At 52.2% G+C, this 258,795-nt stretch overlaps 10 protein-coding genes and 1 pseudogene across 36 annotated transcripts; 6 read left to right on the top strand and 5 right to left on the bottom strand.

Moving 5' to 3' along the window:
- The first annotated feature begins 2,734 nt into the window (after positions 1–2,734).
- HAPLN4 (hyaluronan and proteoglycan link protein 4) lies at positions 2,735–12,000 on the top strand. Its single transcript, XM_027548390.1, has 5 exons — positions 2,735–2,852; positions 3,839–3,956; positions 4,258–4,620; positions 6,166–6,498; positions 6,883–12,000. Exons 1-5 carry the CDS (start codon positions 2,850–2,852, stop codon positions 7,272–7,274), a joined length of 1,209 nt encoding a protein of 402 aa, XP_027404191.1. The 5' UTR covers positions 2,735–2,849; the 3' UTR covers positions 7,275–12,000.
- A 772-nt stretch (positions 12,001–12,772) lies between these two features.
- On the bottom strand, positions 12,773–43,201 carry NCAN (neurocan). 3 transcript variants are annotated; one of them, XM_027548387.1, is made up of 16 exons: positions 43,086–43,201; positions 38,823–38,947; positions 38,560–38,639; positions 37,236–37,646; positions 34,396–34,570; positions 34,158–34,285; positions 33,341–33,634; positions 31,628–32,227; positions 29,955–31,430; positions 25,493–25,609; positions 24,406–24,519; positions 22,936–23,094; positions 21,475–21,557; positions 16,363–16,507; positions 15,391–15,573; positions 12,773–15,137 (listed from the first exon to the last, which is right to left on the bottom strand). In XM_027548387.1, the coding sequence occupies exons 2-16, from the start codon at positions 38,867–38,869 to the stop codon at positions 14,992–14,994; spliced, it is 4,158 nt and encodes a 1,385-aa protein (XP_027404188.1). In that variant the 5' UTR covers positions 38,870–38,947; positions 43,086–43,201; the 3' UTR covers positions 12,773–14,991. The 3 variants fall into 3 exon arrangements, with proteins under 3 accessions (XP_027404188.1, XP_027404189.1, XP_027404190.1); XM_027548388.1 differs by lacking the exon at positions 38,823–38,947; XM_027548389.1 differs by lacking the exon at positions 38,823–38,947 and having other exon boundaries at positions 37,471–37,646.
- On the bottom strand, positions 20,124–20,224 carry LOC113896749 (annotated as a pseudogene).
- Positions 43,202–49,576: 6,375 nt separating the features above from the next.
- NR2C2AP (nuclear receptor 2C2 associated protein) lies at positions 49,577–51,835 on the top strand. The gene is made up of 5 exons (XM_027548382.1): positions 49,577–50,001; positions 50,193–50,283; positions 50,651–50,756; positions 50,829–50,896; positions 51,147–51,835. Exons 1-5 carry the CDS (start codon positions 49,964–49,966, stop codon positions 51,264–51,266), a joined length of 423 nt encoding a protein of 140 aa, XP_027404183.1. The 5' UTR covers positions 49,577–49,963; the 3' UTR covers positions 51,267–51,835.
- On the bottom strand, positions 51,315–57,191 carry RFXANK (regulatory factor X associated ankyrin containing protein). Of its 8 annotated transcripts, none has more exons than XM_027548374.1 (11): positions 57,102–57,191; positions 56,365–56,499; positions 55,657–55,851; positions 54,099–54,182; positions 53,903–53,968; positions 53,526–53,626; positions 53,223–53,348; positions 52,797–52,863; positions 52,519–52,610; positions 52,353–52,433; positions 51,315–51,535 (listed from the first exon to the last, which is right to left on the bottom strand). In XM_027548374.1, exons 3-11 carry the CDS (start codon positions 55,841–55,843, stop codon positions 51,524–51,526), a joined length of 816 nt encoding a protein of 271 aa, XP_027404175.1. In that variant the 5' UTR covers positions 55,844–55,851; positions 56,365–56,499; positions 57,102–57,191; the 3' UTR covers positions 51,315–51,523. The 8 variants fall into 8 exon arrangements, with proteins under 8 accessions (XP_027404175.1, XP_027404177.1, XP_027404174.1 ...); XM_027548376.1 differs by having other exon boundaries at positions 54,099–54,179; XM_027548373.1 differs by lacking the exon at positions 57,102–57,191 and having other exon boundaries at positions 56,365–56,608.
- Positions 57,192–57,237: 46 nt separating this feature from the next.
- On the top strand, positions 57,238–87,387 carry BORCS8 (BLOC-1 related complex subunit 8). Of its 4 annotated transcripts, none has more exons than XM_027548385.1 (6): positions 57,238–57,329; positions 59,899–60,011; positions 60,487–60,551; positions 64,290–64,400; positions 66,019–66,093; positions 87,352–87,387. In XM_027548385.1, the coding sequence occupies exons 1-5, from the start codon at positions 57,293–57,295 to the stop codon at positions 66,050–66,052; spliced, it is 360 nt and encodes a 119-aa protein (XP_027404186.1). In that variant the 5' UTR covers positions 57,238–57,292; the 3' UTR covers positions 66,053–66,093; positions 87,352–87,387. The 4 variants fall into 4 exon arrangements, with proteins under 4 accessions (XP_027404186.1, XP_027404187.1, XP_027404185.1 ...); XM_027548386.1 differs by lacking the exon at positions 87,352–87,387 and adding an exon at positions 70,099–70,236; XM_027548384.1 differs by lacking the exon at positions 87,352–87,387 and adding an exon at positions 70,001–70,236.
- Positions 71,331–91,427, top strand: LOC113896188 (myocyte-specific enhancer factor 2B-like). Its single transcript, XM_027548372.1, has 9 exons — positions 71,331–74,567; positions 87,352–87,433; positions 87,948–88,151; positions 89,189–89,323; positions 89,782–89,929; positions 90,094–90,227; positions 90,316–90,409; positions 90,551–90,662; positions 90,980–91,427. Exons 1-9 carry the CDS (start codon positions 74,266–74,268, stop codon positions 91,203–91,205), a joined length of 1,437 nt encoding a protein of 478 aa, XP_027404173.1. The 5' UTR covers positions 71,331–74,265; the 3' UTR covers positions 91,206–91,427.
- A 6,034-nt stretch (positions 91,428–97,461) lies between these two features.
- On the top strand, positions 97,462–111,668 carry TMEM161A (transmembrane protein 161A). 2 transcript variants are annotated; one of them, XM_027548369.1, is made up of 12 exons: positions 97,462–97,566; positions 101,223–101,326; positions 101,912–101,992; positions 102,387–102,484; positions 102,663–102,819; positions 104,239–104,390; positions 108,406–108,466; positions 108,566–108,709; positions 108,813–108,926; positions 109,080–109,254; positions 109,374–109,470; positions 109,814–111,668. In XM_027548369.1, the coding sequence occupies exons 1-12, from the start codon at positions 97,564–97,566 to the stop codon at positions 110,062–110,064; spliced, it is 1,437 nt and encodes a 478-aa protein (XP_027404170.1). In that variant the 5' UTR covers positions 97,462–97,563; the 3' UTR covers positions 110,065–111,668. The 2 variants fall into 2 exon arrangements, with proteins under 2 accessions (XP_027404170.1, XP_027404169.1); XM_027548368.1 differs by having other exon boundaries at positions 104,239–104,435.
- Positions 111,669–114,061: 2,393 nt separating this feature from the next.
- SLC25A42 (solute carrier family 25 member 42) lies at positions 114,062–154,361 on the bottom strand. Of its 2 annotated transcripts, none has more exons than XM_027548370.1 (8): positions 154,287–154,361; positions 126,019–126,132; positions 121,399–121,504; positions 119,639–119,664; positions 118,560–118,726; positions 118,106–118,222; positions 117,471–117,622; positions 114,062–116,340 (listed from the first exon to the last, which is right to left on the bottom strand). In XM_027548370.1, the coding sequence occupies exons 2-8, from the start codon at positions 126,097–126,099 to the stop codon at positions 116,033–116,035; spliced, it is 957 nt and encodes a 318-aa protein (XP_027404171.1). In that variant the 5' UTR covers positions 126,100–126,132; positions 154,287–154,361; the 3' UTR covers positions 114,062–116,032. The 2 variants fall into 2 exon arrangements, with proteins under 2 accessions (XP_027404171.1, XP_027404172.1); XM_027548371.1 differs by lacking the exon at positions 154,287–154,361 and adding an exon at positions 138,218–138,335.
- A 5,298-nt stretch (positions 154,362–159,659) lies between these two features.
- Positions 159,660–175,571, bottom strand: ARMC6 (armadillo repeat containing 6). 6 transcript variants are annotated; one of them, XM_027548364.1, is made up of 9 exons: positions 175,483–175,571; positions 170,049–170,121; positions 169,789–169,958; positions 168,414–168,496; positions 165,193–165,766; positions 163,106–163,251; positions 162,000–162,131; positions 161,511–161,648; positions 159,660–160,433 (listed from the first exon to the last, which is right to left on the bottom strand). In XM_027548364.1, the coding sequence occupies exons 3-9, from the start codon at positions 169,907–169,909 to the stop codon at positions 160,221–160,223; spliced, it is 1,407 nt and encodes a 468-aa protein (XP_027404165.1). In that variant the 5' UTR covers positions 169,910–169,958; positions 170,049–170,121; positions 175,483–175,571; the 3' UTR covers positions 159,660–160,220. The 6 variants fall into 6 exon arrangements, with proteins under 6 accessions (XP_027404165.1, XP_027404164.1, XP_027404163.1 ...); XM_027548363.1 differs by lacking the exon at positions 170,049–170,121; XM_027548362.1 differs by lacking the exon at positions 175,483–175,571 and adding an exon at positions 171,248–174,015 and having other exon boundaries at positions 169,789–170,121.
- Positions 175,572–175,673: 102 nt separating this feature from the next.
- Positions 175,674–205,000, top strand: SUGP2 (SURP and G-patch domain containing 2). 8 transcript variants are annotated; one of them, XM_027548359.1, is made up of 11 exons: positions 175,998–176,086; positions 177,445–177,573; positions 181,277–182,881; positions 185,390–185,510; positions 190,134–190,621; positions 191,643–191,754; positions 195,798–196,321; positions 198,517–198,578; positions 201,398–201,534; positions 202,158–202,278; positions 204,726–204,998. In XM_027548359.1, exons 2-10 carry the CDS (start codon positions 177,456–177,458, stop codon positions 202,276–202,278), a joined length of 3,288 nt encoding a protein of 1,095 aa, XP_027404160.1. In that variant the 5' UTR covers positions 175,998–176,086; positions 177,445–177,455; the 3' UTR covers positions 204,726–204,998. The 8 variants fall into 8 exon arrangements, with proteins under 8 accessions (XP_027404154.1, XP_027404157.1, XP_027404160.1 ...); XM_027548360.1 differs by having other exon boundaries at positions 176,057–176,684; XM_027548353.1 differs by lacking the exon at positions 175,998–176,086 and adding an exon at positions 175,674–175,762 and having other exon boundaries at positions 185,339–185,510; positions 202,158–205,000.
- The last annotated feature ends 53,795 nt before the right edge of the window (positions 205,001–258,795 follow it).

Below are 258,795 nucleotides of genomic sequence, written 5' to 3'. Positions count from 1 at the left end.
ACCACAGAGCCCTGTGTCTGCTGTCTGATTGGCTCATACTTGGGAGAAACTGAAGTTGGGGGGCAGCCAAGTAGTTGGGGGAAGGGCTCCTTGTCCCCTGGTTTTAACTTTTTTTAACATTTATTTTTATTTCTTTGACTGCCAGAGTTCTTAGTTGCGGCATGCAGGATCTTTAGTTACAGCATGCGAACTCTTGTTCTGGCATGTGGGATCTAGTTCCCTGACCAGGGATCAAATCCAGGCCTCCTGCATTGGGAACATACAATCTTAGCCACTGGACCACTAGGGAAGTCCCCTCTCCTGATTTGATTTTTGAACTTAAGTGAAGTTGCAGGTTCAGGGATAACTCCTGCCCAGACCACTGTGGGTTAGAGGATTGATCTCCCTACCCCTACCAATACTTACTAGGTATCTATAGTATGACTAGAGATCTCTTCATGAAAATTAGAGATACCAAGGGAACACTTCATGCAAAGATGGGCACAATAAAGGACAGAAATTGTATGGACCTAACAGAAGCAGAAGATATTAAGAAGAGGGGGCAAGAATACACAGAAGAACTATACAAAAAGGATCTTCATGACCCAGATAACCAAGATGGTGTGATCACTCACCTAGAGCCAGATATCCTGGAATGCGAAGTCAAATGGGCTTTAGGAAGCATCACTATGAACAAAGCTAGTGGAGGTGATGGAATTCCAGTTGATCTATTTCAAATCCTGGAATATGATGCTGTGAAAGCGCTGCACTCAATATACCAGCAAATTTGGAAAACTCAGCAGTGACCACAGGATTGGAAAAGGTCAGTTTTCATTCCAATCCCAAAGAAAGGCAATGCCAAAGAATGTTCAGATTTCTGCACAATTGCACTCATCTCACATGCTAGCAAAATAATGCTCAAAATCCTCCAAGCCAGGCTTCAACAGTATGTGAATGGTGAACTTCCAGATATTCAAGCTGGATTTAGAAAAGGCAGAGGAACCAGAGAGCAAATTGCCAACATCCGTTAGATAATCAAAAAAGCAAGAGAGTTCCAGAAAAACATTTACTTCTGCTTTATTGACTATGCCAAAGCCTTTGACTGTGTGGATCAAAACAAACTGTGGAAAATTCTTCAAGAGATGAGAATATCAGACCACCTTACCTGCCTCCTGAGAAATCTGTATGCAGGTCAAGAAGCAACAGTTAGAACTGGACATGGAACAACAGAATGTTTCCAAATCGGGAAAGAAGTACATCAAGGCTGTATATTGTCACTCTGCTTATTTAACTTATATGCAGAGTACATCATGTGAAATGCTGGGCTGGATGAAGCACAAGCTGGACTCCAGATTTCTGTAAGAAATATCAATAACCTCAGATATGCAGATGACACCGCCCTTATGGCAGAAAGCAAAGAGGAACTAAAGAGCCTCTTGATGAAAGTGAAAGAGGAGAGTGAAAAGTTGGCTTAAAACTCAACATTCAGAAAACTAAAATCATGGCATCTGGTCCCATCACTTCATGGCAAAGAAATGGGGAAACAATGGAAAGAGTGAGAGACTTAATTTTCTTGGGCTCCAAGATCACTGCAGATGGTGACTGCAGCTGTGAAGTTAAAAGACGCTTGCTCCTTGCAAGAAAAGCTATGACCAATCTAGACAGCATATTCAAAAGCAGAGACATTAGTTTGCCAACAAAGGTCCATCTAGTCAAAGCTATGGTTTTTCCAGTAGTCATGTATGGATGTGAGAGTTGAACTATAAGGAAAGCTGAGCACCAAAGAACTGATGCTTTTGAACTGTGGTGTTGGAGAAGACTCTTGAGTCCCTTGGACTGCAAGGAGATCAAACAAGTCAATCCTAAAGGAAATCAGTCCTGAATATTCATTGGAAGCTGAAGCTCTAATACTTTGGCCACCTGATACGAAGAGCTCATTGCAAAAGACCCTGATGCTGGGAAAGATAGAAGGCAGGAGGAGAAGGGGACAATAGAGGATGAGATGGTTGGATGGCATCACTGACTCGATGGACACGAGTTGAGTAAGCTCCAGGAGTTGCTGATGGACAGGGAAGCCTGGCGTGCTGCTGTCCATGGGGTCACAAAGAGTTGGACATGACCGAGTGACTGAACTGATAGTATGTCTAGCCACTAGATCGTCACCAAAGACCCAGAACTCCATTATCTTAGATGTGGAAACTGAGGCATTGAGTGAGGGGCGGAGTCAGATTTGAGCTGTTGCTGCAGGTCCCCTCTGCAGGGTGTGTGACTGTTGTGGGGTCCCCATCCCAGAGGGAGCATCTTTGGCTGCTGGAGCCCTGGACCCTTTGATGGCAACCCACTCCAGTATTCTTGCCTGGAGAATCCCATGGACAGAGGAGCCTGGCGGGCTGTAGTCCATGGGGTCACACAGAGTCGGATATGACTGGAGCGACTTAGCACACACACCGTGACAGGTGGGAAAACGGAGACCTGCAAGCCCTCTCCCAGGTTACTCAGCCCTTCTGCCCACATGAGGCATCATGAGTGCCACCCCACCTCCATTTAAAAGATAGTTGAACTGAGACCCAGAAAATTTCCTCTACTGGCCCAGGTCAGTCCCAGGCTGGGACCTGGCCTGGTAGCCACTGTTCAAGGCGCCCTTCCTCCATCTGTGCCCATCACCACCTCTCCCCAGAGCAGGTGCCACCATGTCCCCTTTAACGGCCCCCCCCCCCTGCCTGTCTGCCTGCCTCCTTCCCTCCCTGCTCCCCTTGCAGGCAGACGCCAGGATTGCGCTGTCTGCTGGGATCTGTCCAGTCTTTCCCGGGTGTGCAGGGGAACGCAGTCCCAGCGCCTGGGGGCCGTTGGGCGAGGGCCGCACCGGCAGGATGGTGAGTGAGATCATGGGTTCTGTAGGTCCTTCTCTGAGATTCTGTGTCTCTGTATCTACATCCTTCAGTGTTTCCCTCCTTAGCCCTTCTCCCCCTCCCGCCTCTCCCACCTCTCTCTCTCAGCTTCTTGTATCTCTTTCTCTCCCACTCTTCCCATCTCTGCCTGTCCTTTTCTTGTTCTTCTAGGGCTCTCCCTACTTTTCTCTTTCCTCCTCCCCCGCCACCCCGGTCCCTTTTCTCTCCCTCTCTCTCAGACTCTGTCTCTCCCTCTACACCCATGTCTCCCTCTTCTTTCTTTCCCTCTTGCTCTCTCTCTTTTCTCTCTCAGTCTGTCTCTCCTTCTCTCTCTCCGTCTTTCCTTATCTATTCTGTGTCTCCCTCTGGCACTCTCTTTTCTATCTCTCTCCCTTTGTAACTCTGCTTCTCCATCTTTCCCTCCTCTCGCCTCTCTTTCCTTCTGTCTCCATCTCTCCCTGCTTTTCTCTGTGTCTCAGTCTCTTTTCCTATTCTCGCCTTCTTTCTGTGTCTCTTGCTCTCTCCGCTTCTACCACCCCCTCGCCCCCCACCCCCACCTGCACGGGTTTGCTGCAGTCTCCTGGCGTACAGATAACCTTGCCGCTGCCGCTGCTCCAGCTCCTCTGCCCCTCCTCCCTCCTCCCCAATCTCTGGCCTGGGCCGGGGAGAGAGAGAGAGGGAAGGGGGCGGGGTTCAGGGTCTCCGGTTCGCGGGGGCAGGCGGGTTGGCCACGCAGAACTAAGGGAGAGTGAGTCCAGAGGCGTGAGCTTTGCGCAAAGGCAAGGGTCGTGAGGTCCCAAGAGAGTGGGGGTGAGGGGAGAGTCCGCTAGCCTTCTCCTTGGGACCCTGGCTGGTTGGGGACCTGGGCGTGTAAGAAGTCCTCGCTGCGAGAAAGGAAGGCCAGGGGGCAGGGGGCTAGTCTTCTGAAAGGGCAGAGTCAGGAGGCTGGACTGAGCGCTGGGTGCCCCCAGGTGTGTGCTCGGGCGGCCCTCGGTCCCGGCGCGCTTTGGGCAGCTGCGTGGGGAGTCCTGCTGCTCACCGCCGCGGCGGAGGCGCAGCGCGGCCGGAAGAAGGTCGTGCACGTGCTGGGTGAGTCAGGGCGGTAGAAGCGGATCTTGCCCCGCCGAGGCCGTGGGCAAATAGGATCGCCCGAGTGCGCGGAGCGGAAAAGAGGGAGGGTGCTAGGCGGTCCTGATGGCCACTGTCCCCACCCAGCTCCTCCCGCTCTGAGTCCCCGCCCCCTCCCTAATTTCCTCCTGGAGTCCCTTTACCTTTCTGATCTCCTGACTCTCACCCAACTTTTCTTCCTACACCCCCTTCCCTGGGCCCCGCTCCCCAGGTGCTCCTGCCCCGCCCCTAGGGCTTCTTAACCCTCTTTGGTCGTCCGCAGAGGGGGAGTCGGGCTCGGTGGTGGTGCAGACAGCGCCGGGACAGGTGGTCAGCCACCGGGGTGGCACCATCGTCTTGCCCTGCCGCTACCACTACGAGGCAGCCACCCATGGCCACGACGGCGTCCGCCTCAAGTGGACCAAGGTGGTGGACCCGCTGGCCTTTGCCGATGTCTTCGTGGCGCTGGGCCCTCAGCATCGAGCGTTTGGCAGCTACCGCGGGCGGGCTGAGCTGCAGGGCGATGGGCCCGGGGACGCCTCCCTGGTTCTCCGAAACGTCACGCTACAGGACTACGGGCGCTATGAATGCGAGGTCACTAACGAGCTGGAGGATGACACGGGCATGGTCAAGCTGGACCTGGAAGGTGACCAGACTGTGTGGGCAGGACGAGTCACGTTTCTAAGGGAGGAGAGAGGATATTGCAAGGACAGAAACCAAGTCAAGTTCGCCTGAAGGGATTTAGCAGCTCAGTGGGGTAGCTGCTAAATTTGGGGTGATTTTGCGCCTCAGGGATATCAGCAACGTCTAGAAGCAGGTTATGGTGGTATATAGCGGGGAGAGGCCAGGGATGCTGTGAAACATCCCACAAAACACAGGCAATTCGCCCAAGCAAGAATAATCCAATCCAAAACGTCAATAGCGAAGAGGTTGGGAAACCCTGCGGTAGAATTCAGGCACAGGGAGATCCAGGCACTCCATTTCAGGAGTCCTTCCCTCACCTCTGCTTCCCTCGGTGGGCTTTCCTTGGACAAGTTTCCCGGGTGGAAACAAAAAGTAGTGCCAGGCTTCCACCCTCCCAGCTTGGCAATCGATTTCCTTTAAGTGTTACCTAGAGTCCCAGAGTTGTCCCTCATTGGCCCAGATTGTGTCATGTGCCTATCCACGAGCCAATCCCTGTGCCTGGGAGATGGGTTGCTCTGATTGGCTGACCGTGGAGCTGCGAGGTGGCGTTTCTATTTGAAGAATTCCCTTCCATTTGGTTGCTTTCCTCACTCCACCTTGAAAGACTCTAGGAGAGATTTCTTAGCCCTCACTTGCTGAACTTCCCAACAAGAGTGAATAACAACAATAACAAAAGCAGCTCTCCTTTATTGGGTGTTTTCTATGTGCCAAGAGCTTGGTTGAAGAGCTCTCTGGAGTCTCTCATTTAATTTTCCCAAACCCCCTGAGTAAGACGCTATTACTAGCAGATGGGCAACTGGCTCAGAGAGGTTAGAGCCTTGACCAGGACACGTGCCATTGAGTGGCAGAGCCAAGACTCAAACTCCAGTCTCAGGCTTCAGCTCTTCTCTCTGGTTCCTGTTTGATCCTTCCTGCAACTGCTGCGAGATGCATCTGCACCCACAAAGTCCTCCCCCTAAACACAGACACACAGAAAGCTAGTGAACTGAGTTGACTGTGATTCTGATGAGGGAGGAGTTTACGAACAGAAGTTAGATGGGAAACCAATGGGAATTGTCCTGGGTAATCCTGGAGACCAAAGAGCTCTTTGTCTAGGATCAAATATTCATGGGGTCCTAGCGTGAGGGAGTCAGCTCGGTGGACTCAGAACTTGACCAGAAGGCAGGTCCCAATGCTGTAAGAATGTCAGAAGCACATAGAACTAAAGGAAGCAGGGATGTGGGAGCTGGGTTTTGAACGACGAATAGGAGTTCTACAAGTGGATAGATGGAAAGAACACAAAGGTCTCCAGGCGTGGAAAGGAGGTGGACACGATTAAGTGTGTCAAAGAGTCAAGTGAATCCCAAGTTTAAGGCAAAGGAAGTATGAGGGATATGAGCTGGGGAAAGGCTGGTCAGGTCTGACGCCAGAGTGAGGGATGGACTGAAAGGTGGCACCCCTGATGTCGGGTAGGTTGATGCGAGTTGGGGTGGGGGGGCTCCGAGTTGACCCTTGTGTACCCTCTCAGGTGTAGTCTTCCCTTACCACCCTCGTGGAGGCCGCTACAAGCTGACCTTCGCCGAGGCTCAACGCGCGTGCGCTGAGCAGGACGGCATCTTGGCGTCTGCTGAGCAGCTGCACGCAGCCTGGCGCGACGGTCTGGACTGGTGCAACGCGGGCTGGCTGCGCGACGGCTCGGTGCAGTACCCGGTGAGCCAGCCCCGGGAGCCCTGCGGCGGCCTGGGCGGAGCCGGGAGCGCCGGGGCTGGCGGCGGAGCCTCAGGAGGTGTGCGCAACTACGGCTACCGCCACAACGCAGAAGAACGTTACGATGCCTTCTGCTTCACATCCAACCTCCCGGGTGCGTAGGCCCCACCCCTGGGAGGAAGGTCCTGCCCACCGCTGGCCCGGGCCCCGCCCCACCCATGAGACCCCACCCCCACCCCCAGGCCTGTCTCAAGATTCTTTCCCACTGGGCCCAGTTTTCTCTCCTCGCCTTTCCTCTCCACACCTGTCCTCGGATGTCCGGACCCGGAGGTCCCTAGTATAGTCAAGGCGCGGCAATCAAACAAAGCCTGGCACCAGCACTTCTCTAGCCGAGGCCGTGGTCCCGGGCTGCAGGGGAGCGGGTGAAGTTTCTGAATCCTGAGGCTGTTTCCTGGGCGGCAGGCGAGAGGGAGTCCTGAAATCCGAGGAGGCGCAGCCCCAAGAGCAGCCCTAATTACTCCTACCCACCCCTCTGCAGGGCGCGTGTTCTTCCTGAAGCCACTGAGGCCGGTGCCTTTCTCCGGAGCGGCGCGCGCCTGCGCAGCGCGCGGCGCCGCCGTAGCCAAGGTGGGGCAGCTCTTCGCCGCGTGGAAGCTGCAGCTGCTGGACCGCTGCACCGCAGGCTGGCTGGCGGACGGGAGCGCACGCTACCCCATCGTGAATCCGCGCGCGCGCTGCGGCGGCCGCCGGCCGGGTGTACGCAGCCTCGGCTTTCCAGACGCCTCGCGCCGCCTCTTCGGCGTCTACTGCTACCGAGCGCCTGGCGCGCCGGACCCCGCCCCTGGCGGCTGGGGCTGGGGCTGGGCTGGAGGCGGCGGGTGGGCCGGAGGCTCGCGAGACCCCGCCGCGTGGACCCCACTGCGCGTCTAGGCCTGGGCCGTGGACCGCGGGGGCGCTTGGCGGCTGGCCGAGTGCCCTGTGGCGTGGACTGACCGCACACTGGAGACTGGCTATGCTCTTTGCGGTGCCCTGCAAGTTAACCAGACCTCCTGCGGTCCTTAACCCCTGGCCACACCCTCTGAGGTCCCCAGAGTCTGGCCAATTCTCGGAGCCAAGTCCCTTGGAGTGCCCTGGAGATCGACCAAGCCCTACCTTTTCTGAACGGTGAATTGGGTCTCCTCTCCCAACTTTCCCCAGGAGATGAGGCACACCCTCTGAGAATCCCTGGAGCCCAGCAGACTCTGAGGTCTCCTGAACACTGGACACGTCTCCGGTAATCTTCCGGAATTTACCCCATGGTCGCCTGGAGGCTGGACCCCCGGGATTATCTGGAGACTGGCCACACGTCCTATGCATCTGCCCGAAGACTGTAGACTGGTCCCTTAAGGCCACCTGGACACTGAGCCCTCCTACCCACCATCCGTAGAGAAACCAGAAACCTCTGAGTTCGTCAGTTGACCACACGGCCATGGTCACATGAACACTGTGGGCTCCTGTCCTATTCCCTAGGGTAACCTGGAGATTGGTTACTCCCATTCTCTCCCTTTCTCCCACGAGTCCCCCAAAGTTTCCAGAATAACAGGTCATGTCTCCAGGTCACTGTGGAGAACAATCCCTCCCCTTCAGTTTCAGGGGCTACCACCCTTGTCTTTCACTGTTAATACAGGTTGACACGCCCCAGCTGGCTCGCATGACGGGATGCCTGTGGCGCATCCCTCAGATTCTCTCTGAGGGAATAAGTCTGCCTTCACCTGATGGCCCCTTTCCTAGCTGTCACCTAAGAGACCATCTCCCGGGCCCAGGGACCCATAAAATCCATGTCATTTGCTATGGAGACAAATTGCCCCACTTCCCATTGTTACCAAGGCGACCAGCCCAGCTTCCACTGTCACCTAGAGTCACACAGCCCTTCCTTCACCAGTCACACCCATGGAGTTAGTGCCGCCCTCCTCCAGCTGTAACCATGGATACCACACGTTTCCCATCTTACCCGCCTTCACCCCAGGGACCTACAGCTTCACTCCCACTGTCCTCACCCTGACCAACAGCCAAGGAGACCACCCTCTCCTCTAACTGTCCTGAGAGTGACCCAACGTTCGGTTCTCCAGCTCTCACCATGGAAACAGGCTGCTCCTTTCTGCGGGCGCCCCAGCTCCCTGCTTCTCTCCAAGCTCCGCCCCCAAGCGGCTTGGACCCAGCAGCTGTTGCCATGGAGACTAAACTCCGGTATCTGAGATAACAGAACACCTGTCCCCTTAGGCTTTCTCTTGTAGGTAGGGCCCGTCCCTCCACATTGTCACCATAGAGGCTGTCAGCGTCATCTCCATGACAACTGACTTCCCAGTCCTCAGGAACTTCTTACCATGGGCCGAACTTGCTCCATAGGGCTTAACGGCTGCCCCTTCACCAGATGGGCCCAGCTCCAGGCGGACTTCCGGAGCTGCTGGATACCCTCCGTTTGCACGCTAACTACATCTCAGACAACAGCTGTGCACGAGATAACCTTGCAACACTCGGATGAGCAAATGAGACCCTGGTGCGCCCCAACCCTTTGTGCTATGCAAGCGCGAGGCTCCTCTTTTCCTCTCTGAGACCACATCCCCATTCTCCCTGAGGTCCTCTTTCCTTTTCTACCCTCCCTACCCCCACATTTCCCTTCTTAGAGATCCGAGAGAGGTGGAATTGTCTGTAGACCTCAAAATCCACTCTGAACTCCAGGTTCTAAGGGGCAGTTTGTGTTAACAAGTCAGGACCCAGTCAAACTCCCCAGTGTTAATAGCTTGCTCAGGGAGACTGTCCATGAACGAGGCCCCCCCAGCTGTTGGAGACCCCAGTTTCGAAATCTTGCCTGGAGTAGCACTGGGGTCCTTCCTGGAGCCCTCTTATTGCCACATCCATCTCCAGGAGACTTGTGTGTGGGTTTGGGGACCAGGTGTGCCTGAGTTTGAATTCTGCCTCTGTGACCAAGTGATGAAACCCCTGATCTTGTTTCCTCCTCTGTACCAGGGCTGCTTTTAAGGTCCCAGTGAGTGCAAAGTGTTAACAGCAGAGGCTCAATAAATCTTTTCTTTTTTTTTTTTTTTTTTTGATGAGTGAAAAAATGAGGCAGTTGGTGGGTAGTTACTTCAAAAATGCACATTGGTAGACAAAATGTTTTTCAGCTGGGGTAGCAGGGGGCCTTGGTGATGATTTGGTTGGGAAACGTCTCTCATTCCTCAGGACCATTCATTCCCTCTCTCCAATCTCTCTTTCCTCTCCCTTCCCCCATCATGTTCTTCTCTCCCTTGAGCCACCTCCCATGGGTCTAGCCCGTCTCAGCCCTGTCCTAATTGGGTCACTAACCAACCCAGCGGTTCCTCTCAGTCCCTTGGAAACAAAGTGTGTGAAACTGGATGTTGACTTCCTGCATCAGGAAGGCATAGAAGTTGCAGGTTTTCCATGGGCTGAGGTGAAGGTGGGGGTCAGGGGAGTGTGGGCTAAGAAGTAGTGAAAAGTTTCTGGGATACGAAGAAAGGAGAAGAGAGAAAAAAAAAGTGTAAATGTCTGATGTGGCTGGAGAAGTGGGATGGTTGACTAACTGCTGGTGCTTCGATATCAGATGGGACAGAACTCCTAGAAATTCCAACCACTCATCTGAAGTCAGGGTCCAGCCTCCTGGTTAGAGAGCCTTGGGCTCCAACTGAGCCTTAGCTTCCTTGAATAGGAGAAAGGTAATGGGTCATTTTTCTGGAGATGAGTGCGTGAGATTTCTTTCATCCCTCCTTTTCCTTGCTGACATCCTCTCTCTCTTCCTTGGGGTCTGACATCTTGGTTGTGCCCTGGGTAACTAAGTTTTCCTTCTCTCATTCTGTGAGTCAGAGGGGCTGACTCCACTGGGCAATGAATACTGTGACTCACATTCCTGGGCGACCCTAATCGGTCCAGGGGTGGACATGGACCCAGGCAGACCAATGAGATTCAAGCCCTGGGATTTTGATGGACCAATAGGATCTAAGGAGCCCTCTTTCTGCTGGGTGTCTGCACTGTTGACGTGGAAGCCTCAAGAGCCTACCTGGAGTAGAGCCCCTCTGGAAGCTAGATATTCAGAAAAGCATCTCTCTCCTGTCTTCCAGCAGCCAGTGCACTTCTCAGAGACATCTAAAATTTCCTACATGTCCTTCGGAAGAGGTTTTGTATTCATTCAAGGAAACACGCATGTGTCATTTCCCTCCTCACTTTTACACGAATGAAAGCATGCAATGTAGACTCTACTTGTTTACTTATGTGTTTGGCTGTGCTGAGTCTTAGTTGTAGCACGCGGGGTCTTTGATCTTCATCGTGGCTTGCAGGATCTTTAGTTGTGGCATGTGGGATCTAGTTCCCTGACCAGGGATAAAGCCTTGACTCCTTGCATTGGAAGTGCAGAGTCTTAGCCACTGGGCCACCAGAGAAATCCCAATATATACTTTTTATGTTGTAAAATTTCACACAGTATGAAACTCACCATTGTAAACATTTTAAAGACTTCAATTTAGTGGCATTTGGTACATCCACAGTGTTGTGAGACTATCATCTCTATCATTTTCATCACCCCAAAGAAAATCCCATGCCCTTTAAGCAATCTCTCCATTTCTCCTTGCCCCCTCTCCCTGCTCTGACAACTGTTAATCTGCTTCCCATCTCTATGGATCTGCCTATTCTTGATATTTTATATAAGTGGAATCCTACAGCATGTGTTCCTTTCGTGTCTGGCTCCTTTCCGTATGATATTTATGGTTGAATATTCATATATATACATATCACACTTTGTTTATTCTTTTATTGGTTAATGGACATTTGGGTATTTTCCATCTCTATTGTGGATAACACTGCTACGAACATTTGTGTGCCATACATACTTTTAAAGTAACTCTATTTTTTACTTAATAATATATTTGGGGACTGGCTTCCTTCAGCTTGTAAAAAAAATCACACCCCCTCCCCTCTGCTGCCAGCATTCTTCTGAAGATTGGCACTGCTGTTTGGATACACCATAACTTCTGTAACCAGTCTCCCAATGGTGGCCATTTGCACATTTCCCATATTTTGTTGTTAGTAATAAGTACCACTGTCATCACACCAGTGTGTATAACTGGAGGATGATATCAGGAGTTGTTTGATCAAGGGGTCAAGATTTGCCGTTTTGATAGGATTTCCAACTATTCCTAGAGGTGAGGCCAATTTCTAGCCCATCACTAGATGTGGTTCTTCCCTGATAGCTCAGTTGGCAAAGAATCCACCTGCAATGCAGGGGATCCTGGTTCAGTTCCTGGGTGGGGAAGATTCCCTGGAGAAGGGAAAGGCTACCCACTCCAGTATTCTGTTCTGGAGAATTCCGTGGACTGTATTAGCCCATGGGGTTGCAAAAAGTCAGACTCAGCTGAGCGACTTCCACTGGTTTCACAATAGATGCGCTTGCATATTTCCATACACCTTCACCTGCATCATGTGTCATCACTTGTCACCTTGGACAGCTTATTAGGTGAAAAAGAATCTCTCTTTGTGGTTGTCACTTGAAATTCACTTGTTACGTGAAGCTGACCATCCTCCACTTTGACCTTAGCTGCAGGATTATGAGTAAATCATAAATCATTCTCAGTTCAAATACATTGTCGTCATTAAAATATGCAAAACCTTTCTCTTGTGAGATTTATTATTTCCCTTTATTTATATGTCCTAATTTGTATTTCTTGGCAATCTGAAAATTGCGTATTATTTTATCAAGCATATGTTGTAGTTTAACAGCCATCTTGTTTCCTTTGAGCTTTTTGTTCATATCCTTTGCCCATTTGGCTGTTGGATTATTGTTTTTTGTTTTTTTTTTCCTGTTGTGGACTGGTGGCTCAGTGGGTAAGAACCCACCTGCCAATGCCGGGGACACGGATTTAATTGTAGGAGCTCTTTAAGGCAACAAATTCCATTATCTCTGATTTGAAAATTGTTTCCAAGCTTGGCATTTGCCTTTTGATCTTGTTTATATTGCTTTTTGTCATTATTGCTTTTAGAATAAAGCCCACACTCCTCACGAAGCCCATATTGCCCTGAGTGGCTCATCCACTGCCTCTCTGACCTCGTGTCCCCCCACTGTCTACCTCGGTCACTCTCTTCCAGCCACTATGGACAATTTACTGTTTCTCAAATGAACCATGTTCCCTCTGCAAGGAGATTTTTCACTTCCACTCTTCCCTCTGCCTGAAACTCTCTTGCTTTCTTCCCTTCTTCATCTAGTTAACACTATTCTTCCTTTAGATTCTGTTCACCTCCTCCAGGAAGATTTCCCTGACCACCTCCCAGGCATCACGTCTGTTCTGTTCATCACTATCTCCCCAACATCCAACATAGGACATGGCTCATAATAGCTGCTCAGTAAGTCCTTGCTGAATGACTGAATGAAGGTGTCAAGAGGCAGGTTGAACTGTTAAAAAATTTTATTAAAATGTCCAAGAAGTACATTAATGTCCACAGTGTCAGATACCACAGACCCACGGAACACTGCAGCTGACAGCAAAACTGACAGAACCCAAAGCTGTTCACGCGCACACACACTCACGCGCATGCCACACGCGCGGCACACGCAGACACATGCACACCTCAGAGGGAAAGACCAAAAGACAAACCACCCACTTTAGAAAAGATCGAAGCCCCCTCCTGCCATGGAGCTGGGGTGTAGGCAGGGCAAGGGGCTGAAGGGGCCAAGGGCAAAGAGCATAAACCAAGACCCCTCAGAAAGGTTGCACCTCTAGAGTCCCCCACCACTCCAAACAAAGGGAGATTCTTTTGTGACATGGATGACTGAGATGTGTTATTATGTTTTTTAAACCAAGAGGAATTATCAAAGCTAGAAGGCAAACCTATATTCCTGGGCTTTCTCAACAAGAAGCGTAAGGTGAGATAGTGGGTAATGTCTACAGCAGGGAAGACTAAAGATCATGGTCAAGGGTGTGGGTCTAGTTTGGACTTCTCAATCTTTTCCTAAATCTTCCTGTGTGTTGAGCATAATTAAGTTTCAACTCCTTTCCCCACAATAGAGAGCAGGGTTTGGAAGCAGCCAGAGGCAGGGCCAAATCCTTATTCGTCTTGCAAGCCAGTGCCTTTTGCTTATCTGAGCCTCAGTTTTGCCTTGTATAAAGTGGGGAAAATAATGGTTCCTAAGTCACTGGGCTGTTGAGGAGATTCAAGGAGGCAGTGTGTAAGTCCTTAGCTGGTACCTAGTCCATAGCTGTCATCTATGATTATGACTTCCCTGGAGGGATATAGGCTCAGTCCATCCACTTCTTCCTCTACTGAACCCTTCCGTGGACCGTATATTTGCTTATTTTTCTTTCCTGCACAGGGCCATGCTCCACTGTGGTTTTTAACACTAATCCACAGATGTTACCCAAACTAGAGAGGCTGAGAGTGGACAAAGGACATGGAGGAAAAGCCATGGATCTTTCTTTGCCAGAGACCAGGACGCTGATCCCGAGATCTGGCTGGGGGAGACGTTTTACACGTTGTAGATTCTGGGGAGGAGGGCAAGGTGATTTCTTTACCACTTGAAAAATTAAAAGCCTAAAAGAAAAATGTGTGTGTGTGTGTATTTCGGTTTTAACACAGCACAACTCTCTACATTACCATAGGTAGATGTTACTACTTCAAGGGTTAAGCATTTCTAGTCCGCCAGGCAGTGAATGGGCTGAGGGGAGGGATGGGACCCAGGGCAGGACCACTACCAAGGTCTGCTTGAGGGATGGATATGGGCACGGAGCTAGAAAACGTGGCACCTCCTTGGTCCACAAAGGAGGTTCTTTGTCTCCCTGAGAGATGGAGGGGGAGGAAATCTGGGCTTGTCCTCTCATCTGTGTGTGTGTGTTTGGGTGTGCATGAAATTCACCACACATGGGAAACCACCAAACCTCAGCACTGGACTAGACCTGGGAGAGCCAGCAACACAAATGTCCTTCCCTGTCCACAAATTTCTCCGACTATTCTGACCCCTAACCCTGAGGAGCATGGCGGGATGTTGTTCAAAAAAACATTCCTAGAATTCAGCACGTAGGAATTCCGCACTCAGTTTATCCACCAAGACTAAGGACCAAGCTTGGGCGGAAGTCCAAGTTGAAGGAAGAGCAGTCGTCAAGTTCAAGCAGTGTGTTTCCATGTAATATTCTACCCCCAAAGCCAGTGACCTTCACTAAAGGCTTCAGCCTGCGCCCGGGACATCTGACAGGTAGCTAATATGGAATTCTGGCAGTCAACGCGATTCCTTAGTGCAAATCCAAACACACATTCTTGCACCCTTATCAAAGCCTTATTTTCACAACTGGCAGTGAGCCTTGCCAGCAAAAGACTAAACCACTGCAAAGACTGATCTCTGCCAATTGTGCTTCCCTCCACTGGGAGGTGCTCCCAGAGTTCAGCCTCACTAGAACTGGCTTTCCAGACACATGGCTGCACCCGCCAAGAGGACCTTGTGTATGTAAGAAGGAGGAGAGAGGAACTTTTTACAAGTGGGAATGTATGGTGGGGGGATGTGGTTTGGGGTTCAGGGGCTTCCGGACCCTCTTGTTTCTCTCTGGGCTCTGTCTCCCCAGGTGAAGGCTCCAAGGGAGGTGTGGGAAGGGGGTTGTGCTTTCTGATGCCTGGTTCTTCAACAGAAATTCCCTTCTTCCTTTTCCCAGTCCTCTGCTGGGTGCTTCTTGTGTTTTCTGCGCTCCTTGTGAGATTTGTGGTGGCGATGCTGGTGGTGATGCTGGTGGTGATGGTGGTGTCGCCGCATCCTATGCGACCGTCTGGCTGCAGGGAAGCAAGGGAGGACAGAAACGTGTCAAAAGCCGGTGAGAGGTGGGGGAGCCTGATGCAACAGGCCTCCTTGGAGGAGGGGGACATGGAGGGAACACCAGGTAGGCTGGTAAGTTCTCGATTATCGGCAAGGTCGTATTATCAGGCAGACAGCCAGTCAGATCAATGTGTATAGTCATGAGATGTTTAACTGGAGACTATATATAGCTGGAAACATGGGTTGGGATGTCTGGGGGAAGCCACTTACGTTTGGTGCAGACGATCTGGGGCCGGTCCCATTTGCCATTGCTCCGGCACCGGATGATGGCCACATGGTGCTGGGCAAATCCTTCATCACACTGGTAGCGTACTGTGGCGTGGACATTATACTTGGCCTTGCGGGCACCAATGGGCGAGGCATTCTCCACCGCTGGAGGGGGACCACACAGCACTGGGGACAAAGGGACTTCCGTTAGAGAAGCGGACAGGACTAGCACCAAACTGGTTCCAACTCTTGTCGAGATGGACCCTCAACAGGTACCCCCTTCGCCCAGCTGTGACCTTGAAAGGCTAGAAGTGCATATGTCTGTCTCCTCCACCCAAACCAGGAGCCTCTGAGGGCCAGGGACCTCCTGGACCCATCTAACCCTTTAATACTCATGCATGATGCGAACGAAGGAAATGGGAGGCAAGAATAATCCGAGCAAATGAAGTGAAGAAAGGACATGAAAACTGGCAAAGAAACAGAAGCCAGAATGAAAAAAAGTGTAAGAGAAAGGTGGACATGAGAATATATATATATATATATATATACACACACACACTTAATACGTAAAGAGCTCTTACAAATCAATAAGACCAATGAACCTATAGAAAATTACACAAAGGAGTTTAGCTGGTAGGTCACAGGAAAAATACATGCAAAGAGCTTATCAACATATAAAGAGCTGGTTATTCTCATCCTCAAACATACGCAAACTATGAAAACAATGATATACTGTTTTTTTCAGGACTTAGATGAACAAAGAGCAGAAAGTGTGAGAATACACAGAGTTGGAGAGAAAGTGTGAGAATACACAGAGTTGGAGAGGTTGGGGGGGGGAAACGGGTGCTCTCACTCGTGAAGAGTGAAAACAGGGCTGGAGTGACGCCTATGCTTGTGAACTCAGACGAAACAATGGATGAGTGAGAGGCAGGAGGGAGAGCGGGGGAAGAGGGGTGGGAAGCAGCCGGAGCATACCTGTGCCCTTCTTACAAACGTAGGGGAGGTTGTAGTTGCAGGGAACGTCGTTCCAGCGCCCACTCTCATGTGCAACCATCACCACACAGTCCTCCCCGCCCGCGAAGAAGTTGTCCGGCTGATTTTCCCGCCAGTTCTCAAATTGCTGTAAGAATGGGGAGCAGGGGGTGCTCAGGGGACCTGCATCCTGACCCAGACTCTGGCACTAGCACTCTGGGAGTCCCCTGGCCAGACCACTCACATTCTTAGGGACTCAGGGTTCCCACCTCTACGATGAGCACTGGTCTAACTTCCCTGAGGGTGGCTGCCACTGCAGTCTGAGTCAACCCTCTTCTAGCTGGGAGGCTGTGGTGCCCTCCTCCCTGGTCCTCTTGCCTTCTGTTTCACTCCCTGACAGTTTTCCACATGGGTCGCACATTGTTATATAAATAGTTGAACAAAAAGTGACTTCAAACTGGAAGTCCAGGAGGGCTTCCCTGAGGAAGCAATAGGAGAGCTGAAGACTCAAGGATAAGACTGATGCAGGCAGGGAATAGAGTTCTAAGCAGAGGGAATAGCTTGTGCAAAAGCCCAGAGGCAGGACTGAACTTGTCCTGTCTGAGGAGCAGAACAGAGTCAGGAGGGCTGGGGCTGCTCGATCCAGTTTGAGTGTGGTCAGGAAGTGGGCAAGGGCCAGTTCCCATGGTGGAGGAGAAGAGGTGGATATTTTTTTCTAATTGTGATAAAAATATAGAATACAAAATTTACTATTTTAACCATTTTTTTTCTATTTTAACCATTTTAAGCATCCGATTCATTGGCATTAATTGGATTTACAATGTTGTACAACCATCACCACTGTCTGTTCCCAGAACTTCTTCATCACACCAAACAGAAACTCTGTACCCATTAATCCCTCACTCCCTATCCCCGCTCCCCACCACCCCCTGGCAACCACTGATCTACTTTCTGTCTCTATGGATTTGTCTATTCTAGGTATTTCATGTAAATGGAATGTGACTCCTTTTATGTCTGGCTTTTTTCACTGAGCATAATGTTTTGAAGTTTTATCTACATTACAATGTATCAGTGGCATGTATCAGTGCTTTTTCTTTTTTTGTCTTTTTTTAAAAATTGGAGTGTAGTTGCTTTACACTGCTGTGTCAGTGTCCGCTGTACAACAAAGTGGATCCACTACATATCCCCTCTTTTGGATTTCCTTCCCATTTAGGTCACCACAGAGCACTGAGTAGAGTTCCTGAGTACAGGAAGTTCTCATCAGTTATCTAGTTTAGACATAGGAGGCTTTACAAATAGTTGAGGAAAGAAGAGAAGCGAAAGGCAGGGAGAAGGGGAAAGATATACCCAACTGAATGCAGAGTTCCAGAGAATAGCAAGGAGAGATAAAAAAGCCTTCTTAAATGATCAGTGCAAAGAAATAGAAGAAAACAATAAACAGAATGGGAAAGACTAGAAATCCTTTCAAGAAAATTTGAGATAGGGAACATTTCATGCAAGGATGGGCACAATAAAGGGTAGAAATGATAAGGACATAACAGAAGCAGAAGAGATTAGGAAGAGGTGGCAAGAAAACACAGAAGAATTACCCAAGAAAGGTCTTAATGACCCAGATAACCATGATGGTGTGGTCACTTACCTAGAGCCAGGCATCCTGGAGTGTGAAGTCAAGTGGGCCTTAGGAAGCATTACTATGAACAAAACTAGTAGAGGTGATGGAATTTCAGCTGAACTATTTCAAATCCTAAAAGACGATGCTGTGAAAGTACTGTTCTCAATATATCAGAAAATTTGGAAAATTCAGCAGTGGGCACAGAACTGGAAAAGGCCAGTTTTCATTCCAATCCCAAATAAAGGCAATGCCAAAAAATGTTTCAACCCGCACACAATTGCGCTTATTTCACATGCTAGCAAGGTTATGCTCAAAATCCTGCAAGCTAGGCTTCAGCAGTATGTGAACCAAGAACCTCCAGATGTACAAGCTGGGCTTAGAAAAGGCAGAGGAACCAGAGATTGAATTGCCAACATCCACTGGATCATAGATAAAGCAAGAGAATTCCAGAAAAACATCTACTTCTGCTTCATTGACTACGTTAAAGCCTTCGACTATGTGGATCACAACAAACTGTGGAAAACTCTTAAAGAGATGGGAGTACCAGACCACCTTACCGTCTCCTGAGAAACCTGTATGCAGATCAAGAAGCAACAGTTAGAACCTTGCGTGGAACAACTAATTTGTTCAAAATCAGGAAAGGAGTGTGACAGGGCTGTATATTGTCACCTTGCTTATTTAACTGATATGCGGAGTACATCATGCAAAATACCAGGCTGGAAGAATGACAAGCTGAAATCAAGATTGCCGGGAGAAATAACAACAACTTCAGATATGTAGATGATATCACTCTAACGGCAGAAAGTGAAGAGAAACTAAAGAGCCTTTTGATGAAGGTAAGGAGGAGAGTGAAAAAGCTGGCTTAAAACTCAACATTCAAAAATCTAAGATCATGGCATCCAGTCCTATCAGTTCAGTTCAGTTCAGTCACTCAGTCATGTCCGACTCTTTGTGACCCCATGGACTGCAGCATGCCAGGCCTCCCTGTCCATAACCAACTCCCGGAGTCCACCCAAACCCATATCCATTGTGTTGGTGATGCCATCCAACCATCTCATCCTCTGTCATCCCCTTCTCCTCCTGCACTCAATCTTTCCCAGCATCAGGATCTTTTCAAATGAGTCAGCTCTCCGCATCAGGTGGCCAAAGTATTGGAGTTTCAGCTTCAGCATCAGTCCTTCCAGTGAATATTCAGGGTTGATTTCCTTTAGGATTAGTTGGTTTGATCTCCTTGCAGTCCAAGGGACTCTCAAGAGTCTTCTCCAACACCACAGTTCAAAAGCATCAATTCTTCGGTGCTCAGCTTTCTTTATAGTCCAACTCTCACATCCATACATGACCACTGGAAAAACCATAGCCTTGACTAGACTTGACCAGTCCCATCATTTCATAGCAAATAGAAGGGGGAAAAGTGGAAGCAGTGACAAATTTTATTTTCTTGGGCTGCAAAATCACAGTGGCCAGTGACTACAGCCATGAAACTAAAAGACGCTTGCTCTTTGGAAGGAAAGCTATGACAAAACTAAACAGGGTATTAAAAAGCAGAGATGTCACTTTGACAACAAAGGTCCATATAGTGAGAACTATGGTTTTTCCAGCAGTCATGTACAGATGTGAGAGTTGGACCATAAAGAAGGCTGAGCACCGAAGAATTGATGCTTTTGAACTGTGGTGTTGGAGAAGACTCTTGAGAGTCCCTTGGACAGCAAGGAGATCAAACCAGCTAATCCTAAAGGAAATCAACCCTGAATATTCACTGGAAGGACTGATGCTGAAGCTGAAGCTTTGGCCACCTGATGCAAAGAGCCCACTCACTGGAAAAGACCTTGATGCTGGGAAAGATTGAAGGTGAAAAGAGAAGAGGGAGGCAAAGGAGGAAACTGTTAAATAGCATCACCCACTCAATGGACATGAATTTGAGCAAACTCCAGGATATAGCAGAGGGCAGAGGAGCCTGGCATGCTGCAGTCCATGGGTAGCAAACAGTCAGATACAACTTAGCGACTGAACAACAGCAACAAAAGTATATATATGTCAGTCTACTAATTCATCCCACCCCTCCTTCCCCCTTCTCTACGTCTGTGTCTCTATTTCTGCTTTACAAATAAGATCAAACCGTTTTTGTAGATTCCACATACATGGGTTAATATACAAAAAACAGTGGTAAGATGCCACGAACTTAGAGGCCCTTGACAAGGGCCTCTTCCATCCTTGTCAAGAGAAGTACTGACCTTCTCTCCTTTCATACAATGCTATCACTACTTTTTAACTAATTTTTAATGACCAAATTGTATTCGTTACACGGATGGATCACATCCTCTTCATCTGCTCATCATGGATGGCCATCCGGGTTGTTTCCACCTCTCGGCTACTATGATCAGTGTTGCTGTGAACATGGCTGTACCCGTATCTGTTTGAGTTCCTGCTTTCACTTTTTTGGGGGTATCTACCTAGGAGCAGAATTACAGGGTCATGTGATAATTCTAGGTTTAAATTTTGAGGAAGTGCCAGAATGTTTTCTCAGCAGGAAGAGGTAGATTTCTTTTTCTCTTAAGAGGGCTTGAAGCACAGATAATCCTGATCTGATATATGATCTTTAAAAGGCCCCTATAGGGAATTCCTTGGTGGTTTAGTAGTTAGGACTCAGCACTTTTGCTGCCGAGGGCTTGAGTTCAATCCCTGGTTGGGGAACTAAGATCCCATGAGCCGTATGGTGTGGCCAAAAGAATTAATAAATAAGAGAAAAAATGAAAGGCCCCTATGTACGGGGTTACCTTTTGGGGTGCTGAAAATATTCCGGAACTAGATCAACATGGTTTTGGCACAATATTGTGAAAGTTCTAAAGTCACTGAATTACACACTTTAAAATGATTCATTTTATGGTACGTGAATCTCACCACAAATTTTTTAGCTGCCAGATAAAGGGACAGGAGTGGTGGTAGTTGGGGGGAACTGGTGCAGGCGTCCAAGAGAATGCTAAGAGAGGCTGCACAGGCAGGGAGGAGAAGGCAAGTGGGAACACTTGAGAAGTCATGTCTGGTGGACCAGGCAGAGTGAGCAAGATGGGGCTGTCATGCGGAGCCCAAGGTTTGCAGCCTCAGCCACTGGGTGACCAGGCTGTTCACAGGGCTGGGAAGTCAGGTGTGATGTGGGATTTCACTGAAGTTCCTTTACCAGCTCCAGCATTTCAGAGTCACCGCTTTTTTTTTTTTCCAATTTGTTTGTTTGCTGCACCGAGAGGCTTGAGGGATCTTAGTTCCTCACTCAAGGATTGAATCTAGGCCTTTGGCAGTGAAAGTGAGGAGTCCTAACTACTGGACAGCCAGGGGAGTTCCCCACGGAGGAGTTTTGATGGCCACTTGTGGTGGTAATTTTGCGCAAGGTAGCAAAGTGAAGCCAGAGGGTCTGACCACGGCACTTCACCCAGATCTCTCCATTTCAGGCAGGGTCAGAGTCAACAGTCTGACTGCCGGGACCCAGGCCCCCAGGCTCCCCCACTCACCAGCCCTGTGTTGTCCGTCCACTGGAAATCCCTTTCCACGATCCTGTCGTTCAAGCCGATCCATGTGTTTTCACGCCCAAAACCTGTGGGGTGGGGGTCATGAGGGCTGGGGAGCCACGCCTCCGGAAGCCTAAGTTACTGGCTGGGGGCAGGGGAGACTGGGGAGCGGCGCTGGGGCACAGAAAGGACTGCGATTAGGCTCCTGGCCTTGCCACACCTTGTGACTTAAACCAAAGGCCGGAGGAAACAACAAAGACAAGTCAGGTCTCAGGAGAAATGAGAGAGCAGGAGCTAGGAGACCCGTTGGGAGGGCTGCAGAGGCAGGCGGGGGAGTCCAAGGAGAAAGCAGCTGGATGTGTGTGTGTGTGTGTGTGTGTGTGTCTGTGTGTGTCTGTGTGTGTCTGTGTGTGTGATTACACAGAGGGGGAAAAACCTGTGAACCAGGGAATGAACAAATGAAAGAATTAACAGGGGATGGGATGGGGAAGATGTGAATAAATAAGTGGATGAAAAAGGGCAGAAGGGGTAATGAGGAAATCGGCAAGTGCTGGATTTAATTTATGGGATATGCCTCTTTCTCTTCGTCTCTCATTCTCCCTCATTTCATCCCCCGCATCACAGATATTTCTCCATCACCCTCTGACCCCTGGCCCTGTTTTAATTTTCATCAGTGCACTTAAGACCAGTTAAATTATAGGATGTGTGTGTGTGGGGGGAGGCTAAGTCGCTTCAGTCATGTCTGACTCTTTGCAACTTTATGTACTGTAGCCCGCCAGACTCCTCTGTCCATGGGATTCTCCAGGCAAGAATACTGGAGTGGGTTGCCATGCCCTCCTCCAAGGGATCTTCCCAACCCAGGGATCGAAACCTCGTCTCTTAAGTCTTCTGCTTTGGCAGGTGGGTTCTTAACCACTAGCACCAGCTGGGAAGCTCAGACATTTAATTAGATGTTTACCTGTTTGCCTATATCCTCTGTAAGAACCTCACTCCTTCAGGACAGGACAAAGTGTTTCTCTGTGCCTGGAATGATGCCTGGACCATAACAGGTGCTCAGTAAACAGTTGGTGAATGAATGAATAAAGTGAATGGATAAATGAACTGACAAGTGAATAAACAGTTGAGTTAATTATTGGTCAGGGCTTGCATTGACTTCCCTGGTGGCTCAGTTGGTAAAGAATCTGCCTGCGATGTGGAAGACCTGGGTTGGGAGGATTCTCTGGAGGAGGGCATGGCAACCCACTCCGGTATTCTTGCCTGGAGAATCCCCATGGACAGAGGAGCCTGGCGGGCTACAGTCCAAGGGGTTGCAAAGAGTCAGATACGACTGAGCGACTAACACTTTCACTTTCAGGGCTTGCATTAATGAACACGGCTTCAGAAAGGTGGCGTCTTCGGAACCCTGGTGGGATCCCCTGACAAAGGGACTGTAAAGACCACCACTGCCCACCCCAGAGTCCCTACTGTTAATGAAGTTGTGTTCTTCTGATGAGTGAATGCTGGTTAGGTGGCCGGCTCGGCGGCGGCAGTCCCTCTCGGCGTCCTCCCATGCCCGCCGGTGGGCAAAGTAACGGTAGCAGTGGCCCTGAAACTTGTGCCAGCCGTGGTCACAGCCCTCTGTATCTGGGGGGTGGAAAGAGAGCATGAAGGGGGCTGGCATCAGGCTGAGGTCTGCCTTGCCAACTGTGAGTGCAGCAAGCCCACCAGAGAGGGGGCCCAATCCGAGGTCACTGTGGGGCTAAACCACCCCTTGCCTTGGGTCATCCCCACCCCACCCCCGCTCTACCCCATCACCCTGGCACCTCCCTCCTCCCCTAGTCACATCTTTTCTCTTTGAAAAGTCGAGATTCAACTGGAAGATCATTACACCCATCCCCTCTCGTCCCAACTCTGATGTCTCCTCTGATCTGGCCACATCCTGGGAACTCAGGAAACGGTTTCAGGAAGGCCTAAAATTTCCCTCCTGGGAAAAAGCTCCAATAGACATTTCTCCCCCAAAGATATACAAATGGCCAACAAAATAGACATTTCTCCCCCAAAGATATGGCCAACAAGCCCATGGAAAGATGCTCAACATCATGATCATTAGGAAACGTTAACCAGAAAATAATTACAAAAATAATAAGTGTTGACAAGGATGTGGGGCATTTGGAACCCTTGTGCATTGCTTGTGCGAATGTAATGGCACAGCCCCTTTGGAAAACAGTCCGGCAGCTCCTCAAAAAGTTAAACACAGAATTAGCATATAACCCAGCCATTCTACTCCTGGGTACACCAGAAGGAATGGAGGGGAAGAAAAGAATGGAAAACAGGTGTTGAAACACACTTGTATGTGAACATTCATAGCAGCACGATTCACATTAGCCACAAAGGGGAAAACAGCCCAAATGTCCATCGATTGGTGAGTGGATAAACAGCACGTGACCCGTCCAATGGAATATGATTCACCCATAAACAGGAACGAAGAGATGACATGTGCTGCAGTGTGGCTGAACCCTGAAAACATCATGCTAAGAGGAAGAAGTCAGATAAAAAAAGGGACACGTAGCAAATAACCGCCTTTGTATGTAAACGCATGAAATGGGCAAATCCATAGGGACAGAAAGTAGATTACTGGTTTCCAGGGGCTGGAGAGGAGGAAGGGGGAGTGACTGCTCATGGGAACAGGATTTCCTTTGGGGATAATGAAAACGTCCTGGAACTAGCTAGAGGTGGTGGTTGCACAACATCGTGATTTACTGAATATCACTGAATCATACACTCTGGAAAGGTTAATTCTATGTTATGTGACTATCTGAAGAAAAGATTTGCTTCCTGTCTGAATCATGGCAATGGGACCAGAGGCAGAGACCTGGAGCTCCATGTGTGGGAAGCCTGTGGCCCAGCACCTGACCCTGCTCCTGTACTATTTCTGGGGTCTTGGCAGAGACTCACCTTTCTCGCAGAGGCTTCCCCCGTAGCTGGGGAGGCAAAGGCAGATGAAGGCGTTGACCTCGTCGATGCAGGTGCCACCGTTCTCACAGGGGCTGGAGATGCAATCGTCAATATCTGGAGGGGAAGGTGGGGCTGAGTCAGAGGTCAGTCTCCCCTTGACTCCCAGTCCCCAAGGAAACCAGGCAGAAGATGCAGTCGTGACCCTCCCATCTTCCCCAGACCCGAGGACATCAGCAGTGGTCGGCACTGATGACCCACTGACTCTGGCAGTCAAGGGAGTGGAACCTCAACTGACATGAATTTGCATCAGTGAGAGCAGATGCCACGAGCCCAGCTAAAGGCCAGAGCATGCAGAACGTCTCCCCTGGTTCCAAAACAGTGAAGGTGGGTCTGGCAAAAGACCCATAGAATATTGAAGCTGAAGGGTCTTCAAAATGTGGAACCTAGGAAACAGTTCCAGAGCATTTACAAGGGTTTGCACAGTCACAAAGCTGTTTGCGGCCATAGGGAGCTATCCACTGACACCTATACCAACCCCTGTGTACTCAGTGCCCGAGGCACTTAGATGCCAGGCAAGTCACTGGCCCTCTCTGAGACTCAGTTTCTTTTTTTTTTGCAAAGTGATGATAATAATACCTCAGTGGTGGCTGTGAGTAGAGGGTCAATGGAAGAGCTCAAGAAATTATGTCACTTGTAATTATTTTTATAATTTCATAATTTGGTGTATTTCTTGGGTGGGGCTTTGGGGCTGGCATGCAACAGTTCTGGTGGTGGTGCCTATCACCCCTGCCCATCCAGAAGAGGGTAGGAGATCCCCAGGGCCCCTTCGGGGGTAGGAGTCTGAACCTTACCATCCCTTTGTCTTCCCCTCCCCCACCCCTGCCTGGTAGTAATGGGAGGCAGCACCCCAGAGCCTCAGCCCCCAGAATGAGAGCTCAGATGTTTGGCGATGGGGGCTGGTTTACTGGACCCAAGGAGTGAGGGAGGGGAAAGGAGCATTGGAAGCCAGCCACTTGTGATCCCCTGATCTCTCATGGAGATGTCTGCTGGGACATCAGTGTTTAGATCCTGATTCCACAATACTCACCGATCTCACAGTTCTCTCCAGCGAACCCCTGGTCACAGCTGCAGCCGTACATGGTGCCATTGGCTCTACAGGTGCCTCCGTGCAGGCAAGGGTTGTTCTCACAGGGATCCAAGGGGCCTGCAGGAGGGAAAGGCAGTGTCGGAAGGAGTCAGACCATCAGGCCGGCCTCTCACAGAATCCAGAACTCAGACCTCGAAAGGCCCTCTCGTTCAGTCCCTCTCCGTGCAGTCCCCTCTATACCTTCCCAGTAAGTGACTGCTAACTTCCTCTTGCGTGACCCTGTAATGAGCCTACTCTTTCCAGGAATCTGTTTCCAAAAAGTACTCTTTACAAAGCATCTGTTGGCTGCGCTGCCTATGGCAAAGTCTTTTCTTGGACTGATCTAGAATGGGATTCCTGGTTAAGACTCCACGCTTCCAGTGCAGGGGGCATGGGTTCAGTCCCTGGTTGGGGAACTAAGATTCCACATGCTGTGTGATGGGGCCAAAAGATAAAAAAATAAAATAAATTTAAAAGAAGCCAAGGTTTTTTTTTTTTTTTTTTCTTTTTTCAAGAATGGGATTCCTTCAGCTTCTCTTACAAAGTCTTCTCCTAGAACATGGTCTACGTGGTCTCCTTGACTTATCCCCCTCTTCTAGACATACTCTATTTTCATTGCGCTTCTTGTACTTCAAGGGGAAAGTAGACATAGATTCTAGATGGGGAATGAACAGCACCAGGACCAGTGGGAACCATCATCTCCTTCATTCTTGTGGCTCAGCCTCTTTTGATGTAACCTCCGTGGTTACAATGTGGAGAAGAGGTGAATTATAGCAGTTGCTGTGCATAGGGTGTGCAGTCAGAGAGTCTAGTTCAATTCCTGCCTCTGCCACTCACTAGGAAATCCTGGGCAAATTCTGTGAATTTCTGTTGCCTCATTTACAAAACAACAATAAAAAGAGCTCATCCTTCTCCCATTCCTGACCATAATGCCATGTCTGGCTCTGTGTATATCAGCCTGGGGCCTCTTGAGGCCTCTTGTCCATCGCTTACCATGGACAGGGGGAGTGAATGTGAAGCCCTCTCCCCCTCTCTCATCCCTTCAGTGGTGTTTCTCTGGAGGCAGGAGGGTCTCCCCTCCCCATCTCAGGGGCCCAGATGCCTTGGTGGGTGGGCTCTATCCTGGAGCCTTGGAGGGGCACAGCAAGAACCCCCAGGCACCCCAGATGATGCCCATCACTTGTCAGGGCAGTGGCAGCCCTTCCACTGCAAGACGCTAGAACTGAGACTCAGAGAAGACCCAGAGACCCAGGGCCTACACAGCAGGACAGTACAAGAGCCAAAACTGGCCTTCGGGGTTCTGAAGGCCCAGTTTAAAGCCCTCTCTCCAGCCCCTATCACCCAGAATGTGTTCCTGCTTTGTCTTTGTCCAGGGCCCCAAAAGAAACTGAGACAGTAACGAGCAGGCACCTCCTCCCTGGCCTTTTGGCCTCCACCTTCACCCTTCGCAGGGTGTTCCCCCCACGGCTGCCAGAGGAAGCCCATGTAAACCTGAGTCAGATCACGTCCCTCCCCTGCCTAGATTCCTCCATGGCTCCTGACTGCCCGCATAGGAAAAGTCAAAATCCTTACCTCAGCCCCCAGGGCCCCGTACAGCCTTCCCCAGTATCTCCCTGCCTGATTCTCGTCTCCCTCCTTCTCTTGCTCAGCTTTCCTTCACTGGACCAATCACAGTCCAACCTCAGGGCATTTGAACAAGCTGTCTCCTCTGCCTGAACTGCTCATCCCCCCAGATCTCTGTATGGCTCCTTCCTCAACCTCCTTCAGGCTCGCTCAGATTTCATCCTAACCCCCTTCCAAAACCAAAGCTGCCCACTGGCATCCTTCATCTCTTGCTTTATTTTTCTCTTTTGTCTTTCTTACTCTCTAACCTCCAATATAATTTATTAAGATCATCATTTCTTATCCATGCTTCCCGCAAGTGAGGTGATGGTCCACATGGCAGTCACACCTAGCTATTTAAGTAAAATGGAATAAAAATTAAACTGTAATTCTGGGACTTCCCTGGTGGTCCACTGGTTATAAGAATCCACCTTCCAGTACAGTGGACGCAGATTCAATCCCTGGTCAGGGAATTAAGATACCACATAGTGCCGGGCGACTAAGGCTGCGTTCCACAACTACTGAGCCCACACACTCTGGAGCCCTTCTGCCACAACTGGAGCGAAGCCTGAGTGTCAGGATGAAAAGCCAGCGTGCCACAACGAAGATGCTGTGTGCTACAAAGAAGACCCAAGTGGCCGGCTGCTATCGTACTAGACCGTGTAGCTTGAGAACATTTCCATCACTAGGAAAGTTCTAGAGTATTGCTCTAGAATGTCAGCTTCCAGAGCTGTCTTGATCTCACCCTCATGCCTGGAATACAGCCAGCACTCAGTAGTTGCTTGCTAACTGAATAAAGGTAGGTGCTGGCCCTCCTGCAATGACAGAAGGCTGTCCCTGGGGTGGTAGCTTGTGCCCTCATGGATGGCCAGGGAGGCCTGTGGCTATGTCTGTGCCTGGCGCCACCCGGGCACGTGTGTGCACACACGTGGGGCAGCCAGGCCCCGGGACGCGTAAGCCGCAGCAGGTGCCCCGTGCCGCTGACACCTGCCCACGGGCTGGCGGTGACTCAGTCGCTCGCTGGTGCTGCATTTATTTTCGGCCTCATTAGCATTTCTGCTGCAAGCAGCAGGTGAGTAGGCGCCTGGGTCTCCCCCAGCACTGGCTGCCTCCCTCCACCCCGGCTGCCAGTGGGTAGAGTCTGGAGCCAAAAAACCGACCAAGACCAGCCCAGATCCAGCCACGGCCCTGGGGGCTCCTCTCAGTGCTCTTTCCTTAGCAGCACGCTATGTGGTCTCCCTCCTAACCTTCTGACCATTCCTCCTCTAGCTCCTCTGGCACTGAGCCCCCTTCCCGTACCCATCCTCCACAACCAGTCTCTTCTCTGCCCCCCTCCCAGGATGAGCTTACCCTTATTTCATTGGCGTAAAACAAAACGCCCTTAGATTGAGACAAAGATTGTTGTCAGACAGCCTGGATTCAGACTTTATCCTTGACATTCCCCAATTGCAAGACTCTGCACAAGTCTCTTGACTTCCCTGTGCCTCGGTTTCCCCGTCTATAAAGGGAGAATCATAGTAGAACTTGCTCCCTAAAGACATTAAAAGGATTAGCTAGGGATTTCCCAGATGGTCCAGTGGTTAAGACTCTGTACTGCCAATGGCGGCGGAGGTGTGGGGGTGGGCATGGGTTCAATCCCTGGTCAGCTAACTAAAATCCACCATGCTGTGCAGAGTGGCCAAAAGATAAAAAATCTTAAATTTTAAATAAAAAGATTAACCAAGATGATTCCGGTAAAGTGCTCAAAGTAATCCAAACACAAAGGCAATCGCCGATAATCATCAGCCTTTACCAATGCAAGTGCCCCTGCCCAGGGCCTGCCTGCCTCCTGGGCATCTAAGAAAAGAAGATGGGGCCCCAGACACAGCCCAGAGATGACAGGGTAGGCGATGAAACCCTGCATCCACCGCTTCCATCGCCATGACACTTTGCCTTCAAAAAAAGGAGCAAGTGTAAAACCAATTGTGTTAATAAGAGTGTTTTGCAACTCAGAAAAAGTGCCTTTTAATTAGCTTCTTCTTTTTTTTTTAAAGCTCACTTGACCAAAAAAAAAACCCAAAATAGCTCAATATGACAGGACCTATAAACTAAAGGGCTGGAATTTGCAGGCTGAGTTATGGGCAGACCTGACGTCAGGAGAACAGGGTGGTGGCTCTCTCTGGACTCCGCTGGGCACAGAGCAACTAAGGCACATGTGGACTTGAGGTTTGATCACTGACTGGCTGGTAGTGACATATCTCCCTGAGCTTCAGTTTGCTATCTGCGAAATGGGGGTGATGCCCACCACTCCCGCCCCTTCCCTGCACACACACTTCCCCGTGGCAAGAGGTCCCTCAAGATGTGCACCACTGAATTCCAGCTGCAGTTCAACTCTTGTCCAGGAAGACCTCCCTGCCAAGCCTCCTCCTTCCACCCCGGCCCCCCAGGGAGGGGTCTGTGCCAGCCTCATCTTCAGATGGGGGCATCGCAGAAGGCAGGACCCTGGCCTTGCCCAGCACTGTCAGCACAGAGAGGACACGAGCATGATCTGCTGATGGTACTCATTCCCCAAACCAAACTCCACCCAACTGCTCATCATCGCCTCACCACTCACGGTGTGCAAAACACATCATACACAACTTCACCTCGTGCCCTTTACCCAGGCTGGTGCCTCTGCCAGGAACACCCTTTCTGGAATTCAGCTCTGTCTGATGAGCCCCCATCTTGAACATCATCCCCTGCTAGAAACCTTCCCAGGCACCAAGGACAATGCTTCCTCCCAGCCCCAGGTCCCTGAGCACCAACACGGTGGCCTGGATGAGACCACGAGCTTCGAACTCACCCTCCTCTGCACTCCCATTTGCAGGAGTCCCTGGCAGGGCAGGCTCCTCTCCACTTGCTGCCTCCTCCCAGAAGCTCTCCACACTGGGGCTCCCCATCAGGACCTCCAGCTCAAATTCCTCTGGGCCCAGAGAGGCAGGCAGCAGGGTGCTGGGGGAGTCCCAAGGCACTGTAGGCTCCCCCGAGGAAACTGAAATGGGCTCATCCTTGTTGGCTGCTGTCGGCGTCCAAGGAGGAAGAATGGGGTCCCCTGAGTGGCTGCCCTCCTGTGGAGGCTCCAAGGCTCCCAGGGTTCCCTGGGTCACCAGCTGGCTCTCTGGCTCTGGGTGGGGCTGGGAGCTTGAGGAGGCCACTGTGAACACGGCCAGGACCCTGACCTTGTCCCCCAGGTCCAAGGACGTGACGGATGTCACCACACTTGTGTCCACAGCCATTTGAGGGCTCAAGGTGGGGCTTTCTGCTCCCTCAACCATGTGGGATCCAGGTTCCCAATGCCCACCAGCATCGCTGGTGTCCAGTGTGACTGTGGAAGCCATAGGATCCACTGTGACTCCTCCATCTGTAGCAGCCCAAGGCCCCAAACCTGGGGTGAACTTGGGCATCAAGGGGACTTCAGGGACCCCCAAGGGTGCAGATGGGGAGTGGGGGTCCAGCCCTTCCCTGTGCAGCGAGGCCCATATTTCCTGCGTCTTGTCCATGGAGGCCTGCAAGCTGGAAGTAGGACTCTCTGCTGTGTTGAAGACCCCAGACTCAGACTCCGAGACGCCTCTGGCTCCCATGGGCTCAGTGGCAGGCTCAGAAATAGTGATATCTGCCACCACATTCCAGTCCACAGAGGCCTGTGGGCTGGATCCGGGGTGCTCAGCTTTGCTGAGCTCAGTAGGGCTGGCCCCTCTAGTGTTTCCAAAGTCTGCTCCAGGGGAGTTGGGACTGGCTCCAGCTTGTGTGTCTGTGGCTGCCTGTGAAGGGGCCGGAGGACTTCCTCCTCTGTGGCTGCTGAGTGACAGGGATGTGGACTCTCCATCTTGTCCTGCCAGGCCCGAGGAGGAAGGCGGGGAGTACACTTCCAGATGGATGGGATCCTGTGGGCTGGCTTCGATTTCTGAGGCAGGGGAGGGCAGGGCAGTGGCCATGGCCTCACTATGCCCCTTGACTCCACTGGCCTCAGTGGGGAGGGATGTAGGAGGCTCCTGTGATAGGAGCCACAGTTTGGGGGCGCGAAGCATGGCCATGACAGGGAGGTCTGGAGAAATGGCCACAGGAGAAGCCTCCCAGGGGGTAGGGCTGGGGCCATTGGAAGGGTTGGGAGTGGTCTCTGAGGGGGACCAGGGCAGGTCGGAAGTGACTGGTCTCATACTAAAGCGCTTGGCTTCTCCTAGTTCCAGGCCAAGGGCTCTGCTGGGGTCTGGGATGATGGGTGGGACCACGGTTGGGGGCCACAGCCAGGGCTCTTGGGGGCTCCTGCCACCAAGGGAACCTGAAAAAATATCAACAGTTATTATAATTATCTCTCAGCAGCTCCTTCTTCTGATGGTCTCCTTGGCTCCAGGCCTGAGGAAGAGGGGTCTTCAGAGGCTTGGGGAGGCCAGGGGACCCAGCTGTGATTCGGAGCCTCCTCCCCTGCCTCCCTTAGGTCCCCAGGCAGGTCCCATCTCCCCCAGGGACCCCACTCACCAGCTCTGGGCATTTCCACCTCATTTGTCAGCACAGCCCAGGGGCTTTGGCTCTGGCCGCTCCCCAAGGCGTCTGTGGTTCCAGTGGTCATGGGAGGCTCCACATAATTCTCAGCAGCCTCTGGTGTGGGGGGCTGGATGCTGGCCTCGAGTGCCCCCTTCAGCCCTTGCTGGGGCTCCTGTTGCTGGAAGTGGCGCCCGTTCAGCCCTTTAAAGCGCTCCCTCTTCCTGGGCGTGGTGCTTGCTGGGGCTGTGTCTGTGTGCGTGCCCACCACAGTGCCTGCCTCCACGCTGCTGTGGCTGGGGGCCACTGTGCTCAGCCACACCTCCTCAGCCTCCAGGGCAGGACTTGAGGCCAATGTGGGGACCCCAGGGGCACGGCTGGGGGTCGCTTGAGATTCCTGCTTCTCTGCCAAGATCAGAGACTCTTCTTCCCCACTAGACACCAGAGGCTCCTGGATGTCCGGGGTGACTACCTCCTCCTCCTCCTGCAGACTGGGCTCCAATTCTCCAGCGGGGGGCCCTTCTGCCGACAGAATCTCCCCCTCATCTCCAGATGAGGGGGTCTCTGGGTCTCCATGTTGGGATGTGGGGTGATGAGCTGTGGGAGAAAGCAGAAGAGGTTGTGCTAGGCCCAGGGCCTAGCTGGGAAGTCCTGCCTGAAGTCTACCCACATTCCAGCATGCTGTAGCACAGATCTTCTACGTATTTCTGTCTCTCTGTGCCCCTCTGACTCTCTGGGTTGTTTCTGGGATCCCCCTGACTGAGAGATGGAGGTGCAAAGTTTTCGTCCTCATTGTTCAGACAGGTCCACTGTCAAAGTCAGAGTCAACTGGTCGCAATAAAGGGTCAAGAGACATCTTGGCCGGTGGGTGAAGCTCAGGCAGTGCCAACTCCCAGGGGGGCAGGTCAGACCTGGGCATGGCTCCTCCCCAGGGACAGAAAGCGCCTAATGGGCATGGCCTCCCTACGAAGAAATTCCCCCCAACTCCCGCCCTTTCACATAAGACTCAGCTCCTTTGGATTTGAGGTTGGCAGCTTCTGAGGGTATGGAACCAACCCAAGGGTGAGGGTCATCCCCTGGTCCTGTCCCTGGGGCCGTGGCCTTGCTTAGGGGGCGTGGCTAGCCGAGGCCTTAATCCCTTCCCAGCGGGTGCTCCTGTGCAAGGTTCCAGGCAAGAAGCTTTCCATCCAGAGGTCTGAGATCATCTCTTAGAGATCTCAGGAGACATACGTGCTAAGTCGCTTCAGTCGTGTCCGACTCTTTGCGACCCACGCTCCTCTGTCCATGAGATTCTCCAGGCAAGAATACTGGAGTGGGTTTCCATATCCTTTTCCAGGGGATCTTCCCAATCCAAAGATCAAACCCGCATCTTTTGCGTCTCCTGCATTGGCAGGCGGGTTCTTTACCACTAGCGCCACCTTGGAAGACCTAGACCACACACTCAACAGGACTTCCCCGCAGAGCTTGGCTTGCCTCGGGCTTGTCCTAAGGAGGGGCGGGGCTCCTATGGAAAGCTTGTCTCGGGGGTGTCACCCTTCCCTGGGGGCGTGGCTCACCGCGGAGTAAGTTTTCAACCTGTTTCTGCCCTACCTGACCTCCGCCTCCACTAGAAACCCAAACTTCCAGGGGCGTGGCCGTTTAGCAAAGCGCACGCCCTTGGGGCGTGGTCACCAGGAGACCCACCCTCCAGGGGCGAGGCTTCACACATACCTCTGAAGCAGTAGGCATCGAAGCGCTCTCCAGGTGCCGGGAAGCCGGTGCGGTTGGCAAAGCGGTATACGGTGCGCACGCCAGGGGCTGGGCCACCGCAGCGCCGACGCGGCGTCTGGATCGGGTAGCGCACGCTGCCGTCGGCCAGCCAGCCCGGGTCGCACTGGTCCAGGCCCTCATGCCAGGCCAGGTGCAGCTGTCCTACCGAGGCCAGCACGGCGCCCTGGCGTCGGCACTGGGCACGTGCGCCGGCCAGTGTCAGGCGGCGGGCCAGGCCTACGTAGAAGACCTCGCCTGCGGAAAGGCGCGGGAGAAGGTCAGAGGTGTCCCACGGACCCTCCCCCGGAGCCCGGGAAGGGAGTCCCATCTCAAATAGCCCTGATCTGGCCGGATTTGGGTTCCGGCTAAACGAGATGGAGGCAGCCGCAGCTGCGCGCCCCCGTCGCCAGAGCATCACTGCCATTGCCTCTCATGCAGTGCTAAGAGGGGGCTTCACTTTCTTTTCACAAATGAGGTAACTGAGGCGCCTGAACGAGTTGGGCTTCAGAGAGAGGAAGGGGCTTGGGGAAGGTGTGAGGAGGAAGGAAGTAGGAAGAGGGAGAAGGGGGCAGGAAGGGGGAGAGATTCAGAGAAAGGGAAGGGGCACAAAGGAGAGGGGCTCAGGGAGTGGAGGAAAAACCGGCGGGTCCAGGTCTTGGCTGTGGGTTTAGAGAGGGATAAAACTTAGGAGAGCTAGGCAAGGACTTAGGGAAGGATGGGGGGTTAGGAAGGATAAAGGGGCTCAGAGAAGGGGGCGTTCTACCAGCCCCAGACTTACCCCCCAGCTCACGGGCAAAGCAATACACATCGTAGAGTTCCCGTGGGTCTCGCCTCCCATAGTTCCTCACCCCCGGAAGGCTGCTACGGTCACCATAGCAACCAGGACGGGACTGGGTGATAGGATACCTGACAAGACAAAGTGGGGGCCTCTCTCAGATTTGTGCTCCGGGGGCTCCCAAGGAACCTCTTTCTCCAGGGGCTAGCTCTCCGTCTCCCTACCCTGTGTACCCACTCACCGAACAGTGCGGTCAGAAAGCCACCCGGCATCGCAGTTGTCAAAGCCGTCCTCAAAGGCAGCCTGCAGGTGCCGCGGGGCTGCAATGGTGGCTGAATTGAGACGACAGGCCTCCTGAGCCTCAGCAAAAGTTAGAGAGTAGCGATCCAGGGCTGCTCGGTAGTGGAACACAACACCTATGCAGAAACGCCCAGGATAGGGAGCTGATTTACGCTGAAATCTTCAAGCACAGACCTCCCTCTTACTGAACACACCACCTAGACTAACAATAATAGATGACCTGCTGCCCTACACTACCCTGTACCATGTCTGTTCACTCAGCACCAGGCACAGGGCTAGGGTGATGATGGGGAGTGAAACGGATATACCCTGGTTTTACAGATGAGGAAATTGATAACGGCCATAAAGGGCTAGAATTTGTTAAATATTTGCTATGTAAAAAACACTTACAAGCACCATGTACATACATGCTAAGTCACTTTAGTCGTGTCTGACTCTTTGCAATCCCATGGATTGTAGTTCACTAGGCTCCTCTGTCCATGGGATTCTTCAGACAAGAAGAATGTCCATGGCATGGGTTGCCATGCCCTCCTCCAGGGGATCTTCTCCACCCAGGGATCGAACCCAGGTCTCCCACATTGCAGACAGATTCTTTACTGTCTGAGCTACTGGGAAGCCCTATGTTGGCCATGGGCCAACAATGTCTCACTGTGTATTTTATGGGGTCGACCAATCATTCCCTTTCCAAGGCCTTTGCAAGGGGATCTTCCCAACCCAGCGATTGAACCCACGTCTCTTAAGTCTCCTGCATTGGCAGGTGTGTTCTTTACCACTAGCACCACCCCGGAAGCCCCTTTATACTCATTACCTCATTGAAATCTTACAACGACCCTATGATTATCCCCATTTCCAAAGGAGGAAACAAAGGCTCAGAGAGGTTGAGGGACAAGTCTAGGGCCATATGACCAGTATAAGGGAGAGCCAGAATTTGTATTCAGGAAGATCTGGACTCCAAAGACAGCATTCTTCATGCCAGGGTTAGGGACTGGAGGTAACAGAAGGCATGGACAAGAGTGAGAGACATTCTTCCTTTCAGGAACTAAGCACACGCACTGGGAGAGGAAGCAAAGAGCAACCGGTGATCAAACGTGGCTCTTGCCCAGTTTAGAAATGGAGTCACTCACAGCTTCCTGGAGGAGGTAACGTGTAATTCACATCCTGGTTTATCAGATGTGAAGCATCAGTAAGCTCACTGTGACTCAAATTCTGATTTAGGGATGAGAGAAATGGCTGAGTGAGACAAAAGAAATTAAACATTTTGCTCCATCTTATTACACTGAGAGCTCCCAGAAGGCAGAAGCTGTGTCCCAGTCATGGCTGTGTCTCCAGCACCAGGCTGTCATGTGGTAGTCGCTCAATAAAGGTCTGGTAGAATGAACAAACCAAACAAACCCAGAGGTGGAATTCCCTTCTTTCATCACTTACCAGTTTTCTTTGAGGTTTATTAGTTTTGAGAACAAGGCTTTAGAAAGGGGAACATTGGCTGACCCCATAAAATATGCACTGAGACATTGTTGGGCGTGGAAAGACTGTGCTCCAGAACAGGGGGGTGCAGGGACTTTCCTCGTGGCCAACATAGGGCTTCCCAGGTGGCTGAGACAGTAAAGAATCTGCCTGAAATGTGGGAGACCCAGGTTTGATCCCTGGGTCAGGACAGTCCCCTGGAGGAGGGCATGGCAACCCATTCCAATATTCTTGCCTGGAGAATACCATGGACAGAGGAGCCTGGCAGGCTACAGGACAGAGTGACTAACACTTTCACTTCCACTTTTCAACACAGGTTAAGGGAAATTGACTTCCCATTTGGCATCCACAGGATGTTCTCCACACAATGATCCTTTCATTGATTCAGTGCTCAAATATCTATTGAGCATCTTCTGTATGCCATGCCCTTTTCTAGGACTTTGGTTTAATAATTAAAAAAATATATATTTGTTTGCATTGTTCAGCTTGACTGGTTAGGAAAACAGAAACTATACTGAATATTTCAACAGAAAGAATTTAATGTACAAATTGGTTAAACAGATATGTGAGGACTGTCACTTCCTTAATATATAATTCCTTCTCATATTTTTTTAAACGAATTCTACCTGTATTTTTAAAATGTTTGTTATTTATTTATTTGGCTGCACAGCTCTTAATTGTAGCATGCAGGATCTTTAGTTTTGGCTTGTGGGATCTAGTTCCCTGACCAAGGATCAAACTCCAGGCCCCCTGCCTTGGGAACGTGGAGTCTTAGCCACTGGATCATCAGGGAAGTCCCCTTAACATATTTTTCAATTGACTTTTTAAAAAGAACTTCCCTTTTAAAAAACACATATTTATTTTAAAAGGAAATTTGTATTCCTATTTAAAATACAAAACCAATATCCTCTGCCTTATGTGAAAGTAGATGACCATGACATGGACTGCAGGTTATGAAATCCTGTGAAATGTTGTGGCCTGTAAGAGACTAGTCAGAGGCTGCTTTCTCTTAGCTAAAAAACAGAGATGTTAAAAACAGAGGAGTACGCATAGAGACTTTCTTCATGATTTTATCAGAATTGAGAGCAAATCATTGTTCAGGGAGTATTTCTTTCTTTCTTTCTTTTTTGCCTGCAGGATCTTAACTTGCCCAAAAGGGGTTGAATCCAAGCCCTCGAACCCAGGCCCTTGGCAGTGAAAGCGCAGAGTCCTAACCACTGGACACCAGGGAATTCCCCAAGGAGTGATTTCTAAGATGACGTTCAGTGAGTGCACTTCCCCGTCCCAGCCTTGGCCCCTCCCCTTCCCCCAACTGACCCGTCACCTCCAGGGGCACCAGGTCCTGCTCATCCTCGATGCCCCTCACCACCTGGCAGCGGTAGAGCCCGGAGTCGCTGGCCCTCAGTGGTCCCAGCAGCAACGTGGCGTTGACCCGGTGCCGGGGGTAGGCGGGAAGTGACACACGTCCCTGCCAGCCCTTGGCGACTCGGACCACGTTGTCCTTGGCTACTAGGATGGGCAAGTCCTGCCGCTGGCCTGATGCAGTCCGCACCTTGGTCCATTTGATCCGTGGGGCTTCTCGAGCTGCACCTGGCCGTGGCCGCAGGCTAAAGAGACAGGGCAGGGCCACCAACTCTGCCAGGGCAGCCCGGACTGACCCAGACCCCACTTTCTGCATGTGGAGCCCCTTCTCAGCAGTGGCTGCAGCTGCGGTGGTGTGCTGTGGGCCTGGGGTGGAGAAGGTGGAGAGAGGGCCTGATTGAGAGGCAAGGACCAGCAGAGATTGCAGCTTTCCTCACTTTACAGACAGGGAGACTGAGGCCAGAGAGGTTAGGCTGCCTATACAACATCACAGGGCAGTACACAGATCTGAGATCTGCAGCCCAGTCTGTGAGCAGAAGAGGGGTAACCGGGTCGGATCCTTTCATAGTTCTGCCTGCACTCAAAGTCCAGATCCTGGAGACCAGAGATTTGACTCTCAGTGTCACTGACGTGGCCATGGAAAAGTTAGTGTTCTCCTCTGAGCCATGGTTTCCCTAAAAGTTAAACGAGAGGCAACCATCGGAAGGGAACCGGTGTTTGTGGAGTACCTTCTGTATACCAGGCACTTTATAAATAGCAATCAGCTCATTTGCTTTTCATAACCATCTGCAGAGGTAGCCATCTCTCATCCTTTTCTGGGGGAGTTGAGGAAATTGAGGCTCACAGACATCATACTTGCTTAAGGCCACAGAGCAAATCAGGAGGCATTTCTAAAGTCTGGCCTTTTGACCACCACTGGGGAGATGCCAGGGAGAGGCATATAGGGTTTTATTTCTATTGCTACACCCATGGCAGGCATCACTAATCAATCTTCATACGATTCTCTCTCCCTTTTTTTTTCCCCTCTCTTTCTCTCTTCAGCTCATCTCAGCAAAACAGTGAGAGGCGGGAACCTCTAGCCTCTGCTGGCAATGACTAAAAATAACCTCTCAGGTGTCTTGTTCGCTTTTGACTGTTCAAAGACTTTTTTTCATCTATTCTCATTTTATTCTCCAGACCAAGCCAGAGAACCAGCAGGAGAAGACTCTCAAGTTAAAAGGCTGCCCCATCTTGTCAGTTCTCCAGACCCCAACCTCTCCCACCTCACAAGCAAACTCACCCTGCTCCCCAGCCACAAAGAGAAGCATCTGGAGAGTCAGGAGGCCTGAGACCCAGACAGACAAGGCCCCCATCCTGGACCTGAAACAAGATGGAGAGGGAGTACAGGGGTGAGTACATCCCTTCTAGACAGTTGACATGAAAGGACCAATTCCTCCCCCTCTACAGATCTGGAAATGTGGGCTAGAGAGGCCATGCATCACTCAAGGTCACACAGTCAACAAGCAAGGGCAGATCCGGGATCCAAATCCAGGACGAACTTACTTCAGAACCCCAGCAAGTGAAGTCTGATGGTCAGAGCATGAGTGCATCAAACCGGGGTTGTCTCTCTGCCTGTTGCTTGCTGTGTGACCTTGAGCAAATAGCTTAGCTTCTCTGTGCCTCAGTTTCTTTGCAGGTCAGATGGGGATAAAGTCAGGTAGTTGGAAGGAATAGATCAGTCAATTCAGTCAATACATACAAAATACTTAGCACTGCCTGGCATGAAGGGGTAAATTTCAGCTGTTATTATTATTGACTTTAACAGCCAAGATCAAAATCCCATTTTTCAAGTTGGCCTCCTAAATCAAATTGGGGGCCCCTAGAGGGCAACATCCAGTCCTAGTCTGCCTGGGGTCCCCAATTCTGGCAGTAGGCTGGCCTCCAAGCCAGCCTGTAATCTGAGTTTGCTGACTGACACGATTCTCAGCTTCAATTCCAGGATCTGGTTGTTGCCAAGATTCTATTCCTGGTTTCTGGGATTTTTGAAGAGCTGCCAAGTCCCAGCTGGAGGAAGGGGCCTCGCCCTTGCCCATCCCATCCTCCGTCTGAATTCACACTGCCTGGCGAGGAGGCCTCCTAGATCCACAGATAAACTCCTGCTGTGGGTCCAGACTTCTGTAGAGGTTGTGGCACATGATAATAAAGTGCACAAATACTGAGCACTACCTGTAAGCAAAGCCCGTTACAGGCACTGGGACACAGCACCCTCCCAGACTTCACATTCTTCCTGAGACTAGAACCCTGGTATGGCTCCTCCCTAAAGCCTCCCACTCCTCTGAAAGCCCCCTCCTTTTGTCCCCCTCCCCCACCAACGTGCCTCAGCAGGTGGGGACAGACGGGAAGTTAGAACATTACCTATAAACCCAGCCCCTGCACCCTCTTCCTGATAAAAGAATAGCCCTGAGTAGGGGAGTGTGGATGGAGTCCGGAATAGGGTCCTGCGGGGGACCGCGGGGCCCTGCCAGGTTCCAGCTCCCAGAGGCCCGGTAGGAAGGCAGGCCGGGGACCTGTCCATGGTGCTGAACTTTGGGGCGGCAACACAGAGGCACTGCCCACTCTCCTTGCCTTCTTAGGACAGTAACTCAGGGTCCAGAGAGGCTGAGTGGTTTGCCTAGGACTGCACAGCAGGGCAGAGGTCAGCTCCTGGTATGGTGTCCGTAACTACCAACGTGTAAACCTCAGCAGTTTCAACCTCCATCCCTGGCTGTCCTCATTTCCCCCTTTCAGAACCCTGAGCGGGGCAGGGTCCCCTGAGAGCTCAAGTCCTGGATAGGTATTAAAGGGTGGGGCAGGACTCTGGCTGTGCCTGCCCCAGGAGAGCCTTGCATGAGTGCGTGCTAAGTCACTTTAGTTCTGTCGGTTCTTTGCAACCCCGTGGACCGTAGCCCGCCAGGCTCCTCTGTCCATGGGATTCTCCAGGCAAGAACACTGGAGTGGGTTGCCATGCCCTCCTCCAGGGGATCTTCCTGACCTAGGGATCGAACCTGCATCTCTTACGTCTCCTGCAATGGCAGGCAGGTTCTTTACCACTAGTGCCCCCTGGGAAGCCTTAGGAGGTGGCAAGTACAGAGAATTCTCACGCACGTGCACAACCACACACCCCTCCACACACACACACTTTGTATGATTCACAGCTCAAACTATATCCTCATGACTAGGTTTCCAGGCCTGTCTCTACTCCCTACGTGTTGCTTCATCACTCTGTGCCTCAGTTTTCCCACTTGTAAAATGGGGATCACCCAGCACAGACCTCAGCATGTTACTGGGAGAATGGAAGGAGCTGACTTGTGAAGCCTAAGAAATGTTCACATAAACAACAGCTACTTGTACACAAAGGCTTGTGTGCACACTCAAATACCCAATACTGGTCCAACAAGGTGAGAGACAGAGGTTCAGCTGCACCCTCCTCCTGCCACACACACGCCTTCCCACACATACCCCGTCCCCTCCAACAGCACCCTCACACACCCACACCCTTTCTCTTAAAATACCTCTTCCCCAGGGCCACCAGAGGTGAGCATTTACACAGCTGTCTGGGCTTGTCCCCTTATTAATAATGCATGAGTCTCATACATATGCAAGTAGGGGCCTGTGGGGCTCTGGGGGAGGGGTGGCCAGGAAGAAAGAGAGGGCAGAAAGTGTGTGTGTGTGTGTGTGCGCGCGCGCGCCTGTGTCTCCCCCTCCCTCACACCCACCTCCTGTCTCAGAAGGCATTGAGTGAGGGTGAGTTTGCCCACAGGCGTGTTTTTGTGTGTTGTGCCTGGTTGTGCATCGAGGCGCTGTCCAGGCAAGGATGCGCTCTGTGTATGGGACCATGTACGAGGGTCCACAGTGGCAGTGCGTACCGGGTGGGCCCAGGGGGCCAAGTGTGGTCTCTGGGTGTGTGGGCACCAGTAATGCTTAGCAGAGGCTATGAGCACACACGTGTATGTGTTGCTGGCCTTGGAGTCAGGGTGTATTTGTGTGCGTGGGTTCAACGCATGGAACTCCTTGGAGGAGAAAGGAAGCCGGGCTCAGTTATTCAGCCCTGGTTGCCCCTTGGAGACCCGAACCCCCTGCCAATGTCTCCCCCATTAGCTCCCCAATTCTGCACGCAGACCACACCTCACACTCCCCCACCCAGGGCCCACACTGCCAACCACATGGAGAGGTCCTGGCTGTACACACGGGGCACACACACAGCCACACACTCTAGGCTCAGAGCCTTGGAGACTCACACGCACAGATTCACAGTGACATTAACAAAGAGAGACAATATGGGCACTTTCAAGGCAGGCAGCGTGTCTTCTACACAAAGACACACACCCACAGTCTCAGGCTCCCCACGGAAACCCCTCGATGAGGCCATGCTGTCAGACACAGTTCCTCACACACACTCACACATGTAGCTGCCAGCCCCTGGCACAGACCAGACTGGATAAATTGTGGCTTTGGTGACTGGTGGGCACACATCATTTTGCAACCGGGTGATGTGGCCTCGGCACAAGTTTCCTGACAAAGACACAACCTCGGTCACATTAGACTCACAGAGGACACCATAAGCATCCACCTCCTCCCAGCATGGGGTAGACACACACACATATACGCGCACACACACACACACAAGTCCCTAGCTCCTGGGGGACAGCTTCCATTTGGGAATGTCCCCACGCCAGCGAGGCTGCTGGGGTTCTGGGGTCCCACAGTCTGCCCAGGCTTCCCTCCCTGCCCTTCCCCCACAACCCCCGCTGGGGCCCAGCGCCAACCCTCTCTTCAGCCTGGCTGTCTCCCATTAATGCTGCCGAGAGGAACAAAGCCCCACACACAGGCATGGGGGTCGCTCCTGCCCAGGCTGGGCCCAGGGCCCCAGCCCCTTACTTCCCAGTGTCTGTGCCCCCAAACCAATCCAGGACTTCCACATGCATCCATATGGCCAGACAGAACTGAAGGGGTGAGGCGAGGGTCTGTGTCTGGTGGTGAGGACGCAGCCAGATGCGAAAGTACTGGGGCGGCTCCCCCTTAGCGACTGGGTGCTCTGATTGATAGCTAGGGATTTAAGGGGCTCTCACTTAGTATTCACCTCGGACACACAGCATGCTCCCCAAGAGAAGGGACAGCACCCCAACTCTAGGTCCCAGGAAACAACAGGAACCACTGTGGGATGGAGCGCCCCCAGAGCCTCCTGCCTGAGTCAAGATGTGGTAACAAGACCTGAGCCAAAAGGGCAGAGACACCGCAGGACACCCCTTCCCTATGGGGGTTCAGTCTTTGTACAGACCCCCTTCTATCGGGCTCAGGCTGGTCTGGGGAGCCCCTCACCGCTGCAGTCCATCCTGGAATCCTGCATTCATCTGGAAACTGGGAATCCCCACTTAAAATCTTGGGGTGTCTCAGCTCAGATACGGGGTGCCCTGTTCCGGAGTCCCACGCTCAGCGGGTGGCTGTTCCCCTCTTATCTCTAAACTTGGGGCTCCCCTTCTTTAGCTTTGGTTCCAGTGCCTCCCCAGCTCTAAGACCCACCCCCAGCCCGGCCCCTCCCCATCGAAGGGTCCTCTCTGCATTCTCTAGACAACCTTACCCCCAAATCCGAATCCCCCTGACATTCTCAAGCCCTCTCCTAGTTTGCCTTCCCTCCCCAACTCGAGGCTTCCCTCCCCCTCTAAGCCACCACCCCATGCTAGGGGCTTCTCTCTGATCCCAGCCCCCCCTCCCCCAAATCTTGAGCTCTGTGTGAATCCCCTAGGACCTCTCGCTCAACGTAACCCCCTCCCCACGACCGACCCCCACCTGGCTCCTAGCGCCAACGCATCCCGGGGCGGTCGACCGGCACAAAGGACGCTCGGCTGGGCTCAATCCGCGCCGGGTCCACCCCTGCGCCCTGCGCTCTGCTCGCCCCAGCGCCGCCTCAGCGCTTATAAAGGGGCTGCGGGGCTGCTTTGCGCATGCGCCCCCGCCAGCCTGAAGCCTCCAACTGTGCGAGGGAGGGGGTTCCCTCTGCCTAAAATCCCCTCCCCACTCCTACGACCACTCACCCCACCCCAGAGACGACTGTGCCAGACTTCTTCCCATTCACAATCAGTGTCCCCAGAAGTCCCATGGTGGGCCTGCTCCATCTTACAGATGGGGAAACTGAGTCCCCAGGGAGATGAAGTCTCTCTCTCAAGGTCACGCCTAGGCAAAGTGCAGAGCTGGGATTCCAATCCTGGTCTGTCTAGCTCTCCAGGGCTCACACTTTAAACAGTTTTGGCTACAGTTACTGTTTTACACCACAGTATAAGAGAGGAAGCGAGACTCAGAGAGGAAAGCAAGCTCCTTAGGGCACACAGATGGTAAGAGACTTGCAAAGTCAGGGCCCAGGTGTGTCACACCCAGAGCTGTTTCTGCCAGTGCCAGCCAGAACTATCATCCATCCACTCATTCTATTATCTAGTCAGCTTTTATGGAGCACCTGGGGTGGACCAGGTATTGTTGTTACAGAAATATTTTTGCTTTGTTGGGGGGGGTGGTGTGCATGTCTTTGTAGGGAGATCCCAGATCTCAAAGGGTCTACAATGGAATATCATTCGGCCATAAAAAGGAACGAAGTACTAATACACGTTCCAACATAGATGAACTTTGAAAATCCTATGCTGAGTGAATGAAGCCAAGCACAAAAGGGTCACAGTCTGAATCCCTTTATATGAAATGTTCAGAATAGATAGATACAGAGGCAGAGAGTAGATCGGGATGACCAGGAGCTGGGGGAGGGGAATGACGGAGGGACCCCACATGGGGACAGGGCTTCCTCTGGGCCCGCTGGACGTATTCTAGAACTAGACAGTGGTGATGGCTGCACAGTAACGTGGGTCACCGCCACTAACCGTGCACTTGCAAATGGGAAATTCTGTGTTCTGTGCATTTCCCCATAATGACAAGTGGAAATGAGGGAGGACAAAAATGTAAAGAAATCAGCCCTTTGCCTAGCAAGCCTTTCTTCCCAGGGTCTCCGTTTCTCAGCACCGAGACTGGGCTGTGCTGGCTGAGTGTCCTGCATCCATGTATGTGTGTGGCTGTATCTCTGAGGGTGGGTCTCGACTGGTGGGAAAATAAAGAAACAGAGAACTGGGTGATTTCAGCAAGATTACCAAAAAGGGGGTGAGAATGAGTGAAGGATGAAGGAAGACCCCAAGGGAGCAAGTTTGCCCTGGAAGGTCTGTGTCAGCAGGTTGTTCTGGGGGTGGGCTAGTGGTGGCCATAGGGACCAACGTGACACGCTGGGGAACTTCTCATCACAGAAGATGGATGGCGGTCGAGGGTCACACCACTGTGAGTGTCTGCAGGTGGCAGGCCGCAGGGACAGGAGTCTGGGTGACTTGTGTGGGGGCAGCTTGGCCCCCACAAGTCCAGAGTTCAAAACCCCTTTCTGAGGAGTTCCATGCTGGTCTAATGGTTAGAATTCCACACTTTCACTATCATGGCCAAGGTTCAGTCCCTGGTCAGGAAACTGAGACCCCACAGGCTTTGAAGCATGCCACCCCCCCAAAAAAATCCTCTCTGAAATCCCTAACAGTGTAACTCTGGACCAGCCATTTCATTTTCCTGTGTCTCAGTTTCCCTGTCAAAAACAGGGATCATTAAACGTAAACCACCTTAAGGGTTGCTGGGAGAGTGAAATGGGAAGTAAACACAGAAGCTGGGAGCTGCTATCAAGCTGCTGCCCGTTTTCCAGCCAAGAAAACTGAGGCTCAGGGAGATAGGACCCCCTGCCTGAGGTTGCAGAGTATGGGTAGGGGCCAACTGGGAGCCCTGATGCTGAAGCTGAAACTCTAATACTTTGGCCACCTAATGCGAAGAGCTGACTCATTTGAAAAGACCCTGATGTTGGGAAAGACTGCGGGCAGGAGAAGGGGGTAACCCAGGATGAGATGGTTAGATGGCATCATCGACTCAATGGACGTGAGCTTGAGTAAACCCAGGGAGATAGTGAAGGACAGGGAAGCTTGCATGCTGCAGTCCACGGGGTCACAAACAGTCGGACACGACAGAGCTTCTGAACAACGACAAGTGGGAGACCAGGTCTGTGGCTTCCGAACCAAGCTAATCCCCACCCTGACTCCCCCCACTTGTTCCCTCCGCCCTCCTCCCCCCTCCCTGGCTCCCCTCACTGGTGCCAGGGCTGAGCTTAGAGGGACTGGCCTGGGGCCTGGGAGCAGGCTGTTGCTGGGGGCTTGAACGAGGCAACCTTGCCTGGGAATCTGCTGGGCTCAAAGAGCTATTTATAGGCCTGCACTGGGAATGGGCCAGCGGCCTCCCACCCTCAGCCCTGAGTGCCCTCTCTGTCTCCCCCACACTGGGTCTTAGGCCAGGGACTGCTGCGAGTCGGGGGCGGGAACAGGGGAGGAGGCTGGTTGCCCAGAAGATGAGCTAGGAGGCAGGACCCTCCTGGAGAGCTGGGCCTCAGGAACAGACGCTGTCCCCTGAAATGCCTCTCACACACCTGACATATCCACGGGGCACGTGCAAGCATATTCACACCTGTCACATACAACGTCATTACCAACCACTGATACGATGTCATATCCCAGACGTACAGTGAGAGCACGTGCAGCCCAGCCACACCTGGCCAGGCCACATATAAGTCACACGGGCCGCTCACACTGTCACCTGGCCACACACAAGTCATATCTACTGTACAACCAAACTCACAACTCTGAGCCCAGCTGCACCCAGCCCCTTCACACTCAAACACACCTGTTGCCGTGCATACCCACGGAAACAGCCTTCCTGGCAGCCACAAACAGCTCACGTCTGCCCCACGTTGTTTACAGCCAAGCATGATTACAGCCATGGGCATACCTACAGTCAGCACCCAACCGTGACCACCTGATGCCAAGTCGCATGGAGACAGGCCCCCGGGGCCACACTCACAGCACAGTCACTCATGTTCACCGTCCAACACACTCAGTTGTGGCCCAAGGTGTTCCCTGTCCAGCTCAGCTCAGCCCCTTCATGTGCGGCCACCCCCTCTCCTGCCCACTGTCATCTCCACTTACCTGGAGATGGTAAGGCTCACAAGCTTACCTCCTGCAGGACCGACGAGTCCTGTCAGAAACAAGTGAGCATCCTTTTACCCTGAGCTGGGCCCTGCAGTACCCATGCAGGCCCCGGTGGATAAATCAGACCCAGATCGGCCCCACATGGGGCTGCCAACCCCAGAGGATTCCATCACCCTTACCTCCACAGGCTCTCCAGGCTGCGGACTTGGGACAATCATTACACTTATGCCCCAGGGGGAAACTGAAGCGCAAAGCAATCTGAGGGCTTTTCCCTGCCCTACTCCAAGGTGACAAACTTATGGGAAGTGGGACCTGTTTTCTACCATGAGGGTGGCTGTCTCCCCAGAGTCCTTGGTGACCTATACTTGCTGTGTGACTTCAGCAAATCCATGACCTTCTCTGAGCCTCCATTTTCTCTCCTGAAAAATGCAGAACTCAGCTCAACTCCAGAGTGAGACTGAAGTTTGCATCCCGGTTCCCCTGGGTGACCTTACATAAATGACTTCTTTGCCTCAGTTTCCCTCAGCCAACCAGAGTTACAGTTCCTGGCTCTTCTAAATTTCCCTCTGCCCTACCCCCTGGGGTGAGGAAGGAGGGAGTGATTAGTCTCTTCTCACTAAGGCAAATGAATGGACCACTTTTGGCTGCTCTGCTGGGAGCTTAGAGCTGCTAATTCCCTGGAGAAACAGGAGGTTCTTTCATGCCCAGGCGCCGGTGGGGTGAGGAGGCGGGAAGAGGGTACGAAGCTGGCTTCATCCCAGTGGGCATGGTGGCTCCATGCCAAGACCAGGAGTGGTAAGGGGGGCCTTGGGGCTGTGCATATCCTCCCTGGGGAACCTTGGCTGCTGAGTGGCTGAGCGGCTGTATCCTTCGCTGTAAAATGGGAGTGACAAGGACCAGCACAGCAGATTTAACGATCTAGTGGATGGAGACAGACGTGGCTTCAAGTTAAACACAGGGTAGGTGCTCAACAAAGGTCAACCACTGTTGTTATATGTCAGCCTGAAGAGTCCACTGAATTCTCTAGCAGTCCCATAAATAGAATTCTCTTAATTTCACAGATAAGGAAACCAGCTCAGAGAGGTCAACATATTTGTCCAAGATCACACAGCCAATGAGTGAATGGCCTAACCAAGATTTGAACCTGATCTGGAGTCTCCAGGGTCCATACTCTTCCTAAATTCTTCTAGAGGTAGGGAGATGTTTTTTTTGACAGCCCCCGCCCCCCCCAGACCCCGCCAGCCCTGGCCCTCAAACCAGCAGAGCCAGGTCTGGATGGCACGAGGCCATGACTGAATGCAGGAAGTCCTGGCAGGCAGGGGCTGATGGGGTGGCCCTTCCGCTGGTGTCCCAGTTTCCCAGACAGCCCCCACTCCTGGTGTGGACTTGGGCAGACACTAGAAGGATGCCAGGAGGACCATTCCCCCAGCCCTTGAAGAAAGGGCTGGATCCCAGACCATTCAGTTAAAGCCAGGAACTGCAGCCTCTTGCCAGTGGCTGCTCTGTCCAGAAGTCTCCATTCACGCGGATTGGATGGGATACCGCCTTTCTCAAACACCTTTCTTGACTGCTTTAGGCCCAGCAGGATCTCAACTCACATATTTTATTCAAATTCATGGTCTTTTTATTCAACCAGGCCTTTGCTTATGCTGTTCACTCTGCCTGCCCATCCACCTCCCCACTCCAATTTTTCTCACCTTGGTGAATTCCTGCCCACTCAATAAGATACAGGCACAATATCCCCTCTCCCAGGAAGCCCTCCCTCAGGTAGACCCTCTACTTCTCCAGCCTCATCTCTCCCTCTGGCTCAGCTCTGGTCCCATGGGGCTGGGATTATATGTGTCTAGTCCTTTCTTCCCCAGATTGGGAGATCTTCAGATATGGGGCTGGAACTGAGACCTCTCATAGTCCTCAGCATCACTCAGCACAGGGCTGGGCAGTAGGGAGTGGCAGGAGTTGTTTACTGAATCAGTGAACCAAACCTTTAGCGGTGTATCTGAGGCTTTGTATAATCCAGCTTGGCAAATTCCTGTTCATCTTTCAAAACCCACCTCACATTACCCCTCCTCCAAGAAGCCTGTCCCAGGCAGCATTTACTGCCAAGATAGATTTGGAAGCCAGGACTTCTGTGTCCCAGTGGTGACACACAAGGCTGATAAAGACGCCCAGTACTGGCACCAATGGCTTCTTCCCCAACTCTTCCTTTGGCCTCTGGGAGGCAGTGAAGTGCAGGGATTCCCAAGCTGTGGGCTTCCCTGGTGGCTCAGTGCTGAAGAATCCTGCTTGCCATGCAGGAGACGTGGAAGATGTGAGTTCGATTCCTGGGTTGGGAAGATCCCCTGGAGAAAGAAATGGCAACCAACTCCAGTATTCTTGCCTGGGTAATCCCGTGGACAGAAGAGCCTGGAGAGGGTCGCAAAAGAGTCAGACATGACTTCCCTGGTGGCTCAGACAGTAAAGAATTCTTCTGCAGTTAGGGAATGAACTCGGCAGACTTCGTTCTACTGGTGGGAAGATATCATTATAAGAAGTCTCTTGCACTTTAAAACTAGTGCTCTATACCCGCAGGTACCAAAGGACAGCCGCCCACACACAGTAGGCACACATTTTCTTTAGATACCTGCATTTTCCCTCCAGATCTGAGAGACTTGTTTGTAGAAATCCATGGCCCCCTTGTTTTCCACCGAAGTAGGAAATGTCACTGCCTGTCTCCTTGTAGGGCTGGCCTTGGGGAAGTCCTAGGGAAGGAAGGCTCCTCCTCTAGTAAGCATCTCCAGCTTCAGTTTTTTATTGTTGTTTAGTCATTGTGCTGTGCTCAGTCATGTCCGACTCTGTCCATAGAGATTCTCGAGGCAAGAATACTGCAGTGGGTTGCCATGCCCTTTTCCAGTGCATCTTCCCAACCCAGGGATCGAACCCAGGTCTCCCTCATTGCAGGTGGATTCTTCACCGTCTGAGCCACCAGGGAAGTCGTGTCTGACTCTTTAGTGACCCCCTGGAATGTACCCCTCCAGGCTCTTCTGCCCCTGGGATTTCCCAGGCAAGAATACTGGAATTGGTTGCCATTTCTTTCTTCCCAACCCAGGAATCGAACTCAGGTCTCCCATGTCTCCTGCATTGCAAGCAGGATTCCTTTCCACTGAGCCAGCAGGGAAGCCCGCAATCAAGCCCGCAATCACTGGATCAGGGCCCTTTAAGAGGCAGGCACTGAGGGGCGGGGCAAATTAAACCACGCCCCGGTCTCGAGGGCCAGGCGCGCCTGCGCGGCTTTCACGCGGTTCCGGATCTTGCTTTTGGTTCCGAAAGCAGTTTGAGAGAAACTGAGGCTCCGAGAAGGAACGACCACTCCCTAAACCGATAGGAAACCTATTTACCTTCCTTGGACCCACTGTGAAAGGCCTGGCCTGGGATCGTTAGCAGTGTCTCCGAAACTCCAGCTTTTTCCACCAAGGGGTTGGTTGGTCAAGGAGACATTTAGGCCTGGAGAGACCGGGCAGTGATGGATCTTGTGCCGCGCTACAGGTGAGGACGCGTAGATTCTGAGGCGTGAACAGAGTCGCGCTCTGGCCGCCTGGATTCGAACCTGGACTGAGCCCAGCTCTGAGTCCTGCGAGGCCTCGTGGAACCGAGATGGCCCACTCTTTGGTTTGTCCAGAGACAGTGAGCAGGTGAGAGCCCCGGGCAGGGGTGGGGTGTGAACGGGGAGCAGGCAGTGGCGGACGAGGCCCTTGGCCTGGAGTGCAGTCCCTAAGGGGCAGACAGAAATGAGGGAAGCGGTGGTGAGGAAGGGGTGAGCCAGGTATAGGTGGGCCCGCGCCACGGTGCTCAGCACCTCTCCACGCTGCGACTCTGCCTTTAGGGTGAGTTCGGTGCTGAATCGGAACACCAGGCAGTTTGGCAAGAAGCATCTGTTCGACCAGGACGAGGAGACGTGTTGGAACTCGGACCAGGTGAGGCACTCTCTCCCTGGAGTCTCCACCCCTAGTGTGAATCAGAATCAGGGCGGGGAGTCTAAGAGATTCCCTATTGGTCCAGTGGTTGAGAGACTGATTTCCCTGCTGAGCGTGTGGGTTCAACCCCTGATTTTGGAACTAAGATCCTACAAGCTGTGCTGCACTGCCAAAAGAAATGAATGAAAGAATTAGGGGTCCAGTGTCCCCTGAGAATTTGGGGGCTCCCCAGCTGGGCAGATTAGCCAGGAAGGGAACCTGTGCTCACACTATGCTCCCCACCCCTCATGGACTGTGTGAATGAGAGAGACATGGCAGGGCTGCGTCTGAAGTGCTCACGGGCCTTTCCTTTTCTGTCTGCTTCCAGGGTCCCTCCCAGTGGGTAACACTGGAGTTCCCCCAGTGCATCTGTGTCTCCCAGCTGCAGATCCAGTTCCAGGGGGGCTTCTCCAGTCGCCAGGGCCGCCTGGAAGGTACTGGAAAACCCTGGAAAGTAGGGGATTAGAGAGGGCTCGCTGGTCTCACTGCCTCTTTCTCTGCTACAGGTTCTCTGGGGAGTGAGGCTCTTAGCAAGATTGTGGATTTTTACCCTGAGGACAACAACTCGCTTCAGATATCCTGTTTCAGCCGCTGGGTGGGATGATCTGTGCCTCTGAAAGCTGTGGGCCCCGGCCTGTGACCTTGGGCAAGTGGCCTCTAGGTCTCCACTGGTTCACCTGTAAAATGGGCTCACGACAGTCTGTTCTGTGTGAGAGCTTCTCAGGGACCAACAGTGTGCGGGTGACCCAGCGCAGTGGATGTATCTGAGCTGGGGCTGGCAGGTGGGAAAAGATAAATCTGTTTCCCTTGACTGTTCAACTTACACCTTCCCAGTGCCACCTGCTGAGGTGGACCGGCTGAAGGTGACATTTGAGGACACCACTGATTTCTTTGGCCGAGTGGTCATCTATCACCTACGTGTGCTAGGGAAGAAGAAGGAGTGAGGCTGCTGGGTGGCTGCCTCCTCCAGGAAGCACAGCAGAGTCCTTCAAGTTCTGCACAGAAGGTTTATTGGTTCCTCTTGGAAAGGGCCCCCTCCCACCGTCTGTCCAGGAGCTGCCTTTGAAGCCGGTTCTGGGTTCCCCCAGCTCTGGGTCAACCATTTTGTTCCCTGAGTGTCTTGAGTCCCTGGTGGGCAGTGTTTACTCGGGGTCGGCAGGCACCAGGTTGCTCTGGAAGAGTTTGAGGATGTGGTTCTCGATCACCTGTTGCACTGGGAACAGAACAGGGAGGAGGTGGGCCACGAACTGAACGGCGGCTGCAGAGGCACAGGCTGACCTGTACCTTCCCCTCGGGGTATGAGCAGGGCCCTCAGCCCTGGGGCCTGGATGGAGGACCCATTTCCTCCTCAGGGAGGTCAGATCCATGCCAGAGAACAGCTGGGAAGACAGAGGGCCCCTCCCTAGCAACCTCAATTTCCCCGAAGTTTGTAAAAATGCATTTTGGGAGGTTTTTCAGTTATAAAAATATTCCTTACCCAGCAAAATTGACAAACTGGAACTTTTAGAGTTGAGAAGGACTGTGAGAAATTATTTGTTTCAAGGGACTAAAACTTCATCAAGAAAGGATGGAATGGGATATTTCCCGTGCACCACCCCCCATGACCCCAGGGATTAGTTCTGTTAGGATCTCCCCATTTTCTGAAGTAGGGACTCAAACTGGGGTCTGTCTCCAGCCCCCATTCACATCCACTTCCTGCCATGGAGGGGGCTGGTCTCCACGGCCATGCGCACTGTGGCCCTCGTGGTATCCTCGCCCCATCGGGGCCTCCTTTAGACCACTCAGTGCCTGCACGTCCCTCCATTACGGCCCCTGTCACCGATACACATCGGCCTCCTGCCCCAGTACACGGGAGCCCCGAGAGCTGGGACTAGTACGTGCCCAGGCCAAGTATACACCAGCACCTGATGTTTGCTAACATGAACACTCGCTGCTCGCATCTGACATCCAAAAGGGGTGTCCCGGGCACCCTGCTGTGGGTTACCCCACCTACAGCACCCGGACACTGCCTCCAAGGGTCTCAGGCCAACCTTTCCGATATCCCAAGGCCACGGCGAGGTCCATCGGGGTGTAGCCGGAGTCTGCCTCAGTGGTGAGATCAGCTCCTCGGGCTGCAAAGCAGAACAGGTGCTGCAGAGGAAGCTGGGCTGGAGACTAGGAGCCTGGGTGGGGTGCGGAGGTGCAGGGACTACCCACCACGCAGCCACGGGTCTGCTGGTAGCTGTGTGGCCCTGGACTAGAGCCTGACTTGATGCATGTGGCCACTGGGATCTCCACCTCCAGGGTCTCTGAGGTATGCAGAGTGTGGGTGCTCAAGCCAGTTGGCCAGACCCCTGTGCTGTTCCTGCCACCTCCTATCCCCACCGCAGTCCTCCAGGAGAAAGCTCTTACCCATCCCAAGAGCAGTTCAGGCAGAGCTCAGACCCCTCCCTGGCCGCCAGGATTCCTGCAGGGCCAGCCTCTATTCCACTTACCCAGCAAGGCCTCCACGCACTTCACATGGTTCCCACGCACGGCGTACAGCAGTGGCGTCCCTCCATTCTGTCAGGAACGGGTAGAGGACCACCGACACCGTCTTTCCCAGGTTCCCATGACACCCCCATACCTTCCAATTTAATGTGGTTCCTCCTGTTTGTCACTTGGCCCATCTAGTTTCTTCCCTGGATCTCAGCTTACATACTGCTTCTTCCAGGAAGCCCACCCTGACTTCCCTTGGCTCTCCAGGCAGCCTCGGCTCTGTTCACTACATCTGAGCTGTTTATGTGTCAGCTAAACCCCTCAAAAAAAACAAAACAAAACAAAAAAAACTGGGAGCTCTGTGAGGCTTGGGGATGGGTGTCAGCACTCCGAACAGACTTGGTACCCTGTGAGGCGCCCAGGGCCAGTAGGTGGCGCCTCACCCAGTCATAGATGTTGATGTCCACGTCTCGTTCCAGCAGAAGCCCCACGATGTCCGTGTAGCCACCGGTGCTGGCCAGTGACAGGGCACTCTCCCGCTCCTTGGCCAGGATGTGGGGGTCGGCACCCTGGGAAGAGCAGAGGGGGCAGTGACAGAGCCAGGGCAGAGGGAGGGCTGGGGGCAGCCTCTGCAATCCTGGGGCCCCCGTGTTAGCTCCATCTTACAGACACGGCCCCAGCAGACTCAGCTGAAACCGCTGCCCGCCCTCCAGTCCTCAGGAAGCCCCAGCTGGGCTGGGACGCACCCACTCAAGCAAGAAGCGGACAGTCTCGATCTCTCCAAAGGCGGAGGCCCAGATGAGGGGGGTGAAGCCGCGCTCGTCCGGCTTGTTGATGAGGTTGTCGCCTGGCAGGAGGGGGTGGTACCACTGGGATGTACCCCTGCCCACTCTCCCCAAGGCTGTAGAACTGGGGACGGGGTGGGCGGCTGGGGTCAGGTGTGGGGCAGGGAGGCATACGTGTGGATGACACATGTGGACATGCGCAGGCACATGTACAGACGTTGGCACACATGTGGAGGCTCAGGTCATGTCAGCAGCCACACGCACACACCAGCAGGTGAAGTCACGCTGGCGTACGCGTGTGGGCATGGACACACTGGCACACACGTGTGGGCACACACCTTTCCTCAGATGCTCCTTCAGTTGGCTCAGCTCCCCTTGGGCTGCAAGCTGGTGGATGGACAGGGCTGGGGGCCAAAGAGAGGCAGAGTCCTCACCTGTCCCATCCCTGCTCCATTACTCCCTGTCCAAAGTTGCGCCTCTCAGCCCCTGCCACCCCGCCACTTCTCTCGCCCCGGGGACCAAGGGCCCACTCACAGTCCAAGGTTGCTGGCAGGGCCGAGACCTCATTGCCCCGCTGCCGGTTGGTGAGGGTCGTTGAGTGCTTCAGGGAGTTGCCTGCTGGGAGAGAGAAAGGGCTTTGGTTTCCCCTCAGTATGTCTTGGGTTTTAAGGCCAGACCCTGGAGGCTTGGCAGAGAAGGCAATGGCGACCCACTCCAGTACTCTTGCCTGGAAAATCCCATGGACGGAGGAGCCTGGTAGGCTGCAGTCCATGGGGTCACCGAGTTGGACACGACTGAGCGACTTCACTTTCACTTTTCCCTTTTATGCATTGGAGAAGGAAATGGCAACCCACTCCAGTGTTCTTGCCTGGAGAATCCCAGGGACGGGGGAGCCTGGTGGGCTGCCGTCTATGGGGTCGCACAGAGTCAGACATGACTGAAGTGACTCAGCAGCAGCAGCTGAGGGCTTGGAATTACCAGAGGCTGTGCCTGTCTCCAGTATCCACTCACTCCACCCTCTCAGAGGCCCAGGGTGTATATTTCTCCTCCATCCTGGCGAGGTTCTGCACAAAGTCCCTGCCCTCAAGGGCCCATGGACAAGCCAGGGAGTCAGACAGAAATAGAAACAGAATGAAAGCTTAAGCTGAAATACGGGCTCAGGAGAAATGAAAAGCAGGTGGAAGAGGGGCAGAAAGAAGGAAGGGTGGGGGGTTAGTCCCCTTCAGAGAAAGTGGTCAGAAAGGGCCACTCTAAAGAGGCCCAACTGGGAGCCTGGCCAGCTGAAGAAACCTGGGGAGAGGTGCAGGAAGAGCATTTCACACAGCGGGAACAGCAGGGGCAAAGGCCCTTGGGGGACTGAGTAAGACACTCTCAAAAGATTCCCATCAAAAGAAATCCTTGGGTCCTCAATAAGTCAGACACAGAATTATCCGACCTAGCATGGTACCCCCCAAAGAGTTGAAATCACATGTTCAGACAAAAAGTGTACATACATGTTCACAGCAGCATTATTCACCAAGAGGAACAACCCAAATGTCCATCAGGGGTAAATGAATACAGTAAATATGGTCCTTCCATACTACAGATCAGTCAGCTATAAAAAGGACGAAGTACTGACACACATTACAAGGTAGGTGAACCTTAAAAACACGCTGAGTGAAAGAAGCCAAACAGAAAAGGCTGCAAGTTGTATGAACCCATGTATAGGAAATGTCCAGAACAGGCAAGTGCATAGGAACCGAAAGCGGATTTTGGTTGCCAGGGGCTGGAAGAAGGGGATGGGGAGTGACTGCTAATACCTCTGGGGTTTTCCTTTTGGGGCGATGGAAGCGTTCTAGAACTACAAAGATGTGGAAGTGACACACCATGGTAACTTACTGCCACTGACTTGTAAGCAATTCCAGTTAAAATGGTTAATTTTATGTGCATTTTAACACAATTAAAAAAAAAAAAACAGTTAAGCAATCCCTCACAGGGTGGAGAGGGAAGACACATTCAAGGTGATGGGACATAAAGACAGAGGGCTCGTCTTGGGCCTGATATGCCACCGTTCTTGCATCCCAGAAGCAGGAGTCCAGGGGAAGTATCCTACCTTGAGGTGAGGAGCTGCCAGCATCTGACTCAGGATTCCCAGGCTCTGGGGTACAGGGGAAGAGACTGAGGACCACAGTGTCTGAGCCGTCAGGGGCCTCGTCCCTGGGGTCTTCGGGGTCCCCAAATTCTGGGGTTAAAGGCTGCTGGGTCAGGCTGAGATCCTCGGCAGGTTGGGTGTGCTCCATGGGGAAAGCTGGTGGAAGGGCCAAACAGGGAGAGATGGCAATAATTATCAATAACTCATTAAGTAGGCACTGACTGCATACCTGGCCTTACACAGTAAGGGTGGGTAAACTCAGACTCAGCCAGAAAATTAACACCAGAGTCCAGTTTTAATTGGCCTTCTCAGACCTACTCCTTCCCACCACCAGAGCACACACAACAGGCATTGTTTAAAAGCCCTGGCTCTGGGGTCCGCTGTCTGTTTGAATCCCTCCACTTTATACGCTGTGAAAGCTTGGGCATCTGACTTAATTTCTCTAAGCCTCAGTTTCCTCATTAAAAAAATGGGGACATGAGGCCTAAAAAAATCATGTCTGTAAATATCTGAGCAGGAGGCCTGATACTCGGGCAGATCTTAATAAATGTCTGCTGTTGTTTTTTGGGGGGAGGGGGGAAATCCCTAGAATGAGCGAGGGCTCAACAAAGATGTGATTGGCTGCATCTCACCCTCCCCTCCCAAGCCAATCCATCAGGGTCCACTCACCTCCAGCTAGCCTCCTCTGTCACCCGACGCCGCAAGTCAGGGTACCCCCAAACTTGGGGGCGCAACTCACAAACTTTTCCAATTGATGTAAGGGGCAGCAAGATGGAGCCTGTACTGTCCGCGCCTTGCCTGCTTCTGCTGGGACGAGAGCAACTTGATACGCGACCGCTACCCCCCACCCCGAGTTCTCCCACTGCGCCTGCGCACCCCCGCCCCCCGCAAAAGTGCGGAAAGGCTGGAGCAGTAGGAGCGGTTTCGGGCCCTTTAAGGCTTGAGGGAGGGCCGTGGCTTCCGCCAGGGCAAGAATTGTGCAGTTGCGCCTGCGCATTCCCGTCCCCGCCGCCCCGGAGGAAGCCTGGTAGGGTCGGGAGGGATGGGCGGGGCCTCAGAGAGCTCTCTCTCGAGTTCTCGGCTCTCGTCCTCCTCACCCCTAACTCCGCCCACGTTTTTCCTGACGCAGCCAATCGGCTCCGCCTTCGGGCTTTCTTTAGTAGAGGGGCGCGAGGGACTCCACCACTGCTGCCCCCTTCCGTAAACAATATCTCCTATGCAGGTGGGGGGGCTCAAGAGCCTCTGCAGGGATTTGGTGGCAGCAGTGGGGTACAAGTGCATGGAGTATTTCCCCAGTTTGTCTGCCTCCGGAAAAGGGGTTCGGTAAAGGAGGGAGCCCTTGCCCCTCCTCCGCCTGAGGCGTCCCTCCTGGAGCTTCAAGGGGTCTCCGGCCCCTCTTCACTCACCTCCCGATTGCCTCTTTCCCCAGTCTCTCAGTCACCGCCCTTCTGTCTGGGTTGAATAAGAATCTAGATGGGAAGACCAATTAGTACCGGAACTGGATAAGCGCGGCGTCCAGTTTCGCAGGGAAAGTTTAGGCTGTTGTCTCTACCTCCAGACTTCCGGTTCCGGTCCTCGGAATAGGGCCGTGGCTACTATGGAAGAACCCGAGATGCAGCTCAAGGGGAAGAAAGGTGGTGCGGGGCCCCACGCGGGGCGGGGCGGGGCGGAGGGGCCAAGGACTAGTAGAAGGGCAATCTGAAGGGGGTGACAGAGGGCCACGGCGCTGAGAGAGCGTTTGGGGGCAGTGATTGAATTGCCAAGAAATCCCGGTTCAACCGCTGACTAGTTTTGAAATCTTTAGAGACTCTGTGCCTCGGTTTTGTCATCTGTAAAATGGGGAGTATAATAGTCTCCTTGCCTCCCCCCATAAAATTGTGAGAATTCAGTAACCTGATATGTTAAAACAATGTGTAAAACCCTGGAAGAATGCCAGGGGCGTGGCAATTGTGTGTAACGTTTCCTTTGTATTTAAGCATTTGCATATCTTTGTTGTTGGAGCCGCTAAGTCGTGTCCGACCCTTCGGGATCACATGGACTGTCGGCCCACCAGGCTCCTCTGTCCGTGGGATTCTCCAGGCAGGGATACTGAAGTGGGTTGCTGTGCCCTTCTCCAGTTGTATATATCTACATATTTGTAAATGACATAGTTACAAGTTACAAAATGCCACAAGCTATTTTTAAAGTGTCAATGTCGTTGTTAATTTGTTACATAGATTGTTGCTAGTGAATTATTTACACGTCACAAATACATGTAATTCCACATCCTTCATAACAGCACTGTGAGGTGTAAGCTATTACCACTGTGTTCATTTTCAAAAGGAGGAGCCCTAAGCGGGTAAGAGGACAGACAGTTTGGAGGTGGCAGGCTGGGCTCTGCCTGAGTCAGGGCGCAGTGGTGAGCTGGGCACACCCCAACTGGACAGTCGCAAGCACAGCCTCCCTCGACTCCCAGACACCAGCAGGTTCTCCGTCACTAACTGCAGTGTCCTGGGCAGTGGAATGGCGTCCATCTCTGCAGCAAAGCTTAGGTGGGTTCTGTTATCCTCCCTTTTTTCCAGATGAGAGAACTGAGGCTCAGAGATACTCCTGCCCTCACAAATCCCAAGTCTTAGATAAACATAACCTAATAAAGAATGAGAATTTTTATATCTGAAACGAACAAAACATTGGAAGTCAACTATACTCCAATGTAAAATTTTTAAAAAAGAATAAGAATTTAAGTATAAGGGAAATGAATAAGTTCTGAGGTTGAGAGTGAGGTTGAAGGGACATCTGATTAAGCTTGGTAATTAGGGAAGGCCAGGAGGTGACATTTGAGCTGAGACATGAGGGGTGAAGGGAAATGAGAGGTTGGGGTGGAGGCAGTGTCATTGGCGGGATCAAGTACAAAGGGCTTGAGGTGACACAGTGTTCAGAGCTGTGCTGCAATGCTAGTCACAGTACTTATTCATATTTTAATTAAAATTAGGTAAAATTTAAAATTCAGTTTCTGAGTCACATTTGAAGTGCTCAGTAGTCGAATATGACTAGTGACTACCATATTGGGCAGTATAGTTTATAGAACCCTCCCATCATCTCAGAAAGTGCTTGTGGAGAGTGCTAAATGTCCATGGAACAGCCGTGAGGCCATTGTGCCTGGGGCAGAGGGCCAGGCAGGCGGTGGTGGGGGCGTAGTAAGAGCAAGCAGAACATGCAGAGCCTTCTGGGCCATGTGAAGCAAGGCAGATTTAATTCTCTGGCTGATGGAAGTCATGGGAGTGTTTCAACCAAGGGAGAGACCTATCTGATATGTTTAGTAGGAGCTCATCTCATCTGTTTTGTGGGGATTGGATTGTTGGCAGGAAGGGGAGCAGGGAGATCAGGGAGCAGCTAAGTTTGGGATCTAGGTGAGAGACAGCTATGCCTGGACCAGTAAGGGCAGTGCGGTGGTAGAAGTGGGTGAGTTTTGGGCTTTGTTTTGTGACCGAACAAGCAGGAGCTGCTCATTGATGGGGTAGGAAGGGCAGGGACCACCATCTGGCTGCTGTTTTTGAGGCACACCCTGGGATGAGGAGTTGTCTCTAATTAACTTACTAAGAGAGCCCCACACGGAGAGGGGGAAACAGGACAGGGTTGCAGAGGAGGCTGAGCAAGCAGCGACCTCAGGTGGAATCCTGCAGAGGGGAGCCACGGTCCATTCCCACAGGGGAGCTTATGGGGACGAGTCGCACCTCTGAGTTGTTCGGACACTCAGCATGGGTCGTGGGCTTTCCTCCGCCTCGGTGGTCAGTCTTGGCCTAGAGCCATCCACCCATGTAAACTTGCAGGCACTTTTGGGTCCAGTTGCCAGTGGGCATCTGAAGAAGAATCTCTGATTTTGTCACAGGTAAATGAAATGTGAGTGGATCTGAGCGGGTAGCAACAAGCAAGTAGGTTTAGGAAGGGAAGGATCATGAATTCACTGGATACATTAATGTCATCAAGATTGAGGCCCTTCTGTGACTCCAAGATGGAGTTGTTTGGCCCTGCTGTGATCATCTGCAACCCATCACCAGGGCCACAGGTGACCCAGCTGGGAAGGATGCTGGACACTCGTCTACTCTGGGTGGACTCACAGGTTGAGCAATCAGGAATCTAATGCTTTGTCTCCTTGATCCCCCGTCAACCCTTTCCCCCTCTCCCCACCGGCCCCACTTTGCCAACTGTCCATCCTGGACCCAGTTACTGACAAATTCACTGAGAGCGTCTACGTCCTGGCCAATGAGCCGTCTGTGGCCTTGTACCGGCTGCAGGAGCACGTGCGCCGCTCTCTGCCTGAGTTGGCCCAGCATAAGGTGAGTGTCCTGCCCTAGCGACTGACCTCTCCCAGGGTCTGCACCTTGTGAGCTGGGGCCTGCTAGGTGGAACAGGGGCTGTTGGTGTAGGAGTTAAGGCCGGGACATGAGCAGGGAGGTGCATGGTCACTGACCCAGCTTGGGGCTGGACGGATACACGTGGGGTGGATTTGGAAGAAGAAGGTGCTGCGTCTGCTGTGACCCATGTGGTGAGAAGGAGGCAGCCACAGGAGGACCCAAGGGAAGGATGTGCCCAGGCAGAGGGAACAGCCTGTGCAAAGGTCCTGAGGCACAGCTGCCATGTGTTCACAGAAAGCCCAGACTGAGGAGGGGTGGGAGTTGCTGGAGGAAAGATTGGGGCTGGAGGGGGCGGGTCTCTACAGCCGTGGTGATTGGCGTTCGGGTGCTCCATTCCAGAGAACTGGGAGGAAGGAGGTAACAGCCAGCCCTGCTCACGGCTCCCCACCCTCCACAGGCTGACATGCAGCGGTGGGAGGAGCAGAGCCAGGGAGCCATTTACACCGTGGAGTATGCCTGCAGGTGAGCACTGCCCGCCTTGCACCACGGTGGCCCGGGTGTTCGGGGGCTTCCGTCAGCTGCCTGCTGAGCCCTGGCCTGCCAAGCCCACCTGGGTAGGGGCAGGTGGAGCTCGACTCAGCTGGCCACAGGGCAGAGTTCCAGCCCAGACCCGTGCTTCTCACTATTTGATCCTCACGCTTCTTCCTCGTCCTCAGCAGCCCCCACCGTCTGTCACAGGAGGGGTCCTAAGGATTCCAGGAGGTGCCTCAAGAGGCCAGTGTTTCCCACCCACAGTCAGGACCACAGACTGGCTGGTGGGGTGGATGGCAGCCGGGGGTAGTGCCCAAAAACATTACTGTTTATTTTAAATTTTTATTTCTAATTTTTTATATTGTTGTAAGAGGCACATAAGTAAAATTTATCATTTTAACCATTTTTAAGTGGACAATTCAGTGGTTTCAAATATATTCACAATGCTGTGCAGCTATCCCCGCCACTCACCTCCCGAGTTCTTTTCATCTTGCAAAACTGAAACTCTGTCCCTGTTAAACATGAACTCCCCATTCACCACCCCCATTCCTGGCTCCTGCCATTCTACTTTCTGTCTAAAAATCTGACTGTTCAAGGGACCTCACATTAATGGGATTGTACATTTTTTTTTTTTTTTGTCTTTTTGTTGACTGTCCTCTTTCACTTAGTATCTTCAAGGTTCATCCACATTGTAGCCTGTGTCCAAATTTCCTTCCTTTTTTAGGGCTGAATACTATTCCAGCCTATAGCCAGATCACATTTTGTTTATCCATTCATCTCTTGGACACTTGGGTTGCTTCCATGTTTTAGCTACTGTGAATACAGTTTCTGTGACCAGGGATATACCATTTATTGTGTTTTCTTGTTTGCTTACCTTTCTCTAAATACCCAGAATTTTTAACCCCAAGTGAAAGATGCACCCGATAATAAAAAGCAGCAGTTGGTGCTTCTCCGTTTTATTGCAGCTTTGCCGACCTGCCTCCTGTGCTCCTTTGGCTCCCCGTGACTGTATTTCATGTCTGGGCTTGTTCCGTTTGCTTTAGGAGTTGGTGACTTAGGAGTGCTTTTTGCTCCTAGTACGGGCTGTAGGTTGTTTTGGTGGAGGCTAAACTGGCACCCCACTCCAGTACTCTTGCCTGGAAAATCTCATGGGTGGAGGAGCCTGGTAGGCTGCAGTCCATGGGGTCGCTAAGAGTCGGACATGACTGAGCGACTTCACTTTCACTTTTCACTTTCATGCATTGGAGAAGGAAATGGCAACCCACTCCAGTGTTCTTGCCTGGAGAATCCCAGGGACCGGGGAGCCTGGTGAGCTGCCATCTATGGGGTCGCACAGAGTCGGACACGACTGAAGCGACTTAGCAGCAGCAGCAGCAGACACTCCCCAGCAGTCCTTGTCCGTGGCACTGTGGGATTTGCCTGCCTGTTTCTGTTGTGTAGTCGAAGTTCCTTGACAGGAAGTCCTGTTGCTGGGAGTTCTGCCATCACCAGCCTTGACCCCTCTGCTGGGGCTGGAGGGTGATCTAGACTGATGGCATCTTCCTGGGGATTGTGGTCACACTCTTCTCAGCTCCAGGAAGAGTAGAAAAGATAAGAGAGTTTTTCTTGCAACTACTAAATAGTTCCTGGTCCGCCAAGAACCTTTTGGCCCAGGTTGGGGACTTCCCGGGTGGTCCAGTGGCTAAGAATTCAAGCTCCCAATGCAGCAGGCCTGGGTTTGAGCCCTGATCCGGGAGCTAGCGCTCATGTGCTGCAACTAAGAATTTGGATGTTGCAACTAAGGATCCCGTGTGCCACAGCTAAGACCTAGCACAGCCAAATAAAAACAATTTTTTTTTAAAGGCCCAGGTTTAAGGAAGAACAGATCAAAGTCTATTTTCTCCCAGTTCCACTAGCTGCCCTGTCCATTGCAGGAGCTTGGACCCTGGTTGGCTGTTCACACTTACATTTTAATGAATTAAAATGAAATAAAATGAAAGATTCAGCTCCTCAGTCTCACAAGCCACACTTCGAGTGCTTAACAGCCAGCTCAGTGGATAAAGAATGTGTCCATCATGTTCCAGAATGTTCCATGGGACCGCCTTGTGGTAGGCAGGGGGCCAATCTGCTCTGAACTCTGAGCACTTCTCTTTCGTGAGATGTAAATCTCTCTAATGCTGATAGACTGTTTCCTATGGACATGAAAGGGCCCTTTTAGTTGTTGAAAATGCCTCACGCAGTGTTAATGGTTGGTGTGAATCTGGAAGATACTCTATGGTCTGTTGGTTGGGCCAGTTGTGAACTTGTGTTAGACAGCTTTTTATCGAAGTTGACAGATACTAGGAAAGCTGACTGCATTTGGTGGTGTCAGATGAGCAAATGGACAGTCTGGGTTTCAGCCAGCGCTCCCCACCTTTGATCTCATGTCCATTTCCAGGCAGGTCCTTGACTGATAATAAATGGGAGTGACTTCTTTGTCTTTAATAGAAGGACTTGGAAACGACCTTTTATTTTTACTGCAGGTGTCATTGCACACACAGCTTTCTGGCCTTAGCGATGCCCAAGAGGTTTGCTGAATATTTCCTGTAGTGCTGTTGGAAACAACATTTTTATTAGACATTCATCAATGTGGCAGCAACGTCAGAGCTTAGCACAGCTTTGCAGAAGTGCCTCTCTAATGGTGCTGAGTCTAAACTCACTTTTAGCGCTTTTCACAGTCCAGCTGACAAGCTTCCTTCAGAGGGAGGAATAGGTTACCTAAAAGGAAAGCATGCTATTTAAAAAAACGAAAGCTGAGTGCTGAAGAATTTATGCTTGTGAACTGTGGTGTTGGAGAAGACTCTTGAGAGTCCCTTGGATTTCTAAAGGAATTCAGTCCTGAATATTCATTGGAAGGACTGATGGTGAAGCTGAGGCTCCAATATTTTGGCCACCTGATGTGAAGAGCTGACTCATTGGAAGAGACCTGACCTTGATGCTGGGAAAGATTGAAGGCAGGAGGAGAAGGGGACAACAGAGGATGAGATGGTTGGATGGCATCACCAACTCGATGAACATGAGTTTGAGCAAGCTCTGGGAGTTGGTGATGGACAGGGAGGCCTGGCGTGCTGCAGTCCCCGGAGTCACAAAAGTCGGACACGACTGAGCAACTGCACTGAACTGATGTTATTTTGAGTTATACGTGGTCTTTGCTATGCATGCGGGCTTCCTCTAGTTGCGAAGAGTGGAGGCTGCTCTCTAGTGGTGCTGCTCAGGCTTCTCCTTGTGGCGGCTTCTCGCCACAGAGCGCAGGCTCTAGGGTGCATGGGCTTCAGCAGTTCTAGCACACGGGCCCTAGAGTGCCTCTTCAAGCAGCTGCGGTGCACAGGCTTAGTTGCTCCAAGGCATGTGGAATCTTCTCAGACCAGAAATCAAATCCGTGTCCCCTGCGTTGGCAGGCAGAATATTATCCACTGTACCACCAGGGAAGCCCAAAGCATGTTATTTTTGAGGTCATCTTTGAACGCTTACAGCTTCTTCAAAGCATTAAATGGTCTAGCAGCCATCAAGCAAAAGTTGTGTCTTGCCATCAAGTGTTCTGGTCCACAGGGAAATCTAAACTTTATGCACAGTAAGCCCTCAGGAAGGCCCATGGGATCCCCCAGCAGCTGGACAAACCACTGGGCCAGTGCGGGTATCCACTGAGGTCCGGTTGCAGGTGTCCACTGGTTTGGTCTGGTGCCGCTGACTGGGTCCCCCCTCCCGTTGCAGTGCCGTGAAGAACCTTGTCGACAGCAGCGTCTACTTCCGCAGCGTGGAGGGTCTCCTCAAACAGGCCATCAGCATCCGGGACCACATGAACGCCACGGCCCAGGGCCACAGGTAGCTGCTGGGACCGCCCGCCCCTGCTGCCCTCAGCCTCCTTGCTGCAAGGACCTTCGCTGCTCAGCCAGGAACTGCACCTTCTCGCTCCTTAGACAACTCCCTTTCTTGGTCTCGTGGTGGCTGGTGACTTCCTCTTGTCCTTTGCTGTCTCTAGTGGGAGTTGAGTTAGTCCACACCCAGCTCCTGTGCGCTGCTGTGTGCTTGGGCTGGGTGCTGGGGGCGTGGCAGTGACCGAGACACGTTTGCTCGCGGCCTCAGGGAGAGGCACACGGCAACCAGGTAGACATGGAACAGACAAGAGCATTCCAGATACGTGTGGAGGAGGAGAAGGGGGCCCCCTCTGAGGAGGTGGCAGAGATGCCAACAGAGGCTTGAACAAAGCGCAGACAAAGGTGACCATGGGTGGGTGTTCGGTGTGGCAGGAGGGGCAGAGGCCCTGGGCCTGGTGAGCTGGATGTGTTGGAGGACCGAGGCAGTTGTAACTGGAGTGGGTGCAAGCGGGGAGACGGGGCTAGGCAGGTGGGCAGGGACCTCGAGGGCAGCAGGGAGCGTGCCCAGAGCTGAAAGAGGCTTTGAGCCGATGACCAGATGGTGCAAGAGTGAAAAGTGCTTACAGTCCTTACATAAGGGGGAGAAGTAGCTCTTTTTGGCTTTGTTTTCATTATAGTTTAATAAACATGCATTTGAACACCTATGTACCTGCTGTACCACTTCCCAGGTGGCTCGGTTGTAAAGAATCCATCTACCAAGCAGGAGACACGGATTTGATCTCTGGGTCGGGAAAATCCTCTGGAGTAGGCAGTGGCAACCACTCCAGTATCCCTGACTGGAGTACTGGAGTACTCCATGGACAGAGGCGCCTGGTGGGCTACAGTCTGTAGCGTCGAGAAGAGTCAGACACAGCTTAGCGACCCAGCGGCGGTGGCAGCAGCACGTGCTGTAATCCGTCACTCAGCCTTGAGATGGGTCTGACTCCTGCAGTGTGGGGTTCTGGCATGCCTGTCCCCCACAAGGCATTAGAAAGGAAGAAAACACCTTTATGTTGCTGTGTGTGATAACAGACACAAGAACCGTCAAAACCGAAAAAGCCTTGCATATGTGTAAGAAGGGGTATGCAGTGACCTGTCCTCTGAGGGTAGCATGAGCGGGGTTCTTGGGGGTTCACCGAATCACCACCTGGCTTCTCTGCCTCGGGTGCGTGACAGCCACTGGGACTGGAGTTCACTGCAGCAAGCTTTGCACACTACCCCTTCCCTCCCACAGCAAGGCCACAAAACCGATAGCTCCTACTTTCAGCTCCGTTGCCCAGCTGCTTCCAGAAGCCCTGCTTGTGCTTCTGAAAGACACCAGTAGCAGCAGCCGCGTAGTAGCTGCTCATCCCCTCTTGCCTCTCTTCGCAAGCCCCAGGGATCTGAAGCTCCCAGACCTACATGAGACCTAGCCGCAACCTCTGAAGTGGGTAGCTGGTCCTGTTTTTCACAAAGGATACCCTGAAGGCTCAGGCCAGGAGTCCTGGGAGACTGGAGTGTGACCCCAGTGTGCAGTCCAGTCTAGCCGAGCACGCCTCAGGGCCTTGGACCTCAGCCTCACAGATGCTGCACATGTTTTGTTCCAGCCCTGAGGAACCACTCCCACCCTCCTCAGCCTGATCCCGGAAGAGACTTGGAGGTGCTTCGGCCCCTCTGACCAGGTCAGTGCCAAGTGGACCTGGAGCCTCTCTGCTCCGTGTTCTGAACTAACCCATCCCCTCAGCATCTGAGGAGGGACCTGCTTGACTAACCACTGGGGTTTTCTCCCTGGGCTTGCTCAGTGGTTTCGTTTATGGGAAGCTAGAGAGTAGGGGCACCTGGTGCCCTCTGCTGCACAAGGCTGTCAGCCCATCTCCGTGGTGCTCTCTGTCATCTTCCTGCCTCTCATCCAGGCCACAGACCCTGTCTGGATCCCAAGGGCCCCTGCCCTTCAAGAAGAGCAGAGCCCCATTTTCGCTACCCTCCTTGTGCCACCTGCTTGCTTTACCCACACTCACTGTCTCAGGCAGAGCCCAGCATGGCAGTTATCCACCCGGCTCTGGAATCCTCTTTCTACTGGTGACCTGCCGTGTGACCCTGAGCAAGTCCCTCCCCACTCTGGTCTCTGCTTTTCCCTTCCGTCACAGTGGTTCATTAGCGACAGAGAGGACATTACTACATACAGAGATGCCTGTTGCAGCAGTCAGCTACTGCTACATGACAAACTGCCCCCAACCTTAGCAGCTTATGACACCAATCATCTGCCTGCTTACGGTTCTGCAATTTGGCCTGGACTCGGCCACGTGGGGGCCATCCGTGGTTCTTGATGGGGTCCGGTATTCTGAGGTAACCTCGCATCTGGCCCTTGACCAGTGCTGCCTGGTGTTGGGGGGGAGTGTCTAGTCCATGTGGACTCTAGCGGGCCAGCCCAGGCTCCTCCTGGTGCTTGAGTGCCAGGGGTGCACACACTCCTTCAGCCTTCCCTTGCTGTACAGTTACGGGCGTCCCATTGGTCAAGGTCAGTCACGTGGCCAGGACCGGGACCAGTGGGAGAGGACTGCAGGAGGGCTAGTACCGGGAGGTGTGGTTGCCATCTGAGGAGAGCATGGCACGGAGACTGGCCTGGTGTCTGGTTCTGTGCTCATGCAGGGTAGACACAGGCAGACTGGAGGGGCCGAGGGGCTGACCGTGCCCGTGGCTTGTTTAGCTCTCAGCCTCCTGCTCATTTGCCATGGTGTGCGCTTGCACTGCGGGTCTTCTCAGAGGGTCGGGAGGCTTAGATGGGGACAGGGACCCCTGTGCCTCCTCGAGCAGCAGCCCTGAGTGCCAGGAGGTGGCAGCGTTCGTGGCTGTGCAGGCAGAGTTCTTCTGGGGCTCCTGTCACGTGCTGGGCTTGGCTCTGGCTATTGGGGTAGTGAGGAACACTACGGATTGTGGGGTTGCTCAGGGGACCCCTGGGAGGGCCTGGAGCAAGAAGGGCTGCCAAGGGGGTATGCTGGGGACACGCCCCAGCTGATCCAGGGTATTCGAAGGAGAGACGGCCTAGGCAACTATTTATATGCTAATTAGAGATATAAAGAATAATAGAATGAGGATAGCTCAGTAGGAAAATTCAGTGGAGAAAAGAGGCTGAGTAGCTTGGTTTACGCAGGAGACCAATAAAACTTCAAGACAAGAAGTTTGCACCACTTACGTAGGCCACAGGCGCCCTCTCGAATAGCGGGAGGTGCCTCACCCTAGACACCTTCTCGAGTGGGTCTTAGAAGCCCAGGCATAATTAGTAAGCGTGGTGGGTTCCGCGCTCCAGATGGAGACTCAGCTGGAAGTTAAAGGGAAGAATGACATGGGGAGACCAAGCGTTGGTGAGCAAGGCCCGTAGCTTTATTTTCAACAGGGGTTTTTATACCCTAAGTTACACATAGAGGATAATAGGGGATGCAAAGTCAGCAGTCTTTGATTCTTATCAAAAACCAGGGTTTCTTTCCTGCAAATTTATCGTATACAAATGGTTTAGGTGATTTACATCATCTTCTGGCCAGAAGGCCTACTAACATTTTATGACTCTTGACAAGGACTTATAAACAAAGACTTATTTTCTCTAAGAGTAATTATTTTAAGGTTTGGCACCATCTTCCAAAGATAAAATTGCATTCCTATAGGGCGGATGTGTAATGGGTTTACAACAAAGGAAAGAATTTATTACCTTAAGGGTCTAAAGTTACTAACACCAAGGCCACTACTTATTTTTTTCTACATACCAACTATTAATTAATACATATTCAAGGATACAATTCAGGGGATGTGAAAACTTGGCAACAAGCATTGACTCATCAATGAAATCCTTTACTAGTTTATTCTGACAGTTTCTAACTCTCTGAGAGGCTCTAAGCTATTTGAATATCTTAAGCTTCCCGTGCCTCTGGCGGCTAGGAGACTGTAAACAATCGTATGCATAGCTGCAGGAGTCCGGGTAAACTTGTCAGGCGAGTTAGAGAGCCATCTGAGGGGTTTGGATTTAAACACTCCTAATTGCCCAGGAACTTTATTAATTGGAGCTGTAAGTTAACTCTTTGACAGAGAGAGAGCGAGATGGTGGTAGGGGACAGCCCCCAGTAAAGTCAGAGGTGAGAGCACAAAGCAATAAAGTAGGCAGACTCTGGTTTTTGGGGGGAAAATGCTCGAGAATATCCGGGCGGACTCCTGAGGCTCGATCCCGCCTTTGCGTATGCCGAGCCTCCTTCCTCATGACCTTTGTCATGAGTGGAATGCCTCACCGGCTCCTGGCAGGGGTCAGCAACGCACCCCATTTCACCACCCAGTGTTGCCCACCATCCCTGGACCCACACGCCCCCATCTCCTGCATCCTGTGCCCTGGTCCCACCCACCCTCGCGCCTCAGGAAGCTGCCCTGCTGCCCCTTCTACCCCCTCCACACCCAGTGTGTTTCTCCTGCACCTGCCTGGAGGCTCCAGGCCAGCCACGAGTGCCCCGAATCATCTGCTGTCCCTTGACTGCGGTACCCCCTCAGAACAAAGTGCTCTTTGGCGCCTCCTGATCCCACCTTTGTCGCTACAGACCCTGCTCTTCTCCCCAGAATTGCCACCCCACACCCCCTCTCAGAGCCTCTACTCCCACTGTTCCCCAGATGGCTCCCCCACAGGGTTATTGGTGACCTTTCACAGGTCTTCCCTGCTTCTCCAGGCCCAGGGCCCTACACACATCCCCATTTTGCAGAAGAGGAATCAGGCTCGGAGAGGCAAGGCAGGGTCAACATCATGACCGGAAATGCCAGGATTCACACCCAGACTCTCTAACTCCCAGCACTTCACCTCTTCTCTTGGCCCCACCCAGGATCCTGCTTCAGGTGCCACCTCCTTGGGGCTCCCCTGAAGCCCTGGGGGCATCTCAGAGCTCACCTTGACTCTCATCTCTACCCCCCTAGCCTGACCAAAGCTGGACTCTTTGACACAACCTTGCGGGACTTGGTGGGGACCGAAGACCAAGCAAGTGTGGCCGGCGCATCCCTCTCGCCTCTGGGCCAGCCGTGAACGTGCTGAGACGAGGCTTTGCTGCCCTTGCATTCTTACCCACCCCTCACTGGCCCTGGACATGGCCTTGGCCCCTCGGACCAATAACTGCTGCCACGACCACACACCTGCTGTGTGTCCAGCTCTGTGCCGGGTACTTCACAGTGGTCATCTTTCATCCTCAGACAGCCCTGTAAGGGAGATGTCACCCCAAATACAGATGGGAGAAGAGAGGCTCTGAGAGGTGGCGTCATTTGTGCAGGTCACACAGCTAAGGGAGAGCAGACCCTGGTCTAATGTGGTCCCAGCCCTGCCCCTGCCTTGCTGTGTGACATGGGGCCTGGCTCTCACCCTCTCTGGTCCTACCTTTCTCCATCTAGACAAGAAAGCATGGACTGGAGCCTTTTCTACAGACTAAGGCAGACATTTGTGTAATTGCCTGCCTGGACTGTGTTCTACCTCAAACAGAAATGCCCACCCCAAGGCCATATATAGAAGACACCCTGACCCCAGGGGTAGGTGTGGGACCCTGGCCTGGCTAATCAGAGCGCCCCATCTCCCAGGTCACAGTGCTTGGTTCGAGATGGGCACGTGATCCAACGAGAGGTCTTCCCTGAAGATTTTGCTGGAAAAGTACGGAAAGTACCATCTTCTTTCTCAGGTTGGTAAGCTCAGCAGATGGAATGTGGAACCTAAGAACATCCAACCTGGGACCTTGGATCTAGCTGTACCTGACACAGAAAAATCTTAATTCTTCAGTTTCATGAGTCCCTAGAATCACTGCATTTGCCAAAATTGATCTGAGTCTGTTTCTGCTGACTTGAGGAGATCCCACACTGATCCCCAAGGATTCCAAGCCTGGGAGATCAGGGCCCCTAATTTGTATGGCTCCAGGGTGAGCTGTGTGCGAACACAGTGCCCAGCAAAATCTATCAGGACGATCAGAATGGAGTTGTTGAGGGTACAGCCAGGATGGGCCCCAGGCTCACTGCTCTGGGAGCATCCCCCAACTTGGCCCTGTGAAGTGGTTCAGAAGGGTGGGGAGCAGAGAGGGTCCTGGTCGGGTGCCAGGGCTGTAGAGGGGCCTGCGGGCCTGGGAGGAGGGATTGGGAAATAACTGCCTCCCGCCATCAGGAAACGGTCAGCCCTCCGTCTTCTCTGCTAGGGTGTCCTGGGGGTCTGGGTGCCACTGTTCTGTCTTCCCTCTGCCCTAACTCAGTTTAGAGGGAGGAGCCTCAGGTTCACTACTGTAGGCCCTGACTGGTGTGTAGTTGGCCCCCCGAGACACTCTCTCTTCATCCACTCTGAAAGCACCTCTTGTCCATCTCCTTCCACCGTGAAGCCATTTATCCAGCAAACACTGATCTGTTGGAGCTAGGACCTGTCTACCCCAGGGGATGCCCTGGTGAGCCAGACAGACTGACCCTGGCCTCAGAGCTCAGACCCCCTAGACGGTCAGCTTAGTGATGTAATTTCATGAATCCGAGGGCCAACCTTGGATGGTTCAGGCAGAGTGAGCTAGCGGGGAGCAGTCATGGGGTGCCCTAGACCTTCCGAGGCTCCCTATCACCCACAGTCTCTGAACACGACCTCAGCCAGTGACTAATAGTACTGTCAAAGAGGTCTGTTCGAGACTGTGGGTTGTCAGATCCCACCACCACTGCAAGTCCTGTGCGCCCGGGGGGTGTGATTACTTTTGCCTTTCATTCCTATGGCCAATTTGCCCTTCACTCCTGCTGAATATCCCTGGGGCTTCCCCCATAGCTCAGTTGGTAAAGAATCAGCTTGCAATGCAGGAGACCCGGGTTTGATCCCTGGGTCGGGAAGATCCCCTGGAGAAGGAAATGGCAACCCACTCCAGTATTCTTGCCTGGAGAACCCCATGGACAGAGGAGCCTGGCCACCTACAGTCAATGGGGTCCCTAGAGTCGAATTCGACTTAGCGACTAAACCACCACCTGGCGAACGTCCCACCCCCGACGACCGCCAGGGGGCGCAAGAGGCAAAGCCTTGGCGGGGCTCTCCACCTCTGAGCGGTCACTGTCCGCAGTCTTGGCAGATCTAGAGAGTGCAGTGTGAACCTCTGCCCTTTTTCACCTCATGCGTCCTTGCTCCAGTTATCCAGAAAGTGAATTAGGACTTCGAGAGGCCACTACCCAGAAAGACCTCGCACCTGCCCCATGCACTAGTGGCCTTATCTATTCACCAGAGTGGAGGGTGTGGGCATTCCCTAGCTCACTAAGACTTGCTCTCAGAAACGACCTCCTAAAAAAAGAAAAAAAGAAACGACCTCCTCGTGCCAAGAGACATTCAAGTAGGGATCCTAGCGCCCGTGAGAGTGGAGGTAACCTGGAAGGGCTCCTTGGGTAACATGTGGGACCCCTCTTTTAGATCTCTGGATGGAGTAAAATGAGGCCCGAGAGGGCAGCGACTTGCCTGCGGCTGGTCCACGGTGGTCAGGACAGGAGTCAGACATGAATTTTGACTTTCTGTTTTGAGCCCTGATCCAAGGCCTGGTTTTTATTTCACTCCTGCCCTGCCCTCTCAGAGGGTCCTGCCCCTGGGAAGCCCGTTGCCAGCCCCACCTCATCCCTCAGCAAGGCCTCTGGTTGCCCCAAGGTTGGTCCCCAGACCCCTAGACTACTCAGAACCTCTCCAGTTTTTCAAGAAACCCATGAAAACACCCCTTTTGTGCTACCACAACACACAGCCCAATCGCAAGGAGATCCCAGACTCCAGGAGACAGAGATGACCACAGGCATTTCTGAACCTCTGGGCCAATGCTGAGGTGGGAAGAGGGATGGGGGTGTCAGAACACCAGATGGAAGGGGGATAATGAAGGCTTTGGAGGAGGAGGGGGTATTGGAGACCGAGCTTGAAACACTTCTACCCCTGAGGAGGCACCACTATTGTCCCCGTTGTTCCCATGAGCAAACAGGCTCAGAGGAGTGAAGTGACTGGCCTGAGGTCACACAGCAAGTGGGAGTCAGAACAGGTGGGAACACAGGGTCCTTGAAGCCTGAAGCCCTACCCACTGAACAACACTGCCCTTACCATGGAGGAGCTGTCAAAGGCTTCCCCTGTGACATTCTGGGAGAATATATGGAGACGGGAGACTTGGGGGGAGCAGCTTCTACACCTACTTAACCTTCCCACCCCTGTCCACCTTCCCCATCTACCAGGCCTCTTCCCAAATCTCCCTCTCCAGCCTTTTCTATTCCAATCTCCCCTGAAATCTCCCTTTCAACCCCCAGTCTCTTACTCCAGCTCCTAAGAGGGTCCCCTCATCAGAAAAGACTGAGGTCAAGGTTCCTGATTGCCCCACGGGAGGATGTGGGCCCACACGAGCTAACGCAGCCAGTGATGGGCACACGTATAGGACAGGAACAGGGGTAAAGGCGAAAAGAAGGAGCCATTATAGGAAACTGAATGATGGAAGAGGGTCTGGACTGGGTTGGGAAGGGGGTTTGGGAAGGAGAGAGGTGGAAGGGGGCCACATGGCTGGGGCGAGAATGCAGGAGGGAGCCCCAGTGGTGGGAGAGGGCGGGAGGTGTGCCCCACGGTGGGCATCCCCAGCTGGCTCAGCTCCGGCTGCCCCCAGGGCTGCTCCAGCTGCTGCCCTCACGTAACCAGAGCCTGCCTGTTGCATCAGAGGCAAGCAGGCGGTCTCGGGTAAACAGAGCGGCCCTCGAGGGGCCCAGGGCTCCCTAGCCACCTCCACACTCTGCAGGACTCATTCTGTGCCTTGGAGCCTAGGCAGAAGCCCCCAGCCTGGTCTGGGTCACCTGAACATCTGGTGTTGGGCACTGAAGGGCAGCAAGAATGGGGTGGGAGAGGCAGGAAACCTGATCCCCACCAACCCTAGTTTTTTTTTTTTTCCAAAGAAAAATCTGTTTGCCGGCTAGGGGTGCAAACTGCCCATGTCGCAGATTGGGAAACTGCTGTGTGGGGAGAAGCACAAGCCTTCCAGGACCTCTGTTCCCTCCCTCAGTGTCCCTCACATACTATATGGCCACATGTTCCCTCCTGAGTCCAGAGGTCTGATCATCTGTTGTGTTCTGAGAAGAATGACAGACAGCCATTGCAACTCACCTACTCTCCCCTTTCCTCTGCCCCAAATGGGCCCCCTCCTCCTATCTCCACGCCCTTCTTTAAAGGGCCCCCAGCCCAATCTACTTCCACTCACTGCTCAGGCTTCATCTTTCCCCACCAAAGAATGTTCTGCACTTTCTCTACCCCCTTGCAATTCCTCTTGGAAAAACTCACCAGTGACAAACTCTTACTCATGCTTCAAGGCCCATTACAAATGCCCTTCTTTAGGGGAAACTCTCCAAACTGGGGGCTTCTCCAGGATCACCCAGTCCAAAGTCATATTCATCCTGGAATCCTTTCCACCTTGATTCACTCCCTAACCTTGCTCTGATCCCCCTCTGGGTTTGGGACCTGTCGTGGGTGGTGCTGGGATCCCAGAGAGGGGTCGAGTCCCAGAAGGTGACCACTTCAGGAGGAGGGTGCCCAGGTACCGAGGGCTCTGTTATCCTCCTGTCGAAGCATGTGGGTCATACATGCCGCTGCAGAAGGGACGCAGCTGGGTGAGGCCACGAGCGATCCCAGAAGCCTCTTCTGCAGTCCCTGAATCTGGGTGAGGGCAAGGGTCAGGGTTGGCTGCGAGAAGGTCTCTAGGTCTGGGGCCTCAGGGTCCCGATCGGAGTTACATTTCACTTAGGTTGGAGTAAGTCCAGGGTAGGAGATAGCAGGGGTTACAGACAGGGTCCGAATTAGGGTCAGGCTCAATGGTAAGGTTAGGGTCGCCCACTGACAGCGGGGGATGCCTGGCAAGTCTGATCCAGCCCCCTTCCGGTCCCCATCCCTCATTATACTATTTCCCCACCTCACTGTCTTCCAGCGTCGGATTCCCGGTCCCGGAACTCCCGGGACCCGGCCACGCCCAAGTGCCCGCCCACCGCAGCCCTCGGGCTCGCCCTCTATGCAAATTTGCGTCGCGCCCAATCAGCTCCGGGGGGGGGGGGCGGGGCCGCCAGCTCAGAAGGCACCTGTGGCCGTCCGGCGCTCGGTCCGACTTCTGAGCCGCTGCCGCCCGGTCAGTACAGGAGGGTCCAGGTGGAGCAGGTGCGTCTCGCGTCGGGCCGAGGTCTGTACAGCGTCCTTTGAATGGCATCTGTGGGCTGGGATGAGTTTTAAGGTCCGAGGGTGCTGCTGTACGCGGGAGAGCTGTGTCTGAGAGGTTTGCAGCCCTAGGATTGTGAGTTTGAGAGGCTATGCGTCCAGGATTTGTGTGTCCAAAGTGTATATGTTCAAGGGGTGTGAATCTGAGGGCTGTGTTCGAGGGGCTTTTCAAGGGTTGTTGTGTTCCTGAGACGTTTGTGTGTCCAAGTGGGTGAGTGTCCCAGGGTTTGCATGTCCAGGAGTTGTGTCTGAGGGAGTGTGTGTCATCGCTGAAAGGTTGTATGGCCAAAGGGCATGTGACTGAAGGTTTTGATGTCAGCTGGGGAGTTGTGTGTCTAAAGTCGTGGTGCCATGAGACTCTGGTGTGCGTCTGTGAGCTCCAGTGGTTTCTTGTCCTGGGGCACACCCCTTTGTGCATCCTGGAGGCCCCCGTGCACAACCACAGTCCCCTGCTTTCCTGCTGTGAGTGTGCCTTCGTGTGTCACGGCCCCGCACCTTCATGTGGCATGGCTTCCACGTGTGCCTGTGACCGCCGTGACCCTCCCCCACCCTGTGGGGTCTCGGCTGGGCCCACGGGGTGCCTCTGTGGCTGCGGGCAGGACTGTGGGCACAGAGCCCTGAGCAGGGGCCACAAGTGCCTGGACCACTTCCTCCCCACACCCCAGTGTCTCATCGGAGGAACAGTAGTCACAGCCGCCCGAGGTTGTCAGCTTATGACAAACTGGTGGCCGAGTTACTTTCCTGGTCATGGTCCCCGCCCTCTGTGTCTCTCAGGGTCCTGGGCAATGGACGTCACCAGCTGGAGTCCCAGGCTATTCCCTGTGCCCAAGCTGCAGACCTGAGAGGTCAGACACAGATGAGGCCTTTTGACTGACCTGGCTGAGAACCCTCACAGGGGAAGGTCAGGACCTCTGGACCTTTGGCGTCCAGGGTTGAGCACTTGCAGACTCTTGGGGTAAAGGAAATGGGGTTCAAAAAAGTATTTAGACTTAGAAAGACAAGTGTGTGGGGTTTGAGTCCAAAAGTCAACGGAACTTTGGGATAAAGCCTTCCTCCCTCCTGTCCCCATACCTGCCTTCCTTCACCTAAGTCCAGAAGTGAATCTTGGCTTCCAGTGAATGGAATCTGGGGACATTGAGGGTCCTGGGGTCTCACCTGTGACAGCTGGAAACTCACTAGTCTGAAGCTGCCACTGCAGGAGCGAAGACTGAGGCCAGGTGGAAACACCCAGGCCCCTCAGAGAAAGGATGGGCTCCAGGCTGCCCCTCGGACCCTAGGAGAACAAAAGCCCGAAGTGACAGGCTGGCCCAAGCTTCCTCTTGTCCCTCTCTGTGTGACCTCAGACAGATCACTGCCCTTTTCTGAGCTCTCTGGATGCCCTTGTGACCTGAGACGTCTGAGCTCGTCTTACTTCCCATCTCCAAGTAATGATTGATTTCATTAAATCATTACCCAACCAGGCAGACATCTGGAAAATGCAAATTAGAGGAGAGAGGGAATTAAGGTCATTTGTCACCCCAACTCAGATGCAATGAGTGTAGACATGTTGGGGATTTGACCTTCCGGAAGATTTGAGGCACATAGGCACTTGCAGACAGATGTCATTTTTTTGGAGAGGATTTATCACACGCCTGGGATCCCATTTGGGGTAGGAGAGGTCACCCCAGCCCAGGCTCATGAATCCAAGTCAGGTGAACACAAGGATTGGATCCCATTTCTCAGCACGCCCAAAGGGCTTCCCTGTGCCTGCAACTTGGGGGCCTTGTGAGACTGCCCGTTGGCCCCAGGTAGTCCAGAAAGGAGTGTCTCAGACCCCACTAGTACCCAGGCGCACTTCTCGGACTGAGTCGGGCGGCTGAGGGGGGCTGGGTTTGGGGTGCAGCTGGACAGCCATGGGATACAAACCCACACTCGAATGAGGATCTGGGGTCCCACTGTGTGGCCCTGGGAAGGAGCCCACTTCCTGCTGTGTAAAACAGGGCAGCCACCTCCGCTTCACTGGGCTATCTGAGTCAGGCTGGTCCTGTGTGTAAATGAGGTGGAGTGTGGGCCCCGGGCAGACAGCAGGCACCCAGAAACAGGAGGTGCCATCCGAACCATGACCGAGTGGAGTGCTGTGAGCCCCATCCAGGCCCACCTCACCCCACCCTGCACCAGGGGCCGAGCAGGCCTCAGGCCTGTCAGCTTCCCTGTCTGACCCCCTCCAGGTTTGTGCTCACTAGAGGTTGAGCTGGGGGTCTGGTTGAGCTGGGGTCTGCAGAAGGGAACAGTGCAGGCCAGCTGTCGCAACAAGTCACTGCTGCGACACAGGCCTGCCTCTGTCCCGTTTCCACAACCAGAGCCTCATCTCCTGCTGGACGCTGCCCTACACCTAAAGGGCTCCTCCTCACAGCAACCGCGGGGGCTGCTGCAAATCCAGAATCATACCGCGGCCTCTGCCCCCTCGCCCCGACTCATGCACCCTCCAGGACTCAGTTGCTCTGCAGTCCCCTCTCTCACCCTGATTCCCGAGTCCCCTGTGGCCTCCCTGCTCCCCTCTGCTTCTGGCTGCCCGTTGCTCACCCATTCTCAGCAATGCCAACATCCACCATACCTGGAACCCACCTAGCACATGCCCACCTCCGGGCCTTTGCACCTGCCATTCTCCACATCCTTGCAGGGTTGGTGTACTCTCCTCCTTGTGGTTCCCTTTCCAGAAGGCCTTTTCTGGCCCCTCTGTTCAAAGCAACTTGCTCCGCACCACCTCCCCCTCTGCCTCCCCCTGTAGAATTCCATCGTTATTCTGTCCCTGACACCGTGATGTGTCTGTCGTCTCTCTCACCAGACTGGGCAATGCAGAAGGTCAGGCTGGGTCTGGCTCCTCCCTGCCCTTGTATCCCCGACACCTTGGTGAGCCATAGACATTTCTGGGGGAAGAAAGTGGGGACCAGGGACGCCCCAGGGGCTCCAGTGGGTTTCCCACTGGCTGCATCTCTGCTCTGCTGGGCTGTGGGCTAAGTCCCTTCTGCCCAGCTCTGACAGATGTGTTAATTTCCCAAGCAGGGAGGCCCAGGCCTCTGGGGATGAATTTCTGGGGCCCTATGGGGACATCTTTCTCTGGAACAAAGAGAGAGAAACCTTGGGCCGTTCCTGTAGCTGCCATTGCAGCTTAGGGGACATGGTTGGGGGCCTTGGACTGGGCAAGGGCCCTGACTTGTGTGAGATAGCAGGGTTGGGTGTTGAATGTACGGTCTCTCCCAGCCCCAGGGGTATAGGTCCTAAGCCCCACGGGAGATGAGTGGGGCAATGAGTCGATTTTGCAGTGGCTGTGACAAAAACCAGCCTTCCTGGCAGGACCTGCAGTGGACAGGGCAGCCAGGCCCTCGTGACTTCAGGACGTAGTTTCCTTCCGAGGTGGGCACAGGGACCTGGGACTGAGAGAGGCATGAGCTCCGTGCAGCGGGCCGTTGTGCTGGGGGCTGTTCAGCGTGAGGATGTTGGGGGGCCTCTCACACTGGCAGCCTGTGGGCCAGATGGGGCCTCGAGTTTGTTTTGTGAGCCACGAGGTCTTTAAAAGAAAACGGAACCCATTGCCGATGTCTCTTCCATTTGTTAAGCAGTTGTTGGTTGGCTCGTTCAAGGAAGGGTGATGCAGACCTACTCTGTGCTGGGCACTGGGAAGGCCCCATCTCTGCCCTCACAGAATGGACCTCTCAGGGTCGCAGTATGACCATCAGAGAGGCTTCCCTGGGCTCAGATGGTAAAGAGTCTGCCTGCAGTGCAGGAGACCCGGGCTCGATCGCTGCGTCAGGAAGATCCCCTGGAGAAGGGCATGGCTACCCACTCCAGTATTCCTGCCTGGAGAATTCCACGGACAGAAGAGCCTGGTGGGCTGCAGTCCATGGGGTCACAAAGAGTCGGACACGACTGAGTGACTGACACACACATGATCATCAGAGAAACTAACAAAGAAGCACCGAACATACCCGGTAGGACTAAGCTACTCAGGGAAAGAGAAGTTTTCTCTGGGGAGATTAGCACTCCTAGACAGGTTTCTGCCCAGCCCTGAAGGACACGTAGCAGTTTTTCGAATCTGGGTGAGTCTGAGAAGGGTGTCCGGGACAGAGGGCACGGCAGGGCGAAGACCTGGTGATGGAGGAGAGGCAGGTCTGTCTGGGGCTGGTGTCTCAGGGGCCAGGAATGGGGCAGACGGTGAGCGAGTCTGCTGTTAGATGAGGCCCTCCTAAAGTGGGGGCACAGGTGAGCAGGCGCCAGGGCCCGCTGCATAGATGGGGAAACAGGCTCGGAGCACGTCAAGCAGCGACTGTGCAGTGGAGCCAGGGCAGGAACCCCGGTCTGGCCAAGCCCCCAGCCACAGCCAGGCCCGCAGACCCCTCAGCACACAGCCACACTGGGCCTCCCGGAAGCAGGCCTGCAGAGGGGTCTGTGGAGGGGGCGGTTTGAGGGTTCCCAACTCGGCCTCAGTTTCCCCATGATTGTCAGAGGGACCGATAGACAAAGGGGCCTCCCCCCGCAAAGGGCCTTCTCCACCTGGAACCTTCTGGGTTTCTGGGATTCAGAGCCACACGTGGGTAACGCATCCCACCCTCAACAGCTGCCCCCTCCCCTCCGGCAGGCCCCAGAACTACCTGAAGATGCCCACAGTGCTCTGCCACCTGTACTGATGTAGCCTGTTGTCCCCATGCGGCGTCCATACACATGATCCCTGAGGCCCTCCTGGCCCCTCACCCCACCCTCAGAACCCCCACCCCCTAGCCTGCATCTCTCCCCTGGGGAGTGCTCCCAACCTGCCTCAGGAAGTCAGAGGATGGGCGATACCACTGCAGAGATAGAGCCCCGACCGGAGTCCAGCTGCCTGCTTGTAATGGGGGGCCAGCATGGGTCTGGGGAGTCTCCTTGTGTTTGGGGAAGCTCTATGTGTGTCTAGAAAGGTTACATGTTGGGGTCACGGTGTGCTTGCAGGTGTCTCCATATAATGAGGGTTTGTGTGCATTCGGGGGGTTATGTGTCGGGGAGTCCGTGTGTGTGTGAGAGGTCTGTGTGTAATCGGGCATCTGTGTGTGGTCTTGGGATACGCGTGTTTGGTGAGCCATGTGGGTTTGGGAAGGGTCTATAAGACCTGTGGACTGCATGTGTTCAGGATGGTTCATATGTTTGGGGGGAGTCTCCCTACGAGGGGAATCTCCCAAACCCCCCATCTGTACATGTGAGGAAGGGCTTTCTCCCTGAGCCGCCTGTCCCCAGCACCCTTCCTGGGTCCACCTGGTGCCCTCAGTCTGACCTGGGCACCCCTGGGCTGAGGGGAGAAGACCCTAAGGGGTTCTGCTGCCTGCATAGAGAAAGAGGGATACAGCATCTCAACCACACCTACTTCAGAGAGCCCCCCATCTCAGGGAGGTGTCCCTGGCTCTCCCCATCTTCTGGGGTAGGAAACTGGCCTGGAGAAGCTTGGCCACACAGGAGTCACTGCCAGAGCCCGCCTTCTCCCAAGGGCAGGAGAGGGGCCACTGTGGGCTAGCCAGCCCCTAGGTCACCCACAGTGCCCCCCCCAAGCTGGGCCTCCATCTCCCCAGGCTCCCAGGGGAGGAGGCGGCCCAGGGCCCCGGCTGGGGTGGGGGAGGGTCTCCAGCAGCTGGGGTCAGAGCCTCCGGAGCCCTCAAGAGAGGGGAGGGGGGGTCCCGACTTTCCAAGGGGCTCTTCCTGTTGCCCGTAACGAGGTGCTTGGGGAACAGGTGATGAAACCACCGCCTCGGTTGCGTGAGGCCGGGCTGCTGGCCTGATTTGCTGCCGGGCCCAGGCGCAGCGACCCCTCCCCGCTTCGCCGCGTCCCCTGGGCCCTCACCTCCCCCCGCCACCCACCTGCCTCTCACTTCTCCTTTCCTCCCCTCCTTCCTGGCCTGGGTCCCCTGCCACACTGTGGCCTCTGGGCTCAAGGGTCGGGCAGCCTAACTCTGCTGCTGGCCCCTCCATTAAAGCCCCACTGAGGGCCGAGAAGGGGAACTCGATGGTTCCTGGTCTTTTATCTCAGACCCTCGCTGCAGAGCCTTTGAGATCAGGATTCCATGACCCGCTTTATGGAGGGGGGGCAGGTAGGGGCCTGATGCCACCCAGCTTGCCACAGGAAGGATCCCCGTGGCCTCATGAGATGGCATGCTGACTCAGCAACCCCAGCTCCAAAACTCCTCTGCCTTCTGGCTTCTGGGAGTCCAGAGACAAGGTCAAAAGACCCCACCACTGCCCCCTCCTCCTCAGCTGGTGGCAGATGGATTCTCACTCCCATTTATAGATGAGAAAACTGAGTCCTTCCACAGGAAGAGGCCCACAGTGAAGGGTGAGTGGGAGGGTGGGATTCCTTCCAAACCTTCATCTCCATCACCAGGGCCCTGAGAGGCCTCTTAGAGGGAGGTGACAGTCATGGCCTAGAGGACTTCAGGGGTGCTTGTTGATGGACTTTAGTGACCACAGGTGTCACAGTAGAGACTTAGTCATGCTCCGGGTGCTTATGAGATCCTCCTGTGTGACCCCAGTGTGGGGCTTCCCCAGTGGCTCAGCGGTAAAGAAACTGCCTGCAATTCAGGAGGCTTGATTTTGATCCCTGGGTTGGGAAGATCCCCTGGAGAAGGGAATGGCAACCCACTCCAGTATTCTTGCCTGGTGAATTCCATGGACAGAGGAGCCTGGCAGGCCATATAGTCCATGGGGTCGCACAGAGTTGAACATGAGTTAGCATGCATGCACACACCGCACACACCCTCAGTTTCCCCCCACAAATAGCGCTCAGGCCTGAGACCCCAGGCTCCCTCCAACCCCAGGCATATGCCACCAGCATATCCTGTCCCCTCGGTTGCCAAACAGCCCATCCTCTCTGCCTTCCTGCAGCCCCGGTCTCAGTTCAGGCCCCACGTCTCCTGCCTGGACGTCTGCCCCTGCTTCTCCCTGTCATCTCACTCCTGCCCAGACAGATGCTGTCGTCACAGCAACCTGAGTAGGGGCTGGGGGGGTGGTACTTTTTAAAAAATCCTTTTGGTTAAGTCAAGTAGAGGGAAATGCAAAAATCAGTGGAGTAGGACTAAAAAACTTGCACCAACTGAATAAAGCTGGTCCAGGGAACAGAGCTCCAGCCCCCTGACTTGCACTATCTTGTCACAGCGCCTGCTTAGCGTGGCCACTGTGCTCATATCCATCACTGGAGGTGACTTTTGCCTGTTCTGGAACTTCGTATCAATGGAATCACATGGCGTGTCCCCTCTGCAGAGCCCAATTATTGTTGAATCAGCCCATGATCTGGGAGGTTCACCTGTACGGTTGCGTGGAGCTGAGACGCATCCTTTTTCTGTGCTGTATAGTAGCCCATCATAGAATGTACGAGAAAGTAGTTGTCAGTTCTCCCATTGAGGGCATTTGAATCATTTCCAGTCTGGGGCTATGATGAACGAAGTTGCTGAGAATGTCCTTGTTTGTGTGATTTCTTACTTGGGCCCTTTTGTCTTCGGTAAATACAAGGGGAGGGGAAGGATCACCGGGTTGGAGGGTAGCTGCTTGCTCAGCTTTAGTAGATTCCAGGCAGTTTTTCAGAGTGCCTCTTCTTCTTTCCCCTCCCACCAGCAATGCAAGAAAATACGGGGGGATTTTAAACTGTCAAAATCATATCTAGGTACTCCTTTGCCCCCAAATTCTCTATCGCTCCCTGATGCCCTCTGAGTAAAACCCACACTCTTCACTGTGGACCTACATGATCCAACCCCACTCCCACCACCACCATCCCCCTCCCCTCTCGCCCTTGTTCACGTTGTCCAGCCATTCAGACTTCTCTGCTGTTTGCAAAATGTCAAACTCGTGAGCACTCTGAGCTTTTGCCTTGCAGCTCCCCTGCCAGGAACACCCTCCCACCAGATCCTCTCACTGACTCTTCCCTTCACTGCCTGTGTCTTTCTTGTGCCTCTGGTCTCAGTTCAAACATCACCTCTTCAGAGAGGTCTTCCTTGAATCCCTGGCTACTAACATGGCCCCTTTTGTGGTCAATACTTCTCTCTTTTTAGACTTAGGTTCTGACCTATCAGAGTTTCATTAAAATGACTTGGAGTGCCCCTGTTTTTAAAGGTCTGAGTTAGTTTAAAGAACATTTCACTTTCCTGTCCTCTAAGGTTTGATAAAACAGCTATAAAACCATAGGGGCCTGTTAGCCTTTTGATGGTATGTCTCGAGACACTTTTTTAATTTTCCATGTTCATTGGTATACTTAAGCTTTCTACATCTTTTGAGGTCAGTTGATCGCAATGGTTGGCACGTAGTTGACACTTGGTAAGTGGGGTACAAAGATAGGGGTGGGGAGGTACTGGACTCTTGACTTCAAATGCCCACTCCCCTGCCCGTGTGCTCAGGCCCCCATCCAGCCCTCCCACTGAGGCCCAGCTGCAAGCTTTCTCCGTTGAGGTGCCCTCTTGGATTTTTCCTGGCTCTTCTTCCCTTTCCTGGGTCTATGGGTTCACCTCTGCCACTCTGCTGGGCAGATGCAACAAGCTCTAGGCTTTCTAGCTGGACCTTGGTTGGGGGGTTGGGGGCTTGTCCGCAGAAGAGGCCTTCCCCAACCTCAGCCTCTCCCAACCTCAGCCTCTCCTAACCTCAGCCTCCCGCCTCGTGCCCTGCACATTCAGCACGCACCACCACCTCCCCCCAGCAGTTCCGATCACCATCACGCCAACATCTGGAGAACTGGCCGCCAGGTCTGTCTGCGGCTCAGGGTGGGGATTTGCATGTGAGTACAAATATACATGCACACCCTGGGCCTCCCGCCTCTGCATTCCTTGGCTGGCCCTTCACACCTGGGCCTGAGGCAGGTCAACGCTGAGCGGTTGGATTTGCATGCGCGTGTATTTCTGGGTAGGGAGTCAGCTGGGGGAGTCTGAGAGGAAGTTGTTGAGGGAAGCTGAGGGGAGTTCAGACGTGTCCCTCTTGACCCACTCCATATCTTCCCAGTCACCCCTGTGTCTGGTCCTGAGGGTCTTCTGGGCTGGGGGAGAAGGAGAGAGGCAGATATACGACCCCCCCGTCAGACAGCCCACAGTGTCAGAACTAGAGGGGAAGGATGGAGGCTGTGGGAGACCAGAGTGAGAGGGCAGGGAGGGCTTCCTGAAGGAATGGATTTCTTGAGCTGGGTGTTTGAAGTGTGAATAGGAGTTGGCCAGGTGCAGAAGAGGCAAAAAGGGGATTTCAAACAGACATTTTGTGGAAGGTAGAGAACAGTGGGCAGGAGCTGATTAGGGCAGGACCTTGAATGCCAGACTGAGGACTGGAGCTTCCTTCCTCCTGAGGGCAGTGGGGAGCCGTGAGGAGTGTGTAATTAGGAAGGGGCATGATCAGAGCTATGTGCTGGGTAGATCCCTCCAGGACCAGAGCAGGGGGTGACTTTGGTTCCTAGTTGAAGACTGGGGGTTCCAAAGTCATCAAGGGTCAGAAGACGCAAACCCCTGCAGGACTCCATCTGCACCTGTCAGGCCTGCCTCCAGAGATGTCAGGGGACCTGGTGGCCTCTTGAGGAACCAAAGAGCCCTAGAGCACAGTGACTTAAAGTGCAGGACGCAGGCAGAGCACAGAGGGGGCCTAACCCCCGGTCTCGGCCCAGATGGACACAGCTCTGGCTCTCTGCAGCTTCCTGTCCTCTTTACCTCTGCCTCCAACAGTCTTGCTCCCCATGACAGCTATGACCAAATTTTTGTGGTTTTTTTTTCTGACTGGACCAGTTTGTTTGTTTGTTTGTTTGTTTTTTAATTTGGGGCTATATCAGGTTTTAGGTGCAACACCCTGGATCTCAGTTGAGGCATATGGGATCTAGTTTCTCGACCAGGGATCAGACCTGGTCCCCTGAATTAGGAATGCAGAGTCTTAACCACTGGACTACCAGGAAGGTCCCTATGTTCAAGTTTTTAAAGTCCTGTCCCTTCTTGACGAACCCCCATCCATCATGGCTCTCCATTGCTCTTAGAGCAAAACCCAGAGGCCTCGCTGCAGCTCAGAGGACCCAGAGTGGCCCTTCCTCTGCACTTTCCCCTCTTTCCTCACTCTAGCCTTCTTGATGCGTCTCCTTCTTCCTTAGGGACTTTGCACCTGCCCTTCCTTCTGCCTAAAACTCACTTCCTGTCTCAGCTCGTGAGTCTCAGTTCAGAGCCCCCCTCCTGACCTTCTGACTCTCGGGGGCGCCCCTGTTATACGAACCCTGCCCCGGCCAGGAGGTCCTTGTCTAAAATGGGGACAGACGGAGAAGGGGCCAAAGTTGGATCTTCCAGACCCCGAGACTCATGTCCAAGCCCCACGTTCCCATGGGATTCCAGGCGTGGGGGGCATTTCCGGAATCATCTTGGCACCAAGACCTCCGGGCCAGTGCCCTCCTCCTGTCCCCAGGGGCCCGTCAGGGCGGGGATAATGCATCCCAGCCGTGGGAACTAGCCCGATTCCGGACAGGGATTAAAATTAGCCCCAAAGGTTAAATTTAGCAAGTCAGGCTGGAGCTGGGGGGCCACGGTGGGGGCTCGTTTTGGCCTGGGCTCTACATAGTTATGACTACTCAGAGACCCAGACCAGGGAAGGTGGAGGGTGTGCCTGGGGTGACCTAGTGGGATGCATATGACAGGCTGGGGTGACTCACATTTCCAGCTATGGATCTTTGGGAAGATGGGGAGCCCCCCCAGACCCCTCGGGCTGGGGTATGTTTCTCCCAGAGATAGACCTGCATTTCCCTACACTTCCCAAGACCTCATTCTCAGGCTTTGTGCGAGCTACTCTGCCTTTCGTACCCACCCCATTCACAGAACAGCAAACTGAAGCTGAGGGAGAGGCTGCCCTTACTGAAGACCTCTCTTCTGGTCTGAGGCTGGCTGGGACCTGAGCACGGGCCCCACTTCATCCTGGGGAAGGCCTGTGGCGCGGCCTCAGTCCCCTCTGACACGAGAGGGCTGGGGGGTGGAGTGTGGTCATGGGGTTGGCAGAGGGGTCTCGGGGGCCATGGGATGGCTCTCTGTACAGTAGGGTGGGTGCTGCACGACACACGATATAATTCCTTGATTCCAGGAGCCCTTCCTGGGGGCTGCTGGGAAAGAGCTGGGCCATGTCTTGGTTACTCGTTGCCCTCACTGAGCTGCCCATTCTCACCTTGGGGCCCTCACCAGGGAGATCCCAGACCCCCATGAGGAGGGTCCAGGCTTCCTCTCTAGTTTGCATGAGCCCACCCCTCTTCCCAGTCTGAAGTCTCTGAGTGAAGGTCTTCCCAGGGGATTCCCCCTCCTCCCACTAGAAAGGTCAGGGATGGGGTCTCTATTAGGCTTCCCCCCATTTTTAATTTCTGTTTTTTTTCGGCTGTGCCATACAGCATGTGGGATCTTAGTTCCCTGACCAGGGATCCAACCCAAGCCCCCTGAGTTGGGGGAGCAGAGTCTTAACCACTGAACCGCTGAGGAAGTGCCCCCCGACCCCCAACCAACACACATTTTTAAAAACAGAAATCTTTAATCACTGAGGGAGAACAGTTAGAAAATTCAAAAGATAAAAATGAAAAAGGAAAAGATGAAAAGGCCACACATTGTATGATTCCACTTATAAGAAATGTCCAGAACAGGCCAAATCCATAGATCAGTGGTTGCTGGGGGCTGAGGAAGGGGGAGCGGGGAGTGGCTGCTATGGGGCTGGCCCTTCTCTTTGTCTTGTTTTCTGGGTTTTTGGTTTGTTTGGTTTTGGTTTTTTGGTCTTGCCAAACTGCATGTGGGATCTTAGTTCCCTGACCAGGGATTGAACCCAGCCCCCTGCAGTGGAAGCACAGTCTTAATTACTGGACTGCCTGGAAAGCCCCTGGGGTCTCCTTTTGAGAGGAGGTAAAGTTTCTGGAACCAGGTAGAGATGATGGTTGCACAACATCATGAATGCTCTAAGTGTCACGGAATTGCACATGTTAAAATGGCGAATCTCATGTTAAGTGAGTTGCATCTCAAGTTTTAAAAACTCACCTATAAATTTTCACCCAGCACTGACTCCCAGCTTGAGTATTTCCTTCTAGTCTTTTCCACTCGCAATGCAATTTTTAAATATATGTTTTATATATATTTTAATGTATGTTTTCTGGTAACCACAGCCCTCAACTTTGCTCACGGAAGGGCTGTCGTGGGCGGACTGAATGAGTTGAAAAGTGTCTGCTGTGTGGATCAGGCTTACTTCCGGATCACTGAGCCCCGCTGGGTACCATCATCGGATGGCCCTCCAGCCTGGCCTGTTGAGGGCCTCCAGGCTGCCGCCGGTGTTCATAACAGCAGTGCACCCACGGCAGCTGCTGTCTGCAGGGCAGATCTGAGTGCCCTGTGTGGGTTGACTCATTTTATGCTCCAGCAGCGCTGGGCAGTGCACTGCGCTGTTATCCATGCACAGACAGGGGTCAGGCTCCCCTGAGGTCCCACAGCTATCAGCTTGTTTTGCTTTAGAGCCTCAGTTGGGGGCACCTGTACCTCTCAATCTTTCCCCCTTGGTCAACGTTTTCCTTATAAGGCATTGGTCTGAGGTGTTCAGTGAGCATTTGGTGCATCCTGGGCTGGTTGATGGTGTGACATGTGGGGGTGACCCAGCCCACCTCATTCTCCCCATTGTCTCCTGGCAGGGGTGGGAGGAAGATAGGCGTATGCTGGGGTGCCTGTCCCCACTTTCCATCCACCTGCTCTGTTCTCTTCTCCTCCCCACCCCCCACTTGCAGACAAAGGGCACTCCACCCAGCCTGGGACATGGGGAGGAAAAAAATTCAGATCTCACGCATTCTGGACCAAAGGAATCGGCAGGTGAGTTCACTGGGTGGAACAGTGGCTGGGGGAAAGGCTTTCCTAGCAGAAGAAACACAGCCTGGGCAAAGGCTTGGCCATCTGGGGGAACTGCAAGGGAATAAGGAGACGATGTAGTGTCAGGAGTCTGAGATGCAGCATTTACTCATTCTCATGATGATTTATTCATTGATTCTCTGTGATGGCTGGAGCTCCAGTCACAGGAGCTCAACACAAACACATCCAACTCAAAGTGCTGGGCCAGAGACAGGTACAGAACTGGGGAGCTCAGAGAGGGAGTGTGGGATCTGCCTGGAGACCAAGGAGGGCTTCCCTAAGGAGAGGACATTTGGGCCAGGTTTTGAAGCATCAATAGGAGTTTGCCAGGTTGAGAAGTGAGGAGCAGTACAGTTGGAAAGAGCACATGCAAAGGCATGAAATCAGGAAGCATGTTCATGGAAAAATAGGCCCCTCGACTCCCCCTCTCACCTGAATTTTTGTCTTCTCCTGCCCTGCCTTTGGATACTGAGTCCAGGTAACATTCACCAAGCGAAAGTTCGGGCTGATGAAGAAGGCCTACGAGCTGAGCGTGCTCTGCGACTGCGAGATCGCCCTCATCATCTTCAACAGCTCCAACCGCCTCTTCCAGTACGCCAGCACAGACATGGACCGGGTGCTTCTGAAGTACACGGAGTACAGCGAGCCCCACGAGAGCCGCACCAACACCGACATCCTCGAGGTACCCCCAGGACCCTCTGCCCCGGCCGCACGAAGCCCAGCACACTCTGCACGCTCAGGGCCTAGGGACTCTTGGTTTGCACAAAAGATGAGCTTTGCAGTTCGGCTTTGCTGGATCCCCTGGAGAGGAAATGGCAGCCCACTCCAGTATTCTTGCCTGGAAAAATTCATGGATAAAGGAGCCTGGCAGGCTAGAGCCCATAGCATCGCAAAGAATCGAACACCATTGAGCGACTGAGCACGCATGCACACACGCATGCCAGTCAACAGGTCTGGGGTAATGGAGAGTCCCCTCTAGGGGCAGCTGCCTAGCACCACCCAGGATGGGCAAGATCACTGTTCCTTTATTTTTTTTTTTCTTTTGATTTTTGGCTGTGCTGGGTCTTCACTGGGCCCTCATCGTGGCACGTGGGCTTTTCTTCGGATGTCACAGGCGGGCTTCTCTCGTGGAGCATGGGCTGTAGAGTGCACAGGCTCAGTTGTGTGGCGCGAAGATCACTGTCACGTTGGATCTGGGCATCTTTACCCAGGAACGGGAAGCTGAAGCCGCTGGGTGGACAGAGCACTGGGCTAGGACTGTCTGGGGAGCCCCAAGGTGACAGACAGTGGGGAAAAGCTGGTAGAGGAGAAGCAGGGGTCTAGGAGTACAGAGATCACTGGCTCCAGGGGGGAGACAGCTTAGAAGAGCCTGTGAAGTAGCCTCTAGATGCTCAGCTAGCCGATGCTCATTAACCACCTCCTGCATGCCAGGCTCTGAGGCTGTGCCTGGGCGCAGAATGCAGAAACCAAATCACACTCAGGAGGAGCATTAGGATAACCCAGCAGGCCTGGGTGGATCTCTGCCCCTGCTGTGTGACCTGGGCCTCTCTGGTCCCAAGGCAGGACAGTCCCTCTCTCACATACAGTTGGAAGTTACTAGATGACTCCCTGGGGTTTTTGGTTAATGGGATTTAGCTGGAGCAGCTGTGCCTGCACTCTGCCTGCCCACAGAGCTGGGTGGGATGGGGGGGGTCACCCTGCTGTCTTCCCTTCCCACAGACACTGAAGCGGAGGGGTGTGGGCCTTGATGGACCCGAGCTGGAGCCAGACGAGGGGCTTGAGGGGCCAGGAGAGAAGCTGCGGAGGCTGGCAGGTGATGGGGGTGACCCAGCCTTGCCCCGGCCCCGGCTCTATGTAAGTGACTCCCTGTCCCACCTCATGGGGCCCTCCCCCCACTTCTGAGGCCCAGGTAGCTGGGGCTGAGACCGAGAGGACTCAAGACCAGGATTCCTAGAGTCGGGGAGCAGGGAAGACTTCCTGGAGGAGTAGGAATTATAGTAGGGGCTTTGAAGGATGGAAAAGAGCGCAACAGACAGTTCCTTCTTTCTTTATTTCTTTAATGTGTCTAAACCTGGGAAGCCTCCTCGGGACCAATCGTTTGCTTAGTAAGAAGTCTCAGCTCTGGGCCTAGCTCTCAAGGAGAGACGGAGGCAGACACAGGCTCCCCAGCCACGTGGCGTTTAGGCCAGAGGGGCGAGTAGTGAGGGCTTCCGGAAGTGGAAGCCGGCCCTCGAGCTCACTGGGATTGTCTAGGTTGAAGTGATGCCCTCATCTCCGTGCTCCTCAACCAATCCTGGCCTCTGTGCCCGCAGCCCGCAGCCCCCACTATGCCCAGCCCGGACATGGTATACGGGGCGCTGCCCCCACCAGCCTGTGAACCCACTGGACTTGGGGAGGCCCTGCCTGCCCAGAGCCGCCCATCCCCCTTCCGGCCAGCAGCCCCCAAAGCTGGGCCCCCAGGTGAGCATGGGGCACAGGCCCTGGGCAGGGGGTGGAGGTTCTGGGGGGCTGTGCAGCAGGGAAATGTTGGCTCTGGCCCTGCTTGGCTGTGGGTGTCACTCTGGACCTCAGACTTCATCAGATGACGTGGCTGCCTGCCTCCTCTGGGGGTCCCTGCTCCCCAGGCCTGGCGCACCCTCTCTTCTCGCCGAGCCACCTCGCCAGCAAGACACCACCGCCCCTGTACCTGGCAGCGGACGGGCGGAGGCCAGACCTGCCTGGCGGCCTGGCCGGGACCCGTGGGGGACTGAGCAGCTCGGTGAGTGAGGGGAAGGGGTGAAAGGGCTGCGGGGGCAGGGCGGCCTGGCTGCAGGTCTCAGGCTCCCCTTTACCCTGTCTCCACGCAGAGAGGACTCTACGGTGGCCTGCAGAGTCCCTGCTCCACCGCTGCCCCCGGACCCCCGCTCGGGAGCTTCCCCTTCCTCCCTGCCGGCCCCCCAGGTATGCACTTGCCCTGGCTTTGGGAGGGTGTCTCCACACTCCCCCGCCTGCCAGAACTGCAAACTGGCGGGTAGGGCGGGTCAGGCTTGGGGAGGGGCTCCCTGGGGTCAGGGCCTCAGTTTTCTCTTCTTGCCCCCGCAGAGTATGGCCTGGGGGATCCTCCTCCACCCCCAGGCTTGCTGCAGCCCCCCACCCTAGCCCCCTGGCAGCCCTCCAGGGCTGATGGGCCCCCGGCCACACCCACGCAGCCTAGGTAAGTGCCCCAACTGTCTCCCCGGTCCCTCACTCCCCGAGTTCGGGTTCACAATTGGCCGCTCCCCCCACCACCCACCACCAGTCTCTCAAAGCCCCTAGCCACGGCTGACCCCTGGTGGCCACTCTCAATTCTGCACACAACCCCTCCCACTGGTCTGGTGGGATGGGCGGCTATTTTGGAAGCCCCAAGAGGGATCGCCACCCCCTCCTTTCCCAAGGTTCTCCTGCCCAATCTTTGCCCAAGCCATGCCACCTTTCTGGCTTCCTCGCTGAGCTCACGACCCCGCTCCTCTCTCTCTCTCTCTCTCCCTGCAGTGGGGGCCGCAGCTTGGGCGAGGATGGCCCCCCGGCCCGCGGCGCCTCCTCACCCACCCCTCCCGTCAGCATCAAGTCCGAGCGCCTCTCCCCGGCCCCCGGAGGCCCCGGCGACTTTCCAAAGACCTTCCCCTACCCTTTGCTCCTGGCCCGGCCCCTAGCAGAGCCCCTTCGACCTGGACCCCCTCTGCGGCGGCTGCCCACTGCTGATGGCTGGCCCCGGTAGTCGGCCAGGGAATGGCATCGGTTCTGACCCTCACGTCAGGCTAGGCGAGGGCACGTGGGGTCCCAACCTCCCTCCCTGCATCCTTGGAGAAGACGCAGCAGTACCACTGTCTCTGCGATGGGGGCGTGGAGTGGGGAGGCCGAGTTCGGATTCACGGTTGGGGGTTCTTTTCCCCTTTCCTGTGTGCGTATGCATCAATAAAACACACGTGGTTTCCGTGGACGAAACTGTCACTGCTCAGAGCCACACCCCCGCCTGGCTCCTCCCATCTCTCTCCAGGGGCCTCAGTCTTGCCTTGTCTTGGTTTGGGTACCTACTCCGGAAGGAATCGGACGCTGAGAAGAGGCCTCCTGTGAGGCTTGGAAAGGGGTGTAGTAAGGGGAGAAGCCCTGTAGGGGCGCCAACGAGCAGGTGACGCCCCTGGCAGTGGGTGCACAGCCCACTGGGGGCCCTTGGTAGGGGCCTGCGTAGAGTACGCACTTAGAGTGATTCCACCCCAGGAGCAGCGGGCTGGGCTATTTACCCTCCATCTCCTGGGAGTGTTGGGTCGAGGGCTCAGGCTGGGTCACAGTTCCTTGCAGCAAGGAGCAGTCGGGATCCGTGAGTGAATGCTGGGTTATGGGCTCGCTGGAGTGGCCGCTACACTGTCCATCTTTAAATGGGCATATCTCTTGATCTCTTGACTCAACAGTTTCATTACAGTAGATGGAGGAGGGGGCAAGGCGTTTATCCACCCACTTTGGGATATGGCCAAACTCCTTCCACTTTGGCCTGCCCTGTGTAGGGCAGACTTGGGGGTCCAGGGGGAGCCAGAGGGAGCTGCATCTGCTCCTTCCCTCCAGCTACTCCCCAGCGGGATCTTTATAACAGACCTGACCCCTGACCTTCCCGAGCTCCTCAGCTGCCTCCACCCAATCTGTCCCCTGCCCTGAGGTCTCTAGAAATTCTTGTTCCACGCTAAGGCCATACTGATCCTTCCTCCTGGGCCACCTCCTGCAACCCCAAGCTGACTTCCTTTTTAGATTGTTTCTACCCTTCAAGGCCCAGCTCCATGTTCCCTCCTCCAAGAAACCCTCTGCACTGCCCCAAGCTGAGAAATGGCTCTGACAATTCTCAAATGGTTTGCTTAGTAGAGATCACTGATTCAGACCAAAAAAATGTAAAAAAACACACAGTTTTAGTATCAGCATTTGTAAGGTTTGTGTGCCCCTATCCCATATTGTAGCTCAGATGGTAAAGAATCTGCCTGCAATGCAGGAGACTCGGATTCGATTCCTGGGTTAGGAAGATCCCCTGGAGAAGGGAATGGCTCCCCACTCCAGTATTCTTGCCTGGAGAATTCCATGGACAGAGGAGCCTGATGGGCTGCAGTCCACGGGGTCACAAAGAGCTGGACATGACTGAGCGACGAACGTTTTCACAACTTTTCATCCCACGATCATTCTAGCAAGGTCCAAAGCTGATTGGTCTAGCTTGGCTGGAGACACGTTAGTCAACTTGACCAATAATTTCAAGACCCTTGTTCTGGGTCTTCCTTGGTGGTCCAGTGGTTAGATCCCTGGTCAAGCAACTAGATCTCACATGCTGCAACTAAGACTGGGCACAACCGAAAAAAAAAAAAAGACCCTGACCCCGTCACCCCAGCACTCCCCAGCGGGCGTCTCTCGGTAAAATTCAGTCTTGCACTCCACCGCTAGCGCACACAGACCTGGACGTGGATACAGAGGCAATGTGTGTGCAGGCTTCAAAGTCTTCTAAGGGGTAATGTCCAGATCCAGCCTGGGGTTTGTCCTCCGATCTTCCCAGTCCTCGTCACCTTCATCCCCAGTGAAGTTGGGGCTTTGGAGTTCCAGTTTCCAGGGGAGAGACATGATAAGATCAAAGTTTGTGCAAGCCTCCATCCCTGGGGCTTCTGTGGGCGGGAGAGGAGGTGGGGTCGGGGAGCAAAAGAGGCAGGAGACTGAGGGCGCAGTGGAGGGACACTCCAGGGTGTGTCTGGGGCACAGCCACCAGGACCTGTGGATGGCTCAGATGTAGGGGGGAAGGGCTTCACACGCGACTCATACAGGGAGTTCCCTCTTACACAGGGAAACCTGCAGAGAATGCAGAGGCTGTGGGGTGAACTCAAGGCCTCTGTGAAGTGTTCAAGTTCAGCTGGAGAGCTCTCTCACCCAACTCATACGCAGGTCCTAAATCCTCCCACCTGCTTCCTTCTGTCCCTTCCTACCCCCAGAGAAGGGGTGGGCCGCTGTCTGCACCCCAGCCCGTGACAGCGCACTCTGGGCATCTGGCTGAGCATACAGCCCCCGCCACGCCCAGGAGCACCATTGCCACATGCACCACGGTCGCTATGCGAGTGCAAATTTCTCCATCTGGGGTACCCTTCTGGGGACCCCCTTCCTCAGGTCTCAAGGACCCTGGCCATGCACATGAGGTGCACGAACTGCCAAACTAGAACCACCTGCCCTCCCCAGGCCACCTCCTCGCCACAGTGTCACAGTCACAGCTCCCCATACAACCAGACACAGGGCCAGGGACTCAGGAGGAAGAGAGAGAGCGAGGCAGCCAGTCCTCTGGGGGAAACTGAGGTATGGCCAGAAAGGGCCCCTTTTCAACCTCTGGATCTTACCCACATGGTGGATAAGAAGGTGGGCCGGGCCCTGAAGTCAGTGCCCAGTGTGGAATTCATAAAAATAGGGGCTGCTTTCAAACGCTGGGGGGCCTCCAGGGCCGATGGGTGTGGCTCTGCTCAAGCCTGGGGGGTTGCACTTTCACCATCTGCCTTTAGGTGGCGCCCAACAGTGCCCTTTGGATTCCGAAGTCCCCATGTAAAGTTTCAAAACAGTGAAATAGTAATAAATGGGGCTTTCCAGCTGGTGCTAGTGGTGAAGAACCCACCTGCCAACGCAGGAGACATAAGAGACACGGTTTCGATCTTTGCGTAGGGAAGATCCCCTAAAGGAGGGCATGGCAACCCACTCCAGCATTCTTGCCTGGAGAATCCCATGGACAGAGGAGCCTGGTGCGCCACAGTCCACAGAGTCACAAAAAGTTGGACAAGAACTGAGGCGACTTAACACGCACAATAATAAGTAAACCTATCTTGGCTTCCAGGGTGTCTGCCCCATATTTTTCGTTTGAGTCTGAGGAATGAAAGAGGCAGAATGGCATGACACATGTCACGTGTGTGTGACTATACAAGTCCACTAAGGTGTACTTGTGGGCTTGCTACTAGGTTCTGGAAACGCCCCTGAGCCCAGTGCTCGTTCTGCCCCTGCTGGCTCTGTGACAGTGGAAGTAAGGAGGGTTGTGTAGGAGTGTCCTACCACCAGTCTTTCTAAGAACACCATGGTGATGCTGGCCAGGGCCATTGTCATCATCAGAGGGGGTCCAAGTCTCCCAGGAGCTTGGTGACTGGCTGGAAGCACCGTGAGAAGTCTGACTTGGATAAAAACAATGATGAAAGTCAGAGATAAGAAAGATGCCTTTTTTGAGAGCACTATAAATAGAGACAGTGAAACAGTGTGGAATGAGAGCGTGGACCTCAGTGTGGGCAGAAACTGTGGGACGTTAGACATAGGGACTTCGTGAAAGTTAAGTCGCTCAGTCGTGTCCGACTCTTTGCGACCCCCTGGACTGTAGCCTATCAGGCTCCTCCGTCCATGGGATTTTCCAGGCAAGAGTGCTGGGGTGGATTGTCATTTCCTTCTCCAGGGGAATCTTCCCAACCCAGGAATCGAACCCGGGTCTCCCGCATTGCGGGCAGACGCTTTACCGTCTGAGCCACCAGGGAATAGCCAGTGTAGGACAGAGAACATGGACTCACTCAGTGCAGAACAGACAATGAAGAAGGTCCAATGGAAAACGGGCAACAGGAACATCCAACGTAGAATGGAGAACGCAGAATAGAGGGACGTCCAGTGCGGAACAAACAGCATAATATATGCAGTGTAGAACAGGGGGTGAGGAACGCTTCCTGCTGTATAACTGAAATGTTGGCATTTCCTGGTGGCCAGTGGCTAAGACGCCATGCTCCCAGTGCAGGGGGCCTGGGTCTGACCCCTGGGCAGGGACCTAGACCCTGCAGGCTGCAACTAAGACAAGACACAGCCAAATAAATATATTTAAAAAAAAAAAAAAAGAACCGGGGCTTCCCTGGTGGCTCAGTGGTAAAGATCTGCCTGCCAATGCAGGAGACAAGGGTTCGTTCCCTGATCTGGGAAGATCCCTCATGCTGTGGAGCAGCCATGGAGCCCGTGCTCTAGAGTGTGGGAGCCGCGACTACTGAAGCCCGTGCACCCCAGAGACTGCTACTGCTCTGCCACAAGAGGAGCCGGACAATGAGAAGGCTGCACACTGCTCCTAGAGAGGAGCCCCTGCCTGCCGAAACTAGAGAAAAGCCTGCGCGGCAATGAAGACACAGCACAGCCAAATATATAAATAGAGTTATTGTTCTTGTTTTTTTTAAGAGCTGACATGTTGAGCAAACAGTGAAGGGTGGAGTACATGGGCCAAGAGCAGACTTTGGCATTTGTTCTGCGTGAGGTGGGAGCAATGGATGGTTGTGAGCAGAGAAGGAATATAGTCGGGTTAAGTGTTAACAGTTGCCTTTAAGATGCTTGGGGAAAACAGACTGTGGGAGTGGGTGGGGAAAGCGGAATGGAAGCTGCAGGGGACCAGGGAGGAGGAGGTTGCAGGTGGGAGAAGAGGCTGGACTGGGTGGAGGCTGTAAAGGGAGGGAAGGGGCGCTGGGTGGGACAATGGTCACAGTTGGAAGGTGAAGCCATTAGGAGGGACTAACAGATCAGGTATGGAGCAAGAGAAAGAATTTAAGGCCAACTTCAGAATTTGGGAATAAGCACCTGGAAGATGTAGCTGCCTTTTCTGCAACAGGGAGAGACTGCAGAGGGAAGATCAGAACTCCAGGGGCCGGGATGTGTGCGAGCTGCCTGCAGTTCACCACATGAGGGCGCTGTGACGCCTCGACGCATAAACCCGATGGCCCCGGGAGAAGTTAGGATGTGGATTAGAGACTGGGGCCTCCCAGAGTCTCAGTATGTTTATCAATTTAATGGAGACAATTGTCCCAGCACCCTGATCTGCTGCAGAAAGCAGTCTAGTCAGCCCTCCAGCCTGGTGAGCAATGGACCTGCAGCAAAAGTCCCCCTTTTCACTTGGTCCACCTTTTCTGACACCCTCCCCAAACCTCACCTTCCCTGGATCCCACCTGGATGCTGTAGCCCCGAGGGATGTCTCATGACCCCCAAGTAGGACCTGTGAAATCCTAGCGGTCCTCACTGCCTTTGTTACCCACCTTCTCTCAAGCCAACCCACTGGGTCCAGAGGATCAAAGTCACAGAGTGAATCTCCTGCAAACGGACATCCACATACGCTCATATGAAAAAACAAAAACACTCATGGAGACAAGGCAATCAGCTATACATATTTGTATAGTTATATACAAATATACATATATACATGTATATATACATATACAATCAACTATACACAAGTCCCACAAAGACCCTCAGACAGTCACACCCACAGAATATGTCCACGTTCAGGCAGACATACTTATCCATAGAAATACAGCTGCAAAACTTGGGCTTGAAGCTCTTTCCTCTAAGCCTTGAAACAGAAAACAGTAGATTTCTGAGGCTGACATTTAGTCCTTGATCTAGCCATGCCGGAAGCTGACAATGCTTTTGGAGTTTTCACACGGGCCAGTTTTTTCCCTTTATTACTGGAGCCCACGTAGGTTGCCTCCCCACCCTGCACTCCCCCCCAACCCCCCACTTCCCCCTTCCACCCCCAGCCCCCACTTGCAACCAGAGATGAATAAGGCTTTTGCCAGATGAAATAAAGGGTTGGGGGGAAGATACAAGAAAGCAGGGCTGGTGGCTAGCTGTACTATTGTGAGTACACAGTGTTGGCAGCAGATTGAAGTCAGGCAGAGGGCTCTAAATTCAGTCTGAACAGTCAGTGGGGGTCACCCAATGTTCTTGATCATTGGAGTTCTACGCTCCGAACTCTCTAGCGGGAGACGGTGACTTGATGAATAAGTATATTCGCTTTAAACCTGCGAAATAGGTGCAGGTGAGGAGACTGGGTCTCAGAAACAGTGGTCTCTCTCGGGTCCCAGAGCCCCGATCGGAGCGCGTCAAACATCTTTAAACTACAACTTCCGCCAAGCAATGCGAGTGACTCCTGGTCCTCGCGATTTGCCCCGACTCCAAGCCTGACTATTGGTTGGATGGGCTGCTTGTCAGACCAAAATCGGGTTCTGATCGGTCGAGTTCCGCGCTGAGCTCTCTGAGCTCCAGGCCCAGGGGTACCCGCGCGCGCTCCAGTCCGCAACATGGTAAGCCCGAAACTCTTAGCATGCGGCCCTCTGAAAGGCTACGGATTCCACCGTGGGGGAGTCGAGAGAAACACCGAGGAGACAGAGATCCCTCTGTGGGGACTGAGGGCTCTGAGGGACTCGGGATCGCTCTGAGGGGGCTGTGTTTTCCTCTCTGGGGTTAGGTCTCGCTCCACGATCAATGAGGGGGTCCGGGTTGTGCAAGGGAACTGGAAGGCCTTGAGAGTTCTGGGCTTCTGACTAGTCCCTGGGGTGCCTTCTAGGGGCCTGGGATCCTGCTGAGGGGCCATCCCTTGGAGGGTGCTGGAGTTCTGAACACCTTCGGAGCCCTGCAAGGGAGATCTGGGGTCCGACTGGGGCCCACTCTGGGCATGGTGTCCTGCAGGAGCGTGGGGACGCACCGACAGGGTCCATCTGGGATCCCTCGGGGTATGGGGTGTGCTGAAGGACCAGGGAGAATCCTGAGGGGGGAGGGCCATGCTGAAGGGCTCAAGGTGGGCTCTGGGCCGGCGAGGGTCCCAGAATTGGAGAGAGAACAGTTGGAACCCTCAGGTCTCATGTGGTTCTGGGTCCAACCCATTCAGTTTATTCTTCATTATCCTGGCCTCTGTGGGCAAGGCTGGTGTCGGGTGAGGGCGGAGGCCCCACCCCGGACCCCAGTCCCTAGGACTGGGCAGAGGCAGCGACAGACTGGAGGGGCTGGGAAAGGGGCCTGACCTTGCCTGCAGTAGGGGGCGTCCCTGAGGTGGGGTGTTGGAGGTGGGTCTAAAGTAAAAGCCTTGATGAAAGGGGTTAGTGAAAGAGGAGGTCATTCCAGGGTATGGGACGTTGTAGGAGGTGAGGGGAAGGGCTGTCTGAAATGGGATGCAGGAAAGTCCCATTGATGTTGTTGTTGAGTTGCTAAGTCGTGTCCGACTCCTTTGCGACCCCATGGACTGTACAGCCTGCAAGGTTCCTCTGTCCATAGGATTTCCCAGGCAAGAATACTGGAGTGGGTTGCTATTTCCTTCACCAGGGGATCTTCCCTGCCCAGGAATCGAACCTGTGTTTCCTTCATTGACAGGTGGACTCTCTACCTCTGAGCCAGCAGGGAAGCCCTCCGCACTGATTTGATATTACTTAGCAGGATTCTGGGATCACTGATCAGGGAAGGGGTTTGAGCAGAAGAGGGACATGGGGTCATGGGAGGCTCCAGAGATCTTTGGAGATCTGCAGAGCGTGGACCCTAAGACCAGAGCTGTGGGGGGAGGGACATGAGAAACATCACTGGATGGACTTTGGGAGCCTTAGGTTGGGGGATGCATGCCTTCCTTCTCTTCTCTTCCTCTCTTTCTCTCTTCTTCTCTTCCTCTCCCAGGTGCTGGGATCACAGTTTGAACCATGGGTCTCCTCCCTGAGAGGTGTCAGGGTAATGGGGTTAGCGAAGGAGAGCCTTGGGGTCTGGGAGTGTCTCTGAGACCCGAATGGTTGGGCGCAGAGGGTGTTGAGGGAGAGAGCTGGGCAGTGAGGCAGGTTGGTCCCGAGCAGGGTCCGCCGGGCCTTGCGGGCTGAGAAGTGGAGCTGGACGTTCATTTGTGAGACTGGGAAGGTCCTGGGCTGCCTGGAGGAGCCGTGTCCGGGGGAGGGATGGGTGGGTGCTGGGGTCTCCAGGGAAGGGCCTGGGGGAGGCATGGTCTGCGAGCTCAGCAGAGAGATCTTGGCTGGAGATGCCAGTGGGCTGGAGTCGTGCTGGGCTGTGACGGTGGTTAAAACCCTGCCAGGGGATGGGTCACAAGGGAGAGGTGTCTGGAGAGCTAGGGAGACTGGAGAGCAGCTGCTAGGAGGTGCTGGATTTCCTAGGGAGGAGTGGAGGACGGGGTCCACGAGGAAGGTCGGGAAGGGCGGGCGGTTCAGAGAGCCCGCTCACGGGCTCCAAGCCGGCCCACTGGGCTCTTGGTCATTAATGCCTGCTAACCAGTCTGCACTTGGGTGGGGGTAAGGGTGAGCAGTGAGACCAGAAAGATGATGCCCCACCTCCTTACTGAAAAAATACTCCTGGTCTCAGTTTACAAGTCACAACATAGAGAAAATATCCTAATAGTCCTTTAATTTTAAAGATGAATTTCTCAACAGTCATTCTGAATTACAGGGCTAAGCCTGATAGCCATCACATTCTAGAGCTTTTCCTATTGAAGTTAGCTTATTTGGGCCTGATTAAAGGATAATTTTAATAATTAGTTTTAACATTAACATAATCTTTATTTCATTTAGTTGTTAATACCATAATAGTAGCTGACAGCCTTCCTGAGCACTTTATTTTACATAATTAGCAAGCCGGCTTCCCAGATGGCGCTACTGTTAAAGAACCCACCTGGCAATGCTGCTGCTAAGTCGCTTCAGTCGTGTCCGACTCTGTGCGACCCCAGAGATGGCAGCCCACCAGGCAACCCCGTCCCTGGGATTCTCCAGGCAAGAACACTGGAGTGGGTTGCCATTTCCTTCTCCAATGCATGAAAGTGAAAAGTGAAAGTGAAGTCGCTCAGTCGTGTCCGACTCCTAGCGACCCCATGGACTGCAGCCTACCAGGCTCCTCGGTCCATGGGATTTGCCGGGCAAGAGTACTGGAGTGGGGTGCCATTGCCTTCTCCGTCCACCTGGCAATGCTGGAGACAAAAAAGATGGGAGTTCCATCCCTGGGTCGGGAAGATCCCCTGGCCGAGGAAATGGTAATCCACTCCAGTATTCTTGGCTGGGAAATCCCAGGGACAGAGGAGCCTGGTGGGCTACAGTCCATGGGGTCACAAAAATTCAAACATGACTGAGTGACTTAGCACTGTTAGCAAATGGTTATTTACTACATTCACGCAGGAAAACCCATCTTCAGATTGATTACCAGAAATTTTTTTTCTAAAATATTTTAAAATAAGTATATGGAAATTTGTTATGCTTGTTTATGTTCCATAAACATATATGGAAATATGTTTAAAATGTTGTTAGTAGCACTCGGTGAGAAAATTCCTAATTAAAAAAATTCATCCCACTCAAATGTGTGTTAATCCTGAAACAGGTAGTGGCCAGAAATAGACCAGACCTCTTTTCTCTTTGGTTGATTACAGAGGAAGGGGAGAGGGAGAAAGGATGATTTCAATTTTCAGGGATAATTTCAGATGGAGAAAGACGTGGGGGATAGAGTCAGCTGGGTGAACAGTGAAGCTGGAAGTTCAGCTGAGACACAGTTGGTGCGTGGCGGGGGGTGGGGGCGGGGCGGTACCCCGGGAGAGGAGTCGCTTTCACTGGGTGTGCCCGGCTCGCTGTAGGTCCCGGAGGTGGTCGTGAGAGTATGTGAAACAAAAAGGAAGCACCCCATTTCCAGATGAGGAAACTGAGGCTCAGGGAGATTGTTACCTTAAATCCTTAGCACAGGAGGATATTGAGCCCCAGTCTCTGCTCCAGCACGTGCTCTCCGCCACCGCACACCCCTGCCAGGACCCGCGCCTTGCTGGGGCTCCCAGGGTTGGGAGCCCACCCTCGGACCCTTCCCCAAGTAGCAGCTGGAGCCAGGGAGGGCCTCCCTCCCCCACCTGGCTTCAGTTTCAGCGTCTCTCTATAAATAGCCGGGTTTTCGAAGGTGAGCTTGTGACCCTCTGGCAGGCACTGCCTTTCACGTCTCCCCGCAGGCGGTCCTTGGAGTGCAGCTGGTGGTGACCCTGCTCACTGCCACCCTCATGCATAGGCTGGCGCCGCACTGCTCCTTCGCGCGCTGGCTGCTCTGCAATGGCAGGTGAGCCACGCCCCTCCCCCGGGCGGTGGGCGTGACCCCAAAGGCTCCGCCCCCTTGTTTCCCCAGCCCCGCCTCACGCCCTGTGAGGCGAGGGTTTTTTTAAGAACTTTACTGAGATAATTGACCCAATAATTGCAAGCACACAGTTGGATCAGTTTTGACAGATTGTACACATCGCTGAGACCATCTCCACACTCAAAGGAGTAGCTGCTCCTCGACTCCTGCTCCCCTTTCTCCCTCCTCTACCTATAGATCTTATTTCCTAAAGTTCTTTGTCAGGGTTTGGGTCTTGGACCCTTTTTGAAAACCCAGGGGCAATTGTGAACTCTCTTTCCAGGACAATTCACATGCCAGTTCCACCAGGAGAGTTAGCCAGAAGATTCTAGGGTGTCTAGGACCCCTGCTGCACTCTCCTGTCGACCCCCAGTCCACCTCCCCCGCCTTCCTTTGACCTTCGATGACACCTGCCCATCCTGTCCCAGGCTTATCAGGGCCAGTCTTCCCTCTGCAGTCTCAGCTTTTGAGGTTCACCACACTGATCCCCTCCATGCCCAGGCTTTCCTGACGGCCTCTGTTTGCCTTCAGTCTCTTCCGATACAAGCACCCTACGGAGGAAGAGCTGCGGGCCCTGGCAGGGAAGCAGAAGCCCAGAGGCAGGAAGGAGCGGTGAGTGAACCCCCAGCCTGAGGTCAGTGGCTCCCTTCCAGAGCAGACCCTGAGGGCACAGCGCCTGCCCTGCACACCTCCAGGCACTGCTCTGGGCACAGGCAAGTTGGAGACACCCCAGGAGAACTGGGAACACCCCAGGTTGCGGAGGTGGTCGCTGCCTTTCACTCTTTGCCTTCCGTTGGCTTCCAGTGCTCATTGGAAGTTTGCTCGGGGACAGCCCTGTGGTGGGTGGTGGCTACCCCCGGCATTCAGAGGACACCCAGGCTGGGGTGAAGGTACCCTCTAGACACTAGAGCCTCCCAAACTGGGGTGGAGGATGCCCCCATGCCTCCCTGGGCAGGGGAAGACAGAGGCTGCCGACGCGATTCCCGCTCATCTCCCCTGCTCCCAGGTGGGCCAATGGCTGTAGTGAGGAGAAGCCGTTATCTGTGCCCCGAGACGCTCCGTTCCAGCTGCAGACCTGTCCGCTCACAGCTGTCGATGCACTTGGTAACAGCTGGGTGCCCACCCCCCACACACACCCTGGTGGAGTTGGTGGGGGCCTCCGGGGCGGGCTACGCCGGGGGCTGAGTGGGCTAGGTCCCCACCCCCCTCACACACCCTGGTGGAGTTGGTGGGGGCCTCCGGGGCGGGCTACGCCGGGGGCTGAGTGGCGTGCTCTCTGCAGTCCTGCGCTTCTTCCTGGAGTACCAGTGGTTTGTGGACTTCGCCGTGTACTCAGGCGGTGTGTACCTCTTCACGGAGGCCTACTACTACATGCTGGGCCCAGCCAAGGAGACCAACATCGCCGTATTCTGGTGTCTGCTCACCATCGCTTTCTCTGTGTATCCTTTCTCCTGCTGGGGGAGGTGGAGGCCCCCGGAAGCTGGATCTGAGGCTCCTTCTCCCCACTAAACTGGCACATCAGTTACCGACTGCTGTGCGGTAAACCTGCCCAAAACTCGGTGGGGGTAAAGCAATCGCCATTTTATTTGTTTTCCTGGCCGGGTTTCAGCTGGGTTGCTTCATCTCTGCTCCAGGTTAGAGCAGGCTTCCTCACCCAGAGCAGCTCTGCAGGCCCCCTAATGCTTGGCCTGAAGTCGGTCCACCCCATCCCTGTCCATTCTCTGGGTCAAAGCAGCTCACAGGCCAGGGTAGATGCAGGGGCTGGCAAAGAGACACCTCTCTCTAATTGTCTTTACTAAGCTGCATAGAGAACAGAGGCGAAACTGTGACTTTGAGGACCCAAGTTGGAGGCGGTGTCCTTGTGGAATGGGGTTGCGAAGAAAGGCAGCCCATCTTGAAACCCACACTACTGATTCTGGAAAGTCTCTCTCAGGAGAGGTTAGAGATAGAAGCTGTATCTCTGGCAGCCTCTCAGAGGAGCAGGAAACAGGACCTGTGAACACAGCCAGGAGGCCGTGTGGGTAAGGGAGACTTGACCTGAAGAGAGAGTTGGTGGCCAGTGCTTTTTCCTTGGTTGGTAGTATTTACTTTTGGCTTCGCTGGGTCTTTGTTGTCGCAGGCGGGCTTTTCTCTCTAGATGAGTGAGCAGGAGGTTCTCTTGCTGTGGATCACAGGCTCTCGGGTGTGAGGGCTTCAGTGCTTGCAGCCCGTGGGCTCAGTAGTTGCGGTACACAGGCTAAATTGTCTTAAGCCTTGTGGGATCTTCCCAGACCAAGGATCGAACCCCTGTCCTCAGCATTGGTAGGCAGAGTCGTAACCACTGTACTACCGGGGAAGCACGGGGGCTACTCTTGGTTGTGGTGCTTGGGCTTCTCACTGCAGGGGCTTCTCCTGTGGGGAGCACGGGCTCCAGGCACATGGGTACCACTCGTTGTAGCTCTCAGGCTCTAGAGTGTGGGCTCAGTAGTTGTGGAGCACAGGCTGAGTTGCTCCATTGCATGTGGGATCTTCCCAGACAGGATATCGTGCCTCCTGCATTAGCAGGTGGCTTCTTAACCACTGGACCACCAGGGAAGCCCGTGCTGGCCATTTCTACCTGAGCACAGGCAGTGTGATGAGGCCAAGCTGGAGGCCTGGCTCGGGCTCACTCGCTGTCCGGTAACCCAGGCCTGAAGAGTAGTGAGCCTTGTGTCCTGGGCTTTCCCAGCGTCTGTCTTCTTTATCACGGCCCTGCTCTCCAGGACTCTGAACCTGAACTTCCACGTTTGTGGTCTGGAGTTGGGGGTCACTGGCTGCGGTTGGAGGATGGGGTGGGGGGGTCACTACAGACACCCGAGGCCTCCTTAGCCCTGCTGCAGCAAGGTGTTCCTGACGGTGACCCGGCTGTACTTCAGCGCGGAGGAGGGAGGCGAGCGCTCCGTCTGCCTCACCTTCGCCTTCCTCTTCCTGCTGCTGGCCATGCTGGTGCAGGTGGTGCGGGAGGAGACGCTGGAGCTGGGCCTGGAGCCAGGTGCGTGCGTCCGGGGCCTGGGGCACCACCGCCTCACTCCCTCGTGTAAGCTGGTGAGGGTGGCTGTGAGTGCCTTTTCACCTCCATGCAGAAGGTGAAGGAGGGAGCCCTGGGGCCGGGGCAGTCTCCGCGGGTGCTCGGCACCTGCGTGCCCCCTTGGGCTTTGGGGAGAGGGGACACCCCTCTCACCGATGGGGGCCTGTGCCGGGACTTTCCCCGGGCCCTTCTGCTCCCCAGGCTGTCCTCTGCCCAGCAGCCATGGTGATTTACTATTTACCCACTCTAGTTCAATTTGGGAGAGGAAATAGATATGTAGAGTAATATTCATAAAGTACAAGAGGATATAGAATAAAATCATCCTTCCACACTGGTTCTCCTCCCCAGAGGAAACCTAGGGTGCCACATAAGACAGCGTACATGGCTCTACACCTTGTCTTTTTCTCTTAAAAACAATATTATTATCATATTAAGTGCAGTAAGTCAGACAAAGAAAGACTAATAGTGTATGATACTACTTATATGTGGAATCTTAAAAGATGATATAAATGAACTTATTTACTTGTTTTTTTTTAAACAAAACCTTACAGGCACAGAAAACAAACTTAGAGTTACCAAAGGGGATGGGGAGGGGCAGATAGGTTAGGAATTTGGGATTAACACAGACACACTGTTATATATAAAATAGATAAGCAACAAGGACTTACTGTATAGCACAAGGAGCTATATGCAGTATCTTGTAATAGCCTATTGTGGAAATGAATCTGAAAAAGAATAGATTTTTGTATACATATCTGAACCACTTTGCTGTATACCTGAAATTAACACAACAGTGTTAATTAGCTGTACTTAAAAAAAAATAATAAGTATTGGAGGTTGTCCCTAGATGGCACATACAGTAATAGAATGTAACAGTAATTCGATACCGCATTTTGTAACTTTATGAATTTTCTGTAATTATTTACCTAGGTCTCAATTTATGGACATTTAAGTCTTTCTCCTGTTAAATGCTGTTGCACAAAGCCATGCTATTATACAACAGTGTTGCACAGGAGCAACCTTCTGCTTGTGACCCTGTGCAAGAAAGTGCACGTGTAATTTTAATAATGTTGTTGGAAAATTGCCCATCAGAAAGAGGTGTGTGAACATACGTATCCCCACATCCTCGCCAATGTGTTTCCTCAGACTCTTTTGTCTCGGGGGATCTGATGGGTGAAAATGTAAGTGAGGATCGGCATCTTTCCATGTGTTGAAGAGCCATTTCTATTTCCCTTCTGGGAAGGATTTGTTCTTTTGCCCAGTTTTCTACTGGGTTGTTGACCATTATTTTATTGATTTGTAGGAGCTCTTCATATATTAAGGAAATCAGCCTTTATGTGTGATAGGAGTTGTACATTTTTTTTTCAGTTTCTCATTTTTGTTTTGATTTTTTTTTTCTGCTTCTTGAATGATCTTTTAAAAACATAATTTGGATCACTGTTCTGCCCAACACCAGACTCTAATGGTCTTTGGATAAACATAAAAATCCTCACCATGGCCCACATGACCCTGCTGACTCCTTGAGCTTTGTTATCACCAATACTTCCTTTCAATTTTTAAATTATGTAAATATATATATATGAGAACAGATATATAAATTACAAAGCCAAATAATGTAAATACTCATGAATCTACCTCTCCCATTCAGTAGGCTGCCTTTTTGTTTTGTCAATAGTTTCTTTCACGGTGCAAAATCTTTTTAGTTTAATATAGTCCCATTTGCTTATTTTTGCTTTTGCTTGCCTTGCCTGAAGACACATGTTCAAAAAATATTGCTAAGACCAATGTCAAAGCGTGTAGCACCTATGTTTTCTTCTAGGATTCTTTTGGTCTCACGGCTTACATTCAAGTCTTTAATCCATTTTGAGTTTATTTTTATATATGATGTGAGGAAGTAACCCAGTTTGGTTTTTTGGCATGTAGCTGTCCGGTTTTCCCAGCATCATTTATTGAAGAGGCTGTCTCTTCCCATTGTGTATTCTTGCCTCCTTTGTTGATTAATTGGCCTTGTAGAGTGCTCTGGGTATTCTTGATTAACATATATTCTCTTCCTCTCTGTGTCCAATAAATTCAAATTCCCATCTTTCCATCTTCTGATTATATCAGAAACAAAAAGGGTTAATCTCCCTCTGGGATGGTGCTGTGCCATGCTAAGTCGCTCCAGTCATGTCCGACTCTCTGTGACCCTATGGACTATAATCCTCCAGGCTCCTCTGTCCGTGGGATTCTCCGGGCAAGAATACCGGAGTGGGTTGCCATGCCCTCCTCCAGGGGCTCTTCCCAACCCAGGGATGGAATCCTCCTCTCTTGTGTCTTCTGCAGTGGCAGGTGGGTTCTTTACCACTACTGCCACCTGGGAAGCCCCAGACTTCTGGGATGGTGGAAGTCTTAATTTCTCTTTGAAGTTCTGTCAGTGTTTTCTTTATATATTTTGAAGCTAATTGACAAGGTGTTTACAGGTTGAAAAATGCTACATCTTCCTGGCAAATCAGCCATTTTTTTTCATGATGTATTGACCCCTTCTGACTTACTTCCATCTTAGCCTAGTTTGTCTGGGTCAATATAGTCTTTTCAGCTGCTTTCTTCCTTCCTTCCTTTCTAAATTGAGATATAATTGACATATAACATTATATTAGTTTCAGATGTAGAACATGGTTCAATACTTGTGTGTATTGCAAAATGATCACCACAATAAGTCTAATTAACAACCATCACCCCACATAGTTACACATTTTTTTTCTTGTGATGAGAATTTTAAGATCTACTCACTTAGCAACTTTCAAATTTACAGTACTACCTTTCTTTTGACTAGTACTTTACTTTTAACCTTCCAGTGACCTCATGTTGAGATATGTCTACTGTAAAACACAATCAAGTCTGACAGGCTGTATCATTTAGCTTCAAGTTTAATCCACTTACATTTATTGTGATTTCTGACCTTTTTGGCCTTGTTTCTACCGTCTTACATTTTCACTTTCTATTTGTTCTTTTCTGCTGTTGCTGTTGAGAGTGACTGCCAGATTAATTGTCCTTCCTTTTAGGTAGGACTTCTGACTGCTCTGAGTTCTGTGTGTTTGGTATTCCGCAGTTTCACCACAGTGTGTCTAGGTATGGATGTCTTTGTATTTATCTGGTTTTATATACTTTGTATGTATCATGCATCCTGCAGACTTTTCAGTCATTCACTTCCAATATCTCTTCTCCTTCATTCTCTCTCTCCTCTCGCTTTGGGACTCTGACTTAACCTGTATTGAATTTTCTATTGTGTTCTCCTTGTCTCCTAATCTCCCTTCACATTTCACACCTTCTTGTCTTTCTGAGTTGGAATCTGAGTGATTTCTTCAGATCCAATTCATCAGTTAATTCCTTGGGCTGTTTCTAGTATCATTTCAGTAATTATGTTTTCCTTTTGGAAGAGCTTAATTGGTTCCTTTGCAAATCCACTCGGTCCTCTGAGGTAGTCTCATGTCACCTGTTCTGTGACTCCAGCTTTTACTTTCCCTCAGTCACTTCACACAGAATTTATAATACCAATTTCTGAAGTCTTTGGAATTTAAGCTTATCTTTTTTTTTCTTCTGCTGATTCACTTTGATGATTTGTTTCCTTATGTGTCTGGTGATTTTGGTTGTGAGCTCATATTTATTTGCTTCTACTCTATGGGAAATGTGGGGGCCTGAACTGAGAATTCTTCCCGGGACGTTGGTTTTCTCCTGTGGAGCCCTTCATGACCCGCCAGCATCCAGGAAGCTCAGGCTCAGTGCCCTGTGCCCCCGTGTCCCCTAGTGTCTGCCTAGCACATCCTCCTGAGCTGCACATCCTCCTGAGCTGCACAAGCCTGGGGAACAATGCTTGTCGCAGGGCCAGGCTGTCACCAGTGCGTTCTCACCTGGGGAGCGAATGGACATCTGGGAGGTGAGGCAGAGCGGGCCCTGGGCCCCGGGGGCCTACTGGACACCGCCCTCTTTCTGTCTTCCCCAGGCCTGGACAGTATGTCCCAGAACTTGGAGCCGCTTCTGAAGATGCAAGGCTGGGACTGGGCGTGAGTCCTGGGAAGGGAGGGAGAGCCGCGGCAGGCTGCGACCTGCACACAGGGTGCGGGCCTGCCGCAGGAGCCCCCTGACCCCTCTCTTTCCCCCAGTCTTCCCCTGGTCAAGCTGGCCATCCGCGTGGGGCTGGCGGTGGTGGGCTCCATGCTGGGTGCCTTCCTCACCTTCCCAGGCCTGCGACTGGCCCAGACCCACCATGATGCACTGACCATGTCTGAAGACCGGCCCATGCTGCAGTTACGTGGGGGACCGGCTGGGTGAGGGGTTTGGGAGCCTGGAGCGGGGTGCAAGGGGGGCGGTGGGTGTCCTCGCCTACCAGCTCCGTGCCCTTGCCCTCAGGTTCCTCCTGCACACCAGTTTCCTGTCCCCCCTGTTTGTCCTATGGCTCTGGACCAAGCCCATGGCGCGGGACTTCCTGCACCAGGCTCCCTTGGGGCGCATGTCCTTCTCTCTGTGAGTATGGCAGTGGGGCTGGGAGGCCGGGCAGCTGGGGCCCCCTCTGGGTACTCCGTACTCTGAGGCTAAGGGAGGAGCCCTGGGTCCTGCGGGAGGGTCCTGGGACCGAGGACGGCTTCACTAGCCCCGTCGTCGCCCCTCTCGGCACAGGCTGTCTGACTCCGCCTTCGACTCACTGCGCCTCTGGGTGCTGGTGGTACTGTGCCTGCTGCGGCTGGCGGTGACCCGGCCCCACCTGCAGGCCTACCTGTGCCTGGCCAAGGCCCGCGTGGAGCAGCTGCGGCGGGAGGCCGGCCGCATCGAGGCCCGAGAGATCCAGCGGCGGGTACCAACGATGGCGGGGAGGGAATCCGGGGCTCGGGGTGTGGGCCCCTGGCCCCTGGGGCCTGAGGTTACCCGGAGCGCGAAGGTCCCCGGCTGCAGCCACTGCTACCTGCCCCCCAGGTGGTGCGGGTGTACTGCTACGTGACGGTTGTGAGCCTGCAGTACTTGACTCCGCTCATCCTCACGCTCAACTGCACGCTGCTGCTGAAGACCCTGGGTGAGAAGAACCGGCCTGGGCGGGAGCGCGGTGGGGCGGGCCCAGGGGGCGGGGTCTGGAGTTAGATCAGGGCGGGGCTCGGGGCTGGGGTTGCAATGGGGTGTGTGAGCGGCGGGCATGGCCGGGAATGGATCGAGGTGACGGATCGAGGTGACGGCGAGGCCTGGCGATGAGGGAGGGGGCAGAGGCTGGAGAGAGCGAGGCGAAGCCTCGAGTGGGGACCGAAGATGGGGTGCGGGTAGAGCCTGGGACGGGGCGGGTGACTGCCAGCCGGGGTCTGGGGTCCCGGAGGCCAGCACCGCCTGTACCTCCACCCGCCCCTCCCTCTACCCTCTTCTTGCAGGCGGCTACTCCTGGGGCCTGGGCCCGGTCCCCACACTGTCCCCCACCCCGCCTTCAGCCCACGATGGCCCGGTCGGCCCCGAGGAGGATGAGGCCCAGCAGACTGCAGCCCTGATCGCCGGGGCCCTGGGCAGTCTGCTCACGCCCCTCTTCCTCCGCGGAGTCCTCGCCTTTCTCATCTGGTGGATCGCCGCCTGCCAACTGCTCTCTAGCCTCTTCGGCCTGTACTTCCACCAGCATCTGGCGGGCTAGTAGCCCTCTTGCAGACACTCCTGTGGTCCCGGGTTCGGTCGTGGGCCAGCGGGGCCCGGCTCACCCCCTCGGTGTCCGCAGGTGCAAGGCGCTCTCGGGAGTTCCCGCTGCGCGGCTCCCCCTTCACCACAGTGCCTGAGCCGTGGGCCCAGCCTTGGACGCTGAGCTTCTGCCTCGAAACCGCCTCCCCAGACCCAGCCCCAGAGGGTCCCACGGCTGGCCACTGTTCCCAGAAGGCTGTTTGCCCAGTTTGACTGCAGGGGGCGTCTGCGGCGTCGGAGGGGCACTCTTCTGAACAAATAAAGGAGCTAGCCGCTTTTAACAAACAGGATTCAAGTGGTTTGGGAGGCAGCTTTCTGCATGTTGTGGCAGGGTGGGTGGGGGCCCAGCGTCTACGGAGGGCCTACATTGCTGAGTGAGGAGAATGATGAAGGAAGAGCTTAGCAAAGGCCTGGAAGGAAGAAGCGAAGCCCTGGTAGAAAGCTGACACGGGAACAAGTAAATAAACTGGGGAAACTACACGAAAAGAATTGATTTCTTCTTACAAGGAACGATCTCAGATGGACTCCGGGGAGAGACAAAAAAGCAGGTAGTGTTAAATCGTGACATGCTATTTTTTTTAACTTGTCAGATTATGGAAGATCAAAAGGGCTGGTGTTTATGATCTGAATTGTGTCTTCCTCCCAGTTCCTATGTTGAGGGCCTAACCCCCAGGACTTCAGGATGTGATTGTATTTGGAGATAGGGATTAAAAGTGATTACGCTGAAATGAGGTTGGAGACTTCACTAATGGTCCAGTGGTTAAGAATCCACCTGCCAGTGCAGGAGACACAGGTTTGATTCCTGGTCCGAGAGGATCCCACATGTCGTGGAGCAGCTAAACCCGTGTGCTGCAACTACTGAGCCTGGGCACTTAGAGCCCATGCTCTGCCACAAAAACAGCCACCCCAACGAAGAGTAGCCCCTGCTCACCACAATTGAGAAAGCCCGGGTGCAACAGTGAAGATGCAGTGCAGCAAAAAACAAATAACAGATAATTTTTAAAAAATGAGGTTGATAGGGTGGGCCCTGATCCAGTAGGACTAGTATCCTTACAAGAGGAAAAAAAAATTATTTTTACAAGAGGAAATTTGGACCTGAACTTGTGTTACCTGAAAACTAGGTTCAGCTCTTGTCAGGTGTTGAGCCAAATGACACGACCAAGCCGAAAATGAACGAAAGGAAGGGCTGCTGTTGGCTTTCAGCAAGGAAGGGAAACACTTGGGATCTTTCCCAAAGCAGCGTCTCCCTGAACAGCAAAACTGGGGAAGTTTTAAGCTCAGGGTACACGTATATTCATGAAGGGGCTTGAGCAGAGGAGAATTCAGCATAGAACTGGGGCACAGGTCCACAGAGTCCAAGCTTTAGTTGACTGAAGTCAGAAGAATCAGTCATCCCACCCTCAACCTGCTTGGGGGCCTTAGTTCCTGCAGAACTCGAAGATATATTATTATAGGGAAAAGAATCTGAAAAAGAATATACATATTCTGTGCGGCACAGCTGAAACTTACACGATATGATACTATAAATCAACATCAATTAAACATGTGTTTAAAGAGGCGGAACTAGGACTCTGCTTTATTGCTACACTGTTGTTTGACTGCCTTTTCTCTGTTCCCGCCTTCCTTTGTTCCCTTAAGATCATTAATTACTGAGACCTGTTCAAGGGTAAGCACTGCAGCCTGGCTTAGGCCACAAAGTGGCTTAGGCCAAAATGGCTGGCTTCTCTTATGTCAAGAGAGCCATTCCTGGTTCTCTTTCTCCTGGAAGCCCCTAACTTATCTGCTTACACTAGCACAGAGCAAAGACAAGGGGGAAGACACAGGAAGAAGTCAGTCAGTCAGAATTCAGTAACAGATCTAGAACACATCCCTCCCTCCTGGCCCTCAGAACCAAACCTGCCAACACTTTGATTTTGGACCTTTGGCTTCCAACTTTGACAAAATTAAGTTCTGTTATTTTAAGCCACTCAGTCCATAGTACTCTGTTAGGGTGGCCATAGGAAACTCAGACACCGAGGGCACGTGGTGTATATGGACACAATCTCTTTGCAGGAATAGCTGATGTTTCTATTCATCTTGGGATAGATTTCCCCCCAAAGATGACCCTGTCTCTAAGACTCAGGGACCTCACCTGAGAGGTGACTTCAGGAAGCCTCTAGGAGGGTAGGGATGTGAGACAGGGAGGAAAGAAGCCAGCAGGGAGCGCCAGTGAGCCAGTAACTCTGGGCAATCTGGGCTGGGTCCTGCTGGGACCTCAGGGGGAAAAGCACAGTGAGCAGCCTTAGAGTGGCCCCACGCCGGTGTTGAGGGGCTGCATCACACACCCTTCAGCGGTCCAGTCACTGGCTCCTGGACTGCGTTCCAGCGGGGAACCCTAGGCTGGCTCCAAGTGACTTATAGTTAAAACAGGGTGGGAACCATGAATGGCAGGCAGGCTTGCCACCAGCATCAACTATACTATTAACATATCCCTGATATTCACCCAGCAATTTCATTCCTAGAAACTTAGGCTACACGAACACTACCTTATGAGCTCAGAGAGGTACATACAAGGAGGTTTGTGTCGGAAAGGACCAGGAAATTCAACTCTGTTTTAAATAGAGAATAAGATGACTTGTGTTGTTGGAAGCTGAGAGGCAGTTTGGTTTCGGGTAAAGGTGAATATAGCATCCCAAACAGTGTCACCAAGAAATCCAATTTCTCTGCGCATCTCTGCTCTACTTTAAAAAAAACACAAAATTTATTTGGCCAAGTCAGGTCTTAGTTGTGGCCTGTGGGATCTAGTTCCCTGACCAGGGGTTGAACCTGGGCCCCCTTGCACTAGGACTGTGGAGTCTTAACCCCTGGGCCACCAGGAAAGTCCCTCTGCTCCTCTTTCTGCAGTGGCGTCTTCACCCTGGGATTGGTTCCTACCTTGCAGTCACAATATAGCGCCAGCAACCACCCAGGGTCGGGGTTTTAGCTCCTGGGCCAGTGGAAGAGGGAGGGTGCGTCTCGAAGGTCTCCCTGGAAGTGGTTAGTAAACATCTTTATTGTCACAGGTCCAGATGGGGTCAAGAGCTCACCTCTGTATATCACGGGATGGCACAATGTTGGAGGAGAGTGAGGAGGGGCCGACCTCACCCCTCAGGCTCAGGAGATGGTGTGAGAAATGGTACGGACCAGAAGTTAGGATGGATGTGGGGGGAAATTCAGGAACCCCCAGGAGCCACTGACCAGGTTGTGGTGGCAACAACTCAGTAACAACCTAGCTGTTGGTCAATAAGGGATGGGTGGATCTCATCACAGGCCATCCCCCTGGGGAACACTAAACTGCTGCTAAACGCATCCTGTATTCGACAGCTACTGACCCGCAAGAAATCCGGCTGGCTGAATGCAGCGCGCGGAGCAGCTCAGCGCAGTCCTGGGCCTAGTTGGCCTCTGTGCGCATGCGCTCACCTGGCCCCGTCTCTCCCCAGCCCGCGGAGGCTCCTGCTCCTGGTCTCGGTCTGGGTGGGTGCTGCCAGTCATTCTACACGATGAGCTGCAGGTGAGGCGAGTCTCAGGGGCCCCTGGGAGCCCTCTGGTGGCCTCAGCCTCCACAGAGCAGACCCAGGGCTCCAGGAAACCGTGGGGCTCTGGGGCAGTGCTTGCTGATGGTCACAGCCCATCCCGACTGACGGACCCAAAGGGACAAGTGTGTGCACACAGGATCTCTCCTAGGGGCACTGGCCACAGGAGATGTCCCTGCAAAGGGAACAGGAAGCCAGACCTACTTCTCATGGTAAACTCCTCATGCAGTTTGCATTTTCTAGCAAATCCTGACCAAATCAAGGTCGGGATTAACAATCCATACAGCTGTTACATTTTAAAAAAAAAAGGTTATTCAACAATCTGTCAAAATAACTTCAACCATGTTTTTGGTTCCTAGGGAATGAGGATCAGAGCCGAAGAAGAGATATGGGCAGGAGAAAAAAAATCATTTTGATTTTTATTAAATATACTCTCTTGGCACAAATCTTTAAAATATATAAACATTATATATAAACAAAGTGTCTTCATGGCATCAAAATGTAACTCCAAATCAGGCCAGGCAACAGTGAGAGGGGTATGACTGCCAAGGGCAAAGGTCCAGCTGTGTGCAGGGCTCGGGGGTGAGGGGCGTCGGCGCTGCCGAGGTGCGCTTGGCTGGGAGCCACCCTGGAGAGAGCCGCACTGGGGCCGGGAACCCTGGGGGCCCTCCCTGCTCCTGCCCAGCCTGCAGCTCAGGGAGGGCCCTGCCTAAACATCCATTTGGTCTCACCCACCAGGGGTGGACCCCCAGCCTGGGCACCTTACGTTCCCATCCCGTCTCCCTGTGAGGGGTGCCCCTGCCTCTCCTGAGCGCTGGGCAAGGCTGGGAGAGAAGGTGGGTGTGACATTTACCCAACAGGACAGCTCGGGCCCCCTGGGAACAAGAGTCTGGGAATAAGACTGGGGTTGGCTGGTGGAGACATGCAGGAAGGACAGAAGGAGGGGTCTTCCCACCCAGGGGACTAAGGCAAGAAAAATGGAAACAGGACAGAATAAAAGGAGGAAGTGGAAGTCACAACTGGAAATGCACGTGTGGCGGAGACACACCCTCTCAGACTCTCACACCTCACGGCTAGTAAGCCCACTGGGAAACTGGCCCTCTCCTTGTCCAGGTCCTGGAACCAGACTGGACTGGTTAGGGTTTACGGTGTCTAGACCCAGGGCCAGCTGGATTGAAAAACAAAAGCAAAAATCAAATTCCAAACATCATTAGAAAACGTGTTTCTGAGCCCCTGTGGTTCCTGGTGGGCCCTGGGGGCTCTGTGGGACCAGCGCCCTGGGGGCCTGACTCTCTCGAGCGTCCTGCCCCATAGCCCAGATGGTCTCGGGCTCCACTCTGGGAGAATCAAGGCTGCCAGCTGCCTCTGTGTTCTCCATTCACAGGAAATCAGACAACCCCACGGGCCTTAAACTGCCCCAGGTCCCAGCCAAGTCACTGCTGGGGGGGGCGCCCACAATGTGCCAGATGCCATGGGTCCCCCCCCCCCCCTCCCAGGAGTCCCCACGCCTAGGGGCAGAGGGTCAGGGCCTGAGGCCCAGCCTCCGTTACTGCAGCCAGTGGAGCAGGGCCGAGAGCTTCCTGGCAATCCAGGCAGATGTCTCCAGGTTGGGACTCAGACCCAAACACATGGCGATTTCTCAAACCCTGCTGCCTGGAGGCATGACCCTCCTGGGAACCGTACAAACTGGGTGGGAGTGGGGTAACAGAGGGGAAGACCCAACTCTGGGACCTGGGATCAGGAGTCTGCGATCAGGGTAACACTCTTGGGAGAAGCCTCAGGCTCTGGGGAGGGACAAGTCACCTGGGAAATAGTGGTGAAGGCAGGAAAGGCGGGGCAGGGTGGGAGCCTGCACCTGGAGCTACAGCTGAGCAGAAGGCTGGTCTCATGGAGGCCAGGCCTTGGCCTCACCCTCTCTGGGGCTCCCCCCACCCCCTCCTACCCCCGCCCAAGAACACATACTCAGAACAGCAAGGGGCAGGCGAGGTCTGGCTCTGAGCCTAGTGGGGACCAGGTCCCTAGAACCAGTAGCCTGTCCAAGGGCAAACAACACCCTAGGAGGCAGCGCTGGCCACGCCCCACTCAGGGCGCTCCCGGCGAACACCTCCAGCGGCAGCCCCAGCCCAGCTGAGGCCGGAAGAGGAGGGCGTGAGAACCCCGCCCCCAGTCCCAACGACGTACAAGGGCCCCGGGCTTTCCCCTCAGACCTGGGCCGCACTGAGCTCAGGCCCCCCAGGCCCCCAGCTTGTTCCACAAGGCGCATCCGTGCGCCTTCTGGGTGGAACCCAGCACATCTTTGCTCCCTGGACTCAGACACGGAAGGAGTCAGCGGCCCACCGCCAACTGAAGCTCAAGCGCGGCCGACCCCACCCGCCCCTAGCTCTGCAGGTGTCGCAGCAGGATCTGCATGAGGTCGAAGGTGGTGAAGCTGATGCCCACGGCGATGGGACCCTTGAGCCAGTTCATGCTCAGGCCTTTGTAGAGGCCGCGCACCACGCCCTCCTCCCGCACGATGGTGCGCATCGTGCGCACGATGGAGGTGCGCTGGTGGCCTGTGACGCCAGCCGTCTGCATGCGCCGCCGCACCACGTCCAGCGGGTAAGAGGCAGACTGCCCGATGAGGCCGGCGCAGGCCCCGAAAATCATGCGCTCAAAGGGGTAGGGCTGCGGGCGGCCGCTGTACTCTGCAGGGGGAAGGGTGGGAGGGACTGTCAGGGCGATGGGAAGGGGCGCCCTGGCAGCCAGAGGTGCTGGCATCCACCCGCGCCCCCTGCACCGCGCTCACACGTGCACACAGCGTCACAGCTGTGCTTCAGGGCCGACCAGCTCTCCTGGGCCTCGGCGTCCCTTCTTCCTCACCCACTGATCCCCCGTTTTTAATCAAATGTGAGATCCAAAAGATTTTTACAACTGAAGAGCACAAAGAATCATATAACCAAGTTCTGTGACCCAGAACAAGCTCAGACCCAGTCATTCTTGTGTCCCATCTTGTAAAGAAAGAATATCACTCTGCCCCGAACCCTCTAACTGCCCAGCCTGCCCAACAGGTGCCCTCTCTATGGGGGGTGTGAGGACCCACTGGCTGAAGGGAGGAGGGAACAGCAAGGGATCAATAGAGATTCTTTAAAAACACGCTCTTTTCAGTTTGAAACTAGGGATTAAAAACAGGGAGCCGCCCTATTCACTCAGCAGACTGGCAGAACATATGGCACTTGTCAGCACCAGGAGCAGGTGGGAAGGGAGCCTGGCCCCAATGCAAGCCTGGCCACTGGGAAAGCAGAGGGTGGAAAAGGTAAAGCAAAGAATGAGGTCTCACACCCACACAAGGAGAACAGCTCCTGGATGTCAGCTGAAAACCCGACAGCCTCACCGCCCGCAAACAGGACGGATTGGAGCTGCACTACGCATGTGCGGGGGGCAGCCACTCAGGTACCTCCTATAACCAGGAACAGCACAAAGGCTGCACACGAGCCCAGGCAGAAGGGTTTGCAATGAAGGTGAAAGCCGGAGCCGAACCCTAATAAAGAGGCAGGGCTGAGGGGAGACGAGCTGGGGATTGGGTACTGGGGATCTGGGCTTTACCCTGTTTAACTTAAAAAAAAAAAAACTTGGAGCAAATAAGGCAGATTGTTACCACCAGATCAAACCAAGTAGCAGGTACCAGTGGGCTTATTTGCTCTATGTCTTCTCCTGATCCAGACCCTGGGCCTCCAGCCTGCCCCTCCCTCCACTCGCCCCATCCACCTCCACCTCCCCACCCATCCACAGACAGGTGTGTGCCCCGCGGAGGTGCTGCCCTCCCGACGCTCCTCACCTCGGTGCAGGCTCTTGAGGGTCTCATAGGTGAAGAAGCTCAGGCCGGCGTAGGGAATGACCCCCAGCACGGTCGGAACAAATCCGTGGTAGAGAGTCTTCAGCCCCTCTTCTCTCGAGATGCGGATGAAGACGTGGAAGATGTTGCTGTACCTGTAGGACAGAGCAGTGTGGGGGTGGGGTGGGGGGCTGCAGACCTCAGCTCACTAATGCTCTCTCCTCCCCGTCAGCGGGGGCAGGCCTGGATGTCGACAGAACCCCCATGCAGAAGTTCTGGCATTTGAGGGGGCCGTGCATGCCCAAAGCCACCTTCACCACTGGGCTCTTTGCTGTGCTCAGCCCCTGGCTTTCTATTCAGATGCATTTTAAGCACATGTGTTTTCGACTCAACATGGAGACTCTGGGTTTGATGGAAGCACACTGCCACCCAAGCTGAGAGACCCAGTTACTGTCCTTCTGGAAAGCTGCGGAACCCAGGGAGGTCGGGGCAACACAGCCTCAGCACAGCTTCATCAGCCACTGCAGACAGAAGCCCAGACCCTATCCCCAGGGGCCAGGTCGGGGGAGCCCTCCTGGGAACCCCACTACACACAGAGCCCCTGGTGCTGGTGAAAACGTCACCAGGGTGAGACTCACATTTCCTTTGGGGTCACAGCCATCCGCGCTCTGACCAGGTCCAGCGGGTAGGTCAGCGAGGCGGCCGTGGTTCCAGCCAGCGCGCCGGCGAGGAGGCGGGGCCAAGGGGGCAGGGCCCTGAAAGTGGGTGGGGGCGAAGGTGAGCCCCTAGGGCTCCAGGTGCCCACAGGTCTGGGGTGCGGAAAAAGATGGAACGGGCGGCCAAGCTGATGGGCGGGGCGGGGGTGTCTCTTGGCGGGTGCCTGCCTTTGCCCCTGCTTGTCTGAATGAATAAGGGCAGGCGTCTTTCCACCTGCTCTGGGGCACAGCGGGGACTGTGGCCGTCCTGGGATGTAGGTTCAGGGAGACCAGGGAAACAAGAAGTTCTGACATGGTGAACAGGTGGAAGACAGGAGAACAGGGTGAGGTGACAGAGCTGAGAGGGCCGGGTTTTTTGGGGGAAGGGGGGTCTCACTCTCCACGGAAGCCGTAGTAGCTGCCCAGGAGGCGTTTGTACTCCTCGTGTGCGCTGAACTGGATGGCGGCGTAGGGCACCACACGCACCATGGTGGCCGAGTTACCGCGCCACAGGCTCAAGAAGCCTTCGTGGAGGTAGGTGAAGTAGAGGAGCCGGAAGGCCTCCTGGGGGGCAGGCAGCGGAGAGGGGCAACCTCAGTGCCCTAGGCCTCTGACCGAGTGTGGCCTTTGCAGGCAGAGTGCAGCTGCCCTCTCAGCTCGCCTGACTTTGCCCAGCCCTGCGCCTGGGAAGGGGGGTGACATCAAAGACCACCCCCCATGTTCCCTGGGCTCCACACTGGGACCCCCACCCCTTCTCCAACCCTGGGAATCATGAAGTGAGCGGGGGAAAGCACAGCTGCGAAGCAGAGGGGGTAACCCCCACGAAGGGGGTTTTGTAGGTGTTTGGTAGCCTAGCTTTTTAAAATCCTCTTTATTTTCCTTTATTAAGAAGGAAACACCTGCTCTGTGGGCTTCCCAGTGGCTCAGTGGTAAGCAACCCATCTGCCAATGCAGGAGATGTGGGTTTGATCCCTGGGCAGGGAAGATCCCCTAGAGGAGGGCATGGCAACCCACTCCAGTATTCTTGCCTGGGAAACCCCATGGACAGAGGAGCCTGGCGGGCTACAGTCCATGGGGTCGCAAAGAGTCGGACACGACTTAGTGACTAAACGACAACAAACAGCAACACTTGTTCTGTGTTTAAAAATAAATCAAATATGAAACCTGTGAGTTTAGACCATCAAGTCCCCTCACCACCACCCCCAGGACAGGTGGGTCTCCCGTCCCTTCCCAGGGTGGGCTGTGTCCAGGCAGACTTGGGGTGCAGACAGATGGCCTTGGCCCCAGCGCCCGGCAGGGGAGGCCTTGGTCACCCAGCAGTCCTGCAGCCAGCCTGGGGTGGGGGTTGGGGAACCAATGGGAAAAGCCCCTTGAAAAGCGTTTGCCCAGCCCCTACCACCCACCTCCCTGCCTCTGCCAGCCCAGTAGGGCAGAGGTGAAGGCCCCAGAGACGGGGGTCCATGACCAAGCGCTCACCTTGGCAGAAAATCTTTTTGAGGACACTGGAAAAAAAAAACAAACACAACAGAAATTGTTGGATATGAAGGATGGGACCACCCTCCCACTCCAGTCTGCATGACCCTCACCACAGGGGTCTAGTTTGAGCATGGGGAGTGAGGGCCTCCCCTGGAAATGCCCCCCTTCAATCCCTATAAGGGCCAAGGTGGGGGCATCCCCAGCAAAGTCACCCCCTCCCCAGGAGCCTCCCCACCCCACCCCCCCACGCCTAAGCCACTCTGCACACCAACTTCTCCCCTTCTTCAGGGAGAGGAGCCCAGCTGCCACCTGGCCCTGCAGGACAGTGAGGGCCTGTGGAAGGATGCAGCTCTCCTGGGGGATGTCCACCCGGCTGAATTTCCTCTCCCCCAAGTCCCCTGGAGGGGAGGCATCCCAGCCACCAGCCCTGCGGGTGTCAGGCTAAGCAGCTCCAGCTCCCTCGGCAGGGGCTGTCTGCCCTCTCCTCCAAGGCCTGGCTCGGGCAGCCCTAGTTCCCACTCTCCTGCCCTCTGGGGCGGCCCGGCCCACCACCAGCCCCTACTCCACGGTGAGCTGCACCACGTGGCCAGGTGGACCCGGAAACCCAAGTCACGAGGGGGTCTCGGCCTGGCAGCACCTGCAGCGCCGCACTTCCCCAGGTCTGCTGCCTTCTTAGCACAGCCCTGCCCTCCTCTCTGTGTGGGTGTATGCACAGCTCCTGCCTTCGGAATGAAACTCAGCTCCCCGTGTGGCGCTCCAGAGGGAATTTGTTCCAGGACCAGCTCAGCTGATGGAGACGTGTCCTCAACTGCACACCTGCCCTCTCCCACATCAGCTCACTGCCCCCTCCTTAGGCAGGACGTTGGTATCAACGGTCCTGTTATATGGACAAGGAACCTGAGGCCGGGAGAGGTGAGGGGCCAGCCTGAGCAAGGGGGAGGGGCCTGGCTCCAGTCTGCAGCTGCTTCCTCCCGAAGAGCTGAGGGGCAGGGGTCCCACCATGCACGGGACGCAAAGGCCTCATCTTCCAGGGCCCCTGCGCCTGCTAAAGCCTAAGGAGGGGGAAGCTGGATTCCTGAACTGTGTCTTCCCAAAGAAATACGCTCTCACTCTCAGCGCCCACGAATGAGGCCTTAACTGGAAACGGGCTCTCAGCAGGTGTAATCAAGTGGAGGTCATGCTAGAGTAGGTGATCCAATGGCGTGGGTCCTTAGAAGAGGATCCAGACATACAGACTGGGATGGGGGGTGCAGTCACAAGCCAAGGATGCCTGGAGTCATCAGAAGCTCGAAGAGGCAAGGAAGGGTCCTCCCTCAGGGCCCCAGGAGGAGCTAACCCTACGGACCCCTTGAATGTGGACTTTCAGCCTCCAGAAAATGAGAGTAAATTCCTGCAGTTCTAAGCTGCCTAGTTTCTGGTACTTTGTGATGCCAGTCCTAAACACGGACAGACTTTCTAAGTGGATTCTAAAGAGGCATTTCAAGGGCTTCCCTGTTGGCCCAGTGTCTCAGAGTCTGCACTCCCAAGGCAGGGGGGCCAGGTTCGATCCCTGGTCGGAGATCTAGATCCCACGTGCTGCAACGAAGACTGAAGATCCCATGTGCTGCAACTGAGACCCAGCGTAGCCAAATAAATAATTTTTTTTTTTTAAAAGAGACATTTTAGAAAGCACTTGGCAGTGCAGTGTGGGGCCTGGAGGAGGCAGGTGAGCGCCCGGCAGCCTCTCCTTCACAGGTGACAGGTGCACAGGCAGCGCTTACCTTGGAAGATGATTTTGGTTCGGTCTAGGGGAGCTACAGCTGTTTTGGCAAGAGCGCCAGCCAGTGCCCCAGACAGAAGGGAGCTGAGAACTTGCCTGTGGTCACTCTGCAAGAAAACACACGAACACGCTGTCATCGGGAGGGAGAGGAGGCGTCTGCTCTGCTTGAAACAGTGTCCAGGACAAAGGCTTTTCTTCTCCGCCTGGCCCGGGGCAGCCGGACGTGTGGTGGCCAGGGTGACACCGCCCTGCTGGGCCCTGGGCAGACTGTGGCACCGGCCACAGAGCCTGGGGGCACACAGTGAGAACCTCCTGGGCCGAGGGACCATCGCGTGAGAGCCTGGGGTGTCGCGCGTGGTTCTAAGTTCTCAGAGACGGCCTCCAATGGGATTGACGCCAAACATAAGAGCTGCCCTTGACCTGTCCTACTTTTAAGCCTTGGTCCCACCCACTGCCCATGTGCGAGGGACTCTTGAGCTTCCGTGTTTCAGGGTAAAGGCTCCTTGTGGTCTGGGGAGTGGGTGGTGGGTGTGACTCTGCTCAGCATGTCCGCTTTCCACCACTTTCTATCAGGACTTCCGGGGCCGGTGTCTGTGGCTGTTTATCCAGCTAAGCCGAAGGTGATGGGGACAGGCACCGCTGACTTGCACTTCGTGCTCCTGTGACCAGTCTCAGGGTTGGTGCTTTCCCGAGTCTTCCTGTGGCTCCCAGAGCCCTGGCTCAAACAGCCCTCCTTCCCTTGAGGCCCACAGGGCCCCGAATCGCAGCCCAGGAAGCCGTCTGCTCATGGGGCCGGAGGCTCCATTCCCACCTCCCCCCGACCCCCCCAGTGACTCAGGCATAGCACTTGCCGGGGGCTCTGTGCAGGACACACCCCACCTGTCCTCACTGCAGCGAGAAAGGAGGTGAGGAGCAGGGGGCTCAACGAGTCTGGGAATCTGTGACGTCCACTCGACCCAGGTGCCCTCAGGAGCCTGGAGTCAGTGTGGGGCAGGGGCATGTACGAGCCCCCACTGCTCCCCTCACAGGGCTGCCAGTCAGCAGAGGGAGCCAGACACAAACGAGCTCTTCAGACAAATGTGTGCAGAGTCAGCAGTCTGGGAGGGGCTGTGGGGAGGGGACTCAGAGTTCCAGGAGAATGCGGGCTAAGGGCCGAGGGTGTATGATGAGGCGCACCTAAAGGCAGGGCGTGGGTGCACGCTCGTGAGTGTGTGTGTGTGACACTAATCAAGGGGGAGGAACTGAACACTCAGAGGCCCCAGTGAGAAGAAGCCGGGGACCACAAGGAGGGCAGGGCGGACACAGGGAAGGGGAGGGCCAAGGGAAGACAGAAGCGACGAAAGGTGGGCGAGGCTGGACCCCACAGAGCCTGACAAGGAGGTTGACCGTGGCCTACAGAGAAATGGAGACGCGTGCAAGGTGAACAGGTTATTTTAACTGGAACCAGAGGAGAGGCAGCTCCTGTGAAACCCAGGGTTGAGACGGCAGAGGCCGGGACCAGAGGAGTCTGCAAGAGGGGAGTAATGAGGGGGCATGTGAGGGGTTCAGCTGGCAGTCTGGGTTCCTGAGTGGGCTTGGTGGGGTCCAGGGCGATGCCCAGGTTTGCTCAGCTCTGTGGGTGTCTCAGGGTGGGGCTGAGTCTGCCCGCAGTGACTGGAGGGCCTCTCTGCACCCCGGTCCCTCACCTCGGACGCAGTCACGTGCTGACTCCTGGCCCAGACCCCAGATCGCGTCCCAGGTGACTGTCGCCAGGGCCCTGTGCCCCTCGACCTGGCCCTCCCCTTAACGCCCCTGGTGCCCCCTCCACCAGCCCAGCCCACCTCTCCCTGAAAGAACGAGTCCCCACAGCAGTGTGTTCTTGACTCAGTTTCTGAGGCTGAGCTTTACCAGAGGGTTCCACCTTTTTGCTTCACAGAGACCCGTCACTGGGGACCCCTGCCTTTTCTGGGTCACATGGCAAGGTTCTGGACATCTGGCTTCCAGGGACGTGGACAGCAGATGCCAGAAGGCTCAGGGGTGTTTCTGGCACTGGCTTTGAGGCCCATCTGCCCCTCTGCTTCTGTCTGCTCTCTGTGAATCTGTGTGGCGACTGCCGAGCTTGAGCCTCTGTGAGCACAGGGATGCCCTGCGGCCTGCCCACGGGCCTGTGAGCACTGGAGGCAGAGCCCAGGTGTCCCTCCACCTCCCCCAGCAGGCACTTCCTGGGAAGCCTGCGGTGCTCAGCATCGCCAGGCCAGTGCTGCATGTGCAAGGACACACGTCCTGAAACCAACCCTCGGCGTGTGGCTCCGAAGATACTCAATGAGGAGCACACACTCAGTGCAGGAGGCGGCTGCTGCCTTCCGCCCACACTCCCAGGGACTCCGAAATGACGCAGCTGGCTTATCCTTTAAAGATGTGTTAGTTGCTCAGTTGTGTCCTATTCTTTGCCACCCCATGGATTGTACCCTGCTAGGCTCCTCTTGTCGTGGGATTCTCCAGGCAAGAATACTGGAGTGGGTTGCCACTTCCTCCTCCAGGGGATCTTCCCAACCCAGGGATTGAACCTGGGTCTCCTCCACTGCAGGCAGATTCTTTACCATCTGAGCCACCAGGGAAGCCATCATGGTTGGCAAAGGCATCACCAAATGGTCAAAGTCTCCACGACTATCATATGAGTTGTGGTTGTTCAGTCTCTAAGTCATGTCCAACTCCTTGGGACCCCATGCACCACAGCACACCAGTCTTCACTGTCCTTCACTGTCTCCCAGACTTTGTGCAAAGGCATGTCTGTTGAGTCAGTGATGCAATCTCATCATCTTATCCTCCGCCGCCCCCTTCTCCTCTTGCCCTCAGTTTTTCCCAGCATCAGAGTCTTTTCCAATGAGTCAGTTCTTTGCATCAGGCAGCCAAAGTACTACAGATTCAGCTTCAGCATCAGTCTTTCCAATGAACATTCGGGGTTGATTTCCTTTAGGATGGACTGGTTTGAACTCCCTGCAGTCCAAGGGACTCTCAAGAGTCTTCTCTAACACCACAGTTTGAAAGCATCAATTCTTCAGCGGTCAGCTTTCTTTATGGTCCAATTCTCACATCTGAACATGATTAGTGGAAAAATCATAGCTTTGACTAGATGGACCTGTCTTGGCAAAGTGATGTCTCTGATTTTAATATGCTGTCTAGGTTGGTCATAGCTCTCCTTCCAAGGAGCAAGCGTCACTGTCCTTGGGGCTCAATAAAATAAAATCTGTCACTGCTTCTGCTTTTTCCCCTTCTATTTGCCGTGAAGTGATGAGACCAAATGCCATGATCCTAGTTTTTTGAATGTTGAGTTTCAAATCATATTTTTCACTCTCCTCTTTCACCTTTATCAAGAGGCTCTTTAGTTCCTTTTCTCTTTCTGCCATAAGGGTGATGTCATCTGCATATCTGAGGTTATTGCTATTTCTCCCATCAATCTTGATTCCAGCTTGTGATTCATCCAGCCCCGCAGTTTGCATGATGTACTCTGCATATAAATTAAATCAAGACGGTGACAACACACAGCCCTGTCATGCTCCTTTCCCAATTTTGAACCAGTCTGTTGTTCCATATCCAGTTCTAACTTCTCATCATAGGAGAGATCCTTGCAAATGAAGAATGAGGCAGGCAGCCTGATGGAGAGAAAACGGGTGGTCCACAGACAGGATCCACACGAGCAGCAAAACCACAGGAAGATGCCCAGCTCTTTCACCAAAGAAATGGGACACTGTAGAGTGAGCTCCCTGCGCTGGGTTAGCCAAGCAGGCAAGACTGATGTGGGTCGCGCCAGCCAGCAGGAGGAAAACTGCTGCCGCGTGTGTCTGAGTGCAGGCTGGGCACGGGGGCCTTTGCTGGGCATGTCCGCTTGGCGGGATCCATCTGGGCCAGTGGAGGGAGGGCCACGTCTCCCTCATATGCTAAAGTTCACTGAACTGTGAGGGATGGGGTGCCTGCTCTGGGGCTCACCCCTCTGTCGACCAGCGTGGTGACCGGGGTCCCAAGAACCAGGCCTCCTGTCCGCCTGGTGCTCCATGGAGCAACCTGGAACTTGGGGAAAGGTCAGGAGGGCCAGAGGTTGACATTGCTTCAGCCTTTGAGCCCGTGGACTTTGAGAACTGCCTGCGGGCGCCTGAGCTGGCCTGGCAGTGAGGATGGATTAGTCCATGCTCGAGGTTCCGGTGGGGGAACTTCTGGCTTCTGTGGTGAACAAGCATGGGTCTGATCCAATTTCTTTACGAGGGAATAAACCTTTGTCTTCAACTGAAGGGCGTCACTGGGGATGAACTTCAGAGCTGAGGGTAAACTCCTCCCTGGCGTGAGGAGCTCCCCTCAGCCCACCCCACCTTTGGCTAATTACTCTGTGTTGGCAAATCTGAGTCAGAAGAGGGACCCAGGGACACCTTTGACATCCCTGCCAAATGTGGGTGAGGTTTTGACTTCTTGCCAAGCGATGGGGCGGCGGGATCCACAGCACAGACAGGGCTATAAAAACGGAATAGGAGGAGGCCTGCGTCACCCCCCACTGCCCCCGCCCTTAGTGTGGGAGGGGGTGATTTATATGAGGTGCGAGCACGGAAGAGGGAGCGGGTGAGCGCGCCCACGGAGGGGCAGGGGTACTTGCCTTTGAGGAGACGTGCGCGGGCAGGACAGGCTCGGCATCGTCACGCAAACGCACCACGCCTTCCTTCACACCAGTACCCATTCCAGGCCTGCTCAGGACGGCGGGGACTCAGTCCTGGAGAGCAAAACGGGGTGCAGTGAGAAGGCGGCCTCCTCCACCAGCCCAGGGCCTGGAATTCATCCTCAATGACCCGATGCCAGCACTGCCGCAGAGGCACGCTTCGCCTAACCTGACTTCGGTCTCCCTGCAGGATAAAGACAACAGAACCTGCATCTGGATGCCAGAGTCCCCTGCCCTGACTGCTTAATCATTTACAAGAGCACTTCCCATCAGCTCTGTGATCTCATCGTCACCAACAGGCCTCTGAGTCCTCCGTTGTTTTCCAAGCTGGCACCGACCACTTAGGTTGGCTCAGAGAGGTGAAGCTGCCAGCCAGGTCACACAGCAGGAGGTGGGAGGGGTGGGGTGGGCTCTAGAATGTGGAGGCCGGAGGTCTCCACCTGCCCTGGAGCCCAGCCCACTTCGGGGTGATGCCAGCTTGGACCTGAGATTCCGTTCTCAGAAATACTTTTAGAAAATTAATCTTTGAACTTCACTAGTAGTTCTGAGTGACTTCACTTTCACTTTTCACTTTCAGGCGCTGGAGAAGGAAATGGCAACCCACTCCAATGTTCTTGCCTGGAGAATCCCAGGGACGGGGGAGCCTGGTGCGCTGCAGTCCAGGGGGTCGCTAGGAGTCGGACATGAGTGAGCGACTTCACTTTCACTTTTCACTTTCATGCATTGGAGAAGGAAATGGCAACCCACTCCAGTGTTCTTGCCTGGAGAATCCCAGGGACGGGGGAGCCTGGTGGGCTGCCGTCTATGGGGTCGCACAGAGTTGGACACGACTGAAGTGACTTAGCAGCAGCAGCAGCAGCAGCAGCAGTTCCTCCTCAAAGGATATACATAATAATAAATATATCTTTGAGTTCTGTGGGAACTAAGGCCCCCAAGCAGGTGGAGGGTGGAATGATGTTGATCCTCCTGACTTCAATCAACTAAAGCTTGGACTCTGGACCTTTGCCCCAATTCTGTGCTGAATTGTCCTCTGCTCAAGCCCCTTCCTGAATACTCATGGACCCTGAGCTTAAAACTTCCCCAGTTTTGCTGTTCAGGGAGACGTTGCTTTGGAAAAGGTCCCTTGTATTTCCTTTAACTTGCTGCAGGTAATAAATCCTTCCTTCTCCCCATCTTTGGCTTGGTTGTGTCTATTGGCTTGACATCCACAAAGAGGTGAACCCACTGTTTTGGTAACAAACCTACCTTTAACCTCCCAGAGGAAGCGCACTCAAAGCTTAGCGACCACAGGGAGAGGACCAGGAGGAAAAACATACAATATGAAGGACTGGTGTCACCGAGATGCCACTGGGCACTGGTGTGCTTGGAGGCCTCAGTTCCCACGCTTTAAAATCACCCAGTGAACCCACAGGCTTCCTTGGGACTTCCCTGGTGGTCCAGTGGTGAAGAACCCGCCTTCCAATGCAGGGGATGTGGGTACAATCCTTGGTGGGGGAACTAAGATCCTACATGCCACAGGGCAGCTGGAACCTGAGCCAAAAATAAAAATAAGTATTTTAAAAAATATTATGCTTTCCTGTGCTCAGTCACGTGTCACCCCATGGATTGCAGCCTGCCAGGCTCTTCTGTCCATCCCGGCAGGAATACTGGAGTGGGTTGTCATTTCCTCCTCCAGGGGATGTTCCTGACCCAGGGATCAAACCCGTGTCTCCTGTGGCTCCTATGTTGGCAGGCGGATTCTTTAGCATTGAGCTACCTGGGAGGCCCCATGCTTTCCTGTAAATGATGCAAATGAGGCAGATACCCCCGAGCCAGCCGTGGAAGCCCCTCCTGCCGCCTGGGCCCTCCCAAGCACCCGCTGGTATGGGACATCTTAGGAAGCACAAGCAGGATTCTGTTCCAAGTGGCCTCTGCTGCCATTTCCTACCGAAAACGGTCCCTGACTCGAGGAGGAAGGGCTGCTTCTAAGACAGGGTCAGAAATTTAAGGATGAGCCTGGGCCACCCTGGAGTGCCGGGCAGGAGCCACAGCCCGTGGTGCTGTGACGACGGGACACAAAGGCAAATCAAGGTGCCCCAGCGGCCAAAGCGGGAACAGCCCGAGCACCACAGTCAGTGCAGCGGTGTTGGACTATTGCTGTTACTTTGGCAGCACCACCGCATGCTGGGTCTTTGCTCCCCAACCAGCGATGGAACCCACACCCCCTGTAGCCCCAGTGCGGAATCTTAACCACTGGACCAGCAGGGAAGTCCCAGCAGTGTTGGATTACAACCCGAAGTGCAAAATAAATATCCACAAGCCACACGAACATAAATAAATAATTGAGTAAATAAATGAGGAGGAAGAGACAAATGTCCCAGGTTGAAGAACGTCAGTCCCAAGTAACTGACACAGGTGCTCAGCCCTGGGAGAAGGGAAGCATAAGCAGGAGCCCTGAGGTGTGGGCCATGGGTGGTGACTTCCTTTCAAAGGGCACAGCACAGAAAGTAAAGGGGAGTCACTTTAGTGAAGACAGCTGCCAGAAAACCCCCTCAGCCAGGCGATCGAGATCAGCACCACAGTGGTAAGTCACGTTCACCGCACACGCCCTGGTCACCTGTGTGATGAAAAAGGCTCCTCCTCTCCGAAGCCCAGTCTAACCATGAGAAAAACATTGGACAAATCCCAACCAAGGGCCATCCTACAGAACACCAGACCAGTTTTCCTCCAACCTGTTAAGGTCATCAAAACCAAGAGCATCTGAGAAACTATCTCAGCCCAGAGAAGCCTAAAGAGAAGTGATGGTGATGACTAAATGTAATGTGAGGATCCTGGGATAGAAAAAGGACATTAGGGAAACACTAAGGAAACATGAATAAACAATGGACTTTAGTGAATCATCCGCCTGCCGACGCAAAGGACGCGGGTTTGATCCCTGGCCCAGTGAGACTGCACAGGCCTGGGGGCACCTAGCCCACGCATCCCAACTACTGAGTCTGAGCTCTAGAGCCCAAGGGTCACAACCCCTGAAGCTCCTGTGCCCTGGGGCCTTTGCTCTGCAGTAAGTGAAGCCAGGACAACGAGAAGCCCATGCCCCACAACCAGAGAGAGCCCGCCAGCAGCCAAACTGGGAAAATTTTTAAAAATTAATCACTTTAAAAATAATGACGCATCGGTACTTGTTCATTAGTTGTGACAAATGTAACACTAACAGAAGATGTTATTACTACAGGAAACTGGGAGTGTGCGGCGGGGGGACTCTGAATTACTTTTGTAACTTTTCTAAATCTAAAACTGCTCCCAAACAAACAAAGAGCAACTAGGCTGGAGGGCTTTTTCTCAGGCCGTTGCTGGGCGCTCCGTCTGGGGTGCCTGCCACTGTGTCACGCCCCACGTGTCTGCTGATGCTCAGCACCACTGCCAGCGCTCCGGGGGCCTGTCTCCACGGCTGGGCGCCTGCGTGCGAACAATGCAACCTTTCTTTCTTTCTTTCTGTATTTATTTATTTGGCTGCTTCGGGCTTAGCTGCGGCACCCAGGATCTTTGCACTGCACGGGCTTAGTTACACCTCGGCCCTGGAAGAAGGGAAGCATAAGCATGAGCCGTGAGATGTGGGTCAGGGTCTTAGCTCCCGATCAGGAATCAAACCCACGTCCCCTGCATTGCAAGACAGACTCTTAACCACTGGACCACAAGGGAAGTTCCTATTTTTATTTTTCCTGTACTGCTCGACAGGTAGGATCTTAGTTCCCCGATCTGGGATCGAACCTGTGCCCCCGTCAGTGGAAGTGCGGAGTTGCAACCGCTGGACTGTCAGGGAGGTCCCAATGCAGCCTCTCTCAGGGCTGGGTCAGGCGTGGTGCATGTGGACACATTCTGATAAACTGCCCTCTTGACAAAGGATCCAGCCCTTCGTACGGTCCAGCCTCATCCAGTCTAGAGCCTGACGACTTGTCTTCTTGCCTCCCTCTGACTCCTGCTCCACGCTCCCCAGGAGGAGAGAGTCCCCGGCAGGCGGTGCAGGCTCAGCCCCGGGTTTGCCCGTGTTGCCCTCTGAACCATTCTTCACTGTGGCCCGGGCCAGGGGCCTGGCCTGGGAACTCTGCAGACCCAAGACAGGTCCTCGGTGTGGTGGACACGGACAGAAGCAGAGTCGCTGCACAAATCAGTGAAGACCTACAAGAGCATGTCCCATGTCACTGCTGGTGACAGCCAAGGCCAAGACACGGGAAGGCACCTGCAGGGGCTGAATGGTGCCCTGCCCCCCGCCCAGACCTGCCTGTGCCCCCAGAATCTGTGAACAAAAGGCCCTTGCAGAGGTCATTAGGGTAAGGATCTGGAGATCCTTGCCCTGGATGAGGCTGGGTCCTCAAATCAAGGACAAATCAAATCTCTTATCTCTGATAAGAGACAGAGAAACAGACACAGGCAGGGAGGCCCCGTGACAGAGGTGTTAGGGTGACACACCCAGGCCCAGGCCTAGAAACACCTGCGGTGTAAAAGCTGGAAGAGACCAGAAGAGTCTCCTGGAGCCTGAGGAGAATTAACGTGGGGCTTGTGGTCTGCAGAGCTGCGGAAGGATACACTTCTGTTGTCATAAATCAGTTTGTGCTGGTTTGTCACTGGGGTCAGAGGAAACTAAGACGCCTTTTGGAGGAGAACGTGGGGTGCCCCAGGCTCCCTAACTCTGAGCAGAGGGGCAGCCAGAGTTTGCAAGCTGCTCCGCCAGGGCCTGATGCCTCCAGGAAACTCCCCAGGATTGCAGGGCAGAGAGAAAGAGATTCCTTCCACAGGGCTGTGGAGGGGTGCTTTCAAAATTTTGCCTCTCAGGCCAAATGCTAATTTCCTAGCTTCTGCCCTTTCAAAAAAACCAAAACAAGCTCAAGACAAGGGCAAAGAAACAACCAGATCACTGGGAAGGAAATCCATGGGGTCGCAGAGAGTCGGACACGACTGAGCGACTGAGCTGAACTGGGGAGGAAAATCAACAACTAAAGATGACGACAGAGGGACTCCCTGGTGGTCCCGCGGCTAAGACTCCGTGCTCCCAGGCAGGGGCCCCGAGTTCCACCTGGCCCGGGAACTGGGCCCCACAGGCCTCAGCTAAGAGCTGCATGCGCAACTGAAGAGAGGTCCTGCACACCTCAGCTAAGACCCAGTGCAGCCAAATAAGTAAGTGACAGGTACCAGCCTGCACTGGCACAGAGAAAGGCAGGTTTAAAACCCTCATGGGGGCTGCCGGCATGTGTCGGGACAGTAACTTAACTGGTGGATGAGCGGGCAAAGAGGCAGGCCGTGGGCAGCTCCTCCTAGCAGGTAACCTGGCGAATGTCTCAGAATGCGTGCTGTTCCCCTGACAGGTGAGCGTGGAGCCTCACGGGCCAGTAAGGCCATGACCAGGCGCTGGTGTGGCCTGAAGGTATGGTGGTCTGGATGGGAAGCCACGGGGAGAGAAGGGAGGCGGGGACAGGGAGAAGGTGTGACCTCAGCCCTCACGGGAGGACGCCAAGCGGCCTGTCACTAATGAGCGACCCTGCCTGAGCCTAGGTGGGAGGCTGTCCAGATGCAAAGATGGGAAGCAGATCGTGTGTTTACAAAGTGCTGTCAACAGTGAGGAGGACTCTCGGACACGGAGGGGACAGGGGACGGGGGGAGCCTGACCATGGGTGCAGACTTGCCAGCAGTTGGCATTTCGCTGGCCCCCACTCACACAGCCGACAAGGGGCTGCCCCACACCCATAGTGCCCTTCCCTGGTCAGACCCCTCCTCTGCACTCAGGGACCCCACCCCCGCTTCCTCCTGGCTTCTTTCCCCCAAACTGCCACATGATTCTGAATTGACCCCTCAACTTGCCCCAAGAGGCCCCTTTACTGACTTAGGGCCCCCACTTCCCACACTGCTCCCATACTCAGGACAGTCATCAGGCCGCCTCGGCCACCAGGGTGGGTTCACTGAGGCTGGGACTTCTCTGCAGCTGCTGAGGCACACGCCTAGAGCCGGTGCTCTGCAACCAGAGAAGCCACCGCAGTGAGAAGCCCGGGCACTATAACGAAGGTCAACGCACTCACCGTAACTAGGGAAAGCCCGGGCAAAGCAACAAAGACCCAGCACAACTGAAATAAATGAAATAAATTTAAAAAAAATCTTTTTTCATACATTTGTTAGCTGACCAGTTATTTAAGAAATCTTTGTGACTATAACCTACATTCAGAAGTATGTTTTGTATCATATATTCACTTATAGACGCTTCTGCTTCCATGCCCTAACTGCAACAAGAGTTTCAGGAAGGAATAGGTAGCCCTTTTATTTTTTTATTTCTATTTATTTAAGAATATTTTTGGCTGTGTCACACAGCATATAGGATCTTAACTCCCCAATCAGGGATCAAACCCGAGTCCCCCTGCAGTGGAAGAGTGGTTTCCTAACCGCTGAGCCGCCAGGGATGTCCCATAGGTAGCCCTGGGCTTCCCTGGTGGCTCAGTGGTAAAGAGTCCGCCTGCCAATGCAGGAGACCTGGGTTTGATTCCTGGTTTGGGAAGATCCATGGAACAACTAAACCCGTGTGTCACAATACTGAGCCTGTGCCCTAGAGCTTGGGAGCCTCAACTATGGAGCCCGTATGCCCTAGAGCCCATGCTTCACGACAAGAGAAGCCACTGCAGTGAGAAGCCTGCAACCGCAACTAGAGAGGGGCCCCCATTCGCCGCATCTCGGGAAAAGTCTGGGCAGCAACGAAGAAGACCCAGCACGGCCAAAAAATAACAATAATAATAATACAAATAGAATATAAAAAAACGTTTTAAATGCAATTCGCTCTGCCATCTCCCCCTCCCTCCCCTCTACTTAATTTTGATAAAGCTAACCACAACCAACTGCACTGACTTCATGAATAAAGGGTCTCAAGCAGCAGACTGAAGGAACACTGTTACAAGCTGTGGGTTGGGAGATGGTCATTTCTTCCTATCTTACGCATTTTATATTATGCATTAATACATGTGTATACGGCAACACAATCTAGTATTCCTGCCTGGAAAATCCTATGGACAGAGGAACCCGGTAGGCTACAGTCCATGGGGTCACAAAAGTCAGACATGACTTAGCAACTAAACCATACATACACATTTTAAGCTCAGACTTAAACCCTAATTTCTTTCTAGGGTAGTGATACAAAATAAACTTTAGGTGAATTAAGTTAGAAAAGAAAACTGTGCCGTGAATCCTGGAACAGGAGGCGCAGCTTTCATAACTGGGAGAGGAGGTCCCCAGGGATCTCAGAGGCACCAGGCCCACGGGTCACCCCACGTCTCTCATCACAGCAGAGAGATGCTCTCTGTGGTCCAGGAGCCCCAGGGGAGAAACTAAGACACGGTCCTGGGGTCAAGGGCGAGGGTCAGATTGGGGCAGCCACTTGCTCAGAGTGACAGATTTGTTCCCTGACAAGCAAATATACTTCCAGCCCGGATGAACCACATAAGCATCTTTTGGGTGGGGAGCAGAGAGAGACCTTTGGTTTTGCATCAAAGCACAACTTTCTCAAAATGCAAGTTGCTCACAAATTCAAAGATGTATAATATCTGCGGCAGGAGAGGGTGTGGAACATTAGGCCAGCTGGAAATGCTGGCTCCTAAAAAACGATCTTTCCAAAAAGATGGAAGAGAGCTCAGAGCTCTGGCCCCCGGTGTCCCCCCAGGGCCCTCAGCGGTACACACTCCCTGCGGCCTCGCCTCTCTCTCGGTTCCTTTGTTGGAGTGTCTGACCTCCTGAGATACTGTGTCTGCTGCACGACCGCGGATCTCAAGGACCAGAGGGACTCACATTCCCACTCCTTGTGCTGCTGACACTGTCTCTCCGCGGGGCTCTGTGCTCAGCTCAGTCTCAGGTTCTGGACGCCCGTTCACGGGGAGACCGGTGCTCACCCTCAATGCTCCAGCCTCCTCTTGAAGTTCATGAACACCCCACGACCGGCGGGAGCTCTCTGGCCAGAGGTTATTTCTGTTAGTATTTACCATGAAAGACACTCTGGCAGGCACTCCGCTGAGCTCACTGCCCTGTGGCTGTCCTTCCAGGAGAGAATATGCTTTTAAGTTTGACTGCACATTCCTCAATTCAGAGGGGAAGTCGAGAAAACTCTAAAGTGAGGCGCTGGCTTGGTTTTGGGTCATGCAGGCAGACTAGGCCCCCATGAAGAATACTGTACAGGCAATGGGACTTAGGTGAGAGTTTTTCTGAAGGGAGAAGGGGTGGGAGGGGATCTGAGATCCTCCTTAAAAATATCTTCAGCACAAGAATAAAACAATTTGTAACTATGCGTGATGACATATGTTTAGCTTACTGTGCTGCCTATTTTGCAATGTACACAAATATTGAGTCATTATATTGTAAACCTGAAACTAATACACAGTCAGCCCTCTGTATCCACAGGATCTGCATCTATGGATTCAACCAATTGATGACTGAAAACAGTTTTTTTAAAAAAAAAGAAAGAAAGAAAGAAAAAACAAAACAAAACAGAAAGTTCCAAAAAAGCAAAACTTGAATTTGCTGTGCACAGGGCTCCCCAGGTGGCTCAGTGGTGAAGCCTCCATCTGCAGCGCAGGAGGTGAGAGCTCCATCCCGGGCTCGGGAAGACCCCCTGGAGAAGGAAACGGCAACCCACTCCAGTATTCCTGCCTGCAGAATTCCACGGACAGAGGAGTCTGGCCGGCTACATCCAAGGCAACTATTTCTATAACACACTGTATTAGGTATTGTAAGTGACCTAGAAATGATTTAGGGGCTCCACTGGTAGCTCAGCTGGTAAAGAATCTGCCTGCAACACGGGAGACCTGGGCTCGATCCCTGGGTTGGGAAGATCCCCTGGAGGAGGGCATGGCAACTCATTCCAGGATTCTTGCCTGGAGAATCCCATGGACAGAGGAGCCTGGTGGGCCACACTCCATGGGGTCGCAGAGTCAGCACGACTGAGGGACCAAGCACAGCACAGAGATGATTTAAAGTAGACTGGAGGATGTTACATGCGAATACTACACCATTTTATAATGAGGGACTTGAGCACCCCCAGATTTGTATATCTGAGGGAGATTCTGGAACCAATCCCCTCAGGATAACAACGTAGGTGCTAAGTCGCTCCAGTCATGTCTGAGTCTTTGTGACCCCATGGACTGTAGCCCACCAGGCTCCTCTGTCCACGGGATTCTCCAGGCAAGAATGCTGGAGTGGGGTGCCATTTCCTCCTCCAGGGATCTCCCTGAGCCAGGGATCGAACCTGCAGCTGTCGTGTCTCCAGCGTTGGCAGGCGGATTCTTTATCACTACTGCCACCTGGGAAGCCCAGGACAACAGCGGGTGACTATAATATGTCAATTATACCTCAATTAAAAAATGCAAGAACTCACCCCCATTAACAGACATGAACTATCATACATAAAACAAGTAAGCAACAGGGATTTACTGTACCGCTTTGGGAATTATATTCAATAGCTTGTGAGATCCTATGATGGAATATAATCAGAAAAAAATACATAACTGAATCACTATGCTGTACATCTGAAACTAACATGAAAATCAGCTATACTTCAAAAAAAAAAAAAGTTCTCAGTAAAACAACAACAAAAAACAAAACAAAACCCAAAAATCTTTGGGTAAGAGAGACAGAACATACACAGGAACAACAGCCAGATCATGCATGATGGTAGGACTCTGACCCACGACCTCTGCAATAAGCAGCCAGGGAAGCAAACCATAATGACTCCAGCACCTGGCCCAAAACAGCTGGAGTTTGGTGACTGCAGCTCTCCTAATTTTTGTTTCTGCTTCCAACTTAGGACAATCCAAAAAAAAAAATAGTATGCCTCCCTGGCCATTCATGGAAGGCAACTGCTGTGGGCAGGCATCCCCTCACCCCACTTCTCTTGCCTAGAGCCTCTAACAGGCACACCTGAACCTTCTCTTCTCCGCCATAAAGCTCTCTCCCCGCTGCTGTCTTTCAGTCTCTGCCAAATGCAGTGGTGGCAGCTGACCCCTGTCTCTAGCAAGCCTCTGCTGTTTTCACTGAAGTGGCCTTCGTTTATTTCTACAGGTAATTGCATGAAGAGAGGAGAAGAGACAGCTCTTCCTTATGGCAGAATTTCAACTAATGAACGTATGAGGAATGATGGACACAGAAAATCACCAACAGACAAATGTCGGTGTTCACTATTGCTGCCAAAAACTGCGAATGGGACTTCCTTGGCGGTCTGGGGTTTAAGAATCTGCTTGCCGATGCAGGGGACACAGTTCAATCCCTGCTGCTGGAAGGTTCCACATGCTGCGGGGCAACTGGGCCCATGTGCCACAACTGCTGAAGCCCGAATGCCTCAGAGCCTGTGCTCTGCAACTAGAGAAGCCACTGCAATGAGAAGCCTGCCCAGCACGAGAGAGTAGCCTCCCGCTTGCTGCAACCAGAGAAGCCCACACTCAGCAGTGAAGACCCAGCACAGCCAAAAACAAACAGATAATTCATTACCGTAGAGAAATTTTACAAAAAAGAACTACAGGTGGACCGACACTAAAGGGAGAGAGTGAAAATACAATGAGAAGGGGGATATCTGTGTGGTCTTCAGCATCTCTCCACAAGACACTTAATTTCTCTGGGCAGAGCAAGCTGGCAGACCCCATCTTGACCAAGCGATCAAGGTCAGCCACAGAGGACAGGACACAGCGACAGCTCACACGCTGGATGTAACACAACGGGAAGGACACAGCGTCACTTGTGGGGTTTCTGCCAAAGACGCACAACCCCTGATCTGATCCCGAGGAAACATCTGACAAGCCACACTGAGGCACACTCTGCAAACAGCTGAGCGGTTCTCAGAGCGAAGGTCACGGACAATAAGGGAAGGCTGCGGAACCATCGCTTCACAGATCGAAGGTGATTCAGGAGACATGAGGACTAAATGCAACATCCGAGCCTGGACCAGAAAAAGAACCCAAGGGGGAAAGCTGATAACGTGAGGTTCCGGTCTGGAGACGAGACCCTAGTGTCGTGCCGACGTTTAGTTTCCGGCTCAGACAACCGCACCGTGTGTGAGACGCTAACCGTCGGAGCCGCTGGGTGAAAGGTATCAGGAACTCTCAGCTAGTTTTGTCATTTTCTGTGAGTCTAAAGTTATTTCAAAGTACACAACTTAAAAAAAAAAAATAAAAGAAGTTATGAGAAAACCAGGAGCTTCTGGGACTGCCAAAGTTTTCAGAGAAACACGTCAGATGCCTGTGGCTAGAGGGGCTGGCACAGTGGTCTGGCTCCTCCCTGCCCACCGGGTGCCTTTGAGCGGCGTCGCCGAGTTCTGTGCTGGGGAAGGGTGCTAGCAGTCATGGCCCCACAGGAGCGGTTAGTGTTGCCTGGCTTGAAGGGAGACCCGCGTCCTTCCTGGCAGGTGCACCCTGACCCTGGTCTCTCCTCAGGCCAAGGCCTTCACCCTCTGCCTCTGGCCCTGCACGTGGGGGTGAGAATGGGGTGAAGGCTGATACTCGACACGACGGAACAATGACAGCTGTTGTTCATTAAATCCGTCTGCCCCTGTGTTCTCTGTCCAGCCTTAACCAACGCCCACGGATGACGCTTTACAGATGGGGAGGCTGAGGCAGCATGCGTCCTTGCTGGAGAGTGCCATGGCGATAACCATCACAGCTGATAACTGGGGCCATCACAGTCACTGCTTTATGTCCCTGCTTTGCTGATGAGATGTGGAGCAGCTTGGCCAGACCAAGAGCAGAAGCAACTCCAGCCTTGACATGGGACTCCAGAGCCACAACTGAATCCGTGTCCACAGAGCCCGGCTCCTCAGTGACCTCAGTATCATTTCATCCTGAATGCTTCTTCCAGAGAAGCATGTGCCCCTTAAGAAAGACTCTGTTTAACCTGAAGGAACAGTAGCGCAGGGGAGGCAGGGGTAAGAGTTTGGCTGCACTCAGCTCCTGAGACAACTCTCAAAGCCATGCAGAACTTGAAGCCAAAGGGCAGAGACCCCTTAGATCTGAGGAGGCTGGGTCACCGGAGGCCAAAATCAGCAAGTTCCTGAGAGGTGAGCCTGGAAGAGGCAGCCAAGGGGCCGGCTGAGCAGTCAGCGGGGAGAGCGGTCAGCGATGGAGACCCTGGGTAACCAGTCCCTGTGGGCACTCACCAAAGGCCGCGGGGTAGAAGGAAGGTGCTGGAGGGACGGAGGCCTGGTGTCTGGCAGCCTGAGAACGTTCAGTCTTGAACTTGGAAGAAGGTGGCCCCAGTCTCTGGCTCTCTCAAGCCTGGAAAGAGCCAGCGGAAATACTGTCTGGGGAAAGATGATACCCTGGACCTTGCGGGATTTAAAAAATCTAATATCTTGGGCCCAACCTGAGGTAATGAGGCGCAAAGGGAGACCGGATGAAAGGAGCAGAACCACCCCACGCAGGCGGGCTGGGCAGATGCCATGTTGGAAAATGCCGACGGGTCGTTCCACAGTGAAGGGCTAGAGCTGGTTCAAGCCCCAGTTGCCCCTTCCTGAATGGAGGGCCTTGTGTGGACCACTCCCTGCATGGAGGTGGCTTATGGGCAGTGGGCAGTGCCACATGGCAGTGCCTGATAAAATAAAGAAGCAGGGGCCTCTTGAGACCCCGCAGTGTCATGGTCCACAGATCTGAGAAGGGTGACCATGCAAACGGAGCCTGGGCTGACCCGGGCGGCGAGACCTTTACTGCTCTTGTTCTAACATAACTGTCCGCTGAACTCCGGGCTTTCTTCGGTTTTGTGAGTTATTCCCTGAATCTCCCTTTTCTGCCTCTGTGTCTCATCCATGAGCTTGAGGCCTTCCTCGTGCTGCAGGATAACTCCCCTCACCACCCTGTCTGGGCCTGTCCCAAGTGTTTTCTCACCATTAGCCTGGGTTGTGGGGTTCCAGGAGGTACACAGAGGTGGGGGGCCCTCTCCCAAACATTACACACGGGGCCCCTGAGGGCACAGATTTACTCTAGGGGCGATGAACCTGGGCTTCTTGGTTAAAGTGGGGACTTTAACCCCCGTCTAGTGATCCTTTTCCCCTTTCTAGACTCTTCTCTTTGGAACCAGCCCACTATGGGCAAGAGGTGGGGTGGAAGAGGGAATTTAAGCAAGAGGTTGAGAGGGGAGGATATATACATACACAACTCAGAATTCTTCCAGAACAGCGGTCTCCCCACCCCCCTTATCTACCTGCATGCTAAACTGTTTCAGTTGTGTCCAACTCTTTGCGACCCCATGGCTCGTCCCTCCATGGGACTCTCCAGGCAAGAGTACTGGAGTGGGGTGCCACTGCCTTCTCGGGGGCCTTCCCGACCCGGGATCGAACCCGAGCCCCTCTTGTCTCCTACGCTGGCAGCTGGTTCTGCACCACCAGTGCCACTGGCAGGCCCGCGTTTATTTGCTTATTCGGCCATTTGCTCAGATCGGTTTATCCTGTGGGCTAATCAGCGCTCTGTTACTTACTTACTGCTTCACTCTTCTAGCACGTGCTGTGCGGACTGAGCTGCTTCCCATCCATTGGAGGTGGAGGGGCAGGTCTGGGGAGGGAGACCCCAAGGACGATGAAACAGTGGTCCAAAAGGTTCCAGCAGCTGCAGCAGTCAAAACTGGGAGTGTGCAAGGAACAAACATCGGTGTGCGCCTATAGGGCTCAAACCTGACTGTGCACATAGATGTGGGGAGAGGCAGGGCAGGGTGCCTGCTCCCAGGGCCAGGCGCTGCTGCTCTGCAGACAACCCTCTGAAGGCTGCCAGCCACCCCCTGCCCCCAGCACCTGGGGAGTGGGAACTGAGGGCAATTCACTCCTTCACTCTGGGTAAGAGGACCTCAGACAGGGGGAGTGGTGCCACCAGGCAGGGCCAGGGTGGGAGGCTTGTGAGCAGGGACCAAATGGCCTGGAACCCTCTTATCCTGACATTTGGGGTAATGGTCCTGGAAAAAGGAGCCATAAGGACCACTCTGGTCCAATATTTAGAGGGCTGTGGTAAGCTGAGTGGTGGCCCCTAAAGACATCTGTCCTAACTCCCTGGGACCTGTGGATGTCACCTTACATGGCAAAAGGAAGTTTGAAGGTGTGATCAAATTAAGGAACTTGGGATAGAAAAACTGTCTTGGATATCAGGATGGCCCTAATGGCATCACAAGTCCTTCAGAGAGAAAGGTATTTCCCTGCTAGTCCAGTGGTTAAGACTTCATGCTCCCAACGCAGGAGGCCCGGGTTCAATCCCTGGTCAGGGAGCCTGATCCCACATGCTGCAACTAGGAGCTCACACACAGCAAAGAAGATCCTGCGTGCCACATCTGAGACCCAGCACCACCAAGTAAATGGAGAAAAAGAGAGGGAGGGAGGGAGGCAGGAAGGTCAGAGAAGGAGAGGTGATGATGGAGGCAGATCTCAGAAAGAGCTGAAGATGCTACCCTGGCCTTGAAGGCGGTAGAAGGGACCATTGTCAGGAGCACACAGATGGCCTTCGGGAGCCGAAAAAGGCAAGGAAAACAGACTTTCTTCTGGAATCTCCAGCCCTGCAGACCCATTTTAGACGTCTGACCCCCGGAACCAAAGGATCCTGAGCTTGTGTGGCTTTCAGTCTCCGTGTGTGTGGCAGTGTGCTACTGCGGCCATGAGAAACTGACAGACTGTTGCAAGATGCTGGGCAGTGGCCCTGGGGGACGGTGCACAGAGCCACAGGAGAGCGACTCCAGGTCAGCATAAGACAAAGAGAAAACCACAATGGCCAGGGCTGCCTGCAGCCCAGTGGCTGCCCCGGGGAGGCTGGTAGGTGCCCAGAGCCTCCTCGTGCCAGGCCCTGCTGGGCCCTGGGGGCATGGCAGCAAACTGGCATGTGCCCTCACGCAGAAGCAAGCAAGACAGTTCAGAGAGCTGAACCATCACACCCCAGGAAGGAATTGAACAGGGAGATGGGGACCCAGATTCAAGCCTGGGTGGCCAAGCTGGCCTCCTGAGGGGATGCTGGAGCTGACGCTAGAATAGACAGGGTTGAGGGTAGAGGGGTTGGCAGGAGCTGCATTCCAACAGTGAGTCAGGGTGTGCAAAAGGCCTCCGGGCAGGAATGAGCCAGCCAGAGAGAGGAGAGCCTGTGGATCTGTATGGGCAGCGGGGAAGCCGGGGACAGGCTAAGGAGGCCTAGAGAGGCTGCCCGTGGGGCCACTCAGACAGGACAGGGTCCGACGGAGGGAGGTTGGGGGGACCCAGGAACCTGCCCATGTCCTCTCTGAGACCCCGGAGTGGTGGGCTTGTTTTCTGGGACGAGGCGGCCTGGGAGGGGCCAATGTGGGGGCAGGGAGGCCAGCAGGGCAGGTGGCCCTTGTTTCAAGGGCTCCACCCTTGGCAGATTCTTGCCCACCCCCGACCCTGAGCTCCCCAATTGAGAAGAGACTGCCAAGACTTCTGGTCCTATCTTGTGGTCCCAGTACAGCACTGGGGAGGATATGAGGGCAAAACATATAATGAATCTAAGTTTAATTAAAAAATAGACCCAGTGGGGGACTTCCCTGCTGGTTTGGTGGCTAAGAATCAGCTTTTCAATGCAGGGAACACAGGTCTGATGCCTGGTCTGGGAACTAAGATTCCACGTGTCGTGACAACTAAGCCTGCGCGCTGGAACTACTGAGCCCACAGGCCGTAGCTGAGACCCAGTGCAGACAAACAAATAAATGTTTTTAAAAACACAGTGGATTTGCACTGGAAATCATCTAGCATCAGTCCTGTCTGGGGGTGCTGCCTCCTCTCTCCCGCTCCCCACCACCCTCTGCCTCGCCACTCACCCTGACCCAGGCTGGCTGGAATGGTCACTCCTGTGGTTCCTTCCAGGGTCGGTGCTCGGCCTCCCCTCTGCCACCTGTCAGGGAAGTATAACTGGGAAGGGAGAGTCCTGGGTCCAAAGCTGGTTCCGGCCCTCGCCCGGTGCACGCCCTTGGGCAGTGCCTTAATGCCTGGGGGCCTGGGCTCTCTGACCTGTGAGCTGGGCTTGGCCAAGCCTGGGGTGAGTGAGCCGGAACACAAGAGAACCACGTTCCCCCGACTTCATCCTGCTGAGGTCTGCCCGAACTTGCCGCAAGGACCTGGAATCCTCCTGTTCCAGAATGTGCAATAGGGCTGTGGCTATGGAAATCAGTCTGGAGGCTCCCCAGCTACTTGAACACAGAGTTACCATGTGACCCCAAGACTCTACTCCCACTCTGAAGGGCTGAAAACAGAAATTCAAGCAAATCCTCGCACCCCGTGTTCAGAGCAGCACTGGTTGCAATCGCTAAATTATTATTACTCAGCCATAAAAAGGAATGAATTCCTCTGGGGAAAAAAAAGAAATGAAGCACTGACATGCGCTACAACACGAACGAACCTTGAAAACCTTGTGCCAAGAGCAAGAGGGCAGACACAAAGGGCCAGGTGTTACGAGACTCCACACGGATACATCAAGTGTCCACAGCACGCAGGTCCCCAGGCACAGAAAGCAGGCTGGAGGTTGTCGAGGCTGGGGGCAAGGGGACAGGCTCCCTCTTCAGGAGGTGACGAGGTTCTTTTGAAGCGGCAGTAGCACAGCGCTGGGACTGCACTACGCGCCACTGAACTGGGTGGAGTGGGAGAACTCCCTATCGCTCCAGTGGATAGGACTCTGAGATCCCACTGCAGGAGGCACGGCTTCAATCCCTGGTCAGGGAGCTACGAGCCTGCATGCTGTGAAGAACGGCCCCAAAACCAAAGGAACAAAAGGTAAAATGGTAAATTTTAAGTCATGTGTCCTTTACACACACACACACACACACACACAAACCCAGCCGGTCCTTCCCTGGTGGCACAGTGGATAAGAATCTGCCTGCCAATGCAAGGGACGCAGGTCCAGTTCCTGGCCCAGGAAGAGCCCACATGCTGCGGAGCAGATAAGCCTGTGCGCCTAGAGCCTGTGCTCTGCAGCAAGACACCCGGGTGAGAAGCCTGCACCCTGCTCCCAAGAGTAGCCCCCACCCACGCAATCAGAGAAAGCCCGCACACAGCGACGAAGACACGGTGCAGCAAAAACAAAGAAACAAAATTTAAAACAGCACACTAAATAGCCCTCCACTCCATGTGCCCTGGGAGGCCCTTCTCTGATCCATCAGGGAAGTGCTTCCAGTGCCCTTCCGGGGTGGTAGGAGCCTGGTCACACTTCAGGCCTCCCTTTCCTCACCAACCCTCTTCTCCCTTCAGTTCAGTTGCGTCTGACTCTTTGTGACCCCATAGACTGCAGCACGCCAGGCTTCCCTGTCCATCACCAACTTCCGGAGCTTGCTCAAACTCATGTCCATCGAGTTGGTGATGCCATCCAATCATCTCATCCTCTGTTGTCCCCTTCTCCTCCTGCCTTCAATCCTTCCCAGCATCAGGGTCTTTTCCAATGAGTCAGCTCTTTGCATCCAGTGGCCAAAGTATTGGAGCTTCAGCTTCAGCATCTGTCCTTCCAATGAATGTTTAAAATTCATTTCCTTTAGGATTGACTGGTTTGATCTCCTTGCAGTCCGACGGACTCTCAAGAGTCTTCTCCAACACCGCAGCTCAAAAGCATCAATTCTTCAGCGCTCAGCTTTCTTTATGGTCCAACTCTCACATGCATACATGACTACTGGAAAAACCATAGCTTTGACTAATGGACCTTTGTCAGCAAAGTAATGTCTCTGCTTTTTAATATGCCGTCTAGGTTGGTCATAGCCTTTCTTCCAAGGAGCAAGTGTCTGTTAATTTCATGGCTGCAGTCACCATCTACAATGATTTTGGAGTCCCCTCAAAATAAAGTCTGTCACTGTTTCCATTGTTTCCCTATCTATTTGCCATGAAGTGTTCGAACCTGATGCCATAATTTTAGTTTTTTTCATGTTGAGTTTCAAGCCAGCTTTTTCACTCTCCTCTTTCACTTTCATCAAGGGGCTCTTTGGTTCCTCTTTGCTTTCTGCTATAAGAGTGGTGTCATCAGCATATCTGAGGTTATTGATATTTCTCCTGGCAATCTTGAGTCTAGCTTGTGCTTCATCCAGCCCTGCACTTTGCACAATGTACTCTACATATAACTTAAATAAGCAGGGTGACAATATACAGCCTTGACGTACTCCTTTCCCAATTTGGAAATAGGCATTGTCCCATGTCCGGTTCTGACTGTTGCTTCTTGAGCTGCATACAGGTTTCTCAGGAGACAGCTAAGGTGGTCTGGTATTCCCATCTTTTTCAGAATTTTCCACAGTTTTTTGTGATCCTCCCCTCCCCTACTAGGTTATTTTGAGTCGGATTAACTGGGTGGTTGCCATGTACATGCTCTGGGGAAGCGCCACCATGGAGAGGGTGGGGCATGGCAACCCACTCCAGTGTTCTTGCCTGGAGAATCCCGTGGACAGAGCAGCCTGGCGGGTTACAGCTCACAGGGTCACAAAGAGTCGGACACAACCAAAGAGACTCAGCGCAGACACAAGGGCTGGGGGAGAGGGCGGTTAGTGTCTAAAGGGGATAGAGTTTCAGTCTGGGAAGACGGGAAAGTTCTAGAGACGGATGGTGGTTTCGGTTGCACAACAGTGTGAATGTACTTAATGCTACTGAACTGTACACTAAAAAACGTTAAGATGGTATATTTTATGTTGAGTGTGTATGAATGCTCAGTTGTGTCTGACTCCTTGTGACCCCATGGACTGTAGCCTGCAAAGCTCCTCTGTTCATGGAATTTTCCAGGTAAGAATACTAGAGTGGGTTGCTATTTCCTCCTCCAGCGGATCTTCCTGACCCAGGGATTGAACCAGCATCTCCTGCATTGGTGGGAGGATTACCCCTGAGCCACCTGGGAAGCCTTATTTATTTTGTTGTATATATCTTAACACAATTAAACAAGAAATTCAAGCACAGACAAGATGCACCTGTGATGTTAGGATCAGATGGGGTTACCTTTGGCGGGTCAGACAAGAAAGGGGTGTGGAGAGGTCAGCTGGGGGTCTTGAAAGGCTCTGTATCTTGATCAGGTTTCACGTGTGAATGGACGTAATAATTCCTGAGCTGTACATTTATGGGTTATTCACTCTACTGTGTGTAAATTACAGTGCAATAAAAGACTTTAAAACCATAAAACAAAACAGAAACCTTCTTGGCCCCTCCCAGGCCAAGTGAGTCTGAGCTTGAGAGTCATGTTCCTAACTCCCAGGGTTCTCTGGTGGCATCTGGGGCACGGGGGGTGACATGCACTGCTTGCTGCTGCTCATTCCCCTCCCCGCCTGCAGAGGAAATACCTCGGATGACTTTGAAAATAACTGACAGTCTGGAAGAGATGCTTAAGCTCCTGCAAGGTGGGCCACACATGCTGTGGACGACCAGACCTCTCCTGGAGACTGCACCCTGGTAGCCACCTACTCCACCCTCTATCTCCTTGGAGCAGGGGACGCTGACCCTCCCCTTGACTCCAGGGTGACTTGGGTGACCCTGCTCAGGTCATGAGAGCTCACTTTCCTGGGTTTGGAGTGCTGGAATCAAAGCTGAGACTTTTGAGGGAGCCTCCTGTGCTAGATAAGTCCTTTTTCTCCAAGGAGGGGAAGTTAGGCCAAGGGCAGTCAACACAGAGCCAAGGTCAGGAGGGGGAGGCAGACACCAGCAGACTTGGGGTGTCCTGGCACCCAGCAGGCCAAAAGAATCTGGAAGGTACAGGAAGCACCTGGACTTCTTCTCCCTGGAGCCCACAAAGCCCGTTTTCAGTTCACCCAGTTTGGGATGGGGTTTTTTCCCCAAATAACAAGTGTTTATTGGGACGTCCCCAGTGGGTCCAGTGGCTAAGACTCTATTCCCAAGGCAGGGGGCCTGAATTCAATCCCTGGTTAGAGAACTAGATCCCACATGCCACAGCTAAGACCCAGCACGGCCAAATAAATACCTTTTAAAAAGCAAAAACCCAAGTGGTTATCTTTTCACCTGCTATTTCTATACCACTCAGTAAACAAAAGTTAAAGTGAAGTGGGGATGGGGGCAGGGGACACCATGCAGCAACACAACTTACTGAACAGCACTATCTAAGAAACATGAACCTCAGACTTCCCTGGTGGTCCAGTGGTTAAGAATACGCCCGCCAAAGCAGGGGACACAAGTTCGATTCCCAGTCTGGGAAGATTCCACGTGCCTTGGGACAGCCAAACCCTTGAGCCGCAAGTACTGAGCCCACAAGAGAAGCCATGGCGATGAGAAGCCCGCGCACCATAACCAGAAAGGAGCCCCTGATGCTGCAACTAGAGAGAGCCCAGCTGCAGCAGTGACGAGCTTGTGCACCGCAACTATGGCCATCAGAGCCAGGAGGAGGCCGCTAAATGCGCAAAGAAACACGAGCCTGGGCCCCAGGGCCTCAGACGGCCCGTCCTACGGGCACCACGCTGCAGCCGCTCCACATCCGAGGCCGTCCTTACACACACTCACGGACAGACACACACACACAGGCAGCTCCCTGAGCAGGGCCACCAGGCATGCCAGCGTGTGGCAGGGTCACCCACAGTTGGGTGACCCCCCGTAGGACGAGGTAAGTGTTTACACAAACGGGGGGGGGCAGTTTCTCGGGAGATGGAGTTCCCAGCAGCTGTGGCACAGACCCTGTAATCTCTTGGCAAAGGGAAGCCTATTAACATCCTATCTGCCTGTTGATAAAGGCTGTTTCCTCTTCCAGTTAATGGGCCTAAGTGAGGGGAGGCATCTTACGTAAGGCCTTTCCCTGTTAACTCTGCCCAGCTAGCTGCTGCCTGCTCCTTCTCCCTGCTGCACGTGCCCTCCAGTGCATGTACTGCAGACCAACTCCGGTCACTGCAACCCTGTGCTGCTGTCTCTACAGGTCAGACACCCATGTCCTGAAAGACCCAGAACGTTCTATGGGCAATCACTGTCCTTGGTCCTGGCAGACAGTGCTGCCAACGCCTGTGGTCAGTGGTGTGTGAAGTAACCTAAAACAAACTGAGACATTTAATGGTCTTCATGCTCCTCTGCTAAGAGGCTGCACTTGTGTAAAATCTTAACCCCAAAGCCGTGTGTTCCTGACACACGGAGCCCAGCACAGGGCTACTCAATTGCACCTACTCAATTATTTACTGGATGAGTGAATTGATTTCGCTTTGGCCGTGTTCTCCATCCTACTCCTACGCCTGGCAAACTCCTCTGCATCCTTCAAAGCCCATCCTAAATATCCTGGTCTCACCTTCCCAAGGTTAGCTGCTCTGCCTGGACTGAGCACTCCGTGGTTCTCTGCTGTGCTGGGAGGGGTTGTTTTCCACACCCCTTCCCCACTAGCCCGGGGACCCTGGAAGGCAAGAACCTGGGTCACACTTAGTGGCAGTGCCTAGCAGAAAGCCAGAGGTGTGGACCTGAAGCCACTGTGAAGACAGTGTATCATGCGCCAGCAGCATGAACACCCCTTTTCTATCACTGTCTGCCTTGTTCCCCGGGTGGGAGCATGCCCAGGCTCCTTGCCATGCTGAACTGGTATTGTGGGAGGATGGAGTCTAGTGTGTGACCTTGGACATGTTATTAAACCTCCTTGGCCTCATTTTCCTCCTCTGTCACTATCTTCTGAGGCTGGGGTTGCCCAAGCAGGTCTCTGGGGTAGCATGCTCCCTAATGAGGAGTCAGACAGGGGCTAAGGTCACCCGGTTCTACCAAGCAGGCCTCCCCAGCTCCCATGCCTCACCATGTACCTACACACTTCCATGCTGGGGCTTCCCAGAGGGCTGAGCATCAGTCTGTGGCATCCGACCCTCGACTCTGTCTCCCGCAGGTTCATCTCCTCAAAGTGTTAAAATCTGGAGAGTGGCGCCCCACTGTCCATTAAATGATGGCAGTTTAGGAAGCTCCTGCTCTCACTAAGCCCTCGGCCATGGGACCATGCTACCAGCACGCTGCTCAGAGTCAGCAGGGCAACCTCCGACTCGGACATTCAGGGCTGGTCAACATTTGGCTCTGACTGATCAAAGAGGCGCCCTGGGGGACTTCCCTGGTGGTCCAGTGGTTAAGACTCTAAGCTTCCACTCTTCCACTGCAGGGGGCAATCAATCCCTGGTTGGGGAACTAAGATCCCACATGCCATGTGGTAGGGCCAAAAAATGGGGCTCATAGGCCCCAAACTGTCTGTTCTTCAAAGTCTGGCTCTTAGGCACCTCATCACTAATGGGAGGCTAGACTAGTCACTGGCTAAGGTGTGACCAGCAAGGCTATAAGCCATATACTCCACCCCATCCCCTCCCTTCTCATGGTTGCAGAGACCTGCCCAAAGTAGGGGAGGGGAGGGCAGCATTTCAACTAAACCCCCAGGAGCGCCTGTCCCAGAATCTCTGGTGACATTCGTGCAGGGCTCTTGCCCCGAGACATAAATCAGAGTCACTGAGTGTGACCTAGGAATCAGCTCTTTAGACAGGGCGAGGGTGAGATTAGCTGTGTTGACATTGTAGACCAGGCAGGTCGTGGGTCAGCGTGGCTAATTAATACCTAATGAAATGTACATATTGACTTTCTTAACTCGTACCATGGCAAAGGTACACCACTTGGAGACAGAGCAATGGCTCTGACATCCGTTCGGAGCTCTGTCCTGGCACATTTCCATCTTGGAAGTCTCGAAACTTCCAAGGCAGGTCTTCCATTCTGGTCCTCATCTCATAGTCGGGGAGGTACAGGTGGTCAGAGGGTCTGCTGATCAGCCTGTCCACAGTGGCCTGGCCTCAATGCAAGACCTCTCCTGTGTCTCTCATCACGGACCAGGTCCTTCAACCCAATCCCCTCTCAGGACCCTCGCGTGTTCCCTGGCCCGGCCTTCTCTTGGGTCCTGCCATATTCAGGCTTGCTTGTTTCCTCTGCTCATAATGCTCTGTCACCTCGCTAACTCCTTGCTGGCTTTTAGGTCCCTGGGAGCTCCTGAATTAGCACCCCCAGCCTCTGCTCAGGACCCATCAGATACAGTGCCCCAGTTCCTTGGGGGTATGTCTGAGCCAGTCCCATGGCCCACACCCTTCTGAGCTGGTATTTCTGCCTCCCCCACACCTGTCCCTGACCCTGGCACACAGATATTTACAGATGATAGAAAAGCTGTGCTGTAAGGCTTCAGGTCTGTTCCACTCCTGGAAGCTGTGCCGGTGGTGGCATTCCAGGACATTGTATAAATATCAGATTCTAACAGTGGCAGGAAGCACAGTGCTATGGGTGACTGGTTTGAAGGAGGACAGGACCTGGATTCAGGACAACCTAGGTCTGCCTTAGCTTTCCCACGTTTTCCCTATGTATCTTTGGACCAAGGTCCCCTGACGCCTTGGTCACCCTTCTGTAAAACTGAGATGATCCAGACCAGACTCCGTAGGTAAGCACATGCCAAGGAGTGGCAAAGAGCAAAATGAAGACATCTGTTCACATGTCTGGGTCCTTGCTAGCACCGAGCAGGTGCTCCCATCTTCCAGCAGGGAAGCAGGTGAGTGAGGGAGCCGCGGGACTGTGCACACGGGCCACCTGGAGGGCCTGAGAAGTGTGTTCTGACCCTGCCGGCCCATCTTGTCTGAAGCAGCAGAGGCTGCTGGACGAGCACCTCCTTCAATAATGTCCTGGCAGGAATGCTGGCTCTGTAGCTGTAGGGGTTAAATGAGGTCTCCTGAAGTTCGCGTCTACCCAGGACCTCAGGAAGTAACCTCATTTAGAATAGGGTCTTTCAGGTGTAATTAGCTAAGGATATCAAGATGAGTCATCTTGGATTTGGTGGACCCTAAATCCAATGATGGCTGTCCTTAAAGGAGGATACACATACAGGGAAGAAGGTCACGTGAAGACAGGGGAAGGGACTTTCCGGTGGTCCAGGGGCTAAGACTGCACTCCCAATGTGCGGGGCCCGGGTTCAGTCTCCGGCTGGGGAACTAGATCCCACATGCCGAAACTAAAAGATTCCCTCATGCCCCAACTAAAGATTCTGTGTGCCATCACGAAGACCGGAGATCCTGCGTGCCGCAGGTAGGACCCGGCACAGACAAATAAATAAATATTAATTTTTTTAATTAAAAAATAAATCTTCAGAAGACAGAGATGGAGATTAGGGTGCTAGAGCTGCAAGTTGAGGAACTCAAGGACTGCTGGCAGCCGTCAGAGGCAAGGAAAGGGTCTCCCTCAGGGTCCAGGTAGGATACAAGCCTGCTGTCTTAGTCAGTTCTGGCTGCTGTGATAAAACATCGTAGGCTGGGTGGCTTGTAAACAGAAACGTGAGGCTGAGAAGTGCCAGCAGATTTGGTGTCTGTTCAGATTCTCTTTCTGGTTCACAGAAGTCCACCTCTCTGCATCCTCACAGAGCAGACGGGGCAGGAGAGTTCTCTTGGGGCTCTTTTAGAAGGCCATTAATCCCACTCGTGGGGGCTCCACTCTCATAACAGAATCATCTCCCTAAGGCCCATCTCCTAATACCATCACATGGGGGATTAAGTTTCAACATATGAATTTTAGGAGAGACACAAACATTCAGTCCACAGCACCTGCCAATCCCTTGATTTTGGAGTTCTGAATTCCACAACAGTGACAGAAGAAACTTCCGTCGTCTCATGCTGTCCAGTTTGGGGTTATCTGTTATGGCAGTTCCGGAAACGAATACAGCAGGACTCCGAGCCTCCCGAGTGCATACTGTGCCTTGGCTAGTGACCTGCCCACGGCCCTGAGGTCATCGCACCTCTCTTTGTATCCCATAGGTTGCCCTGATGGCCAAGCTTCAACAGAAAGCCTGGCTTCTCCTGATCGCTGTTGAGACCCTGTAACCTAAGCTCTCAGCTGCAGCAAAAGGTATTCAGTGAAGAAAACAAACGTTGACAAGCATATTTTAAAAATAGCACAGGGACCAGGGAGGGGCCGCTGGGGCAACATTCTACTTTTTAAACTGGGTGTTGGTTTCCTTATTCTTTCTACCTTCTTTCTTTTCATGTGCACATTATGTACTATTATTACTAAGAAGTAGTTCACATTTAAAATAAAAAATACAATGCATTTTTTAAAAGAGCTGGCTTGCAAAACCCAAATAAGCTAACGGCTCCAATCAACTCAATATTCCTCTAATGTCTAAGTGCCAAAAAAGAAGACTAAAATACGGGATGACAAATGTGAAAAGGCCTGCCCTTGGGCTGATGACGCCCTCCACCTGGTGCCAATAGTGGGAAATCACTGACAACGCAAGAAAGTCTCAAGACAACTTCCCAAATAGATTTAACATCTGTGACTTGTGTCAGCCTCATCTGACACCTTCATTCTTTTGCTGGATCCAAGTGTAAAAAAAAAAAAAAAAAAAAGAAAGCAACAGTCAATATTTCCGACCTGCCATCCTGGGACTCCAGGCAGTGCCTGCATCTTTCTCTAGAAAGGACCGCCTCTCCCACTGCCAACCACTATAGTTACCTTCAGAGCCCTGCAGAGGAGGGACTCAAATATTTTTTTGGACGGAACTTTAGACTCTCGAAGAGAAACAAATCTAATGTTTAATCACCACCCACTACGGGCAGGAACACCTCAAAAAGGGACGGATAGAAAGATTGGAGAGACCAGAGCTTGACAATAACCGCCCTGGCCGCCAGGGGAGGAAATGGGCATTCCAACTCCACAGCTGAGAATACTGATGACTGCACAGCCTCCACGGAGGAGCATTAACCATTTAGATGTACGTGTCCTGTGGCCTGGCCACTCTTAGGAGGTTGCTGCAGCTGGATGTTAAACTCCATGAAGACAGAGACGGTTTGAAGTGTCTGTGCTTGACTGGAGCCCCACACACTTTTACTATGAATTTGCTCATGCAAGACTCAATCTATTCACTGCAGTTTGGTTTGCAAAAGCAAAATATGAGGGACTTCCTTGGTGGTCCAGTGACTAAGATTCCAGTTCTCCCAATGCAGGGGGACTGGGTTCGATCTCTGGTCAGGGAAATAGATCCCACATACCGCACCTAACACAGCACACAGCTGCAACCAAGACCCGTGCAAAAATAAATAAAAAATAAATATTTTATAAAAAAGCAACATATGAGAGACAACTTAAACAGCCATCAGTAAGGAACTGGTTATAAAGTCACCCACCCTTTTGATACAATTTGATACAAATTTACCAGTGGTTTAAAAGGGGCTCTTAGACCACCTCTAGAAGGGAACATTGTTATATAGGAGAAACTATTAACAATGAGGCCCTCCAGAAGGGGATAGGGTACAGGTATGGGGAGATCTGCCTGGTTTTTACTCTTGTTTCCTTTCGTACTGCTTGATTTTATTTATTTTTACCATGTAGATCAATTACCTTGTCAGTTTATTCATATCTTTGCATATGTATATATATATATAATACATGCATGTACATACATATAAAATGTGTGCATGTGTATAACCAAATACATACAACATCTACAGATACACATACACACACACGCACACATTTTAAATGACTCTGTTTGAATTTGGACAGAAAACCCCACTGGCTTTAGAACAAGACCCTTCAGAACATTCCAGCACCATCTTTCCAGGGAGAGACGGGGGCGAGGGGTGGGTAGGTGTTAAGAAGTACTGTGCAAGCCTTACAGGAAATGGCACGTTATTGCTTTTTTAACAATAAAGCCACCAGCCTCCTTCCACACTGCACACTTGTAAATCACACTCAAGGGAACTTAAAAAGTTCCAGAAAAATCTTTATCCCCAGCACCAAGCCAGGCTAGTTCTGCAGTTTATCTCTAAGCAGCTGAAACATTAGCCTTCTCATTCTGAAGAGTGTTTCGTTACTCCCTCGGTTTATCAGCATCAAGGGCCCAAGGAGCTCTCCCGGGTCAGCAAGGAGACTCAGTCTATAAGAGCTGGAGCCAGAGTCCCAAAGTCTGGCAATCCCCGCCACCAGGCGACACTGCGAGCTGGGCCAGAGGCACCCTAGGTGTTAAAGCCCAGCTGCAACAGTGCCCCCGCCCCCTGCAGCTCCTGGACTCTGAGACACGTGCTCAGAAAGCAACCAGGGGCCGCCCCTTCCAGCTCAGCCTTTCCGGACCCAGCCAAAGTCATGACTCCTGAGGAACAGCTGCAGGGAGGGTGGGGGTCCCCTCCCTACCAGTCCCTTAGAAATAAACACAACAGATGGGCACAAGTTGGGGAGGTCCACAGAGAAGGGTCAGCAGCAATGCTCAGTGCTCAGGAAGAGGTGGGCAATGCCACTCCGGTTCAAATCGCTTTAGGTTCGTTGCTGGTGAAATGGAGATAATTCCAGTTTGTCTGGCTGATAGGATTATGCTAAGCCCGGAAATCACTTAACAGACCATCATAAATGAAAAGATAACATCTGGGTGGGCTTTTTCTCAGAAGGTGGTGGTGGAAGGTGCCGTGATCCTGAGACAGCAAGGCTTGGGTGAATGTTGGAAAACCTGGGTTATAGAGTGGTCACAAACACAGGTGCATGTGGAAGAAAGTACAGGTGGGTACGGACTGGGGGGGTTCAAGTCACAAGGGACTGCCAAGGGCACGAGACAGGTGTGTACCTGTGCAGGTGGACGTACCTGAGGGCGCTGACCCAGATGACTTAAGATGGGGGCAGTGAGAGGGGCACAGACTTGGGTGTGATAAAAGCCAGTGAGGCAACGGAACAAGTTGAGACATGAGTGGGGAATGGTGAGTTTGGGGTCACAGGCTCAGGCGTCGCTGTGGGGGGTGCAGGCCCAGGTGTGGTGGCGCCGAGAGGAGGAGAGGAACGCCCTGTGGTGTAGGGGGCATCGTCAGGGAAGGTCTCAGACGATGTGCGAGGAGGAGGTGTTCGAGGGTTGGGGGCGCGGTGTCAGGTGTGTGAGCGGGAAGGAATATAAGGGGGGGGGGTCAGAGAGACAGGTGCGCGTAGGGGTGCAGAGTCAACTGTGCGAGGCACCTGGTGGCACGGCCTCAGGGGGTGAGGGATGTCAGCGAGGTGGACAGACTCAGGTGTCTGACGGGAGATGTCAACGAGAAGGGCTGTGCTGTCAGTTATGTGTGGGCTGTCGGTGAGGGCCTCAGATACGGCTGTGGGGATCCCAAGGGGGCATCAGGTGCGCGGTGTGGAGGTCGGGGGGTCGGCTTTAACCTCTCCCCGTCCCCGCGATGCTGCTGTCACGCCCCGCCTCGTCCGCCCCCGCCCCGGGGCCATGACAGGACTGCGCCTCGCCCTAGGTCGGCCCGACAGGCGCGGGCCCCCTCGACGCCTGCGCTGCCCCGCGCCCCCCTCGCCCCCTCACCGGCTGGGACGTGTCGCCACCGCCGCTGCCGCCGCCGCCGCCGCCGCCACCTCCAGCCCGCCACAGCCCCGCCCCGTGCACCCTCCGCGCGCGCCGCGGGAGGGGTCCAAGCCGTACTCCGATTGGCTGCGTGCTGGCCAACCATCCCTGGAGGCAGCGGATATTGGTGGAAATGAAGCAGACGAGCAGCCCCTGAAGCCAATCACTGAGGGGTGAAGGCGGGACTATTGGGAGAGACTATGGGGCCCCCGGGTGGTCCAGCTGGGCGCTAGGTGCTGGGAGGCCGGGGCCCGGAGGCGGGCGAAGATTGGAGCCGCGGAGGAAGACGGGCAGCCCTGATGGCCAATGGCTGGGGGTCAAGGGCGGGGCTCCGAAAAAACTTGCGCGACTGGCGCTAGAGGAACTGAGGGCGTAGCCCGGAGGGTGACGGAGATTGGCTAAGAAGCAAAGACTGTCAAGGCCGGCGGCCAGTCGTAGGGGTCGTCGGCCGCGCTCCCGGACAAGACTTGGAGCAAAGTGCAGAATTTGGCCCTGAACGCGGTGACCGGAGGTGGCCTCGAGCGTCCCACGCAGGGTCTCCTGAGGCTGTGGCGAAGTCAGACCCTCTGGCCACCCAGTGCAGAAGCAAGACCTCCCACTTAGGATGTGAACTTGGCCATCACGGCCGGAGGACTCGTGAATAATTCAATTCCTTACTACCCACTATTCCGCTGCAGATGATACAGAGAAGACAGAGACTCAATGGAGGTCACTCAGCTGCAGCGCAGGGTACTGCGAAGACGTGGAAATAGGTGGAATACTACTCACGCGCTTTATGATTTTCTGAAAATGTTTGATTTCTCCGAGTTTAAGCTTTCTCTTCCAGGGATCAAATGACATCCGGGCCACCTCCCTGCTAAGCCTTTGGTGAATAAACCGAATCCTAACCACAAGCCCGTGAGGTCAAAGCGACCATTGGCTCCACTGTACAGAAACCAGAGCACAGAGAGGTCAAGCTCCTTGCCCCTGGTCACACAGCACTTCAGCAGGCTCAAAGTAGCCTACTTTTTGGAAAAGGGGTGGTAAAGACCCTGCCTGCCAATGCAGGAGATATAAGAGATGTGGGTTCTATCCCTGGGTCAGGAAGATCCCCTAGAGGAGGGCATGGGAATCCACTCCAGTATTCTTACTGGGATAATCCCATAGGCAGAGGAGCCTGGCGGGCTATAGTCCATAAGGTTGCAGAGTCTGACACGACTGAAACGACTTAGAATGCTCTCAAGGCAGTGTGAGAGCTCAGCCACTGGGGGCCTGAGTGACCAGCCACTGGCTGACAGACGACACAACCTTGAGTAAGGCCCTCAGATTCCTCATGGGACAATGATTCCTACACGTTGACCTTTCCTCTCTGGGACTGCTCCTCTGGGAGAACTTATATTCCAGCCCTCCGCTTGACCTTCAAGTGAAAGCCTTTACCCCCTCTGCAGGTTACATCTGGCCTGCGAGCCCCAGCTTTTCTGTGAGGTGTGGGGTCATGGGATTCTTTGCAGATAGGGAAGCAGCTGCTGTCCAATACTAGGCTGTGTCATTGGCACCTCTCCCGAGCCCACCCCATTCTCTGACTCACCAAGTGCCAGGGCAGAGAGGTTTACAAATGTTCCAGATACTGGCTCTTATTTCCTCTAGGTGTGGGCTGGGGTTGGTGGAGATCAAGTTCAGAGCCAGGGAAGCCTGGGAGAGAACAAGGTTGAGCTAGGCTGTGAAAGTGGCTCACATTTCAGGGCTGTGCAAATCCCCTGCCAAGTACGTAATCCATAACTTCTCAAAGGGCCTCTGTAAAGAAGCAGTGTGGGGCTCACAAGTGGGAGCCACTAGCCTAGGCCTACCATATGACTCCTGATATTCCCAGCATATTCCCACCTGAGCCTCTTCTCAGGCATCTCCCAATTGTAGTTTGCTTCTCCTGCAACTTCCAGGCCCTGGTCTCGATTTGGCCCTCTGGAGAAGAGGAGGAAGCTGCGTGCTGAACACCTGCTGGGTGTTGGGTCTTTCCTGAGCCAGACACTTCTCAAACACCATCTCATGACCTGACTTCCAGATGCAGGTGATGATGCCCATTTTGCAGATGGGAAAACTGAGCTTTGTGCAACAAGTGTTTCTTGCTGGGAGGGCCCGGGGCTGGGTTTGAACCCCTGCTTTACTTGACTTGCTAGCTACAGGACCTTCCACAAGTGCCTCAAATTCCCTTGCCTCAGTTTCTTCAATTAGCTCCTAGGGTTGATGGAAATATTAATAAAATGAATGGAAGCAAACCACATGTTGGCCACAGCAAGTGTTTGCTGAATGTTGCCTGGATAAACTGTTCTTTTCAGGGTCTCTGTTTCCCTCTCTGTAAATAGCACCTGATGGAATGTAGACATAGACCGACTATGGGATGGTGTGCCATGCAAAGAGGGAGGTATTTGTACTGGAGAAGTCCCCAGCTGCAGCGCCCACCTGCTAGGTCCTGTGAGGGAGGCAGCAAGCTCCTGGAAAGTCCCACAGCACCCCCAGGGACACTGCCAACTGGGGCAAGGGTCAGGCAGTGGCCCTGGAGGTGCTCAGTGGGCTGTGGCTTCTGTTTGCTCATCAGCAAGCTGGCACTGGCCCACCTCTCAACAATGGCAGACAGTGCCTCTCAGCATCATCAATAGACACCCCCCACCACAGGCACCTTGGCTGTACCTGGCCAGGGTGCCCAGGGGACCCAGCTCTCCCCTGTCCGCTTGGCTTCCCCTGGGCAGGACACTGACTCTCTGCATCTCCAGTTCCTTCTGTCTCGGGAATCCCAGGAATCATCTGACATGACGGCCATGAGCCAGGCCCGGGCACGGTGACAAGGGCTTAATCAACCAAGGCTAGAGAGCCATCTGCCCAAGGTCAGGTTAGCAACACTGGCAGCAGAGGAGGGGCTTGGAGGCGGGCTGAACTGGGTTCCCATCCCATCTTGGCCCCTCGAAAGCCGGCGAGTCTGCTTCTCATCTGGAAAATGGGGTTCCCAGGCCCTGCCTCTCAAAGGTGTTCATAGTGAGAGCAACGTTGCCCCTTTCCCAGGACCCCGAGCCCTTCCCTGGCAGGGGGGACACATCATTGACACCTTGGGACGCCACAGAGATGACGGTCAGGACTGACCGTCAGTTTCAAGGCAGCCTCAGTCAGTGTCCCAGAGGCTCAGAGAGGCCAGGCCCCCTCCCCTAAAAGCACACGGCAGTAGAGGAAGAACTGAATGTGCTGGCCCCTCCCTTGAAGCAGTCTCCCCCTTGGCCTACATTTCTATCGTCAAGGAGGACAGAAGAGCGCTGTGTGCCGGACACCCCCAGCCAGGCAATGCTGGGGGCTGTGGCCCTGTGCGGGGACACACTTAAGCCCATTTCCAGATGAGGAGGCGGAGGGCCACCTGAGGGAGCAGAGGAGAGACTGGAACGTGGGCCTGGTGGACCTCAGTGAAATGCGGGCTCTTCAGTTGGAGGTGGGGTTCCACCCCGCCTGGGGATGTCCAAACAGGCCCTGACCCACACCCACTGAAGGCACGCTCAGGCAAGGTGGGGAGGACTGATAGGCAGGAGCCACTCTTCTAGAAGAGGGCTGCAGCTGTGGGAAAGCTGGATGGGATTCCAGGGGAGGTGACTAGGGCGGCCAGGGCAGAGGCCTCCCCTACAAGCACCCTGGGTATCTCCTCATTTACTCGGGTGAACATCTGAAAACACTGATGGGAAGTTGGCGCAGAGCGGGGAGACAGGAGCCTGCTCATGGGCAGTGGGCCGGAGCGGGGGAGTCAAAGGAGAAAAGCACACAAGTGAGGTGACCTCAGATGGGGGCACAGGTCAGGGACACAGCCCGTGATCACGGGGCACCAGGGCAAGGGGGCAATAGGGCACTTCTCTGAGAAGGCAACGTGTGAGCTGGAACCAGGTGCCAGGAAGGAGCCAGCCATGGGGAGGGCTAGGGAAGGATGCTCCATGCAAAGCATGACATGTGCACAGGCCCTGAGGTGGGGAGGCTGGAGTGACTGGAAATGTGATTACAGGGGAACATGGGGAAGATGCAGATGGGAGGGGGGTAGGGCCTGGAGGACAGTTTGGTTTCATGTGGAGGGCGATGGGGAGCTACAGGAAGACTCAGAGCAGAGCTGAGGCAGCAGTTACAAGGCTGGCACCTCAGGCTTCCCCGAAATGGACTAGCAGTACCCACTGCCCACGAGACAGATGGAGGAACAGGAGGGTCACGGGGCCTCCAAGGACACAAGACTGATCCAAGGTCTCATGGCTGGAGCCTGGAGTGGGTACGGATCATCCCACCCACGGGCTGAGTCCCCAGTGAGCGAAGACAGGCCTAGGGGGCTGGGGCAGAGGTTCTCATCAGCCCATGGAGCTGGCAGGGCCCTCCCCATCCGGAGGGGAGGTGGAACCCGGATGACGCTCCTCCGGCAACTCTTCCCGCGGGCCAATTTCCACTGGGACCAGGAGCCTCCTGGGAAAGGGCTTGCGCTGACTTTGAGGACTGAATTCAGACCTTTCTCAGCCTAGAGGAGGCGAATGACAAGCGGGGTGGTGGAAACTCAGACGGGTGAAAAGGGGCTCCTGCCCTGTGGGCTTGAGTTGTTGGGCATGACACCAGGAGGCCACCAGGGGGCCTGAGGCGGCCCTGACCTGACTGGAACACAGGGGATGCCCGGAACTGCCAGGTGACCACACCATGAGCCCGAGGATGAATAAAGAGGAGAGCTGGGGTCTGCCAGGCACCGCTGCTGGGTGACACCTCCAAGACACTGGCAGAGGGTGGGCAATGGGGGCAGCAACAGTGACGCCCACCTTATGGGTGGGGAAATGGGTGCTCAGAGATGGAAGGCCGGCTGCCCCAGCCAGCCAGCTACCGAGGACCTTGACACAGTCCGGTGGTGGAGAACGCAGGGTGATTCTCCTGGGGTGACTCGGGCGCTGAAGTGAGATGACTGGGTGTCTCCCATGTGCCCAGCTCTGCACCATCACTCTTTGGAGGGGGCTCTAGCCCCTCCCCTCTCCCCATTTTATGGAGGAGGAAGTCAAGGCTCAGAGAGGTTGTGTCACTAGCTCAAAGCCACAGATCAGAGTGAGGGCCAGACACTGAGTGCTCCAGAGCCCCCAGGGCAGTGCACATCCAAGCACAGTGACGTTGGCGCCACAGATCCCAAGTCTGATGATGACCCCAGCAGCCCGCCCCTCTGAGTGACAGCAAATCACACATCCCAGGCTGTTCTCAAAACCCTTTGCTTTCCTCAGTGAACCCATGACCTCCCCAAATGCGCACCCCTCTCCCGTCCTTTGAGGCCGCTGGCTGCAGCCCCCACTCCCCGTGGTGCTATGGAAGAGACCCCTCCATTGTTCAACCAACTGTCTTTTATTACCAGGCCCCACTGGCTGGCCTGGGACACCTGGAGACCATCAAGCCTTGGTCCCTGTCCTCTGTTCAGCACGGCAAGGCACCTGGGATCCAACTTACAGGTAAGAGAAGCAGCAGCGGCGATGAGAATGGACTCGCAGGAACAGAAGCGGGGTCTCTGCCCTGCTTTGAGATTGTCCAGTGTGGTTTCCAGATTTCAGACGGACTTCCAGCCAGAAGCAACGCTGAGGGGGCACTTCTCCTAGCAAAGCGCAGTGGGGTGACACAGGGCAGATGAAGCCATGCTCTCAGCTGGCAACCGCGTGGACGAGCGCGCAGAGGGGCCGGGCCTCAAGGGCCACTTTCTGCTGTGCGGGTGCCTCACTAAGACTCCCTTCCCACTTCCTGGCCTCTACGTGGCACCAGTCAGAAAAGTCCTCTTCTGGACGGGGGAGGAAGCTGGGGGCAGAGTGGCAGGACTCGGATAGCTGGCCTGCCCCCAGGCCGTTCCTGAGTCACACGACTCGCCCAGAGTCGCAGCGCGCACTGGGCCTGCGGTCACGGCGCCAGGTCGCCCTTCTGGCCAGTCCACAGCTCCCGGAGCTCGACATGGCAGCCCAGGTCCCGCAGGGCAGCCTTGGCCACGTCCTCACAGTCACGGTGGGCGGCTCGGGCTCGCGAGATGAGGGCCTCAGCCCCCAGGTCCAGGATGGGCTGTGAGAAGGCTTGGCTGCGGGCCACCAGGTTCCGGATCAGCATGCAGGCCTGTTTCTGGAAGGGAGAGCAGGTCAGTGGCTGAGAGTCGGGGGTGGGGTCCACCCTGACCTTGGGGTCATCGTAACACAACACAACCACTGGCAGCAGGCAGCAGGTGCCTAGGCTCTGACTCATCGGGCGAGGCCCATGCCTCCACCTCAGCCTCTTGGCACCCTGGCTGGGCTGACCCCCCAGCTCCCAGGTGAGGAGACTGAAGCTCACAGTGGCCAAGTGTTGGGCAGGCGGGGCTGATTCCTCAGGTGTGGGACTCAAAGCCTCTGAGCAATGTCCTTGGGTGCTGGCAAGAGCCTGGCCAGGGGAGGAGGGCGGGGAGACAGAGGGAAGAGCGGGGCTGTGCCCAGCGTCCATCAGTCAGCACACTGTTGACTCATTCAGTTAGCATCTGCGCCCTCTGCCTCTGCTGGGCAGCAGTTCCAAGAAGCACCCCAACACGGGAAAGCCGGGGAGAAGCAGGTGAAATGAGGGCCTGCCTGGCCAGGGTGGTCAGGAGTGGGCAAGGTGATGGGCCAGCCATAGGCACAGCGTCCTAGAGGAGGGAGCCAAGGCCTCCCGTGGGACTCAGCCTGGTGCGTCTCCAGACCAACCAGGAGGTCCCTGAGTCAGGATGGTATGAAGAGTGGGAGCGGGAGGAGGGTGGGTTTCTGACAAGGGTGTGCATGGCCCTGTCTATGCTTCAGCTTGACTGACCTCCAAAGCAGCAGCCTAAGGTGGGGCCAGGAAGCTTCCATGAATCCCAGCAGGGCCCCTTCTGCGGGTCCACCCAACTCCCCCCACCAATATCCCTCTAAAGAGACTGTTAGGAAAAGGCAAGATCAAATGCAGGAAGACCAACGGAACAGGAGAGAGGACAATAGCGGGCAGAGTTAGGCACGTTTTTGGAGGCTGGGATGGAGATGCAGGACACTGGAGCTGAGAAGGAAGGAGACCCTGGAGGCTTGGGTCACGGTGGTAATGGGCCAGGTCAAAGAGGGCCTGCACCCTCTGCTCTGCCCACCCCAGGACCTGCTGGCTGGCCTCTCGCCCCACCTGCCCACCAGGCTCCCGTCCTCTCCGCCTGTTGCCCATGCCTACTTGGACGCCAGCCTCCTGAGGGTGTGCCTTCATGGCCTGCAGTGCGGCCTGGGCCCCGCCGCCCTCCATGATGACGCGGCTGTTCGCTGGCTTGCGCAGGGCCAGGACGCACAGGGCTGCACAGCTCTGCTCGCACACCTGCAAGAGGGTCACGGGGATGGCTGAGAGGAGGCAGACGAACCCCCCCGCCCCGACCAGCTCTTTCAGTGAGTGCTCTGTGACCTCACTGGGACAGACCACGTGCGCCTACGTGTGTACCGACCAGCAGTAACAGAAACGATACCGGGAGGCACCAACCAAGCTCTTAGGAGTGAGTCTCGCGCCACCCTGGCCCTCACTCACCCTGCCTTCAGCCTCTGGCTTGCTGGCCTCACCCTAGGCCTGGGTTGGCTTCCCGAGATGGGAAAGGCCATCACGTGGCTACAGGTACTGATCTGGCATTCCAGCCACGTGGCCCTGCCTGTGTGCCCCCGGCCCTGGGGTGGGTACCTGGGGACTGGCCAGGTGCCGGGTCATGGCGGCCACAATGGACTCGGTCCCGCCGGCGCGGACGATGGCATCTTTCACATCATCGTTGCCTGCAATGGCCCTCAGAGCACTCAGCACCTGCTTCACCAGCTCCTGGAAAGACAGCAATGCACAGGTTACCCCCAGCAGCACCCGGGCATCAGGTGCTTGGTTGCGGGATGGTGGGAGGGGGTCTTGAGCGGGGCATGGGGCTGTTTCAATGTCTGCTGTCTGAACACACAGGGGACAACTCCGGGGTGTGCAGGCAGCATGAAACAGCAAGCTTATCTATCACTCGCTGTGTAGAGAAGGCAGGGGAGGCTTGGGGAGGTGGGCCGTGTGGTTCTGGCCACCTGAGTCCAGGACAGGCATTTGGATGACTTTGATCACCACCCCCAGACACAGAGGGGTGTGTGGCTCAGGTCAGCACCCAGAGCACAGGTGGCCTCGCTCAAGCACCACGCCCTTCAGCTGCCCCCACCACACCCACTCTGCTTCTCTCACTGCTGATTGAAAATACAAAGGTGCTTAAGGACGGTGAGAGAGGGTGGGTGGGCCTGTTTTCCCCCTAAGCTTTAGTTCCTTCTCACAGGTTCTGACAAGCAAAAACCGAACTTTGACTCTGGGCTCTGCAGACAAGGCCAGCATGTTCTGATGCAAGCCTGTCTGGCTGACCAGGGCCAAGAGGGGCCGAGTTCACTGCGAGACCCAGATCCTTTCCCAGATATCGAGAAAAACGACAGACTGAAATTCAGGCGAGGGATTTCCCTGGTGGTCCGGTGGTTAAGAATTCACCTGCCAATGCAGGGGGCACGGGTTCGATCCCTGGCCTGGAAAGGTTTCACAGGCTGAGGAGCAACTAAACCCGTGTTCCACAGCTACTCAGCCGTGTGCCCTAGAGCCTGTGCTCTGCAACAAGAGAAGCCACCATAATGAGAAGCCCATGCACTGCAGCTAGAGTAACCCCTGCTCACTGCTGCAACTAGAGGAAGCCTGAGCACACCAATGAAGACACAGAGCAGCCAAGAAAAAATAAGGGAAACTCAGGCAAAGGGACTTCACACCCTGAGACAGCTGTGGACGCCCACCTGGTGGTCATTGCAGTCAGCCAGCAGGGCCACCAAGACGCTGAGGCCCCCGAGGTCGACGACCTCCTGGCAGAACTCGTTGCGGACAGCCAGGCGGGACAGGGTGCTGCACAGCTCGCTCAGGATGCTGGGATTGTCGGGGAACACTGCAGAGGGGGGAAGGGGAACCCCAGGGTGAGGAGCAGAGAACCAGCCCTGGCTCTGAGCCAGCACTCCTGCTAGGGATCCCGAATCCGGCTCCGCCAGGGCAGCCTGACCCCTCTGCCTGGCTGGGTGGCTGCCTGTTGGGGTGGACGATAAGGCAGGGGAGAGGAAGGACCACTGGGGCTGCCCAGGCCTGTGGTGCCCCCTACTGGCTGTTGGGGAAGACACGGGAATGTGCCTTCCTCTCCGCTATGCCCCAGATAAATTCCAGAACGACTGATGATCTCGACTAAAAAAAGAAAAACCATAATAGTGCTATAATAAACCATCCGAGACTATTTTTATGATCTTGGGTTGGGAATGACCTTTCTAAGTGCAACAGGACACCTAGAAACTGCAGAAGGACATATGGATAGAGTTGACCCAGGCGAAAATGAAACACAGATGCTGCAGACAAAGTTCAGAGGCACCAGGGAGGATAGGCCTGACTGAGGATGGTGGTGGGGAGGAGGGTTAGGGGGTTGCTGGCGGGGGGGTGGGCGGTGGGTGCGCACAAAGAGCCATAATAACACAGAGCTCAGCGATGGTCAGTGCACATGGCCCCCTGGCCAGACCACAGCCCCCAGTGCCTCCATGAACTGTAACCTGGGTGTGCCATGGAGATACTCTGGAGATGTGGTGACACCCACAACCAGCTGACTTTTAAGTATAGCGGGTGGGCTTCGTCCAATCAGCCGAGGGCCTTAAGAGGGAAACTGAGGTCTCCCTGAAGAGGAAGAAGCTTGCTAGTGGACTATAGTGTTGGCTCCTGCCCAAGCCTCAGCCTGCTACTTAAGTCTGAAAGCACCGCAACCCCATGAGCCAATTTCTTGCCATAAATCTTCCTGTGTATAAATGTATACATGCACGTCAACACACACACACACACACACACACACACACACACACACACACACACGCCCCCTGAAGCCCACCAGGCTCCTTTGTCCGTGGGGTTCTCCAGGCAAGAACACTGGAGTGGGTTGCCATTTCCTTCTCCAATGCTTGAAAGTGAAAAGTGCAAATGAAGTCACTCAGTCATGTCCGACTCTTAGCGACCCCATGGACTGCAGCCTACCAGGCTCCTCCATTCATGGGATTTTCCAGGCAAGAGTACTGGAGTGGGGTGCCATTGCCTTCTCCACTCACTGATATGAACCCCTGTAAATAAACAAGGAAGATGTAACCCACCCGTCAGAAAAGCAGCTCAACTTTGCAGCCAGTCAGGCCCTGTTTTTCCCCCTCTCTGGAGGTGCAGAGGGGAGACTGGGGCAGGCCCCACTTCCCCACAGACAAAGCCAGAGTCGCACACGCTGGCCTGGCAACAGAGTCAGAGCCACAGGGCAGGCTGCAAAGGGAAACTCACTCTCCTAGCACCTTCTGTGCACAAGACCCCAGTCCAGCCTTTTCCAGGGGGTGCAGTGCCCAGGGGGCAGGAGTTCTGGCGCCCAAGTGTCCGTGCTATGACTTCCTGTGGCTGGCTCATCAGGGTCACCTCGGAGTCAGGCACATGGACATGCATGAGAACTGGTGACCAAGTATGAACCAAAGTGCAAACCTCCCGCTGGGACCAGCCCCGGTGAGTGCCAGCAACACATCCCCACCTTTGGAAAACAACACCCTCCTTCTTCCCTTTGAGGAGCCCTCCCATCCCACGCTCAGTCTGTGCTGGTGGACAGAGTCAAGCGCTTCCCTAAATGGTTCTAGAGATGAGCACGGGATGTGGTCCAGGGCAATGATCGCTGGCTTGAACTCTCCTGGAAAAACCAGGGGTAAGGACAGCGTCCTGCTAGGGCTGTCATGTAGGCGGGACCAAACTGACAGACACGACTGGTGCCTGGAGCCAACCATGCTTCAGGCTGTCCCAAACCCCGACTCTTCACCCGCGCCACATCTGCTCCTACCTTTGGCGGCCTCAATGAGCACCTTTAAGCCTCCATTCTCCTGCACGATCATCTTGGCGTGGTCGTGGGCATGGCCGAAGGGCACACGGATGTCGTCGTCAAAGGTCATGACGCGCAGGGCCCAGCAGGCCTCGCGGACCACGTCGGCACAGCGGCTGTGCCGGGCAATGGCACCCGTCAGCAGGGGCAGCACGCCGGCCTTCACCAGGCTCTGCCGGTTCTGCTCGTGCTTCAGGCAGGCGAGGCGCACACAGCGGATCCCGGAGCAGGTCACGTGGGCCGAGTCAGCGTTGTGGGCCAGCGTGGCCACGAGCAGCTGCAGGCCCTGGGTGTCCAGGAGGTCCGGCTGGCCATCAGTCAGGGCAGACAGGGCATTGAGGGCCTGGAGGAGGAGGCCCTGGTCACCCGCGGCGGCCAACTTCCAGGTCTCCAGGAGGACGGAGTAGGCCCCCTTCTCGGCTGCCAGGAAGCGGCAGGCCTTCTGCTCCTTGCACTGCTCGCAGAAGCGGGTGAGGTGTGCGGACACCTCCTGGGGGCAAGAGCGGGCCAAGGACTCCTGCAGGTCATCCAGGGCCTAGGGGACAGGGGAAAACATCAGGGCCAGCTCAGCCCAAGGAAGGTCACAGTGACCGTGCTGGGTCCCGGCGGGATCCCTCTGCCTGGGATCTGGGCCTCGGTGGAAGTGCTGTGGGGCCAGTTCCAGCTGGGGCCGCTTCCACACCTGTGCTTTCAGGGGGCTTGAGAGGCCACAGAGACAGACAGACAGAGGCCTTGCTACCTCAGTGTCCCTGACAAGGAGCCACACACACAGAAGTACAGGCATGAAACGTTCTGGCCCTGGGCACCAGTGCATAAAGTCCCCCAGTGAGACCACCCAGCAGCACCATCCAGCTGAGGTTAGCAAACCCAGCAAAATCACCAGAAACAAGACAATGGCCGTTGTTTGGGGCTGTTTGTTAGGCAGCCATAACTAGCTGACACACCCACCAACGGCCAGCTCCCTGAGGAAAGTGAAAGCCACCTCCACCGGTTCTGCCCGGATCATATGCCTCCTGCTTGTCTCTCTCCTTCACTCCACAAGTATTTACTGAGCAACTGCCCAGTGAAAGCAGACTGTACACACGTGGTTTACCCACACGCAACTCTAAGCCCTTGGGGGAAAAAATTATAATGAGAGACGACAATCTGAATGGGACAGACAAGTCTAGTGGCCACTCAGTGCCATGACTGTGGGCCTGCCTCAGCTTGAGCCCACGATGAACCCGCGTACCTGGAGCTCATGGCATTATCTGCATCCAGCCCTAAGGGGAGTGGGTCTACAGATACCATCAGCCCAAACGGCTGAGATTTGGCCTCAACTGCCATGATAGTCAACGATGCCTGTCAGCCAACCCTTGCTGAGCTCAAACTTGTGGACTTAACTAAGCACATGTTATGATGAAACTGAATATTAAGAAATTAGTTAAAACCACAATGTGTGACTTGAATAAACATTGCTTCAAAGATACACATACAAATGGCCACTAAGCACATGAAAAGATGCTCAACATCACTAATCACTGCTGCTGCTGCTGCTAAGTCACTTCAGTCGTGTCCAACTCTGTGCAACCCCATAGATGGCAGCCCACCAGGCTCCTCTGTCCCTGGGATTCTCCAGGCAAGACTACTGGAGCGGGTTGCCATTTCCTTCTCCAACGCATGCATGCATGCTAAGTCACTTCAGTCGTGTCCGACTCTGCGACCCTATGGACAGCAGCCCACCAGGCTCCTCTGTCCACGGGCTTTTCTAGGCAAGAATACTGGAGTGGGTTGCCATTTCCTTCTCCCACTCATCACTAGGGAAATGCAAATAAAAACCACAATGAGACACCATCACACCCATGAAGGTGGCTACTGTTACAACAAAGAAACAGAAAAAGCAAGTGTTAGCAAGGATGTGGCAAAAACTGGAACCCTACCTGCTGTTGGTGGGAATATAAAATGGGACAGCTGCAATGGAAACCAAGTTCAGTGGTTCCTCAAAAAAGTAAACCAAGAGCTCCAGCAATTCTAGACACATATCCCCAAAAACTGAAAACAGAAGCTCAAACATATGCTGGTACACCTATGTTCACAGCAGCATTATTTACAACAGCCAAAAGGCAGAAGCAACCCAAATGCCCATCAGTGAGTGAATAAACAAATGTGGTGTGTCCATAAATGGAATATCATTCAGCCACAAAAAGAAAAGAAATTCTGACAAGTAGTACAACACAGATGTACCTTGAGGACATCAAGCTAGGTGAAATAAACCAGTCACAAAAGGACGAATACTGTATAATTTCCCTTAGGTTCGCATCCAGGGCTGCCTCCTCCAGCTTCCCTTTTTATTACTACTTTCTTTTGCAGCTAGGTGAGTCACTTTTTCCTCTTTGGATCTCAGTTTTCCCATCTGTTAAATGGGGATGATAACCCCACTGTTGCAGGTATCTTTGGGCTAATAACTGAGATGGCAGAAAGCAAGTGCCTGGTATAGAAATGAATTCACAGATGGTTCTCAATAAACACTAGAACTTTCTGCTGTTTTACCAACAGCTTACCAGTTTGATGGATAACCTTAAGGAAAAGACTGAACCTCTATGAGCTGTATTTTCCTTGTTTGGGTCACGGTAAAGTGAGGGCAGGCTCTGGGTCTCTGTTCACCCATCAGAAAGCCAGGGATGACGTACTTACCTCACACAGGCCAGTTTAAGTGTGGCAAGGAGGGGCTGTAATGTGCCAGTAAACAGTGGATGCGCAATAAGTGACAGCCTATGATTGCACTCTCTTTTCCTGGGATTCTTGCCCATTTTACTGAGGAAATTCAGAGCTTGGGAGGCCCAAGAGAGGTTCCTCCAGGGGGCCCTCCACCCCAAGGCTCCCAACACCAGGACAAACACGAACACTGCCCACCCCTTAGGCCTAGAGGGCTGTCCATTCCCTGTCCACTCTGTCGGCTCTAATCCCACAATGTCACACATAGGTGGGTGGGTGGGCAGAGCATGGGGGCCCCCACGAGGCCCTCAGACATTGACTCAGGAAACCCTAGCTGCACACTCAGGCTTGCCTATGCTTGCTGGGCTGGCTTGGACCTTCTGAGTCTGTGCCTGCCATCTGGAAACACGGAAAAAGGTGATCCTGACAGAGTAATGAGGTGACACAGGATCACACACGTGAGGCCCACGTGGGCTGCCCTCTCCTACCTGCAGGATGTCATGTATCAGATCCTGGGGTCCATCCGCAGAGACTTTTGGGGTCATCTTTACAATGTTGCTCAGATCAACCCCTGTGGGAGGGCGGGGAAGTCAGGAAACAAGAGACGGTCATCAACCCCTCGGGCCTGCAGCAGTCACACCTGGTGTCCCTTCAGCTGGGACCACCCTACTCTGGAGGCCTTCTGGGATCTGCCCAGCTCTCCACCCCACCCCTCCCTGCCTGGGCAGGGCCCAGCAGCCATGCCTACGTGGGGTGTGGGGTCTCTGCACCTTGGCCCTGTCCAGCCAATGGGGGCAGAGGAGCAGTGAGGATGCACGCCAGTGCTTCGGTGACGGATGCACTCTGCCTGGTGGGCTCAGAGGGGAGTGCAACCTGTGGTCTCCTCCCTAGGGGCTCCAACGGGTCTTCACCCTGGCTGCATCCCACCCTTGCTGGCAGACCCAGAAGAGGCCCCCACTGTGCAGAACACACAGGTGTTCTAGGTGCCCCTCCCGTCCCTGTCCAGTGTTTAGTCCCTACTCTGTGCCCGGGGTGCCAGCTCCTGACCTGGAAGGTTGGATCCCTGGACTTCCTTGCCCTCTGGCATCTGACTGGGTTGGCCAATGGGAAGCCGGATCTGAGAGCAGAGGCAGGAGGAGTGGGAGGATAGGGTGTTCATTCCCAGGTTCCTGCCTCTGCCTCTCAGGTGACCCCCGTCCCTTGCATGGCCTGTCGTGGGAAGGGGGAGGTCCTGCTGTGGGCAGCACAGTCTCCCAACCCTGCCCACATGACTGCAAACAGCTCCCTCCTAACCATTCTCCTCCATGGTCTGGCTAGGGCATGCTACCTGTTTTCAGAGGCTGGTGACCAATAGCCCTTCTGCCTCCGTGAACTCACACTGGGGTGCAGCGGGGGCAGGGTGGCAGGTGGCCCTGTTTCTTCGGAGTGGGGTCAAGAAAAGTCTCTTCAAGGAAGCGACCATTGAAATGAGACCCACCTGGAAAGACCCTGCCCTGTAGATGTCAGGGTGCGGTCAAGGCGAGTAGAGGGTAGGCATCAGCGAGGTGGGAGGGGGTGGCTAGCCTGCCTGGGGCACAGTGTAGAGAGAGGACAGTGCCCGGGGCAGTCATGCCAGGAAGGATGTGCTCACGGCAGGACACCACTCTTTCACACATTAGGCGCCATGGATGGGACTTCCCTGGTGGTCCAGTGGTTAAGGCTCCATGCTTCAGACGCAGGGAGCGTGGGTTTGATCCCTGGCCAGGGAACTTGGATCCCACGTGCCAAGTGGTGTGGCAACAACAACAGCAAAAAGAGCCGTGGACTGAAGGCGACTCAGGCGAAGAGCCAGACCGGCGCCGAGACCCAGTCGCACCGCCCTACCTTGTGATTCGAACTGCTCCACGGCCTCTCTCACCGCCTCCTCCGGCCCCATCTCAAACTCCTGGATGTTCTCGCGAACAGCTGCGTCAAAGGTCTCCTGGGTGATGCGCTTGGAGGCCATCGTTATCTCCTCCACGTGGGGCCAAGGACACCCAGCGGCTGCTCTCAAGCTGAAAAGGTAGACGCTAGACTTGTTGAGGGTCAGAGGGCAACCGAGAACCTGGCCACCACCTAGACAGCACCTTCCAAGGGGCCAGAGCCTGTAACTGTCCTGGAAGAATCCTAACAGCCTGAGTCACAGGAAAGGGTGATATCCCAACAGCCATAGGACGCCTGAAAGTACAGAAGAAGGCAGGTAATTTAGTGCATTTTATCTCAATGGGGCATGTTAATATAACATATGCCCTATGGTAAAAAATTGCTGCTGTTGTTTAGTTGCTAAGTTGTGTCCGACCCTTTTCAACCCTATGGACTGCAGCCTGCCAGGCTCCTCTGTGCATGGAATTCTCCTGGCTAGAACACTGGAGTGGGTTGCCATTTCCTTCTCCAGGGGAATCTCCTGGGCCCAGGGATCGAATCCCCATCTCCTGCATTAGCAGGTTGATTGTTTTACTGCTGAGCCACCAGGGAAGCTCCAATAGTGAAAAGCAGCAGTAGTAAAGCTAAAACAATATCTTAATAATACATGTTGTGGAATTTCCCTGCACTCTCAGGGCAGGGGGCCGGGTTTTGATCCCTGATCAGGAAACTAGGTCCCACGTGCTGCAACTAAGACTTTGCATGCCAGCACTAAAAAGCCCACTTGCCACAGTGAAGATCAAAGGTTCCTCCACAGCTGAGACCCGGAGCAGCCAAATGCATGAATAGTTAAACAGTGATAATAACAGTGTACGTTATGTGATTATATCATAATAACGTTATAATATAAACTTACACTACTCTATTATACAGTTATGTACTTTAATATAATTATATAATGAAATAACATTATCATAGCATACCATGGCACTAATAAAATATAAATGAAATTAATAATGATGTTAAATAATTAAAATTAATATTAAATCATACCTATTGCTGCTGCTGAGTCACTTCAGTCGTGTCCGACTCTGTGCGACCACATAGACGGCAGCCCACCAAGGCTCTGCCATCCCTGGGATTCTCCAGGCAAGAACACTGGAGTGGGTTGCCATTTCCTTCTCCAATGCATGAAAGTGAAAAATGAAAGTGAAGTCGCTCAGTCATGTCCGACTCTTAGCGACCCCATGGACTGCAGCCCACCAGGCTCCTCCATCCATGGGATTTTCCAGGCAAGAGTATTGGAGTGGGTGGCCATTGCCTTCTCCAAAATCATACCTATTGCTTATTACTTTTTAGACTTTTAAATTACTTTTTATTATTTATTTTTTATTACTACTAATAATAAATAAGTAAATTAGAAGCTAATAGAAATAGTTACCTGTAAGAGGAGGTAGAGAAAAGGGTGGTGAGAGCAGGAATAGAAGCTGGATTATTCTCTCTTAACGTACCTTGCTTTAGAGGGTTGAATTTGGAACTCAGGTAAATGATTTATGTGATTAAGAAAAGGAATATGCCAAAATAAAAATAAAAGCAATCCCTAAAAATTAACAGCAAAATGAAACCCATGAACCTAACAGTATGTCTATGTGGGTGAGATCATTTCAGGCAATTTTAAAACACAGTGATATAACTGCATATTCTAACTGGGATCTACCCTAAAGATGAAAGTGAAAGTTGCTCAGTCACGTCTGACTCTTTGCAACCCCACGGACCTGTGGAATTCTCTAGGCCAGAATACTGGAGTAGGTAGCCTTTCCCTTCTCCCAGCCAGGGATCTTCCCAACCCAGGGATCAAACCTAGGTCTCCCACACTGCAGGCAGATTCTTTACCAGCTGAGCCACAAGGGAAGCCCAAGAATACTGGAATGGGTAGCCTATCCCTTCTCCAGCAGATCTTCCCAACTCAAAAGATAGAACTGCAAAAGAAAATCTTCAACAGTTTTCAGTAATCATGTTATTGGAAACCTCATTAGTAATATTATTTGGAAATGATTACAGATATAGTAATTAAGTAATGATGTTTATATCATGAATAATCAGCATAAAAGAAAATAAGATTTTAACAAAATCGGAGAAGTAAAAACTCAGAACTCCTACATTTGAATTGGAAATACGACATGAATTCATTTTCTCTTAAGCAAATAAAGAACCAATTTTCTATTAATATGAACTGAAAATGCCTGGAGAAAGTAATACTACCATGCAGCAGTGAGCACCCTGAACACCAACTGTGGTCTCTACCATTTCCCACTGAAGAAACCAGGGCTCTTGGAGTAAGAGTTGATTCCAGTTTTAGGCAGGAAACAGGCCAGAGGAGCCAGGAGCATCAAGTGAGACCAGAGAGCAAAGAAGCATCTAAAGACCACTGGCGTCATGTCAAAGGACTCAGGAGCCAACCCTCTGGGGCACCTGCTAGCTAAAGATGGGATAAGGGAGCATCAAAAAAAAAAAAAAAAACTACTGAGGCCACAAGCCGCAACGAAGATCCCGTGTTGCTGCAATGAAGACCCCAGACACCCAAATAAATAAACAAGTATTTGAAAAAAAAATTTTTTAAAGGACACTCTCTTATACATTCACAGCAAAACTGAAATCCAACACTGACAATGATGCTATTTTCTAACAGACAGGACACAACTGACTTTCTTGATTACTGTAGTATGGTCTTTTAGAACACTTTTGTTTTTCTCTGGTCCTGGGTGCGTTCCAGAATCATGTGTCACAGAAAGCACAGACACTGTGACAGGGAGATGAGGGCAAAGATGGCAGTGGGCCAATGGCACGGGCATGTGCAAACGTGGGCCGGGGGCACAAGCCACCCAAGCTCTCACTTGTCTCTGTGCAGGCAGCGCAGGATGTGACTGTTCCATCTGTGTTTGGGCAGACGCTCAGGGTCAGGTGGGGGAGGACAGGCTCCAGGGCAAGCGGGAGCAGTGGGGCCGTTGGTCAACTCTCACGTGTGACACAGGGACAAAGAATCTGCCTCACAGACTGTAGCAAAATCCAACCCACCAATTTCAACAAAGCACCGAGAACAGGACCTGGCACAGAGCTCAATAAACATCACTTAGTTTTTCTTTTCCTCTTTTGCTTAAGAGGCACTTCGGCCTCAGTTCCTTAGTGGGTAGGGGATTTTAGGGACTTAAACACCTTGCCTCTCTCCCTTGCAGATCTCCCCGTCTTTATTTCCCAGAACAGGGAGCCTGTTCAGCGGTTGCTAAGGACTTCCAAATCAAAGCTGGAAGAAAAGAATAAGGATTTTCTGTTTCAGGATAGAGTTTCTCCAACTTGACGGTCTGTGTGCTGCAATGAAAGATCCCGCATGACAGAGTGAAGATCTTGGTGCTGGAGCTAAGACCCGATGCAGCCAAATTATTTTTTTGTTTTTTAAGATACAAAAATTTCTCAGTGGGGAGCCTGCTCTGGTGAAGGTAAAGGGCCCTGGCCAGCTCTGGGGCTGGGTGCTACTGGGGAGACTCTGCTTCTGGCTCTGCCACCACATGTTGCTTCCACGCCCCTGGCCAGGCTTCAGACCCAAGTGAGCCAATGACAAGAGGCCACTGGGTCACAGAAGAAATCATAAAGGGGAATGTCATTGTGTCTACTTTAAGGATGACGAATCTGAAGCTCAGAGAGGCAGCAAGAAACCCGGCCAAGACCCTGTTTTGTCTCCTTAACACTTTCCCTCCACCTAGCTTCTCTGCAGAGCTTCCACCTGCTTGTCCAGGCTGCCTCCTTACGGGAGCCTTCCCTGGCTACTCAGACAGAGCCTGTGTACCCTCAGCTCTTCCCAACTCAGGAACCTCTCTCTGCCCAGCCCTGAGATCCCTGGGCAAAGGAGGTCAGTGTCTGGCTCTGGAACCACCACTTACGAGTCCTTCAAGGTACCCTAGGTCCAGCACAACCTGTGTGTGGGGCTGGGGGCAGCGATGAAAGTACAGAGCTGGAGCTCATGAGAAAGATGGTGCCTGGGAATGGACATCTGGGAGTCACCTGGGGAACAGCACAGGCCAGGAAAGGAGAGAAACAGCATTGCCCGCCTTCACGCTGCGTCCAAGGCAGGCTGGGCCCCAGTATTCACTGCAGCACTATTTACAACAACCAGGACCTGGAAGCAACCTAGATGTCCATCAGCAGTTGAATGGATAAGGAAGTTGTGGTACATAGACATGATAGAATATTACTCAGCTATAAAAAGGAAAGCATTTGAGCCAGTCCTAATGAAATGGATGAATCTGGAGCCTATTATACAGAGTGAAGTGAGAAAAAGAAAGATAGATACTGTATGCTGCTGCTAAGTCGATTCAGTCGTGTCCGACTCCATGCAACTCCATAGATGGCAGGCTCCCCCGTCCCTGGAATTCTCCAGGCAAGAACACTGGAGTGGGTTGCCATTTCCTTCTCCAATGCATGAAAGTGAAAAGTGAAAGTGAAGTCGCTCAGTCATGTCCGACTCTTAGCGATCCCACGGACGGCAGCCCACCAGGCTCCTCCGTCCATGGGATTTTCCAGGCAAGAGTACTGGAGTGGGGTGCCATTGCCTTCTCCAATATTAACGCATACATATGGAATTTAGAAAGATGGTAATGACGATCCTACATGCAGGGCAGCAAAGGAGACACAGATGTAAAGAACAGACTTTTGGACTCAGTGGGAGAAGGCGAGGGTGGGATGATTTGAGAAAACAGCATTGAAACACGTTTATTACCATATGTGAAATAGATGAACAGTGCAAGTTTAATGCATGAACAGGGCACCCAAAGCCAGCGCTCTGGGACAACCCAGAGGGATGGGGTGGGGAAGGAGGGGGGGTTCAGGATGGGAGGACACATGTATACCTGTGGCTGATTCATGTTGATGATGTATGGCAAAAACCATCACATATTGTAAAGTAAGTATCCTCCAATTAAAATATATAATTTTTTTTTAAAGGCATGCTAGGGAGAAGGGAGTAACCAAGGCTCCCAACTAACAGCCCGCTTCCCTAAGCCACCGTTCTGCTTATCAAGAAAACAGTGCCCTGACAAACTAGGGGCCCTGAAGGATTAATCCTCCTCCGCCTGCCACACCCACCTTGGTTCAGGTGGCATCACCTGCTTCCTCCCAGCCGTACCCAGTGCCTCTGTTCTCCACGAGGCAGCCAGAGGGTGAATGGAAAGCAGAGACCATCTCACTTACTTAAAACCCTTAAGTGGCTTCCCAGCCTTCTCTGAACAAATCCAGTCTCCTTACCAACACTTGCCTTACCTAGACCTTCTCACCTGTGCTTTCCTGCTTCTTTCTCATTCTTCCCAGCTACCCGAGGGACACCTTCATAAAGCAGCCCCCGCTCTCCTACTCTCTCTTATTATTTTAACATATCTGAACATGGAGTGAAATGTTTCTTCTATTTATTTGCTTTTACTGCCCTAGCCTCCTCCCCAATGAAATTTAATCTGCATGAGAGCTGGGGCTCGTTTTATTAAATACCCCGACTACCTAGGATGCGGCCGGGCATGCAGCAGGCACTCAGTACATACATAGGCAGTGAAAAATGAATACACGAAAAGAAAACGACAGACAGAAGAGCGGGCAATTTTGTCCACGGGCGGCTTCCGTAAGTCTATCATTTACCCAAAGCCAAGTCCTCGCGGGGCGCGCCCCCGTCACTAATCCGATCCCGCGGCGTCCACTCCCGGCTCCTCGCGCGAGGGGGGCTAGGCGGCCGCTGCTTCTCACCCGGTCTTCGGGGGCACGTGGGGAAAGGGTGCGGTTCGCGGCGGTCTCCGGCTGCACCGCCCCCTGGTCCCTTTCGGCCGCCGTACGTGCGCAGGCGCGCTGGCGAGGGCGCGCCTCGGCCTCTGTCAGCCCTGTGAACCGCTCCCGGGGTGACCAAGAGTGACCGCGAGTACAGGTAAAGCTGAGAGAGCCAACAGGTTTGCGGCGACGGCGTCTCTGTCGCCTTTTTCCTGTCGCTTCCCGTCGCCGCCCGTCCAGGGAGAGAAATTTTTTGCCTCGAGAGTGTCTGCCTTGAAGGTTGGGCAGTGCGCCTGCGCGAGAGGCTTTGGCGGCGGCCGCCTGCGCCTGTGCCTTGAGGCTCGGCCGCGGCCTGCGCCTGCGCGGCGCGGCGCTGCGGAGACCGTTGGCTTATTTGCATGTCCCCGCCTCGCGCGGTGGCGGCGGCGGGTGAGGAGCCTGAGGCGGTGGCGGGGGCGGCTCCGCGCGCGGTGGGCTCGGGGTGAGGCCCGGGCCCAGGCGTTGTCGGCGGGTGGGCCCGGAGGTTGGGGGTTTGGGCTCGATCCCGGGAACCCCGGGTCTCCACGATGGCGCAGCGGGCTCGGCCCTCGGACTGCGCGGCGGACGCATCGCGGCCGGGTCGGCCTGGGGGGCGATCTGCGGCCTTCGAGGCCCGGCGCCCCCTTTTCTTTGACCTCAAAGGCCGGGAGGAGGCGGGCCGTGCCTGAATGGGTTCATTTGTTCGTTCATTCATTCAGCCTGAGCCGGGAGCGGCCCCTCTGGTGGGGTGATAACGGCGGCGGGGCGCCGACTCCGCCTCTTTAGACATTTTTTTAACTGGTTCGGTCCCCACAGCAACCCCTACCAAGAGCTGCCGGTTTAGATGGGGAAGCGGAGGCACGGAGAGGTTAGATCACTTGAATTGATCCTGGACCACCTGGCCGGGACACCCTGCCCTTCTATAGCAGAGAACAAGGGGGCCAGGGAAAAGGCCTGAAGGATAGGGAAAGGGGGTAATGGTCATAAGAAATGACTGTCAGGCAGGGGCAGGCTTGGGTTTTGAGGTTGGAGGCTTCTAGATGGAAGGAATATCTTGCTGGGTAAGCCACCACTGGATTTCTCAATATAGCTTCTCAGTCTTTTTCTAATCAGTCTTCAGGGCTTTGTCCCCGCAACCAATGCCCTGTTTCCCAGGTTCCAGCCCAGGCTGGTTGACCTTGAATGGGTCACTTAGCCTGAACCTCCCTTCTGCACTTCTGTGTAATTTCATTCATAAGAGGCCCCACTTGTTTATTGGGTGGTTGCAAGAAGTGTTGTGGGAGTCCCTCGCTTTCAACAGGAGCCGGCACAGAGTAAGCTCTGTCAGTGGGTCATTGTCACTAGTCAGGGATTTCTCCCTTCACTTGCTGAGATGCCTCTGTCAGACGGGAAGTTAGCTCTCAGAGCGTCTTCGCCATGTCTGTGAAATAGGAAAATGGAAATGGGAAAAATCATGTCTTTCCTAAACATTGTAAAGGTTTAAGCTCCTGTCGTGTGTGTTGCTTCATACAGTCTTTCAGCAGCCCCGGGAGACAGAGCTGCTTTTACAGCGCTTCTTTTAAGGGATTCTGAGAAAATGGCCTCAGAGAAGCAAAATAGATTGTCCAAGATCAACAGTATTGTCTTACTCTTTCTTAGCCAACACACACCTGTGAGGTTATGTGGGCAGAGGTCCCGTTAAAATAAACCGGCCTTCTTCTGAAGTGCCATGCCAGATTATGGATCACTGCTTGGTTACTCTGAGGATTAAGTGGAATAGATCAGGCTTTGTGGGCATTAGTTGTCACTCTTAGTGTCTTTTTCCCCCTCTTTTCATTACAGGTCAGAGAAACATGGCAGCAAGGAGAATCGCACAGGAGACTTTTGATGCTGTATTGCAGGAAAAAGCTAACCGATATATGGACCCCAGTGGTGAGGCTGTAGGTGAAACTCTTCAGTTTAAAGCCCAAGGTAAATTAAAGTACGTGGTTTTGGGGGGAGTGAGGTGGGTGGGTGGAGCATGTATTTAGAATTGGGGCCCAACCTGCAACTCCTCAGATTTTACCTTCTTAAGTGGAGATAAAATTTTCTCTTGGTCCACCTGTTAAGTCATTATGTAGAAGGAGGTATTGTCATTATCCAGAGCTTCTCCCCAGGCACTCTGCCCCACCTAAAGAAGGGTTCTTAAATAAATTGCCTGACTCCATGCCCACTATCACTACCCAGGTTTGAGCTCTTATCAGGTCTTACCTGGATTATTGCAGTAATCTCCTCGTGAAATGTCTTTCAGTTCCTGGCTTCATTCCCTCAAATCTTCTCTCCCCACAGATCTGTTAATGCTAACTTTGCGGGACCAAGGCCAAGCTTAGGCTCCTGGGGCTCCCTATTTTGGTTTTACATCCTCAGATAAGTGCAGGAGCAGCCAAGTAACTGGTATGCAAGACAGGAGGGCCTTGGAGCCTTGTGGAGCTGCTGAATGTAGGCCCTGCCTGAAAACGTTCCTTTTGCAAAGTTTTGAAGCATCCTGTCAGCAGGATAATAAATGGTCCTAGTGTAAATGGCAGGACAACCTGGAGGCCCCACCCCACAGTGCATGAGGCTCTTAGCTCTCATCCTCTGCCTTAGGCCTGTTGTTTCACCGATACTGTGTGCCTGTCTGTGTTGTGAATCCCTCGTCTCAGCTCTGTGTGATGAACTCCCTCAGTAAGACCTGGTGCACCGGTGTCTTCCCGCAGGAGGCCCTGGTAGGCCTGGATTGATTTACACTGTGTACTGGGTCCCCGCTGTGGGCTGGCCTCCTCCAGGCCTCCTTTGGCCTGTACTGTGTGCTGCTGCACCAGCCCTTGAGCCAGGCTTGCTGTAGAGAAGGCTTCCTCAGTGTTGGCTGGATGAGTCTGAGTGCTTGGGGTGGGGATAACTTATTATGTGCTTGGACCCAGAGAAACTGAGGCTTGGAAGCTGTCTCCAAAGTCTGAGTTTTCAAAAATGGTATAAGCAGCAGACAAAACCTTTCCTGTTACAAAAGATTGGAAGGATTAAGTAGTTAAGAACAGAATGTCGGGACTTCCCTGGCCATCCAGTGGTTAAGACTCCACTCTCCTAAGGCAGGGTTTGATCCCTGGTTGGGGAACTGAGATCCCACATGCCACACTGTGGGGCCAAAGAAAAGAATAGGATGTAAAAAGCCTCTTTGCTGCTTCCTTATTCCTCGGAAGTAACTGTATCTGTGGTGGTTTGTGCAGCCTTTAATTCTTTTAGCCATATATGAATCCTGAATACTTCATGTGTTTTTACATATAAAAACACGTATGTGTGTGTACATATGTACATACGTGTATGTGTGTACGTAAAAACACATGTATGTATATCTATGTCTGTATGTATATATGTGTGTGTATATATATATATATATATATTTGGAGATTTCAATTGGTTTATCTTGTCTAGAGACTCAAACACTAACACATATCTTAAGTTACCTCAAGAAAGGTTGGGGGAGGGGGGAGACTGTGAACCCAGTAGGACACTAGATGGTTCTGGAACCATCTCTGTGTCATAGAGCTGCATTGGTCAGCCTTTCTCTGTCTGCTACATTTTTCTGAGGCCTTGTAAACTAGGTCCTATTGGGCAGAATCCAGCCACCGCTCTTCCTCTAATGCTCCCACCGTAACCAGGCCATCGGAAACCATCAGTATCTGGATCATCTTGGTGGACTCCTTGCTGGAACTTCCACTCTTGTCCCTTGCAGTCTGTTCCCCACACAGCAGCCAGTGAGGTCATCCTTTTGCTCCAACCCCCCCATGGCTTTCTGTCTCATTCATAGTAAACTCTGGAGTCCTGTCAAGGGCCTGGCTTGATCTGGTTTGCACCCACTTCTGTTTGCATCTCCTGTCATAGTAGTTCACCAGTTTTGCTGCACATTAGAATCCTTTGGGGGCTGTTTAAAAGCCCTAATGCCCAGGTCACATCTCATCCTGGTTAATTAAGTCAGGATGCCCCGGGCCTTCAGTGTGCAGGAGAATCTAGGTGCTGCACCGCTTTGTCCCTCCTTCCCTCTCCATTGTCACCACATTTGTCCTGTACTCATCTCAGGGCTTAGTCCTCACACTCCCTCTACCTGGTAGGCTTTCCCCATAACTGCACATTCTGACCCCTCACGCCAGGCCTCTGCTACTCAGATACATTGTTGTTAGAGCTGCCCACCTGACCAGCCTGTTTAAAAATGGCTTTCCCTCTTCACATTCCCGCCAGTTTGGCATTTTCTTACACCTGAAGAATTTTTTGTTTATTATTTGGCTTCCTCAACTGAAAAGTCCAGGAAAGTAGGGACTTTGCTGTGTCTTCCCTGCTATAACTTCAGGGCCTAGATCAGTGCCCATATACAGTAGGTGCTTAGTAAGTACTTGTTGGACAGATAAACTTGGATTTATTCAAAGCTCTTGTTTCCTGTGGCCTGTTGACCCGTCACTACTTACTGGCATCTTTCTCTCTCTTTTACGATTGACTTTTTGACTAGGTAATAGATTCTGGTTCAGAAAGTAAGAAAGGTACTCTGTACAGATGTCCTCCTGAGGCCCTCTGTCCCTGTGTGCCTGTAGTTCTCTTCTGGTTTTGACTTCTTACTGTTTCTTTCTTTTTGGCTGCCATGCTGCATATGGAATTTCAGTTTCCTGACCAGGGACTTAACCCAGGTTCTTGGCAGTGAAAGCGTGGAGTCCTAACCACTGGACCGCCAGGGAATTCCCCTTTCAGTTTCTTTATGCGTGAGTGAACACATGCAAACATAGTTTGCTATTTTTCTCATTTCTGCACGGTGGAGGACAAAAGCACGCACTGTTCAGTTTCCACTGTGGTTTCTGCTGCCATGGCCTGTTTAACTTCTGCCTTCCCTCTTGTTTGCTCAGTCTCTCTTCAGGTATTGGTTGGCTTAACGACCCTTTCTGGGGGAGCCTGTCAGCCGCCTTTGGATCAGGTGCTCAGCTAAGGTCCGGCCAGCAGTGGTGGGTGCAGTGTCAGATGTAGCTCCCGCCTCAGTGGCACTGTGGGCCGAAGTTCCTCAGGGGAAGCAGGGGAGGCAGGCAGCCTCTAGAAAACCTGTCTGCTGTGTGATAGAAGTAGAAATACACAAGCGTTCTGGTCACAGTAAAGAAGACCAGGTTATTTGGGAGCCAAATGCCCATCCCTGAGTCTAAAAGAAGGCTTGTAAAACAGAAAGTGAAGTGAAAGTGAAAGTTCCTAGTTGTGTCCAACTCTGCCACCCCATGGAACTCTCCAGGCCAGAATACTGAAGTGGGTAGCTGTTCCTTCTCCAGGGGATCTTCCCAACCCAGGGATCAAACCCAGATCTCCTGCATTGCAGGCAGATTCTTTGCCAGCTGAGCCACCAGGGAAGCCTTGTAAAACAGAGGTAGGGCAAAGGATCTGGATGAGTGAGCAGCACTGCTGCCTAGCCTCCATGGACTGTCGTCAGGCCAGATAGGCCCAGTACTCAGAGCTCTTCTGTTTGCATAAGTAGAAACCTAGGTTTTTAAGTGAAACCACACATATTTTCCATGTGAGTTTCTAAAATGCACTCTGACTGGGAAAGCACCCTGCTGGTGGTCTGCAGATCACCCACTTGCAGCCTCTGGTCTGACACGTACCTTTGTGTTTCTTTTTGGATTGTTTATTTCAGATCTTCTAAGGACAGTCCCAAGAGCCAGAGCAGATATGTTTGATGACATTCACAGTGACAGCAGGTACACTCTGGGTACATCTGTAACTCATCCTCGAGACACTGGGAGAGAAGGCCTGAGAGGTGATATATTTCCAGGACCTTCCTTCAGGTCAAACAACCCTTCTGTAAGTGAAGACAGCTACTTTCGCAAAGAATGTGGTCGGGATCTGGAATTTTCCCACCCTAACTCCCGAGACCAGGTCTTTGGCCACCGGAAACTGGGACATTTCCGTTCTCAGGACTGGAAATTTGCACTCCATGGCTCTTGGGAACAAGACTTTGCCCACTCAGTTTCTCAAGAATCCTCTTGGTCACAGGAGTATAGTTTTGGCCCTTCTGCATTACTGGGGAACTTTGGCTCCTCCAGGCTGATTGAGAAAGAGTGCTTGGAGAAAGAGAGTCATGATTATGACGGGGACCGTCCAGGGGAGGCAGACTCTGTGCTCAGGGGCAGCAGCCAAGCCCAGGGCAGAGGCCGAGGCCTAAACCTTGCCGACCAGGAGGGTGCTGTCTTGGGAAAGGGGGAGACTCAAGGCCTGCTCACTTCTAAGGTGGGGGTTGGGAAACTTGTCATGCTGAGAAATGTGAGCACGAAAAAGGTACCCACTATGAGTCGTATCACTCCCAAAACTCAGGGCACTAACCAAATCCAGAAAACCACCTCAAGTCCTGATGTGACCCTGGCGACCAACCCAGGGACAGAAGTCCAGTTCCCTACCCGGAAAGTCCCTCTGGGGCTTGATCTGAAGGATGTCCGGCTTCCCAGGAGAAAGATGAGCTTCGACATCATAGATAAGTCAGATGTCTTCTCGAGATTTGGGATAGAAATAATAAAGTGGGCAGGATTCCACACCATAAAAGATGATGTTAAATTTTCCCAACTTTTCCAGACTCTCTTTGAACTTGAAACAGAAACCTGTGCTAAAATGCTTGCCTCATTCAAATGCTCCTTAAAACCAGAGCACAGAGATTTTTGCTTTTTTACTATCAAATTTTTAAAGCACTCCGCTTTGAAAACACCCAGAGTTGATAATGAGTTTTTAAACATGCTTTTAGACAAAGGTGCTGTGAAGACCAAAAATTGCTTTTTTGAAATCATAAAGCCCTTTGATAAATACATAATGAGACTACAAGACCGGCTGCTGAAGAGTGTCACGCCCCTGCTCATGGCCTGCAATGCCTACGAGCTGAGTGTGAAGATGAAGACCCTCACTAACCCCCTGGACTTGGCTATTGCCCTGGAGACCACCAATTCTCTCTGCCGGAAGTCTTTAGCTCTTCTGGGACAGACATTCTCCTTGGCCTCTTCCTTCCGGCAAGAGAAAATCCTGGAAGCTGTTGGCCTCCAAGATATAGCTCCATCTCCTGCCGCATTTCCAAACTTCGAGGACTCTACTCTGTTTGGGAGAGAGTACATCGATCACCTGAAGGCCTGGCTGGTCAGCAGTGGGTGTCCACTCCAGGTGAAGAAAGCTGAATCCGAGCCGACCCGAGATGAGGAGAAAGCTGTTCCTTCTACAAAACCTGAAATTCAGGCCCAGGCGCTGAGTGGTCTGAGTGATGGTAAGGACAGCAGCGGCAGTTTCTGGTTGTTGTGATTTGTTTGCTTTTTTATAATGTCTCTCACTTTCTGATATTTTTACATAGAAGTTCTTTAGCCAGTTGGAAACAAATCAGAATTTTAGGAGAAAACTCACAGTGACTGCCACTCATTCATAGGTGCCTGCCACTCATTCTTTAAGTATTGCTTTATTATCTGGGTTGTTTGTATCATCTTACAGCCAAGGTTAAGAAGCCTTGTTCCAAAAGTATCCCTTCTCTGCCCCGCCCCTCCAACCCCAGCCCCGAGTTATTACTTGAAAGTAAATACAGGCCACAGTCTCCAAGGATCCCCCAGGCTTCCGAGGGAAAGAAATCACAAACCCAGCCCCTCCTGTGCTGGGATTAAGGGGATATAGGAGAGGCCCCAGCCCAGCATGGGGAGTCAAGAAGGTTATTTCTGAACTGTTCTGAGGGCTAGGTAGTGGAGGCACCTTTTCACCTGCTCACTTTTCTAGACTAGCTAGAGGTTGAGAGATCACTTCAGTATACCTGGTAACCTGCAGTTAACGAGTTGGCTTACTGGGGAGGGGAAAGACAAAGAAGAAGGTAATAGAAATAGAAGTGACTGGCTGTGTAGTGTCCCTTTCCCTCCCCCTGCACTCCCAGGATGGATGTTCTCACAGCCCAGAAAGCCCAGAAGTCATGAGCACACATAGTGGCCGTTGAGGAAGTCCCTTTTTCCTCTGATACAGTTCTTGGCTTCCATTGCTCCAGTCAAGTTGGTAAGTTGCATTTGTCCCTGAATCTCCTCAAGTCTTCACCCTTGTGGAGCCCTGATTGCCACGGGCACTGGGCAGGTCCCTCTAGGGCTGGGCAGCCACACCTACTGCCAGAGAGGGAGCCTTGCAGAAGTGAGCTCAGGGCTGAAGTGGGAACTCTTCCTCACATCCCCCGAGATAGTGGGGTGGAAAGTCTGTGTAACAGTGATACTGAGAGGAACGAAAAAGTCCCCCACAACCTAAAGTTGCCCGCGACCACCCCCTGGTTGTGCTGCTGTGCACGCGTGCCTGGAGCTGCCATCTTGCTGTACTGAGAACACTGCAGTCTGCTCCTCTACAGGATTATCAAGGGCTCTTTGCTGTGTTTCTGCAGCATTTGCTGCATCTCCCTTGATGTTGGAGTCATAGTGCCTTTTATTAAAGGCTTCTGAGCCTGAGCAGAGCTGGGTCCCTGTGAAATTGGCATCTGCCAAGCGTTGGCTCCTTGTCTGGTCATCAGGTAGATGGCGCCAGTTCCACATCTTATGGGGCACAGGCTGCCACTACTTCCATTACTGTTAGAAATGCTGGGATGATATCTTTGGTTGAATTTCTTGCTGCTTACTATTATTTTCATTAAAAAAAAAATGTGAATCCTGCTTGAAAGGAGATATCCACAGAAAGATTGCTGGGCCAAAGGTAAGATCCACTTTCTGGCCCTTACCTGTGGTCATCTTCTCTAGAGTTGGTTGCAGTGATGCACGAATTTCATTGTCTTTGAAAGCCTCTGACTTTGAAGCTCTTACTGTTTTTGTAAAATCATGTAAAACTAGCAGTTCTATAAAGTGAGAGCCAACAACAAAAAAAGAAAGTAATTTCAGAGGGGAAATGAAATGACAGTTGAAGGATTGACGTGTTCTGTGTTAAGAACTCACACTAATGTTGAGAATGTCGATACCATGCCACAACAAACTGGAAAATCTCTCCAGATCAGGGCTGATTTTTATTGAATGAATGAACAGATAGACCATCTGCGCTATTAAAACTAGCAAATATCAAAGGAACTTCACACTTAAAAAAATGTTTTTTTTCAACCATTCAACACATGCTTTCTGTGAACACCTATCTTGGAAGTATTGACGTTTTTTAATATTAACTTTTTTAATTGGACAATTTTTCTTTGTGAGCTTATATATGTTTTCTGATTATATATCACATGTGTTTATTTTTTATAGATAAAACACACAGAAAAGTGAAATCCCTGCTAAATCTACCACCCATAGATAACCTTTGTTAACTTTCTGGTATATTCCTGTCTAATCTTTTTTTCTGTGTGTCTATTTATTTGTACCTCTTCTTCTTTCTTCATATTGCAAATTACAGTTTAGATATACTTTTTACATTATTTTATACCTAGCTACATTTTATATCTTTCTCTTTTCTCCTTAATATTGTGAACAAGTTAAGCTGTATGCAAAAAGTGATAAAGAGTTGCTACATACTATTTCCTTCTATAGAATATTGCTCTGTACAGTCACTAAGTTTGCGACTGTTTCTCTCCTATTGATTATGCTACTATAGCCTTTGAGAGGATATTTTGTATATTGGTTTGTAGAATAACAGGCCCTTTCCCTCTTCAATGCTGGTCTCTTGTGAAGGAGGATTTCAGTTGCTGGTGCCTGCTTAGGCTCCATCTTAGGCTCTATCCTGATCTTCCCAGGCCCCATGTGGTCCAGTGTGTTTCTCAGAGAAGACCTTCTGTGTGTTCCAGAGGTCCCCCAGCGAGCAGATCACAAGGTGGTGGACATCATTGACCAGCTGGTCGCACGCGTCATTGGAGGCAGCCTGTCTCCCAAAGAGAGAGCTCTTCTCCAGGAGGACCCTGCTTACTGGTAGGTCTCTAAATGGTGCTCTTCTGAATCCCTCCTGTAAAGTACAGGGCAGTGTTTCTGTTGCTCTGATGGTGTCCAGAGAAGAAAGTGAAGTGTTTATTTTGAGCTGTGGTGTGTGTCAGTAGGAAGAGTATGAGGGTGGGTCAGGTTCCTATGGGTTCAGACTCCTTGTCTGTGCTGATTTGAGGATGAGGTGAGAGACACGTGCAAAGAATGAGTGTAAGATGAGGCATACGTCACGGCAGTTGTTTGTGACTTATTGCTACTCTCTGTTCAACTGTCTTCCTTTTGTCTTATTGCCTCTTCGCTTGAATAGAACAATTTTTTAAAATTAAAGTTTCTGCCATAAATATTAATACAGCATTTGCTTATTAGAAAAGGAGAAGAAGAATAGAAAGTTGGGTGAAGCCACCTGTGCTCTTACTGGCACTCACTGGCATCGGGGAGTATTTGTTAGCAGTCTTTCTGCTCATTGGAGGCTCTCTGGTTTCTCACGCAGTTGTAATTATGCTGTGATATACCCAACTCCTTTTACACAGGAAAGTGCTCATGTTTCCTGCTTTTTGAAGACATTTCAGATGGCTGTGTTTACTGGTCTGAAAAATAGATGATCAGTTTATTTAGCCATTCCTCTCTGTTGGATTTTTAGATTTTTTGTTTTTTAAATAACATGCCCTTCCCTTATTTTTTAAATTTTAAAAAATTATGTATTTACTTGACTGAGTCAAGTCTTAGTTGCGTCCTGTGGGGTCTTTGAGGCGCGTGGACTCCAGTTGTGGCATATAGGCTCAGTAGTTGTGTGTGGGCTTAGTTCTCTGCGGCATGTGGGATCTTCGTTCTCCAACCAACTATTGAACCTGTGTCCCCTGTATAGCACGGTAGATTCATTTTTTTAATTTATTTATTTTTGGCTACACTGGGTGTCTATTGCTGTGTGCAGGCCTTCTCTAGTCGTGGTGAGCGGGGATGGCCCTTCGTTGCAGGGCGCGGGTTTTCCATTGGTGTGACTTCCGTTGCAGAGCATGGGCTCTCGGTGCATGGGCTTCAGCAGTTGCAGTATGTGGGCTCAGGAGGTGTGGCCCATAGGCCTAATGCCGCATGGCACGTGGCATCTTTCCCAACCAGGGATCAAACCCGTGTCTGCTGCATTCGTAGGTGGATTTGGACCAGCAGGGAAATCCCTGAATTTTCTGTTCTTGCTGTTGTAATTATTAAAGATGCTTGAAAGGTAAAAATTTCTGTGTAACGGTGCCAGAGCTTTGGTGGTAACCAGTATGATTGCCGGGAGGAGAGTTAGAAATTGTTATGTTTTTATTTTGACAGGATTCTTGAATTCACCGAGGTCATGTTCATATGTTGAATAAGGCATATAACTTAAAAGTTAAAAAAAAACCCAATAGCCTAATTGCCCCAGTATCACTTATTGAATGCTTTTCATTTAGCAAATCTTTTGCTTTTTGTGCACTTGGTACCGTTCTAAGCACTTTACTGATTGAAGTACTAGCTGGCCAAACCCTCATAAACAACCTCTTGAAGTAGATATGTTGTCATCTTTACAGACAGACAGAAAACTTGAGGCTTAAAGAGGCCTCTTGCCTGGAGGATACACAGCTAGTAACAGACAGAGCTGAGAGTCACACTCAGGCGCTGTGGTCTCAGCCAGTGCTTATGCTGAAGGAAGGAGGCTGGGTAGCCTCAGACTGACAGATGAAAGCAGGGACCAGTTCCTCTGGGTAGGATGTCATGTAGACCTGAGAGACCCGGGCAGTTTCCAGGGGATTGTCGAGGTCACTGGGCTGGAGGGAAGGGGGACGCTGAGAGGACTGGGAGCATGTGTCCCTGCCTCGTGACCGCTGCACACTCCCCACAGGCTCCCGGTCACTGACAGCCGGGGGTGGTGGACAGAATCAGAGCCAGGCTTGGGGGTATGTGTGGTGGTGGTGGGCGGGCCTGCAAATCAAAAGTAAGCATGTATTTGAGGAAAATTGGCATCATGAAAGAGAATCACCAAACTCAACAGATCTGACACCTAAGACAAGAGTTACTGTAAGAAAAAGAAGATTGTCTAAAAATACATATGTGATTAATAGTCTTAGATGGACAATAGTATATTATATCTATGAAATAGGAACTGCTTATTATGGAAAATAGCCAGTTGAGGATCTTGGAATTGAAGAATGTGATTGTTGAAATAATCTCAGTGGTTGGCTGATAGAAACAACCTGAATGAGGAGCAGATTAGGGAGCTGACTCAGAGATTTGATCACCTGTGAACTCCTTCAGAGTTACCCAGAGCCTGTAAGAAGAAAGAGTGTGCAAAGAAACAGTGTTTAAAAAAAAAAAGCAAACTTAGGTTTAAATTCTTAAGTCAAAGTGGTATTTGTATGTGATTTACCAAAAAAATCAATGTTATAACAAAAGGCAAAATGTTTCTGCCATGGTCCATTCTCATGCCAGTTCCACTCTTTTTTTTTTTTGGCCATGCCAGTGCAGCCTGTGGGATCATTCCCCAACCAGGAATCAAACCCATGCCCCTCCTACAGTAGATGATTGGAGTCTTAACCACTGGTCTGCCAGAGACGTCCCTGAGTTTGCTCCTTAGAGACAGTCACTTTTAGTTCTTTAAGCTACTTTTAACAGTTAACTGTTATATCCCTAGAGATGACACACCGATGCTGCTCTTTTTTTTTTTTTTTTAAATGTCTGAGCTGTGCGTCTTGTGAGATATTAATTCCCCAACCAGGGATCGAACCCAGGTCCTGGCAGTGAAAGCACCAAGTCCAAACCACTGGCCCACCAGGGAATTTCCCAAAGCATTTTCTTCATAACGAAAAGTATATAATTCAAGCCTCACGGCAACATGGTGAAATAACTTATCGTTATCACGCATCCCATCTTACAGATGGAGAAACTGAGGCACAGAAAGACTCAGTAAATCTCACAGCTAGTGAGTGACTGCACTGGGATTTGAACCTGGTGGGCTAGCTCAGGAGTACACTGTGCTTTTGATGTTATGCTCCACTAGAGCTGGGGGAAGTGGGCTTGTGACTGATGTGTTGAACCTGCACTTGGCATTAGAATCAACCTCAGAAAAGGGACTCCTGTGGTGGGGATCTGGTCACCTGGCATTTACTCCACTTTCTGCCGTGAATGGGGGCTGCATTTGACTTGAGAGCTGGCGCATCCCTGTTGGTCCGCCTTCCCTCCTGTGGGAACCTAGGCTGGTTAGGGTGCAGTCTTACAGGATGCTGCTGCCGCCCGGCAGAGTGTCTCGGGCAGCAGGGGAGCCAGCACAGCCTGTTCCCCCAGATCCAGCCAGACCTTGACTGTGTAGTGAGCGTCAGCAGGAGCTCCATACAGAGCCGCCCGCCAGGGACACGCCACATCACACAGAGCTGCCAGCATCCTGCTGTGCACTGCCACCTCATGGCCAGTCTGGCAATGGGGAACCTTATCTAATACGTGGTCTCAATAGCAGACAGTCCAAAAGCCTCGTGAAATACTGCCATACTCACCAGACGCTACTTACTCTTTAACACAAACTGAAGTTGAACGTTCACAAAAACCATGGTATGAATGAGGTCATGGGGAAAGTCACGGACCATCCCAGGAAAGGAAAATCATGTTGGCCACATTGTGCCATGCATAAAGCAACAGCCTAAATAAAACTGGCTTCTAATAACTTTCCGTATGAAAGAGAATTAGAGTTGAAATTAGAAACTCTTCAGAAGGAAGTAGCAGGTTGGGGGAAGGTACAACCTTGCATGTGTTTATCAGAAATGAAGAGTGAAGATAACCATTCAATTCATGAGGCAAAGAAAAAACGGTGAAACCATTCAATTCATGAGGCAAAGAAAAAACGGTGCAAAAAGCCCAGACTAGGAAGGAAGGGTTAATAGAGATGAAAGAAAGTGCTAATGAAATGGGCTGCAAAGTAAATAATGTGAAAGACCCCTCCATTCCCCTTTCTCACCCACTTCTTAGAGCAAATTCTTATGTTTACTTTTGATTCTTTCAACCTGTGTGAAAAACAAATATGCGTGGGTGTTATGTACACAAAGGCAGTTTCATAGGGGATGTTTCAGTGTTGGATTTCTGTAGCTTGCTCTCCATGGGCTGCATCACGGATCTCTTTCTGTGCTAGTACATGTAACGTCAGTACGTGTAACTCAGACTCCTCTTTTCTGTACTCTTCTTCTGACTCGGGCACATGATTTCACATCAATGGCATGCTGTCCTTAATGATGTAATTAAAAGGTCGCTGAGTGTCCACCATTTGAAGGGTTTCACCTCCTGAAAGCAGTGTCTGGGAGCAATCCCTGCCATTCCCTGGCAGCAGAGGGCTTCCATGTGAGGCCGCCAGGAGCTGTGAGCTCCTTCACGGTGCTGAAATCGAGCAGGAATCAACCAGTGCTCCATCAAAGCTCCTAATCACCCTGTGGTCACTCTGAGCAGGACACATGGCCGGGGCCCAGCGCTGCGTCCTTGGTAGAGCTGGGCAGAGCCTCTCCATCAGCAAGGAGGCCACCAAGTAGAAAGGGTTTGCAGAAGTGTATTTACAGCAGCAATTTGGTTGTGCTGGTATGTTCACAAATGTTCTGCTGTTCCTGTTTTGTTACATAGGTTTTTGTCTGATGACAGTAGTCTGGAGTATAAGTATTACAAGCTGAAGCTGGCAGAAATGCAGCGGATGAGCCAGACCTTGCCAGGAGCAGATCAGAAGCCAACGGCAGCAGAGTGTGCGGTCCGGGCTATGCTGTACGCCCGGGCGGTCCGGAGCCTCAAGAGGAGGCTCCTACCAGGGCGGCGGCGGGGGCATCTTCGAGCTCAAGGGCTCCGGGGCTGGAAAGTGAGGAGAGCCACCACCGGGACCCAGACCCTACTCTCCTCAGGCACCAGGCTGAAACACCATGGCCGGCAGGCTCCAGGCTCCCTGCAGGGCAAGTCGCCCCAGCCAGACAGGAGTGATGCTGCCAAGGACTGCCCCCCAGAGCTGGCCGGACCCTCACCTCGGGACCCCAGCCCTGAAGCCTCAGGCCCATCCCCCAAGCCAGGAGGCTTGGATGTCTCCGAAGCCCCTCAGACCTCTTCTCCCTGCCCATCTATTGATGGTGAGTGCTCACCCCTGTCTCTGTCCTCTGGGCCCCAGCCCTAGCTCTGATCCATCTCCAGGGGTCTCTGCAGAGGCAGGCAGCTTTCGTGGGCTGGGTGGGGCGGGGCCGGGCAGCAAACGGCAGCAAAGGGACCCGGCCCGGATGACACACGCTGAGGCACGCTTCTCTTGCCTCCCCAGGGGGCTGGCCCTCGAGTCCTGCTGCCCCCTCCTCTCCTGAGCGTGGATCCAGGAAGCGTGGATCCAGCATGCGTGCATGCGTGCCGCCTGCCGAGTCTGTGCTTCCCCACACAGTTCACCTTCTGGCCAGCAGGGTGTGCCACGTGCCCATGCTTGGGGCGTTGAGCTCCTTGATCCAATTCTCTGTATTCTTGCCCCTTGTGCTTCTCATAGGGCTGCCCTGGTTCTCGTTCTATTTCCTCTTCCCTGCTAAGCTCTCTCGTTTCCTTCTTTAGAGTGACTTGCAGTTTCTTCTGTTTCTGCCAAGCATTGCCTTCACCTTCCACAACAGGGCTGCCCTATGGCCAGTGCTTCCCCTCAGCACTAGATGGGAATGTAGAGGGAAAAACATTTTTCTAGTTATTGCTATGTAACAGAAAGCATCGAGTATTGTTCCAAGTCGGCTAGGCTGGGCCTGCTAGCTGCAGGCAGTGGCCAGTAGTCAGGGACTGTCTGTTGGCTGAGGAGATGGAGCTTATGGGCTACATGCCTGTCGCCCCCCAGCAGTAAGCCTGATGGTTGGATTGGGTATCCAGGAGACGCAGAGGAGGTGCTTGAGGCGCCTCAGGCCCAGGCTCCACGTTTCTGTCACATTCTCAGTCAGAACGAGTCCCAGGGCCAGCCCCAGTTCAAGGGGAGAAAGGAGAGCCCACCTCTGCCCGACAGAGCGGCAGAGGCATGTGGCAAAGGGTAAGACCACAGTGACGGGCCGTCGTTGTAATCAGTCTCCACAACCCCATGATGTTCACGTGGAAATTGGCAGCTCAGAACCAGTACATGACAGTTGCTTTATTTTGTAGTTGATACGAAGACAATGGAGACTGCAGAGAAACTGGCCAAATTTGTTGCTCAGGTGGGACCAGAGATTGAACAGTTCAGCATAGAAAACAGCATTGACAACCCTGACCTTTGGTACGTACCCATCACACCCCTTTGATTTATGGTCACCTCATGAGTGGTCCTGAGAGCCCATAGAGGGTCGCCTCCAGGATAGATTATGACTTCTCTTCCACTGAGCTCAGGGCTTTTCAGGAGAAGCATCTGTCTGGGGTTGTTGGAGACCTGCCGTCGTCTGGGGCGTCAGGAAAAGCCACCCCCAGAGGGAAGTTTAAGCTGGATCCAAAGGCTCAGTGGGGGGTGTTGGTCAGGGGAAGGGGGAGAGAACGCCCTGGCAGAAGGACGTGAAGGTTCCCCAGAACCTTTGCAGAGGCAGAGAGGAGAGTGTGTGCTCGCCCGTGAGCCTGATGAGGAGGGCACCATCCCTGCTGGTGCTGGCAGCTCTGGGCGGGGTGAGAGTGTGCTGCTCGTGTAGCATGGTGATGGAGTTTGGTCCCGGTGTGAGCAGCAAGCACTCCCACGTAGTAGCGGCTTGGCACCCTTGTGCATTCTTAAGTGGGGTAAATGTTCAACATTCCATAGCCCAGAGGCCAGAGAGCCCGCTCTTCTGCGGGGCGCCAATTCTCCTGAAGGGGAGGCCGCCTGAGGGCCGTGTGTTCTCAGTACTGAGCCTTAATGTGGCTGAGCTCGCTTGGAGTGGGTGGGATTCCCATGCTGTCTGGATTGCATCCTATAGCCAGCTAGGGCTTCTGGACCCTTGCCCTGTTCCCAACGTGCTGGAGAGTTGTGCCTTTACTTAAGGATACGGTTAAAAATTTTACGTTTCCTGGAACATTTCTGGGAGTCAGTGCGTCTAAGCTCTTATAGCAGATTTGGACGTTGAGTAGGTCTCCTGCACTGGGTACCTCTTGCTTCCTGTGAGACTCAGACCAGCCACATGGAGCATTGGTGGCCTTGCAGGTACTCAGCCTAGTACTGCCTTTTACAGGCCTTGGGGCTGCTGGGCCTGACAGGTCTTAGAGCTGGGCTGCCACTGCATGCAGGACCTCACACTGGCAGGGCCAGGCAAAGGGGACAACTCAGTGAAGGGCAGGTGGGAGCATTGCAGCAGTTTTCTTTTTTCTCCCAATGCAGAAAGAGAACTCTGCATTGTCCTGCTTACTTGGCACTGGCAGGGCTTGGTGTCATTCCTCAGTCTCTGTGGCAGCCTTTTCTGAGCAGTGTTCCTCAGAAGATGCTGTCTGCTTTGTGCCCTGCAGAGAGAGCTGGAAAACTCCAGCAGCCTCAGTGGGGTGATGCATTCTCGCCCCCAGTGCTCGTAGGATAGTTGAAAATGACTGCATCCAACACCCACCTATCTAGTAGGAGGCGAGATGACTGTGTTTCTTCCCTTAGAAGAGTCACACCTGTAATGTGTTCAGTGGTTGCTTCAGTTAATTCATTTTGTGTTTGTGGTTATGTCCTCATTTTGACACAGTCAAGTTCATTTGTTTCTGCTGAGAATCTGTTTGGAGGTTTTTTTTCTTATCCTTTTTAATTTAATTTTTAAAGTAAGTACAGAATTTGTATGGCTCTAAAGTAAAAATTACAAGAGGTAGACTCAGAGAAGTCTCATTCCCCCCATCCATCAATAATAAGAAGCCATTTTCATTTATCTGTAGCATGTGTGTGTGTATTTCTCTCTCAGTTCTTCCAGCACACGTAGGTTTCTGTATGTAACAGGGGCTTTTGTCCCATGCCATTTCCCTTCACAACATGTCCAGAGGTCCCTCCGCCTGTCCCACCTGTGTCCTCGCTCTCCAGTCTGTTGTGTTGCCCTCCCCATGCAGCCACATCTCACCTGGCTCCCAGTGTGCTTGAGTTATTGGTCAGCTTAAGAATACAATTAAGAGGGCTTCCCTGGCGGCCCAGGGGCTTGGGAGTGTGCCTGCCAGCACAGGGGACACAGGTGCAGTGCCTGGCCCCGGAAGATTCCTCATCCCCTGCACCGAAGCCACTGGAACCCAAGCACCCCAGAGCCTGTGCTCCGAAGCAAGAGAGGCCACCGATGAGAAGCCCACCCATCTCGGAAGAGTAGCCCCTGCTTGACGCAGCTAGAGAAGCCTGCACACAGCAACAAAGACCCAGCACAACAAAAATAAATAAATACGTCTTGGAAAGAAAGGAGTACAATTAAGAGAGCTGCATGGGCTGGACTTGCAAAGGGATCAGCCTGCCTTTGGCAGGAATTTTATCGCATCCTTCCTTGGAAAAGAAGAAACAATAAAAGAAACAGCTTGTTCAAAGTCCAAATTCTTACTTCATGGATGTAAAAAGTCCAGGTAGCTACAGGATTACTGGCGCTTTGCATAAGTGGTTCCGTGGTGGTGTGTCAGCCCACAGGAGGAAAGACCAGATTCCTAGAAGGGTCTTCATTTGGAAAAGCAGCACTGGTGATCCACACAGCCTCCTGAGCTTGTGTTCTCTCACAGGAAGCCTTATCAGTTCAGTAATGCCAGTTCATCTGCCTAGATTAATTACGCTTCATTTTGTAAGGTATACAACTCGCTCTCCTATTTTGATGTCAGTTTTTCAATAAAGTTTTGATTATGGGTGAAAAAAATACAATTAAAAATATTTCCTGTAGCATAGAACCAATTTAAATATTTTTCTAAAAAGCTGCCTAGTTGTCCCAACACCATTTGTTGAAAAGGTTATTCTTTTTCCACCTTCATCAGATACTGTGTTTCTGGTCTTTCTCTTGATCTGTCTGTCCATAGACCAGTATCATACTGTTTTAGCTGTAGAGGCTTTACACACCTTGTAATATGCGATGAAGCTGGGCCTCTTACTGATCTTGTTCCGGGGGTGCTCCTAGATATTCTTGCATACTTAGGTTTCTGCATGCATACCTGGTGGCTCAGCCAGTAAAGAATCTGCGTGCAGTGCTGGAGACCTGAGTTTGATCCCTGAGTCAGGAAGATCCTCTGGAGAGGGAAATGGCGGCCCACTCCAGGATTCTTGTTTGGAGAATCCTGTGGACAGAGGCGGAGAAGGCGATAGCACCCCACTCCAGTACTCTTGCCTGGAAAATCCCATGGACGGAGGAGCCTGGTGGGCTGCAGTCCATGGGGTCACGAAGAGTCAGACACGACTGAGCGACTTCACTTTCATTTTTCACTTTCATGCATTGGAGAAGGAAATGGCAACCCACTCCAGAGTTCTTGCCTGGAGAATCCCAGGGATGGTGGAGCCTGGTGGGCTGCCGTCTATGGGGTCGCACAGAGTCGGACACGACTGAAGCGACTTAGCAGCAGCAGCAGCATGGACAGAGGAGCCTGGCAAGCTATAGTCTATGGAGTCACAAAGAGTTGGACACGACTGAGAGATTAACCCTTCACTTCATGAACTTAAGAATCACGTTCATATCCAGAAAAAAAAAATGATGCTTTTACTTTTATACATTAATATTTAGTTAGGGAAGAATTGACTCCTTTATGAGGCTGAGTTGTCCTTTCCAAGAACAAGGGCTGTCTTTCCTTTGGCCCAAGTATATTATGTGTGTTTTTGGTTTCTCAGCACCAGCCACACCTCCAAGCTATGACTAAGGCCGTTGAACTCTGAGGTGCAGAGAGGCCTTGTTGCCCCTGTACTCACACAGCTTTGTTGCGGGACGTGAGGCAGGAGGTGCTGTGCTTGGCACACCTTTCTCCGTCTCATGGCTGGAGGGCGGGAGGAACAGAGAGTCACAGCACACGCAGGCCTAGAGTGGCCGGTGACGTAATTAGAGATGAGGTGAGGCCCAGGCCAGATCTCCTGGGGGTGCTGTTAGAGCTCGTTCCAGCGTGTTCCCTGACCATCCCTGCGTACCTTGTTCCTCCAGCTCCCTCCCCAGGAAAGCAGTTAGGCCTCTTCTGGCTCCTTTGTTAAATTACTAATAGTCCTCAAACTTCCTATCTCATTGTAAGGCTGACCGTCAAGAAAGAAAGGCCGACTTTCTACCACAGCTGGTAGAAAGAGGTCGTGTATCTGCTGCTTTATGCCACCCGCAGTTCTTTCGGGTCCATTTGGACAGTTTCAGCAAATAGGAGAGTGTAGAGAACCCTCTGGTTAACCAGTGTATCTCATCTTTATCCTAGGTTTCTACACGACCAAAATAGTTCAGCTTTCAAATTCTATCGAAAGAAGGTATTTGAACTGTGCCCATCAATCTGCTTTACGTCATCTCCACTGACCCTCCATGCCAGTGAGAGTGCCGATTCTCAGGAGAGCCCCCTGGAGCCCATGGAAGGGGAAGGAGAGTTTGAGGACGAGCCCTCTCAGCACGAGGCTGAGCTGGAGAGCCCAGAGGTGATGCCTGAGGAGGAGGAGGAGGAGGAGGACGAAGAGGACGAAGAGGAGGACGAGGAAGGGGGTGAGGAAGCCTCCCCTCCTGGAGGGGTCTCCAGGCCGGCAGAAGGGTCCAAGTCTGAGGGCTCGGAGGGCAGCCCCCCAGCTGATGGCCTCCTGAGCGAGGTGGCCGAGGACAGCCCGGCTGGCGGGCCTGCCCTGTCCCAGGCCTCCTCAGGGGCCTGCTTCCCCCGGAAGAGGATCAGCAGCAAGTCACTGAAGGTCGGCATGATCCCAGCTCCCAAGAGGCTGTGTCTCATCCAGGAGCCCAAGGGTGAGTGCCTGGGTATTCGTCCAGTGGCCTCAGTGCATCTTCTGTTTAATACCTGAGGAGGAATGATGCTCAGCTGGGGGCCATGGGAAATTGTGGAGATGTGGCCTCTTTTGAGGAATTTACCTGATCCCCCCAGCCCAAGTTTAGCTGCAAGATGACTGCTGGCCCCTGTCACCCCTTCTGCCTCTGATCACTCCAGCTGACCTTTGAGAATCCCTCTAGGACCAGCACACCCCGGGGCTCTTTGCTGTTGTATTTTATTTAACCCAGAATAGTACTGTTGGTTTTGCACACAGTCCAAAATGTTTATGAGAAACTGACGTTTGCAGCTGGTCCAGAGATGGCACTCTAAGGAGATGCTGCCTTTGGCTTCTAGCGCCGCACACGTTGCTTGTTATTTTCCGTTATTGCTCAGCTTCCAACAGGGGAATCCTGGCTGTGGAAGGAACAGGCCTGGGTCATCTTGGCTGCTGCCTGTGATCTAGAGGGGTGCCCGGCTTTCTGAACACTGCCCCCCCCACCCTGCTGCAGGCCCCAGGGTAGTGATACCTGCTTGATGATGTTGAGGCAGGGGCCATGGAGCAGTCTGGGGCAGCAGTTAGTGAGACCTGTGGAGTCCACGCTCTGCCGGCCTTGGCCGTGGAAGGCCATCTCCTGCTCGTCTATAGGGAGGGTCAAGGTTCTTAAGGTACAGTTTACCAGCAATAAACACGCACCCTTTTCAAGTGGATAGTTGATGGAGTTTTGGCAAAGGTGTACAGGCGTGTGCCCCCAGCACTGCTGAGCTGGAGCTTCTTCCAGAAGTGTCTCTCTGCCCCTCCACAGTCTCCTACCTGGCCCCAGCAACCACTGACCATTTTCTGGCCTCGTGGTTTGCCTTTTTTGGACTGTCCGTAGGTAAATCACATCATGTGCCGCTTTTGGTGGGCTCCCTGCTGCCCACCCAGGTCTCCACACAGCCAGGCCTGGGCCGTGTTTGATTTGTGGGGCTGATCCTTTGATGCTTGTGTGGGAGGAGGTGGTTTTGGTGAACAGTGCTCCACTGTGTGTAGAATCTATGTGTTCTAAGTTACTGAGAACATCATATTCACACCCAACTGTATCAGTCTAGTTTCTCCTGCTAACAGTTCTCATGGTTTCTGTTTAGAAACAGTGTTGCAATCGATTGCTAACTCTCTACTAGGCTCTTCTGTCCTTCAGAACTTACCAGAGGGCGGTAGCACATCAGAATACTTGTTATGATGGCCTTCATGGGGGAAAAGTGAGATTTTTTCCATTTTAGAAGCTCTCAGTTATTTGATAGGGTGGTTGATGAGATAGTACCAGACCTGCTAGTCTCTCTTTTGTCAAATATAATAATAATAATAATAATATGATCTAGTGCTCTGTATGGAGAAGGAGATGGCACCCCACTCCAGTACTCTTGCCTGGAAAATCCCATGGACGAAGGAGCCTGGTGCGCTGCAGTCCATGGAGTCGGGAAGAGTCAGACACAACTGAGCAACTTCACTTTCACTTTTCACTTTCATGGATTGAGAAGGAAATGGCAACCCACTCCAGTGTTCTTGCTTGGAGAATCCCAGGGACGGGGGAGCCTGGTGGGCTGCCGTCTATGGGGTCGCAGAGAGTCGGACACGACTGAAGCAACTTAGCAGCAGCAGCAGCAGTGGTGCCTAGAAGGTCCCATGGGCGGAGGAGCCTGGTGGGCTGCAGTCCATGGGGTCGCACAGAGTCGGACACGACTGAAGTGACTTAGCAGCAGCAGCAGCAACAGCAGCAGTGCTCTGTATAAGAAGTGTGATTGTTTTTACTGGAAAGTTCTGTGTGGACTTTAGTTCTTTATCTGTGGAACACTTGCAGAGACATGAAGAGGGCGCAGTGTCACAAATCAGTTATTTGTTGAAGCAAAATGCCTTCCTCCAGTCATGGAAAGCAGTGCATATGTTGGGTCCGTCATCATAAACGTGGCAGTCACACTTTCGGAGACTCTCCCACAGCAAGGCAGCACTCAGCTGAGCTTCTGTGTTCGTTTCTGTGCTCTGTGGCCAATTGGCTGGCCCCGCAGTACAGCTCCTAGTCTCCTCTGTCGGCAGAAGGGCTGTTAGCCAAAGCTGCAGCATGCTTGTCTTCTAAGTGTCAGTAATCTGGGGAAAGGACCTGTGTATTTGTATATATACATTTCTTTTGTCTTCCAGTTCACGAACCAGTTCGAATTGCCTATGACAGGCCTCGGGGTCGCCCCGTGTCCAAGAAGAAGGTGAGCACGGCTGAGAGTCCTCAAGTGTGACATAGAGCTTGCCCTAGTTCTCAAGGGTACAGGCTGCAGGCTGTACTCACTCTGCAGGCCAAGTGTCAACATGCAAAGAACAACATAGAGCCTTATCTCTCTTAAAACTGTTCAGCATTGCCCAGAGCACAGGATGGAGTAATTAGTCTGTTTAAGGGATGGGTAAGGCCTGATGTGTGCAGTGGATCGGCGAGATGAGCAAGATGACGTCTCAGCCATTGAGAGCTTCAGATTTAGTAGACTATAATTGTGGTTAAAAGAATGCGCTGCTTTGCTGGTAAGCTGAGCATGTGTGCGCACGCGTGTGCATGTGTGAGCGTGTGTGTGTACGCGCATGCGTGTGCAAATGTTCATTAATGAACCGGCACCAACCCCCTGGGCTCTCTCTTCCATCTGCCCACCCAGAGGCAGCCGTGAACAGGGCTGTCAGCAGCAGAAATGTGCAGAACTGAGCATGGTGGGTGAGGAAGGAGCAAGGTGGGAGGCCTGATAGAAGCCCCAGGGCAGACGCAGGTCAGCAGCGAGCCCTTTGTGCCTAGCGCGGAGCGGTGGGGGTGGGGCGCTGAGGCAGTGGAGGTGGCGGCAGCCAGGTCACGTGGGGTCTGTAGGTGGGTGTCAGCACTGTGCCCCTTCTTTGGGAGAGGCGTCAGGGGGCCACACCACAGTGGGGATTTGGGTAGAAGACATGGCCGTTATAACTACTGTGTGGAAAGCAGCCTGTGGGCTAGCGGACCAGGCAGAGCTGAGGCCCAGGCAGGGTGAAGTGGAGTTGGTGGGACTTACTGATGGACTGGATGTGGACCAGAGAAAGCCAAGAAGAGTCCAGGGTGACTCTGGGGTTGTCGGCCTGGACAGTTAAGGGAACAGGGCTGCTGTTGACTGAAATGGGGCGCCCCTCTGGGGGGTGGGTCATTGGAAGGAGACGAGAGCGAACCTCAGGCAGGTGAGGCTGGCCCACGTCACCTGGGACACGTGGGGACATCACAGGTCCTAGCAGTCCAGGAGGTGTCTCTGCAGGCGTCCAGGGGTGAGGAGAGCCCGTGTGGTGGCTCAGACTGTTGTGAGTGCATCTCGCCAGTCTCAGCAGACAGACGAAGCGTCAGTGTGACCTCAGTTACAGCTGGGAGCAGGAACCTTCCTGTGCCCGAAGCGTGTGTTTTTAACAGGTGTGTTGGGTTTTAAGCTGAGCCAGCACCCAAGTACCCGTCTGGTGAGGCACAGCCTGGTGAGAAGGCAGCCGTTTCAGGCTCAGCCTGGCCATCTAATCTTGGCATGAGGTTCTGTTTGTACATCTGTAAAGTGGGACAGTTGCATCTACCTTGCAGGTAGGAGATCCGCAAGGATTAAAGGAAATGGTGTTAACCAGTGTGCAGCCAGCTGGTACCCTGCCACCGTGGGTCTCTCTGTGGTGTGACTGCTGACAGGGCGGAGGTCTCCTCGTAGCTCTTCATGTACTCTGCAGCCTGGCCTCGGGTGCATGGCTCTGCTCTAGCCCCCAGGAGACCGGGCAGGCTGATTCTTAGACACAGTTGAAAACTCACCAAGACGTGTCCAGCTGAGTGGACCCCTGTTCCTCTTGTTGCTTCCACTTTCACAGCTTTCCTGAAGCGGGGTGCAAGCCTGCCCCTGGGGGACCTGTGGCCAAGCTTTCCTGCCCCTTCCCCACCCTTTTCCCACCCACACTGGAACCCTCCCTGCTGTTCCTCGCTGCCTTGATCCAGACAAAGGAACCTTCTCCCTGGGAGCGCATGAGCCCCCTCTCAGTCTCCCAGGCCATAAATGGATTAAAGAAACAGGCTCAGGCGGCAGGAACTGGGAGCCCTTAGCTGCCCAGGCTTTGCAGCACATGAATATTCATGAGTGAATGGAAATCCCTGTTGCTCACACCGGGCAGGTTGTCTCCTCCACAGGCCTCTGGGCCTTTTCATTCGTCTTTCCACAGCCTGCTCTGGAGCCCAGATCTCTGCCAGGGCTTCTTACTTCTCCACCCACAAGGTCATTCCCAGTCCCCATCCTTCCCAGCTGCACCCACTCAGCGAGGTCTGCTCTGTGCTAGACATGGACCTCAGAGTCCAGGTAGAACCTCATCCCTGTCCTTGGGGAGCACTCAGAGCCCCAGACCTGGGAAGGACCAGACACAAACGTAGGTTTGGTAAGTAATGCCTGAGGGCTGCCCAGGAAGCTTCCAGAATGGAGTCACTGTCCAGCGTTTTGAAAGCTCACAGAAATGAATGAAACGATGAGAGAGGAGTGGACGTTGAATAGAGAGGACCTTTTGAGACAGTTTTTCTGTACAGCCTTTCTGCATTCCTGTCTGGTCCCCTTCTGCCTTAGCCCTGCTTCCTCTCTGACTCTGGCACTCCGGGGGCCTTCCTGCCTCAAGGCCTGTTCCACCCAGCCTGGGATATGCCCCTGATCATCACTTGGCCACTTTCTTTATTCAGGTCTCCACTCTGGGATCTTCCTAGTCAAAACTTTTGGGCAGAACCCCTACCATCCCCTCACAAAGTTTAGTTCACAGTCTCAACACTGCAACAAGAGCGGTCACTGCGAAGCCTGAGAGACTGGTTCAGTTCTCTGGGGACACCTCAAGCTGTGACCTCCAACCTTTACAAATATCAGCCCACCCAGGGAGTGTTGCCAGGACTGTGACTTGATCTTGCGCATCTAGGGGCATCGAAGGGGCATTAGGGGTGTTGGTGCTGGACCGTGTCCAGGTGCAGCCCAGGGCAGGCTCCTGATCAGGTGCGTTGCTGCCCCTCACGTACCGCACTCTTCTCTCTCCTCAGAAACCCAAGGATTTTGATTTTGCCCAGCAGAAGCTGACCGACAAGAACCTGGGGTTCCAGATGCTACAGAAGATGGGCTGGAAGGAGGGCCACGGCCTGGGCTCCTGTGGGAAGGGCATCAGGGAGCCGGTCAGCGTGTACGCGGCAGGCGTCGGGGGCCGGGGGGCGGGCAGCTGTGCCCGGGGAGACAGGCTCTCTGGGGGATTCTGGCCCTAAGTCCTTTGACCGGCACCCCTTGATTTCCCTGGCGTTGAACGTGGCTTCTGGCAGGTCGTGTCCCTGTGCAGGTGTTCACACAGTTTCTGGCTGCATTTGCATAGACTTGGTCCCTGGCATTTGGCCATGTTCATTATTATCAAAAAAGCCGAGTGGTAATTCTGGGTGGTTATGCTAACAGCCACTTCCCTTTTCTGGGAACCCACACTCCGATTAGCCAGGAGAGAGCACGGCCCACAGTTTAGGAAGCCCCACTAACATGCAGCAAGCATTTCCTTTAAAAGTGAGCTTAGCACCTGCTGGGGAGGCTTTCGGCTGTAATAAGGGGCTGGCTTCTGAGCACGCTTCTCAGAAGGTCCACAGGCCTGCACAGGTGAGTGTCCCTTGTCCCCACCGTGAGCTGTGTCTCTGTTTCCTCTTTCCCTTGCTGTCACCCATGTGTGTCCCTCATACCGCGTGCCCCTCTGGCGGCTCGGGCTGTGTCCGTGCCCTGGTGGTCAGGCCGCGGGCTCAGGTGTGGCTAACTGTCCGTTTTGCTCCTCAGGGGAAGCGCGTCGGAAGGGGAGGGGCTGGGTGCCGACGGGCAGGAGCACAAAGAAGACACGTTTGACGTGTTCCGTCAGAGGATGATGCAGATGTACAGACACAGACGGGCCAGCAAATAGGTATGTGTGTGAGCCAGTGGGGGCTCTCTGCCTGAGCTGACGTGCCAGGACGTAGAACACAAACACCAAAGTGTCACTCCCCCAAAATCATAAAACTCTGAGGGAAACACTCGGGATGTTTGGCTGTGGGTGCGTCCCGCCTCTCACCTTCCAGGTGTGGCTGAAGGAGCGAGCCCCACGCTCACCCTGCACGCTGCCTGCAGCCTGTGGTGGGCCTGAGCGCCGGGCCGTCCTGTGGAAATAAGCTGCCTCGGGAGTGGCCTTGTGTCCTGCACGTGTAAGGGTGACCTCGAAGCTGGCACCGCAGAGGACGCCACTCGTCCCTCGTCTCGATTTGAGGGTCTTCCAGCCCTTTTCCTTCCCAAGGGCCTTTGGCCTATAAATATCCTTATCTTTCTTCCCTCCTTTTAGTTGTCTTCCCCACCCATAATTTCCAACTCAGTTTTGAACAAAATCGTTCTCTCCCTGAATAGATGAAAACCATTGGTGAGAAAGATAAGGCTTGAAGCAGCAATTACTCTTAAAACACCACCTCTGTCCCGGATCAGCCCTGGAGCCAGTGCCCAAGTAGGTTTGGTGTGTACATGGAAAGCAAACATCTCTGCAGTTTCTGGTGTGGAGGTGCCACCCCCTGGCTTTTCTTTTTCTTAAAAAACAAAAACAAAGACCCAACTTCCAGCCTGCTTTTGCCTTTCGCCCTTCTTCCAAATGCTTCTGGCAGCAGGTCTTCTGCAGGTCTCTGCTGGCTCCACTCAGAAGGTGGGGTTGCCCTTGCAAGCACCAGCGCCCTGCGAGCGCTCAGGAACCAGCTGCTGTCGGGTTTCCTGTCCCAGGACACACTGCTCTCGAAGAGCAGACTTGATCCCGAGACAGTCACGGATTGTGTCTTCTCAAATTCAAGTAGGGAATATGAATCAGGAATAATGAAGCCTGCGCTCTAGTACCACAGCCTGTCGGTCTGAGTGCTGAAGCTCTTTTACACAAGTGGATTCGATGAACACGTTGTTTATGGAGTCTCAACTCGTAAATGCATCCCTAGAGACCTAATGAAATTTCTCCAATGTATTCAGCAGCTAAATTCATTGGGGAGTAACCATTACACTAACGAAACTTTCCCCAAATTTATATTCTCTTTAAAATCCACAAAGCAAACTAGTTTTTTTTTTTAAAACCACATACGGAGTGTCTCCTTTGCAGGAAGGGTAGGAGGTGTAAACTCTTCAAGATTTCGTTTTTTGCGTGTGTGGCAGTGTAAAGAATTGTTTTATTAGGGCCTTTGTGCAGAACAGAAAGGATCCTCTTGGGGTGGGATCTGCAGCTGTTTGCTATTTTGAGACGTAAGATGCTGCCCCTTCCAGCTTCTCACACGCTGCCTCTTGCAGCTACGTGTGGAATTCTCAGGCTGTGGGGATCTCTCAACCCTTCATCAGAAGGCAGCAGTGTCGAAGTTTTAAATATGTGTCAAAAGCTGAAAAATGAGATCCTGCTGATACTGTGAGTGTGGGGGACAGAGCAGTAAATTACCCCATCAGCCACTTTTATTGGCAGTTACGAAATGCTCATTTTCTCAGATCCTCAGCTCTCCTGGGCTGTATAGCCCAGCCTCCTCTGGATCTCTGTCTGCCCGCACTCACTGGCACAGCATCGCGTTCCCCGCTGATGGTGCCTTTCTTCATGTCACGGGTAGTCCCTGAGCTCTGCTTGCTTCCGCTCACTTCTGTTGTTTTGGCAGGTATTTATGGGTGGACATGTTGGAGGTTCTTCAGCAGAGTTGAAATAGCCTGGTGGTGTGGTTTGGGGGAACCACAACCTGGGGGAATCACTTCGTTTCTTTTTTAATCCTTCCAGCAGCCTTCCATGTTGGCTGTGGGTCAGGCAGAGTGATGGAACTCTGAGACCTGGGCCTGGCTCCCCATGGCCTGTCGCAGAGCATGCGCGCCCAGTGCGCGCCCAGAGTGAGGTGTGCACCCCCAGCATGGGTTCTCGCTCTTCAAGCATAGCTTTGACCAGCATATTCACTTTGTCCTAGTATGCTCATTCTTAGCTTTCTGCTTTTATTTATAAATAAAATAGGAATTCCTAGGATTCGAGCCCTATTCAATCCACAGCCTCTTGCCACTCCTGGGGGTGTCCTGCTTTGGCTGACAATGAGCCTTTGGCAAACGTCAAAGGGAACACCTACTTCTTGAGCCTGGAAAGTCCCGTAAACACTCAGGTGACATTTCTGTGGAGATGGCATTGAGGCAGTCAAGGCGTTGTGGGGGCCAGGGAGGAGCATGGCGGCGCGTCCTGTGCCGTCCGTCGGCCGGGGTCCAGCACACTGGCCCTCCGAGCCTGCCCTTGCTCTCTCCGGCAGAGGCCACTCTGCAGGAAGCATGCATGCGAGCAAGCGTGACGTGCAGCTGCGTAGCCTTGTCAAAGTCACAGTGTCTTTTCTGTCATTCTAGTTCCAGGGCCTCTTCCGTGAGGACGACAGGCATCCGGAAAGTGCTAACTCGCCACTTTGGGTGCTTACTGTCTCTGCCTCGTTTCCATCACTGGAAATCATATAGAGAATTTTAGCTTTTTGGTCCTTGGTAAAACCTAGAAGACATTTGTGATGTTACAAAATGGAAGTTTTGGGGGTTTGGGGTTGTTTTTTCTTTTCTTTTTTTTTTTAATCTAAGAAGTTGTGGATGTTGTTAATCATTTAGCAGTTGAAATAAATGTAGAGAAAACCCAATTTTCCATGGTCTCCATTGATGCATTTTTCAGTCATACTGGCTGGGGACCATGTGGTGGATGTGGTGGGGCCTACGTGGAGAAAGATTGTAAAATTGTTGCCTCTCAGGCATGTGCTCCGCCAGCCGGGGCCTCTCTTGACTGCCCCGCTGCAGCTGGAGGGCCTGGTAAATCACGAGGAAAGCCTGAAGGGTGCCAGAGAGCAGGCAGTGATCAGGGCCAAGCACAGTGGCTGGGTCCACCGTATTTTTTGTGGAGAACGAGGGGCGGGTTGCTGGGTACAGAAATCTGCCTTTGAGAGTGTGCCGGGATATGGGAGCTCTACTACCCACAGTTCACCTGCCCACCTCACAGCCTTCCCAGGGTTGGGATTCGAGCTGCCAGAGTTAGAGCAAGGCCCACTCAGGCTTCGCCCTGACTTCGGAGCCGGCCTGTGGAATATCTTCAGAGCTGTTGCTGTTCCCATATGCGGCCCTGTCTGTCTGCCTGCCCCACCAGCAGCCCCTTGGCCCTTCTGGTGAGGACACAGGCAGGCAAGCCTGGCGCCTGCAGGACCTGTGGGGACCTCCACCTGAGCACAGCCTGATGGGCAGCAGCCTGCTTGTGCCCAGGGTAGCAGACAGCCCAGGAAGGTTTGGGGGGCTTTGTTAGCAAGTTAGGGGTGGAGGAGCCAAGGCCCCTTAGGAAGCTGGGGTGGGAGCAGCTTTCTAAGCTGAACCGCCTAGGACAGTGAACCGCTGCTCTCACTGTCCCAGAGGACACCCAGGAGTGACGGGCCCACATGATCGTGATGGGGGGGCTTGTCAGCCAGGAAGCCCCACGTGTGCTGTCGTCCTCGCCAGAGCCCTGGAGGCGGTGTCTGCCCACGAGAAGACAGATCCTACAAGGGCCCCACCCACTCTCCTCCTCCCTCTTGGGAGACCCCCTTCCCAGCTCCTTTCACTGCGCGGGGCTGGGGAACGTTACCTGCACAAAGGCACGCAGAGCGAGGTTCTCCGCCCAGGAGAACTCAGGACGGTCTTCGCCTCAGGCCTATTTCCCCTCTGCGATTTGGGAAGGATTTCTTTCAGTTTGGAAGGTAAAATTTCCTCTGCTACCTTGTCATTTAGGGCTGATTGGAACCTGAACATACCATTACCAGTGTGGATGGGCTCTCCCCACCCCTTCCTCCCCCCTCATCCTCCCCTCTCCTGGGAAGCCTTTGGACCAGGACCTTGAGAAAGGCGGGGTGCTGCTGGAGAAGCTCTAGTCTATGGACCTATGTAACGTACATGTAATACATGAAAGCATACACGTCCAGGCAACATGAGTATTTTCTTTGTCAAAGACTTTAAAATGCAAAACCCAGATAGATGCAGAACAAAGCACAGAGGTTTTCCCTCTTTCTCACTCCCATGTAAAAGTAACAAAAATTCAAGACTCACCATGCATGCTACCTTGCTCCGTGGAAGAAAAGCTATGACCAACCTAGATCAGATCAGATCAGTCGCTCAGTCGTGTCTGACTTTGCGACCCCATGAAGCGCAGCACGCCAGGCCTCCCTGTCCATCACCAACTCCCGGAGTTCACTGAGACTCACATCCATCGAATCAGTGATGCCATCCAGCCATCTCATCCTCTGTCATCCTCTTCTCCTCCTGCTCTCAATCCCTCCCAGCATCAGAGTCTTCCAATGAGTCAACTCTTTGTGTGAGGTGGCCAGAGTACTGGAGTTTCAGCTTTAGCATCATTCCTTCCAAAGAAATCCCAGGGCTGATCTCCTTCAGAATGGACTGGTTGGATCTCCTTGCAGTCCAAGGGACTCTCAAGAGTCTTCTCCAACACCACAGTTCAAAAGCATCAATTCTTCGGCACTCAGCCTTCTTGACAGTCCAACTTTCACATCCATACATGACCACAGGAAAAACCATAGCCTTGACTAGACAAACCTTTGTTGGCAAAGTAATGTCTCTGCTTTTGAATATGCTATCTAGGTTGGTCATAACTTTCCTTCCAAGGAGTAAGCGTCTTTTAATTTCATGGCTGCAGTCACCATCTGCAGTGATTTTGGAGCCCCCCAAAATAAAGTCTGACACTGTTTCCACTGTTTCCCCATCTATTTGCCATGAAGTGATGGGACCAGATGCCATGATCTTAGTTTTCTGAATGTTGAGCTTTAAGCCAACTTTTTCACTCTCCACTTTCATCAAGAGGCTTTTGAGTTCCTCTTCACTTTCTGCCATAAGGGTGGTGTCATCTGCATATCTGAGGTTATTGATATTTCTCCCGGCAATCTTGATTCCAGCTTGTGTTTCTTCCAGTCCAGCGTTTCTCATGATGTACTCTGTATATAAGTTAAATAAATAGGGTGACAATATACAGCCTTGACGAACTCCTTTTCCTATTTGGAACCAGTCTGTTGTTCCATGTCCAGTTCTAACTGTTGCTTCCTGACCTGCATACAAATTTCTCAAGAGGCAGATTAGGTGGTCTGGTATTCCCATCTCTTGCAGAATTTTCCACAATTTATTGTGATCCACAGAATCAAAGGCTTTGGCGTAGTCAATAAAGCAGAAATAGATGTTTTTCTGGAACTCTCTTGCTTTTTCCATGATCCAGCGGATGTTGGCAATTTGATCTCTGGTTCCTCTGCCTTTTCTAAAACCAGCTTGAACATCAGGAAGTTCACGGTTCACATATTGCTGAAGCCTGGCTTGGAGAATTTTGAGCATTACTTTACTAGCGTGTGAGATGCAGCTTATTAAATAACTTTGCCAACAAAGGTCCATCTAGTCAAAGCTATGGTTTTTCCTATAGTCATGTATGGATGTAGGAGTTGGACTATAAAGAAAGCTGAGCGCTGAAGAATTGATGCTTTGGAACTACTGCGTTGGAGAAGACTCTTGAGAGTCCCTTGGACTGCAAAGAGATCCAACCAGTCCATTCTGAAGGAGATCAGTCCTGGGTGTTCATTGGAAGGACTGATGCTGAAACTGAAACTCCAATACTTTGGCTACCTGATGCAAAGAACTGACTCAGAAAAGACCCTGATGCTGGGAAAGATTGAAGGCGGGAGGATAAGGGGACGCCAGAGGATGAGATGGTTGGATGGCTTCACTGACTCAGTGGTTGTGAGTCTGAGCAAGCTCTGGGAGTTGGTGATGGACAGGGATACCTGGTATGCCGCAGTCCATGGGGTCACAAAGAGTCGGACACAACTGAGCAACTGAACTGAACTGCCTGCTACCTAGAGACTTGCTTCCTCATGGTCTAAACAGTCTTTCCACATGAGTATAATTTTCAAGTACTGTTTGTGAATAAGTAATGCCTAGCTAAGGTCAAAATGTACAGAATTGTGTTCCATGGGAAAATAATTTTCCATAACCCAAGGCACCCAGGCCTCAGATCCCTTTGTGTAGATGATTTTATATATGGGCATGTTTTAGACAGAACCCTTCTTAAAAATGCAAATTATACTTCACGTTCTATTCTGCCTTCTGCGTTTTTTCACTTAAATTTCAAAACATTTAAGTGTATATATGTCTTCGACTGGTCTTCTCAGGTGGGTGCTAGTGGTTAAGAACCACCTGCCAATGCAGGAAACATAAGAGACACGGGTTCTATCCCTGGGTCAGGAAGAGCAGGCAGCAACATTTTGAGCCAGTCCTTGAGACTTACAGCTGAGCCCTGGGGTCAAGTATTGTCTTCTGCTTCTGGATGTCAAGTGTGAGGGAGACTCCTAAACTACCCCATTGCCCACCTTAAGAATCCCATGGACAGAGGAGCCTGGTGGGCTAGTCCATAGGGTTGTAAAGAGTCAGATATGACTAAGCACACACACATGCACACGGATAGCCTTGGACTATCATTTATCTCACAAGTTCCCCACCCATAGCCACATGGGTTGTGCAGAAACTTTGGCCTGACATCACAGATTACCTTTGTGGATAAAGCTCTAGAAGTAGCATTTCTGGAGCCCTCCCTGAGGTCTCTCCACCTCACTGCCTCCCTCCACAGTGTTCCCATGTCACCCGACTTTGGGGGCAACCCTGGGGGTGCCCTTGTTTCCCCAGCTGTGTCTGCCTTGCCAGAGCGTAGAAGGGCTGTAGATCCTGAAAGTGCTCCACTGCAAACCAGAGCCTGTGACCCTGACCCCTCTGGACCATGTCCTTGCTCTGTACTCAGGACCCAGGCCCAGGTGGCACCCCTCTTGGCTTCCCCCGGGTTCCTTTAACCCCATCACCCCCTCCACCTTATGACCTGTGTGGAGTAAGCACAGCTGTAGCCGATGGTTCCCAGAGTGGCCATCGACCGGGATAGGGGACCCTGCCTCTCCAGGCCTTGACTCCCCCGCTCTACACCTTCTCAAGTGTCATCGTGAGGGCTGAGGATGCACCAGCTGGGAGTGAGGGAGACGGGAAAGGGAGCCTGCCACAGCAGGCGGTGGGACTCTATACCTCCACTCCTCCAGTGAAATGGGATAGCTAATTTGCAGGGGAATCCAGGCCCACTTCTGGAGAGGGACTGGTATGGTTACTGACCCTTCCTTACCCCATCCTGTTGGGCCTCACTTTCCCCACCTGTGAAGCAGGCACTGACTGTGATGATCCCAACCCCCTTCAGAGTGCCCTCCTCACCCCTCTCCATGGGCAGAGCCACACCCCCAAAGCTGCTCCCCTTCCTAGGCTGAGGCCTAGGGTCCAGCCCCTAGGAGAGGAGTAAATTGTCAAACTCCCACGTGTTTGGGGCACAGGTTCTATTGGAGGGGATGACCGGGGTGACTTTCTTTTGCTGGGGCTGGAGCCAAACTCCTGCTCAGCTGGAAGATTCTGCCAACTGTCCTGTACCTTTTGTACAGATGGGGAAACTGAGGCCCAGGAAGGGGAAGAGCCCAGGCCCAGGCTGCACAGGGAGCACTTCACAGTCTCCGTGCCTGCTCAAGCCTCAGTTTCCCCATCTGGGGGAATGTAGCAGGCAGCAACATTTTGAGCCAGTCCTTGAGACTTACAGCTGAGCCCTGGGGTCAAGTATTGTCTTCTGCTTCTGGATGTCAAGTGTGAGGGAGACTCCTAAACTACCCCGCTGGCCATCAGTTGGGGGTGACTCTCCACCCTGCCCTGAGGCCCCACTCTGCCTGCAGGATCTCTATTCAACCTTCAAGGCCCACAGCCCATGTCTCCTCCTCCAGGCAGCCCTCCCTGCTCTGCCCAACAGAGGCCCAACTTCCCCTCTGGCTTCCCCAAGTCCGTCCCTCAAACCCTTGGCTTGGGGCGTTCAATTCCCACTCTGTCTCACCCAGGTTGAGAGCTCCTTCACCCAGACCTTCTTGTCTTAAACCCCCAGCACTGAATGAGTGTTTCATGAAAAGACAATGAGCACAGTGTCTAAAGGGGACCCACTTTGGGGTGGGACATGCAGACCCAAGTCCTAAACTGGGGCCATGACAGTGGGTGACCTTGAGCAAGCTCCATGACCTCTAGGACTCCATCTCCTTCATCCATAACATCGGATGATGAAGTATAACTTCAGGGAGGCTGAAACATACCACTAATTGAAAAGCCACTTTTCTCCAGTATTTTACAGTGCCATTTTAATTATTTACTTTTAATTTTTGGCCACACCACACAGCTTGCAGGATCTTTGTTCCCCAACCAGGGATCGAACCTGGGCCCCTGGGCAATGAAAGCGCTGAGTTTAGGGAAATAGAGATACAAGCTCAGAATACATAATGCATCATCAAAGACAAATTCTGGAAAACTCCACATCCACCTGTCAACAGGGGTTCCCTGGGAAGTGGGCTGAGCTGTGGGTGGAGTTTCCTCTATTTATCTCTTTGTGGTTTGAAATGTTTGCTTATATGATTTTAGAGTGACAGAAATTTATGGTCTAGGAAAACGTGGATGATGAACTAAGCCTTGGCTTTGCTTTCAGAGTCAAAGGAGATCACAGGTGTCGACTTCGGAGCCTATACCCCCGACTATGTGCTGTAACCAATCTCCTTCCAGTGGTCTCCCTGGACTGTAATCTTCACATCCAGCAGGAGCTGGCCCATTTCCCAGTGGAGAAGCTGAGGTCTGGAGTCTGACTCCAGACTCACACTAAACACCAGGATTTCCAGTTGGTCTCACTGTTGCCAAAATCTTGGCTCTTGTCCACCAATGCTAAACAGAAATACGGAGACAGAATTTGGAGGAAATAGAAAAGAGTAGCTTTATTGTTTTTGCCAGGCAAAAACGAAACACAGCAGGCTAGTGCCTCAAGGACTGTGCCCCTTTCTTGGGAAGAGGGAGAGGTTTTATATCCTCTTGAAGGGCTTGCTTTTTTTTTTTTTTTCTTTTGCAGAGTTTCAAAATGAACACAGCTAGCATTAGGCAGCCCAGCTGGGTCCGGTGTCCCTGAAGTTATCAGCCCCTGACCTTTCTGAAATGCAGAACACTACAAGGGAGAGTAGGGGGAAAAGAATGCCATGTGCAGATTATAATCTATATGGAGTCAGAGAGTAATTAGCTTTGTAAAGGACAAGTCCAGCTACAAGTGTTTGTTGGTAGTAACAGTTAAGAACAACCAAGATTGTTTAACTCTTGCAGGCCTGTTTGGCTGTTCACTGATTTCTGTTTTTGCTACAACAAATTCCCCCATTAGTTTATTCCCTCCAGATCAATGCAGGAAGGAAAATAGGCATTGTTTCTTGTCTGGCTAAAGGCAAAACTTCAGTTTTGCTCCATTTGACAAACATCAGTTTCCTGGTCCAGGGGCCTCATCTACCTCCTTCTTCAGCTGCTTTCTTCAGAACCCCAGGAGGGGGACCTCACGAGCTGAGCTGAGCTTGATTTTTCTCCAGAGACTCGTCTGTTTGGCCTTGTGGGAGCACCATCTCCCAGTTTCTGGAGTTCCTGGTCCAAGTGTGAGATCTGAGGCTTCAGCTTCAAGATCTCAGTGTCTACTTCTTGATAACTTGCTTTTGCCCAGAGGCAGCTCAGAGCAAAGCAGAACTTGAGGGTTTGAATCCTCAGTCCTAATATGTCCTCCCTGTGCTGTGTGACCTAGGGTGAGTGATTCACCTCTCTGAGCCTTATTGTCCTCATCTATAAAACAGGAGAAGGGACGGAGGAGCCTGGTAGGCTGCAGTCCATGGGGTCGCTAAGAGTCGACACGACTGAGCGACTTCACTTTGACTTTTCACTTTCATGCATTGGAGAAGGAAATGGCAACCCACTCCAGTGTTCTTGCCTGGAGAATCCCAGGGATGGGGGAGCCTGATGGGCTGCCATCTATGGGGTCACACAGAGTCGGACACGACTGAAGTGACTTAGCAGCAGCAGCAGTAACATCTAATCCCAGGCTTCTGAGAATTCAGCACCAGCATGCTTCAAAGCTCACAAATATTCACTGTACTGTTCCCATTGTTCTGTGAGGCTGGAAGCCTGTCACTGAGGGTCCTTGTTGGCCTTCTCCTCCTAAAAATAAAGTCCCAAGTTCCTGATGTGAAGGAATAGCCATAATGGGTGATCTTGGAAAATTCACCTCATCCCCTGGGAACCTCAGTTTCCTCATTTGTAGATAAGGATATTAACGCTGTCCTGGAGCGTCAGCCAAGAAGTGTGAATGAGCAAGAGATTTGGAGGAAAGCAACGCACACAGCCAATAAATCCCTGAGAAGAGGTGGACTCGCTGACCACAAGCCCCGACAGGTGTGAGAATTGCTAATGCCCAGTGGCTGCCTGCATTGGCAGGAACTGCACTTCCCTCCTTGCTGGCTTCCATGAGGATCACCCCAATTTTTTGTTTCTTATTGATGTAAAATTCACATAACATAAAATTCACCATTTTATCCATTTATTTTGAAAATTTAAAGTTTTGGCCGTGCCGCATGGCATGTGGGATCTTAGTTTCCTGACCAAGGATCGAACCACACCCCCTCTCTGCCTTGGGACCATGGAGTCTCTTAACCCCTGGACCACAAAGGAAGTCTTGAGATTTACCATCTTTAGGGGAACAATTCAGTGACATTTAATATATTCATGACGCTGTGCGAGGACCATCCCTATCTAGTTCTAGAACATTCACCCCAAAAGGAAACCCCATGCCCACTATCAGTCACTCCTCAGTCCCCCGACCCAACCCCTAATAATCTGTACTCTCTACTCTGCCTTCTGTCTCTGGATCTGCATGTTCTGGACATTTCATAGAAACCGATCACATATTATGTGGCCTTTTGTTTCCGGTTTCTTTCACTCAGCATGGTGTTTTCAGGGTTTGGTCATATTGTAGCGTGTTTCAGTGCTTCGTTCCTTTTTACAGCCGAGTAACACTTCGCTGTGTGGCTGGATCCTATTTAGTTCATCCACTCGTTTGTCAGTGGACATTGGGATTGTGTCCTCCTTTTGGTGATTGTGAATAGTGCTGCTCAGAGTACTCACTTATAAGTTTTGAACTCCTGTTTTCAATTCTTCAGGGGCTCCGCCTAAGTGTGGAATTATGGGATCCTATAGAAACTCTACATTTAATCTTCTGAGGAGCTGCCAAGCTGTTTTCCATGGGGTTGCTCCATACTCCAGCCTTTCTGCCAGCTGATCTGGGCCAGTGTCTTTAAAAGCCATGATCTTCCCCCTCACCTGGCAAACACACTGAGGTGAGCCTTGGGTACGGCTCTCGATGTCCACAGGTGTGAGGCGGAATCCTGAGAACAGAGCAAACAGAGGGAAGGCAGGGAGAAGTTAAGGGGTCTTTGAGGTGAGATCTGATGTAGCTTTTCACGAAGAAGTTAGACCCTGGGGGCACAAAATCCAAAGCGTGATGTGATTTTTTTTTTGTAGGAACCTAACGGATAAAATTGCAAAGCATGATGTGATTTTTGTAGAAAACATAATATATAAAATGTAAGCAGATCCCCCACATGCAAAGAGAGAAGGGTCTGCTCCAAACTGCCTGAGTCATGGGGAAAGTGGTGGGGGTGGGGCAGAAGCTCTTCCCATCCCTTCCCCAGCCACCTGCCTGGGCACAGCAGAGTGCACGCCTATGCAGTTTGAAAAGAAAACCCACTGAAGAACATTCAAAGGAAGTAAAAATGACGAAGCGTGTGCCGGCGTCAATTGTCGGTCTTTGTTTCAGAGGCAGCTGCACTCTTAGGAGAAAAAAGAACCAGATGAGAATCTAGACAGTTTCTTCCCGTGTCAAATAGGTGATTAAACAGCACTTCCTCCAGGACTGCTGTTTGTAAGCTACCACAAAAGTCCCTCCAGCATCTTCCTGACACCATCTTGGTAGCTAGCCCCTGTCCATCTCTGTTGGTTCACGCACTCATTCATTCATTCACTCATTCATTCATTCACATATTCATTGATTCATTCATCACTAATTCATTCATTCATTCACTCACATATTCATTCATTCACGCATTCATTCATTCACGCATTCCTTTGCTTACTCATTCACTCACTACACATCTGAGAAACTGCTCCTTCCTGGTGGAACTTTCCATCCAAGATCTAAAACCACAATGAAATTACAGCCTGCAGTCAGTGATTTGAAGGAAGCTTCCCAGCTAGCTCAGCTGATAAAGAATCGATTCCTGGGTCAGAAGATCTGCTGGAGAAGGGATAGGCTACCCACTCCGATATTCTTGGGCTTTCCTTGTGGCTCACCTGGTAAAGAATCCGCCTGCAATTCGGGAGACCTGGGTTCAATCCCTGGATTGAGAAGATCCCCTGGAGAAGGGAAAGGCTACCCACTCCAGTATTCTGGCCTGGAGAATTCCATGGATTGTATAGTCCATGGGTTTGCAAAGAGTCAGACACGACTGAGCAGCTTTGACTTTCACTTTCCCAAGGTACAGAGAAAGGGCTGTACTGGAGCCCGTCTGGGAAGGATGAATAAGAGCAAGCAAGGCAGAGAGAACGGCATGTAAAAAGGTCCTGAAGTATAAATGTGAAAGGGGAGGGAGATAAAGAGAAGGGGAAGGCTGAGGGTGAGAGGTGTCTAGGGTGGGGGATAAGTATAGATTTTGTCCTAAGACAATGGGGAATCATGGGAGGCTTCAGAGCACAGCAGGGGCATAGCCCTATTTATGCTTTTTTAAATTGTTGTAAAAGTTACACAACATAAAAGCTACCACTTTCAAGTGTTTAATTCCATAGCATTTAGCGTATTCACAATGTTGTACGACCACCACCTCTATGTATTGGGTTAGCCAAAAAGTTCACTCAGGTTCATAAGTTGTTACTGAAAAACCCAAGCGAACCCTTTGGCCAATCCAATAGTTCCGGAACACTTTCACCATCCCAAAAGGAAACTCCACCCACATTAGCAGTCGCTGGCCACCATCACTCTGCTTTCTGTCTCTGGATTGGCCTGTTCAGGACTTTTCATTTAAATGGGATCACACAACACGTGGCCTTTTATATCTGACTTCACCAAAGTATGCTTTTAAAAGGGCAACTTGGAAGGGCAGGAATAGAAATAGATACTATGCTAGTCCATCCACACCCCTCCATCCCTCTCCGTGTTTAACCTCGAGGACACTGTGTGATTGCTTGTGGTTGCCAGGGGCTCCTCTGGGCTCCTGGAGCACCCTTTGCCTGCATGCCAACCAGAGGGCCACAAGTACCTTGAGTTGACATCCCCCAGGGCAGCCCTAACCAATGACATAAAACATTTCCAGATCTCCCATCAGGACAGAACCAACACCACCCTCCAAGGACTCTGTGGGATGCATGCCTGGACTTTTCTCCCATCCTTCCACCTGCTCACATCTTCCCTTCCCTGTCCTTCTGTGATTTTCTTTAAAAATCACTCTCGGGAAAAAAAGTCACTCAAGGGACTTCCCTGGTGGTCCAGTGGCTAAGACTCCATGCTCCCCATGCAGGGGGCCCGGGTTCGATCCCTGGTCAGGGAACTAGATCCCACATGCTGCAACTAAGAGCCTGCACGCTGCAACCAAGTCTAGGTGCAGTCAAATAACACATAACTAAATATTAAAAACATCACTTGCCCACAAGTGCTTGTTTCAGGCTCTGCTCCAAGAGCCAGTCACAGATGCGAGAGGCCAGGGCAGAGGGTGTCAGTCCTCCAGGCCAACGTGCCACCCCATTCCTGCCCCTTAGTGGGCCAAGAGACACAGAGCCAAAGACCCCATGTGCTGAACAGCTAGCTGTTTAGCAAAACAACCATGAGGAAGGATTTTTCAGGCAGTTCCATTAGTGCGTCAACACTACCGTGTCTCTGGGGCTGTCAGAACAGCCTCCATCTTCAGCTGTCACCTGAAACGGGACAGCAGACAAAGTGGTGGGCTCCACCCCAGCCCTGAGCCCAAGGGAAGTCACTTCTGGGGGCTTCAGAGCCAAGCCTGTCCTCTCTGGGAGCGGCTCATCTCTCCCACTGCCCACCCTGGAACCTCGGACTCGAGAGCCCAGCCTGAGATGCCCACTCCCCCCATCCTTCCGGCCTTCGGTGTTCTTGGAGGACAGTCGCAGTGGGGAGGAATGTTTGGGCTCACCGGCATCACTTGGAAAAGCTTTCTGTGTCTGTATCAGGAGGAGCCCAGGGTGAGCTGGAGGCGTGCTAGATAACACTAGAGATTTTATAACAGCAGGCACATGGGACTTCCTGGCGGCGGTCCAGTGGTTAACACTCCACACTTCCACTGCAGGGGGCACAGGTTCAATCCCTGATTAGGGAACTAAGATCCCGAAAGCCAGCTGGTGCAGCCAAAAACAAACAAACAAAAACTCCAGGCATGGCACAGCTCAGGGCACCTGCAGGGCACTCATCCCTCATGCCCCTTTCAACTTAGGCACAACTTGTTTTACAGAGGAAGAAACCAAGGCCCAGAGAAATGAACAACCCTTAATTAAGGGCTAGATCCACGCCAACTCTGTCAGCTGCATGAAGGCTAAAGGGAACTAATTGGTTAATGGGATTGAACATGATAGCTTCAGGCTCAACGGAACCAAGGTGCGTAAGCTACTTCACTAGGCAGCCTCTGTGTCATCTCTCAACTCTGCTGTCCTTTGTCAGCTTCATTTCCAGGCAGGCAAGATCGTGGCCAGCAGCTCTGAGCTGACAGTCACACACTTAAGCGACGTTTCAAAGAGCTCTGTTTTCTGATAGCTATAGTAGAAGCAGGGCTTCCCAGATGGCGCTAGTGGTAAAGAACCTTCCTGCCAGTGCAGGAGACACAAGAGATGCAGGTTTGATCCCTGGGTTGGGAAGATTCCCTGGAGGAGGGCCTGGCAACCCACTCCAATATTCTTTCCTGGAGAATCCCATGGACAGAGGAACCTGGAGAACTATAGTCCAGGGGGTTGCAAAGAGTCAGACACGACTGAAGCAACTGAGTATGCGTGCACAGTAGAATCACCACGACTGCATTTTATTGACCCAGCCTGGGGCATATGCCTCTCTCTCCAAACCAGTTACAGTGGTTAAAGGGCCCCAATACACTGATTGGGAGGGCCTGGGAGACTTCACTGAGAGGGGAGAGGATCAGCCCTATTCACACCAAGATGCTGTTCCCAGAAGGAGCAGAAACAAATGCTGTAGGTAGGCACAGCCAGGATCAAAACAGGAGCCTTCACCCAGAGCTCTACTGATCTACTGATCTCAGCTGCTTTTGATCACACACACCCACCCCTTCAGATACCTCCCACTTCAAAACTGCCAAAAATCAGACCTGGGGAGGATGCCTGGAGCCCCTCACTACTGAATCCCAATCTCTGCTCTCTTCCCTTTTCTTTTTTTAAAAAACCCTTTATTGTTTCTTTTCTATTTTCTATTTATTTGTTTATTTTGGCTGCGCTGGGTCTTTGCTGCTTTGCGCGGGCTTTCTCCCGTTGTAGAGAACAGGAGCTACTCTGCCGCTGTGCTTGGACTTACTGTGGCGGCGTCTCTGGTTGCGGAGCACAGGCTCGAGGTGCGAGGGCTTCAGTAGTTGCAGTACGTGGGCTCTGAGGTTGTGGTGCACGGGCTTAGGGGCTCCTCAGCGTGTGGGATCTTCCCAGAGCAGATATCGAACCCGTGTCCCCTGCGTTGGCAAATGGATTCTTATCCACCGTGCCACCAGGAAAGTCCTCTCTCTCCTTTGCTGAGCCTCAATTTCCTTTTCTGTAAAATGGGCTGAGGGCAGGGAGGCTACTGCACTCAGTGAACAGTCAAAGGTCACCCTGGGTTTACAAAAAGAGTTGCAAGGGAAGGACTTTTCTGAGTGCTAAAGGAGTCTACCCTGAGAGAGGTGTCAGCCTCAGGGGTCAAGACCCAGCAGGGAAGGCGTCAGGAGGCTAGGAGCAGCTGGGGGCTCAGCAGAGGATCAGCTCATGGCTGTCAGCCCAGCCCTGGGAGGCCAGCCTCTGAAGGCTGCCTTCATCTTCCCAAGAAAATCACAGTTCTCTCTTTCCCCTCAGCCCTTCCCAGTCCCCTCCTCCGCCCTCGTTTCTTGTTTACTCATCCAGGGCCATGATTTATTTTTGGACGGGAATGTCGGTCCTCTTTGCTCTCGCGGCCACCCGCCAGAGCCACCCGCTGGCCACACTGAGAGAAGGGAGGCCGGGGGGAATCCAGCCTAGCTGAGACAGGGCGGGGTCTCCATCAGCGGGGAGGGTCTCCATCAGCCCCAGTGCTTGTTCTTTTGTTTGTCTTCACAGACAGCAGCTAGGAGTACAGGCAGCCAAGTTTTTGGATTTCTCCACTCTTGATGAACAGAGAGACTGACCTGTCAGTCTACAGCACTGTCATTGCTGTGGACATAGGCAGTGTCACTCAGAAATTGACGTGGGTAAGCCAGGCATGGTTTGGGGTGGGTTGTGAAGTGTCCAAATATGCACTCTTTCAGTTCATGCAGACAAGTAAGGATGGGTTTGTTTTCATTTTTAAGATTATGTTTAGGACTTCCCTGGTGGTCCAGTGGTTAAGACTCTGTGCTTTCAATGTATGGGGCATGGGTTTGATCTCTGGGCAGGCAAGATCTGCACACACGTGGCCAAATATATATATATATCTCCCCTCTCTGTACTGTAAGAGAGGAATCCTCCAGGACTATGGCCATCTGCTTATGACTCTGTCTCCTGCTCTGGGCTCCATTCTAGCACCTAGCTCAGTGCCTGGCATATAGTGGGTGCTCAACAAATGTGGGACTTCAGGGGAACATTTTTAGAAAACAGCTTTATTGAGATATAATTCAGGTATCACTCAATTCATCCATTTAAAATATGTAATTCAATGGTTTTTAGGATATTCACAAATATGTGCAGCCACCACCACGGTCAATTTCAGAACCCTTTCACTACCCCCCAAATAAACCCTGCGTCCATTTCAGTCACTGACACTCCTTCTCCCTGCAGCTGCTGGCAACTACCAGTCTACTTTCTGTCTCTATGGATTTGCCTGTTCTGGACATTTCACACAAATGGGATCCCGCTACATGTGGTCTTCTGTGTCTGGCTTCTCTCGCTAAGCACGTCTTCAAGGTTCATCCACACTGCAGCATGTGTCAGTACTTCGTTCTTGTTGATGGCTGAGTAATATTCCATTGTGTGGTTGGACCACACTTTGTTCATCCCTTCTTGTCTATGGACACTTGAGTTGTTTCCACCTCTGGCTACTGTGAATACTGCTACTGTGAACATGTATGCCCAGGCATTTGTGGGCATGTAGGTTTTCACTTCTCTTGGGTATGTCCTAAGGACCGACAGTAAATGTTTCCTGGTTATATTGAACCCTGTTAGACTTCGGTCAAATAGTCACCTGGAGGGATTTCCCTGGTGGTGCAATGGCTGTGACTCTGTGCTCCCAACACAGGAGGCCCAGGTTCTATCCCTGTTTAGGGAATTAGATCCCATGTGCTGTAACTAAGAGTCTGCATGCTGCAATGAAGACCAAAGATCCCAAGTGCCACAACCAAGACCTAGCACAGCCAAATTGATTAATTAATTGATTTTTAAAACAGTCACCACTGTGGAGGACAGTAGGAGAATCCTTAACAAACTAGGAATAGAGCTATACGACCCCGCAATCCCACTACTGGGCATATACCCTGAGAAAACCAGAATTCAAAAAAGGCACATGTGTCCAATATTTATTGCAGCACTATTTACATTAGCTAGGACGTGGAAGCAGCATAGATGTCCATTGACAGATGAATGGATAGAGAAGCTGTGGCACTTATGTACAATGGAATATTACTTAGCCATAAAAAGGAACCAATCTGAGTCAGTTGTAGTGAGGTGGATGAACCTAGAGCCTGTTATGCAGAGTGAAGTAAGTCAGAAAGAGAAAAACAAATATCATATATGAATATATGGAATTTAGAAAAATAGCACTGATGAACCTATTTACAGAGAAGACATGGAGACACAGCTGTAAAGAATGGATTTGTAGACACAGTGGGGAAAGGAGAGGCTAGGAGAAATTGAGAAAGTAACATTGACTTATATGCACTTTAATGGGTGAAATAGACAACTGGTTGTAGTTGTTCAATCACTAAGTCACATCCGACTCTTTGAGACCCCATGAACTGCAGCATGCCAGGCTTCCCTGTCCTTCACTATCTCCTGGAGCTTGCTCAAACCCATGTCCATTGAGTCAGTGATGCCATTCAATCATCTCATCCTCTGTCGCCCCCTTTTCTTTCTGCCCTCGATATTTCCAAGCATCAGGGTCTTTTCCAGTGAGTTGTCTCTTCGCATCAGGTGGCCAAAGTATAGGAGCTTCGGCTTCAGTATCAGTCCTTCCAATGAATATTCAGGGTTAATTTCCTTTAGGATTGACTGGTTGGATCTCCTTGCAGTCCAAGGGACTCTCAAGAGTCTTCTCCAGCAGCACAATTTGAAAGCATCTATTTTTCAGAGGAAAGCTGCTATATAACACAGGGAGGCCAGCCTGGTGCTCTGGAGGATCTAGAGGGGTGGGCTGGGGGGAGTAAGGTCAACAGGGAGGGGATATATATATATAATTATGGCTGATTCATGCTGATGTACAGCAGAGACCATCACAACATTGTAAGGCAGTTATCCTTCAAAAAAAAAAAAAAATCAGTCACCTTGGTTGGATAGATAAACGATCCAACCCCTCAGGCTTTGAAATCAGGAATGCCAGCTGGAATCTCCCACTGACTCACCTGTGAGGAGGACCCCAGAGGCTCCTGGATTCCTCTGATTGCCTTGTAGAGGTCCTTTCATTGTCAGCTAGTACAATCACTTCCTCTCTCCTGGATCTCTCTAAAATGAATTTTTTGGTTTTTTTTTTTTTGCGGCCAACTGGTCCACCCCTCAAGGGGGTGGGGAACCAAAGATAGCCCTGTCCATGGGACTGGAGACACCTAGATCTCTGATCTGGGTCAGGCCTTGGGGTTTTGGAGCGGGGCTGATCTCAGGGCATCCTTCCCTGGGTTTATTTTGGTTGAGGGTGGTGGGCTGGGTCAGCATGTTGGGGGTGGCCTGTGCCCAGGACCATGAACCCTGAGGCCTCAAATCCACGTCCTTGGCATGCAGGTGTCTTGGATGGCATCTGAGGCTGAGAACCTGGTCTGGGTCCAGTCGGGAAAGGCCGAGGTAGGATGTTCTTGCCTCTGCTGCTGCTGCTGCTAAGTCGCTCAGTCGTGTCCGACTCTGTGCGACCCCATAGACGGCAGCCCACCAGGCTCCCCCGTCCCTGGGATTCTCCAGGCAAGAACACTGGAGTGGATTGCCATTTCCTTCTCCAATGCATGAAAGTGAAAAGTGAAAGTGAAGCCACTCAGTTCTTGCCTCTCGATGCTCTCATTTTGTCAAGGAAATCGCATCTCTAAAACGCAAGCCCTGGACCTCACTGATGGTCCATGGTTAAGACTCCATACTTCCAGTGCAGGGGGCACAGGATCAGTCCCTGGTCAGGAAAGTAAGACGCCGCACGGACAAAAAAATAGAAAGCAAGGGCTTCTCTGGTGGCTCAGTGGTAAAGAATCTGCCTGCCAGTGCAGGAGACGTGGGTTCAATCCCTGGTCTGGGAAGATCCCACATGCTGCTGAGCAGCAAAGCCGTGGGTCACAGCTATTGAGCCTGTGCTCTGGAGCCCGGGAACCGCAACTACTGAGCCCTTACACCCAGAGCCTGGTGCTCTGTAACAAGAGAAGCCACTGCAGTGGGAAGCCCGCACACTGCAACTAGAGAGCAGTCCTGCTCGCCGCAACTAGAGAAAAGTCTGAGCAGCAACGAAGACCCAGAACAGCCAAAAATTAAAATAAATATAAATTAAAAAAATAAAAAGCAAGTCCTGCCTCCGCCCACTGTGAGGCCTCTGGGTGCCTGCATCAGTGAGGGCCTTCTAAAGAAACAGAGTCAATGTGATACATGTAGGGGCTTCGCTAGTGGTGGAGCAGATAAGAATCCATCCGCCAGTGCAGGGAACATGGGTTTAATCCCTGGTCTGGACGATTCGATATGCCATGGAGCAGCTAAGCCCGTGCGCCACAACTCCCGAGCCCCAGTGCTGCAGTTACTGAAGCCTGGGCACCTAGAGCCCATGCTGTGCTGCAAGAGAAGCCACCCCAATGAGCAGCCCACAGGCCACAACCAAGAGTAGTCCCCCGCTCGCTGCAACTAGAGAAAGCCTGCGCAAAGCAACGAAGACCCAGTGCAGCCAAAACCAAAATGAACAAACAGCTGCTCTAGGTCTTAGCTGCAGCACGCAGGATCTTCAGTCTTCGTTGCAGGGTGTGGGATCTTTAGTTATGGCACTCGAACTCTTAGTTCCCTGACCAGGGATCGGACCCCGGCTCTCTGTATTGGAAGCACCGAGCCTTAGGGAAGTTCACTGGACCACCAGGGAAGCTCCATAAGTTGCAGTCTTGAAGAGAGTTCTTTTTTCCCAGGAGACTCCGTTTTGGCTCCGAAGGCCTTCAGTTGATTAGATAAGGCCCACCCAGAGTCTCAGGGATAACTTCCTTGCCTTAAGGTTGACTGATGGGAGGTGTTAACCACATCTGGGAAATATTTTCACAGCTCCATCTAGACTAGTGTGTGACCAAACACCTGGGAACCGTTGCTGACGAAGCTGACACGTACACTTTCACCATCCATGTTTCCATGTCCCCCCTCCACCATGAACCATCCGTGAGAATGCCAGCTCCTGTGAGAAGACTGCAGGGGTGCTCCCTGGTCACAAGGGAGAGCATGTGGAGGCATGTTGACTCACTGCATCTGGACAGAGAATGCAGGACGGGAAGGAAGCACGTGGGCACGTGGGGTGTCTGTGGGAAGGTGGTGGAAATGTCAGCAGGGGGAGAACTCCCAGGCCACGAAAGATCGAGACTTCAGCCCAGGGCCACGGGGAGCCATAGTAGGTGTTGAAGCATGTGGCATGATTGGATACAGCCATTCCCTTCTCCAGGGGATCTTTCTGACCCAGGGTTCGAACCCAGGTCTCCTGCATTGCAGGCAAATTCTTTACCATCTTAGCTACCAGGGAAACTCATGCTTGGATACACTAACCATTAAAAAAGCTTGTTGCTGGGGGATCTTCCCTGGTGGTCCAGTGTATAAAATTTCATGCTTCCAATGCAGGAGGCCTGAGTTCAATCCCTGTTTGGGGAACTAAGATCCTACAGTACAACTAAGCCTGAGCATCTCAGCTGCTGAGCCTGAACGCTGCTAGACCCACTTGTTGCAGCTAGAGAAGCCTGCGCACAGCATCGAAGACCCAGAGAAGCCAGAATAAATAATACATCTTTTAATTTTTAAAATTACCTAACAAAAAATTAAGGAAAAAAAAATGTCACCGACTGTTATGGGTTTCTCGGCACCCTCAGGTCTGGGCAGGTCGGGGCAGTGAGAGTTAGGATCCCAGTCTATGCAGGACATGGCAAGGCCTGGGCCCAGGGCTGCCGAGGATCGGGGTGGGCCTGGTTTTAAAATGTTCCAGGTACATCAGCCTGGGATGAGTGTAAGTTGCTAAACTCAGCACGCTGAGCTCTTTGGTTCAGGCCTCCACTCTCTTTTGGCAATTATGTCAGAACGACCCCCTTGGGCTGCACAAGGTCAGTGACCTGACCCTGAAAGTCTGTGGTGCCTGTGCCCCGACCCCTGTGGGACCACTGGGGAGCGGTTGCCTAGAGACGGCCGCCTCCCCTCCCTGCTCCCAGTGGGAAGCTAACCCCCTCTCCCCTGGCTGATAGTCTGGCAGGGAAAACAGGCTCCATCTTGCCGTTCCCCAAACATGCAAAGATTTTTCCTACCCCAGGGCCATCGCACTGGCAGTTTCCTCTGGCTGAAATGCATTTCCTATCATTTTCCCCACGGCCAGTTTCTCCTCGTCCCTCAGGCTCCACCTAATTTTCATCTCCCCCAAGAAGCTTCACTATTGTCAGTCTCGACATTGCTGTTCAGTCGTTAAGTCTGACTCTCTGCTGAGGGAGGAAAGGGACAGGCTGAGCTGACTCCATCTTGAAAAAGAAGGAAAATCCATCTTGCACTTTCAGTGAGCTTTGGACCATGTGCCTGGTAGCCATGGCGATAACATACCTATGGCCGAACTGGCCTCCCGGACTGATAAACACCAGGTTCCATACCGAGATTTCCTGTCACCAAAAAGAATGTAATAATCCCCTATGTGGTCAGTCATCTTTGTAATCTTGATGGCCTCCACCTATTGGTGTAGGCCACAGTGTATAACCAGCTGACCCTTCTGATTATGAATCATGCCTGTAACCTGATTGTATCTCCCTTTGACATTTTTCAGGCTAGGTTTAAGGAATTTGGGGATGTGGGCTTGAGCAGTACACGTAAGTATATAAAGTTTTCACAGAAGTCGGTCAGAGTCCTTGGCTAAGAGGAAACTCTGCCTTGGACCCGCCGGTGTAATAAACTGCATTCCACTATCTGCATTGTCCTTCTGAGTGAGTTTGTTTCCTGGAACATGTGGCTGCAACACTGCGACCCCATGCACTGCAGCACGGCAGGCTTCCCTGTCCTTCACCATCTTCTGGAGCTTGCTCAAACTCATATCCATTGAGCCGGTGATGCCATCCAACCATCTCATCCTCTGCTGCCCTCTTTCCTCTTGCCTTCAATCTTGCCCAGCATCAGCATCTTTTCCAGTGAGTCAGCTCTTTGCATCAGGTGGCCAAAGTATTGGAGCTTCAGCTTCAGTGTCAGACCCTCCAATGAATATTTAGGGTTGATTTCCTTTAGGATTGACTGGTTTGATCTCCTTGCAGTCCAAGGGACTCTCAAGAGTCTTCTCCAGCACCACAGTTCAAAAGCATCAATTCTTTGGCGCTCAGCCTTCTTTATGGTTCAACTCTCACATCTTTATGGTTCACATCTCACATCTATTGGAAAAATCACAGCTTTGACTATATGGATCTTTGTCGGCAAAGTGATGTCTTTGCTTTTTGATATGCTGTGTAGGTTTTTCATAGCTTTCCTATGTCTCTGTGACATCCCCTGTTTTACCTCCCAGGATCTAAAACTATTTTATTTCCTTTTATGCTTCCCTATCTAGAGTGTGGAGCCATGAGAATGGGATTTTTTCTGCCTTGATCACCGGCACATCCACAGTTCCCACAACAATACCTGTCTCTCAATAACTGCTTGTTGAGTGAGTGAATAAAGAGCCACGCCCCCTTCTTATCCTTCTCTTACCCTTTAAACAGCTACTCTGAACTCACATGTTGCTTCCCCTCCTCCCCCCAGAGTTTCCATGTCACCATGGAGACACTGATGCCACTGCTTCCCTCTCCTATCGCTTGCCTGAGCCATTCCTGCGGCTCTGCCCTCACTCCTTCCGATCCATCCCCAGAGGAATATTTTGTTTTTCATTATTTTTTGGTTGCCCCGCACAGCATGTGCAATCTTAGTCCCCCAAGCAGGGATCAAACCTGCACTCCCTGCAGTGGAAGCATGGATCTTAACCAGTGGACCGCCAGGGGAGTCCCAAGCTGAACATTCTTGCAAGAGGTTGTGTTGATGACATGGAAGGATCTTGCCTAAGGGGTGGTGCAGTGGACTTCACAGCAGCCCCACTACTGTGGGGCTCACCTTGTTTTTTAAAAAATTTTTATTTGTTTATTGGCTGCTCTGGGTCTTCGTTACTGTGCTCAGCCTTTCTGTAGTTGCAGGGGCTGCTCTCTAGTTGCCGTGTGTGGGCTTCTTACTGTGGTGGCTTCTCTTGGAGCCTGGGCCCTAGGCACGTGGGCTTCGTTGCCGCATGGCGTATGGAATCTTCTAGGAGCAGGGATCAAACCCATGTTCCCTGCACTGGCAGGCAGATTCTGAACCACTGGACCACCAGGGAAGTCCCAGGGGCTCATCTTAGAGATGAGACGTTGGAGGCTCAGGGGACCAGGGGGCAGGACATCCACCTGATGGTGCCCCCCAGGGGCAGGGTGCCAGTCTGGACTCTCCTCTACCCGCTGTGGGACCCGGATGTCACTGAGACTCGTGTTCCTCACCTAAGCACTGGGACCACGGTTAGACTTGGAGAGGAGGTCTGTGCACATCCACCCTAGGCAGTGAGCAGTGGGACCTCAGTCCTCACGCTGCTCGTACATCATTACTTCTCTGTTTCAGTCTGTCCACGGGTAGGATGTATGTGACAGCGTATTTGTCATCCTAACTGTCTTTAAGCGTGTAGCTCGGCAGCACTAAGTACACTCACATTGCTGTACAACTGTCATCCCCAGAACTCTTCCATCTTCTCAAAATGAAACCCTGTGCCCATGAAACCCGAACGTCCCATCCCCTCCCTCAAGTCCCTGGTAACTACTCTGCTTTCTCTATGAATTTGACTATTACAGGTATGTCATATAAGTGGAATCATAAAGGCATCCTTTAAATTTTTATTTGGCTACTGTACAGCACTGGGAACTCTACTCAATATTCTATAATAACCTATATGGGAAGAGAATCTGAAAAGGAATGCATAAATGTAGGATTTATTTTGCAAAAACAGAGCTATGTTAAGCAACATGGAACTGAATACTATTTTTCAAATAAAGTTAGAAGCACATTGTATTTCCCTTCTGACCACTTGCCCAGCCCCATCTCTTCGAGAGAGATAAGCTTCATCTAAATTGTTTCATCTGATTGATGATTGTCATTTATAACTTTATTGGTACTTTTGTCTTGGGTATTCCTTTGGAAAAGGTGTTCAGAGTCATTACATATTCTAACATATTGTCTATAGATAAAATAAAGTCAAGCATTTATCTGCTGATACTTTTTAAGTTGACCTTTTTTATACTTAGAAATGTCTCTTAACAGTAGGCTTCCCTGGTGGCTCAGGTGGTAAAGAATCTGCATGCAATGCAAGAAACCAGTGTTTGATCCCTGGGTTGGGAAGACCCACGGGAGAAGTAAATGGCAACCCACTGCAATATTCTTGCCTGGAAAATTCCATGGATAAAGGAACCTGGCTACAGTCCATGGGGTCTCAAAGAGTCAGACATGACTGAGCAACTATCACTCACTCGGATGTATAACTGGATCACCTTGCTGTACACCCGAAAGGGACAGATCAGATCAGATCAGTTGCTCAGTCGTGTCTGACTCTTTGCGACCTCATGAATCGCAGCATGCCAGGCCTCCCTGTCCATCACCAACTCCCGGAGTTCACTGAGACACATCCATCAAGTCAGTGAAAGGGACAGGACACTGAAAATCGACTGTTGGCTGCTGATGTATTTGTGTGCTCAGCTGTGTCCGACATTGCAACCCCGTGGACTGTAGCCCGCCAGGCTCCTCTGTTCATGGAATTTTCCAAGCAAGAACACTGTACTCTAGTATCAAACTAACAATTAACAATGGTAAAATAAAATGTAGAATTTACCATCTTAACCATTTTTTAAAAGATTTTTTTATGGACCACTTTTACAGTCTTTATTGAATTTGTTACAGTATTGCTTTTCCTTTATGTTTTGGCCCCAAGGTAGGTGTGATCTTAGCTCCCTGACAAGGGATCGGGCTCACACTCCCGGCATTGGAAGGTGAAGTCTTAACCACTGGACCAGGGAAGTCCCTGTCTTAGCCATTTTTAAGTGTACAGTTCAGTAGCATTAAGTATATATACTTTGTTGGGCAACCATCACCACCATCCATCTCTAGAACCCTTTTTACCAGGTAAATCTGAAACTCTGTTCCCATTAAAGAACTCTTTATTCCTACCTCCAAGCTCCTCAGCTCCTGGCACCCACCATCCTTTCTGTCTCCATGAATCTGATCATTCTACCTGCCCTGTGTTAACTGGAATCCTGCAGTATTTGTTCTTTTGTGACTGGTTGGAGAAGACGCTTGAGAGTCCCTTGGACTGCAAAGAGATCCAACCAGTCCATCCTAAAGGAGATCAGCCCTGGGTGTTCTTTGGAAGGAATGATGCTAAAGCTGAAACTCCAGTACTTTGGCCACCTCATGCGAAGAGCTGACTCATTGGAAAAGACTCTGATACTGGAAGGGATTGGGGGCAGGAGGAGAAGGGGACGACAGAGGATGGGATGGCTGGATGGCATCACTGACTCGATGGACGTGGGTTTGAGTGAACTCCGGGAGTTGGTGATGGACAGGGAGGCCTGGCGTGTTGATTCATGGGGTCGCAAAGAGTCGGACACGACTGAGCGACTGAACTGAACTGAGCCGAACACCACGCAGCATAACGTCCTCAAAGTCAATCCGTATTGTTACTGTTGTTGTTCAGCGGCTCATTCGTGTCCAGCTCTTTGCGACCCCATGGACTGCAGCATGACAGACTTCCTTATCCTTCACTGTCTCCCAGAGTTTGCTCAAACTCATGTCCATCAAGTCAGTGATGCCATCCAACCATCTCATCCTCTGTCACCCCCTTCTCTTGCCCTCAATCCTTCCCAGCATCAGGGTCTTTTCCAAAATGAGTCAGCTCTTCGCATCAGCTGGCCAAAGATTTGGAGCTTCAACCTCAGCATCAGTCCTTTCAATGCATATTTAGGATTGATTTCCTTTAGAACTGATTAGTTTGATCTCCTTGCAGTCCAAGTCCATCCATATTGTAGAATGTGTCAAAACTTCATTGCTTTTTAAGGATAATGTTCTACTGTCTGGATACCCCACATTTGTTTTTTTAATTTATCCATCAATGGACAGGGGTTGCCTCCATCTTTTGTCTATTGCAAAAAAAAAAAAAAAAAGCTTCTGTACACATAGTGTACGAATACCTCTTCAAGTCCCTGCCATCAGTTCTTTGGGTACACCCGGGGGTGAAATTGCTGGACCAGGTGGTGATTCTATGTTTAATTCTTTGAGCAAACTATCAGACCGTCTTCCACAACAGCTGCACCATTTCACATCCCCACCAGCAACGCATGGTTCCAATTTCTCCGTATCCTCAACAGAGTGTAGTTTCCCTTTGTTTTTATTATAAACATCCTAATGAGTGTGAAGTGATAGCTCACTGTGGTTTTGATTTGCATTTCCCTGATAACTAATGAGCATCTTTTCATGTACTTATTGGCCATTTGTGTATCATCTTGCCCATTTTTACTTATTGTTTTGTTTTTCTGTTTTTAAGGTGAATTTGCTTTCTTTTTTTTTTTTAAATGGGGGTATAGTCTTTGCCCGTTTTTAAATGGGGTTGTTTGTCTTTCTGTCTTTCAGTTGTATTATATATGTGTGTGTGTGTGTGTGTATGTGTGTGTGTGTGTGTGTGTGTGTGTGTGTATGCTAAGTCACTTTGTTAGGGGAAGCACCTGATTGAAACAGCCCACCCTGGCCAGGCACCATAGTAACCATTTGCATGAGTTGTTTTATGACAGGAGATCCTGATAAGGAATAGGGAACTAATAAACCACCCCCAACAGGAAGAGTTCAGGAACGGTCAAAAGGAGACACTGCGTATCTGCCCACTTCCCAGAATCCCTCTCGCTAGCATCCATCTTGGCTGAGCGATGCGTGCGCAACCAGGAAAGACTCTGAATTAGAATGATTGGCCAAAGACCACGCGGGAACTAATCCCATCACCATAAAATCCGAGACCGCGAGCCACGCGGCAGAGCAGTTCTCCTGGGTTCCCTTACCCTACTGCTCTCCACCCAGGTGCCCTTTCCCAATAAAATCCCTTGCTTTGTCAGCACATGTGTCTCCTCCAACAGTTCATTTCCGAGTGTTAGACAAGAGCCCAGTTTCGGGCCCAGGAAGGGGTCCTCCTTCCTGCAACAAACTTCAGTCGTGTCCAACTCTGTGCGACCCTATGGACTGTAACCTGCCAGGCTCCTCTGTCCATTGGATTCTCCAGGAAAGAATATTGGACTAGGTTGCCATGCCCTCCTCCAGAGGATTATATATATATTTTATATATATATATATATATATATATATATATATATATATATATATATATATATAAAATATATATATAATTATATATTGCCTTTTTACTCTCTTGATTGTTTCCTTTGGTGCACAAAGTTTTTAATTTCCATGAATTTCATTTTATATATTTTTAATATATTTTTTCTTTTGTTAGCTGTGTTTTTTGGAGTCATATCCAAGGATTTTGCCTGATGTTTTCCTTTTTTTCTTCTTCCATTCAGGTCTCTGATCCATTTGGACTTCATTTGTGTGCATGGTGTTAGGTAAGGTTCCAGCTTCATTCTTTGGCCTGTGGAGATCCAATTTTTCCAGAACCAGCTGTTTCATTGAAAAAAAGAAAACCTGTCCTTTACCCCATTGAATGACCTTAACATTCCTATAAAAAATTATTTTACCATGTCTTTGAGGGTTTATTTCTGGGATCTTTGTTCCATTGATCTATTTGTTTTTGTACCAGTGCCACACTATTCTGATTATTGTAGCTTTGTAAGAAGTTTTGAAAACAGGAAGTGTGAGTCCTCTGACTTTGTTTTTCTTTTTCAAAATTGTTTTAGCTATGCAAGGTCCTTGAGATTCTGTATAAAATTTAAAAATTTTTTGGCCATGCCATGTGGCATGTGGGATCAATCTATTTTTTACCAACCAGGAATTGAAACCATTCCCTCAGCAGTGGAAATGCAGAGTTTTAGCCAATGGATCACCAGGGAAGTCCCAAGATTCCATATACATTTTAGAATAGATTTTTCTATTTCTGAAAAAAAAAAAGTCATTGCGATTTTTATATGAGTAGCATTGAATCTGTAGATTCCTTTGGATAGCATTGTCATCTTAACAATATTAAGTTTTCATTCTATAAACTCAGATGTCTTTCTGCTTATATCTTCTTTAATTTCTTTTGGCAACATTTTGTAGTTTTTAGTGCACAAGACTTCCCTTTCCTTGTTAAGTATATTCCTAAGTATTTTATTCTTTCTGATGCTGTTGTAAGTAGAATTGTTTTCTTAATTTTCTTTTTGGATTCTTCATCGTTATTGTATACAAACGCAACTGATTTTTGCATGTAATTAACGTGTATTCTGCTGCTTTGCTGAATTTATTAGTTCTAAGAGGGTTTTTTGTTGTTTGGTGTGTGTGGGGTCTTTATAGGGTTTTCTACATATAAGATCTTGCCACTTGCAAAAAGAGATCGTTTTACTTCTTCCTTTCCAATTTTGGTGTCTTTTATTTCTGTTTCTTGTCTGATTGTTCTGGCTAGGCATTCTAGGACTAAGCTGAATTCAGTTGGTGAATGCAAACATCCTTGTCGTTACAGACTGAGTGTACCTACCCCCAAATTCATATATTGACTTCTTAACGAGCAGTGTGATGCTGTTAGGAGGTAAGACCTTTGGGAAGTGATTTGGTCATGAGAGAAGAGCCCTCATGAGTGGGATTCATGCTTTTATAGAGAGACCCCAGAGAGCTCTCTTACCCTCCTTGCAGCCTGTGAGGACACAACCAGAAAGCACCCGTGTGCAGCCCAGAAGAGGGCCCTCACCAGAGCCTGACCACACTGCACACTGATCTCAGACTCCCAGCCTTCAGACTGGGGGAGACACGCTTCTGCCGTTTGTGAGCCACCAGTCTGTGGCCCTTTGTTATCGCTGCCCACATTGACTGACACTTGTCTTATTCCCGGTATTAAAAGAAAGGCTTTAGTTTGTCACCAGTGAATGTGGTGTGACTTGTGGGGTTTTCAAACATGGTCTTTATTCTATTGAGGAAGTCCCCTTCTATTCATAGTTTGTTGAATGTTTCTACTGTGAAAGGGCATTGAATTTTGTCAAATGCTTTTTCTGCATTGATTGAAGTGACTGTGTGATTTTGGTCCATTTTTCAAGTTGGTTGTCACACTGATCAATTTTCACACACAGATTAGTTTTGCCTGTGGCAGAATCTCATAAATGGAAGGAGAACTGATTCAGCAGATGTGATGGTAAGTTGATGGTAGACTCTTTTTTGTGACTGTATAGTATTCCAGGTCTTCCCGGGTGGCGCAGTGGTAAAGAATCCGCTTACCAATGCAGGAGACACAAGAGATGCAAGTTTGATCCCTGGGTCGGGAAGATCCCCTGGAGTAGGAAATGGCAACCCACTCCAGTACTCTTGCCTGAAAAATTCCATGGACAGAGGAGCCTGGCAGGCTGAAGTCCACAGGGTTGCAAAGAGTCGGACAAGACTGAGCGCAGCACAACAGTATTCCACAGCAGGCCTCAAGCACGGTGTCTCCATCCTTTGGTGGATGGGTATTTGGGTGGTTTCCCGTTGGGGTGACTAGGAGTGGTGCTGCTGGGAACATCTGTGTCCCATTTCTGTGGGCCAAGCCCCAGGAGTGGAGTTGCTGGCATGGGGCTGGTCTCCTGCAAGCTAGAGGTGTTCTGGTCCCAGCCCTCCCTCATCACACCATGGTTCAGCATCTACACACTTAAAGAGCCCTCTTGGGGTAGGTCTGGGGGCTGCTTCCAATTTTCCCCAGAAATAAAAATGTCACTGAGCTGTGCATTACTGTGCCAAAGCTTCACAACCACTTCTCGAGGAGTGACAGGGCAGGGGCATTTGAGAGTCCCTGATACCCACTGCCATCTGGCCTTCCCTCCAGACGGTCCCTGGCAGTCAGGGTCACAGGGTTCCTGCATGCTGATTTCCCTTCAAACCTTCCACATTTTTTTTTTGTTTGTTTTTTTACGGCTTCTCTGTGCGGCTGTGGGATCTTAGTTCCCTGGCCAGGGATTGAACCCAGGTCCTCAGCAGTGAAAGCACAAGGTTCTAACCATTGGACTGTCAGGAAAGTTCCTAAACCTGCCGCTTCTGACTGCCAAATTACTAGCCACCAGCATTCTGAACTGCGCTGGAACAAATGAATATTCTGAACTTCTCTTGAAAGAGAAAGGAGTTCCAGGAGGCTGAGGGTACTTTGTTCATGTCGACATCATTTGTTTATATATATTACGATGCCACTCTGTGCATGGCCCCACACTAAGTGATGCTGGACTCAAGAGCCCCCCAGGCTGGGGAGCAAAGGCAAACACAGATTCCACCACTCCCATGGGGTCATGCTGGGTTGGAAAGAGGAATTGTGGCTGCAGGACCCCAGACCAGGGAGCTGGGCCCTGCTGGGGGCCGTTAGAGAAGGCTTCCTGGAAGAGAGGGCAATGCTGAAGAATGGACAGGAGTCCAGCAGTGGGGGAGGAGATGGCAGTGACCCTGACAGAGGGAATTTGCAAGAGCATGAGTTCGAGGGCGCTGAGCAAGCATGGGAAACTGAGCGGGTGGGCGCACAGAGGCAGGGGGGACAATGCTCAGGGGCCCCTACCTGGGGAGCGACCTCAGAGGGAAGCACCTCCTGCAGGAGCAGTGGACAGTGTTTCTCAAGTTCAGCCTGATATGGTCCCTCCTGAGACTAGCACGTCAGCATCCAACAAGACTAAAGACTAGACGAAACCTTCTCTTATACGAAACTTATGCCTCAGTGAAGATCAGCATCATCTCAGTGCCTCTGGGAGCAATAATAGGACACCTATTGCATGCTTACTCCTCATTCCTGTTTTTGTTGTCTGGCCGCTCAGTCGTGTCTGACTCTTTTGTGACCCCATGGACTGTAGCCTGCCAGGCTCCTCTGTCCATGGGATTCTCCAGGCAAGAATACTGGAGTGAGTTGCCATTTCCTTCTCCAGGGGATCTTCCCAACCCAGGGATTGAACCCGTCACATTTCCTGCATTGGCAGGTGGTTTCTTTTACTGCTGAACCACCTGGAAAGCCCAAAAACAGCAGCTCAGGAAGACTTAGGGCTTTGAATTTGAATCCTTGACTACAGGCCTGGGCTAGGTGGGACCATCCCCTTCCTTGAATCTCTTCATTTCATCTCCACCCCCAACACTTCAGAGGAGAGTCTGATCTCCATTTATTAAGCCTCCAAGAGAGGATTTCTTTTTTTAAAAAAGATTGATTTATTTGGCTGGGTATTAGTTGTGGCCCGTGGGATCTTTGATCTTCGTTGCAGCGGGCAGGATCTTTAGTTGAGGCAGGCGGGATCTCACTTCCTGACCACAGATGGAACCTGGCCTCCTGCATCAGGAGTGCAAAGTCATAGCCACTGGACCACCAGGGAAGTCTCCAAGAAAGGATTTCTGCTTGAGGGTTCACAGTGCTGGTGCCTCTGAGAAAATGCGGAGCCCGCCACCCCCACCTACACCCGTCTCCCCACAACCCTGAAATCAAACTGGCAGGAGGCTGAGAGGCACCTTCAGAGCCAGTCCCTGCCAGAGGCAACACCTGGAGTGACAGCCCCACCCCAGGGTTTTATACGGTCATTTTCTCCTAATTATAAAAAGGTGGAGCAGTTTCCAGATGGAGAATTAAAGAAGCAGAAAAGAAAACAAACAAAAAAAGACATGATCTCTCCCACAATCACTCAGCTCAGAGAAAACCTCCCCTGGCATTTCATGCACTGCCTCCCAGCATTTAAAAAATGGCCTTTGTATATTTTTGTTATTATCCAAGTAATGTGAGTCTCCTGGAGAATCATCAACTGACGAGCTAAGGAGAAGGAAGAAATAAGCAGAAATTACCTCTCATTTACAAAACAAGGACTCTTACTATTTTCAAGTATTTATTTTTCTTAGTGCACAACAACACTTCGTGTCAAACCCAAGGCAGAACAGTTTCTTTTCATTCCTTCTTCTAGGCATGAGCCTCGTGAACTCCATTTCTATGGTCTATTCATACTATTGAATACGCAGGAGATGAAAAACAGCAAAGGCTTATGAGCAAAGACTCTGGACTCTGACAGTTCAGGTTCAAATCCAACTCTGTGCACTGGCTGTGTGACTTTGGACAAGTAGCTTCGCCTCTCTAGGCCTCCGTTTTCTTTCTTTTTTTAGAGAAATGTATTTCCGGCTGCTCTGGGCCTGTGTTGCTGGGCACAGGCTCTCTCTGGTTGCAGAGAACAGGAGCTGCTCTCTGCTGCCGTGTGCTAGCTGTCGGACCCAGGCTCCAGTAGTTGTGGAGACAGGCTTAGCCGTGCCACAGCCTGCAGGATCTTCCTGAACCAGGGATCAAACCCGCATCCCCTGCACGGGCAGGCGGACTCCCAGCCTCCGGACCCCCGGTGAGACCGTCCGTCTCTTATCTCTACAACAGGGAGGGTGGTCACTGTGCTTCTAAGGCACGGTGAAGATCGAGATAACTCACTTGTTTTGCCCAGAACATCATTTACAACTTGATTTTTATATTTCTTTCCTCTGCTTACAAAGATAAGATGTGCATACCATATACACAAAAATACACGCACACAAAAGAGGCAACAGCTAATAGGAAGGGACAGGCCGGCAGCCCCACCCAGCAAAGCCCAGCTGAAAACAAGTTAGGGCAAGAGAAGAGCCGACGTCCAGCCTCGGCCTGGTCCCACGGGGAACACCGCAGTGTGAGCAGCACCGCAGAGCTTGTCCCACCCAGAGGTTGGGGCCTGGGCTAATACGGCTGAGTCTGCCCTCTCAGGGGCTGTTATGAATATTTCTCTCCATTTTGCAGAGGAGGAAACCAGGACCCAGAAAGGGAAAGGTGACTTGTCCAGGGTCCAGACTTGATCCATTGCATAGATTCGTCAAGTGATTAGGAAAAAAAGCAAATTCTTAAATTGTTTTCCTTTTGTTATTTTATTTTAAATACAAAAATATGATACTCTCAGTAGGAAAGATTCAAATTTACAGAGTCCTGTTCAGTAAAAAGAGAAGCCCCACTGTGCCCTTTTGAGAGCAGCTATATAAGTGTCCATTCAGGTAGTTTATACCTATATACAGATGCAGAAATTATATATATATAATTATTTTACTTATATATTATGATATATATTCTTATTATAATATATTACAATATATTCTTATTATAGTGTATGTTATTTTTACAGAAATTCAATTCTACTCTGCATATTAATCTGAAAATTGTCTTGTTCACACACTCTGATGTGAATATATGTGCACATTGAAGCATAAATCTCTTTTTTTTTCCTTCAATGGGGGACCACTTTAGTTCCCCATTGACATTTTTTGTAATTTTTGCAAATTTTTTGTGAAACGTAGATTTATATATTTTCTTTTTTCTTTATTATTGCAGTATGGCTTACACCCAGGAGCATGCATAAAGTGCATTGATTTTAGGTGTGGGTTTTAGTTAATTTTTGATGTGGGCACACCCAGGTAACCACCACCCAAGTCAACTTGGCAAGTCCCCTGGTGCCTTCCCAGTACAACATGTCCCAAATAGCTGCATGCGTTCTACTATCTTCATAGAGGTTGTCCCCCACTTTAAAAAATAGTTTTATTGTTTTCCATTATTTTCATTATGCCCTGATCTTAATTTCTCAGCGTTCTGAGTCTTTTTTCTCCCTTCCATTAAACACTTTTTTGGGGTTTCATCTTCAAGTTATTGTTTTCTTTTTTAAAAAAACTGAAGTACTGTTGACTTACAATGCTGTGTTAGTTTCAGGGATATGGCACAGTGATTCAGATATATATATATATGCTGTGCTTAGACGCTCAGTCGTGTCTGACTCTTTGCAACCCCATGGACTATAGACCACCAGGCTCCTCTGTCCATGGGGATTCTCCAGGCAAGAATACTGGAGTGGGTTACCATTTCCTACTCCACGGGATCTTCCCAACCCAGGGATCAAACCCAGGTCTCCCACATTGCAGGTGGATTCTTTACCAGCTGAGCCACAAGGGAAGCCCTGGGAAGTTATATATACATATATATATGTATATATATATATATAATACATGTATTTTTTTCAGTTTCTTTTCCCTTATAGGTTATTAAAAGTATAGAGTATAGTTCCCTGTGCTATACAGTAGGTCCTTTTTAGATTTTTTAGATTAGATTTTTTTATTTCTAAAGTTATTCTAGATTCACATGCAGTTATTAGATTGGTGCAAAAGTAGCTGTGGTTTCAGACCCTGAATTTTAAATCATCATAACTAGGCTCAATGGAGAAGGCAATGGCACCCCACTCCAGTACTCTTGCCTGGAAACTCCCATGGACGGAGGAGCCTTGTGGGCTGCAGTCCATGGGGTCGCTAAGGGTCAGACAAGACTGAGCAACTTCATTTTCACTTTTCACTTGCATGCATTGGAGAAGGAAATGGCAACCCACTCCAGTGTTTTTGCCTGGAGAATCCCAGGGACAGGGGAGCCTGGTGGGCTGCCGTCTATGGGGTCGCACAGAGTCAGACACGACTGAAGCGACTTAGCAGCAACTAGGCTCAAACACATTTTATTAATCAAAATAGGAACAATTACAATCAGCACATTTTTGTCAATAAGAAATAAGTTTGTTTATTCCTGTAGCATAAAAATACATGCTTCAGGATTCAATGATACTAAAAGGTGGCAAGAATATGCAGAAGAACTATACAAAAAAGATCTTCATGACCCAGATAAGCACAATGGTGTGATCACTGACATAGAGCCAGACATCCTGGAATGTGAAGTCAAGTGGGCCTTAGAAAGCATCACCACGAACAAAGCTAGTGGAGGTGATGGAATTCCAGTTGAGCTATTTCAAATCCTAAAAGATGATGCCATGAAAGTGCTGCACACAATATGTTAGCAAATTTGGAAAACTCCACAGTGGCCACAAGACTGGAAAAGGTCAGTTTTCATTCCAATCCCAAAGAAAGGCAATGCCAAAGAATGCTCAAACTACTGCACTAATTTCACTCATCTCACATGCTGGCAAAGTAATGCTCAAAATTCTCCAAGCCAGCCTTCAACAGTACATGAACTGTGAAGTTCCAGATGTTCAAGGTGGATTTAGAAAAGGTAGAGGAACCAGAGATCAAATTGCCAACATCTGTAGGATCATCAAAAAAGCAAGAGAGAACCAGAAAAACTTGTGCTTTACTAACTACACCAGAGCCTTTGACTGTGAGGATCACCACAAACTGTGGAAAATTCTTCAAGAGATGGGAATACCAGACCACCTTACCTGCCTCCAGAGAAATCTGTATGCAGGTCAAGAAGCAACAGTTAGAACCAGACATGGAACAATGAACTGGTTCCAAATTGGGAAAGGAGTACATCAAGGCTGTATATTGTCACCCTGCTTATTTAACTTATATGCAGAGAACATCATGTGAAATGCAAGGCTGGATGAAGCACAAGCTGGAATCAAGATTGCCGAGAGAAATATCAATAACCTCAGATATGCAGATGACACCACCCTTATGGCAGAAAACAAAGAAGAACTAAAGAGACTCTTGATGAAAGTGAAAGAGGAGAGTGAAAAAGTTGGCTTAAAGCTCAACATTCAGAAAACTAAGATCATGGCTTCTGGTCCCATCACTTCATGGCAAATAGATGGGGAAACAGTGGAAACACTGAGAGACTTTATTTTCCTGGGCTCCAAAATCACTGCAGATGGTGACTGCAGCCATGAAATTAAAAGATGGTTGCTCCTTGGAAGAAAAGATATGACCAACCTAGACAGAATATTAAAAAGCAGAGACACTATTTTGCCAACAAAGGTCCATCTAGTCGAAGCTATGGTTTTTCCAGTAGTCATGTATGGATGTGAGTTGGACTATAAAGAGAGCTGAGCACTGAAGAATTGATGCTTTTGAACTGTGGTGTTGGAGAGATCCAACCAGTCCATCCTAAAGGAAATCAGTCCTGAATGTTCATTGGAAGGACTGACGCTGAAGCTGAAACTCCAATACTTTGGCCACCTGATGTGAAGAACTCATTGGAAAAGACCCTGATGCTGGGAAAGATTGAAGGCAGGAGGAGAAGGGGATGGCAGAGGATGAGATGGTTGGATGGCATCACCAACTCAATGGACATGAGTTTGAGTGAGCTCTGAGAGTTGATGGACAGGGAAGCCTGGCGTGCTGCAGTCCATGGGGTCTCACAGAGTCGGACACGACTGAGCTACTGAACTGAACTGAAAAATCCATGCTTCGGGATTTAATAAACTCTTGGAAAGCACTTTCTGCATCCTGCTGGTTGTGGAAGCATTTTCCCTGTAAAATGTTGTCGAGATGTTTGAAGAAGTGGTAGTCGGTTGGCGAGAGGTCAGGTGAACATGGCAAATGAGGCAAAACTTTGTAGCCCAATCCATTCATTCACTCATTCAACTTTTCAAGCGTTGGTTGTGCAGCGTGCGGTCAGGCGTTGTCACGGAGAAGGATTGGGCCTATCCCATTGACCATGCTGGCTGCGGGCATGCAGTTTTTGGTGCATCTCATCGATCTGCTGAGTTTACTTCTCAGATGTAATGGTTTCCCAGGTAACCAGAGATAGGACAGTCAGCAACCTCTGACTCAACCCAGAGCAGTCTCCAGGGCCCCTGTGGGCCTGTCCTAACAGCTTGCCAGCCCAGAGAGCTCTGTTTTGTCAGCAAAATGGAATGACTTGTTTAGTGCGATTGCCAGCGGAAGCAGGGTGGGGAGGCCCAGGCCCGCTGTAGCTCGCTTCCTTCCTGCAGGGATGGTGAAACATCTCACTCTGCCTCCCGTCTGCCCTGACCCCAACTTTTCCATTTTTTTTCCCTTTCCTGCCTTCTTCTGGGGGGAAGGTGGTTGTCTGGACTGCGACTGTAGCTCCAGTATGGAAGGTCCAGCATGTCTTTGCCAAAGGGAAGTTCACGTTCGTGCACTTTGGTCCCCTGGGAGAGGGGAGCATGAGGGTCCCAGGCCACCCTCAAAGAGGCTCACTGTCCCCTGAGTCTCCCCAGATCAGGAAGTGTGCCTGATCAGTTGCTCAGTTGCTCAGTCGTGTCGGACTCTTTGCGACCCTGTGGACGGTGGCCTGCCAGGATCCTCTGTCCATAGGATTCTCCAGACAAGAATACTAGAGTGGGTTGCCATCTCCTTCTCCACAGATCAGGGAGAGGCTCTAAGGAACCCAAATATCCAGGAGTCTCCCTAGATTTCTCTCCTCCCTTAGGCCCTGGAACATTCCTCCCTTCGGCCAAATTCTTCCCCTCCTCCGGTAGATCATCTCTCCCCCAGCAGGTCTGGGGATGGTCAGGAAGCCAGGAGGCCTAGGATCCACAGTTGGCGCCTAGCAAATACTGAACAGACCCATAGTTCTACTCTACGCCTCCTGACGCCCTTGTCCCCAAGTCCTTTCTCGCTACAGCAGCCACTGGGAGCTTTCTAGAACTTAAAAACCATATCAGGTTACTCCCCAGCTCCCCCGTGTCTCCCATCACCCTACTCCCTGCAGCCCCCCCAAGGAGCCGCAGGCTCTGCCTGTCTCCTTGGCCTCCTCTTTCTCCCTCCCCCACTTGCTCACCTGGCTCCAGCTCAGCACCACCCCTCTCTGTTCCTCAAACACTCCCATCTCTTTCCACCTCAGGGCCTTTGCGTGTGCTGCACCCTCCCCCGGAATGTCTTTCCTCCTGATCTCAGTGCTCCCGACTCCTACTCTTCCTGCTCTCACTTCAAATGTCCCCTCTTCCACTTGCCTCCCATTTCCTTCCCAGTGCCTATCACCATGTGACCTCTTCTCATTTATATGTGGCCTTTCATGTTTTTTTGTACCGTCCCCCACACCCAGTCCAGGGCCCATGACATGGTTAGAACTCAACACACCTTTGTAGAATGAATGAATGGACTAAAGTGGGTAAGGGGCCAGAAGTCGCAGGAATCCCTTCTGCGGTCCAGCCTTGGGGTAGACGGTTTACACCCTCTCCAGTTTGGACATGATCTCAGCCATGGCCCTGGGCCTCTCTGGAAGGGCCTCTCTGGAACAGGATGCGAAGGTGCAGGCCAGCCCTGCACTCGCCTGGCCTGGTGCCCTGGGGCAACCCCAGCATTCTGAGCCTCAGTTGTCTTCTCTGAGAAAATAATTTTGCCTTCCTCTGCTCTCCTCTGCCTTGTTTGGACCAGGACAGAGTCTAGGCACATCAGCTCCTTTCTCTGCTGGGATGATCGGCCAGCAGGAAAGCATGGGAGCCACTTGTTGTTTGGCACTAAGTCGTGTCCAGCTCTTCTGTGACCCCATGGACCCCAACAGGCTCCTCAGGTCATAGGATTTCCCAGGCTAGAAAACTGGAGTGGATTTCCATTTCCTTCTCTAGGGCATTTTCCTGACCCAGAGATGGAACCCATGTCTTCTGCATTGCAGGTGGATTCTTTGCCATTGAGCCACTGGGAAATCAGGGCTGCCCAACTTCCCAGGTGGCTCAGTGGTAAAGAATCCACCTGCCAATGTAGGAGACGCAGGAGACTTGGGTTCGATCCCTGGGTTGGGAAGATCCCCTGGAGGAGGAAATGGCAACCCACTCCAGTATTCTTGCCTGCAAAATCCCCTGGACAGAGGAGCCTGGCAGGCTATAGTCCAAATGGTTGCAAAGAGTCAGACACCGCTGAGCCACTGAGCATGCACACACCAGGAAAACTGGTGTCTAATCAGCTGAGCAGAGCCACAGTTACTCTCCTTGCTTTCCCTGGGCTCTTAATTGGCAGAGCTTCAGGTACTTCTCTCTGCCTCCCTCCCCGCTGCTTCAGGGGGTATGTCATCTCTCTGGCCCCCACTGCTCTAATTGAGCCCCTAGACTGGAGAGTAGATGGTGAATTGGGCCTTAGGGCCCCCACCCCGACCTCAACCTTGAGATTCATGGCCGCCCAGAAGAGGAAAGGGAGGCACAGAGGGGCTCCCCGTTTGCCCAGCCTTAAGAAGGGAACTAAGGTGGGGGTTTTTCAAAAGATGCCTCACTGGGCCTCTCCAGTACAAGCTAAGGACGGCATCAGGGGTCAAGGGTCAGAGAGGTTACCTTGCTCACCCAGAAGCAGAGAGGGGAGGGGCAGAGCTGGGGTCCTCCTGAGACAAGGGGGTGCCCAGGCTGGCTCTGTGCCCTGCAGGACAATCAGCCCAAACACCCCTCTGCTTCTGAACGCTGACAAGCGTCAGGTGTCTGAGTGCAGCTGGTCAAAAAGTGAGATGATCCTGAACACCTTTCAGTGGAGACTCAGGGAACTCCCTCCCTTCCTCCCTCCTCTCCTCCTTCCTTCCCTTCTTTTCTCCCTTCTTTCCACTAAAGACACCAAACGTTCATTTTTTTTTTTTTTGGCTGCATTTGTCTTAATTGCTGCCTGCAGGATCTAGTTCCTTGACCCGCGATGGAATCTGGGCCCCCTGTGTTGGGAGTGTGGGGTTCTTAACCACTGGAACACCAGGGAAGTCGCTCCCCACGGGTGTTTAGAAGCATCCTTGTTTCTGGACTCACAAGATGCTCCTGGATCCTCTGCCCAGTTTGGGAATCAGCCATTCCTCGAGGAGCCCTGGCTTCTTTCGTAGGAAATGGTAGTTAGAGACCACAGTTGGCATCAGCGGTGCTCACTGCTGCAGATCTGGTCACTATTTCTAGGCCTTTTCAGTGCAGAGAGCAAGAGCATACTTTTTCTGTTTAAGAGATAGTACATGCTGTATTCTTACTGCTTTTCCAATTCAGTTACTGAGGATTGCAGGATTTTACTTCTTTGCTCTATTTGTACATCTGCCTTCTAACACTGAGAATCTTAGTTTCTAACATTCACCAAATGACTTATTTGCTTTATCTAAAATATATATATATATATAATAGATTCAGAATAGCAACATGAATATTGTTACTAACACTATGATTTCCCATTAGAGAATGTGCTTTATGTAGTTATACCATGTTCAAATGACTGTGTTCTAAAGTCATCTGAAATAATTCCTGTTTGTGTGCTTAAGCCCCCAACTCAAAACCACAATTAAGTTCATTTGTCTCTTTCTCTATCTTGCTTTTTTGGCATCCTGCACAAGTTTGTGTGATCTTAGTTCCCTGACCAGGGACTGAACTCAGGCCTTTGGCAATGAAAGCACAACGTCTTAACCACTAGACTGTCAGGGGATTCCCCATTTGTCTCATTTTTATTTCAAGGGTTTTTTTTCCTCTCTCTTTCATTTAATTTTGTTTTGTAACCATGCAAGAATTTACAGGATCCCAAAGTCACATTTACAAAACAAGATAAGCTCAGATAAATCAGCTTTTAGCTTGTCACATTTACAAAACAAGATAAGCTCAGATAAATCAGCTTTTAGCTTGTCCCTTTCATCCTGTTTTCCTTTAAAGTGTTGACGTTTATTCTTCCTTTTTAGCTATAAGCAAGTAAATATACATTCATAATCCCCCTTAGATAAATGTTAGCCTATTGTCAATACACACACTTTTCTCTACCTTGCCCTTTGCACTTTATAACATACCTTGGAGATGACTTCAGTAATGTAGAGCTTTTACTTATTGTTTTTTACAATGGTGTATTCCTTTGGGTGGGTGCATGGATAGTTCATCCCATCATCCCCTCTAGGTCATTTCTAGTCTCTTATTATCATGCACTTCCCACTCATCTCTTTGGACAAAATTCCTAGAAGTGGAGTTGCTGGTTCAAAGGATAGATGAACATGGGACGTTCCTGGTGGCCAAGTGGTTGAGAATCTGCCTACCAGCGCGGGGGACAGGGGTTGGGTCCCTGGGCCAGGAAGACCCCACGTGCCATGGGGGAACTAAGCCTGGGAACCACGACTACAGAAGCCCACATGCCTAGAGCCTGTGCTCTGCAACAAGAGCCACCACAATGAGAAGTGTGAATGCTGCAACCAGAGAAAGCGTGTGTGCAGCAGCAAAGTCCCAGAACAGTCATAAATTTACTGCATACTTCCACCATGCCATTATACTAGGCTACATCCCCACCAGCAATGAACAGAAGTACCTATTTCTTCACAGCCTCACCAAGGATGTAAGGTCGTGTTTCTATCTCGGTATATTTTCTTCCCCAAACAAAATGGAAATTTATTTTCTATCTTGTGAAAGTCCAGAGATAAATAGTCCAGGGCTGGTGTGGTACTGCTCTACAAAGTCCTCTGGAATTCAGCCTTGTTTCCTGGTGGCCTCCATGCCTAATGTCTCATGGTTCAAGATGACTGCCTCAGCTCCAGCCATCACACTTGCAGTCCAGGTATAGGAATGATGAAGGGATAGAGAAGGATAAGAGAAATTGAGATTAAAACTTTCCATTTCTCTTATGAGAGCAAGGTTGAGCATGTTTTCAGGGCCAGTGTATTTTTTTAATGGGATCTCTTGTCCATTTTTAAACATAGGGTAGTTGACTTTCTTCTTTATTTCTGGGAACTCTGTATTAGGTATATATTAACCCTTTGTCTGTGATATAAGTTGCAAATATTTCATCAGACTTGGAAACTGAGGCTTAGAGAGACCAAGGGGAGTGGGGCTCAGACAGAGGGTGGGGATCCCACTTCCTTGAAGAGCAGCTTAAAGTTGCAGCCCCTTCCCCACCACAGTGCCTGGACAACGTGGCCCTGCAGGTTCTTGCTGGAGCTGCCAGAGCAGACAGCACGGTCTAGGCACAGACACGTGCAGCTGCTCTGCCGAATCTCACCCGCAGCCATTCAGCACACTAATGCCCTTCCATAGAACAGAGGGCCCAGCCCTGCCCACGAAATGCAGCGATCTGCCCCTCCCTCACTCCATGACTCCATCCAGCTGTTTGAATAGCCTTGCCCCATGAACCCCTTTAAGCACATCCTCCAAGGGGCGCACAGGTGCATCCCAGATGACCCCTCCTGTGGGAAGCCCTGCCCCCGCCAGGAGTGCATGCTCAATGGTGGCATCTAGGTGTCCTCCGGCAGCCCACTGACCTCTGTGCCTCCCACCTTTCCCCTCAGTACGGTGGCCTCAGGAGTAGTGTCACCTCAAAACCCGCTCCTGCATGTCCTTGATGTGTGACCTTAGGTGTGTTACTTCACTTCTGCACACCTCAGTTTTCCTCTCTGTACACTGAGCTCCCTCCTCCAAACCTAGACCCTCATTTCCCAGCTGGGCAAGGACCTTGACTGCTCTGTGCCCCAGTTTGCCCATTCATGATGGGCTGTTGAGAGAACTTTGAGGAGTCACACTGGGTGCTCAGCATACAGCTGGCACTCAATAAATGTTTGGAGTTGTTCACTTAGTTCTTCCAGGTAAGGAGATGTGGAAACAAGTGGTGGTTGGAGAGGGTCGTGGCTGAGGGAGAAGCCAGCAAGTGGAGGGGAGCCCCGGGTCAGCACTGAATCTGTTTCTTTACCTGCAAGGTGGGCTTGTGAGACTGGTCAGGTCAGGGGGGAATTACCAGCCTGGGCTTTGAGACAGAACAGAGTAGGTGGTTTACAAATGAGGGTTTGGGGACTTCCCTGGTGGTCCAATGGTTAAGACTCCGCACTTCCACTACAAGGAGACAGGGTTTGATCCCTGGTTAGGGAACTAAGATCCCACGTGCCGTGTGGTGTAGCCAACAAAGAGCCTAAGACAAACAGAAACAAGGATTTCCCTCTGCTGGTAGCTACTCACTAGTGATAAAGAACCTGTCTGCCAATGCAGGAGATGTAAGAGACATGGGTTTGATCCCTGGGTTGGGAAGATCCACTGGAAGAGGGCATGGCAACCCACTCCAGTATTCTTGCATGGAGAATCCCATGGACAGAGGAGCCTGGCGGGCTACAGTCCACACAATTGCAAAGAGTTGGTCACCTCTGAAGCGACTTAGCAAGCAGGCAGTAACCACTCAGTCATTCCCGACTGGTTCCACCCTTACTCCAGGAACATCTAGGAACATCTGTGGCTGGTTTCCAGCAGACCCCAGATGTTCCCTTAGAGAACACTGCCCAAGCAAAGGCATAAAGCCTGGAATACGCCTTTGAAGACAAGATTGTTGAGGGGGGCTGGAGTGGGGAGGGGCAGGTGCCTGAAAGCTGAAGATGGTATGTGGGCTGGGGGGAGCGAGCCCAGATCCTCCTGTGAGCAGGACATGCTCCGGAGGAGGAGAGTGCATTCAACCTGTAGTTTCACAGGGCACGTGGCAGGGAGGGGCCAAGCAGCCAACTCTGGAAGTTGAGTCCTGGCCTGGAGTCTGCCTGACTCTCCTCAATCTGTCCCCCCGAGAAAGATACCTCACCCCAACTCAAAGATACCTCACCCCAACCCAGACAAAATGAGCCACTGGGAAGAGCTGGGAGGATGGGAAGGGTTTGGAAGCCCAGTCTCTCCTGCCCTGTGGGCCCTTGGCCATGGCCATCACAGTCTTTGGGCTTGATTTCTGCATCTATGTCATGGAGATCGTCACACTGAACTTGGGAGGTTCAAATACCCCGGAGGTGGGGAGGGTCTGGTCAGGTGTTGGGGAGTGCGGGGCCGGGGGCGGGGTGGTTCTCTTTAAATGGCTGTAGAACGAGCAAATCCAGTCCATTCAGTTCAGTCACTTTCATTATCAGTAGCCTGTTGGTGTTGTTTAGATCCTAAGTCACGGCTGACTGTTTTGCGACCCTATGGATTGTAGTGTCCCAGGCTCCTCTGTCCATGGGATTCTCCAGCAAGAATACTGGAGTGGGTTGCCATGCCCTCCTCCAGGGAATCTTCCTGACCCAGGGATCAAACCCATGTCTCCTGCATTGGCAGGCGGATTCTTCACCACTGAGCCACCTGGGAAGCCCCAGTGGCAGTTTGGGGGCCCCACAGACTGACTCTAAGACAAGGACTTGAGGGTCCCTGGATTACTTGGGAGGTGACCCCAGGAAGAGCTGGTGGGGGGTGAAGACCTAGGATGCAGGAGCCAGAGGATGGAATCATGCAGGCAGTGCTGCAGGCAACTGGGGCTTGTGTCCACTGGGAGTCTCGCAAGATGGCCTAGAGCACACCTCGGAGCCGTGCCACCCCAAGGCTGACATCAGAGTGGCCTGGGCTGATCTGGTACCAGGGGCCTGGCACTTCCAGCTGGCTCCCCAGGTAGGCAAAGAGAGCCATGGCCAGAGAAACGGTGCTGGGAGCTGAGCAGGTGCAAGGGGTACACAGGACGCCCCATCCGCAGTTTCTCTTCACATCTCATCCCAGTGAGCCCTCACCCAGCCCTAGAGCCTGGTGTCAGTGCCCACTGGTGTAGCTGAAGTGAGTAAGGCCCAGAGAGGGTGTGCACCTGCCCTTGTCACACAGGCTGGACAGCCGAGCTTCCCCCGGCCCATACTGTGGGGTCCCTATAGCACAGACTGGCTCTCAGCAAAGCCCTGGGCACTTCCTCACGGCTCTATCCTGCTCCCAGAGGACAGGTACCCGCACAAGCTCACGGCCACCATTCAGAGACCGTCATCATGGAAGAGCCTCCTTAATCCCCAGTCCATGGGCTCTGTGGAGCTGTCTCCCAGAAGAGAAGGCCACCCCCTCCTTGGTCCTTGGCTTGGCCCATGGCCAGTTTCTCCCTCAGAACAAGTGACTCCTTCAGACACCTTATCCCCACAAATGTCTTATACCGTCAGCCCTCTGTATCTATGGGTTCTGCTTCTTTGGATTCCTCCAACTACAGATCAAAAATATTCAAGAAAAAAATTCCAGAAAGTTCCAGTAAGCAAAATTTGAATTTGCTTTGTACCAGCAACAACCATTAACATTTACATTGTATTAGGGATTATAAGTAGTCTAGAGATGATTGAAAATGTACAGGAGGATATGCATCACTCATACACAAATACTACACCATATTATATAAGGGACTTGAGCATCCACAGATTTTGGTATCCAAGGGGAATCCTGGAGCCAATGCCCCCATGGAGACTGAGGAACAACTGTAGGACATCTTCTTATCCCAAAGACATCCCGAGTCAGCCTACTTCTCTCCACCCTGATGCCCCCACCCGAGCTGCCCCAGTCTCTTCTGGAAGGCCCCAAGCCCTGCTTCCTCCTCCTCCTCCCTACTTCTGCTGCGCAGTGCTTCTCAAAATCCTCCTGTGCACCCCCAAGCCCGCTAGGGATAAAACCCCAGCTCCCCATCAAGACCCTGCCCCTCCTTGCCCCTCCTGATGGCCCCAGCCCGGAGAGTTCGGGCCACGCTCTGCCTCCCTCTGGTCACATTGACATCTACCTCATCCCCACTCCTAGGCCTCTGCACATGCAGCACCCTTCGTCAGAAACACCTTCCCCTGTGCCTGCCTCTGTCACTGAGTTCTCCATGCCTGAGCGCCAACCATCCTCCAAAAGCCTGCCCCAGCTCCCCAGCCCAGCTTAAGTCACTGATAAAGCTCTCGTGGAGCTAATTCTTTTCTTTCCAATAGCTGCATTCAAACTTAGACATTTATTTCTCTGACTATGTCTTCTGTGGGCTTCCCCGGTGGCCCTAGTGGTAAAGAACCCGCCTGCCAATGCAGGAGACATAAGAGATGCGAGCTCGATCCCTGGGTCTGAAAGATCCTCTGGAGGAGGCAATGACAACCCACTCTAGTAATCAGACCTGGCAGGCTCTGGTCCATAGGGTTGCAGAGTCGGACACAACTGAAGTGACTTAGCACGCACGCACAAGTATCTCCTGCACTGAATTGTTACTCCGTGATAATAGACGCGGGTCTCTATTTGTCCCCAGTGGCATCCCAGGCTCAACCCAATAGGATTCAATGCATGCTGAATAAACCTCCCCTGCACTCTCCCCAGGCCTGGACCTCCCTGTGTATATAGCTCTCTCCACTGTCTCCCAGCCAGTGTTTATTGAGTAACAACTGTGCCCCACATGATTCGCGGGATTGCAGGCTGGGAAAGGACTTGCATCCCAGAATCCCAGGCCAGAAGTTCCCTGGATGTCCCTCTCTCGATGACATATGTCTCCAAAGCATCCTTGGTGTCAGGCCGTCGTCCTCATCCACTCCAGGCCCCCGAGACCAAAACCCCTGATGCCTCTCACGCCCAAACCCACGTTCACTCAGACCTCTAGTCCTGACAACTCTCCCTCCTCAGTCCTCAGCTCCACCCTGGTGGCTGTGCCTCAGCTCCTCCCCACACCCTGCCTGGGCTCACCCTGGAGGGTCACGGCTCCCCAGCACCCTCAAGCATTAGAAGGGCGCTCCATCTCGGCCCTGCCTAGTGTGCAGAGCCTACTGGAGGCCGGGAGGCCCAGGAGGAAGCCAGAGAGGAGACTGCGGGTTCCTGCAGGCTATTTGTCACCCATCGACTTCATCTCAGGGCTGCTGGCTAACGGAGGGAGCTTGTTTTTGGAGGTCGGAGGCAGGCTGCAGCTCAGGGGCCCCCAGTCCTGGTGGCCCGAGGCCACCTATTTGCGTCCTTATGGAGTTGCACAGTGATGCGGAGCTGCTACCAACTCACCCTTGACTGAGTCCCCTCCCTACTGTTCCAGGGCCCTGCACTTTGCCCACTGCACTCCCCTGGCCTGGCTGCCTCCCCTATTCTGGTTGGCCCACGGAGGCAGGTACCAAGGGTATTCCTTGCTCCCTTTTCATAAGCAAGGGAATCGCGGTGTCATGGCACACTAGGATAGGAACCCTAAATTTAGGGTCCTCAGCTATCTTAACCACTCTCATATAAGCCCATCACAAGAATTCACAATTGCTGGGACTTAGCTGGTGGGAGAAGGCAATGGCACCCCACTCCAGTACTCTTGCCTGGAAAATCCCATGGACGGAAGAGCCTGGTAGGCTGCAGTCCATGGGGTCTCTAGGAGTCGGACACAACTGAGCGACTTCACTTTCACTTTTCACTTTCATGCATTGGAGAAGGAAATGGCAACCCACTCCAGTGTTCTTGCCTGCAGAATCCCAGGGACAGGGGAGCCTGGTGGGCTGCTGTCTCTGGGGTCGCACAGAGTCGGACACGACTGAAGCGACTTAGCAGCAGCAGCAGCAGCTGGTGGAAGACTTAGCCTTTCAATGCTAAGGGTTTGATCCCTGGTCAGGGAGCTAAGAATCATGTGCCTTGGGGCCAAAAAACCAAAACATAAAAAACAGAAGCAACATTGTAACAAATTCAATAAAGACTTTTAAAAAAATTCACAAGCATTCAGTTCAGTTCAGTTGCTCAGTCGTGTCCAGCTCGTTGCGACCCCATGAATCGCAGCACTCCAGGCCTCCCTGTCCATCACCAACTCCCGGAGTTCACTGAGACTCACGTCCATCGAGTCAGTGATGCCATCCAGCCATCTCATCCTCTGTCGTCCCCTTTTCCTTTTGCCCCCAGTCCCTCCCAGCATCAGAGTCTTTTCCAATGAGTCAACTCTTCATATGAGGTGGCCAAAGTACTGGAGTTTCAGCCTCAGCATCAGTCCTTCCAAAGAACACCCAGGACTGATCTTTAGAATGGACTGGTTGGATCTGCTTGCAGTTCATGGGACTCTCAAGAGTCTTCTCCAACACCACAGTTCAAAAGCATCAATTCTTCGGCGCTCAGCCTTCTTCACAGTCCAACTCTCACATCCATACATGACTACTGGAAAAACCATAGCCTTGACTAGATGGATATTTGTTGGCAAAGTAATGTCTCTGCTTTTGAATATGCTATCTAGGTTGGTCATAACTTTCCTTCCAAGGAGTAAGTGTGTTTTAATTTCATGGCTGCAATCAGCATCTGCAGTGATTTTGAAGCCCCCAAAAATGAAGTCTGACACTGTTTCTACTGTTTCCCCATCTATTTGCCATGAAGTGATGGGACCAGATGCCATGATCTTCGTTTTCTGAATGTTGAGCTTTAAGCCAACTTTTTCACTCTCCACTTTCACTTTCATCAAGAGGCTTTTGAGTTCCTCTTCACTTTCTGCCATAAGGGTGGTGTCATCTGCATATCTGAGGTTATTGATATTTCTCCTGGCAATCTTGATTCCAGCTTGTGCTTCTTCCAGCCCAACATCTGCTGGATCATCAAAAAAGCAAGAGAGTTCCAGAAAAACATCTATTTCTGCTTTATTGACTATGCCAAAGCCTTTGACTGGGTGGACCACAATAAACTGTGGAAAATTCTGAAAGAGATGGGAATACCAGGCCACCTGACCTGCCTCTTGAGAAACCTATATGCAGGTCAGGAAGCAACAGTTAGAACTGGACATGGAACAACAGACTGGTTCCAAATAGGAAAAGGAGTACGTCAAGGCTGTATATTGTCACAAGCATTGAGTCACCTCAAAACCAGGGACATCCTGTCTATTTAAAGAGCAAGCGCTGAGTGGGTTCAAAGACTGAGCACGGTTTTGCAAGGAGGGAGGGGAAAGGGCATTCCAAGTGAAAGGCAGTGCATGGGCAAAGGTCTGGTGGTGGGAAGGGCTGGGGGGGTTCTGAGGCCAGGTAATCGGACTCATGTCACTGCACTGGAAGAAACGGCAGGAGAGAGCAGAGCTGAATCACAGAGGCTTCTGAGACCTGCAGGATCCATAACCACTACCGGAACTGACAGCGCCCACTGCACACAGGCCGCTGGGCACTCAGTGCTGTTTGTATGTGACGACTTGGAAGCCTGTGCTCATCCCCACTTTTCCTTCCTCTTTCTTTTAACTTTTACTTATTAACCTTTGGTTGCCGTAAGTCTTCATTGCGGCTCCCAGGCTTCCTGTAGCTGCAGCGAGCTGGGGCTGCTCTCTGTTGCTGCGCTGGGCTTCTCGTCGCAGCGGCCTCTCTTGCTGCAGAACAGGCTCAGGGCACTCAGGCTTCAGTAGTCGTGGTGCCCGGACTTAGTTGCTCTGCGGCATGTGGAATCCTCCCAGACCAGGGATCGAACCTGCGTCCCCTGCACTGACAAGCAGATTCTTATCCACCGTGCCACCAGGGAAGTCTTTGTCCCCACTTTCACACAAGCCCACGAGGCTGGGAACACAGGGTGGAAAGGGCGGCCTGGCAATGGGGCCCTACCCCTCAGCCTGCTTCCTCCCTGTTTTGTGTGTGTGTGTGTGGGCGAGGGATTAATTCAGAACATCTAGCTGAACTAAGTACTCTTGCCTGGAAAGTCCCATGAACGTAGGAGCCTGGTGGGCTGCAGTCCATGGGATTGCTAAGAGTCGGACACGAGCGACTTCACTTTCACTTTTCACTGTCATGCATTGGAGAAGAAAATGGCAACCCACTCCAGTGTTCTTGCCTGGCGAATCCCAGGGATGGGGGAACCTCATGGGCTGCCGTCTATGGGGTTGCACAGAGTCGGACACGACTGATGCCACTTAGCAGCAGCAGCAGCTGAACTAAGGGAAGGATGTCTGGCTGTCCAACAGGTAGTACGGGACACACGACGGAAAGACTCCTCTGCTATCTCCACGCAGCTCTCTAAGCAGAGAGTGTAAGCTCTGCCCAGGGACCAGGAAAAACAATCAAGGCGCCCCAGGGCTTGGGCTTTGTGTGTGGGGGCCAATGTGGGCATCATCTCAAGCCCTGGGAGAGGGGGACACTTCTCCCTCTGGCCACTGCCCCCTGGTGAGCCCCGCTGTCCAGCCACTCAAGACCCAGCAGTCCCTCCCTAGGGCCAGGGTCCCCCAACTTGTCACCAAAGACACCTTCTTTCCTTCCCCTTTAACCAAGGGGAGCCACTCTAGAAAAATTTCTCCCATCTCCCATACTCTATGTGATGAAACACATACAGTTCGTTTTCCCTTTATAAAGACAGACATGCGGAAAATACATGAGACTTCCCTGGTGGTCCACGGGCTAAGATTCTGCATTCCCAATGCAGGGGACCCAGATTTGATCCCTGGTCAAAGAACTATATCCCAGGTGCTGCAACTAAAAAATCCAATATGCCCCAACTGGACTCGGCACAGCCAAATAAATTAATTTTTTTAAAAAAGAGGAAAGTACAATCAGGGAGGGCTTAGAATTGTGCACTCCAGCACCTCCACTCCCTTGCCTCTCCCCCATCACCCCTCCTAGCCTGAATGACCTTTTTTGGGTGGATTGTGGTTTTTCTTGCCTGGGTGAGATTTCTCTGTAGTACACTGTGTCTGATCTTTTTGCCCGGTGGGGTGACAATAATTGGGTCATGGATACTATTTTCATAAACATTGATTTTTACAAATATTCCCTAAGGACCTACTGTGTGCCAAGCACAGGTAGTGAATGAATAAATGAATGCCAGGAAGTAATGAGAGCTGTGAAGATAAAGAAGACAGATGGAAAGTGCTGGAAGAGGTGCAGGGGCTTGGATGTGGTCGTGAGGAGAGGCTTCCTGGAGGAAATTTGAGCAGGGTTTGGGGGACTTTCTGGAAGCCACAGACTCCAGGTTGGGGGTTCTGGTTTGTTGGCTAATTGGTTGGTTTTGATGTAAAATTCACATAACATGAAATTATCCATTGTGGGGCTTCCCTGGTGATCCAGTGGCAGGAATCCACCTGCCAGGGCAGGGGGCACAGATTCAGTCCCTGGTCCGAGAAGATTAACTATGCCCAGGCAACTCAACTACTGGAGCCCGTGCTTGGCAACAAAAGGAAGCACTGCCATGAGAAGCCTGGGCACTGAAGCTGGAGAGTAGCCCCGGCCCTCTGCGTCAGAGAAAACACAAGCGCTACATCAGCAGACTCAACACAGCCAGAAACAAAGCTTAAAAAACGCAACAAAAAAGAAAGCAGCCATTATAAACTATACAATCCCGAGGCGTCTGGCACATTCACAGTGCTGTGGACCGTCACCTCCGTCTAATACCAGAACGTTGCTGAAATCACTCCCACAAAGGAAACCCCATACCTATTAAGCACTCACTCCTCAGGCCCCCTTGGGTCCCATTGGGCGCCTCTGATTTTAATCCACATTTTGCAAAGTAAACGTCTCTAATATTTATTTGCAAATGTCAAATGTTCAAAGAAATGGACAATGTCTCCCCAAACACTGGCCAAATTTTGGACCAAGAGAAGGAACTGAGAAATGGACTATTTGCTGTCAAATCAATCAACAAAGATGAGTCATCAGCCATTCCAGTTCTCCAATGTGAGCTGGTGAGCCCTGAGGGCACTCAGGAAGGAGAATACCTCCCAAACTCACATCCATTGAGTCGGTGATGCCATCCAGCTGTCTCATCCTCTGTCGTCCCCTTCTCCCACCTTCAATCTTTCCCAGCATCAGGGTCTTTTCCAATGAGTCAGTTCTTTGCATCAGGTGGCCAAAGTATTGGAGTTTCAGCTTCAGCATCAGTCCTTCCAATGAATTTTCAGGACTGATTTCCTTTAGGATGGACTGGTTGGATCTCCTTGCTATCTCAGGGACTCTCAAGAGTCTTCTCCAAAACCACAGCTCAAAAACATCACTTCTTCTGCGCTCAGCTTTCTTTAAAGTCCAACTCTCACATACATACATGACTACGGGAAAAAACATAGCTTTGAGTAGATGGACCTTTATTGGCAAAGTAATGTCTCTGCTTTTTAATATGCTGTCTAGGTTGGTCACAGCTTTTCTTCCAAGGAGCAAGTGTGTTTTAGTTTCATGGCTGCATTTACCATCTGCAGTGATTTTGGAGCCCCCAAAAATAAAGTCTGTCACATACATAGAAAGCACTAAATTCCTTAACTTGGGATATCTGGTTTTCTTTTTTTTTTCAGATTTTCTTTTTTTTGTTTATGCTGTGCTGGGTCTTTCTCTCGTTGCGGTGAGCGGGGCTGCTCTCTAGTTGCGGTACCCGGGCTTCTCATTGCAGTGGTTGTCTTGTTGCGGAGCACAGGCTGTAGGCACAAGGGCTTCGGCAGTTGTGGCTCACAGGCTCTGAGGCACTGGTTCAGCAGTGGTGACCCTGGGTTTGGTTGCCCCACGGCATGTGGGATCTTTCCAGACCAGGGATTGGATCCGTGCAATGGCAGGCAGATTATTTAACCCTGAGCCACCAAAGCAGCCCCTGGTTTTCTTTAATTGGCATTAATCTTTTGACATTCAGACCACCTGCCCTTTGTTGCAAAACTTCTATATAACCTGGCTCTTCTCTTCAGAGCAGTTCTCTCAGGGTTACTTGAGATGCAGTCTCCTCAGCTTGAACTCCTAAAAATTTCTGCTGCATAAAACATAACTCTCAAGAAAAAAAAAAGACACACTCACCCAATGGGATTGGAATGAGATATGGGTACCTCTATGGACATACGGAAGCAGGGTGGCTCTCAGTATCCATAAGAAACCCTGAAAAGTGTGCAACAGAGTGATTCCACTTTTAAGGCTTTCTCCAAAAAGCACTCATCGAGGAAGCAGCCTAGATGCCCAACCATCGGGGATCAGTTTAGTAAATCATAGATGAGCCTTCAGCTGGACAATGATGATGTCTTTCAATGTAAGAGAGTCTAATGGTACTGACTGGTGTGGGAAGTTGACTGACAAGTCGTACAGCGTACATACACAGTGTGATTCCATTGTAGCTGAGAAAAAAGAATCTGGAGTGAAACAGACAATCATGTTAGTAACAATGGTTTCTGAGTGTTTATTTTTTAAATTTCATTCACTGGACTTTCCTGGTGGTCTATTGGTTAAGGATCCGCCTGTCATCTGCTGTGTAGAACAGGGAACTCTACTCAATATTCTATAAAAGTTAAATGGGGCAAGAATCTGAAAAGAAATTCTATATATAATATATATGCATCTTCATCACTCAGTCTTGTCTGACTCTTTGCGACCCCATGGACTATATAGCCCACCAGGCTCCTCTGTCCATGGGATTCTCCAGGCAAGAATACTGGAATGGGTTGCCATTTCCTTCTCCAACACATATACATAACTGAATCACTTCGTTGTACCACAGAAACTAACACAACATTGTAAATCAATTATACACCAATAAAAATAAAAATTAGAAAAATTAAAAAAAAATCAGCAAGTAAAAAAAGAAAAGGAATCCACGTATCAAACAGGGGACATGGGTTCGATTCCTGGTCGGGAAAGATTCCGCATGCTGCAGGATAACTAAGCCCGTGAGTCCCAACTTCTGAAACCTTCGATCTCTAGTGCCTGCGCTCCGCAACAGGAGGAGCCACCGCAATGAGAAGCCCACCGCCCACGCGCACGGCAACCTCGCCCAGCAACAAAGACCCAGCGCAGTCAAATAAATAAATAAAAATGTCATTCACTCAACACTTTGCCAGTGTTTTTTTTTTTTTTAACGTAACAGTGAGCACTGGGCATATCATAGGCACATAATAAAAATTCACTCAGGAAATTAAATGCTATAACAAAGGACCTATTTAGATTATTTATGTTATGCTTGTTGCGTTTTCTGAAACTGTTTTTACACTGAGCATATTACTTTGGCAATCAGGAGAGAAAATACATAAAGCTAATTCCATTAGAAAACGTATGCTGACATCTTTCACCCCCTCCTCACCCAGCATAACCGTTGTTTATCTTCCCAGCCACCCTCTCCTTTCCTCCAGTCTAGTTCTTCCTGGCCTCTCATCCAGAGTAAAGTTGGTACATCCCAGCTCCTGGGGTCTGGGGCTGTGCTGGGACTTCTAGAAAATATGCAATTAAGATGATGGACATGGAATTCCCTGGCAGTCCAGTGGCTAGGCCTCTGAGCTTTCACTGCTGAGGCCTGGAATAAATCCCTGATTGGGGAACTAATACCCCGAAAGGCTCGGGTTGAGATGGAGAAATTTTCAAATGGGGGAACTGAGGTTCAGAGAGGTAGTCTGACCTGTTCAATGTCACACAGCACATAAGCGTCAATGGAAGCTTCCGCTCCTAGAGCTCCTTCTCCCTGGAAAGGACTCAGGCCGAGCCTGGATTCCTTCCTTCCCTGCAGCCATTTTATTAGGCTTATATGATGATGGCTTTATTATTGATAGAGGGAATTGTAGCCCACAGGGAATTTGATTTCTCAGTGGGTCATAAGCAGAAATTGCTGGTCTTTTCCATCCCCGGTGTCTTAGTTGGTAAAGAATCAGCCTGCTGTGCAGGAGACCTGGGTTCAATCCCTGGTTCGAGAAGATCCCCTGGAGAAGGAAATGGCAGCCCACTCCAGTATTCTTGCCTGGAGAACCCCTTGGACAAAGGAGCTTGGACTGTAGCCCACAGGGTCGCAAAGAGTCGGACACAACTGAGCAACGAACACTTTCGCTTCGACTTTCCTTCGTCAACACCTCACACTGGTACTGCCAATTCCCTGAGAAGCCTCAGCACCAGGCCTGGGGGTGCCAAATCAGATACATTTGCTCTCTGCTCCATGGGATCAGGCCTGGGCCAGATGCTCTGTCTGAAAAATCTGGAGGGCTGCATAGAGGAGGGAACGTAGAGTTGGGGCTTGAAGAATGAGTAGAAGTGTGCTCGACTGAGAAGTGGAAGGCTGGCTGGATGGATGTGTGGATAGAGGAGCAGGGGGTGGATCATGGATGGTGGATCATTTCTGGAAGGTAGGTAGGTGGATGGATGGATAGATGAATGACTGGATGGACAGACAGTGAGTGGATGGGTGGATGGATGAATGAGACAAGGCAGGCCACTCCCAACCACTGACTGACCACCTGGCCAACACTGTGGGGGTCACTCAGCCCCTCCTCTCTCATGTCTCTGCTCTTCTTCTCCCTGGAAGTTGCCCCCAGAACAGCAGAGACACCCCCAAGGACTCAGTCCAGCAACTAGACACATCCATGGTGGTGGTGGTTTAGTTGCTGTTGTGTTCAACTCTTGCAACCCCATGGATTGTAGCCTTCCAGGCTCCTCTGTCCCTGGGATTCTCCAGGCAAGAACACTGGAGTGGGTTGCCATTTCCTTCTCCAGAGGATGCACTGAGACCCCAAGTCTTTTTTTTTAATTTTTTTATTTTTGGCTGTGCTGGGTCTTAGGTTGCTGCACGCGTGATTTCTCTGGTTGCAGTGAGCAGAGACGACTCTTCATTGCAGTGCTCGGGCTTCTCATTGCAGTGGCTTCTCTTGTTGCAGAGCATGGACTCTAGGCATTTGGGCACTTGAGTGGTTGCCGTTCCCAGACTCTAGAGCATGGGCTCGGTAGTTGTGGCACATGGACCTAGTTGCTCCGCAGCATGTGGAATCTTTCCGGACCAGGGATTCAACTCTGCACTGGCAGGGGGATTCTTATCCACTGTACCAGCAGGGAAGTCTGAGAGACCTCAAGTCTTGATGTGGCAAGACCTCTTTCCCAGACTCTGAATTCCCCACTCAATTTGGGAATTGTAATAGTAGAGAATTAAAGGATTTTGAGGAGAACACCACATCTTTGGGGGTCTCCAAGATGTGACAAGAAGGCTGAGTCTCAACTGCCTCCGCTACACTCATCATGCTTGTTACCATTTCAGGAGGCTGAGGGGGTCAGCTTCCGAGCTTACGGGTCTGAGGTTACGGTCTTTAAAGATCTGACTAATTTTTTGACAAGGGGCCCTGCACTTCCTTTTGGCACTGGGTCCTGTTAAACCCCACAGGCTAACGTAGCAACGTGCTCCCGCTGCCTCAATCAACAAGCATTTAAGCTGTGCCAGGTGAATGCAAGCAGAGCCAACCCATGGTTCCCCTCCCCGGAAGCATGTGGCCGCTACTCTCAGGCCTCCCAGCCAGAATAAGACAGAGAAAGATTCGAACCCAGGCTTCCCAGGTGGCGCTTGTGGTAAAGAACCCACCTGCCAATGCAGGAGACATAAGAGATGTGGGTTCGATCCCTAGATTGGGAAGATCCCCTGGAGGAGGGTGTGGCAACCCACTCCAGTATTCTTGCCTGGAGAATCCCACGGACAGACAAGCC

The sequence above is a fragment of the Bos indicus x Bos taurus genome, chromosome 7 (genome assembly GCF_003369695.1).
Source record: "Bos indicus x Bos taurus breed Angus x Brahman F1 hybrid chromosome 7, Bos_hybrid_MaternalHap_v2.0, whole genome shotgun sequence".
In the NCBI taxonomy this organism is placed as follows: Eukaryota; Metazoa; Chordata; class Mammalia; order Artiodactyla; family Bovidae; genus Bos; species Bos indicus x Bos taurus.
The sequence above is the reverse complement of the archived record's forward strand: the minus strand, read 5'-3'. Positions and strand labels throughout refer to the sequence as shown.

Excerpts from the sequence above, each read along its gene's own strand:
- HAPLN4 (XM_027548390.1), top strand. Across the intron at positions 4,621-6,165 it reads GGTCAAGCTGGACCTGGAAG|GTGTAGTCTTCCCTTACCAC; the intron begins GTGACCAGACTG and ends GTACCCTCTCAG. Across the intron at positions 6,499-6,882 it reads CTTCACATCCAACCTCCCGG|GGCGCGTGTTCTTCCTGAAG; the intron begins GTGCGTAGGCCC and ends ACCCCTCTGCAG.
- NCAN (XM_027548387.1), bottom strand. The coding sequence starts at position 38,869 with ATGCACTCATGCTCTGACCATCAGACTTCACTTGCTGGGGTTCTGAA. Across the intron at positions 37,647-38,559 it reads CTTTGTGGCTGGGGAGCAGG|GCCCACAGCACACCACCGCA; the intron begins GTGAGTTTGCTT and ends TCTCCACCCCAG. Across the intron at positions 24,520-25,492 it reads TGGAGAGAACTGTGAGATCG|ATATTGACGATTGCATCTCC; the intron begins GTGAGTATTGTG and ends CTTCCCCTCCAG.
- NR2C2AP (XM_027548382.1), top strand. The coding sequence starts at position 49,964 with ATGGCCCACTCTTTGGTTTGTCCAGAGACAGTGAGCAG. Across the intron at positions 50,002-50,192 it reads TGTCCAGAGACAGTGAGCAG|GGTGAGTTCGGTGCTGAATC; the intron begins GTGAGAGCCCCG and ends CTCTGCCTTTAG. Across the intron at positions 50,757-50,828 it reads TCGCCAGGGCCGCCTGGAAG|GTTCTCTGGGGAGTGAGGCT; the intron begins GTACTGGAAAAC and ends TCTCTGCTACAG.
- RFXANK (XM_027548374.1), bottom strand. The coding sequence starts at position 55,843 with ATGGAGCACACCCAACCTGCCGAGGATCTCAGCCTGACCCAGCAGCCT. Across the intron at positions 53,627-53,902 it reads GAAGGAGCATCTGAGGAAAG|GCGACAACCTCATCAACAAG; the intron begins GTGTGTGCCCAC and ends CCCTCCTGCCAG. Across the intron at positions 52,611-52,796 it reads GTGCGTGGAGGCCTTGCTGG|AGACCCTGGAGGTGGAGATC; the intron begins GTAAGTGGAATA and ends TGCATACCTCAG.
- BORCS8 (XM_027548385.1), top strand. The coding sequence starts at position 57,293 with ATGGAAGAACCCGAGATGCAGCTCAAGGGGAAGAAAG. Across the intron at positions 57,330-59,898 it reads GCAGCTCAAGGGGAAGAAAG|TTACTGACAAATTCACTGAG; the intron begins GTGGTGCGGGGC and ends TCCTGGACCCAG. Across the intron at positions 64,401-66,018 it reads GCCACGGCCCAGGGCCACAG|CCCTGAGGAACCACTCCCAC; the intron begins GTAGCTGCTGGG and ends GTTTTGTTCCAG.
- LOC113896188 (XM_027548372.1), top strand. The coding sequence starts at position 74,266 with ATGCCTGGCAAGTCTGATCCAGCCCCCTTCCGGTCCCCATCCCTCATT. Across the intron at positions 88,152-89,188 it reads CCAACACCGACATCCTCGAG|ACACTGAAGCGGAGGGGTGT; the intron begins GTACCCCCAGGA and ends CCCTTCCCACAG. Across the intron at positions 90,663-90,979 it reads GCCACACCCACGCAGCCTAG|TGGGGGCCGCAGCTTGGGCG; the intron begins GTAAGTGCCCCA and ends CTCTCCCTGCAG.
- TMEM161A (XM_027548368.1), top strand. Across the intron at positions 102,485-102,662 it reads CACAGCTGTCGATGCACTTG|TCCTGCGCTTCTTCCTGGAG; the intron begins GTAACAGCTGGG and ends TGCTCTCTGCAG. Across the intron at positions 104,436-108,405 it reads CCACCGCCTCACTCCCTCGT|GCCTGGACAGTATGTCCCAG; the intron begins GTAAGCTGGTGA and ends TGTCTTCCCCAG.
- SLC25A42 (XM_027548370.1), bottom strand. The coding sequence starts at position 126,099 with ATGGGTACTGGTGTGAAGGAAGGCGTGGTGCGTTTGCGTGACGATGCC. Across the intron at positions 121,505-126,018 it reads CCGCGCACGTCTCCTCAAAG|AGTGACCACAGGCAAGTTCT; the intron begins GCAAGTACCCCT and ends GTTTTCTTGCAG. Across the intron at positions 118,727-119,638 it reads CAAAAAGATTTTCTGCCAAG|GAGGCCTTCCGGCTCCTCTA; the intron begins GTGAGCGCTTGG and ends CCTGCCCCCCAG.
- ARMC6 (XM_027548364.1), bottom strand. The coding sequence starts at position 169,909 with ATGGCCTCCAAGCGCATCACCCAGGAGACCTTTGACGCAGCTGTTCGC. Across the intron at positions 168,497-169,788 it reads GGAGCAGTTCGAATCACAAG|GGGTTGATCTGAGCAACATT; the intron begins GTAGGGCGGTGC and ends GCCCTCCCACAG. Across the intron at positions 163,252-165,192 it reads GCTCATTGAGGCCGCCAAAG|TGTTCCCCGACAATCCCAGC; the intron begins GTAGGAGCAGAT and ends CCCCCTCTGCAG.
- SUGP2 (XM_027548353.1), top strand. The coding sequence starts at position 177,456 with ATGGCAGCAAGGAGAATCGCACAGGAGACTTTTGATGCTGTATTGCAG. Across the intron at positions 177,574-181,276 it reads TCTTCAGTTTAAAGCCCAAG|ATCTTCTAAGGACAGTCCCA; the intron begins GTAAATTAAAGT and ends TGTTTATTTCAG. Across the intron at positions 201,535-202,157 it reads ATCAGGGAGCCGGTCAGCGT|GGGAAGCGCGTCGGAAGGGG; the intron begins GTACGCGGCAGG and ends TTTGCTCCTCAG.